The sequence below is a fragment of the Scleropages formosus genome, chromosome 13, assembly GCF_900964775.1.
Source record: "Scleropages formosus chromosome 13, fSclFor1.1, whole genome shotgun sequence".
Classification (NCBI taxonomy): Eukaryota; Metazoa; Chordata; class Actinopteri; order Osteoglossiformes; family Osteoglossidae; genus Scleropages; species Scleropages formosus.
The window spans coordinates 27385625-27631594 of record NC_041818.1 but is presented as its reverse complement, the minus strand read 5'-3'; the positions used below and the strand labels follow the sequence as shown (position 1 = coordinate 27631594).

At 50.2% G+C, this 245970-nt stretch overlaps 6 protein-coding genes and 1 long non-coding RNA gene across 19 annotated transcripts in view; 3 read left to right on the top strand and 4 right to left on the bottom strand.

Annotated features, from left to right (window-relative positions):
- Positions 1-2127: 2127 nt before the first annotated feature.
- hnrnpa0a (heterogeneous nuclear ribonucleoprotein A0a) lies at positions 2128-8708 on the top strand. Of its 2 annotated transcripts, XM_029257148.1 has the most exons (3): positions 2128-3121; positions 5930-6064; positions 8415-8708. In XM_029257148.1, the coding sequence occupies exons 1-2, from the start codon at positions 2305-2307 to the stop codon at positions 5980-5982; spliced, it is 870 nt and encodes a 289-aa protein (XP_029112981.1). In that variant the 5' UTR covers positions 2128-2304; the 3' UTR covers positions 5983-6064; positions 8415-8708. The 2 variants fall into 2 exon arrangements, with proteins under 2 accessions (XP_029112981.1, XP_029112980.1); XM_029257147.1 differs by having other exon boundaries at positions 2134-6064.
- Positions 8709-8859: 151 nt separating this feature from the next.
- On the top strand, positions 8860-22624 carry klhl3 (kelch-like family member 3). 5 transcript variants are annotated; one of them, XM_029257137.1, is made up of 16 exons: positions 9061-9305; positions 10730-10795; positions 10888-11010; positions 11237-11343; positions 11979-12100; positions 13590-13752; positions 14351-14460; positions 14556-14672; positions 14951-15100; positions 15218-15335; positions 15446-15643; positions 15858-15959; positions 16133-16261; positions 17328-17468; positions 17985-18128; positions 18620-22624. In XM_029257137.1, exons 1-16 carry the CDS (start codon positions 9292-9294, stop codon positions 18646-18648), a joined length of 1833 nt encoding a protein of 610 aa, XP_029112970.1. In that variant the 5' UTR covers positions 9061-9291; the 3' UTR covers positions 18649-22624. The 5 variants fall into 5 exon arrangements, with proteins under 5 accessions (XP_018589122.1, XP_029112970.1, XP_029112971.1 ...); XM_029257139.1 differs by lacking the exon at positions 9061-9305 and adding an exon at positions 9506-9656; XM_018733606.2 differs by lacking the exons at positions 9061-9305; positions 10730-10795 and adding an exon at positions 8860-8906.
- fam13b (family with sequence similarity 13 member B) lies at positions 22612-52989 on the bottom strand. Of its 4 annotated transcripts, none has more exons than XM_018733626.2 (24): positions 52728-52989; positions 45679-45839; positions 44768-44949; positions 42984-43196; positions 42413-42590; positions 42075-42219; positions 38615-38733; positions 33224-33265; positions 32153-32266; positions 31941-32067; positions 31008-31111; positions 30073-30127; positions 29857-29977; positions 29444-29509; positions 27870-28080; positions 27568-27706; positions 27357-27438; positions 26820-26978; positions 26027-26250; positions 25848-25931; positions 25651-25746; positions 24258-24550; positions 23270-23371; positions 22612-23008 (listed from the first exon to the last, which is right to left on the bottom strand). In XM_018733626.2, exons 3-24 carry the CDS (start codon positions 44916-44918, stop codon positions 22885-22887), a joined length of 2949 nt encoding a protein of 982 aa, XP_018589142.2. In that variant the 5' UTR covers positions 44919-44949; positions 45679-45839; positions 52728-52989; the 3' UTR covers positions 22612-22884. The 4 variants fall into 4 exon arrangements, with proteins under 4 accessions (XP_018589142.2, XP_018589144.2, XP_018589146.2 ...); XM_018733628.2 differs by having other exon boundaries at positions 32186-32266; XM_018733630.2 differs by lacking the exon at positions 26820-26978.
- Positions 52990-55467: 2478 nt separating this feature from the next.
- Positions 55468-60818, bottom strand: cxcl14 (chemokine (C-X-C motif) ligand 14). The gene is made up of 4 exons (XM_018733330.2): positions 60565-60818; positions 59011-59116; positions 57089-57202; positions 55468-56874 (listed from the first exon to the last, which is right to left on the bottom strand). Exons 1-4 carry the CDS (start codon positions 60632-60634, stop codon positions 56859-56861), a joined length of 306 nt encoding a protein of 101 aa, XP_018588846.2. The 5' UTR covers positions 60635-60818; the 3' UTR covers positions 55468-56858.
- Positions 60819-80329: 19511 nt separating this feature from the next.
- Positions 80330-88147, bottom strand: LOC108923055 (uncharacterized). The gene is made up of 4 exons (XR_001965183.1): positions 88036-88147; positions 81335-81403; positions 81111-81226; positions 80330-80651 (listed from the first exon to the last, which is right to left on the bottom strand). It is a non-coding gene; the product is annotated as an uncharacterized LOC108923055 (long non-coding RNA).
- A 3275-nt stretch (positions 88148-91422) lies between these two features.
- slit3 (slit homolog 3 (Drosophila)) lies at positions 91423-200463 on the bottom strand. The gene is made up of 36 exons (XM_029257464.1): positions 200259-200463; positions 192943-193014; positions 191327-191398; positions 189293-189364; positions 131211-131282; positions 127051-127122; positions 120716-120787; positions 118903-119066; positions 118315-118459; positions 117100-117171; positions 116761-116832; positions 116403-116474; positions 113297-113440; positions 112951-113114; positions 111273-111423; positions 110192-110266; positions 109255-109398; positions 107886-108029; positions 107075-107238; positions 105682-105814; positions 105022-105090; positions 104820-104891; positions 104648-104719; positions 103881-103952; positions 103588-103751; positions 103361-103485; positions 101596-101693; positions 100700-100839; positions 99259-99352; positions 99032-99169; positions 98077-98317; positions 96834-96964; positions 93701-93855; positions 92858-93137; positions 92545-92750; positions 91423-91853 (listed from the first exon to the last, which is right to left on the bottom strand). The coding sequence occupies exons 1-36, from the start codon at positions 200447-200449 to the stop codon at positions 91612-91614; spliced, it is 4566 nt and encodes a 1521-aa protein (XP_029113297.1). The 5' UTR covers positions 200450-200463; the 3' UTR covers positions 91423-91611.
- Positions 200464-232540: 32077 nt separating this feature from the next.
- Positions 232541-245970, top strand: part of arhgef37 (Rho guanine nucleotide exchange factor (GEF) 37) — a 15419-nt gene continuing 1989 nt past the window's right edge. The window contains exons 1-14 of one of the 5 annotated variants that reach the window (XM_029257531.1): positions 232541-232685; positions 232877-233012; positions 237082-237390; positions 237674-237797; positions 238230-238377; positions 239283-239482; positions 239666-239796; positions 240563-240667; positions 241700-241813; positions 242029-242346; positions 243588-243716; positions 244400-244595; positions 244841-245010; positions 245780-245970. The exon at positions 245780-245970 is cut by the window's right edge and continues 1989 nt beyond it. In XM_029257531.1, the coding sequence (XP_029113364.1) occupies positions 237094-237390; positions 237674-237797; positions 238230-238377; positions 239283-239482; positions 239666-239796; positions 240563-240667; positions 241700-241813; positions 242029-242346; positions 243588-243716; positions 244400-244595; positions 244841-245010; positions 245780-245970 (2123 nt within the window). In that variant the 5' untranslated portion in view covers positions 232541-232685; positions 232877-233012; positions 237082-237093. Of the gene's footprint in view, positions 232686-232787; positions 233013-234503; positions 234828-235216; positions 235307-235625; positions 236119-237081; positions 237391-237673; positions 237798-238229; positions 238378-239282; positions 239483-239665; positions 239797-240562; positions 240668-241699; positions 241814-242028; positions 242347-243587; positions 243717-244399; positions 244596-244840; positions 245011-245779 lie in introns of those variants that run through there. The other 4 variants (XM_029257530.1, XM_029257532.1, XM_029257529.1 and 1 more) reach the window with 4 other exon arrangements.

The window sequence follows — 245970 nt, the reverse complement described above, 5'->3', positions numbered from 1 at the left end:
AGATTAATTCTCCTAAAGTTGTCAAATTCACAGCTACGTGTCTCACTTCTATACTGCACACAAATTTATTTATTTATTTATTTTTTGGAAATCGCATACATCTCCAAATAAGGTGTCCTTATTCTAGTTGTTTCCCACTGGTTCTCTACATGTGCTCCCAGGTTCCCACCACTATTTGTGACTTCAAGCAGATGGTACTCAAATGTGCAATTTCCTTTTAAGTCTCAGGTTTTGACCCTGGCTTAAATTGTTAAACATGTTTTCCTACAGCTGTTAAATTTTTATTTTTTTTTTTTTTTAGCTGATTTTGTCCAAAATGTCTTTTGACATGAAGCTGGTTATTTACCCATTCATACAATGGAGAATTTTGTACTATGTCAATTCATGGTACATACCTTACTCAAGGTTACTACAGTAGCAGGAGAAAGGATTTGAAACTAGGTCCTTTGAATGGCAAGAGTAGTTCTGACCAGGACACCACCTGGTCCCCCTGTTTTGATCAGAACTTTAAACTCTATGTGTAAGTTTGGCATTCCTTTCCTGATGTCTGAAAATTGTCCCATAGATCCCCCCCTTAAGTCCTCTCACACACTAGACTCCTTTTTCACTGAAACTTTGTTTGAACAACTTCAGCATAAGCCTGGATGACCCACAGACCTGTTGCTATTGCATTGCTTCGCGAACCCGGACCTGTCCCTCAGTATTTTAGCCACTCGCTCATTGAATGACACTCCGTTCCGTGGAGACCCTTGTCTTGGGAAGAACTTAATACCCCATACCCTTCTGCTGGCTTTTCCTGCTTCAGCTCCTTAAGAATAGAGCTGTGTATCTAGTGCCTGACATGTCTCACTATTGTCACTACATCACTTTTCTCCTCCAATTTCTGCCCTGCTTCTGCACTACAGCTATACTACCATCGTAGCGACACCCAGCTCCCTACACAGATGTCCATAATGTCTCCATAGTGTCCGCAGCGAAGTATCTGCTCCACATGCCTTCTCACCTTCTACACACACACAAGAATCTCACTGTTGGTGCTTCTAACCCCAACATGACGTGTGTTCTTGTCCTCTGGCTTTCTGTCTGCTTTTATTGACTTCGTGGATCTATTTAAGCATCTCTTCTGTCTTGTGGTCTTTCAATGTGTCTTTAACCCTTTCTTCTCCCTACGAGCTTCATGTTGCCCTGAAGATGATCATGTTCTTGGCTTGTTATATTCTTTTGTTAAATGAATGCCTTATGCCTGGTTCACCTCCTGTTGCTGGAATACATCGTGTTTCTCTCTCGCTCACACACACACATTATATATATATATATATATATACACACACACACACACACATATGTGTATATAAATTATACAGCATGTCATTCTGGGTTGTAGCCATATTTTTTTTTAAACCTTTCTAGCACTTATACTAATGTAACACTGAGTCACTTTGGACAGAAGCATCAATTAAATAATCATGATTTCTTTGGAACACATTAATAAATCAACAGAAACGTACAGCACAATGTTCCATTTTTTCTGCATTTAAAGAACTCGTTTACGTTATAAAAATACTGCACGCATTGCCTTTCAAATGTGGACAAGGGAACAGAATAACCCAGATTTAACATGTACCACGATGGGTTTACGAGCTAGTAAAATGTTAGTAAAATCGATGAGTCTACTTGATCGTGACCAACTCCCCTCCTCTTGCTTTTATTATGTATATTTGTTTGTATTTTTTAATCATCGCTGTACACAGTATAATTCCCGTGGGCTGCAGTCCAATACTAATATTAGCTATTGAAAACGTGAGTGGTGCTAATGCGAATAAAACTTTATTAGTCATGTAGTTTAATTTTGTTCTGAGTGCATAGAGACCAAGTCTCAGTTGATTCGTTGAACAGTGAGATTATAATTCGGCGGTCACGGGTGTCGTTTCCAGGCCCATTTCCGCACTTACTCCTGATAGACTTTTACGAAATTGTTTGTACAATTATTCCTTTATTGTTACGTAAAAATACTACCGATCGAAATAGTAGTGGGACCAACATAAACACGTAGCTCAGCTTCCGTTCATATTTGATATTTTGAGGTGCCATCATTTCGCACAGCCCTGAGGCGGGAGGGAAAATAACATTTTAGCCAATGGGTGGCTGACACGTCATAACGGGGCGTGCGAACGCAAAGGACGCGCCTCTGCGCCGCCATTTCTTAGCCCTTCGTGCGTCTAATCCTCCGCCATTTCGAGCTGCGTAAACGTGCACGGTGTCTTTGTTGGTGCAGGCGAGCTCTTGACTACAGACGAGAGGAACATGGAAAACCAACTGTGCAAGCTTTTTGTCGGCGGCCTCAACGTCCAGACCACCGACGAAGGCCTTCGCAAGCACTTCGAGCAGTACGGGAAGCTGACGGACTGCGTGGTGGTGCAGAACCAGCAGCTCAAGCGCTCGCGCTGCTTCGGCTTCGTCACCTACTCGACCGTGGAGGAGGCTGACGCGGCGATGGCCGCCAGGCCGCACGTCCTGGATGGTAACAACGTGGAGCTGAAGCGAGCCGTGGCTCGGGAGGACGCGGGCAAACCCGAGGCGCTCGCCAAGGTGAAGAAGATCTTCGTCGGGGGGATCAAAGACGACGTGGAGGAAGAGAACCTGCGCGAGTATTTCTCGCAGTTCGGCGCCATCGAGAAAGCCGAGGTGATCAGCGACAAGCAGACAGGCAAGAAGCGCGGCTTCGGCTTTGTCTACTTCGAGGACAACGACTCGGCCGACAAGGCGGTGGTGCTCAAGTTCCACACCATCAACGGGCACAAGGTGGAGGTGAAGAAGGCCCTCACCAAGCAGGAGATGCAGGCTGCCGGAGCCCGAAGCCGGGGCAGAGGCGGACGGGCCATGGGAAGATCCCAAAATGGCTACGGCGGGGGAAGAGGAGGAGGAGGAGGCGGCGGCTACGGCAGCTATAGCGGAGGCTACGGGGGCCATGATGGCGGCTACGGCAGCGGCTATGGCGGCGGCTACGGCAGCGGATACGGCGGCTATGGTGATCAAATGGGCGGCTACGGCGGAGGGAACGGCTACAATGATTTTGGCAGCGGCTACGGCCAGCAGTCCTCTGGCTATGGGCCCATGAAAGGTAATTACTCGGGCAGAAGCAGCGCCCCGTACTCCCGAGGCGGGGGCGGGTACGGCAGAGGGGGTTACGGAGGTTCATATTAAGGAGCCCGGCGGGGGGGGGGGTCTCTCAGAGCAGCTCCATCCCCTAGAATCCAACCTCCACCCACATTTAAACTCCCCCTCCCATCCCCCCCGTCTGTATAATTTAAAGTAACCGGCTCGGGATTGACTGAACACTGTGAACCCCAGCACGTGGTTCACGCAGGAGACCCCACCACTTAACCACGTGGCTCACACAGGAGACACCCCGTACTCAGATCTAGCGCCGGTCCGAGCAGGTAGGGCTTCCTTATCAGAGAGCCTGACCATTGAATGACCAGCGCCGCATGGCAGTGCTCTCGCCCACCGTTAGGGGGCAGAAGTGGCCGCATTTTCCACGGGGTTTAGGACATTAGGACTCTGAATCCATCACTCTGTTTTAGCCCGGGAAGGCGGGGGGTCTAAATGTTGCCGTTTACTGTATTCTCCCCGCGCGCATTTAAAATTTGTCTTCTGCATAAGTTAGTTAAGATTAGATATCTTCCTTGTTAGTGTAGGTCAGATTTTTTTTTTTGTTTTGTTTTAGTTTGTGTTTTGTAACTTAAATGCCTTTTTTTCCTTTTAAATCTGTATTGAAGTTTATATCAAGTGTTTATTTTCCTGGGACCCCATGTTTAAGTAGTTGGTTGCAGTGAACTTAAGTCCTTAGTTCTCCATTTAATTAGGCAGTAACTAGATTTGTGAAGACAAAACGCAAGAAGTCGTATTAATTGCCCCAGAATAATGCCAAAGTGTTTGGAATAACTGATGTGTTCAGTTCCACCTGGTCCAATGGGGAACGGTGACGTGGTGTGAGTGAGGACTTCGTCACGCTTCCCCAGGAGTTTTGTAGGTTCACTGCTGCTGTACCTGAAGCAGAGACTCACCTGGTTCGTTTTAGTGTTCCTCACCTGTGCTGGACTCCCCTCTCGTGTCAATGTTCAGTAGTTCTTCAATGGTTATTAACGTGCTTATGAACTTTGTTAGTGTTCTCGTGACACCTGTGTTTCTTTTCAGTTACTAAAGCAGCAGAATACAGAAAACAGGCTTATCTGAGAACTTCAAGTTTTTTCATCTATTTTTCCAGTTTAAAAAAAAAAAAGATTATTAAAAGGACTTCAGAACCATTTCAGAAGTTGACCTCTATCTGTTTCATTGTATTCCTGGTACTCAGATTAACTGTTTATTTCAAATACCGCTAAACTGTATGTATTTCCATTTAAATAAAACTTTTTATTCTATAGACGTTATCATTATTATTTGAGGAAATGAGCCTTTTGGGGTACATTTGCGTTTTTAAAGTTTCAGTGTAATGAAGTGTTTATGAATAAGTACTATGTATCAGGAAAAAAATATCCAGAACAAAGAAAGCACAGCTGGTATCAAGGTTTGTGCTTTTTACACCTCTTTCTGATCTCTTGGCTCTGTTTTTACCATGTTTTAACTCATGCTATGTGAACTAATTTTAATGGGACGTAAGTGACCCGTTTGAAACAGGAATTTATCTTGTAAGTAGGTGACTTCAAATATTTTTTTACTGGATTTTAAACAGCTGTATTTTATCTCTGCACTTGAGCAACAAGCCACGGATATGTACTGTGTTTGCCTCCCTAAATAAACTTTAGAGTTGTGTTCCAAGACTTTTAGTGAACAAAAAAGGTGGATGTATACCTTAGCTGTCCACTGCATCATGGGACTCTCCAGGGCTACTCCAGAGCTGTAGGAAACCCAGCTGAAAGCCCATAGGATATGCGCCTCAGGTTTGTAGCAAATACTTTATACAACAAGACGTATCAAGTGTCTCTTAAGTACCAATCCTGTAAAACGGATTATGCTGCACATAAAAAGTATTTTACAGGTTAATGTAAAGTGCATGCACCTGACCTTAAAAGTTGACTGATGTCTTTAAATAGGTAAGTCCATTCTGTGTAGTGAAGTAGACATAAATTTTCTCTTTAAATAACCTTATTTAAGACTTCATAACAGTTGCTTTAACGTGATCGTTACAAGTTTAGATGTGGTTCTGATTTTCAGAAATGTCTTGACTCATATTCCAGACAGTTTTCAGTTTAAGGAGGTCATTCCGGAGTGCGGGGCTTAGTTCCTGTTTACTTGACGCTTTAGCTGCACTTTTTATTGCCACCCAATTCAAGGAGAACAGCGTTTATATGCAAGGTTTGTGACTTCAGTTATTTACCCTACACCTAATCACTTCCCCCTTCCCTCATCAAATTGGTGTATTTAACGTTTGCATTTGAATGAGTGTCAGTCTTAAATTTGAGTAGTCCTGCCCGTTTTTCTGCTTTTAGAAGTAGCATTCTCTTGTGTTTAATGTACTGTAGTTTGTGGCATACATATGTTAAGACTTTAATGTACTTTACAGAGTATGCATTTGGACTCAATTGGCTATTGGTTTGCTTCCGAAAAAAGTGCTGTAATAAGACGCGTTCATCTTGTATTTGGCGTTTCTCACCATCACAAATCAACTAGACCCCATTGCCTCGTCTTCACCTCTGGCAAGTGCTGAGACGACCCATTTGCTCACCTCCCTGCTGATAGTGGTTCTCAGATGGAGCAGGTCCATGTAGAATGTGGAGGGCAGCTATCTTCAGAGGAGCTCTGTCCCTGTCGAGCAGGACCATGTGGGAGAAGACGGGCAGTTCACTAGATGTGCATTTGTCATGTTGTCTGACTCAAGCCCACTGCCAGTTGCTGTTTCTAAAGCTCTTTCTCTCCTTTTCTTCCCCAGAATTCGCAAAGCAGATGGATTTTAATAAATTCTTGCTTTTAAGTGCTGTGTGATGACGATCATGCCAGATTGACATGACAAATTCACAAACCAGATTGGCCAGTGTGGGAGAAGGTAACTGCTGGTGACCAAGTGGTGAGTGTGTTCTTAATGTCTTGCATCAGTGCCCACCCCCTGACTCAATTGTGAATGACATTGAAAATGTCTTCAGTGTTTCAACCTTATACACCAGGCCCTCACACAGTAAGGTTAATTTGTTCCATAAAACTGCCCCTCAGGTGAGTGTCTGCCATGAAGCAATCTGGGACTAAAACTTTTTTACTGTATCTTTCTACATTCCTCCCCTTTTCACTATTTGAGACTTACCATTTGATGTTGATGAAAGTTCACACAATCACTGCCTATGTCTTTCGCTGTGAAGCACCTGAACACTGCTGCTCGAGATGCCGAGTAGCGTTAACAGATACGTTACCATTTGATCGATAGGTTGAAGCTGTATTTACAACGGTGGCCATTGCTTCCAGGGTAACATGGGCTGCACCACAGTAGCTTTAGCGTGATTGATACTTTTGGCTCGCCCTGAAATGCCTGAAACAAGACACCGTATAGAATAAAATGACCACTGAAGGAGGAAAAAAATGTGTAGTAGAATAAACTCTGTTGTATGGAAGAAAGGTATATATCTTCACAAGCTGTTGTAGCAGTTTTTTGCTGTATGTGATGCTGTTATGAGGGATGAGTGTTAATTGGAATTTGATAAAGTAGTCTTAAAGGAGTTTTTAGTTATGGCCTTTGTTTACAGGTTCCAGGATAGTCCTAACCTCCATAGCAGGCTGAAAGGCCTTTTACCGTTTCACGTGCCCTTCCCCCACCCTTCCTTCGTGGAAGACCTGGGCATCTGCCTTCTCCACATGAGGGCCTAGTGCTTCTGTGGAAAGGCTTTCTTTTGTGTAGATGTGAAAAAGAAGAGTGCTACCCAGCACTGTTGTCTATTAACAGCTAGAGTTCCTCAGTTATATCATGTTCGTGTCAACGTGGGTAATATTTTGAAGTGAAATATGGACTGAAGGTGTCATTCATACAAAGGTGGACTTATCTTCCTGGAAAATTCAAAAAGCCTCCCTCAAATTCACACGTAACTGGTACCTGGGCAAAATTCTTCAGGTTTTAGCTCTTACTTATTTGGCACCTCTGCCTTAAATAACTTAACCAAATTGGTGTTCTGTACTTACTAGTCGAGTAATGACTATCAGTACAAAGTTGATGAGGAACAGTGTGTGTCAAATGGAATCCCCCTGATGTCAGTCTAAGGAGAGATGTTTAATTTGTAGTAATTAGCTCCTGGAGGTCATGTTGCTCAAAGGTGAAACAGTTCTCAAATCACTCGTTTCATGCTTGTGATGCAACAAATACCCAGAGATGTGTCCGTATGTCTCACAGTGGCCATAATGGGCCTCAGAGCCAGTTTGACAGGAGACCCTGGCAGTCTGGACCATGGAGGACTGCATTGTGTGACTGTCTCTGTGGAGAAGCTTTGTTGAGAATAGTGTCAAAGCTAATAAGACCAGAGAGCTACCAGTTTTCCACCCACAGCTATTTTTCATGTTCAGCAGATCATATAAATGCATGTAGTTGGAGGCAAAAGCGAAATGTCATGTTTAGATACGAGTGGCATCAAGGTGTCCCAGGTAAGTGTATAAAAGTGTTGTGAATGGCACTAGTCTGCAGCCAGAAGCGTCCGTGGGCTTGAGTGATTACGTCAGTGAGGTGTTACGGGGAAGGGAAACGAGGGCCAAGCCACGCCCTCTTTAAACACCCGCTTTTGTACCCCCCCCCCCACTTGTGCAATGCTGGATCTCCTAGGATTATTTCAGTTGGCATATGCAATGTCAGTATTCGCTTACTGGCAGCACAGTGTATTAATGACGTTCACGGTACAAATTGTTTCCTTGTGTAATTTATATGCATTTAGTGTTCTCACTGATACTGAAAATATTGAGGTGGAAACGTGCGTACACGATGTTTGTATTCACCGCCACCACGAGGGGGCAGCAAAGTTACTCTTGAACAGCGCGCATCCAATAGGGTGTCATGAAAGTCCGGGTTCACATTTGAACAATGCTGACTTGTGCGCTCTGTATGGCTGAGCCAGCAAACATCTGAACAGGATCTGTGTGTGTGTGTGTGTGAGAGATGTTAAAAACGCAAATTGTGCTTTCAGTTTTTCATTACAAAATACTTACTGAAATTAAACCAACATGTTTACTTAATGCAGTGTTAATGAAATGACTGCACACGTCACTATAATATAAGTGACCACATGAGTTTTGGGCAGTTACTTTAAGTAGCTGTTCATACACTTGGCTCCCTTTACAAGCATTAATCTTCAGCCAGATGTTGAAGGATGTGGCTTTTTCATTCCAGTGAAGTGCTTGACTTTATTGCTGTATGTTTTATTAACTTATTTTAAAATTCCCTTACCTAGTGACTCCAGGACACACCTGATGGAGATCTCCCGGCCCTGGAGCAGACTGTCTCCGACAGGCCGTCGTCTGAAGGCCCGGAGCAGGAGGCCTGTTGCCCGTGTGCCGAAAAGGGACGGTGGGCCCATAAGCGACCTTACTGCACTGCTGTGACATTGATGGAGTTGATGGTCCAAACGTGTCTAAAAGTGAAGCCTTGTCCCACTTCAGGGCTTCTCATAAACTGTTTACCTGTGGTGTATGGATGGATGGATTCGATAAAGCTTGTGAAATAAAGATTCTTTTGTTGCTTGCAATCACGCATTCTCCCTGTTCATTGTTTCACGCCACTTTGAACAGCTCATCAAGTTACCGTTATATTCTCAGAAATTCAGTGACGTAGTAGAGCCTAAACTTCAGCTAAATTTTAGCGTTCAGAGGGCGGCGCTTCTTCACTGAAAACTTCAGGACAAGTTGCACACAAACCGCAGTTTGTCGCGGAGAGGAGCCGTTTGGTAAGTTTGGTACCTGCACAGTGGGCCCATGAGCCGAGACGGCGCATCGCTCACGTGAATGTGGAGCCTCTCATTACCGGGTTAAAACGGACAAAAGCAGCAGCGTTAGAGGGCTCTGTAGCCGTGCGTCTTGCGAGCGGCGGAGCGCGGGGGGGCGGCGGCGCGGGGGATGCTGGGAGCAGCTCGGCTTCCTCTCGCCGGACCAACCCGTGTGCGGGACGCGACGGCGCCGTAATAATCATGGTGTAACCATGGCGCGCCAGAGCCCGCCGTCGAGCTTCGCCGTTTGACGACGGGAATCCCGACGCGGCGCTGTTCATCGTCGATGGCAGCGTGAGGAGACGCCGGGAACGCGCGTCCGCGGCCTGCGTGCGCGGGAACCATCATGGAGCGCGCGGGGTGAGATGCCGCGAGGGCTCGCGGGGACACCCGCCCGGCGCCTCACACACACGACGGCGCTGTGCTCGCGAGCCGAGGCCCCGGCGAGCAGTGGAGTGGCGCGGAGCGCGGGTGTACCAGTCTCGCGCTTGACCGTTGACGAGCACCGTGCCGCGCTGTGGGTGTCGTGTCTATTTGTGCGGTGTGTTCGCGTTCGCGTTCGCGTGTGTTAAACGATGGTGTCGTCACAGCTTGTATAATAAGCTGAGCAAGAAAATTGTGTTCACTGAGGCGTTTTTGTCGTTCAGGGACTTCATCTCTGTTGTTTTCAAACTGGTGAATTCAATTGTGTGCGTCTCATTCTCAGACTCAGTGAGTGTATATATAATATATAATATAATAGTTTACCTGTCTACGTAGTGTGTCTGTGTGTTTGTGTAACTGTGGGTCGTGTTTTGTTGCTGCTATGATGAAGTGCAAATGAAAATCATGTTGCCTTAAATTTAAAGTCACCTTGTTGTCATGTCTCCGGTGGGAATGGGTAAGAAACGTCTAATTTTAATTTATTTTGAGCAACATTATTAAAACTAGGTGTTACTTAAAATGCCTGAAAATAAAAAGGCTTTGTTTGTCTCCACGCCCGACGACCCGAACACTAGTTGAACGCCATTTCATCCCATCGACGTGTGCAAAGTTAGCCATGATCGTTGTTATTGACCACCACCAGCTCCCAGGAACATCACACATGAACTGTAAACACTGTGGAAGGGAGTTGAATTAAGGCGTTGCCACAGTTCTTTACTGTGCTCTTTACTGCCATCTATGTGCTCGGCAGGTAAACGCAGCTCGCGTTCCCTCTGCGAGACGGAGCTGACGTAAAACAAAGCAGGAATGTCCTAATTTCAACCACGAGTTATATGAGCATTCAGTGGCGTCGTAGTTGTGGTTCTTCAGTCCTTCTGTAGCTTAAAATCAAGATTATCCGAAGGTGCTTAGTTCAAGTAATGTTTCCTTTGTTGTGTCTTCAGTATCTGGATCTTTTAAGCACCAAAATGATAAATTACACTTCAGGTTTTGTTATGCTCTCGTGGTATCGGTATGTTTTGAGGAAGACGACTTTCTCTCACTTTGCGTACCCCTCGGTGCAAAGCAAAGACCAAATTGTGCTTATTTTTCATTTGCACACGGTCTGTGACTTTGATCTAATTGTTTGTTTTGGCCGCCGGGGCTTTCCGCAGTCCGTTTGGATCTCGCGGATTCTGACCCGATGAGAAATGCGATGTGCCTCTGGGCAGCAGCGGCCAAGAGCGTTCAGGATGATGGAAGGTCATCCTGTGTGTACCGTGGTACACAAGCAACACATCATGCGGAGCAAAAATGTGACCGTTGCTGTAGGTCTGGGGCAGCAGGTAACAGTGGTTGTGATGCAAAATTGTAACCTGCAGGTTGCTGGTGGACATTCCTTGCTGTGCCTCCTGTGGTGCCTTGGGCAGGATACCCAATTTGATGTGGTAAAATCCTTACTACTCAGCAATACAATAGGCTGAGGAAGCACAACTTGGTAGTTAGTTTAACCCCCCTCTTGTCCAACATTTCTGACCAGGAGCCAGAAGTCAAGCCCCCAGCCTCTTCTGGATGTAGAAGAGGACGAAGGGGACTCTGTGGGGTCCGCTCATAACCACACCCACATGAAGAAAGCGTTCAGGCTGATGAACGACCTGCGGAGGTGGGTCTTGGTCCTGCAGGGCACTGACTGTTTGAGGTTTACATCCGCTGGGGGCCAGACAACCTTGAAACAAACTGGTTCTTGATAGAAATCCCAGAATTAACGCAAAGGGAAGCTGGGAATTAGTGCGGAACCTTCGGGTGTCACAACTTTGGTGTCGCGGCAAGCCCGAGGAGCCCAGTGCCGCCCGCTCTGTGTGCCCCGTGACCGTGCACTCTACTTGCAGCAGGAGGATGCTGTGTGACGTGCTGCTGCTGGCCGAGGATGTAGAGATCCCCGCACACCGAGTGGTGTTGGCCTCCTGCAGCCCGTACTTCTGCGCCATGTTTACAGGTGACCTCCGTCCCTCTAGTTGCATGCGAGTGGGTAGAGCTATGTGCGTGTGCAAAAAAACACCCGGGGCTTATACCTGTGGGATACCTGTGGGGGCAGGTGGAGGGCAGCTGCTAGAGAAGTGGTTAGAGCTGCTTCCTTTTGACCAAAATGTCACAGGTTTGAATCCTACCTCAAGCTGTCATACCCTTGAGTTAAGGTACTTACCCTAAATTGCTCTGGTAAAGTTACCCAGCTGTATAAATGGGTACATAACAGTAAGCAGCTTAACACTGTAAGTCACTTTGGATAAAAGTGTCAGCTTAGAGGGTGAAGCTTTACACCTTCCTGCTGGATTCATTCATGTGGTTTCAGCGCTACAGCTGTCTTTAAAGTTCTCTGACCACAGCACCTGCTGCTGAAATGTGGCCCAACTGAGGCCGGTTTCTTGTGTGCGGTGGCCCTGCACGCCACGTGGCGGGATTGTGCTGCTGGAGCCGAACACCTTACAGGGTTGTGTGTGAAAACACTGGGGAGATGCTCCATCTCTTCAGCACATTTCTGTTCTCTTTGCATTTAATTCAATTGCATGTATTGTCCATCCATCGCTGCAAACGGGATGGTGTGTGCTCTGACCCCTGTGGTGCTGCATGCAGGGGATATGAGCGAGAGTAAAGCCCACCAGGTGGAGATCCGTGACGTGGATGGGCAGACGCTCCGCAAGCTGGTGGATTACATTTACACGGCTGAGATTGAGGTGACTGAGGACAATGTTCAGGTAAGAGTTCTTACACACACACACACACACACACACACACACACACACACTTTCAGCTTTTAATTTATTCCACATTTCTTCTATGGCAAAATGGACACCTGGTAGCGTAGTGGTTGGAAGTGCTGCCTTTGAACCCAAAGGTTGTAGGTTTGAATCCCACCTCTGGCTATAGTACCTTTGAACAAGGTACTTACTCTGAATAGCCCTAGTAAAATTGCACAAGTGTATAATTCGGTTAATAATTTTGAGTATAGTAACGCTGTAAGTCTCTTTGGAGAAGAAGCGTCTGATAAATGAATAAATGTAAAATGAATTGTGTTTGTTTCAGACTTACTTCTCCTGTAGCACTAATGTGATTAATGGTGTGACAGCTCAGTATCAGCTCCATGCTGCACTCAGAACATCTTTTTAGGGGGTCAGCAGAGATGACCCCGCTTCCCCCTGTGCTTGAGGTTCACGGTACCTTCACGCCCCTCTCCTCTCGTCTCCCCCCCTCTCCTGGCTGCAGTGGCTTGCATTGTGCCGCCCTCCAAGGGGCTCCGTTTCCTGTCATTATTGGTGCCGGAAGTATGGCCTGAGCAAAGGGAAATCCTCCTCCTGTTTACTGCGAGCTTGTTTGTTCAAACTCTGTGTGTGTATCTCCTTGTGTGTGAGGCAGCCTGGCGCCTGTGTGTCAGTGTCACTCTAGGGCCTCTTCACTTTTACGGTGAAGATGGTGGGGGGGAAATGTGCTCTTTGTGTGGTCGAGAACCCCCTGTATGGCAAAAAGTGAGGAGGTCCACAGACTCTCCGTACTACTTGACCTGATTTCTCATACAGCCGGACTGAGGCGGTGGGTGAGCTCAGTTTGCGTTGTTGGTTCCACTTTGAATTCTCCTTCCAGTTTGGAGGAACAACAGGCTATTTGTTGAGGTTGAGGTTCTGTTATGGTGAGAAACAGTATGCAGGGGTCCGTCAGGGAGGTGTCCTGCTCAGCTGACCGCCTCGTACCCAGTGAGAGGACGAAAGCTGTGAAGTAGAAGAGCAGGAAGTTGGTTTTGGGAAACATGAGTCGGCCAGGACCGCAGTAGCCTGTTTGCTTCACGTTGCTTCTGCTCTGCCAACAGTTTTTAAGAAGCTTAATTCTTAATTCTCTACATTTTTGAATGTGAAACAGATTTTGCGACTGAAACTGAGAGGGTCATGTTGTGGAGTGCATGCTTTGTTGATGCCAGGGCTGATGCCGAAGCAGTCAGCGGAGGAAGTCTTGTTGTAGATGGTCCTCCTGACCTGGACCGTGACCATGTCTGTGGCAGCATTGTGGTTTAGAGCTGCTGCTTTGAATCCCACCTCCTGCTAATAACCTTGAGGAATCCGTTTATCCGAAACTGCTCCAGTTAAAAAATACCCAGCTATCTAAATGGATAAATGATGGAAAGTGCCTTAATGTTGTAAATCTCCTTGGAGAAAAGCATCCAAAAAAGAAATGTGTAAATGCGTGTATGTGTAGGTGCTGCTGCCAGCTGCCAGCCTCCTGCAGCTGATGGATGTCCGCCAGGCATGCTGTGATTTCCTGCGCACCCAGCTGCACCCCACCAACTGCCTCGGCATCCGTGCCTTTGCTGACCTACACGCCTGCACCCAGCTTTTGGGCCAAGCACACGCCTACGCGGGTGAGCCACCAGAGTGGGGAGCGTGCCGTGGGGTTCGGGCTCATGGTACAGGCTTCTCTCTTATGAGTTCAGTCCTTTCCTGAAAAATGATGTTGCCATTCAAGAGAATACATTGCAAGTTGTACATTGTAGGAGAATCGTGTTTTTCACTTGAAATTTTAAATTTACCGTTAAGACTTTCCCCTACCTTTTTGCATTTCCATTTGTACTTTAAAACTTTTGCTTTACTGCTCATTGTTATGGTAGATTATTCCTTTACAATCTGATAAAAAGTCATAAGAGACTCATCAGCGAACACATGGTGATGAGACAACTGAGATGGTTGGGAGAAGGCATTTCACACGTCATGAGGAGTCCGCGTGCCATGTGTGGTGTTCAGTGTCACCAGGCCCTGCATTTTGAACTGAAATTTCTGTTCTTATATGGTGTTAATTATAAGTTAAGTCATTATGTGAACTTTAAGGTGTTCTGCATGCTCATTTGAACAATTCTCATGAAAACAACTTTGTTACTTGAGGGAAGTCAGTAGCTGGGGGTCGGGTGGGTTGATGTTTCTGAGTGTGTTTGTGGTGTATGACCCACATTGCCTCTTGAACAGAACAGCACTTCTCAGAAGTGATGCTGAGTGAGGAGTTCCTAGGCCTCTCCCTGCAGCAGGTCTGCTCCCTCATCTCCAGCGACAAGCTCACTGTGTCCACCGAGGAGAAGGTAAGTTGACATCAGCGTGAGAGACACCTATCCGGACACATAGTCACCTGCCTGGTTCAGTCCAACCTGTGTAAACCTCGTGGTGTTCCCTGCAGGTTTTCGAGGCCATGATCTCGTGGATTAAATACGATAAGGAAGCCCGCTTGGAGCACATGCCAAAGCTGATGGAACACGTCCGGCTGCCCCTGCTCTCTCGTGACTACCTGGTGCAGGTACACCTGTCCAAACTCTGCTTTCTGGTCTAGTGATGGGGAGCTGATGGGTCAGAGTTTCAAATCCCTGTCAGTTCAGTGCTTGATTTGGACTTAGAAAAACGGGGTGAAGTTGACTGTTTGTCCAGGTAAATGATGTTGAGTTGATCGGTAACATTTGGACCCCCACCTGGAGTGATAGCTGGCTGCAACCCCCTGCGTGGTGAATTGGAGAACATTTTTTTTCTGAGACATGCTCTGCATTTCTGTGTGTTGCCAACGCGAATGCAATGGGTCAGATCGTGGAGGAGGAGGCGCTCATCAAGAACAACAGCACCTGCAAAGACTTCCTCATCGAAGCCATGAAGTACCACCTGCTGCCGGCAGACCAGCGACACCTCATCAAGACGGACCGCACCCGGCCGCGCACTCCTGTCAGTCTCCCCAAGGTACTGCAGTGTTTTTCCCTCTCTCTCTGTCTCTCTCTCTCTCTCTCACACACATGCACAACTTTCTGAATGTTAAATTTTAGAGCAGGAACTACAGTGCAATATATGTCCCCCCAGGTGATGATTGTGGTAGGTGGTCAGGCCCCTAAAGCCATCCGCAGCGTGGAGTGCTATGACTTCCAGGAAGACCGCTGGTACCAGGTGGCCGACCTGCCGTCCCGACGCTGTCGAGCAGGTGTGCGGCCCGGCTGCCTGCTGTCATCTCCTGGCTTTGTGCTGTAATTCCACATCTCTGTGTCCTGTCCCTGCTATATTGATCCCTGGCCTCTGTCCCCTCCCCCCAAGGCGTGACGTTCATGGGAGGCCGCGTCTATGCCGTGGGGGGCTTCAATGGCTCCCTGCGGGTGCGCACCGTGGATGTGTACGATGCCATGCGGGACCAGTGGAGCCCTGTGCCCAGCATGCAGGAGCGACGCAGCACCCTAGGAGCGGCTGTGCTGGGCGACCTGCTGTACGCCGTGGGTGGCTTTGACGGCAGCACAGGTAGGTTCGTCAGAGGATCAGAGAGCAAAGAGGAAGCTGAGAGAAGCAGGAAGAGGAGGTTCTTAGGTTCAGTCTGACGATGAGTGCTGATGTTGTTGCTGCTGGGCATGGGGTCATGTGACTTGGAACATCTGCATCTATCTGTCTGACTGATGGAGCAGAGAAGCTCTGCAGCTTGTCAGGTGAACCTCTCCTCCTCCCTTCTTCCTCCCAGGCCTGTCCTCGGTGGAGGCTTACAGCTACAAGACCAACGAGTGGACCTTTGTGGCTCCCATGAACACGCGACGCAGCAGTGTCGGTGTTGGTGTGGTTGATGGTGAGAACCAGTCTGATCCTCTCTGATGGAGCAGCCCTCTGTGAAGCATCCAGCATAGATGACTCACGGATCTGTTTGTGGATGTGCTGTGTACATCACAGCGGTGTTGTGTATTTCTCATGGTGTGTGTGTGTGTGTGTGTGTGTGTGTGTGTGTGTTGCGTGGCTGTGAAGGTAAGCTGTATGCTGTCGGGGGCTACGATGGGGCATCGCGGCAGTGTTTGAGCACGGTGGAGCAGTACGACCCTATTAGCAACCAGTGGTGCTACGTGGCTGACATGAGCACCCGGCGCAGTGGAGCAGGTAGGATGTGTGGTCTTGCTTTAGGTTGCATTGCACTCATGGACACAAGAACATACACAAGAATTTTGGTTTAAAAAAAAAAAGTGTGTGTATACTGTATAAATAGCTGTTTTTTAAATCAGCTGTGTTTATGTTTACCCTCTGAGCCAATAGAAGGCAGTAAAGAGCACACAGACAGGGTAGGAGTGTGGAATCGCCTTCCCTTTTCATCGAGTAACTTAATTTCTCTGGCTGGAAGTTAATAAGTCTGGCAGTGTACTTTTTAAGTTAATCTCTTTTAATGAAGGCTATGTCTCAGGATTTTACTGGTGCTACCTCACAAATAAATTGTTGGATATCTGATTTATTCAGCTTCATCCGATGGTGACTTAATGGCAAAAGCAGCTTTGGAGCTATGAACAAACTGAATTTCGAACCCAAGTGTGTTTCCAAATTGAAGAGACTTGGCACCTCAATCAGTGTTTGTGAATTAACCTGTAAAGCAGCACAACCTGCACCAGCCCGAGTGCTTCAGCTTATTGTTGTTTTGGTAGATGTTTGTGTTATGTACCTCAGCTGTTTCTTTTTTTTTTTTTTTTTGTTTTATTTTAGTGGCCAAAATTTTTGATGGTATGACTTTGGGAGGGATTTGGGATTGTTCTAGAACACCTTGGCTGTACACATAGCTTGCAGTGCCTTGTTAAAGCAGTGCGCTATTCCAGAATGGAAATGCATGTAAAGACACACACAGACACACACACCCACCCCCCGCACTCTGCGAGAGGTTTCATTCAGTTCTGGTCTGATTCTGGACACACAGTAAAGTACCACTGGTATGTCCATCTCCTCTTTGAATCTCTGTGTGGCTGACATACAGGTTCAAAAATGTGTGTTTTCTGTTCCTTGTTTAACTGGGTCTTTTCGTGGAGGAGTTTCTACTGGAACCAATTGTTCAAACTTCACTTTTGTTCACTTAATCAGTGTGACATATTACTTGTACTGTTAACATTTACTGCCAGCTGCTGCATTGATTTGGTACAGCTCTGTGTGTGTTTGTGTGTGCGCGCGCATGCATACATTACTCCAGGGGTTGGCGTGCTCAGTGGGCAGCTCTACGCAGCGGGGGGGCATGATGGCCCTCTGGTCAGGAAGAGCGTGGAGGTGTATGACCCCAGCAGCAACAGCTGGAGGCAGGTGTGCGACATGAACATGTGCCGGAGGAACGCTGGTGAGAGACACGATCACGTGACCGTGAACCGCAAACATTCACCGAGTTCGAACAGAGGGTTGAGCGTCAGCGTCATTTTGAAGGCTCTGAACGTGGAGTGTGTTCCTGTCAGGGGTGTTTTAAAACTCATTCTCTGCTTACCCGTAAGCTGCTGACTGAGAGTGTTTGTGTTTAGGTTCAGCAGCACATGTTTAATTACACATCTTATGTTGCAATTAGAAAGGGAAATATTTAGGACTATTCCAAGGATTTGAGGAAGGGTTGTATTGTGTCACTGAATACTTTGCTCCCCTCTTTCAGTATGTCACTGGGGTGTATTTCACATTCTCTTTACTGTTTATAGTGTACATAGTGTGTGAGTGACGGAGTGTGTGTGTTCCACTGATGTATGGATGAATGACCCATTGTAAGTAGTGTATCTAGCAGTGTAAGTTTTTTTAAAGCTGAACATGTGTGTTACTTTACCTGTGTTTGTCACTATGGAAACATGAGTGCTGTTTTCTGACCCCACCTCAGGAGTGTGTGCCATCAATGGGCTACTGTATGTGATCGGGGGGGACGACGGCTCCTGCAATCTGTCCTCAGTGGAGTTCTACAACCCTGCCACCGACAAGTGGAGCCTTCTCCCCACAAACATGAGCAATGGGCGGAGCTATGCAGGTGAGCACTATGGGTGGAGCTGTTCCAGACTCCACCTTCTGTGACTGATGTAGGGCTGTGACCACCTGTCCAGACGGACCTGGTCTGCTGCGTTCACGTTATGCATGGGATTGGAGCGTAATGGTTGGTTTCCTCAGATACAGGTGTGTGGCGTTCACACACGTAACTGGGGGACATGGTGGCACAGTGAGTAGTAGTGCTGCTGTCTCACAGTGCCTGGGTGGTGCGAGAGGATGTAGCTTCGATGCCCACTCAGTCTGTGTGGGTTTCCTCCCACACTCCAAAGACATGCTGTTCAGGTTCACCCCCAGTGTGTGAGTGACAGAGAGAGTGTGTGTGTTCCACTAATGTATGAATGAGTGACCCAGTGTAAGTCACCGTGGTGAATAAGGTGTGTGGGGCTCATAACACTATATGGTGTTCGTTGGAAGTTGCTTTGGAGAAAAGTGTCTGAAAAATAAATGTAACTGCCCCTCCTCCCCCCCCTCCAGGTGTGTCAGTCATTGACAAACCTTTATGACAAAGGGCTATGGGTGGCCACGCAGAAGAGCCACCCCAGGAGCGTGAAGACGTGGACATCTGATGGGACTTTTGGGTAGCTGCAAACACTGTGTGGACAGCCTGGACTGAGCACCCATTTGCACAGGGTTCTCACATGTGTTATGGGACATCTTTCTCACGCCAAACTTCAGTTTCTCTTCCGCTGGGACAGATACGTTGTTGGATGTAACCACACACACAGATGTGGGTTAGTGGAGCACAGAAGAGGTGTAAACTGAACATGTGACAGGAAAACAGTCCAGGGCTGAAGGACGACACTGGCCAAACAAACGCTAAATGAGCGGGAGACGAGGTGGACGACTGACTTGCGCGCCAACAGAAACTGCTCACTTTACTACTGATCTCAGATGCACTGAGTCTGTCACAATTTTTTACATCTAGTCTCATGTGTGGTGGGGTAGGTAGGTTGTCCCCACACGGAGGAGCAAAGAGGAACAGCATGCACAGCGGCCCTGTGGATGTTCACCACGCGGAAATACCTTACGAGTATAGCCAGGCAGGGGAGTGCAAGGTTCTGAAGGTGCAGAGGAGGTATGTTAGCAAGCAGCCGAAAGTGACCAGGCAGAATTATTTTAATAAAACCATAAGGTAGTTTATTTTTTGATCTGTAAGAGGCAATATGAAGGAAGAATGATGCATCACAACAGTGAGGAAAGAAGCAGGTGATTAGTGTATAAAATAACCAAATCTGAGGTAATCCACCAAATGGCACAAAATTAGATGACTCAAACTTTATTAATCACAAAGGAAATTGCACTCATCCCAACATATTTATATGTTATAAGGAGTTGTGGGGAGAGAGTTCACTGGAGTCCAGAGGGACTACAGTCATACATCATAACAAGGCACTGAAGATTATTAATTTAGAGGTGACTGTGTCTTCCTGCTACAAAAAGACTTTTATACTGGAGGCCCAAAACTGACCAAGGACTGGTGTTAATATATGGAATGACTATTAAAGATAGAATTTTGTTAATGCATGAAAATGCTGTTCTTTACCATTTCAAGGTTTCTCACTGGTGCTAACATTGTTTCAATTCGGGTGTAAGGTGAGCCGGTATTTAACATTTGCTGTGATAGGTCACTTGCTGCCTTTCCCATCTTGTGAAAAATCAAGTGAAACAGGAAGAGCTCATTGCTATGGAAACAAGACTAGCCCAGGAACAAGACCATGAGCCAATGACCTTGACCATGATTGGCTACTAAACATGCCAGGGTACTATGTGTGGTCCTTGTATTTTGTACATGTGAAGTTGTGCCTTAAAGCTAACATTTAAATCAGAGTGGAAACTTTCCAAGTCCTTATGAAGCAGGGTTTTTAAAAAAAAAAAAAAAAAAAAAAAAAAGAGACAGCTGGGGAAAACTGGGCAGTTGGTGTGATTCATGTAAATAGTGCAATGTAGTGGGTAAGAGCTGAGATGCACCACCGCTGGAGAACTTCAGTGAAGTTCAAGTGAATGTGGAGACGTGCAGTAAGAGACGAACCACACGGGGGCAGTAAAGATACACTGTTACACAGCAGTGGCATCTCAGCAGCCTGGGGAGAAGTGTGTTCAGAGATGGGCTGAGAGCCAGCGAGGGTGAAGTTCTCGTGAACGTGCGCACGGGACAGGACCCAACACACACCTCCATGGCCTCCAGTTTTGTGTGCTGGACGGTGGAAAGATGCTCAGCCCCCCCCAACTAGACACTGCCGAGTACAAAAAAGGTGTAGCCACAAATGTGAATTACACCGTTACTTTATTGGCTGCATTTCAATATTCTTCATCATTACCGACAAACTATCAACAAGGCTACGTGGAAAAACAAGCATTCACAAACATTTATAAATACAGTTAGATGTAAAAACAGCTACAGATGCACAAAGTGGGGGTGCAGCGGATATTACGAGTCGCCTGCTCATGCAGTCGGTCCTCGACACCTCCCCTGTCGGCCGAGGATACGGAAACATGCGTGGGAAGGTGTTTGGGACGTCAACAAGGTAAGTGTACGTCTTAAACGCCCGTCTGTTTGAGGCGGTTCTCAAGCACCTGCTCAGGCACAACGGTAACAAGAGCAGGAGATGCATCACATGGACTCATAACATACAAAGTTTAAAGTGTTTCGGACCTTCCTGAACACGGCTATAAACATGGCCCAACAGTGTTTTGGTTCCAAAGAAATTGTGTTCGTTTCCCCCCCAAGCAAACCCCCAAACACACACACACACAAAACACTACTTAGAAAAAGAGGAGAAGCCTCGCAGGACTTCACTATGGTAAAACGGCAGGTACAGATCAGCACAACAAGCCTTCGTAAAAAATGTTCACAAACTATACTGAAAAATGCACATTGATAGCAAAGGCCGTTTTCCACTGATATGATACAGGCCTCGGAGCTCATTTATTGCTTCGCGTTCATGGCACAGGAACAGAAACAGTTTTGCCATGCAAGCCCACAGCACTGGATCTAGCTCATGAAAATGGCAGACGGGACGGCGCGTCCACGCGGCGCTACAATGAAGGGGAGCGCTGGCTGGGAGCGAGCGGATACAAAAACGAGAATTAGAAAATGGCCATTAAAAAAGAAGAAACCCTTAAACCCGACACTCACAGGAAGTGTGGAAAATGAGCCCAAATAGCTTAACGACTGTCACCTCCATACCTCAGATATTAGTGCTAGAGCCAAAGGCCCGACAAAATGAGGGCCGCATTCCCAGAATGCTGTGCAAATAACCGATAATGGCGCCTTTGAAGAAACAAGACCCACTTTTCAGAGCCCCTCAGAACCCAGCTGTCAGTGTGTGACACACCTTCCCACGTAGCTGTCTGCGAGGAAGTCGCCCTCCAGTCTGCCCCTTGTTCAGATACAAGCCCCGCCCACTTCCCAAACCAACAGCCAGAGCAACTACTTCACACCAGACCCAGTCCACTGGACCGCTCACCAGGACCACAGATGGGACATTGCGGAAGCTGAACTTGTCTGATGGTGGTGAGGCCATGAGCCCCTTGGTCAACCGCACAAAGCATGGAGCACCGAGGACCTGGAGCCTATGATGCAGTCACACCCCTGCGGTGGCAATTATGTCTGAAATATTGTGCGCAGATTTCCTGTCTGGAAGGGAAAAGCTTTGAGGAACAGAGAAAACCAAAGAAGAAACTCACAAGGGACAACTGCAGCCCGGCAACAATGTGCAGAGAACCTCTCCAGCGCCGGTCCTGCCTGCCGGGCCACATGCAGACTCAACCCCAACAGGAAGGACCACGGAACACAGGACAGGAAGCGTGATGAGGCTCAGCCAACGGTAGCGCGACTGCGATTGAATGTACAGCTCAGCACAGCTGGACACCTTCGTTCATACAAACACGCTAACAAGATGAGTGCGAGAACAGTAAATCGGGGTGATTGCAATGGTGGCATGGAGGGGTCAAGTGTGAAAAAGACCTCACCGAGGACGGTGAGCACAGGGCACACTGACCAAACCGAGAAGTGCAATCCCAGAGGGCAGTGGGCAGTGGGTCAGGAACCCAACCTCTGCGCTCAAATCCAAGTGAAAAGAATGAATGAGAAACAACTGGTTCCAATGATTATGGTGCTCCAGAGCACCGCTCCTCCAGATGGACCACGACAGGCAGAAACACATCAACTGCAGTGCAGTCACTTCTTAGTGACCCAAAGTCTGATGTCAGTTTAAAACAGGTGATGAAAAGCAGTACACATTTTTGTGTCCAACACATACACTCACACAAATTCTTCTATAAACAAACAGAACAGAACCTCAGTTGAGAGTGAAAAAATGTGTCTGTAGGCAAAATGAAACCAACTCGGCGATATGTCGATTGCCTTTTCTCTTGAGTGTTTGCTCTCTGGATTAATATGTATGCAAAGGGCCATAAAACAGAAGGCCGTCCATCCTCGTTTCTCAGTTTAAAAAGGGGGAGAGAAAAAAAAAAAAAGAAGAAAAAAAAGAATGAGGAACAGAGTAACAGAGGAAAAACCCAGTATGAATTTTATGAACTCAGAAGGCGGTGGAGAAAAAAAAATTCCTTCTAACTTCTGCGAAAAAATAAAACCGTGCCTATCAAGTTGTGGTTCTTCCTCAACCTTCCATGGAAGAGCAAAGGTCCCCAACCTGACACCTGACGTGAAGAGATGAGCAGAAAAGGTGAGGGGGTGGGATGCAGGACCCCCCGCTGCACAGCCGGCAGCAGGGTCTCTAAATGGACTTGGAGGAGTCCTGCTTGCTGATGAGCACCTCCAGCAGACGGAGCTTGGCTTTGACCCGCTTGTACTCCTTGTACTCATCCATCATGGGGATGCGGTCCTCTTTCTGCACATTCCTGGGGACAGGAGGGACACACAGTATCTCTGGTTACAAAGGGGGGGGTTCCACGGTGCAATAAACGGTCATTCCAGAGTTAGCAAACACCTCGGCTCGACCGCGTCCACTTCAAAGAAGCGCGCAGAGCTGTTTTCAGTAAGCTGGATCAGGGAGCCACTAATCCCTCAAAGCTTTGAGACCACTGGAGGCGAGAGGGGAGGACGGGCGATGGGTGACACCACCACCGCCCCCATGCAGCAAGCCAATGCTGTGGACCAACCTGCCGTTCTGCTGGTAGAACTCATCCTCAAACTCCCGGATCGTCTTCCTCAGCTTCTTCTTCTCCGCTCGGGCTTTCCACAGCTGCTCCAGGAGCTCGGGCCTGTGGGACGCCGGACAGAACACACCTTGAAGTACGAGGAGGGACCATGTAAAATCTGCTACCCAATTCCTGCACACCGCCGCTTTTTGGAAGCTCTGGAAGTGAAAAGCCTGTGTTGGGTGGATGTTGCTGAAGCCACAGGAGGGCAAATCACTTGGGACTGGGAGTCATTACCACTGGAGGCAGTGGGGTAAAAACAGGGTGAATGGCAAGCACCTTCATGGTTGCTAGGGGAGTTCATGTAGTCAGTTACACAGACTAAATGGATTAGTCTCTTATCCAGACTGGGAACTGGAGGACAGTGACACTAAAACATCAAGCCTGTCCAAGGTGGCTCAGCCAGACAAGCCAAGGAGAACGTGAGCCGCTCTGATTCCCTGGCAAATACGCAGACAGAATGTGCGCACGTGTGCGAGAGCTGCACAGGAACATAGTTGTCATAACTGGCATAGTTGTGTGAGGCCAAAAGGAACAGCTGGGACATCATATAGAAACAGCAAAGTGAGTCACGGGAAGAGACTCGAATATTGTACAGAGTGTCGCTGTTCACGATGAACTCGGCGGTGACTCAGCACTACACAGTAACCATGTGGGAAGGGCCGCAAGGTGTACACAGGGTCACAGGTCACAAAGAATTCAGTGACTCAGCATTGTTTAGAGTAAATGAAATATTAAACATGTAGAATCAACACAGGAAGGGTATGTTTACTGCACACAGGGTCACAGTTCACAAACTCAGCAGTGACTCAGCACAATCTAGTGACCATGCTGAGTCAGTGTGGGAAAGGCCACCACTTTTGTGCAGTGTTTCACAGCTCATGCTCCTACGATACATTCAGCAGTGACTCAGCATGTGCACTACAGGCAGTGGGACTGGGCAACTCACATGGAAGATGCATTGGTGCTGGACAGGCGCAGGTCTAGAGCCAGTTTTCCAGAGGTCTGCTCTACTGGGGGGTGAAGCAGAACACCGGGTCGAAGCTGCTGGCTGCTGGGCACAGCAGCTGCATCAAGAGCGATGATGACCTCGAAGCCCTCACTGAGCACTCCGCCTTCCTCCAAGGTCATAGACGGCTCTTCTTCCTCTAGCTCCTCCTTGATCTCGTCGCAGAAATGAGCCGTCTCGCCCTCGATGATGGGCTGCAGCATTTGGCTCCTGCGCTTGCTGGAGGGCGAGGCCTGCAGGGCAGCAAAGAGAAAGTCTTCACCGAGAAATCCCAAAGATCACACTCAAAGTCATAACACAAGGAACAGAAAGAAAAGCTATGATACTGCTGCCATTCTCTCAAAATTATGAAGGCTTCCCTAACGCAACAAGTGTAATATGTTCTTTAAGTTATGTTTGCATAGCAATTTCTCTGAAAACTTAATTACCATTTATTTAAGTGGAAAAGTGTTTTCTGTGCCACAAAAGTTCACCCATTCCCCACCCCCAAACATGCAAAATTCCTGTTTTATCTTTTAAACACAGGGAAAATGAACTCCAAGTCCAGTATATGTGAACCCTACCTAACAATGCAATTCAGTGCAATTACAGTAATTATAATTATTGTAATCATTTGTAAAGCTTGTAACATTTGTTGAGCTATTTGTAATATATCACTTACAGTAAATGAACAGTAATTCAAATCATAGTCAGATGTAATGATGATGCCTTAAGAGAATTCTATGCATTCAAGTTTAAAACTATAGTGAGGCTTTTCTTTGCCTGTTCAGCATCTTTTAGTCATTTCTTAAAACTTTTTCAGGGATTATTTTATAGATGATGGTTTTACATTTATTCATTTAGCAGATGCTTTCCCCCAAAGCAATGCATATCTCATAGAAATATACAATGAATGTATTACATCAACAGGAGGACAGACCTGGATGCAGAATTTACACCATAACTACAAAGTCACAATATTTTTGAAAGATGCCTGCGAACCAGTAAAAGGCTAAGAGAGAGATGTGAGGGAGAAGCCATGTGTGGGGAGGAGGCTACTTGCATTGCATGGTGTCTGACGTCACTAAGGCTTAAAATTTCATTTGAAATTTCTCTTGTGCAAACTGATGCTTGTTATGTAGATTTTTGTGTACAAAACGTGTGTGCCTGTAATTGCGAGTTCTTGTAAAACAAGTGCTTATTCTGGAGGAGACCATACTACCCACTTTCCCTGCTATAGGATAATGACCTTTGGAATGACACCCCCCCAAAAAAATTAGGTTTAGACATTGTGACAGTAGGAATCCACTGCAGTTCTGACTGTGCTTATGATGCAGAAAGCGGGGAAACCTACGATTATGGGGGTTATGCTGGCACGGGTCAGCATCTGTTTGACCAGGCGGTAGCGATCATACAATGGTTTAACAATAAGCCTCTCCTCACGGGTTACCTGGTGGAAGAAAACAAGTTTGACCAAAGTTAAAAACCTGAGAACCATTATGCCCCCACATGGACTATGAACCATACACAGGGAAGGCCTTGGAGACTTACAGGTCGTCCATGGAGACTCTCATAGTGCAGCAGGTTCTTCTGCAGCACTCCTTTCTCACAAGAGAGCTGCTCCTTGGTCATTTTCTGGAGGGGAGAACAAAAGAAGAGTCAGAGGAAGTGTGAATGCATATAGACAGTGGTAGAGACTCTTCACTGTGAAGATATCCCCCCCTCCTCACCCTAACGTCCTCAGGCCAGCCATCCTCCTTTCGCCTGTCCCTCAAATGCTGTTGGATCATCTCCAGAGTCTCCTCACGAGTAGGCCAGTGGCCCCGGGCCTCGAAGCCCTCTGAACCAACCTCATGCTCTGCGTGCTCCAGTGTGGAGCCAAAGCTCTTGGGGAGAGTGTTGCTACGGGGCCGCGTGTGGGGAGTCAGCTCACCCTCAGCTTTCTGCTTGGCATCTATGTGGGGGTGAGAGGAAGGCTTGTCAGAGGAAGCACGAACTTCTGAGGATGCATTTTTGATGGGGAACAGGCCAAAATAAATACTTCCCCATTTAAATTTGAAGTCACATTTTTGCTAATGACAAAAAAAAAAAAACCCATAATTTATTCATTCAGTTTATGCACACTTTTGTCTGAAGTGCTTATGGGTTTAGAGTGTACAGACAATCACCACCACAAGAACCTTAAGTGAGACCATGTGCTCCCTGTTAAACAGTATAAGACTCATGTTAAAAGAAAGAAAGTACCAAACAATTGCTTGCGACAGAGTGCTGCCTTCACTTAACCAGTAGGACTTACAGCACAATCCAGCACATGTAAGGACAGCTGGCACAGAGACCCATGACAGTCACCACAGCAACAGACATGACAACCACCAGAACCATGACAGACAAGACGAGAAACGCATGACCCGTCCCAGTGGGATGTGCTTCTGTGTGACCAGTGCAGCTCATCAGACAGGTCAAACTCAACAAGGGAACGGGGCGGGGGGGGAATCTACTTACTGCTGCTGTTAGCGTACTTACAGAGAAGGGGCGCCTGCTTAGAGGAAGTAGGGGGATGCACAAGTGTTAAATGGGGTGCGTTCGGGGCTGAGGAGGAGGAAGAGGAGGAAGAGTGGCGTCTGTGTGACTGAAGCACAGCCTGATGCCTCAGGGAGCCTTTGTGAAAGAGAGGTGGTCTTCCTGTCGACGTGGATGGGGGTGCGTCCGGTTTTAAAGAGAGAGAAAAACTCATTGGGCAGTGTTCCTCCTTGCAGGGTCGGGGATGGAATGGTCAAGGCAGGTGGGGTCAGGTGGACAGAATGGAGCAGGAGGAGGCAGGGAGGAGTCATGAGGCCAGCAAAGAGAGGGATTTCCCATGTGAGGCTGTCCAGGGACCAAGCTCTTTCCACTGCTCTAGCCAGACCTTGTCCAAACTGCCTTTCATGAACAAGATGGCACACAGAAGTTCACCCCCACACCCCTCCCAACTCACTCCGGGTGACACAAATTGCACAGCATCCACTAAACAGCAACAGCTCATGTCCTCTGCACTAAGAAGGAAGCAGCTTTCATCTATACCTTTGATCTGTTTGCGGATTTTAGTCAGGTCTGTCATCCATTTCAACACCTTAGGGTTCGCTGCCTTGTCTCCATGAGAAGGCTACAAGAGATGAGGAGACAAGCATGTGTTAGGATGAGGGAACTGAAGGGCAGCTCATCTCTAGCAGTTTGTCTCCCTCATTACCTGCATTGCTTCCTGAACTACGGCTCTCTCACACTGTCCGCCTACCTTGTAGTTCCTCTCTTTCTCAAACTGCTCTTCAAACTGCTTTATCTTCTTCTTGAGGTTCTGGAGTTTCTTGGTGAGCTGCTGAGAGACTGTATCACCCTTCACACTCTCTTTGGAACTGAAGGAGGCACGGCGGGGCCTGAGAGAAACACATGCACACCATGACTCAACAACAACGATTCACCCAGGTCAACTCTCCCTTTGTTAAACTCAAAGAAATCTCCTTGAGGGCAACTGGTTTTGTGACAGATTTTTTCACTGGATGTCTTTCTGTACAGCTTTACATGAACATGTGTGGTTACCTCCCGCAGGGCAGCACTTTGGAGGGCGATGCTCCCTCTGGGTCTTGCTGCAGGAACCGCTGACTGTGACCGAAGTCCAGGAAGCGGCGAGCTAGTAGTGGGGGGGCGTCCTCCTCCAGAGGCAGGGGCACCATGCGGCCTGCCAGGGGAGACAGTTGCGCCTCGCCCACCTCGCCTTCCTCCTGCCACGACATGAAGGCGGGTACGGGATCTGGGGGTGGGGAGGGGCGTAGAAACATGCATAAAGACCACCCAGTCAAATGGTGCATGTCCACACAGACCAACTAGCACAAACAAGCAATCTCCATCCTGTGAAATGGAGATGCCACTAGGCTTCAACAAGGCCTGGTGGCGTTGGAGGACAGGGACAAAAAGGAACAGAGATCCACCTCTGATTAGTAAAGCAGGATAACGTGCGTTCTCTAAGGAAGGGAACAGATAGTGGTTCACCTGTAGCTAATAAAGCAGGAGCAATTACTGCTTCTAAGGAGAGGAAAAGAAATTGTGACCCACTTGACAAGTAAAAGAGGACAAAGTGCTTCCGCTAAAGAAAGGAACGGATCGTGATCCACACGTGACTAATAAACCAGGCCCAATTACTGCTCCTAAGAACTGGAAAAGATGTAGACTCATGCATGACTAGTAAAGGAGGATTAAGTGCTGCCTCTTAGCAATGGAGGAGAGATCTAGCTGCTTGACTTTGGGCTGTTAAGAGCATTAGAGGCAATGTGCACTAAACACAAAGAGGAATGCAGAAGTCAGAAGAAACAATGCAGGTAAAACTGGATGAGGAAGACATGGATGAAGTAGGAAGTGGGTTTCACAGAGCCACAAAACCAGGGTATAAAGTTCTGGTGACAGGTGCTTCTATCAAGGCAACCTTATATGAAAGAAACTGTGGAAAGCAGTGCAGAGCAGCATTGTTGGGATGGGTCAGTCACTACCAGACCACTTGATCAATTGCTCACATTTCAATAAACCAAAGAAGATGGTGTAAGCTGACCAACTTGTATGCTCTGACTGACATATATGGAATAGTCTTCATGTCACCATTTGCCAGAATCATGGCTCTCTTGTGATCTGAGTGACTATAGTACTAAGGTTGTGTTTTGCACATTGTTACAAAATTAAAATTTATTGCCTTGTGTTTTAATGCAAAGACAAGACAGACAGGTAACAGACATGAAGATGGCTGGGCAAATGGGAAGGAAAGGAGTTAAGAGCGATGAGACTGAGTTTTGGGGTAATGTCATCTCACTGCTGAGTCAATACAGTATGTCGACGATAAAGGGTAGGCAAGGAGTGATGAGTTGCTTTTGAAAGTTGACAAACTGCACCGTTCGGAATTCCTCCCCGACACCCTTGCTTAGAAATTGGAATATTTCCATTTTTGCTGACACTGCTGCATTAACAAAAACAGCCAATGCATTGCAAGAAATTACCTTGGGGTTTAGATACACTGGATTAGTTTCAAGGAGGAAGGGGCACTTAGAGCAGGCACCATCACAAAAGCCCTCCCTTTCTTAGGCAGGCCTGTGAACAGTTGGATGGGAGGGTTTGGAGCACGTACTTACCCTGCCCTTCTTTCTGCAGGTGCATACATGAGAAGTCAATGTGGGGTAAAGTGTAGGGACATGGCCCTGATGGAGGTGCAGGGAGGGGACAGGAAGGGGGCAGGAAGTGGGGGAGGGAGAGATAGCAGAGAAGACTGAGGTGAGCTGAGGGCACGATAAGAACTACGTTCAGTGCAGTCAGAGCACAGCTGTGTTCTGTCTGCACACACCAGTAACAATTTATAACCAGTCCCCCTCAAAACAAAAACCCTAGTAGCAAGTCACAGAGCACTTGGGATCCAAAATGAAAGTGTAGGGTTCCTCTTGTCATGCTGATGTGTCGCTTTCTGGTCATCTATGCAATAATGCAGACTGTCCACTTTGTTACGTGCAGGTACAGAAGATTACCAAGCACAAAGCAACATTGGAATTACCTTCCCTCTCCCCATCAGGGAAGACGTGTGGCAGCTCCAGGTGAGCCATGCTGGCATGCTGGGTAGGACACTGCCCAGGCTCCGAGTTGGCGTTCAGATCACATTCCCCTTCGCTGGGTATCTGGAGGTTGACAGGAGGAGAGGCATTAGGGATGCTGAAGTGTTTTGAAGGTTACCCCAAATTCCCAGAGACACAAGAAAACAGGACAGACTTACACAGGTGATGATATTGTCCCTGTCCATCTTTTCACATGGCTGGTGGTTCTCCTGTCTGCAAAGGTTTTTTTTAAATAAATTTATTTCAAAAAACAGATTAGTGTTTAAAACCAAACATCAGCTGACTTTTTACTGTCTACATTAATCCTATGGAAACAAGCAGCGGTCCCAGAACCATGCTGGCTTTACCAAGTCACAGAGCAAACAGCAGCACACACCAGAAAGGGGTTAGTTGAGCACCTGGGAAAATTATGTATATACCCCCCTGCAACTACAGCAACAAAACATGTCACAGCTGCATTTATAATTAACACTGTGGCTCTGCAGAGCCATTCTCAACCTATTCATATGTACCACTACCAACAGGACCCTTCTCTGGAGGATATTTTCATGTTAAGAGTCAACTCAGAAAGGTCAAGACTTGTCAGACCATCTATGGACAATGGAGTAATGGACATGGAGGAGGGGAGGAAAAAAAGAAAAAAAAAAAAAAAAAAAAACTCTGCAAGCTAAGAAAAGAGGACAGCAGATCAGATCATACTGTATGACAGTGATGACAACAGTTAAGGTCACACCCTTTTATATTTTTTAATTAAGAGGACAGGTGCATTGACACCTGTTCAAGTTTTCAGAAGTAACTTACAGAATTAGTCTTACAGTCTTAAAACATGGGAAACAGGCTAAGACAACCTCTGAAAACTTTAAAAATCAAGTAGTTTGACATTTAAGTCTTGTGTGAAGTACTTACAATATAAAACCTGAAGCTACTGCCAATAGTACAAAGCTTAACACTGCAGATTAGCTGACTTAACTGCTCGACTGACTGTAGTTATTAATACTGGGTAAATTAACAGACTGATGGCCTTGGAAGTTTTTATACAACACATGGACTGTAGGGTTCAGTTTCCATGAAAAACAATAATGAGTATGCTAACCTTGCTGAGTTGATGTTATTCTCAGCATCTACCAAAGCTTCAGTGTCAAGGTCCATTCCAGAACTTTCCAGCAGGGCTGTGTGACACAGAGAGCTCTGCACTTCCTAAGGAGAGATGTAGACAGGAAATAAAGGGGAAGCTGTCTTTTGTTCCCTCATTGTCACACAAATACAAGGCACAGTGTGAATACTTTCCAGACCAGCTGAGCTTCAGCAAGAATGAACCCCTCCTCTCCACGTGTCCATTATGGAAGTACTCTTTGGCAATGCAGTTTGCTGAGATACTGGGCATTTCTGGTCAGCTGGATGCCTATTTTAGCTCCACAGGTGCTGCTGTCACTCATGACCTATTTTTGTGCACTGTACTCTGGGCTGTGAAGGGTGGCTGTTGTTGTGTGGGATGCAAGACTGAGCAGTTAAACATTTATTCATTTAGTAGACACTTAGCAGCTATTCATTGAGACTGACAGCACAAACAAACCATCGTAACTTGGATGCTGTTGGGTTTTTTTTCTAGTTATCACCATTAATGTACTACAGCCCTAAAACAACTGGAATCTCAGTCTCCATTGACAGCCACCCACTGTGACGAATACCGCAAATGTTGCTTAGAGGAACAAACGGAAACTTGGATAAAACTACCACTGAAAACTGAAATGTTTCAATGCCTAAAGATAGCACTAGTTTTTCTTGCCTCCGTCTGCATATGTACTGTACCATCTAACCTGTGCATGGACACACTTCCTGGACTTCTACTTGATCAACTTCTTGTTTCCCCTCTTACTGACAATTTGAGTTTTCCTCTTCTTTACTCACTCTGGAAGATTTACTATAATGCACTTTGTAAACAATTTCTTATAAAACCTCAATTTATGCAATGAGTAATTTACTGATTTCTCCAGAGGCACATGTGAACTCCATGAGGAACACCCACCTGCTGGTTCTCTTCTTCATCCTCAGATCCCTGGTCCTCCTGCAGGACAGGCTGTGGAGAGAACACGTGGCTCTGCTGGTCATCATCATCTGCTATTTCTGTCACCAGCTCCTCAGCTGGGTCCTCCCTGGGGATGTACAGATGGGTGGAGTTAGACAATGTCCTGCCCAAAATGAGTGGCTGTACACCTGTGTGTGTGCTACTGCCCATACCCTGGGCATGTCTCGATGGACGTGCCATCATACTTGCTGACTTCCTGGCCTATTGAGCTGGTCAGGTCAAGGAAGTGCTGCTCCACAGCAGCACAGATGGTTCTTTTGATAATCCTACACAAACACACACATAAAAAAAAAAAAAAAAATTTCAGAGTTCTTGGTTTTTTGATTTTCACCTTCTTGTGTTCCCACATTCACAGGTGCTTCAGCTGCAGGTAGATGTCCCCTTCTGGAGGTTTGTTTAGGAGGGCAGCTGATAGCAGTTAAAGCTGCTGTCTTTGGATCCAAAAGTTGCAGGTTTGAATCTTGCTTACTTTCGTAGCACCCTTGAGAAAGGGACTTACCCTAAATAGCTCTAGTAAAATTGCACAGCTGGCTAAATGAGTAAATAATTGTACATAGCTCAATATACACCGCTTTGGAGAAATGTGTCAACTAAATGAATACATGTTAATGTTTCTCATTTTTCCAGTCAAAGTTTGAACTGGTTTATACTGAATATGGCAATTATCTCACTACTGTTATCATGAAGGCTGTTTTTCAAAAATCCATTCCCTTCAGCATAATAGGATAAATTGTCCTGGTCAGCCTTACATAAAAACACGTAAAATTTAATAGGGCCAAAATGAAACAAGGGGGATTGGAGAACCAACTGGCTACTGCCTAGTCTGCTCATAGGAGCCTAATTCTTCCCTTTCTGCTGAAAGGGAATGTGCCCAGGAAAGTTGAGCAAGCAATTAAATCTGGGCCACAAGAGGTTTTTTTCTCCTTTACTGAACTTTGTTTTAATTGTGCATTTTTGCTATCATAACTAATGGCATTTACAGAAAAATTCAGCATTTGGTGAAATATTAAACGTTTACAGAAACTTTGTTACTTTTTATACCATTCCCAGCAATCTACTTCAGCCTAAGAGAAACACCAACCCGTATAACTTTCTGTAATGATGGTTTTAAAAATCCTGACACAACAGGAAGCAAAAGATACTGATCACAGTGGTAATTGAATGCACCTGACCTTACAGAATTCACCTGCTGTAAAGCTACAGATGGGGTCAGGTTTACTTACTCTGCAGACTCTGGCAGGAGGCTGATAGGTGAGATGTGTGCACTGGGAGGGAGAGAGAGACCACATTAGACATGACATCTTACTGTCACCTCAGCATCTTAGCAGCCTGTGGGAATTCCATAGATCAGGGGTACATGAGAGAGCAACTGGGTACAGGGTCCCCCTGGACGATTTGGAAAGGTTGAGGAGGAGGTTCGGGAGTGTTGAGGGCACTTTGGGGTGTTGGGACAGTTCACCTTACAACAAGGTCCACCAGGTGGTTGCCATGTTGGGAAGCTTCCCTTGTGACCCAGGGGGAAAATACTGTAGGAAAGTCATTGCAAATATTCACTTCTGCAGAGCAAATCAGTAAGGTAAAAAAAAAAAAATGCAGGTGGTGAACCAGGAGAATCCCCAGGAACTGGTGGAAGAGGGTAAATTCAGCAGCTCTTTCTGGTTTATAAACAAGTGCTGCCATGCAAGGAATTTAGCATTATATAACATGATGGTAGGGGGTTGTTGTTTATGCAGTGTTGGGTGGCTGTATCTAAACATATAAACTGCACCCGAGGGCACTGGTGTGTATTCAGTGCCCCCACTATATCTGTCAGCTCTGACTCTGGAAGATGTCCTCCTCGGGTCAGAGGTGGACGTCAGCTGCCGGAAAACTAAACCTCTTAATCCCCCACAACCACTTCAGTCAGGCAACAAATGTAAGCGAACACAAAGCCCATCAGCGAACTTCGCTAAGGCTAAGAATTAATCAAGGGTGTCGGGGTGAGAAAGCCCCACCCTGTAGGATTAGGAAGGCTCTGATGAATGCTACATCTCATCACAGCTCAAAAACCCATGTTCTTGGTAGCACTGTAGAGGAAAAGGGGAATGAAGGATGAATGGACAAGAAAATGTGATGATAATGATGCATTAAAATGGACATTAGACAGTGGGCTTTTGACCTCAATCAAGAGAATGACTTGCTCCTAAAAATTTGTAGTTAATGTAATACTCTCCTGCTGAAGAACCATACCCTTGCTCTTTGTACTCCCTGACAAACTGGTGATCATCTGGTGACCAGACAAGGTAATTATTCAGATGACTATTCTTAAAACAGAATTGGCTACTTGAACACTAACTTTCATTTTAATTGTGAAGTATAAAATCTTTAGTTTGGAAGCCCCAGACTGAAAAGTTTTGCTTTGTTTCCTTCTGCCAGTTCCTGCACTTGTTTTGAGCTATCCATCATGATTTCAAATTGCATGCCATGTTTATGTATATACCTGCTGGGAAAAGCATGATTTAATATAAAAATAAAAAAACTCAAGGAAATACTGTGGACCCATACAGCTAAACTGGCCATTCAGAAACTGACATGGGGACTGGTCACCCTGGTCAGTCACACTAGACACATATGTGGTTTTCTAATTGTTGTTTGCTGAAGTCAGGCAGCTCATCAGAACAGACAAGATGGTAACTGGATCCAACTTTCCAGGTACATACAATGTCAGGAGTCTCATTTCTAACCACATTACCAGAGGGCTGAATGTGTGGCGATTAACACAGACCAAACCGACAGTAGCAAAGCTAAGAGTAGCAAGCAGTGTGGAAACGCAACTCAATCTCAATCATGACAATTAGCTCTCCAGGTATAATTTCTTGTGACTACAGGATGACGCAGAGCTACAGACAGTCCTGGATAATGGACTCAGACTCAGCAGCCTATCCAGACAAGGTTCTTGAGGGTTAGTGGTCAGCCCCAATGCTCTAATGTTGCTGGGCTTCAACTGGTAGTGTAGCACATATCACACAGAACATTCAGTGAAAAACACTTGTTCACAAGCTATGTAATAAAACTGCAATTGTGGATATGAGGACATCAATACAGGAACCCCCCTCCCGAACACCCTCCTCCTCATATACATGCACACAAAACAGAGGGAGAGACACGGACAGACACACAAAAACCACAGATTTACCTGCGTAGCAGAATTTCACAAGCCATTTTTATTTGCCTGACTGCTGTGTCACACCTCGGTTATCCGGACTGAGCTCTCTGGGGTGACAGCGTCTGAATGAGCAGGTCGAAGAGTAGACAGGGGCTGCTAGGGTTCATACTGCGGAGACCTGCAAGTGCTGGCTGGCTGTGTTCGGCTCTGCTCTCCCTGGTATAAACTGCTGCAGTAAACAATCTGGATCCTGACTCAAATAGAGGGCTGACGCAACCATGCAGTCATTGCACACCAACCAATAAGTGTTCTGTGGGACGGCCTCCTTGCCTGTGCTGCAGCCCACCTCAACACCCAAGAAACAAACACGAATGCAGCAAATTGCCTCCAATACAGTTCTGAGCAGGATGCACCATTCTGTCTTACCTGCTGATACTCTGGGCAGGTTCAGACGGAGACCAGTCAAGGTAATATCATAGAGCAATCCGAAATTCTAAGGCACATCACGGCCTTGGCACAAGTTTCAAGCTGCTGCAAATCACTCGTCATTGCAGTGGTTATACCGTTATGATAAAGTGTTTGTTTTCAAAGCAAAGACAAAACCACAACCACCTCACAGACCGTTCTCAGGATGGGCACCCTCTCTGCTGCAGACATTAGGAACAGTGGATAACTCTAGAGCCCACGCTTATCTTATCTGGGTCAAAACTAAATCTCTTGTCCCTAGTAAAGCCGCTCTCTAGCCAACTAACTGGCATCCTCAGCAGCCTGAACTCGGCTTGAGAAGCATGGGTCAACATGATTTACAGGCAGTGCTGTATATTAGACTGACCTCTATAAAGACTAGAAAGATGTGCAAAGCTCACATGACTAACAGCCAGGTCTTGCCAACTAGTATACAGGACTAGACAAACAGGTGTAAATAATGGCAGGTCAGCAAAAAGCCTTTAACATGAAAAGACAGACCCAAATAAAGAGGAACAGGACCCTTGAGCATGCTCCTCAGGGTCTGTTGCTGCCTGGATGCCTTACTATCAGATCGGGAGACCAGACTGGCCCAATTCCCTTCCAGTAATCGAGTCACAGGTCCCATCAGAGTGAAGATATTCCTAGCTGATGCTTGCACTGATTTGTTCACTCCCACCCAGACCCTTGCCAGGAACACGCCTCTGTTTCCTGCAGTAAGATATGAACTAGGGGCTTATATTTAGCTTCCCCCACCAGCCTGTATCCCAAGAATCCAGACACTGTTTTATACTGCTGCCAGGCCTACAGCATAAACAGGTCAGCAAACTTGCAATCCCCCGTTTTCTCAGCACTCTAACATCACAAAACTGCTGTTCACATCTCATAGCCTGCCATTCTGGTGCTCTGAAATCATCTGTATATTTACATGAGCTAGAGGTAACACTGGGGGTACAGAAGTTTGCCGTCTGCTACTCTGATTTGCTGAAAGGCATCGTGATGGTGAGCCAGATAACAGGGATTGGAAATTTGAGTCTGCAAATAGTTACTAAATTAACACACCGCTTCATAAATATATATCACAACATACATCTTCCTGATCTCTGTTCTGTACTAAAATTTCAGTTTCATATCCAGGCAAACAGAAGAACTGTGGGTGTTCATACAAACCCAGTGTGCTGCTTACATTTCACCAGAGGTGTCTGTACTTGAGAACACTATGTTGACATGGTTGTAGCTGAAGATTATTCTTTTTGTATTAATCTTTTATGTGCTTGATAAATGCACATTTGCAATTAAGCATAGTCTTTTTGAGGGGAAAAAATAATCAGAGGCTGTTGATATTGTCCATCAAATTCAGCTGGCTAGTAGGATCTCTGTAAAATAACCCCTTTTGGGAGACAGAAAAGGCCACCAATAGTGTGAGGCCATGAATAGCTTCCACCTACACCTAGCTGCTGCCTCCACACCCCTCATAAATCCATCAATTAAGGATGTTAAGCAGATTACAACTATCCGAACCATAATTCCATACCAGCTGCAGCTCAAAACCCTCAGCAGTCAATACCCCCACAAAAAAATCCCCTTGACCGTTTCACACTTCACTGTTGCCAAAGCACAGCATGAGATGGGCTGTCTTTTTGGTTATACACAGGCAGAGGAATTCCTTCAAGGAAAGAAGAGTGGTTCCAACAAGTGTTAAGATAAAAAAATTTAATTCACAGTATTATAAATACAAACTAGTATACTGAAATTATACACATAGTTTGCACAAGAATAAATCCTTAAGAGAATTCACCACACAAAGAATCTAAAAGAGTCCAGATCAAACTCATCTGGACATTCAAAGAAATTAAAGACACTGAAGTACATTAAACAATACTTTCTGTCTTTGCTCAGTATGTTTGTGTGAATTACAGATTACCACATTTAATCACCTTAATTTAATGGAGGAAGTGTTCCAGCAAGATGGGCCAAACCACTCATGACATCCTAACTTGAGGAGGACTGCAACTCAAACCCTAATTTTTCAACCAAAACCAAAAGGCAAACACAAGAAGTTCACATGTCACACATGCAGTGGTCAGCACACGAGGGGAGCACCTGTCAGTCACAGTATGCAGAAGCGGGTGTGTGGTAGGGTGAACACAGGACCAGCTGAAATTAAACAGTGTAAAGCACAACCTGATTTATGTGAACACACTGGGTGCTGTTTGCTTGCTTGACATCAGCACTGTAGAATTCAGGCAGGGATTCCATTAATCCCCCCTTAAACAACATGTTAAAAGGCACTAAGCTGGGATATGAAAATAAAAGCTAGGCAAGCCAGACAGCTCCCAATTTACATGCGCCTGAGATGCACAACCCGCATCCACCCCGACAGAGATTAACGTGACCGTCATTCCACAGCAGCCTTTCCTGGACCACCACCCCTCAATAGTAGTAGAGTGAGGGAAAGAAGAGGACATTTCCATTCGCTGAACACCTGTTTATGTCAAAGGTCATCTCAGTTTCCTCCTCTTGCACATGCTTGATACATGTTTACCTCCACCTTGACAAAATGCAACTCTATTTTTGAAAGCCAGAAAATTCAACTCAATTTTACTCTTTATAAAGTTTGAATTTAAATTATGTAGTGTGGTTCTTTCAGCAGTGTGATAATTAAGGATTCACTGACCTAGCTCCAATGTAGACCACTGACACCAGCAAAAGCAGACTGACATGTAGGCCAACTGTATCCTAATGCTGAAGGAACCGTAACTTAAGGCAAGCAGTATAAACAAGGGCCAGCTCCCAGTCAGAGCCCCAGCCATCAGGGGTGGGGTGTTTCTGTTGCCACTGCACCTGATGGCACAAACATGAGGTGTTGAGCCCAGTGGCCAGGTAAAAATGTGATACATAGAGTGAGTGCATTCCCCATTGCCAAATGACTGAATATAAACACTCCCATGCAATGCCAGACAGCCCAGTGCGAGGAGGATGGGTGCGGCTGACTCTGCCTTACCTGGAGGATGGGGAGACCTCGGGGCTGTCTGATGGAGGTCCATCTTCAGGGCCCCCCTCATTATCCCTGGGCAGCTCCTCACAGGACTCCAGTTTGTCATCATCCAATAGCTCTGTTATCTGGTAAGAGGAGGAAATTTTTATATAACAAAACATCCATCGCAGCATCAACCTCAAAGAGGCTAGACCAAAGTATGTTTCATGCTCTTGTAGTGCTGGTTCCTAAATTTCAAGTAACATCTAGTTGCTGCCTACATGAAACCTCTCTAGTAGCTTTGAAGTAGTTGAAGTTATGAGAAGAAGACAGATGGCAATCCATAAAACTACAGAATAAATTCAACATAAGAAGTGACATACCACTGAATGTTAGTGCAATTTATACATATATAAAGTACAACTTATCAAATACAAGGACATAAGACGGCACCTATGATGGTCTTTCCTGGCATCTGCGCCAACAAGTATTGTAGAAAACCATCTCCATGACGACAAATGGCATGGCACTTCATTAAATTAATGGTTCTTAGCATATAATGCGTCAGAACACTTACAGGACGCACATGATGCGAGACACAGACACTGAAGACTGCAGTGAGCACAAGGGCAAAGTTGTTCCCACTACTTCAGTGGATGACACCCCTTTCAGACTTGGCTCTTTCCAAAAGGGCTTATTCAAGTATTCTTTTCAGTTGGCCCAGAAGTGGACAACTAAGACAACATCTAAGTGAACCCTAGAACACCCATGCTTAACACTCAGTATCCATGTGCACTTGGTAACCAAAAGATAACCAGGTAGCAGAGCCAGGAGCTGACAACCTACTGGTACCACAACAGTACATACCAGTGATGAGATTCAGCTCACCTGGCAAACCACCTGCCAATGCAATTTGGAGAGAACAACTGTGCCTCTCTAAGGAAATAACATGCACTAAAGGAAAAAATACAGGCAGAAAGATGAGCTGGAATCATATTTTCATGCTGGTAATTATTTTATGCAAAGAGCATTCAGAATATATCCATCTTTCATCCCACCTTGTCCTCATATTTCCATCTACCCACCCCAGACATTCATAGGCAACATGTCTTCACTAAATCTGGTGAAGAAATTTCTGGTCTTGAGTTTAAAGACATCTGGTGGTGTTCTTTGAGTGACAGTTTTGGAAATGCTGGCTACACAGAGCACATCTGCTCAGGCTGGCTTGCTGTGGGCGACTCTGCCGAGGCGAGAATGGGAAGATTGAAAAGACACAGGTCACCGCTGTGGAGTGTAGAGTGTCCTGAAAAGACTGGTCAAGTCACAAGCTCTTCACAACAGTCAGTCACTGTCTTACAGCTAGACTTTACTGTGTGAAAGCAAAATGTTACAGTTCAGCCTCAGACTCAACTGAATGCACCATAATGAATGCACCTGGTTCTGGCACTTGATGCTAAACTTTTTTGACTTAGAGAAGCTACTAAAGAGGTGGGAAACAAGACAGGCGATCTGCCATCTAGCAACGAAAGGACTCACCAGTTATAACCTTCTTACTTTTATATATCTGTTCTTTTACAAATCCCCTTTTCATCCTTCTATATTCCTCTTTCAAAAACTAATTTTGTCACGAAATCTAATCTGACTTCTCTCATCAGAGGTCAAACTACTGCACAAAACCCCAATGGGACCAAACAAAGACACTATCTTCACATAGCATGGTGAAAGGAAGTCAGAGAATACAGTAACCTTTTGCATCTTAACTGGAACGAAGATTTTCTCCAAAATTCATCGGAAACAGCACCCCTTGACAGCATGATGAACTTATCAGGTCAGCTCTTTCTCCAAAATGAGAAGGGAAACACACAGGCTGACTGCTTTTAAAGTGCAATTTTCATTAGAGGTGACCCCCAGTCAAACTAATACTACAACTGTCCAACCTCTGCTGGATATCAGCACTGGGAAATGTCACTTGTGCCTGGTATTTCAAGCAAGGGGGATAACAGTTAAAAATTAGACAGTATAAGAGAAAGCATGGCATCCCAATACAGCCACATTCAAAATGGTTCCCAAAAGTGTTAAATGCAATTTATAGACTTAGATAGCTACCTGCACCACAGGATCTTGTATAATGCCAAGAATTCTAGTAACATTGCTGCAATATTGTATAAATGATTACGGGAAAAATAGCACACCAGGTTATGTAAAATAACAGCAACAGAAGTAGTTTCCAATACACTGAAACCTCCTACCTGTAGAGCCACCATTGGAAGTTTTACTTTGAAAGTCCAACTCAAAAGTGCACTGACCCATTGCCATAAGAAGGGATCTCTGGACACTACTGCAAGTGTCAGTTCCCAAGTTACATCACAATGTTATATAACTCTGTGGTTCTGTTTTTCCCCACAAAAAGGCAAATTCTTCAGACTGTCCCAAAGCTATTTTATCACAATGAGGAAAGAAAAAGTCACATGGAAAGAATTGCTTATCGTAGACCATACCCTGTACAAGAATCTGCTAGTCTCTGCTCCTGTGCTTCTGCAGAGTATCAGACTACAATTCATAAGTACTGCTTAGTCACAAAAGTAGGAAAATAAGCCAACAAGGGAGTGTGTGTAAACAGAGCACTCGTTTGTCAGTGCTCGCCACACACACACACACACACACACACACACACACACACACACACACACACACACACACACACACCCCTCGCTGACTGGAAATCCCATTGCACCAGAATTTAAAACTGATGGCCAGGTGTTGTCCCAGTGTTTATGGGAGCCTCTTTAGTCTCTTCATTGTAAGAAAAGGGGAAACCTATGACTACCAACAGACCACATTTTTTACTTTAGTAAAACAGGGAGAGCAAATTTCATAAACTTGTATTCACTCAGGTCAGACGAAGCAATCAAAATCTTTAACATCTACTGGTGCTCAAGCCACTTTTGACCACATGCATCCTTATCATTCACTTTTGAGACCTTGCAAGAAGCAGAGGGACTGAGAACAAAAACCTCTGATGCGTTCAGTTTGTTCAGTAACCAAGGCAAAGTACGTCCTTAATCTCTATTTTTCAAGGCTGAGTCCCTCACAGAATGATCCAGGACAAAGTAAAGTATTAAACACAAAAAACATGACTTTGTATATTAAAACAAATTAAAATATGAAATAATGATTTCTTTACATCATTCAAATAGTCAAAATGGGCTTCAATGACACTTCTCAGATTATATAATTACATGAAATAGTACATCTAGAAATCAGATTGACACTACATTACACATCCATCTTTGCCAGCTCTATCACATACTTTCAAAATGAGAACACATATCTGTTCCTTGCCTTTCCTGCACTGATGTCAGATCAGTGAAAAACCTTCAAGGAGAAACTAATGGGGGATAAACAAATGGAGCACAGATCACTTAGTGTGGACATGCAAGGGGACACTGCAGACAGTAGTACAGAATAAAAGAGAGGTAAGTCTTACTTGCTCATTGATGGAGCTGTAATCATTGGTAGTGGAGACATCATCTTCCTCTGAGTCAAAGTATTCCTCCTGATTCTCCAGCAGCTCGGTCAGGATCCTTCTCACCGACTCCTGCTCCTTGAGGTCCTCAACATCTGTGTCCAGACTGCAAAGAAAAACCAAGTCAGTCAGATCCTTTCCACCACAGTTTGTGCACAAAACTCTGGTTACAACACACAAGAATGAGAGAAATACATTATATCCAAACAATATAAATGGTTAGTTGTTTGATCTTCCCACACATCTTTAAAGTTGAATAATAACTGCATGCAGGAGAGATGAGGCGCTTGGACTCTTACTGGAAGACATCAGGGCCAAAGACAGCAGCCAGACCTCCGGTGCTCCAGCTGTCCTCCTGAAGAGACGCTACACCAGACAGGAAGCGGCAAAGGAAGCGCAGCAGGCTATAGTTAACCTGAGGCAGCTGCTGCAAGAAATATTTCATGTTCCTGGCCAACTCCTCTTCACTGCTGTAGTCTGAAGACCATAATAAAGAAAGCAAAAGAAATATAGGAACTGACTTTACATTTATTCATTTAGCTGATACTTCTCTCCAAAGCCACTTTCAATGTTAACAGGCACAAGGTTGTCATTTTTTACCCATTTATACAACTGGGTAATTTTACTGGACCAGCTTGGGGTAAGTACCTTGCTCAAGAGTGGCGGGGACTGAACCTGTGACTTTCCGATCCAAAGGCAGTAATTCTAACCACTATGCTACCAGCTGCCCCAGAAGTGACCATTCCAAAAGGTTGGGAAAGTTTTAAATATAATAAAAAAGAAAAAAAAAAAAAAGCACAGGGAAACATTGTGTAGCAGAGGAAAGACCGTAAGGGGATGGGGCAGGACAGGACAAGACAGAGCAGGCACCTTGGTACAGCTGCAGAATGTGCCCCTGGAGGCTGATGGGCACCACTGGCTCAGGGAGCTCCTGCAGAAAGAGGCGCAGCAGGCTGACGGCTGAAGCTAGATCAGCTTCTTTCTCCAGGTCCACCTCCTCGCCGCTGTCATAGCGCTGCCGCAGCCACTCCACACGCTCTGCGTTTCCATTCACCAGGAACAGGCCCTCCAGGTCCAGGCGCCCTGCAACATTGTTGGCAAAAAGCAAGTCAGAGGCCTGCCACCATGGATTAGAAATGTACCTTGCAAGGAGGTCCAATGGCCACTTGACAGACTTCAGCAATAATAGCATTTAAACCTAGTTCACATTCCTTCTTGTTTAATGTTTAACGCAACGATTTTATGAGTGGAGAATGCTGCTTTGTTTATGGGATTGCCTTGCAGTAAGAATTCTCTGTGAAAGGGAAATTCCAGGCTGTCGTTCAGTACACTGACCTTCGGTGTATATTACTCAAAAGCTTAGCATAGTGAAACGCCTATGCAATTTCACTCATTTTTAACAGGATGAAAGGAGGTACTGCCACGGAACTAAGCGTAACAGGAAAAACCAAGTTATACTTCAGAATGGCTTGATGTAAATGCATGCTCTATATCACTGTACAATACTTGGCAACAGTTTCTGCACCCTTTGTGGAAGCCAACACTTCAGCTCACTTAACAGGTCTCTTTTGGCACCCAGTTTAAAGAGAAACAGACAAAAAAACATTTTCATTGGCTGATTAGTTTTTGGGGAAGTTATGAAAGTGAGACTGCAATTATAATTAATACAGTTGAACATTCCCCATTGAAAGTCAAAGAGATTACAGGAAAGGGAGAACCAGGAGTCGCACTGAATCAGCCCAATTCCCCATAAAATTTACCGGAACTGAAAGAATACACCTAGGATCAAGTCTCCCTAAAAACAAATCAGACTTGGAAGGAAACTTCATCAATATACTAAATTACACTAAAGGACATGCAAAGACTGCACCAAAAGCAACCAATAACAACTCTGGAATAGACTAAAACTTTACACATCCAAAGTTATTTCCTTACTCAGTATGCACCGAGGCAAGCAAATGGCAGAGCAAGTGTTAATACGTGAACTTAAACTTTTCCCCTCTTATCACCATTTTCAGTATGTGAATACTACAATTAGTGAAGTTTGCATGTTTTGTAACTAAGAGGGCCTATAAAAACATTATTTTGAGGATCTATTATTATTAAACCATCTCTACTTTTGGGTTAAAAAACACTATACTCAAGAATCACATGTCAGCATGCAAATCTCCTCTCCTGTTGTAATGTACTTCGTGTATTGTTCTGAGATGCACGCCACTTTGCAGAAAAGCACCTGCTAAATGAATTTAATGTAGGAAAGTTTTCAGCAACGAACTACCAATTATAATCGATAACATCTATAATCAATAACTTTCAGGTAGCTTCAATCTGTGTCCACTACACACGAATAATCACAGTGCACATGATTCTCAGACTGTCCCTACCAGGAACAGTGGAATATGACCCATTGAAGAGTTTTAGAGAGTGTAGAGGATAAACCAACACTTTCTTGCAGCAACCCACATAGCACATATTGAAAAGCACACAAAGTCATCTAATGAAATCATTAAAACCAGAGCACTCCACTGTCATGTGTCTCTAATTTACAGCTTAACGAACATCCATTCAGAGAGCATCAACCTGAGAAATCATCTTAGGTGCATCTTCCTGACCCCCACAACCTGCACCTATCTTAAACTACTGGTGCCACTCACCATGTTCCTCTATGTACTCCACAATATGCTTAACCAGCAGGGGGACCTCCTGCCCGGGCTGTCCACTCTGCCGAACCTCTTCCAAAGGGATCCCAAAAACCCTGGCCGTGCTGAGGGAGTCGCTGAGGGCAGGAGAGAGGCTCTTCCTCATCGCTTCCACAGCTGGGCTGCTTCCTTTTGGTCTGAATGTGACATCAGAAAAGAGGAGTTGGGATGAGGGGGGAAGAGATGGTCAAAGAGAGGAAGGGGCACAGTCAACACTTGTGCACTTACACTGAGACTATCGCGATCATCACTAAAAAGAGGGTTGTACCATTCTGAATAGGAAAGTTCAAGTAGGAGATAACCCCGTCACAGATTGTGAACTCAGCCCTTATCAACTGTCTCAGAGACTTGCTTTTTATGTAAGCGCAGAAGTCACTGGGCCAGTGGTTAACCATGCCAGCATGTTGACACCCAAAAGGTAGCAGGTACTGAGCTGCAGTGCAGATACTCTGTGTGGTGCCCAGCTCCTCTGAAACAGTAACACATCCTCTTGAAGGCAAGAACCTGTGCCTCAATCCCATGAAGATGGAGAGCAATCTTCCACTTACTGGATATTTTCTTTACAAACTAGTAATATATTACAACCATTAAAGAACAAATTTTACAAACCTCAAAACACTTTGCCAGTATGCAAAACATACAGGAATTGGTTATGGTTTGGTGGCAAACATGAAAACACAGGACAATAATGATACACAATACAATCACGATGCGAAAGCAATAAATAACCAGATAAGTGCAAACTTCAGCGAATAATTTATAGAACACGACAGTACAATGAAAAGGAAACTAACATGTTTTCGTTATTGTTACAACCTGTGTGCATAATAATGACAAAATGGCTGTGGAAGAGGGAAGAAACTCACCTTTGAGCACGCAAACACCCAAAAGTTCACTTTAGCTCCTACTCCGCCCACTCTCGGAAAATCGAATGGTCATCTATGGCTGCTTCAGGTTGTGGCAGAATATGAGCCTGTAGTTCCTCATTGACGGACCGCAAAGCCTGATCAGGACTTCAGTAGGTAAGCTGGGAGGAGAGAGGAAATTAAAAAAAGCACCCAGATCCAAAAATTAAGTACTGCATATGAAATACTGATTAGTTTTCTACTCAAACATTTTAAAGAGAGGAAATGCCAGTTCAGCTTTAAGATGCTGCTATCACATCATATGCAAAACAAGCAGATAATACTTTTGAGGAACTGTAATCCCAAAGGAATTTATATGCAGAAGCTACAGGGCAGAACACCCCTAATTTCGTATATAAGACACTGCAGATTCTTTCATCTGTGATAAACATCAACAATTTAGAGACAGTGGCATGCAGGAATCCAAGGGTGTAACACTAACTCTTTTACTAAAGTTGCGATATGACAAAACAAAACATTCCTCCAGCATAGCCAAATAGCATTATGTTAGAATCATAAAAAGGATGAAGGAGTACTTTTCTCATCTTGGAAATGGCATTTCTACTCTTATTATAGCACCATGACAGGGACGAATCAACATATGTGCTGTAAAGGCAACAGGGGCTGTAGCGGTTAGAGCTGTTGCTGTGTACTTGAAGGACTCAGATGTTACTTCCATTGCTTACAATCACATCCTTGACCAACATGCTTACCATTAAGCTCTAATAAAAACACTCAGTGGGTAAATCATTGTAACTAGCTTAATGTATTTTGATTTGGAGATAGAGACAGCAGCCCTGCAGAGGTGAAATGCATTAACTATTCGGGTAAGTCCTTAATCATCCAAAGTTGCTGCATGCTTGCATCCATTCTTGCTTTAGTTACACAAGTATTACTTTATTTTGCCTACCCTGTTCAGGACATACCAAGGTGAGAAGCGCCATTCCTCTCCATCACAGCAGTCGTCCACTACCCTAAAGATGTAACGCCTTCCAAATAACCCGAAGCCGCTGCATGCTCAATATCAAAGTACTATCTGAAGACAGAAGCAGGGCACCAATACTGCCATGGTAAAACTTTGCTGCTTATGTGGGTCTCAGCTAGCCCCCGAGTGTAAACATCTTGCTGTTTGCAGGCAGTGGTGAATAAATTACAGGCCTGTTGCAGTATTAATCCTGTGCGCCCTTTTCTACCACAATGCTGGCCATTGTTTTGGGGAGATGGGGGGTGGCAGTGGCATGCCTTTTGCCGAGATGCGATGCCCGTTTCCCTGACACCCTAACCAGCTTGTACGGAGACAAGCATGTGGCATTTAGGTAGAGGCAAATTTTTCCATAACAACTCAAATCTTCAGTCCAGCACTGCTTTGGCTGCTAAAAAAACCCAACCATCACATGCATGCCCATAAAGAATACATTTGCCCCATGTTATGTGAATTTAAAATAAATAAATACACACCATCTTCGCCTGGTACTCCTTCCTTACCCTTATTCGATTGCCCATGCTACCAGAAACAAGGTCTTTGAACTGTGCAGACAGAGTTCTCTTCCAGGTCATTCAGGTACATTTTAAAGAAGAGCAAAATTAGAGAGGGAGAGAAAACACTGCATAATAAAATGAGCAGTCCAAACCCAAGTACCGAGCATGTTATGTATACCCAATCACTGGTATCAAAACACTGCCTTCAAGCACAATTAACATTTCACTTGGTCTCAAATCAATCTTGATGTATAACATCAGTGTACAATCTACAGTATACCAACAATTATCAAGGACATTGGGTTTTCTCTATCAGTTCTCGTGACTATTTATGAGCAGTCAAGCTATTTTTTTTTTCCTTTGACCAGGATCTGTGTGAACTTCTCTCTCAGCTCCCAGAGACTCCATTTAAAATATCTCACACAATCTCTCAAAAGATCTCTTTGTAAGCTTATTTAATACCAGCTGAGTCATTTTTCACTGCAGGTTAACCTGTACCAGGCCACTGCCTGAGGAAAACCTTAGTTTAGAAAAGAACCTACATGTCTGAGCTGAGCAGGCCACAAAACCCAGCACTGGTATATTACAAATTCACTGCACTTTCAATGTTAAAAAAACATCCACTTTAGTAGTGTCCTTCAGTACTGCTCACATTTCTACAAGTACACGCAGTGATGTTTGGTCCTTTGTACAAAGATTATCCATTCAGAATCTTCCTCTGCACCTCTCCAGCAGTTCCTTCTTATACAACAAAGCTCACACAGTACTTGCAAGGCTGTGCATATAAATACAAAACTTCAGAAAAAAATAATTTTGTTACATTAAAATGTGCTTACAGAACACATTAAACCCTAAATGTTCCAACAGCAGAATGACTAGAAAAAGATGGCAAAAAAACTCCCATTGTGCAGAACTCTAAAATTGGTAGGGAAACACATTTTAGTTAATCAACCTATAGTACCATAAAACTAGACTATATTAAAAGCTACACTACAGTGGAAAAAAATTAGAACCAAGATATGAGACACTGCACCTGAGCCACAACTGACAGGATGTGTAGCAAATAACCACACAAAACACACACGTGACAGCGAGAGACGAGGCAACGTTGTCAAGACGCAACTGTCCGATAACGTTTTTGGTGTTATACATTTTTCAACAAATTAAAAAAAAAAAAAAAGACAAAAACAGCAGCTGACACAAAAGCTCATATCTCCCTCTATGACACTGGGTTAGATGCAACCCTAGTACCTGATGTTGGTATCAGAAATTGCATAAGATAAAAGAAAGCACAGGAAGTTATGTCCCTGTCACCATACTCACCAATACAAACTGAAATGGCGTCATGCAAGCAGTGACGAAAGAATGTTTGACTCATCTCATTTGCACCATCATCAAAAATAAGCACAGGATAAGGTCTGTGGAATGACCACCTGGTTTTTCTTGTTCTAATCTATTTTCACACCAAGAAGCCAGCTGTACTGCCCAGGCAAAACCCATGACTAATTGTGACACAACAGGCTCATGAACCAGCATTAACATGCTCTTACTTACAGCACCAAGGAGGCTGTAATTTGCTTTAATCCTCATGTAAAAATCATAGCCATGCAAAAATGAGCCTTAAGAATCCCACATCACTACCTGAGTAAATCCAGATTTTTGAGTCTACTGCGACATACTGCATTGAAATGTCTGCAGCCCAACAAGTCTGACCGGTTTCTGTTTTTACATTGTGATAACATTTGTTGACAACAGCACAGTACACACCAGATACTGTAGAGATGGAGAAAAAGCCAAAAAAAAAAAACACTATATGCACAAAGCTATTACAAAAAACAAAACAAAAAAAAAAAAAAAAAAAAAAAAAAAAATCTAGAGACCCCTGAAGTACAACTCAAGTTGCTTGCTCAGGAATGTCTAACAGCCCACCAGCTTGCGCTCCAACCTCAGCAAAATGCTTTACAAACTTCAAACCAAGTAAAGAACTTGGCTTTGTCCCCAGCCAGGCACATGAACCGGGCGTAGAGCAGGCAAATGATCGAGTGTAAACAAAGCAGATACTGTCAGAAATGAAAACGCCTTGGTTTTTACATACACTGCATACAAGACAAAGAAGGCATTCAAAATGGAGTTCTGACTGCCAGTGCAAGCAGACTATCTGCTGTAAGTGCAGCCGCAAGAACGCGAACAACCTGGAATCTGCCACTAGGAGTACTGCGCTCAATCTGTGCAGAGTGCAACGGGAAAAATCCCCTGAAGGACAGCTGGCTGGAGCAGTAATCTCAACAGGACACAATCAGCATGTTTTGAAGGGCAGGGCACCTCCTCAAAGCTTCTACTGTAGCTGAGCAGAAACTGCATCCAAGCTCAAAGTGGGGCAGTGTGTACAGTGGAGGGTTTCTGAGAAGCAGAGGTATTGTAGCAGGTATTCTATCTACTGCCCTTGGAAGTGGCAAGCAGGCCTGATCTACATCGTACACTGCAGCCCATCATGTTTTTGTAACACTGTGCCGTTGTCCAAAAGGGATACATCCAGCCCATCAGGGAGTGCTGGATTTTTCAGAAGCCTTGCCTGCACTGCAGACCCAAGTGAGTTTGTGTGCCTTTATCTGTCAAACTCTCCAGAGGAGCAAACAAAGTTTCCTAAATTACACCAAGTTTGAAAATACCTTGACAACAATATCCAAAAACCAAATTGCAATACTTATTAGCAGCTTGTGACGAAACTCTCAAAAAACCAGACCTGACTTGTGTCTGCTGTTGACACTGATTGTCCCTGGACCTATTGCATACGTACAAGTAACAAATAAAATGAAACCAAACATACTCAAGATCAGTTCTTAACTTTGAACTAAACCATTAGAACAACTAACATTTTTCTAGGAAGGGAAAGGAGCAAGGGACCTTTACTTCCTGACCACCTGCATAGGCACAAACTTTGGCCATTTATTTATGGGGACATGTCTTTCAGTCATACTTTTCTGCTGACCTTGTTTTGAATTCAGCCTTGCATGTAAGGCATAGCTATTGTTCTTCACGAGGAGACATTTTTGTTCCTCTACGGAGTTCTTTCAATGGTGCCATAAATATAATAAACTCAAGGGATTCAGGATCATCCATTTATGGTAATACTGCTGAATCAATCAAGTAACAGTTATATTTTAACTGTATTTAAGAAATCAGGAGTTTGTGTGATCGCTGACCAAGACAGACCATTGAGTAAGACACTTAGTCAAACACTAAATACTTTTGAACAGAACTAATCTCTGTAAACTGCCACACTCAGGAAATGACAGGTAAATTATAATGGACAGCACATACCTTTGTTATACTTGGACAGAAAACCACGAGATTGCACTAAGAACTGTCTGACAAGCCTGACACCGACTGTTTAACAGGCACTTAGTTACAGGCTGACAGTCTAATCTCATGTCTTTTCCTCATTAAGAAACTGCCTGTCACTTCCTTTCAGTCCTCTGCAGCTTTTAAGTTCATTCCTGCTTAGAAACACTCCTGAAAACCATTCAAGGCTGACTGACAAAAGAACATAAAAAAGAGGCGTTGCTAAAAGCCAGTGCGGAAAACACGGGTTTGTTTCCTTTGAGTACAGGGGGCAATGAATAAATAGAAGTATAAACAGCATGTCATTAAAATAAGAGATAAATCAGGACTACAGCGGTGCTGCAAATTCCTGTAAGGAAATTGTTTTAAAAATATTACATTTTTAAACCGTTTGACTGACTGTCGAGACATTACAGAAAACAGCTGAGAAAACAGCCCTATCAAGTATCAAGGAATTTTATTACGTTTACAGACTTCAAAAACAGTTCATTTAGTTGCAATGTTCAATTAAATATGCAATAATGCATAGAGCTTAATTAAAAATTAGGAGAGGTAAGGAAAAAAGGGCTAGGAAATAACCCACTTCAACAGCTTCAGATATTTAGAACAATGACATTTGCACACAAAGTACACCTTAGCTAATATAAAATTCAAATCAATCTAACTTACGTAACACATACTCAATATGATAATAGAATTTATCATATTCAGTACGTATATGAACTGGACAGCCCTAAATCAGAAAAACTAACAACATGCCAGCTGCATGCACACGAGAAAGTGTTACACAAGCAAGACTTTTGTAAGGGAATGGCATATCACACAACTGTCATCTTTCTGAGTTACATGTGATCACGGTTCCTCTCCATCTACAAACAGGTGTGCCCTGAAACACAAAAAATGACTCGGCATTATGTGAATGTGTACACCCAATGCCTCGACTCCAACAAGATGTGAGCACTGTGTCTGAAATTGACTGCACTGAGGGTGAGCACTGTAAAGGGTCTAAATTCAAAACATACTACTGGATAATACTGTGCAAAAGTAGTTAGAGCAGCTGCCCTGTAGTCAAAGGAGTCAAGTTGCGATTCCACCTCCTACTGTAATTCTTGATCAAGTTACTTATTCTGAACTGAAACAGCAAAAAAATGACCCAACAGTTTTAAAAAAAAAGGACAAATTACTGCACGTACATTAACATTCTAAACAGCTGTGGATAAAAGCCTCTGATAAATAAAGTAAATGGAAAAAATGTATAAAAATGAGAAGCTAAAAACAGATCATGATGGTCAACACTACAGACACCACAGCCATTTTTCACAATACAATAGTTCAGTAAATCAATTTTTTTTTACACACACAGCCATCTCAATATTTCAGTATTTTTATAACCACTACAACCTGCATAATAAGGAGGGAGGCTGTCAATCCAGCAGTTCCATGTGTTCAGTCGTCCTCGGTTATAGATTCCCATCTGAAATTTTGTGCCCCCCCCCCCCCCAAAATCATGTGTCAGATCATGGAGGGCAGACTCGGGTCCCCTACATCCTCCGGTTTAGTGTGCAAACTCCACCCTACCTCTTGGTACAGCAGCCGTGTCACCGTGTGTCTCAGTAGCAAAGTCTTGTGAGGATGTATTTTCCCGCTGCATCCTTGGCTGTTTATGAACACACAGTGCACACAAACACAGGGCGCCCCAATGTTTTGTCATGACATCTCCGATCTCGGCGCACACTCACTGACTGACTGACTCTGACACACGACTGTGTCGACTTGCTAGCCTAATGCTACGACGTGTGCTCATCATCCCCGCCCGCGATAACCACCGCCGCTCCTCGCACACGGCAGAGCGGCCCCGGAACGAAGGGGAGGCCACACTCACGCGGCGTTCTTTCCCTTTCATTTACCGGCTCATGTCGTGACCAGCGCGCGCCAAATGGAAAGAGGAACCGCGGCGCTCGGCTGCTCGTTGAAGCGCTAGCTAGCTAGCTAACGTTACCTAAACGATGAACAATCATGTGTGCAATAAATATAATTAATAATGTCCCGCCCTAGACACAGCCAACGTTTCATTTCGAAACACGTTCCTTACAGCACATTTCCGAAATCCAAGAATAAAGATGAGGGAACAAGGCAGCTGAGACATCATGAACGTTCGTGAGGAACAAGCACCAGTGATGTGAACCTACCAGGTCAAATCCGACAGTGATGTCCACAAGACGAACAATTCAAACAAGCATCTATGGTTTATCAGCTACTGTGCCGGACGACTCGTTCGTAAACAGACGAAGAAAAATCTCATAACTCGCTAATTCAAAGACAACATTTCGTCTCCGTTCCTCGTCGGCCGAATTTTTCTAAATTTAAAAAAAACATCCGCCTCAGGTTAGCTGCTAGCCGTCGCTCTTCGCGAAAGCCGTCTCACGCCCACCGCGAGCCTCAACTGCCAAAGTCCTGGCGCCACCCCTTCTCCCTGCGCACGCGCATCACGCCCGCCAGCTGCACGATCCGGCCCGCATTGCTTTGCCCCCCCTTCCCGTGCGCATGCGCACCGGTGCTCGCGGGCGGGCTACTTCCCGGTCTGGAGTGCGGCAGTCGCGCGCTACTAACGTCTCGCAACATTTCTGGAACGTTCGCTGTACTAGGCGGTAGAGCGGAGAGGAGCGCTGAATGCGCGGTCCGAGTTGCAGAACTTAACTTTAAACCTAATTGTACCCGTGTTTTTAATTAAAATATATACACTAAATCGGTATATGGGTGAGCATAGTGCAAAATTATTAATTCTGTCCAAGGAAATAGCCCAAGAAAGACGTTTTAGTAATGAGGCATCCGATGGATGCAGCAGGCAGGGTTGCTTTTCTGGCCTCAATATGGAGGTTCTGCACACTGTCCACTGTCAGCCTGCACTTGTTGTATTTACTGCTGTGAAATCCTGCTCTGTTTGAGCTGTTTATGGGACCGGTTTCCTTCAACCGGCCACCAGCACATAATCACAGTTGGTGTTGCTGTAAAATGGCGGTAAAGAGCAGTAAATGAGTGGAGCCGCCGTTAGGCCGAGGGATGGAGGACATGAGGCGGTCGCTAATAAGAAGTCCTCTGTGCGTAACGCACGTACAGGTCGATACAGTGTCACTTGTGAGAGTTGACGCGCGTCTGGGACACCGATGTGGAGGGAGGGTGGCACAGCGAATAGCGCTGCTGTCTCAGTGTTTGGGTGGTGCAAGAGGACGTGGGTTCGATACCCGCTCAGCCTGTGGGGAGTTTGCATGTTCTCCCCGTGTGTGTGTGGGTTTCCTCCCACAGTCCAGACATGTTGTTGAGGTTCCCCCAAAGTGTGAGAGAGAGTGTGTTCCGCTGGCGTATGGATGAGTGACCCATTGGCTGATAACACTAGACAGAATCCATTAGAAGTTGCTTTGGTGAAAAGCATCTGATAAATTGAAATTGGAGGGTCAGTGTTTTTCCTTTTTAAGGCCAGATCTTGCCACCTGAAGGTTGTTGGTTCACAACCTATTCTTCACTACTGCTGTAGTACCTTGAACAAGGAAAGTGCAGTACTTACCTTGAATTACTACATTAAAATGCCCAGTTGTACACAGTGGTCAGACATCGTATTTGAAATGGGATATTAGCCTCAGCCAAGAAATGAACTAATAATATTCTACACGCTCACGGCCACATCCTCTGATTGATATTCCGTTTCTGAAATTTTAAAAGTACATAAAAGGACTAATCCCTATTTATAGCAATCCCACAGTATGTTAAACACTACGTTGGCGATACAGTGTGACTCGGTGTTGAAGTGGAATGCCCGGACCCTCCCAGACTCTCCATGATCGTTACTGCAGGTTACCGTAGTAAAATGACAAGCTCTCTTCAGCGAGAGGCTTTGGGCATCACCTACTGGCAAGACTTGGTTTTGACAGTTACCGTGTCCTTATGTGTCTATTTACTGTATTATTACTATAATAATCATAATTATCTTTATGTTATGCAGTGCAAAAGCCATCAGACAGTAGCATTATGCAGGTTAGCATAAAGGTATTTACACAGGAATATAAAAGTACATCATGTAATATAAATGTATGGGGCTGTTTGCTGCACATATCAGAACTACAATGGGCTTTACTTCACCGGCACAGAACAATGTGAAGCCATTGACCTGACACATTTCCCCAAAGCAACTTACAACATTAAGTTATTTACCCATTTATACAGGTGGGTCACTTTACTGCAGCAACTTAGTGTAAGTACCTTGCTTTTGGGTACTGGAGATAAAGATGGGATGTAAACCTGTGACCTTTGGGTCCAAAGGCAGCCGCTCAAACCACTATGCTACCAGCTGTCCTGCTTGTTATCCCTCTCAATCTACTGTAAAAGGTCTGTATCACAGCAGATTATAAACATAATGGTACTGCATGAGAGAACAGTGCATCAAATCCAAATGGCTGTTGCCTGATATTTTCATTTCAGGCTCACCTGGAGACTTTAAAGCAAAATGGCAATTTTGTTTTTTGTGTCTATTTTTTATCGTTTATTTCTGTTCATAATACATATTTACATTTATTCATTTAGCGGACACTTTGCTCAAAAGGAACTTAGTGATTTACCCATTCATGTAGTTGAACAAGTTTTGCTGTATCAATTCAGACCGAGTACCTTGATCAAGGGCACTGCAGCAGGAGGTGGGATTCAAACCCTGGTCTTTCAAATCCGGAAGGGATTTAACCACTACATGACATGCCGTAATTCGGTACACCCGCCCCCGGCTCTCTGAAACCTGGTCCCAGGACAAGGTGTGCAGTCTCAGAAATGTAGTAAAACTTACCCAGCTGTGTAAAGGGGTAAATCATTCTGTTATACAAGCCCAACAATGTAAGTCCCTCTGGAGACAGGAATGAGATAAATTAAACAAAGAATAGATGGGATTGTTTCAAATTGTTTTATTGCTTGGTCATTACACACTGTCCTTGGAATGCCTAGAAAAGTTTTGTTGGGTCATACGGCCCAACGAAAAAGATCTGATATATCTGTTATGGAACATTTAAATAGCAAAATGATAACTCAGTAATACATAACATTACACTAAGATATATTAAATGAATTTTACCATATATACTATTGGATAGTGGCATATTTACAATCCGCTTATTTATACATTTGTATATATATATATACGATATAAAACAAGGAAAACGCACAGGTTTAGCAAAGAAAAAAAAAATATACTTAAACATTCGGTTTGGTGAAAAATGCAAATGCTAGTGTACGAAAGGCATGTGGAATTGAATTGTACAAAATGCTTTTCCTCCTTAAGGAAGAGTCCGTGTGTATGTGCGCGCGCACTCTCTCAACAGCCAGAGGACCGTTCTGGAGAAGAGCATTTTCCCCATGGGCCCTGACAACACCCCTCCCTCCCACCAAAACAGGGAAACTGGCTGAGATCAGAAAATGGCAATAAATCACATCTCAGTGGAAACAGCTCTTTGTAAAGATCATTTCTGACCTTCTTGTGTTAAACCTTCTCAGCACTTTTAATTTCAAATTACAGCACTGACTTAAAACTGAATGCACAACCCTGAAAAACTGGATGATTAATAGTGTTTTTCTGCTCCTGCAAATGTTGAAATTGGTTTGAGATTCTGCTTCATGTCCCATCACTGAAATATCTGAACACATTACCCACCATTATGTAAACTTAGACAAAACCATGATTTGGCCAGACAATATGCCTCTTATAATAATTTGCTCAAGAACTTTTTTTTGCTTATTACTGGTATAGTAACATATTTCAGTATAAAAAGAAAAACCTAAAACCTGGGCTGTTATACGTGGGGGGGGAGGTTATAAAACATTACAGGGTTTTTACTGAAGACCCCCTTTGATTTTAGCTACTGATATATGTGACAGTCCTGGAAAGCACACAAACATCTCCGGGTAAATTCCCGGTGCTACAATAGTAAGCAGGTGCTTCCAGAACACAACAGTCCCACGGGAGATATATGGTCCCGGGACAAACGTATTCTACCCAAAAACAATATGGACCAGATCTTTGAAGGACTTTTCCCCCACACGGGTTAATTCTGACACAGGTACATAGTTGTAAATATACACATATAGGGCACCTACAAATCAAAATTTCAGGTCAGTTCCACTAAGATACTCGCTTCAAAAAAAAAAAAAAAAATGGCACCACCACGTTACAAAAGATCCTTCGTCCTTGATAAATCCCAGCCCTATATCTGAGAAAGCCATATTTGTTTATTTTGGGATATGTCTTGTGCTTCGTGCCTCTTTCCACTCGAGTGTCCTGGAAAAGCTCAGGCCTCGTAGACCCTGCACAGAAAAGCAGAGATGCGATGAGAGAACAGGAGAGTACGGCTCTAAGCCACAAAGATGACCTTGTTTACCGGTGTCCCAGTTCACATCATCATCATCATCATCATCATCATCATCATCATCATCAACCCCACCACCGCTGTTAAAGCATCAACATATTTCTATCATATTTAGGTCAGACACTTTGCGAGTCCCAAGTGAGTCGCCTCACCTGTGCTTATCCTTCCAGATCCTGAACCACTTCACCAGGTTCTTGGTGCTCTGCAGCTTGGGGTGCAGGCAGTACTCCTGACCTTTGAACCGTGACACGTTCTCCATGGTAACACTGCGCAGTGAGAAAGATTATTTTTATGAAAAGCAGCATCATGTCGGAACAAAAACCCTAAGCGACACGGTCACGGTCACATGCGTTAGAATCCTGCAACCCTGGCGACGGCTCACAGCACCGATGGCAAAGGGACTCGTACCCCAGCCTGGCAGGTGGTCGGGTCTCTCCCACGGACACGTCAGGTTTACGTGGCCAGATGAAGCTCCACTTGGACCCAGTCATGTCATTATGGCAAAAGAATGAAGGGGAGGAGCCACACCAAATGGAGGAGGGGGTCACTGCAGGGGGTGGCAGTCACCCTTGAATCTTAACCTTTGTGACAAGCTGGTATCGGCAAGCCGAGGAAGAGAAGGGCCACACTTTTCCGGAGCATGCCGGGAGCCGTTTTCATACGCCTGCCTTTTCATTTGCACACACCAGCCAAATATTTGGCGCACAGCTATGCCCAGAATCCAGTGCGGCCCTCAGTGGGCTGATCCCAAAGGGCACAACTGGGCCAAATGAAGGCTGTAGCGCAGGAAAAATAAAGGCTCAGCCCCAGTGTATACCGAGTTAAAGCAGAAATCGGTGTAGTTCATACACGATTCAAACAGCGAAAAGTGTACAGTTTAACATCTGAAGATATCATGTAACTTTTTCTGCCGGAAGTCATGGCAGTTAAAAGGACTCCTGCAATACTGCAGGTGAACACTAGGTGGACACAAAGAGCAAGCTGCCGCTGTCCACCACTGGCGGAGGAAAGAGCTGGAAATACTTCAACGGGTAGATCACCCCTCAATATAAAGGGCATCCACACCCTCCACGCCTGCAATTATTTAGGGCGATGAAAAGCAGGGGGCCCTCATGAGCGAAGGGCTGCTGCTCCAGCTTTCAGCAGGAGGTGAGCATGTGCTCTCATGTAGAGAGGAAGGCTCTCGTCGCCTGGGAAAGCCTCTCCATCCAACAACAATGGCTCTCTGTGTGACGGGTGGCCTGGACAAGGACGCGCTTTCACAACGACAGATCAAACAGGGTGAATAAATTTAAAAATGACGCAGAAGATGGACTGAGTAACCGGAACTCAGCGAGCTGGAGACGTAATTTTGTACAGGAAAGGATGAAAGTCGACCACGTTCTCACTGGGCCAGGCAGGTGACCCCCGGGAGGAAGAGGCTACAAGGGGAGACTGGCCCGTACAGAGTCTCAACCTGTGGGCTCTTTTGGCAAATTCAAGCCACAAGAAGGCTAGGAAATATACAGGTTCAAGAAAGTCAAGAAGCACGATGTGAAGTCATGATGGGAACTGGTCCAGCTGCAAAGACCTAAGTAACATCTGAAAGTCCAGGAGAGATTGACAACAATTTATATCCCTGAGCAAAATATGCACATAAAAAGTGTTTTAAAAAAAAAAAAGCTTGGCAGCAAACAGATGTTATCCTCTTCCCTGAAGGATGTTCTGGAGATGCAGCACGGTGCGTTTCCAGCAGCTGCGGCTCCTGGTTTGAGCCTTACTCAGCGCACGCACAGCTGCAACACCCTTCTGCGTATTAAATGGGCAGGTCGAGCGGTGGGCACCTCTCCAGCGCCTACTGGGGGCGCTCTGACAGCAAGCACCCAACAGCAGACCCCGCTATCGGGGGGAGACGTGAGGTTTCCCAGCCTGACAGCAGTGCTGGTAAATAAAGAAAAGGACATCCCACCTCTCCATGTGGAACATGAACGCGTAAACATTTCTTACAGTGCATAAAGCAGTGGACACAAAAGTAACACGGGGGGTGGTGTTTGGTGCTAAATTAAAAAAGATAATTAATTAAAAAAATGCTTACAAAATCATCTTCTCCTGACAGAAAGGGTGTTTAGGTTTGATCTCCAGCTTCTGCACGTCCTTGTAGCGGATCTTGGGCCCCTTCCGTGTGCACCTGCACTTGTACGCTGTAAAACAGAGGAGAGGTTTCACACTGCAGCGTGGTAAACCTGGTGGGGGGGAGCAACAGGTCAACAGCTCCATCCCTCAGCCCCGCGTACGCCCTCGCCGTCACCCCGCGCTGCTCCGCACTCTTACTCCTCCTGCAGTAAATCTCTGTTTGTCACACACAGACAGGTATGACCGGAGCACAGTGCGCCGAGACATTTATATGATCTGTTCCTTTATCTGACGCTTTTCTCCAACGCAACTTACCCGGCGGCACAAACTGGTAAACCAGTGTAACTTTTACCTTATCCACTGGCATCAAGATGCCTCATAAAGCACTACAGCAGGCGGAGCGATTTGGACACCGGTCCCCTGACTGAGCTCTAACCGCTACGCCCCCCTCCCCGAGCGCGAGCGAGACCCGGAGCAGAGGGCAGGAGCGTTCGTTCCGGACCGTTCCGCTGTCGAACCCGGTCGCTTTCGCAGGCAGCTGGTCCAACAGGGCCTGCGAAATGTCAGCCTTCGCTCTGGATAAACAGGGAAAAACTGCAGAGCGCAGTGTCTGACTTATTACTCTTATTTTTATTATTGTTTATGGAGCTGCTGCCTTTGTCCAGGGCGACTTACTGGGGTGAGCACCACCCGAAATCAGTGTAAACAGAGTATGAGTAATAAATTAAAATTAAAAAAAAAATGACAAAATAATATGCTGAGTTCTGAAACAAATCCATCCGTTCAGCAGGTGAACTGGACTTCTTCAGCTGAGGTGGTGTGTGTGTGTGTGTGTGTGTGTGTGTGTATATAAACACACAGAAATCGTTCGGATCGATTCTTACGGACTCACGTGACACTTATTTTATTACGACCGCGTTAAATTCATGTGTCATATTATATTCGTCACAAAACACACTACTGTACTGTACTACTCCAGCTGTTACCTGTGCGAAGCGCACCGAGCGCGCGACTGCGGACCAAAGGCAAAGGTCAGGTGTAAAAGAACGCGCCGGCGTGCAGCCTGTCTCTCTCTCTCGCTCGCTCTCTCACACACACACACACACACACACACACACACACACACACACACACACACACACACACACACACACACACTGCTGGAAACATAAGGAGCGCAGAACTCAGCGCGTCGAAAACAAAGGAGACGGGGACAGGGGGACGCGCGCGCGCGCGCGCGCAACGACGGGGTCCCTCCACCCCAGACTAGTACCAGCTGAAAAGTAACAAGAGAAAAGAAGAGTCTGAATATTACATATAAATATTGATGATTCTCCTGAAAAACCACACTGCGCGCGCCTGCACTTGTCTTGTTCGGACCAATAACGACGGCGCCAGTGAGTAGTAACGATCCTGTCAGTGTCACACTGACTGACTTGAGTATTTACGGCGCAATAACGAGGCGAACGGCGAGCTCGGCGGGACACGGGACGGTAAACAAGGTAAAGCACGTTACCGTCCGCGCTGGGCGAGCACGCGGCAACCAGCAGCAGCACGAGAAGGAGGAGCGCCGCGCCGCGCGTCATGTCGCCCGCAGCCGCCGCTCTTCTCCGCGCGCACAGGTCTCCTCAATCAACTTCACGCGCCGCACAAGGAGCTGCACGAGCTGCGCAAGCGAAGGCTGCTGCTGCTGCTGCTGCTGCTGCTGCTGCTGCTGCTGCTGCTGCTGCTGCTCCCGCCCGTCTGTCCGCGTGTCCGCGTAGCCACGCGCCGCCGCCGTCGCCGTCGCCGCCGCAGACTGAGTGCCTTCGCTCGCGCCTCGCTTTTTAACAAACCGCCGCTCCGCCGACTTATTAATATGCAGGGCGAGCGGACGCGCGGGTCACGTGGACGAGGCGAGCGGCGCGCACCGGGGGGAGGGGGCGGGGCCGGGCGCGCGCCGCTTCTCGGTGTCTCGCGGCGAATAACGGTTCGCCGAAGTATTGGAGCAGCTCGAAGGGACCGCGCACGTGCCGGCGACACCTGTGCAGGTGGACCGAGCGGCCGTGACGTGTCGGGTGCAGCATCGGTGCGGAAATATATGCGCCTTCAACACGTCGTGATTATTTCTCATTTCTCTGCTCAGTCTTTCAGGCACAGTAGTTAGTGACGCTTCATTCTTTCACCCCGCCCGTGCAGGAGATAAAATACAAAACCGCACAAAGTCACGTGTTCACAGCCCCGCCAATATCAATATTTAGTCATTGTTTCTCTCACTTCTTTCTTCAAGGAGCCCGTTATATTTTAAGGCTTCTGACTTTACGACACTTTGCCCGCCTGCAGGGCAGGGTAGTATTTACCGTGTAAATTCTCAGCCAGTACCTGGATCAGGTAAGGGCACAGCAGCGGGAGGTGGGATTCAAAGCCAGCACCTTCAAACTGCAGTGACCGTAAGGATACTACCTGCTTCTCTTTGATGTACCCTGCCTTTACCGTGGTGTGAAATCAACAGCATTCTCTGTCAATGTGCAAAATGAGAAGCAAGGGTTCAGGGATGCTTCTAGAAGTTCAGCAGCGCTCTCTGGACTTAGGGGACGAGCGCTCGCGCCCACATCTTGCCGCGATTACGAGAACGATGAGAACTGAGAGAAAAACACGGGCCTCGGAATCTGGCATTTTTTTGCGAAGAAACTTGAACTCTCGACCTTCTGTTCCTGCAAATTACGCCACGTCTGCTCGAGATGGTCCACGGCGTGCAAAGCGGAACGTGATCTCATCCGGCGTGCTCCTGCCCTCGCCGCGCGTCCCGCCGCGTCCGGCACGTCTCCGGGCTCCACGGAGAGATTGCTGCTCCCGTGTCTGACGGTGACCCGTGGGACTGGAACAGGGAGATGTTGATGGAGCTTCACGGGGCTTGGAGTGATTGATGACGGGGTTTCTTCACAATACCTTAAAAGGTCTTGTGTGTGAGTTGGGTTCACCGCTGAACCCCGGTGCAACAAAAGCTCGTTTTGCTTCTCCTCGTTCCGCCTGGAGGTTCGGCAGTCGGCTCGTCGAAGCCCGCCGACTCCAGCGCTCGGACGGCAGTACCCTCCTTCCCTGTGTCCGCTCGTTGAGTCTCTCTGTGTACTTCGATGTGCGCTACCTGTCCTTTCCAAACGATGTCCCCCTCACGGCACATCTGTTCAAAGCTGTTGTCGATACCGAATTACGGGACCATCGAGGGATGATAACAGTTTCCCCTTGTGTTGGCAGAGCTGCCTGTGTGGTTAAAGCCTTCCAGAAAACAAACAAACAAACAAACAAAACGAAACTACATTCCTCCTGCGCGTTACTTTTCACTGTCCTCCTTCGCGGAACGAGTGTCCCCTCATACCTGTCATATGTGGACAAGAAAGGAAAACTTTCCAAGATATTCATTTAGCTGACACTTTTTTTCCAAAGTGACTGACAATGTTAAGGTATTTACAATTATTTACTCATTTATATAGCTGGGTAATTTTTACTGGAGCAGTTTTAGGGTAAGTACCTTGCTCTAGGGTACTACAGAGGGAGGTGAGATTCAAACCTACAACCTTCTTTGTCCAAAGGCAGCAGCTCTAAACACTACGCTACCAGCTGTCCCAGTATCTTATAGTCTCCCTAATGTTTAGGCGCCAGTTTTTTTCTCCTCCCCATATTCCGTATGAAATTCACTTTTGTAAGAATTAGTGTTTGCTTACAGAGTTCATAATATATTCATTCTATGACATGCATTTTCCCGAGAGGACGTTCGTAATAGATAAGGTAAAACAAGCCAAGGGGGGGGGGGGGGACAAGGAAGGATGTTGACATGAATTGAAAAGGAATGTTGTAAGAATGGATTTCATACTTGGGAGGGTGAGAACAACTTGCGGAAGTGGGGCTCTCTAGTTAAAAACTGGGGCAAGTCTGTCAACTCGCAATCAGACACAAAAAGCGAGCCGCCGGTGCCCTGCTGTTGTGCTTCTGAGTAACACATTCTAATGGAAAACAGAGAGACGCACACATAACTGCACCATTATTTACCCAACAGTTCACTTGTGCAGCATGATCTTCCCTTCTCTGCTCTTTTGAAGGCTCAGACACTTTACATATGAATGAACACATTTACATTTATCTATATAAGAAAACGCATGGGCGTAAACACGTCTTTGTTTAGCCGAGCGAGTTACAGTCTTGTGTCTCTGCTGGCTCTGAAATGCGTGGCGATGAGAAGGGCATTTATCTCCGCTTTTCGAGCTCATTCACGGAGCGGAGAGGATGCCATGGGAATATTGGCGCTGCTGGGCCGGAGTCACCGGCCAAGCCTGTCATCCCAGCTGTCACCGTTCGTACGGCGGCCTGCGCGGTGTCTGTCGCGTGTCTGTCGCAACTTTATGTGGAGCGATGGGCGTGCAAATTCGGCCAACATCTACCCTCCCCTCCCCCCCGAAACGCGTCCTCGGACATCCTTGAGGAAATACGAACAGCTGCGTGTTTAGAGGGTAAAGATGAGGCACCGCAGCCGCGGTCACTGTGGATAGGATGTGAGCGCTGGGACGGTGCCATCCGGCTCTGCTGCGTTACATCTCTTGCCGCGTTTGGTTGTGTAACCAGACCGAAATCGTAGGTATCAGTCAGAAGAGCCGTGCGGATGCCTGCGGTGACAGATAAAACAAGCTCTGGCTTTGACAAATGGCAGTCCCTCTGCCCCCCTCCACCTAAAAGCTCACCTGCACTCCATCTCCATGAATACATACACAAGGACTTGTGCTGGCAGACATCCCCGCTCCCCAACCCTGGCTTGGGACAGAGTCTGCTTTCTTCAGTTAAGATCGAGATCGAGCCACGCTGCGATTCCGATACCGCGGACGGGGCTCAGACAGACAAAACACCTCCCCCTGCACTCCGGCCTGCTGTATTTATGCTAGGAAAGCTAAACAGATCAGCTGAGACGAACTTCCAGGCCTGCAATTAGCCGGGCAGCTAAATGTGGACGCCAACCCACACAGAGCGTCAACAGTCCCGCGAGTTCGTGGAGTTGTGGAGGCGGGGGGTGGGGGATCGTGTAAACAATAAGCAGGGCTCCCTTCCAGCGCGGGCGATAATTAATCAGCGTCTCCACTTGCCCCAGTTCTGGCTGCCCGCTGGCCCCCGAGGCCTCGCCGCCACATCTGCCGAGCGCGCTGCTTGCGGACGCACGGCCGAACAGCTGGCGGAATGCGATGCTGAGGACGGCATCCGCTGAAGACGGAGCGCCTCGTGGAGATGCCGTGGCCGCTCAGCAGGAAAGAGAAGGCTGTCGAAGTGCTGCGGAGGACAGACTCGCGCTCTGAGGGGCTGGAGCTGTTTTCCATGAGCGCGGCGTTCCTATCGGCCGAGCTCCGAAAGCACGGCCGCTCCACCTTGAGCGCACCTCACGTGTCTGCAAAACGACATCGACGCAGGGGCACTGTTTTGCCAAAGGGTGGGGGGGCTTGTCGCAGGCATCAAAGTGGGTCACGGACCGGACGGATGGAACAGCGGAGACTCGACGGTTTGGAAGTGTGCTGGAGCAGATATGTTGAAAAGTGTGCGGCGTGCTGGGCTCGTGTTGACATTGGCAGGCAAATAAAGACACCGCCGTCCCATTCCTAATTGGCCGGGGCCTGGGGAACCATAGATCATCCTGTCCGGTAATTAAGGCAGCCGGGACCTCCAGCCCACACGATAGCCTCGTTCCCCGGCCGCGATGAGGCGTCATCCTGCTGTCCAACAGGACGAACGTGACCCCAGAGGCCAGCGATGAGGCGGTCGAGTTCGGCCCAAAGAAGAGTGAAGGAGCCTTTCTCTGGCAGCCTTCACGGCGTCACCCAACGTCACGTAAAAAAGGGCAGAAACCGCTGCGCTGAGCAAAACAAAGTAGTCATTGGATTGCAAAAGCGATACTGGCCCTGTTGAAAGAACAAAACGTTCACATAAATCCAAAGAAAATGCCATAGGAAAAAAATCAAAGGAAGTTAGCCACTTGGCTAACTGTCAAGACACTGCACTGAAATCACCCAGTTCCTATCATCATTATCATCATCATCATCATCATCTTCATTTATTACTTAGAACTCATTACTAATCAACGAGTCGATGCCTTTCACATGGCCGGCGCATGTAGCCCTTGGCTGGTTTTCACAGCGCCGTTGTCCTTACGAGAAGATGGTTTTAACGGCCAAAGAAAACTTGAGCCGCACTGCGATTATGAGAGCGCCATCAACCCGCTCGCATGGATGGGGCTCACGGCGAGTTCTCAACCCAGCAGCTGTGCTCCCAGGAGTTATTCCTGGTGTCGTCTCAACACTCTTGTTTAATTAGAAAGGGCAGTTAAGCCGAGACACTCTGAGCGCACGCCAGTCATACAGAATTCCTCGCTTGACCTCCAGCAGTGACATACATTGCCTTCAAAGATTCTGACGTGTTGGAACAGGGTGTCAAAGTGTGCGGAAGGGAGTCGATTTCTTGAAATTACTTCAGCTCAGCTGGCCTCTGGGCTTCTGCTGATGTATGTCACATTGTCGGTTTTCACACGTACCTAAACACCTGCTCGTATCACACCTGGCACATGGCAGAGAGTCCCGCGTTTCGCCTCTCTCGGTCACCTTGCAGCGTCCTCCGAAGAGGGTAGAGTCCAAGGCGACCTTTGGGGCAAGGCACTTATTGGAAGAGACGACTACGAACCGTTTCCACCTTTGTTCCCCGCGGCGACCGCCGTTTTTGAGAGGCGGTGCGATGCTGGCGTCACGATACGAAGCCATGAAGATGTTTCGCAAGGCACAGCTGCGGAACGAAGGAGGGGCCGCTCTAAAACCATCAACGTTTCCCAACGTCTACGGGCTTGCCCTTCCCCTTGAGCCATTCGGATACGTGGCATTTCGAACGTCCTTCCCCCGTTTGAAAGCTGTTTGTTTGTTTTGTTTTGGCCATGTGGCCCAAGAGCTGCTGCTATGGAAACGGTAAAAATAAGGAAGCATCGTGGCCTGAAGGCGAACACGCTGTTTTTTGTTGCTGTTCATCAAAAGGCCAATTTTGTAATGAAAAGGTACATGATAACACCATGTGTACAAGCAGCCATTAGTCTCCACATACAGAAATCCGGAAAGACCCGAACTTCTCTCGTCTTAAACTCTGGATTCGCACACCAAACGGGTGCATCGCTGTTCAGTCCCGTCACTCTGTGTACGTGTGTGTGTGTGTGTGTGTGTGGTTGGGGGGGGGCAGAACTGTTTGTGTCTGGTGGCAATGGGTGAATTTTCAATAAATCCCAGGATGCAATCTTTAACCGTGATTAGAAAAGCGCTTTCGGGCCGCAGCGTTTGCAGGGGCCTCAACAAAAATCGCGTTGAGTTCTCGGTCCGACGCACAGGAAGGGTGGCGGTTACAGACGGCGTGCGCCATCATTCAGTCGTAATCAGGAATTTGTCTCGCCAGATGAGGAGCCGTGCGCATCCTGCCAAGATCCCTCATGCCTCAGCTAATCTACATAATTAATACTCATCATATTAATATCCTTGGCTTTTGGTGAGTGGGTTAATGTGTGATAAGGACACCTAACACAGATTATGTTACATAAGTCTGGCATTGGCTCACATTAGCAACACATTTCAGTTGTGGATTTCTGCTCTATTTTAAAGCATTTTCTCCCTGTTGCTGAAAATAGCTCATTTGTTATCGTTGTGTAAGATGCCTTAATAAAGTACTTATAAAAAAATCCAACTGTCAGAACATTGGCTTTGGATGCGCATCAGAAATTCGGTTTTTAATTGCCGGAGATGTTTGCAAGGAAACGAGTCAGTCGACAGAAACAAAGAACTTAAACGGTTGAATTTGGAAACGCGGAGGAAATGGTTTAAATGCAAATGCACGCGATGCATTTCAAAATATTCTCCAAGCTTCACTGTTCCACTGGAACTTGAAAAACGGACAAGCGGAAGGTACGTTCGGTAGGTTTGTTCTTTTTTTGATGATGCTGCCAGATGAGGCAAAAAGCGGGTTTATACGCCTCACTCGTTTAATGTTGCGTGACCGTTTCCGCTGGTCGACTCTGTTGGGAATTTTCCTCCGGGACTTTGCAAAACATGCAGGAATCCTATCAGATATTTCCCCGCTGATGTCCTCTCCGTCTTCCCGATACCAGTCCTGGTGCCAAGGCTGTCAGAGACTTCCAGAACAGAGGCATGATGATATAGCGCTGGCGTCAACAAAGACAGGCCCAACGAGTATTCCATGCGCTGGTATGCAATTAATAATTTGTCATCATCAAATACCACAGTTGTTACATGTCCTTTACCACACGCCAGCTAGTATAAGATGAAAACGTCACAACCGTTATATCAAAGGAACAAAAGTATTTAGATATTAACTTTCTTCAGCGATATTAATCCTTTCCTTTGTATTTTATCCAATTCAACAGTTCATTCCCCTCATACTCAACGAGAACCTCCGCAAATTCTTAATGAAGCTCTAAAGCCTCGATTCACACCATCCTGAGCAAACGTCTTCATCGAGCGATGCGGATGACGAATACGTAATTATTCAGCAATTAGCGAAAAAGAGGTTCATCTGAGCCGTGTGGGATGATGTAATGCACCGGTGCGACGAACCCAGGTGCGGCGGCGAACACGGGGGTAGTGGGGGGTTGCTGGCCGGGGACTTGTGCCGAGAGCAGCAGGATGGTTTTCTGGAACACAGCCTGCCGTAATCCTCATCTCATGTGTCGGGAGATTAGCGGAGCTCCTGGGAAAATAAACCAGCAGAGGCTGGAGCCACCGGAGCCTCTGTGAGATGTGCTGCCATTAGAGTGTAAATAAACAGCAGTTAAATAACATGATTAATTCCGCCTGGCCGCCCTCCTCCCTCAAGAACCCCAACGTGAAAATTCTCCACGCCTCACACGAGAACAAGTTTTTCCTTTGACCCGAAGCGGTCGTCCCCCCTCCCCCCGCCTCCCAAGTGCAGGACACGTGGACACGTGTCAATGCCACTGCGAAACCTGGACTGCCACGGGGACGCACGAGGTCAAAAATCTTCTTAATTTCCAAAAAGAATCCTTCGGGCAACGCGAAACAGACGGAGAATTTCCGGCGCGCGTTTCGATGGACTCCTTTTCTCATTCGTACCACCAGCTGTGTCAACACGTCGTGCGAATCGTGTTCTGAATCGTGTTCCGAATCGCCCCGTCTGTCCCGCTCTGGCAACCTCCAGAATGTCTTTGAAGTGAAGTGCGCTTCTGGGTAAACGGACGCTTTCGGCGGAGTGGGTGCGGCTGTCATTGTCAGGTCCTCCCCGCAAGTCTCGCTTGCTTTCTCTCGTGACTGAATGGCTGCGGGGAACGAACACACCGACAGCGGGCTCCTCACATTCGGAGGCAAACCATCGTACAGCTCCTTCCGGCACGACCAGCTGATGAGAACCTGTGTTCTTGTTAAAAAGGAGGGACGCCTGTCTGCTATAGCTCAGCGCCTCTCTTTCATTGCTCCCATTGGAGAACCGGGCCTTTCTTCTCACCCGGCTCCGGGTTCCACGGCACACGTGGCCCTAAAGTCATGGCTCTCGGGCCATGAGATGTCATACCGCTGCAGGATTGCGGACCGAAAAGCGCCAGTGACGTGTGGCAGAATGGAAACGCTACGCGAGCGGCTGTGCGAGGTGGCGAATTAGGCTTGCGTGGGGAAACATTAAAGCGTTTCGGAAACCTTAACCGCTGCCCAGCCAACATTCTCAAGTGAGAGACTGCAGGCTTCTCCTAATGAGCACGTTAACACGTAACGCGAGTCAGGAGCCGCGTTCTTTCAAAATAGTCTTCGGCCGAAACGTGTAATAACGGGACATCGGTAACGTGACTAAAGTCGTAAATAATTAATAAGGACGTGAAATAAAATCCCAGAGGAGCCCTGGTGCTGCAGGGGTGGAGAGCTGGCTCAACACGTGTCCCGACGGGAACGTTCTGGAATTCAGGCTTCGAGCGGTGGGCTGCCGTGGTGAACCGCTGAGCGCTTCGCCGAACTTTGCCGAATCCTTTGTCTCGTTCTTCAGCTCGTAAAGTAAAGGAGCTCCACCGCTGATCGGCTGCTCTTCGTGCCAGTTAGTTCCATTGTCCTACGGGCCACTTGGATGGAAGCAGTCAGCCCATGTGGAGGCGCTAGTTAGCAGCCTGAGCTCCGGACCGCCACGTGCTCTGCTATACAAACAGAGTGGAGACGAATGTGCCTCGGGGTGGGGGGGTGGGGCACTAGTATATTGTCTAATATATTCCTCTACACCCTCTCTTCTCCTTCAGCCTTTGCTCTGTCACTCTAAGCATGGTGGCACTTCATGCTATGACAGTCTGTGTTCATGAGAAAACTGCCAACATTTTCTTTTTTTTCCAGCATCACCTCTATTGTTTAACATAAACAACAGTTTATATTTTTGCCGTGTACTCAAAGGGCACAATGTCGATGATCGCTCGCATGGCATCCGCACCCACTCCCCCCACTCAATAACGTATGACAGGTGGTGGTCTCTACATCACTCCTTACTCAACGAAAAACACACTCAAACATTGTTACTCGTAATATACACTAAGATTTTCTGTTACTTTCATTGTAATTACTGAGGTGACATTATGAAGGTCTAGGGTTCGATATGAGACTGTTGAAGCAACATCTATTTCACAGCAAGCAGTTCAGAAGAGGTGACCAGTAGTCATTTCTGGGAGTGATAAACTGGCTGAAATGCTCCCACGGTAGCGTTCCTGTCTTTTCAGAAATGACAAAACCAAAAAGAGATAAATCATGCCAACTTACAGCCTTCTTTGTAAAATCTAACAGAATATTTGCATAATACAAAACATGAGTAGCAGCTGACTAAAGAGGCTGACTAATTTTCCTGGTAAATTTTCAAAGACGGTTAAGAAAGACAAGGAAAAAAAAAAAGCAAACGGATGCTAACTTTAGCTGATGGGGAAGAAAGACACACCGATATATTATGAGAAACAAGCACTGTACAAAAAGCAGGTTTCGTTGGGGTAAGAAAACCAGGCACCTTCCCTTTTGACTGAAGGAGGACCTTGGCTGCAAGAGCTGTTGGCAAAAGGCGACGGATCCATGCATCCAGGCAACTGCCATTGAGCCACCGCGGAAACTATTTGAGAACGGGTCCCAGGGCCTGAGACCAACCTGCACCCAGAGAGCAGGGTACTTTTTCAACGGGCCATAATGGCGGCTTTGTGAACGTTTTATCTGCCGGAGTGGGGGACCAGCTCGGGGAGCGGGGCTGGGGGTCGCCCGGTGGTGGCGGGAGGACGGTCCGGCGGGGGCGGGCCGCAGCCCCCGATAGAGACACCTTTAATGAACCAGCCACTGCCGAGCAAGTCGGGGCTGCGAGCGGACAGCGTTCCGTTTCTTAATGAATGAAGTCAGAAGAGGGAACATTAACGCTCTTGATGACTCATTCATGAGGTAAACTTAGAAAGTCCTGACGCGGACATTGTGTTGTTTGTTGAGCTCATCGTTTCATTGCGTCCCTCATGCGAGCAATTTGTTGTAGAAGAAAAGCGGCCAAAGAAAGCACAAATAATGGCTTTGTCTTCCGTTCTGCAGAGAAGAATAGAGCGAGACGCTGACATAGTCGGCGTGACTGAGCAGCTCATACACATACATTAGCCCCATTATACACATCCGCAAATAATGAACAACTCACAGCCGGTGTAAGAGAAGAGTGAAATTCAAAAACCCACATCACTGACCTGAGTGCACAGGGTATTTGAATGGCCGCTACGTGGATTTTCCTTTTTCCCGAAAACTAACAAAGGCAGACCTTACCCCAAGGACACGGCCTCGTAGCGTCCAACTGGGGGAAACAGGCTCGAAATTGGGTCGAATGAACCGAAAAGATTCCCAGGCGAGGATGCTCATGCCCTTGTAAGGGTTAAGTCAATAATTACCTTTGTGTAATCCTCTTAGCGGTGTGATCAGAGTGAATTTATGCAAGATTACAAGTAAAATGCAACGGTTTTGTAGCTCAAATCAGGGAACTATCAGGCCATGGAAGGCGGTGCTCTGGAACAGTTAGATAACTCAAATTTCCCTCTGCAAATGATGCAAAAGTACGATATAATGCTTTCTGTTGAAAGGAGCGATATTATTCACACAGATAAAGATGATTTACTTTGGGGCACAGAGATAAGGAAAGAATAAATATCCTGCTTTATACGCATTCCATATATTGACACATCTGCTCACTTTATAAAGAAGTTGTGATTCCGGGCCGTAAATAATCCTCGACCATTCGAGGAATCTTCTCCTCCGCTGCAAGTGCGTCAGAGTTTACACAGAAAGCCTGAAGCGCACAACTTCAAAGCACAATAAACACAAACACAGCTCATTTAAAAGTTAATTGAACTTTGGCTGAATTGGATCTCAGGTCCCCTGGGATTCCAGAGACTTCATTTTGCCCTTTGAAATGTAACGATCAAAACAAAGAGGAGCGCAGTGCCAAGATGCAGTTTATGGGCTGAGGAACGTGTCGGCCCGTGCGTGTTCTCCTACGTGTTCCTCCACCAGCTTCGATATCCCCACTCTTCTACCAGCTATGCAACATTTCAGTTTTACTAGCACAACAAGTTCATGCTCGGAGTTTACTGGAAAATTGTAATTGCTTCTTTCCCGTCCAGGCTGTAATCTGCCTAATGCGCTATTTTTCTGGGATAGGCTCCAGACCACCGCGGCCCTGCGCTGTACACTGAACAAACTGCTAGTCATACTGGATGGACGGATGGATGGATGGATGGATGGATGGATTGATGGAATCGCTATTCGTGATGTTCAAGTCCTGCGACACATTGTGATGTTCTGCTTCCATTCTGGATGAACTTTCTTTTCTCTGCAAAATACTCACAGTAGCCAATTTTACTTGCTGAGCAGGTTATCTTTCTATCTGCTTCTTCAAAGCAACAGGCAAAACCTAATGTTTACAATTCAGTCTGTTCAAATATGGATTAGCTGTATGTGTAATTAAGCTGATGTGAAGGTATTTTGTCTAAACACCTCGCTTGAGGCTACAGCAGTAATTCCCATGCTGAGATCTGAACCTGCTTCAACCTTCCAGCCCAGTTTACACTTACATTTATGCATTTCTGTTTACATTTTTTCATTTAGCAGATGCTTTTTTTTCTCCAAAGTGGCATACATCTCAGAGAACAGTACAAAGAGTGCATCGCATCGAGAGAAGGATACCATTCAGGTCTTATTATTACAATTCAACGCTGATAGAGCCCATAATACTGCATCGAAGAGTAAGTCTGTGTTTGCAGGTTGAACCCACTACCACCCATGCCCTTGTTTCATGCCCTACAATGACTTAGGCCTTAAACATGTTTGGTGAACAGGATCTCAACGGCCCTTCATCAGACATTGTCTGTTTCAATTTCAAGTGCTCTGTTTCGATCGTAAGGATGAGAGACACCAACTTCCACTGCGTTCAAAGTAACTTCTCGTCATTCGATCAATGTCATGACGTCCTCGTTTCTGCCGAATGGAAGAGGGAGCGGTGCTGTGTGGGCTGTTGCTCCGTAATTGTCACACAGAACACTGGGGGTCAGAGAGATTACAAAAAGATTTGCCGCACCCAAACCGGTAACAATGCGATTAACCTTTTCCACCGATGTCGATGGCAGTCATAACAATGGCAGCACAGATCAAACAGGTGCTGCAGCGATACCTTTCCTGGCCTTTGGCCCTGTCATCATTCGCCAAACAGGGACGGGAACCGTACGAGGATCTTGTTACAGCGACGCTTGGCGCCAGCATTGTTCCAAGCATCTCAGAGCAGAAAATTTTCCATCGTCTCGGACAAAGGGACAGGTGGAGACGCCGCCGTCACAAGCTCAAACCGCTGGTCACACAGAGCAAAGTGGCAGTGCGTGGCAGGAGAGGACCAGAGAGTGCTATCACTTTGCGGCTATGAGTCATGCCCTATTTTTCCCACTTTTCCAGTGGAAGTCTAAAAGCATCAAGTACCTCTGAACTGGCCAGACGAAATGGTGTTTACTATGTCATTGCACAACCAGATTATTTCCATACCTTGTTTGGAATCAAAGAAACATACACTATAAATCGAAGCCAGCAGAAGAAACCAGGAACGTGGGCGAAAAGTTTGTCTCCAATCTTAACAAATTACCACCTTTAGTGGAGATGAATACAGGCTTGCTTTTATTTGGCTACCTCAGTTACACTTTGTGTAAGTCTTCCTATTCCTGCCAAAGCCTTGCATTTTCTCACAGTAAACAGATACTTGAAGAAACATACACACTTAGATTTCTGTTCCATCTTTAACTCTGGCAGCTGCCACACGTTAGGACCTGAACTGAACGTGCTCCAAAACTGCTGGACACAAACTGACAAAATGTGCAGCAAAAGCTGCAGGATGCTAACGTTAAAAAAGATTCCAAAAATGGAAAAGTTTTGTGGGACGGGAGCATTGCGAGAGCTCGACAGTGGGCAAAGGAGCCGCTCCTTAGGAGTAACTGTGGAACTGAAGCTCTTGCCATCATTACATTACCTGGTGCATCATTATATTTAAATTTATTCACTTATCTGACTTACATTGTGAGGGTGCTTACAATTATATACCGATTTATACAGGTGGGTAATATTTACTGGAGCTATTTTTAAGGTAAGTACTGGTACAGCTGAAGGTAGGAATGGAATCTGCAACCTTTGGTTCCAAAGGCAGTAGCTATAAGCACTACGCCACCAGCTGTATTAAGGGCTATATTTTCAGAAGTGGGATCATGCCAGCTCTGTTCTCAAGCCCATGCTGTCATTACTTCATTCCTACACGTGTTGCTCTCTGCTGAGCCCCAGATCGTAATGTCCCTTAGGGCCTGGACCACCGTAGACCACTGATGACAAAACTCACCATCATGCCACTTCACGGCAGGCTAGATACTGGTCATGGCCAGTCCACAGAGTGACAATGAGAAGAGCAAAGCAATGAAATGGTTCAGTGCACTAGACGTTATTCCTATTCACTGTGTTTCAGTTCATGTACAGTACAATCCCATGTCTCGCATGGGGGGGCAGGGGCACAACCACATTTCTACACACTCCATCCATAAAAGTGAACAGGCTTAAACCTGATTTTTACAGTGCAAACTCAGCTGCAAGTGTACTTTGCACCACTATGTTATCACTGTAGTTGCTTACATACAACTTATGGTTCAACACTCCCATTTACGCCAAAAGTTGTTTACCGTAGTAACTCAGATTGAGCGAAGGGTACAACAGCTGGGCTACCCTGGAGACCAGAACATGCAGCCTTTTAATAACAAGCCTGTGGTTTAGACCTCTGTGCCACCTGACACTCCAGCCCCTCCCACTTCAGTGCTCAGCCAGGCTCGGTGGCCCACGAGGATAGAGTGCCGATGAGTTACACCCTCCAGCTTTCATAATTACTTCTTGGAAGGCAGACTGACAGACGCCCGACTTGTGGAGGTGCAGTCAAACCTGGGGTGTGTTTCTTTCACCCAAATTCAACTGACAAGCTAGAGCCTGAAATGATTACTCCCACTGAAGGGCAGCCTTCTGCACCACAATCCGCTCCACCGAAGTTCATGTAAAATACACTGAAAAAAGCAAAGGAAAAATTAACATTATTTAGCGGTTTGTTTTCTTTTTGGAATGCTGCACTAACTCATAAACTGAATCTGATAAAGTGGGAACGCGGAAAGAGAGACAAAGAGCAATACATCACAATCACTGCAAACTGGTGCGATACCTCGCTACTGTGTCGACGCATGTCAGTCGTGAATTCAACAAACCTCTGTGTTTCACGTTCTGTGGAATCAAAGGGACTGTACATTCACCGGTTCATGTACCTTCATGCCATTTCCAGACTACATTTGCATTGACATCTGAACTATAACAGTCATCAGCTGACACATTTCACAAGAACCAAACAGCTTTCCTTGGCTTATTCGGTGCAGTAGTGACTAGCCCAGATTTCTGCCATATTGGACATCAGGAGCCTCTCCCCAGACTATGTTTAAAAGGAAACAGCTATTTATTTCGGTCCGTCTGCTAGAGTGCGTGCATTTAGGCAACTCAGCCTCATGTGATACATTTAAATTGAATGTCGGATTTGCGGAGAATCAAGATTTAATGCATAAATACAGCCGACATTTATTCAGCGGTGTCTGCAGGGAGGGATTCAATTGTTTACATGTACAAAGGTACAGTAAAAGGTTTCAGCAGAGTGTGTGCCCACAAAGTATCAGATGGGGACTCATATAATTCACAGTTTCAATTTAAAAAAAAAGAATATTAAATTGGGAAAATGCTGTAATCCTCCGTTGGTTCTGTGTATTTTAAGTTGTGTGTGGAAGAGACTGTTATATTAACAGTGTCAAATCTGAGAGCGTTGATTTTAGCTGCACTCAGCATTACCGCCAGAACAAAAAAGTTCATCTCCAGTCACAGACTGGAGCAGCTGGTTTAAATGTTCAAATCCATTTCGCTTGTTTTGATTTTCAGATTGAGGCTAAATCAGATTAACCATCACACTTCACACCATAGGATAATAATGTGCTGAAATTTGTGATGGTCTGAGATACAAAATGGTTTGCGGTTGAAGAACTGGCAAGGCAGGAAAGAAGGCATGAGGTCACAGTGTCACAGTGCCCTTCCCCACTCCTTAACCTGGGACAAATCTGACCCGGTTTTACATTCAAACCGGGTCTCCTTCAGCTCTGGACGACATTTTCATAAAGAAGACTGCTTTCCCATGGCTCCCTGTATGCGTGCAAAATTATAAAGGGAAGTTTCTGGAAGTCCTTAGGGTGCTGGCTTGTGCCAAGCCAAATGAAAGCATTCCTACCTGGTGTGAGAAAGTACAATGCCAGCATGCCCAGTGCAAGTCAACGCCTAAACCATGCACGCTAATGGACGTTTGAAATTTGATACAAGGTCTGTGGTGATTAAATGGACAGAGGTTTTGGGACACTGGCAAAGGTAGAAAAGGTCGGGGGGTTGGGGGAGGGCCAAATCATCTAGTGGTGACACTTGATCCAGAAACAGACACAAAATGATCAGCCTTTGACATGACGACCCTTGATGAAAAAGAATCATTCAATTAAAAAGGGTACACAGTAATAAGTCACATATGCTATACTGGCTATACTATTTTAGCTGTAGTCCAGGCAAGGTGGCATGTCGTATCAGGTGATTCCATGACCCAGTTTATTCATTTTTTTATCTACATGAGAACTTGTAAGAGAATACGGTCAGTTTCACACACAGTTAATTGAGAAAGAGTTAATAAATATATCCCGACATATCCATGAACATATCCCTGAGGCTCAGCGAGAACTCATGTTTCTTCGTTCCGGAGACACGACAAAGGTTTGTTTGGAGTCTCACTCCTTTGTTCACTTCTCACAACACAGTGTGGCCATTTCCAACAACATATGGCTCTCTCAGTGAAGGCAACTGCAGTAGTGAAAAAAGTAAAACAATCTTAGAAAGGAGGTCAGACACACCCTGACATGCTGGAAGGAAAAACTACGTTCTAATCAAGTAAACAGCAGCTATACGCCCCTCCTGGTCACCTCCTCTAATTGAGAACCCCAGGGTAAAGAAGTCATCTCTTCTGCCAAGGAGGATGTGTAAACCTGCAAAGCCTAGAGAGCACAGAAAATGAACGATTCAAAGAAGGGTGGCAGAGGGATCCTGAATTGACACTTTCACAGTACGAGGGCCTTGTTCAGGTCCACGAGTGGATAGGACAAGAGGACATGGAGACGGAAAGGCTGCTAGCAGTCGCGAGGCATTGCGGGCCAAAGGAAAGCTCCGACTCGGACTGGGGAAGTTATGCAATCGCACTTGGGAACTGAGCACCGGGCCTGGGATTCGATCCAGCTGTCACTGTGCCGTATCATTCACCTTGGGGATGGAACGGGGACAAATGCCAGGAGGTCGCGATGACATACCCCCCTGCCCCCAAAAGCCCACAACATCAGCCATACAACTGTTGGAGAAATCCCGACCCTGGGACAGCTACAAGCGTCTCTTTTACAGCCTTCCTCCACTCGACTTGGGACTTCTCGTGGACAAACCCCAATAAACAATGCGTGCCCCTTACTTTTTCCACCAAACATTACTCAACAAAGCTACGGACATACCTGCCCAACACAGGGCCATACCAAAGGGCGATGCCATTAAAGAACATGACCTTTGAACATACTTCACATGATGATTCATGGGCCACATTATTGAGCTATTTTTTTTTAACACATTATTGAGCCTCATTTTTTAAACAGAAAATATGTTGCTTTTGACTTCCTACATTACAAAACCTGGGATTAGTTTTCTGAAGGGTGGACAATGTGAGAATCTCCCAGTGTAAGAACATTGTAAAGAGAAACCTAAAGGAGCCCTTCCAGGGTAGACTTATACTGTGAAAAAACTTCCTTGAATAACTCAGAGATGAAAGCACAAATCCAGTCAAGAACTGTTTGACCATTTTTGGTTAGCTGTGGCCTCTCCGCTTATAACCAGTGATGAGTCTGTAATGTGACTTGACAGATGGCAAAGACCACCCAGGAATAGATGCCAGCGATAAATCAGCAGTAATCACCTGAAAATTGTAAAAAATAAACTAGCTTTAAGTACATGTTTAATCTCTGATTCACATCATTACAGCGCCCACCTAAAGCGTGAAAATGTGCAATAGAAATAAAATACAAAAAAAACTCCAGATAAAAGTCAAATAAACAACCCAAAGATATAAAAGATGATTTTAAAAATACTCTCATAAATTGTCTTAGGAGTCCAGTCTTGCATTTGGATAGTGTCCTAATGTCCGGGGAGACCATGTTGTGTAAGTAGAACAAATGGTACTTCTCCGACATCAATCTGGTCTCGTTTGGACTTCCCGTCCTGCTAATTATCCCCTGGTATGGAGTTTATGAGATTCATTGTGCTCGGTGTTTCTCAGTGATGAATGTGCCAAGGCAGGGTTTCAGTGGGTCTAGCCAGATGGCTGCGCCCCCACTCTGAGGCCTGTCCCACATCGCTCTCCTTCCCTGGTTCTTTCTCTTTTCAGCAAATGCTCAAGAACCTACCGGCCCAGAGACAACACTATGTAACCGTGGACTAGCCAATTCTCTCAAAAGTTCTAAAAGCTTCTCAGTCTACTATTTACTACTACAACAGAATTATAAAGGTTAAGCTGTAAAATGCAGATCTCTCATTAGCTCCAAAAATGGAAATGACGGATTATAACAACACATAAAGTATGGGCAGTAAAGTTCTGACACCAAAGTTTCCGGCCAGATAATTTGTCAGCAAAGTTATGGGAGGTTTAAAGTGTGAAGAAAGAAAAAAATCTAGTGATCACCTCTGTCTGATACATTAAAGAACCTGGGAAGCAGGGTGGGGATCATGATGGAGATCAGGATCATAACTGGAACTGGATAACTCTGTATATAACAAGGGAAGTCAGGGAAAAAAAGAACATCTACCCTCCCCCCGTACAAGAAAATACCTCAAGACTCAATGGTCGGCTCTTGAAACCAAAAAAAAACGACCGACCCAAAGGGAACAGGCAACTGTCTAGGTCATGCCCACAACCCCAGAACTGACGGCAGAATGTAGTGATCATTATTGAGAAACAAACACCAGGTGTGGCTATTCATCCGCACTTAACACCCTTTTTAACACACAATGGGAGCAGCTGAAGAGTTTCCTTGGTCGTTGCTGTGTTTACAATGTGCATTCCAATTTTGTAATTAACGATACATTTTTCTTTCTCTGCTTTCCTTAGTACTTAGCATATAGGCTATTGTGTCTTTGTAATTAGTCAAAAATTTAGATTTTTTGTTTAATTTTGTTTGCTGTGATGACCAATGAAGGCTCTAAATCCTACACATTCATCCATTGTTGCCTCCAGTCGAGTCACTCCTTGAACCAGACATACCAACACATGTAACACTGACAAAGTTTTGGACTTTAAGTTAATCTGCTGTAATTTGCACATAACATTGAGAGACTGAACACAATTCCTTCATATAGAACTGAATTTGTGTTATAGGTGCATGAAGACCATATATGCTGGCTCCAGAAATGTGTTTAAGGTTGAATATGTTCAATATCATTCACAGGTATGTGCCTGGCCATCTAGTGTTGATGTGTTACCTGCAACTTTCTGTGTTGAGCAGAAAAAAACACGCTTTGGCTCTCTGAACATAATATGATGGCGAAAGACTAAAAAACACGTAACTTTTCCATGTCTGAATATGTGATTACTGCATCAAGACTGGATCCATCAGTTAATAGGATAAATAGGGTTTCGGTTTTACCTGAACCTTTAGTAGGCAAACCAAGAAAATGCGCTGGATTCTAAACTGGCCCTCTGGGATGTAAAGAAGTAGAGTGTTGCATACCTTAATTCTTCTTTAAAAATTCAACATACGAAACCTACATTTTGATTTCCCACTCTAGTGTACAGGAGGAGTTACTATACCAAAATTTTAGATGCCAACACAGATGGCCCAGTAGTCACCAGGGCCTGGAGTATATCTTGTTAACCTCAGTCACAGGTACTGATCCTGTAACAGCGACGACAGAGACAGTGACCCCACGATGTGTCAGAGGATGGTATTGACCAACAATACGTTCACCTTTTTTGCATTCCTTTGACATCAGAACACAGACTCACTTTTGAAAATCAAATTATATAATGTTGAAATTTTACTAAACTTTTTGCTTCTTCTATACCTGGTTTTGCTGCGTTGGTGTATAAATATATGTATAACAAAACTAATTTTACTTCAGCAACAACACTTTGAGGGGGGCACGGTGGAGCGGCAGGTTTGATCAGGTCAAGCTCTCTGGTGGGTCTGGGGTTCAAAGTCCTGCTTGGGGTGCCTTGCGGCGGACTGGTGTCCCGTGCTGGGTGTGTCCCATCCCCTTCTAGCCCTGCGCCCTGCGTTGCTGGGTTAGGTTCCGGTTTGCCGCAACCCTGCTCGGGACAAGTGGTTTCAGACAGTGTGTGTAACAGCATGTACTTATGTATGGAATGCTGGTTCTATTCTTCTGTTTTTTTCTGCAGGGGTCACATGGTAGTGCAGTTTCTGCACCAACCTCTACGTCTTTGATGACTCCCCTCTTCTTCCCACACAAACTATTTGGTGCTCATTAAAGCATCTCTACCCGTAGGTCTCCATTCGCAACATTGGGAGCTGCTGGTAATTGGTACCTGTGTGACATTTTGGGTGTAGCTATTTTCACTGCCGTCATGGAAGTGAGGCACCAATAAAAATGCACACAAATCCTGAGCGGCAAAATGACTATAATCTTCACGATGGGCAAAACTTTGAAGGCAACAATGTCAGCTGAAAGACTGTGGCAAAGCATCTGGCGCTGAGCTGGTACTGTTCCTGCAATGCTATAATAGGGGGTTATGCTTCGGTTCGGGGGACTTGGGGCTCCTTTACAAATGAGCAGAAATCCACCTGTTCTCCCAGGGGAGATGCGGGGGTTGAGGAGAAGGGGGTGGGTGCTGAGTCATAGCCCAACCGGACAGCAGATGATGGCACAGACGGTGGCAGGAGGGGCCCTGTGGTAGGACACAGCAGACCAGCTTGACACCAATCACACCCCTCTGGTGTGTGGTGCTGACAACGTACTTGCAGCTAAACACCTGATACAGGCATTCACACCTCTTAGCTCCAAAAGTAGCCAGTTACATTTTAACACCAAAGTTTCATCCAAAAGTGCAGCGAGAGAAAGTCATCACAATACTGAAAACACCTTAAAAGATCAGAGAGATGCTACTATTAGGATATGATTGTGGAGAGCAGAGACTTCACCTTCAAGAAGGGTTCACTCGAATGGTCTCCGGAGGAAGGGGAAGTTTACTTCACACTGGAAATCTGTCTGTCAATTTTTATCATCCAAGCTGAATCGACAGCTGGATTCACATGACAGCAGCTGATTTAACTTGACTGTAGCAGTCAAGACCTATTTTTATTTTCACTGTGGACACAAACTGAAGTGGAAACATTCAGTCACTCACACTCACTCATTTCCGTTAACCTGTTGTCCTTCTCGGTGTTGCAGTGGTCCATAGCCTATCCCAGAATCACCAAGCTCTAGGCTGGGGGTAGTATACCCTGGATGGGATGCAGTCCACTGCAGAGTTTAAGTACAATTAAAAAAAGAAAGACAAAAAAAGAATAATATGAAGTGTTATGAAAAGTGAAACAATGCATGAAGCAACAATAAAAAACTGACACATACCTGTATGCTTTGTCAAGGTGTCACAATGAAACAAGGGTTCACCCAGCAGAAATACTGTCTTTAGTGGAGCTGCAAAGATGTTACAGCAGTAAAACTACCATCCAAGGCAATTTAAAACAACATTAAGCACGATGCTAACAACCATACCTTCAGTATCGCATTTAATTTACCCTACATACCTAAAAAATCCAGGTCATGCAAGATTCTCTTTCTTGACAGAAAATATGCTTGGGTATGGGCAGTGTGCACCATTTGATGATGACTATAGTTTCCATCTTTATTGCTTTGGAATAAATGGAATGGTGGCTATCAAAGCAATAAGAGAGGACGTTAACTAATACTACTGATATCTATAATCCAGACACTAAATATGCCACAAGTCAACTAGTGAAGCAAAACAACACTGAGATGACCGAGAAAGTGACCCCTGCCAGTTATTTTGGCCCAAGCACTTTGAATCATAATTATGATAATCACTTCTTTCACGCATGCTCAAAGGTCACGCTACATTTTCTGTTTGCCGGAGCATATGAGCACGACCGAGGCTCACACAACGACTTCTTGTTGACCTGATTAGCCAACTTTATAGGATTTGTTTGAGCTTCAGACTTGAATCGACATGCCCTTTTCCTCCATGCAGGTCCTGCGAGAGACAAACCAGACAGCCCAGCCCCCAGGGTGAATGCTTGATTGAATGGCTTTTGCATTAATATGTTTATGATATTGTTTGTGGCTGCAGTTGGTGCCGTGAAATTGGGTTGGCACCACTGCAAAAATCTTGACAGCCATTAGCTTGAATGACACCTACACAACTGCTCCTTAATTGGGACACTGCTACTGTTCAAACAAGAGGCAACTGTGGGGGGAGTTAATGTTGCCCAGGCAACCACCTCTTTGCACGGCCTTCCTTCTGATGTACTTAGTAATTTATACTTTGCTTGCTCATTTTTTAAACAGCAAAATGAGGAAAGCAAGGATTACTGAGTCATTCAATAACTTGGGCAAGACGGTTTTTAACACCAGGAAGCTGATCAGATATTGTATAAGAAATAACATACCACCCTCTCAAATGCCCCCAGTGATCCAGGTAGTACTTCCATCGGTGTTTGTATGGCAGCAATTTTGATGGGCATTAAAATCCCCCCAGTGACACATGTCCTTGAAAACCAGCTGAAGGTACAGTAAAAGCAGAAATTGTTTTACAAGAAAAGAGGCCCAACTGGGGGCAAGTCACAGTCCAGCAGACATCAATAGGAATGCTGTGCTGAGTAGTCACTCCACCCACTCCAACAATTCTCATCCCCCTGCTCACGAGACTGGGCCTCTCTGGCTGCTCAGGCGGTAAATGATCTTCTCTAATGGAGCTTTAATTGCTTTCTTTATGCGGAGGCCCTTGCTGGAAGGCCACTATGCATCCTGCTGGTTGAGGAATAAATCATAGACGCAGTGACATGGAGCCAATGGCCCACACAGAGGGATGCGGTAGAAAAGAGGGGTTCAAGGTGAGCATCAGAAAGGTCGCCCTGTCCCTGTCTGACATTGCCCCAGTTGTCTTCCAGCTACATGGGAATGCAAGGTAACTCAAGAGGTTAACCTTGCTTTGTTTTCTGATGGAACATCATTGAGTTAGTATTTGGTTCACTGAGAAACAGGAAAGAACATGTGGGGATTTTGTTTTTCACTGCAGTTTAAGGAGCTACACACATATTACAGGCAGGTGTACTATACTCACCACTTGGGTCAGCCTTGGTCACAACACAAACCTCAGAGCACATCTGTGGCTATCTTGTGATCTTTGCTACAGACACCATATTTTACCAGCTTCACTGTGTTGATGTCCACAAAGGCTCTGGTTCCTCCTTTTGTGATAGTGGTGCTGATAACCCACACACATACACATGGCTGCCTCACACCGGTGGTTGGAGGCAGGATCCTCAGCCCTGTGCTGCTAAATCTGACAGGACTCTTATCGGGGGCCACGGTACCTGTTGCTCTGCCCAAAGGGGAGGATTTGGAGGGTAAACAAAAATACTGCTTCAGATTAGCAATAAGGGCCACCACCATCCCAGAAGATGTGGTTACATTCTTTAATCAAACCATTATATTCCTAAACATCTAGTAGGGTGTACTGTATGAAAACATGCTTGGAGTTTTGTGTTCACTATTCAGGTTCAAGGCTTTCCACACCACTGTTTGTGCATGACAGCACTGCCTTGCAAACACAGCTGGCACCATTCACTAAATAATCACATTGTTGAAAACACACATTCCTTTCTTCTCCTGAAGTAATCCATATAATCAGTTGTATTTTCAGTGTTTGTTTTTTGAGGGTTTTTTAGAAGGAGAATAATGGTATGTACTTGAGGAATGTAAGAACATGGTTAACTACTGAGTCCGCACCCCCCACGATCCCACCCCACCCAACCTACAGCACTTGACAGGTGCCAGCATGCTACCTTGGATCAAATCCACTCTCCAACGTGACTGGCCAGCAGATGTTCACATGAAGTTTGCAACAGAATCAAAACAAACATCTGAGGACCTAAGACAAAAAGGTATAATTATGACACACTAAAATCTAATACATTTTCCATGTAATACAGTTTAAAATACATGAAAATCCAGAGTGGTTCCAATTTTTTACAAGCACTACAGGAATTTGAAACATGTAAATATCACAAGTACTGAAATACTATTTCATTTATTTGATCTCATCTCACACCTACATGGGCATTATCAAAAAAGCACTGTACTTTGCCAACAATAACACAATTACTACTTGTGGTGACAGAAATAAGAGCAATGCTTCAATAGTTTACTGACACTGTTCCAGAAGCTGTAAGCTTGGAAGAGCACAACACACACCCCAACATAATCTGAACACACACTCGAACAAGAACACATATAACTCTGAACCACAGAGGACACACTGAGCAAATGGTCTTTGGCATGCTGGACTATACGGGAGAAAATGAACAAAGGGCACATAGCACAAGTAGCATGTTGGCTGGAGAGAGGACTAGCCACATGCTAGCTATATGTTACCAGGGTTAATAGCACACACTCCACAGGGTGTGAAACTGACTGGTTGCCTAGGCTTCTGTGGATGATTCTCAAAGTCAGGCAGCCATAGAATCCTTTGGCTTTACACTTAGGCCTGAAGGTGGTCTAACAGAAACCAAAAGACTGCTTATTTAAACACTGACATGGTAACTGCTGCAGTTTTGAAAACATGTCTGACTATTAAAAACAGGTGAACTCTATAATTATTACTGCATATAAGCTACTTCAGGTAAACAGGCAGTGTGAAACACAATACAACACAGGCTGGATATAACATTCACTGAACCATAACACTGTGTAACGGGAAATCCGGACTTGTCGGTGCCAGCTTGTTAATGGAGCCGAGGTGTTTATCAGGTGAGAGTCACGCTTATTGCGTGATTTGCCAGTGTGCTTCTGGAAACTTTCCTCTAATTAAGAAATGTCCCTTTCTCACTTCTGCTGCTTTTAAACAGCGTCATGCAATCTCCGGTGCTGATCTCTGGCAGCTGGCACCGTGAGGACACGGAACACCTACAATTCGCCAAGAAAACACTGTTAAAATGTCAAACTGCCTATTCCTGACCACTAATTGACTCGCATATAAAATCAGTGAGCTAATTCCATGTAGCTGGAAAATCAAAACATAGTAGCTATGGAGTTGACCATGCCATTAACTTTTTCTCTCAGCTGTAATATCCAAATCCTAAGGGGCCCACCAGTTGGTGAGCTTGTCCAGGACAAACAAAGAGCAGCTGGTGAGGGTTCAACTACCTGGCTTTCCGGTATCTGAAAGACAAACATGTAGGAAGGACTCCTACTGTGGACTGCAAAGTAGAAACCTTTGATAGCAAGAACATAACTGTTCAACAACTGAAATGCATCAAAAGGTATGTACAATGTGCTCTTAATCTGTGTTTAACCACTCTTCAACCTTTAAATTAACAACTGTCAAGTTTAGCAGTTGCATGTCCACTGAGCTCACATGAAGAAAAGATGAGTTGTGCATTCAGAGACTCCTTTCTGCAAACCATTATTGTACCAAGATGTTATTCTTACACTTGTGGTCTTCTTAGCTTTAACAAGTCTGGCCGTTCTCTGCTGATCTCTCTGATTAACATGGTGGTTTTATTCACAGAAATGCCACTATGTGGATGCTTTTTTGCACTGTAGTGTGCAAAAATCCCAGGAGAGTGGCTCTTTCTGAGATGCTGGAACAAGTAAGACTGACACAAATGATGACGCCATGTTTAAAATCACTACGATCACGCATCTTGTCCACTCTAATATTAAGTCAAACAGTAAGTGAACCTCTTGAACCTGTCTGAATGCTTCATATACAACCATGTGACCTACTAACCATGGGAGGTGGACTTTATGTGTAAACAGCCAGGAGTACCTAATAAAGTGCCAGGGAAGTACATCGAGGATACTAATTGAGAAAATCAAACTAGGCAAAAGGAATGGAACAATTTAGGCTTAATTCTGAGTAGATCTTTGTAAAGAATGCTTATTCCTCATCAGTTAGGGTAACGATTTTTAACAAACTATTTTCCTGAATGCCACCAGCCCCCAAAGAACAACAAAAATTCAGAATCTCACAGGTTGAGAAAGGAGAATAAGAGCTAAGAGCACAGGAAGGCTAACAAATGACAAATTCCCTTCTTAACACATCATGCATTATTGATCAGAAAATAACCTGTATGTTACTGTTACAAAGCACAGTCCACACACCTGTTACAAGAAACTACAGTATGTTGATTTGTTAATATTGGCAGCACGGTGCGCATGGCTGTAACCTGCTTCTCTAGTCACAGCGACTAACTACGATACCTCCTCAAAGGCGTGGTGGAAGACACTGGCCGAAGGTTCTGTTTCAGCTTCTTGAGGCATGTCCAGTCTACCTTTCAGTTAGCATTGACTGTCACAGGAACTCAACCTTAATGTACACACACACACACACACACACTGACCTTAATGTATTTTAAGTTAATTTAACTCTTTTTGTATACGTGGGTTATATCTGAGAAAAGACAACAAGTCAAGGCAGCACTGGAATTATAGAATTATCCATTTCTCCCCAGAAGGAGGCACTTTGCTAAAATGAGAAACCACAGAGCACTGTGGGCCTAGATGCACTGCATGTGACAAGGACATGTTCACACATTTTTCATTTATCAAGGGTCTGTGATGACCACAGCCCTCTAGGTATGAATCCCTATTCAAACAAAGTGTTTTTTAGCCCAAACCCTGGTGGCAACTAATCCAGCACCAGTTACTGTTTTGGAAGCACCCCATAAAAAATCAATGAAACCTATAAAACACATTTTTTGAAAATGTTTTCTCCTACATTCAGAGGACAATACGAATAAAAAGCTCTTGATTGAGAGAAACGCTGCTTCTTGCCAGTATTCCAAATTTTTCTCTAAAAACCCAGTGTTCCCAAACACCATGTCTTTCTGAGCTGCCATCTTCTCCGAACAGAGCAGAAGGGCTCTTTGCTAACAAAAGTTGAAGCAAAGCTCTGCTGTGTAAATTAACAAGCGGAAATCGCTGATACTTAGAGTGTCGGCCGCAGCTGGATATTACTCTTCTGTGATCCAGTGTTGTTTCCCAACCTCCTGTCAGTAATTCTTTAAATCCTTCTTTATCGCACATCTCGTCTCTGCTCTGGTGGAAAGGACCACTGTAGGGTGACCTTTCTATATATTCTGCTAAGATGCCAATAAATTAATATTACAATAAAAGAATCCCAAAATAACACTTTAAACTGCGATGCAGGGTTAACTCTCTGTGTGACTCTCTCTCTCTTAAACTCCTGTCTCTGCTTTCAGTCATTTCACATGTGACACGTGCTGACTATTACATTTTTTTAGAAGGGAAAAATAAGGGCATCCGCCGACAAACCGCGTGTATAATGTTATGCAACGGACACCCCTTGACAATAAGACTTAACTGCTCTGCCCTGGATCGTGAAGAACGCAATTACTCCATATCACCAGAGAGTGAGTTTGATATGGTTGCGTAAGCGCGAGATGCCCGATCGTCCCCTTTTCATCCCAGTCACGGCGGAGGCGCTGGCGCTACACGCAGCCTCGTGCCACAGCCTCGCGGATACAAAGAAAACTGCAGCGGAAACGGCGCCATCTAGTGGAGACCTTCAATATGAACAACCACCGCGAGCGCCTAAACTGCCTCAGAATGCGCGCGCACACGCACACGCACAATGACTGAAACCGCCTGTCCCGAGCGGAGTCGCGGCGAGCCGGAGCCTAACCCGACAACACAGGGCGCAAGGCTGGAGGGGAGGGGACACACCCAGGACGGGTGCCTCAGCATGATACCACGAAAGGTTTTTTTTTTAAACCATTAATTAGCATACACACTTTTCCGGTTCAAGCTAAACTAAATAATAATAACCATGATGAGCACGAAAAGCGGGCAAGTGAAATAGTTATGATGAACACAGAAACCGCGCGTGCTGAAAAAAACGGCAGGAACTAAGTCACCACCACCAGGTAGCCTAAAGTTCGCTTCAGATTGCGCTTATGTGGTGTTAAGAAGACATTTCTTTGGTTGTTTTCACTTCGCCGTGTTTTCTGCTCGTCCGCTCGCTCGTTTCACTCGTTTAGCCGTGACAGTTATGTTTTATTCCTCACCGGAGATTGTTGAGAAAGCTTGAGGGCCCGTTGGCGCCCAGGGATTTCCGCGTGCGCCGACACACGTGACCGGCTACGCTCTCGCGCTTCTCCCGGGCTTTTTGGCGGCGAAACCGAGGGCGCGAAATGGTGGCCGGAGCCCATGGAGAAGTGATGGGACGCAGACAGCTGTCTGAACGGAAACGCTGGTCCGACACTGTCGACCCACATGGCAGCGACTGGGTGGAGGACATTTACTGCAAAAATATCATGAGTGAAAAGAACAAGAGGGTTTCAGAGTAACAGGGGCCCCCTGGTACTCATACTAGTCAGGAATAACTGCTGTGGAAGACCTATGAAGACGTAGATGTCTATACAGAGGCACAGGAGAAGGGACGCGAACCTCCCACCTTCAGTGGCACTGTGTTTGTGGAGTCCACACCAAGTCCGCTTGGATTCCAGTCGCAGGTGCGGCCTTCTGGCTAAAATGCCTATTGAAAATATGATTGTGAATATTTACTCATTTGTCTCACTTTTCTCCAAAGTGACTTACATTGTGAACATGGGGAGAACAGGCAAACTCCACACAGACTGAGTGAAGATTGAACCCCAGATCCTAAACCACAGCCTGGTGCTACCTGAATATTTACTAAGGTACAGTACTTACAGGGACTTAGGCATTTACACACTTATGTCATTTTTACTGTATTGATTCAGGGTAAGTCCCTTGATCAGTAGTATTACAGCAGGAGAGGAGAGCCAAACCCGGGACATTTGATTGAGAACCCTAATGTTCTGGGTGCCCTTCTGCCAGGGAAACACTGCTGGTGGTCTACGTTTGGGCCTTAGGACTCAAGAATCTCTTGAAAGAATTAATTTTTTTCAATCTGGTTCAGCTCTGCGTCTCAGGTTGGCTCAATAACTATATTTTGTTTCAAAAGGATGCCAGCTCAAGTCTGAGAGGTTCCCTTTTTTGCATCTTTAGTTTGCATCAAAGTAAAAAAAAAAAAAAAAAAGAAAAAGGCTGCTGCAATGACTTTTTAAAATATGTCTCAGCAGGCTTTATATGCATAATGCCATTTTTGGTCAGTTACATGGTCATTTTACTGCCACAGCAGGTGTTTTATTCATTGCCTACTATGTTTTTCACTCGGTAAAGTGCACGGACACTGCTTCTTTCATAACAAAACCAAGTACATTATGAACTTCCTGCTTCCTGTCACACTGACAATCTCAATCAATCACAGCATTCATTAAAGTAACTATCACAGTGCAACTGAAATAGAAGGTTCAGTACTGTTTTAATTAATTCAGCTGACGCTATTCTCCAAAGCAACTTATGATATTAGGTTTCTTGAAAATAATTTACCCATTTACACAGTATGGTAATTTTACTGTGTCGGTCCAAAGTAAAACGTATTGATCCAGGGAACTACAACTGGATGTGGAGACCATTCGTTATTAACTTACACAGCTAGTCTAACAGCATGGTGTCCATGTGTTTTGCAGAGCGAAAGACATAAGCAGTGATCTTCTGAACTTTATTTCTTTACATCATAAACATCTCTAAGTCAGATAATCAAGATGTCTGTCCTAAGCGTACCGTGCCTCCACCCTGTGGTTGTGGAGGCTCCGTCACCCGGCGCTGGGCAAGTGGTTATTGGTAATGAATGAATTAATGAAAATATACACTGATAGAATAGGGGGTGTGGTGGCGTAGTGGGTTGGACCGCAGTCCTGCTCTCCGGTGGGTCTGGGGTTCGAGTCCCGCTTGGGGTGCCTTGCGACGGACTGGCGTCCCGTCCTGGGTGTGTCCCCTGCCCCTCCGGCCTTACGCCCTGTGTTACCGGGTAGGCTCCGGTTCCCCCGTGACCCCGTATGGGACAAGCGGTTCTGAAAATGTGTGTGTGTGTGTGTGTGTACACTGATAGACAAACTACTATAAAACATATTGGTGTTATTCTTGTCATGCATAAAAAATACCATATATTTTGGTATTTTAACGCATTTTATATTTAATATTTTTCATTATAGAACCATTTTTTTCCTATAAGAAATAAATTTGAATTTGACCCCTCACAATGGGAGTTTATCTAACAGTAAACAAATGAACCCCATTATGTGCGGAATGGATGTTTCTTTATATTCTTTTAACACATCAGCAGAAAATAATATCAGAAAAGAGACAAAAAAACAAAATATGGATCTGATAACATTTCTGTAAACATGTTTGGAGCGTTGACACAAAATGTAAGACAACATGTCTAAAGTTGATGACTCAACAAATGTACTCATTACCCACAAGCTCATATTTTGCCAGAAAATATCTATGTCTGGAAGGTGGAGCTTTTATTAGTGGCACCATAATAGTCATTATTACAAATTTTAATGTAAAGCATCTTCAGGCTGTTAGCAAGCTCATTAACAATGAATATCGATTCGAACCCAGAAGCATGTGGCCTCTAAACATACGGAGTGTGATTAGGAGGCTGTGCCAACACTGACCACGTTCACACTGCGTAGAGAACCAGTATATCCTTGGTTCACAACAATAACATGTTGACTTCACTTCCTGTTGAAAATATATAAGAAAATAACTATAAGGTAAACAATACAGTAGTAACAGGCTTCATAGATGTTGGTTTAATATTTAAAAGAGTGAGGGACGAACAGGGTGGAAACCAGCACAGGTTTCTGTATATCGATAAGTCCTAACCACGAGGAATGAGACCACGCAGTTTGGGCAACCCAAGGGGGGTGGGGGAGAGGTTTGGCGTACAGCATGTCACCAGTTCTCCTGAAAGTTCAAAGTTCACATTCTGCCCTTGACCGTCTCCACGGCTGGAGGGCACGGCTAGAGTCCGGAGGTGACACCGCAGAGGTGTGCGGGACGGGGGAGGGGGGTAAGTAGGGTGAGCGTTGGATACTGGACCCTTCGGCACCCCTACCCCCTCCGAAGTGCACAACACGATACACCAAAAATCACATTTCCCAGCTCCTGCAGAGTTCAGAACCAAGAACCAGTCGGGTGGTGGAGACGTAGTCCGTCATACATCTGGGTGGAACAGTGGTCCAGTTTATTATTAATTTTTTTGCTTATTTTGCTTCCAATACTGAGAAGGAGCCCGGTTTCCTTCATGTGGTGGCGTCCAGAGAGCCTACGTGTCCATCGGAGCTGGACAAGACCCGGCGTGTCCCGTCCAGCCAGGGGCGCCGGCGCTCCACTGTCACACACACGCAGTGTACCGGAACTCCATTCCTTAGGTTGGTTACACATTTAGAGACCTATTCACGCACACACACACGCGCGCTCGCACCTCCACATACAAACACGTGCGCACGCACACATGCGCGCACACACACAGCCACTCAGACATACATAAATTTATATAATTTTGGAAATGTTAATCTGTTTTGTTGGTTTATTCATTTACGGTACATATTAAAACCTCACATGACACAAATACCCACATATTAAAAAAAACAATTAAGTCTCTTAAAAAAATCCCATAATAAAAATAAGTTCTATTTGTTTTATTTTACAATATATTTCTTTTTGCTCCCCATCCCCAGTCCCATTCGTTCCCGCCGGAGGTTTTACAACGGGCACTTTGTGCAGCCGCACTCAACGGGGGCCTCCAGCTCCTCGGAGAATGTGGACCCGTCGGGGCATCTGAACACCACCTTCCGCCGGCGGCTCTTAATGGGGGCACAGCAGAGCCCCCCAGGACAGGCGCGGGAGCACTCCACCCGGGGCACCTTGCTGGTGGATGTACACGTCTTGTGTCCCTGGTGCCGCTTCAGAAGCTCCCGCACAACTTCACCCTGGCAGGTAAGCGCTGAATGGTGGCGCAGGGGACAGGGATCAGTCTGCTCTATTCACGGGAAACTTCTTAAATATTCATTCATTCATTCATTCACTCACAACAATGGAAGGTCATGATGGTTCAGAGTCTTTCCCAGAAGCATAGGGTGTGAGCCAGGCACACACACACACACACACTCCACAGTCACCAGTGCACTTGAAACATGTCTTTGGACTGTGGGAGGAAACCAGAGCACACTGATTCAAACCCACTTCCAAACAGCTACAAGGCCCCAGTGCTACCCGCTGCACCGCAGGGCGAGAACGGTGGCACAGCGAGTAGCGCTGCTGTCTCGCAGCGCCTGGCTGGTGTGAGAGAACGTGGGTTTGATCCCCTCAGTCTGTGTGGAGTTTGCATGTTCTCCCTGTGTATGTGTGGGTTTCCTCCAGGTGCTCTGGTTTCCTCCCACAGTCCAAAGACATGCTGTTCTGATTCCCCCACAGTGTGTGAATGACACACAGAGAGAGTGTGTCCCAGTGATGTATGGATGAGTGACCTATTGTAAGTAGTGTATCTAGCAGTGTAAGTCACCTTGGTGAATAAGGTGTGTGGGCTGATAATACTACAAAGAGTTCATTGGAAGTCGCTTTGGAGAAAAGTGTCTGCTAAGTAAATAAATGTAAATGTAAACTATGGGACAAAATGGGAGAAGTGGAAGACACACCTGTGTCGCAAGTCGTGCCAGTATATCCGGGCCGGCAGCGACACGTAGGCTCTCCGCTGTCGGTGAGCTGGCACTCGCCATGTCCGCAGGGGTGCCCCCTGCAGGCCGGAGGCTCCTCCCTGCGCTCACAGTTCTGGCCGGAGTAGCCCCCGGAGCACTGGCAACTGTAGGTGGAGCCCTTGGGCACACACACACCGTGCACACACCTGGGGTGAGAGAGAGGCATAATGTGTGAGCCAGTGTGTACTAGCGTAAAACAGTGTATCGCTTAATGTTACCTCTGTATGTAGCAGCGCGAGTGTTCCTCACATACCTGCTGCCCTGACATGGACTAGGTGGGATTTTCTGGTCACACAGGGGCCCGCTGCGGCCGGGGGGGCACTCGCAAGTCACCCCGGTGTCACCGCGCTGGCGGCACACCCCCTGTGCGCACACACTGCAGGAGTGACAGCCACGCAGCACCCCGTTGGCCCCGGGGCCGACTGCACCCAGGTCCTGCAGCTCGCCGTTGACCTTCACGTTGTAGAGACAACCGCTGAAGGCCTGGGAACTCCCCTGGCGAAGGCCTGAAAGCCCCAGCGCTGAGGGCACCCCTGTGGGAGACACACACACACACACACACACACACACACACACACACACACACATTGACAGGAGAAGTGAGCAATTTATTATGTATCCATTCGTGCAGCAAATAAAGATCTGTGTGTGTGTGTGTGTGTGTGTGTGCGTGTGCGTGTGCGTGTGCGCGGTGCAGCAATGACATGTTTGTATCAAAATTTTCTGTCTGTTGTCAATGCACTTTTGTTTACTGTGCTTTGTACGTTTCCACCAACCACGCGACACAGGTAAATGTAAATGTGTTGCTCATTAAAACCGTCATTGTGGTTTTTTGGATGCCACTATAACCCAGGCGCTACCGACAGTATGTGAAGGGCCTTGACTGTCTGCTATGCAGTACAGCCCCTTTTGCCCCTTTTTCAGAATTTTCTCAGTCACCTTGCGATGACAGAATAGCTCGCCGGCTATTTTCTACGTTCACCCCCCGTTTAAATTAAAGTCGATCGCTCCTTTGGCAAAGCGGAGCGGCTCATTTGTGGTTGTGACTCAGTGCCCTGCGATGGCGCCGGCAGCACCGCCGAGACGCCCCACTTACCCCCTATGTAGAGCTGTGCGTTGTGGTCCACAGAGGGCTGGCGTGACAACTTGCCCAGACTCTTGGGGGCACCCTTGTCCACCACCAGGACCAAGGTGTGATTCTGAATGAAGAGCTCCACCGTGTGGAAGAGGCCATCGTTCACAGACTCCACGCTACACACACACACAAACACACACACACACAAGTGAAGAGACAGACAAAGAAAAAGAGGGATTTCTTACTTGTACTCATCTGTCTCAGAAAATTTCATAACTCCGGAAGCACACGGAAGGGAGGAGGATGAGCCTTTGGGGTGCTCAGCTAGCTTGGCTCCTTAATATTAATGCAAGATGTGTGTGTGCTGCCATTCCAGCAGACCAGAACACAGACACACGGTGCATGTCTCAGTCCTTTCGGCAATGTGACCCCATTGACCCGGTGGCCCTGGGGGTTTGGGGGTCCGGGGACGGCTGTGGGTTCTGCTGTCTCCAACCACCACAGACAGGCAGAGACAGCGGTTTGGCAGGAGAGCGCACCGTCTCGGGGAGGTCCGACATGGTCCTCTTTGCCCACACCCCCCCAGGAAAGAAGACAAAGGCTTGCACCCTTTCTATCGCAGTGCCCCCACACTCCACCGCACAGTAAGTATGGTTAAGCATGGTAAACACTCTCTGCCATCCATCAGAATGAGTGTCAGTCATCCAGACCATGCCACACCACCTCCTCGAGGTGCAGGATTGGGAGGCTGATGAGAAAACCCCATCAGCTGAGCCACCAGCAGGTGGAGTTGCGACTAATACTCCTCCGCCACAACAGTAAACAAGCGGTTTCAGAAAACAAGGCGACACAGAATAAACGAATGGTAAAAGCAGGTAAAGCCTGCAAAAAGTGCTCGCATGCGGTATGAGGAGCAGAGAGCTCATGTTCGGGGTGGAGGGGAAGTTGCTCAGTCCGTGTTTGTACACAATCCTGTTTCTGTTTACAGGAGCCTCAGCAGAACAGAGACTCGACAGAGAGGAGTGTGTGTGTGTGTGTGTGTGTGGCTTTTTTACTGGGCCTGGAATTCAAGTCCGATTCGTACATGGGATTTTGTAACCAGCAAGAGTCGGCGTGCAGGAGCCCCTTTCCATGCCCCGCTCCTCCAACTGACGTGGAAATACCGCGGTGCAAGGCCGCCTTTTTTACGCTTTCATGGCATTTTCATTCGGTGCCTCTGGTTTTGACAGCTGTCTTTCATTAGGGCCCATCGGAGACGCCGCGTCCTTGCCAAGGAAAACAGGCTGCTGCTCCGGTGCGAAAGAACACCGAAGGGTGTGGAGGTAGACAGGGGCGAAGAGGCTCAGTTATGTGTCTCCAGGATTCAAAGTCACCAAGCAGTGAGTAAACTGAGGTAAAACTACTTGGACAACCATATGGTGTAATGAGCCTTGTCACCACAAGGGGGCGCACAGTGCACACACGCACACCGCTGGGCATTCCTGCCAATTCTTGGCTTTATATTTTTTTGCGGGGGGGATCTCTTTGATGTTCCTTCGGCTTGAATACAAACTTAAAACAGCTCATTATGTTCCTCAGTAAAAATAAACAGAAAGCCGTCGATTTCATCGGCTGTCGCGGTCCCTTGCAATTTCCTGTGGGGGGGGGAACGCTCACTTCCCCTCCACCAAAGTGCTCGGTAAATGACTCAAAACACCACGAACACCACTGCAGGACAGTCCTGGCGCCTGTATCCCGGGACTCATGTACACCAGCACCCCTGTAGGCTAGGTGGCACTATCGTCTGTCACCAGGCGAAACAGGGGCTTCACGGGGGGCCGGTGCAGGGACTGATGGGAGCTCATCTGATGTTTGAAAGCTTTTGGTGGGTCTATGGGTCACTGGGGGTCACCGGGGGTCATGCCCATCCAGGGTCTCAGCAGAACCGATTGAACCAATAAACTGTCGTAGACAATACAGGTTCCCAGTGTTTGGTTCTGTACTGTGGTACACTGGGGTTACCGCTCTGTACTGAGTGTGCACTGCTGGGGCACTGCTGACCTCTTATTTAATCTACAAACTTAACTCCTCACATCTGTCTTTAAAGCACTGAGCTTTTAGTCTGACACTTTTACCACTGATGTAAGTTCAGTGTAAGACCGCGGTTCAAACGCCTTGCTCACTGTTAAACCATGGAACAGGAGGTGCTCCTTCATGTCATGCAGCTTTTGAACTGTCAGCCTTCTGGGAAAGAGGACCAGGTCCTTGAGCACTAGAATTCCACCCGGTGTGTGGCACTGCAAACTGTGTAGTTCAACAACCTCCCCCCCACCACCCCCACCCACACCCGCTGGCATTTCGGAAAGGGCAGCGCATCCAACCGCCCTCCGCAGGCCAGCATTCGTCTCACTTTAATGAAGCAGCACTGATGGGAAGGAGGTGCACCCCCCCACCCACACACACACACACACACACACACACACACACACACACACACACACACACACACACACACCCCACCGAACGCCCGCAGACCCAAACCCCCTGATGCTGCTTGTTCCCAACCTTTTGGTGGAAGCTCAGCAGTTTCCCGGCAGAGGCTCGAACCCCTGGCGCTGGGGACGAGAACCTGTAAGCGAGCAGCCAGAGGTGGTCTGGACCCGGCCGCTCCGCCGGCACATCGTTAGCTCTCGCTCTGGGGTTCAGACCGCTGGACCGCAGGATCGCAATGAGCACTCCCACGCGCCTGGGGCCTGCGTCACCCTAATCCAACCCGACAGAAGTTCCCCGCGGCACTCGAACCGCTTCTGGCCCGTCATCTCCTCACCCTTGACCACACCGAGAGGAACAGACCAGAACCAAAGGAACCTCATCAGACGCCACAGGATGAAGTCTTCTCAATAAATATGTGTTAGCAGTATAGTTTACCCTGTGAAAGGAAGGTAAACCGGTGCCTTGCAGCTCCTATGATGTGGATTTGGACGCTGTGGGTGTGGACTCTGTGGGTTCGGGTCTGGCTCTGTCTGTATAGAGTTTCCTGTGGGTTTCCCTCTGATCGTGTGGGTTTCCTCCAGGTGCTCTGGTTTCCTCCCACAGTCCAAAGACCCTTTTTTCATCTGAACTAGTGACTAAAACTGCCCGTAGTGTGTGTGTCTGTGTGTGCGCGCGCACTGACCTGTACACCGTGGTGGGCGGGTAGCTGGCCATGTCGTACATGAGGCGGATGTGTCCCTGGTACAGCTCCAGCGCCAGCGGATCATTGTCCTCCTTGTATAACAGGACACCGTTGTCTTTGTCCGTGGCGACCTGTAGGGAGGCCGGGTTCGACCATCAGCGAATGCCCCCCGACCTCACACACACACGCTACACTGTGGGAGGGGTGCCAGGTCACCAATGAGCCCAGCGGCCACATCGCTGTCTGGCCATCAGCAGGAAACAGCACTGTGGGAATGGTCAGTACCTTCAGTGGGCAGCAGGTGGTGCAGTGGTTAGAGAACCAGGTTCGACTCTCTCCTCTATTTCCAGTGCCCTTGATCAAAGTACTTATCCGGAACTGATACAGTAAAAATTATCCTGCTGTGTAAATGGCTAAATCATTATAAGCAGCTTATTATATAACACCTAACATTAATTTTTCTGCAAGTAGCTGCATGAATGTGTGTGTGTGTGTGTGTGTGTGTGTGTGCGTGTGCGCGGTGCAGCAATGACATGTTTGTATCAAAATTTTCTGTCTGTTGTCAATGCACTTTTGTTTACTGTGCTTTGTACGTTTCCACCAACCACGCGACACAGGTAAATGTAAATGTGTTGCTCATTAAAACCGTCATTGTGGTTTTTTGGATGCCACTATAACCCAGGCGCTACCGACAGTATGTGAAGGGCCTTGACTGTCTGCTATGCAGTACAGCCCCTTTTGCCCCTTTTTCAGAATTTTCTCAGTCACCTTGCGATGACAGAATAGCTCGCCGGCTATTTTCTACGTTCACCCCCCGTTTAAATTAAAGTCGATCGCTCCTTTGGCAAAGCGGAGCGGCTCATTTGTGGTTGTGACTCAGTGCCCTGCGATGGCGCCGGCAGCACCGCCGAGACGCCCCACTGCCCCAGAGTGGAGTGTGTCCTGGGGGGGGACAAAGGATGACATTCTAATAAAGTCACAGTGCATGGGCAGCTCTCATGACACCCTGCCGCCATTGCGGTTCCGTAGGTGCATGGAACTTTCCGGACCGTCATGTGACGGTTTTGGGGGGCTGTTGCGCGCATGTTTCTTCTCGCGGCCTCGACTTCCTCCTGCTCTTTGAACGCTCGGGGAGACGAGGAGGAGCCAAACTGCGAGCCAACTGTGTGTCCGGGTCACACTGCCATGCGTTAACGGTTGCAGTCATGTGCGCGTCGACTCCAGGGGGCGGCGCTGGTGCTACCTGCAGGGAGACGTGTGCAGTGGGCCGGAGCCGGGCGCTGGGAAGCTCCACGTACGACTCCTTTCCCAGGAAGTGGACGGCCGCCGTTTTGTGGCACCTGTCGCCGAAGAAGCCGGGCGGGCAGCGACACATGGGCTCCCCGGCCACCACCAGGCACAGCGCCCCGTTGTGGCACTCGAACTGGTCACATGGGCTCGTCTGCAGGAGGATCATGGGAGGAGGGACCTCGCAGAAAAGGCCGCTGGAAAAACGGGGAGCAAAGCAGGACGTTTGTCAACACACACACTTTATTAACACACACTGATTGCCCTGCTCGCAGTGGAGGGGCAGGTGTGAGTGTGTGTGTGTGTGTGAGAGAGACTGGCGTGGTCTCAACTTTATTTTATTTTTAATGGAACATTTATTGAATGGATTTCTGTGGGTGAATAACACTGCTGAACTACACCTGCCCCATCCCTGGGAAATCAATACCTCCGATACTCTGATACCCCCAGAACCTCCAGCATCTCTCATGCATTTCGGTAAGATTCACCTCATATGTGTTGTTTTGTGTGTAACTCTTGCTATTGATGGGCCAGCAGGTGGCGCAGTAGTTAGAGCAGTCACCCTGAAAGACCTAGGTTCAAATCCCACGTCCTGCACCAGTTCCCTTGTTCAAAGCACTTACCCTGAACTGTATCATATTGGGTTCTTTTTAACCTTTTTTCACGTTATAGTTATTTCAATGTTATTGTAATTGTTTATTAATTCACTATATTATTATTATTATTATTATTATTATTATACATATTCACCCCCAGGTTGCAAATGAACTCTACAGCTGATCCATGTGTCAGAGCTTCCTTCCCCTTCACTGTAGCCTTGTGACTAGGGGGCGCCATTGTGCCAATCACGAGCCGGACGGCTGGTCCCCCCCGGTGGCCCCGCCCCTGAGGTCCCTGATGGCGGCGCTCACCTGAAGCCCTCCTTGCAGACGCAGGTGTAGCCGTTGATGGCGTCCACACACTGCGCTCCATGCTGGCACTTGTTCTCCAGGCAGTCGTTGTAGTCCTGCTCGCAGTTCTGCCCCACGTAGCCTGGTGGACACTCACATCTGGCCCACACACACACACAATTTTAAATGTCAGCAGAGGAACTGGTGAAGTCCTCCCGTGGGACGGGTGTTGCCAAGTCGGGACTCACCTGTACCCTCTGGGGAGGGGGACACACTTGCCGTCGTTCTGACAGGGGTCGAATCCCGGCGCACAGTGATCGATCACCTCGTCACACAGGTCCCCTGCAGAGACAGGCAGACAATGGGACATCAGAGACGTCCCCACCCATCCCTCCACTCAGGTCTTGCAGGTCCGACCCATTTAACCCCGCGGTAGAAAGTCCTCTGCAACACACCTTCCCACTGGGGGATATCGCTGACACTGTGTCAGTAATATTTTTATTATTAATAACTTATTTACGTGACATTTTTCTGTAGAGCCGCTTGCACTGTCCCTGAAGTGCCTTACACTGATTTACCCATTTATGCAGCTGGGTAATTTTTACTGCATTGATTCAGGGTAAGTACAGCAGGAGGTGGGATTCAAACTCAGGGCCCTTGGGTTCAAGGTGACGGCTCAAAGCCCTACACCACCTGCTGTCCCCTACAAACTATATTAATAGCTATAATTAATTATTAAATCTCACAGACTCACTGACACTGAATGATTAGATAAAAAGAGGAGAATTGTTTGTTTTTGGAAGACTTTAGTGTTTTATAATAAAATAATGAAATGTAACGCAGGTTATTGCGGTTCGGCCCATTTTCTTGACCCTGGGTTGCCAGCAGCAAAGGGGAGAAGGATGAGGGAGCGGACAGTGGAGGTCATACGGTCATTTGGGGACACGGTCCGTTCAGACACCACCACACCTTTCCGCTCAGTTATGGTCTGTAGGGGTGGGGGGGTCAATGGGGAAAGGGAATGAGGGTGGTGAATGGCAGCTTTGGCTGGAGGACGTCCCTGAGGACCAGGCTGTGGGCTCCCACGCAGAGGCCCCGCCCTCACAGGGCTCTCTGTGTGTGTGTGTGTGTGTGTGTGTGTGTGTGTGTGTGTGTGTGTGTGTGTGTGTGTGCGCGTGCGCGCACACTCTGCTCCACAGGGATGCCCAGTAGCAGCAGCACCTAAAATTAGGCCTGTGACGCTAATGACAGGGTCCCCGTGCGCCTGCTGCTGTTCGCCACCCCCACCCAGTGCGCCCCACCCCCAGGTCCCACGAGGTTCTGTTCAGCCCCCCGACGGCGAGGGTGTTTCAGGAAGGAGCGCTTTAAAAAAACAGACTATGCGTTTGTGTTAAACGCACTCTGCTTTGCTACGTCCCCGTCATGGTGACGCAGACGGTCCTGTAATTACTGCCCTCATGTGAACGCGCAGCCGCTGCGGTCGCTCTCAGCTGTGACAGCCTCGCACCCGCGCCTTGGCTTCCTCTGCGAGTCACTGGGCGGCTCTGCCCGGTTCCTTCATAGAACCCACAGGCCGATGGGATGATGCTTTGTGTGGGTGTGGCCTGAGTGCCCAGGTGTGTGGGCGTGGTCTTGGCACTCCAGCGTGTGGGCGTGGCTTCGGTGCTCAGGTGTGTGCCGTGGTCATACCCGTGTAGTTGGGCAGGCAGAGGCAGGTGTAGTTGTTGATGCCGTCTACGCAGGTGGAGTTGTTCTCGCAGTCGTTGTCCTCGCAGTCGTCAGGGTTCACCTCGCAGCGCTGACCCTCGAACCCGGCTGGGCATGTACAGCTGAGAGAGTGAGAGTGAGAGAGAGGTGAGGGCGGCACTGTCTGCCCATCACTCCATCCCGCTAATGAGCCAAACATGCTTGAGTCCCATGGGAACCAGAACACCTACAGCATCACTCTTTCCAAGGTCAACCGGTGGACGCATCCCAGACCCCCTCCACCAGTGCCCCTCGTTCCCGCATTACCCAGGCCGCTGGCGGTGGGAGGAGCCATGCGATAAAGGGCCGGCACATGGTCACCGGTGGACCAGAAACACTTACATGAGTCTCCCCAGCCGCACCAACAACCCCACCCCAAGCCTGCCAGCAGCCATGTCAAGTCCACCGAGCGCTGTCACTGGAGTCGTACGCTGCCAGGAGGCACTGAATTCCAGTGCAGTTTGAGGATTGACCGGAGGGGCACTAATGAAGGGGCAAAATGAACTTCACTGGACCCAGTGAACCTCCAGCACCGATTTAACAGCCGCACCAGGTGAACCACATCCTGGGCATCTTTGCTGATTTACCAGGGTTTAGTGACTCTAAACCGGAGGAAGTAAATTGGCTGTATTGACTGCTGTGGGGGGTTTTGTGAATCGAGCTCTGGCAGCTGAAGCCTGGCCATGCCCACGCCATGCACTGACCGCCCACCTGGAGGCGGAGCCTAAAGGAGAAACGAGTACTAGGTGCAGCCAGTGGAACTGGAGAGTTACCATAAAAAACAATAATTGGGACGAAATACTGCATTTACTGTTAAATACTGCACAATGCTCTTGTACCTGAACTGGTCCTCCTGGCCTGGGCTCACGTGACAGGTGCCGCCGTTGGCGCACGGGAAGCTGATGCAGGCGTTGATGGCGATCTCGCAGTTCCGGCCCTGAGGTGGGAAGGGGGAGGGTGTTAGGAGCACATCTCATCTTGGGCAGTTCTGTGCCGTGACCGCGGTTACACCCAGAAGGCTGCAGGCTCATATCCCTGAAAGGGCTCTGTCAGTCTCCCCTGGAGAAGAGCCATCTGGATCTCAATAAGGTAAGTACCACAGTAAACAGAGCTGTAGTAATGCTCTTGAGTGAAGCATTAAGGCAGCAGGAGGCGCAGTGGTTAGAGCTGCCACCTTGCTCTTGAAGGGACTAGGTTTGAATCCCCCCCCACTGTAAAACTGCAGATCATGGAACTGAAAGGAGTAAAAATTACCCTGCTCTCCAGAGGGGTAATTCAGTATAAGTAGCTTAGTGCATCAACATTATCACTGTGATTCAGAAGGAGTCAGATGAATAAATAATAAAGATAATTTCCCAGCATGCACCAGGATAAATTGATTAGAGTAGAGCACAGGATGCTCTGTAGTGTGTCGCCCTGGTCAGGAATAAGTTGTGTTGCGTTCACTGCTGTGTTTTATGACCGTGACCCTCTGCCCTCCTTTCCTTTCTGCTTTTACCCCTCTGCTCTGTTTGGAATGATCATTGAGAAGGAGCTGTAACACACACACACCCTTATGTTAACTTTGCCTGAACTCTCTCTGTAATGCTATAAATGTTCATTAGCCCTCTCAAAGATATGAAAGCTGAAAAAGTTTCTGCACTTCCAATTCTAAAAAGATTTTTAATTAATTTTCATCTTTTTTGTGGGGGTGTCGCCACAAGGTCTGTTTTTGGGGCTTCTGATCGCTGCAATGACATTATCTTCCGAACAGAACAGAACACGCAACAAACACAAAGAAAAGCATCCTCTCTCTACCTCTCTCGTTATCCACCCACACACACACACACACACACACACACACATGGGGAGGGGCATTGGGGTATGGATTTTAATTAAAAAGAGAGGGCAACGCTGCAGTGTCTCCAGGAGGCCGCAGGTTAAGCTGCTCTCCGTTTCTCCGGATCGTTCTGCTGACAGGAACTGCGCTCTCAAACAAAAGGGATGGTGGAGCGTGACAGGGGTGTGAGAGGCCGGGGTCGGGGGTCACGACGGGCCTCACTAACTCGCCTCACACACCCTCACAGTAAACAGCAGAGGAATCCTGGCTGGGCGACATGCAGTCTCGTCCCCCTGCCGAGGAGCAGCATTGTAGGGATAAGAGAGCCGTATTACACACCCACCCCAACGGATCCCAGGCTCCAAACCCCCATACTCCCCTGTGGCAGGAGCCCGACTGAGGGTTTCAATGGACACTAGTTCACAGTTAACACCTTAACCATAATGTAATATGGCAAGGGCCCCAAATGGGGGGGCTCTTAAAGCTGTTCCCTTGTAATCTGAAGGTCATGCGTTCAAATCTGCCACCTGCTGTTGTAGACTGTTGAGAAAAGTACATCCACTGAACTAATACAGTAAAAATTACCCTGCTGCATAAATGGTTGTAAACAGCTTTGGAGAAAAGTGTCAGAAAATTAACAAATACTAAATAAAATAGTGTGCGTTCACAGCAGCAGGTCGGGCTGAAGAACGTGCTTAGGGTTTGAGAGCAGAGCCCTTTCTGGGAGCAGCGGCTCTTATGGGTACGGACCGTTAGAATGGATAAAAATACAACCGCACTCTCACCTTGTAGCCAAAGGGGCAGGTGCAGTGGTAGGAGCCTGTGGCATCGCCTACACAGGTGCCGTTGTTCTGGCAGGGCGTGGAGAGACAGGGGGCGCACTTGGACATCAGATTCAAATCCACAGGGCCTGGGGGAAGGGGGTGGAACACACAGAGTGAGTCACACATAAAATCCCTGATCGGGGGTCGGAGGGTGTGGGACTAGAGGTGCGGTGGGGGGTGGCTCTCACCTTTGCATTGGAAACGGTTGAGGGGTGTGGTGAGCAGCAGGCGGTCGGCCATGTCGGGGGGGCCCGCGCAACGAGCGATGCCAGGCTCCTTGAAGCCCGCCTTCACCCACTGCGAGAGCCAGCGCAGGTCGCAGTTGCAGTACAGCGGGTTGGCGCCGAGGGCCCTACGGCAGGGATGGGGGGCGGTGCATTGGTCACACACACTCGGAAAGCGGTGTTTCGCACACGTCGTCACGTGAACCCGAAACAAAGAGGAATCGACTCGCCCACGTAGGAAATGCTTTCACACTCACAGGTGGGACAGAGATGTCAGGTGGCCGAAAGCCCCCTCGGGGATGGTTGAGAGGTCGTTGCCATGGAGAGTCCTGGGAAGGAGGAGATGGGATCAGAGGGGAGAACAGCGGCGGTGGCGAGGTGTGAAATGCTGTCATTGTGCTCCTGCTACGGAGGCAGAGAGGGGAAAACCCTGAGCACTCGGCCCCCCCAGCCATCAGTGCGGATGGTGTTCTTGGAGCGTGTTGCACGTGGGGGTGCTGAGGGTGGGCGGTGAACCCCCGGTAGGCGCTTTCATCAGTGTGAAGGCCTCCAAATTCCTGGCCTACTGCAGGTCAGTCCCGCGTCCTACAGAGCCCCCCGGGTGACCCCGGGTCCGAGGGGCCTGGGAGGCCTGAACTGAACAAGTGATAGTGACATCTCCTCTGTACCCCCTGTTTGTGTCGCCATAGCGACTGGGGGCTGTGAGGAGGGTCTTGGGTAGTGTCCCACCGGGCCTCGCCAGTTCCTCCCGCTGTGATAAACTATCTCTGTGTCTGCGGGGGCTATGGGGAGCGGGCTTCCTGAACCCCAGGTGACAGGTGCTCTGTCTCTCCACGTTCCCTCGAACCCGAGTAAATCAGAGGCCGGAACTGGACTCTGCCTTCCCTGAGAAATGGCTCTGTGGCGCCTCTCCTGTTTTATTTATCTGCGGCTATTTGGCAGCAGCCCGAAAGACGAATGGCTGGGTGGGGTGCGAGAGAGAGGGTCCATCTGTCACACGCCCCGTGGTGGGGTGGGGGCTCACAGCAGCCGCAGGGAGCGCAGTCCGTCGAAGGCGTGCACCGGGATGCAGCGGATCTTGTTGTAGCTCAAGATGCTGTGTGACGGAGGAGAGGACAGGGTGAGAAAGAGGCCATTTCCATCCAGCGTGCACGTCCGCCCCGCCCGGCCCGGCCCGGGTCGCCATGGCAACTTACAGTGTGGACAGCTGCGTCATGTTGCTGAAGGTGAGCGGGGCGAGCGAGCCAATGCTGTTGTTGCTCAGGTCTCTGTTGAGGCAGGAAACGGTCATCAGCGTGGAGCCCCTCAGACCACCGGCGCCGCTGAGGCTGCCACACGGCCCCACCCAGCAAACCCTCGAAGTACAGGTAATGAGGTAACGATCACCGCGGTACGTACACGAGGGTGAGGTGTCGGAGGGCCGAGAGCTCCTTCGGCACTGAGGTCAGCTGGTTCCCTTCCAGGTACCTGCAAGAGAGTGAACGCACAACACTGAGCACTTCCTGTTTCCCATCATGCCCTGCACTGCAGCCCACATAAGGGAGGAGCTCATCGAGGAGTAATGCAGCGTAATTACGAGAGGCCGGCGAGGTAACAATTAGCAACCGGGTCACCGAGGTTCACGGTTCTGAGCGCAAACCAGACCTCACAGAGCAGCCAGACGAATTGAAACAACGTTAAATAACTAAACATGAAATTTCAAACAAATTAAACACAAATACAAAAATAAATATTGGAAAAGGATACAAATAGGCTCCAAAATGAACATGTGTTTATATACATGTCACTGACAATGGATTCTAGGACAAATAAAACCATCTGTATTATTTATTTCCATTTTTTTTCGGGTTCATCTGCTACAAACAAGTTGAATGCGTCAACGCGAGTGTTTACATGTCGACGCAGAGACGAACGGACGCTACTAAACACACTGCGGCTCTAAAGGGCACCAGTGTACACCGTAACAGAGTGTAAAGTGCTCTCTCGAGGATTGACGGACAGCTGGGGGTGGACACGCGCATGCGTGTATGTGTGTGTGTGTGCGTGTGAGACACTCACAGCTCCGTGGTGTCCTTAGGGATGCCCTTGGGGAGTGAGCGCAGACCTCGGTTGCTGCAGCGAACCACGGTGTCGGAACACGTGCAGGATTCCGGGCAGCGCGGCGCCGGCAGGCAGCTGCTCTCCTCCGAGCCTGCAGGGGGCAGCGGAGACAGAGAATTCGAGACGGGTGAGGTGTCCACACTGCTGGGGTGACACTCCCACCGCTCATCTTCCAGGGAACAGTCCTTCGCTCTTTTGCAGGCATTCATGAGCTCGCACGCGACCTGGTCCGGTCCGGGGAGACCCGATGACCGTACCGTTGCCGGCTCCTCCTTCGGCTGCTCGCCCAATTTTTCCACAGTTGTTAAGGGAGAAAAAAAGGACAATCATAAGAAGAAACAGAGTAAACAGAGGTTGAAAACTGTCGGGAAATGTTGCCGTTGGCCCGAAAGTGGCTCCGCTGGCCCTCGGGCGGCACGCAGCACTTCCTGCTCGACCGCCTTTCATCTACAGCCGCAGAGATGCTATCTGCAAGGGCGGCGAGCGCCGTGCACATCGACACACAGCAAATTACCACGGTAATGCGAACTAATCAAGTCCGAGGCCTGGTCCAACAATAACAGGCCCCCGGGTCGGGACTGGCAGGAAAATGGGTGCGTGTGCGTGTGGGGGTGGGGGTGCTTATGAACAAGAGCTTCCTGTGAACAAAATTAGCTTCTTTTGACCGATCCCTGAATTTCCGAGGACTTAACTGTAATTTAAGACGTCTAAAAATAGGGCGACGTCTGGAACGCCTTCAGTGCTCCAGTGTGGAGATGCTGTAGACTCCAAGTGCCTACCTGCGCCCCTCCCCCACGACCCAGCCGAGCCCACTAGACCGGGATCAGCCCTGCAACGTAGACCAACTGATTGCTGTTCTTGGCGAGATCCAGAACCCCCCTCCACCACAGTCAGCATCTATTTCTGAACACAGTTTGCCTATTCAAGGCGCCCCAAACGCCCTGGAGAGCAGAGCGCAGCCCGGAACGTCTCCCGCGTTCGGGTTGAGGCCACGCCGAAAGAGCGATTGGCCAGACAGAAGCCAAACCACATTTCCTTTTTGTAGTTCAAATTTATGGCTCAGTCATGGGCCTGCACTTTTTCCCAGCACCGCGGGGGAATGCCCGCCTTTCCCATAAAAGCCAGACAGAAGTGAGATAATGCGGTCACTGGTGCACCGGACATTTGTTGCAGCGCTTCCCCGGACCCCTTCTGCTACTGCCAGGCGGAGCAGTTCCTCAGTGGCACCCGCAATGGTGGAAGAAGTGGGATGTGGGAATTCGGGGGGAGGTATGCAGGACAAGGAGAAGGTCTGCAAGGGTGATGGGACCCTGTCCCGATCCCTTCGAGTTTGGACGCGGCGGTGCTGTACCGTCACAGGTAAAGTCGGGCGTGGCCACATCCTGGATGGGGATCTCCTTCAGGAAGGCAGGCTTCTGGCAGCGCGGATTCCCGCTCACCACCCTCGTCTTCTTGAGCCAGACGCCCAGCCAGGCCAGGTGGCAGTCACACACGTACGGGTTCGACAGGAGGTTTCTGGCGGTGGAGACGGGGAAAAGACGATCATCGAAGGACTCGGCTCGAAAGAACACTTTCAGAAACCAGGTCAGCGGCCTTTCCGCTCCGCCCAGCGTAGACGAACCGTGCTGCGGCCCCACCGAGGAAGGCCCACTCTTACACTTTGGCTGTTTCTCGCAGGATCCCTTTGGCGTTCCTCCTCCCTCCATTTCCTGAAAGCACCCCATGAGGAAGGAGGAGAGGGGCCGAACCCGACACACCACCTCACACTGAAGACACACCGAGCGCCAAGTGGCCCACAGAGGTGCGGCTCCGTCTCGTTCTGGGGTCAAACATGTCGACCTTCTCTTTCTAATCGGAAACTGCGCGGCCACGGCGCTCGCACAGCACCGACTCCCGGAGCCCCGGTGGTATTTTTAGCCGCCGGTGCCGGAGCGGATCGGGCTGCGTCAGCCGCAGGCTAATTAAAGAGCTGGCGGAAGGGCGGAGCCACACCTTCTCCCAGAGAGAGAGCCACAGAGGGGAGAGGGAGGAAACAGACAGAAGGGAATGGGTTCTCGCTCCCAAGGGGGTGCGTAGACTGGAATGGTGTCAGCCGTCGCCTCGCACCCCAGCCCTGTGCGTCACACCGCCGACACACACCCCCAGGCTGCAGAGACACTCACATGGTGGAGAGCGAGTGCAGCGTGGCGAAGGCCCCTGGGGCCACCGTGGTGATGCGGTTGTCGTAGAGGGACAGCAGACGCACAGAGCTCAGCCCAGTGAAGGTGGTGTTGTCCACACAGCTGATCTGGTTGCTCCTCAGCATCCTGCAAGAGGCGCACGCGCGCACACACACACACACACACACACACACACACACACACACACACAAAGAGCTGTTAGAGGACCAGTCAAACACAGAATACTCCTCGTCCTTACTGGCTGAGTCTGTCGCTATTAGTGACACCGATGTCTCTCCGCCAGCGTGTACCATTGGACGAGGACACACAGGACGTACACAGCAATCACCTCTTACTGTGAGGTGTATGATCATGGAGTCGAAGGTTGGGTAGAGCTTAAGGAACTCGACTCATGACCACAGGGTTAGTGGTTCAAAAACAGCCCGGGTGATCTACCGCCTCTTAACCAGAACCGCAGGTTATTGTGTGTGTAAATCAGCGTGAGTGTGAAATCAATGGGAAAAAGAGCGTGAACTTGTAACCACCCAGTTTCTTGGAGAAAAGAGATTATAAAAGTGGGAGTGAGCGTGAGGGGGGCTGGAGGAGGTCTGTGCCGAAGAGCAAACGGTCCAGCAGCGCTCCCGTGGCGGACCTGAAGGGGCCCGTTCCGGGGCACGACCGGGGGTGCGGATGGGGGCACTAGAGGTCCGAGTGGCTCATTGAAGCCCGGCTGCTCTCCATGCCAAGCGTCTGTTTTGAACTGCGATGCCGGGAGCGCCGGCAGCGCCGGGGGGTGGCGCGGCAGGGAAGACAGATTCGAGGCGGCCGAGCCAAAACAATCAGAGCCCATAACCCGCCGCACAAACTGGAAAATGTAAAACAGAGCCCTCCATGATGAAAAAGTGCAAGCAGCAAATTCGGCATTAAGCTCCGACAGGCCCGGATCTGAAACAGGCAAACTCAATTTAGCGGCGCGCTCCCGGGATCGAAAAGCCACTAAATTCAATACCGAGGAGGAGGGGTGGCGGCGTGGGGTGGAGGGGGGGCTTGATTCTATTCATTTGCCTCAATGTGCATCTCTCTTTCTCTCTCTCTCTCTCTCTCTCTCTCTCTCTCTCTCTCCCTCTCCAGGTTGGTTAATTACAGGACTTGCTGGCTCTCCAAAGCCATCGGAGCCCATAAACATCTTGTTTTCTTGTTTTTCCAACAAACGAGCAGCGATCATTAGCTCGCGTTCGTTCTCTGCGGCTGACGTTGCCCTTGGAAACGATAAACAAAGCAACGCCGAGTGTAAACCCCCTGCTGGGGGCCGGCTCTGCGAGTCGAGCGTTTGCATGCCCCGCCCAATCCCCGTCAAGCCCCGCCCACTCACAGTGTCTTCAGCCCCGTCAGACCCTTGAACATCCGTCCGTGAAGGTTCTGCAGCTTGTTTCCGGTGAGCAGCAGCTCCAGGACGCCGGCCGCCCCATCGAAGGCCCCCTCCCTGATGTCCCGCAGCTTGTTGTTGCTCAGGTTGCTGGGAAGCCGAGGGGACAGAGACAGACAGACCTTCAGATACACCCTTTGACCCGACTGGCTGGTATGACCGTGTGGCCACAGCTGACTGTACTCTGCAACCGCCCCCGCCACGCTGGACCTCTGGGAAATACGAAAAGGTGGCGTCTGAACTGAGAAAGTATTAAAAATTTGTTATCAATAAATGTTATATGAAACAGACAGGAAGGCAGTGGGGAGCTTAGGTGTCAGATCTGCCATCCTGGGCCCGAAGGACTCGGGTTCGAATCCCACCTCCTGCTGTAGTACCCTTCATCGGCATACTTACTCCGAATTGCCACATTAAAATTTACCCTGTTGTGTAAATGGTGAAATGACAGTACGTTTCGGAGAAATTCATCAGCTAACAGAATAAATGGTAATACTAAAAACGGCCGCATTGAGAAAAAACAGAGCTGTTTGCTGGAAACTGCATTTCAGACACGGTAAACACTGTAAACTGCGGCTGGCAGCTGAGTCTGCGTGACGTGCTGATTATCAGACAGTTTGGGAAACCGGCGGCGGCGACGGGCTGCTGTTCCTCACTAACTCCTTTCTGTCCGATAAATCACGGCTCTTACCGTGTTTTTCCAGCTCCGCATTGGACCACAAACACTGGCCGACCGTAAATCACTCTGCGCTCCCTCAGCCACACGTGATCAGTGCTGTTTACGGCGGATAAGGCTAAGGAAATACCCCCCCCAGCCAGACGACCTTCTTCCATGGGATGACTGGCTCCTTTTAAATGGTTATGGGGTGCGAGGACGCGGACGTACATTTTCCGCAGGTTCGGGAGCTTCTTAAAGGTCCCCGTGGCATCCAGGACGGCGATTTCATTGTCGTTGAGGCGCCTGGCGGGAAGGGAGAGACAGAGAGAGGAAGGACAGAGGATTGAGATGAAGGTTAATGGTCCTGCGGGGACGGAGGGACAGACAGAGAGCTGTGCGGTCGGCCAAGTCCATCAGAATTTCATTCCCGTTCAGGTCCCTGGGGGGTGAACATGGGACTGACGGAGGGACTAAACTGTGTCACTGTTCTGTGCTGTACGCAGTTTCACATCCGCAACAACCAGTAATGATGTCTCTCTAGGGGGCGACTGCGCGGTCCTGAATTATTTAAAAGTCTCCACCGAGTGACGCGCCGCTAACAGACCCTCGTTCTCTCCGGCCGCCTGCCTCTCCGGCCCTCGGCGCCACACGCCGCCCTGTGGATGGAGACGCACCTGTGCGCAGCCGGTCCGAGAGGGAGGGAGTGGCGCCTGCCCACCTTCGCCGTTCACCCTGGGGGCGGTGAATTGGGCTGAGGGCTGGGGGGAGATCGGCGGTGCGAGGCCTACGAGGACGGCGGATGCGTGAGCGCGCGGTCTGCGGAGCCCAGAGTGACGGCACTCGGTTTCCCCGGCGACCGTTGCCCTGGGAGAACGCAGCGGCGTAAACAGTCGGCGAGGAGTCGGCAGTCGCTGCTGTCTCACTGCGGGATGATCAGGCAGCCTGTCACCGGCCTACAGCCAGGGGGCGCTCCGGTGAACACAGCTCCAGGTGCAACCCTGCGCCGCTTATCGGCATCCCTTAGCGTCCGGTAGCTGCTGGACGAAATGTGGACGGGAAATGATGGTGCGCCGTTTCGTCTCTGCCTGGGTGCCGCTTCCTGTCTTCCTGACGCTTTGGGGTCAGCGAGCCAAGATAAACACATCAGTGGGGAGTTAAAGAGGGGGCCGATTGACAAGGAGACCTCTGTGCGGAGCTACTCACGACTGCGCAGGTGTGTGTTAGCGTGAGGCGCATGAACCCAGCGGTACACGGTGCATGAATGAGCGTGTGTGCGCGCGCGCGTGTGTTTTAAGTGTGGGCCGCTCACAGGTCGGTCGTGTGCTCCGGCAGGTGGGGTGGGACTTGTGTGAGCTTCAGGTTGGAACAGTCCACCACGGTCCCCTCGCAGCGGCATCGCTCAGGACACACCAGGTCCTGGAAGCAGTCGCCGCTCAGCCGGCTCCGGTAGTCCTCCGTACCTGTGAGGGCAGCAAGGGGCGGCGGTGAGCAGGAGACGGATGGACACGCACTCACGCACTCAAAGCGCACTCCAGCGTTTGTCACTCGGCCCCACGACTCTTCGTTACAACACTGAGCGCAGGGAGGCGGGCAAGACCGTGGCTGGAGCCCCTCTTTCGTCTCTTCTTCTGCAAAGACAGTCGGTGGAAACCAGTCGTCACATTTGGACGGTCTGTGGGGTCCACGACTCGTACCGTGTCCACGGAAACACAGTCTCGGTCTCCGAGGAGGGCGGAACCGGCATGCTTCGCTCTTTGTGTTTCCCGTAACCAAACGCCCGACTTTCGGCGCGGCTATTTATAACATCCGCTCCACCGCCATCCATGGGCGGAAGAAAGGGGGCGTGGCCACGAGGGAGCACCCAGCCATCTTCAGCTCTGAGAGTGCCTTCTTCACCTAGCGCGTGTCCTCCCGCAGTCATGTTTCTTTCTTTCTTTCCTCTTACCCCAGTGCTATCCCAGAATGCCATGCTGCGTGCGAGTGCCCAGCGGTCCCTGGTGCTTGACGGAACCATGTGGAGGTGAGCGTAGGCGGCGGCACATGGTTAGATCAAGCACAAGAGACAGCTGCACCAGAGGCGGAGGGAGGCAGAGTGAGGGCGACAGGAGCAGCCAGAACAGAGCAGCCAGGAAGCCGGGGCGCAGCCTGGGCGCGGTTTGGGCCGAGTGGGCGGGGAGGGCGGGGATGGGGGGAGGGGGAAAGGATGTGGGCGGGGCTGTGGGTGCGGGGGGGGGGGGGGGGGGGCAGGCCCAGGAGAAACCCCGCCGCACCCATGCACACCAGCGACCCTGTACGCAGACACACCCCAACCTCCCCAACACAGAAAGACCCCCAAGCCCAAAAAAAAAAAAAAAAAACCCAAAAAAACGAACGTCCACAGACAGCCGAACCAAAGCAGGATTCGCAGGCCTTCGAACAACAAGGTGAGAGAGAGAAGGAGCCGGAAGGGGCCCTGGATCCCGAGGAGGCGCGGGGCAAAGCGAGGCCGCTCCACGCCGACACCCTGCGACCGCGTTTTACCGTGAGCCCCGCTGCACTTGTTACTGTGCTTCTATGTGGAACGAGTCAAGGCTGTAATTAGGAAACCAGAGGTTAATATGAAAGCAAGCGTTGGCTGGAGACCAGAGGTCCTGCCAGCGGGGGGTGGTGGGGGTGTTTCCCGCCGATTCACTTTACCGCGGTGCAAGGGGCCTGGCGACGAGGGCCCCTCCGTGCTGCTAATGCTAACGCTCCTCACGCCGCCCTGTCCCTCCACGACCCCTCTCTGAGCTCGGGGGCTCATGTACACGACACGCACACACTTACGCTAATACACACAATGCAGGAAACTAAAGTACCGACGCAGACAGCAGGGACGGAACGTCTCCGTCCTCCGTGAGCGTGCGTGTGTGAGGGCGAAGGCGCCGGACGGCCGTACGTGAGCGCGAGTGTGTGGGCGCGGGGTGTGAGATGTGTGCGATGGGGGGATGGGGGTGGGGGTGGGGTACCTGTGCAGCGGAACTTCTTGCTCTTCACCTGGCTGATGCGCTTGTTGGCGAGCCGGCGCGGGTGCGAGCAGCGAGCCCCGCTGGTCTCAATGGGGTTGTCGAACAGGTAGTCGGCCAGCCACTTGAGGTGGCAGTCGCACACGAACGGGTTCTGGGCCAAGTGTCTGGTCCGAGAGAGGGGGAGAGAGAGATAGAGAGAGAGAGAGAGAGAGAGAGAGAGAGAGAGAGTGTTACCCCGGCGTTACCGGGACCCCGATGCCTGATGGGATAAGTGTTACGCCGGACTCCGATGGATTCCGAGGCGCTGGTCTCTCGCCCGGGTGCCGAGCGCCGCCTCCGCACTCACAGCGTCTTGATGGAGCGCAGCGGGGCGAAGAGGCCCTTGCTGATGGTCTGCAGCTTGTTGTCATACAGTGAGAGCAGGTTGAGGTTCTGCAGGTCCTGGAAGGTGTTCACGCGCAGGCAGTTGATCTTGTTGGCGTTCAGCAGCCTGCGGGGGGGGTTGGGGGTTGGGGGTTGGGGGGGCACCAGTGAGACCGTTGCACCATCCAGGGCACAAAGGATGCTCAGACACAGCGCTCACAGACAGCGGGCAAACGCAAGCGCTACCACACACTGCGCAGAACAAGAAAGACACGCAGTGAGGAACAGACACATGCTCCACTGAAAACCATAGACACACATTGCAAGGAACAGCACAGACACTGCACACAGCAGCACAGACACACAGCGAGGAACAGACACAACTACACAGAACAGCACAGACACACAGCAAGGAACAGCACAGACATGCATAGAAAGGAATAGCACAGACACACAGTGAGGAACAGACACACACTGCACACAACAGCACAGACACACACACTGCAGAGAACGGCACAGACGCAAAGTGAGGAACAGACACCCACAGAAAGAAACAGCACAGGCACACAGCGAGGACCAGACACACACAGCAAGGAACAGCACAGACACGCATAGAAAGGGAACAGCACAGACACACAGCGAGGAACAGACACACACTGCAGAGAACGGCACAGCGGCACCACTTTTACCACACAAAGCAAAGGTGCCGTTTTCACAAAGCAACGAACGGAGCGCAAACGCAAACCACACATGGACCGCACGTAGACGTACGAGACGAAGGGCAGGACTCGCAAGCACGGCTGGACAAGACGCAACAAAACGCACATTTTCTCAGAAAATAAAATTCATAAACCCACAAAAAAAAATCACCGGAACACCAAAACAACCACTTTCCAAGCAATGAAATTATCGCAGCGGGGCATTTATTCCCTGCTTGTGACAGTAAATACTGTACAGTTACACTAAAGTGCTTTTCAAACTACACAGTGGATGTGGAAGAAAAACAGACAAAAACCCCCTCGGAGCCAAAGGTCCCTGTTTTCATATCGTACAAAACGGTAAATATGATACTGCACTGTACATTATAACTGTACATAATTGTCATTATGAAGGAGGAGCCTTTTCTCTGGGGGGGGCGTGTGGACTCACCGCACCACGGAACAACGCTCAGGACAGAGCAGCCAAACACAAGAATGAACAGCACGGCTCAGCACGCACACACACCGCACGCACGCATACACAGATTACGCACACAATGCAAACGACACAGACCAGGGCACGGTAACACAGTGAGCACAGTACACGAGGCACGGTCGCAGGTACGAACGCGGCTCTCATAGCACCTAGCCGGGGGGGTGGGGGCGACCGGTGCAGAACGGTGCCGTGACCCGACGCCGTTCACACACACACGCGCTAATCCTGTCCGGCTGCCTCTGCAAAGGAAAGAATTGCCTCCTTAGCGCACCGGGGACCCTTCCCGGGCCACGTGGGCACGACCGCTTGGGGTGTCTCGCCCCGGCCCCCCCCTCCCCCGCCACGCAAAGCCAGGTTCAATCCACCACCAGCGCCGCTCCAAAGATCTCGAACCGCAAGGGGATTTAAGTCTGTAGATGTGGGTTTTCCCGCGGAGTCCCGGAGGACCTTTGATTCCGGCATCATTTCGTGGCCTTGGGGCTCCGTCCGCAGAAGGGGCGACGCCGTCATTTTCGCTGTCAGCGAAGGAATCCGGGCTTCAGTGCAGGACCGCACCGCTACTTCCCTGCCTGTCGCACCGAACCAACCTTGTTTTTCCTCTCTTTGTTCAGGCCGATGGCAAAGAAAGCTTCCTCGTTATCCGAAGGACCGTGTTTTACAGCGACAAAACACCCTCTGTGCGCATTTTTCGTTTCTCCCCTTTTGCACTGCTCTTCTGGATGCCTTCGGTTCCGTCTTTCGATGTCGGAAACTTACACCGATTCATTTATCGAAAGCGACTTCGGAGCGTCACAGTGTTACGTTACTTACTTTTACTATTTACCCATTTATACAGCTGGGTAATTTCACCAGAGCAATTTTAGGGTAAGTACCTTGCTCAAGGGTACTAGAGCTGGAGGTGGGATTCGAACCTGCGACCTTTGGGTCCAAAAGCAGTGGCTCTGATGCTACCAGCTGAGAAATGCAGAGGTTTCTCATGGGACAGGGACTACAGTAAAGGTAGAGTATTTGTGTTTAAACGCATCCAACCACCTCCTTTCTGCAGCCCGCTGTTAGAATCGAACGACGGGAGCTGTGGTGCGGTGCGCTTCACGCAGAGCCCGGCCTGTGAGGGGGACGGGCACCTTGCCCACCGGAACAAACACGCGGTATTTCACACGCAAACATGCTCCGCTCCGCCAGCGACACCCTCCTAGCAGACGAGTCTGCCACAATCCCCCGATGCGCCTGTCCCTAGGGGGCCTCCGCGGGTCGGGATGTCGGCGTCTTGCAGAATCGTTGCCGGACCGCGGCGCAAACGGCGCCGGTGAATCGCGACCGTTAAAGCGCCGCTGCGTGTGAGCGATGCTCCGGCATCCACATCGATATAACGAGTTGTGAAGGATGTGCTCTGTAATCAGGCCCAATTTAAATCATAATGACGTTGCGTGTGGTGCGTGGCGCCTGCGGGAGGGACCCCGGCGGGTGTGACCGGCGGCTCCGTCCCAGACGCTCTCCGAGGGCCCTTGGAACGGGGCCCCCTCCTGTCTCACCTGTCCCACCTGGAGACGCTTCACTGCGAAACCCCAGAGTATAAAGACGTGCAGAGGACAGACAGAAGGGTATACACACACACACACACACACACACACACACACAGACAGACACATACGCAGATCTTCACGCGCTCAAATGCTCCCACGCACCCACGGACACACACTCTCAGACACACAAACACGCCGGAGGGGGCGGAACAAGTGAAACCACGTGCAGGAGCCCGAGCTTCCGGGTGTTTCCATTCACTGCGTCTAAGGACTGGGCTCGAGCGATTCGGCACAAGTAAACATCTCAGCGGTGGGGGTCCCCACACCTAACCCCCCAGGGTCTCGATCCCCCGAACCCCCCGGGAGACTTACAGCAGCTGGAGGGACACCAGTCCATCGAACAGGCCCTTGGGGATCTCGGCGATCTTGTTGCCGTAGAGCACCCTGCGGAGACACGAGTGTGTGAGTGGAGCCGGCGTCCAGCGTCCTGCACCCACACACCCCCTGTGCGGTCACGCACCACATCGGCCGCACTGTGCCTGCGTACACACTCCGGGATATTTGTATTCTGTGTGTGTGGTGTGTTCTGTCTTGCCTGTCCGTAAAATATCTGTCGTTCCCTTAGTCAGCTTTGTGATGCCACTGCTCTTTCACTGCCAGCATATTTGTGCGTGCGTGTGTGCGTGTGTGTGTGTGTGTGTGTGTGTGAGAGCCAGGGAGTGGCACTTACAGCGAGGTGAGCGAGCGGAGGCCACTGAAGGCATCGGCCGCCATTTCCGAGATCTGGTTCTTGCTCAGGTCTCTGGAATAGGGTTAGGGAGGCGGGGTTAGGGGCGGAGTCGGGGCATCAGGGTAACGGAACCGAGCGGCTCGTTTGTCTCCGCCTTCCGCGTGGTGCCCAGGGCCGGGGGTCGTGCCATTGGGCACGAGGCCGAATGCTCCCACTCCCACGCGCGGCCCGCTGGGAAGAGCCACAGGATTCGGAAAATGCGTGTCTTCGTCTGGTTGTTGACGCGAGGCACGCAAGGCCCTCCCCCTCAGCCCCAGCCCCACCCCCACCCTGACTCACATTCTCTTCAGCTTCTTGTACGGGGAGAACGCGCCAGCGGGGATGCTCTTGATCAGATTCTGTTCCAGCCGACTGCAGGGGGAGAGGAGAGGATGCTGCTTATTCCAGGAAAGCCCCGCCCACAGCCTGCACCCCCATCTCTGTTCTCCACTCTGAGCTGCGGACTGTGTGATGGACGGGCGCCCTGGGGTCCCCCCGCTGCACTGCTGCCTCACCAAGCAAATCCTCTTCCATGGTCCAGCCAGAGATCAGGGCGAAAACAATCGTGTGTGTGTGTGTGTGTGTGTGTGTGTGAGACAGAGAGAGAGAGCGAGTGAGGGAGTGTCCCTCACCGACACCCATCTGAGAGAACCAGGTGTGGTCCAGAAGACTCAGAGGCCCTCCAGTGGACCTCCGCTGCGGACCATCTGCTCACAGAGTATCTGACTGCACAGCGAGACCCCGGGTTCGAGAGGCCCACCTCTGTGTACAGAATAACTCTAATAACATATGTCCTCCAACAAAGTCCACGGGATGCATAATTCATCCAACCCAATTTGTCTTTGGTTGTAGGAGAGGGTGTGAGAGCCGTGCGTTTGGACCAGTGTCTCACTTTCACCGCGTAAAGGTCATCCGCTAAAGAGCAGAGCCAACAAGACTCATAACAGCAGCTGATTCTGGAATCAATGCGAATATCAATGAGCTCGATTCAAGAAGCGTGGACCTGTCCCAGAAGAGGACAGGAAATCCTGCCTCGAGAGTGGCGGGGAAATCAAAATCAGACCTCATCACCTTGTAGTAGTTAGGGGTTGAGGGGAACGTCTGCAGTGCTGCAGAGCCGCTCTTCAACCCCCAGGTCCCAGAAGAGGAGCTCCAGGTGAGAGGCCAACCTTTCTGGATGCGTCACCCGTGTGGCTTTGTCAATATCAGGGTGCGGAATAGGTGTGGCTTGGCCATTGTGTGGGCTTGGATTCACCATGGTCTGAATGAGTTGTGGGTGTGGCCTGACCACGGAGTGGGTGTGGCTTGATCACGGACTGGGTGTGGCTTGACCACGGACTGGGTGTGGCTTGATCACGGACTGGGTGTGGCTTGAACACAGACTGGGTGTGGCCTGACCATGGACTGGGTGTGGCTTGGGACTGGGTGTGGCTTGACCATGGGTTGGGTGTGGCTTGATCGCGGACTGGGTGTGGTTTGATCATGCATTGGGTGTGGCCTCGGCAGGGTGCTCACATTTCCACGATGCCCTCCGGAAGGTTGGCCGGGATCTCGGTGAGGCCTTTTCTGCGGCAGTCGATGATGTTGTTGTTGCAGGTGCAGGCGGCCGGGCACACCGAGGCCTGCGGGACACAGGTACGAGGCTCCGTCTGCACTGGACCTGGGGGGAGAGACGGGAGAGAGACAAGACGAGAGGGAGAAGACAAGGTCATCTGAGCAGGACAAATGAAAGGCAAACCTGTGTGGACACTGCAGACCACCTGTGTGCAGCAGAAGCACCTTGTCTAATAAACAGGGTAAATTCTGTGCATAGTAGGGGACATTTGTGGGCACTGAGCCCCACAACAGCCGTGTCACTGGCCCCACCCTGCTTCATGAATTCTAGGTCCTCAAGGAGCCCCCAGGGTACATCTGAACAGCTACGCTGTCTTTACCACATGTTCACGGTAAATGACAGTAATTTACACCAGCTGTACCACACTAATCTTGTAATTCAAACACATTCAATTGTTTCTGCGTCTAAAAAGCAGAGAGCCGTGCGCTTGCTGGAACGCCAACAGGGCTGGTAGCAGCTGCTACCGCCGTCCAGTTCCGGTACGGTACCTGTGCAGACAAAGTCCTTCTTCTGGACGTCCGGCACGTTGAGGCCCCTCATGTTGGCGGGGGTCATGCACTGTGTGAAGGGTGCGAGGCCGCGTCTCTGCCGCAGCCAGTCTGAGAGCCAGGCCAGGTTGCAGTCGCAGTGCAGGTTGTTGGAGTGCAGGCGCCTGTGTGGGAGGGGCGGACACGAGGGGATGGCGTGTGGGTGGGGGGCAAACGGTTATGCGTAGACACGTGTCGCGACCGCACAGCTGAGCGCAGGTGACCAAATGGAGCGTGTGAGCGGATGATCGTGGCCACCGGAGGGGGGGAGTGGGGCAGGAGCGGGGTGCTCCACATGACGCTGTGGACACGATGAACGTGAAACCCGACATGGCCGCTGCTCTTCCTGCGCCCGAATCCCCGCTGTGGATGACCGCAGAGCCGCGGCACCGCACGGTCGTTTCGGGACACGCGTCCGGAACAGGGAGAAAAAGACAACGGGCAAGAAGAAGCGGCATCAGCAAATCAAAAAGGTGCCGTGACCCTTTTCAAAGCTTCTAAATGACATTTCTGGCAAATCCGGTTAGGGACACAACTGGACCATTGAAGGCAGCAGCGGGACGCCGGCGTTTTAGCCGGGCCTTTTCTGTTGGAAATCCAGTTTACGGCTTCCCGCCGTTCGGGATTAATTACGGTAAAGTGGGATTAAACCAGCGGGCGTAGCGGATTGAAAGGGACGATGGACACAAGCGTGTCCACGTGGCGGACCGGCGGCGGTCCGGCACAGGGGGGCGCCGCGAGGGAACCGAGACGCGGACGGACCTCTCCTCCACTTCATTCGCCGCTTTGCTGAATGACTGCTGCTGACCAGTGGGGCTTGTGGGTAATTGAATGGCGGCTGAAGCAGAGCAGCGCGCGAGGGGCGCGGGGGTGGTGGTACGAGGGTGGGGGGGGGGTGAGATGAACTCCTCCATCAAACCTGGAGCCCTCCTCCGCCCCGCTAAACGGATTACAGACATCTCTAAACATTTGATTTAATAAGTTGTTTTTACAAGCAGCAAATTCAATATCGAGATCTCATGGATATTAGGGCCAGAAAATTCAATACAAAGGCTGAGGGGGGGGCTGCTGGGGGGGCGTAGATAATTCAATAGCGCCCAGGGAGCTGGAAGCCTGGGCGGCACTGCGTCAGCAAATTCAATCCCGCGACTGGGGCCAGGGGCCCGGCAGGGTCTGTCTCCGGCCTGACGGATGGGAGGCCGCAAAGCCCCTCCCCCCTGAACAGAGGGGTCCCCGTGAGGGTCGGCGCGGGGCACACGCCGCGCATGGCGTCTCTGAGTGCGGCGCGGTCACCTCGGCCCCCCTGACCGTGGCGGGACGATCGGCCGCAGCTGACAGATCCCCTTTATTCGGACCCCCCCCTTACCCATAAAAGCCAGAAACGGCGACCACACGTTAATAACGGGAGAAGTGAAGGGCGACCGCGAGTGGGCCGGTCTCCAGCTGGGCTCGCACCCGCCGCGGTCGCACCCTGCCTGAGTAAACACACTCCTGGGATGTGGGCAGACACACACACACAGCATTTGCTGGACCGGGGTCCATGACCAGACAGTCTTTCCTCCAGGGGATGCTGGCAGATTCATTCCTGGGAATGAAACCAACACCGTTCTGGTCGTGTGTTCTCAACTCCTTTCTTCCGCTGACTCGCGCTCGGGACGGAACCGCGGTACGAGAAGGCGCGCTCGCGGCGCGCTTGTCTCGGCCTCTGGAATGTGCAAAGAAGGTAAATAACGCACGAGGACAGCGGCGTCGACCGCAAAGCGGCAGTACTCACAGCGTGCGCAGCTTGGGCATGTGGTTGAAGCTCGACAGCGGGATGAGCGTGATGTTGTTGTTGTTGAGGGTGCTGCGGAAACAGAGACGGTCGGTCAGAGTAGCTCTGGCCCCACCCACCCCGTACGCCCACCTCGAACCCCCGTGCCTCCTGAGAGCTGCACGCGTACAGAGGACGACGGGCAAAACTCTCTACAACCCCCCCCAGGAGCAGAGCCAACATCTGAGCTGTAAGCAGCATGTAAATCACTGTAAAACCACGGTGTCACCTTCATCAGCAACCGCCCAGTAAATAAATCAGCCAGTACATAAATAAATAAAAACTGAATGCCATCAATTACCAGTACTGCCTGCCCAAGCTGTACTCCCAGTACTCCCAATACTCCCAATACTCCAGTACTCCCAGTACTATCAGTCCACCAGGGAAGGGGGGGGACACTGATGGGAGGAGCAGCCCTCGCTGATCATCCCCAACTCGGACAATGCTGGACACACGCTCTCTCTCTCTTTCTCTCTCTCTCTCTCTCTCTCTCTCTCTCTCTCTCTCTCTCTCTCTTTCTCTCTCTCTCTCTCTCTCTCTCGCCCATGTGCACCGACCTGTTTAAAAAGCACATATAATGACGGCTGTGGAACCCCAACATACTTGTGGTGTTATGGAGAGGTGTTTATTTATAACAAATCAGTGGGGGGAGGAACTCTATTAAGAACAGGATAAAATATAACATCATCTGGGCACAGAAAATTATTGTTTTCCTACACGAAATGAGCCCGTAGAGGCAACACCCGTGGCAGCCGCTGCAAACCCACGCCAGGGGTGCCGCGGGACCGGGTTCCGCTTGCTTTCGAAATTGGACTCATCGCCCAGGGGGCACGCGAGGACACGTGCACCCGACCGAACTTCTGGAGGTGAATAGTAAGGCAACAGCGGACAGAGACACATCTGGACAGGCTGTTTGCTCATCTGGGAACCTCTGTCTGAGACTCTACAGCTCGGGGACGATGAGCAGGAAACCTCTGCAAGAACGAGATCATCTTCAGTTTTCCTGAAACAGGAGGTCAGCAGGGCAAAGTCCCCTAAAACTGTCATACTTGTTGTGCTGGAATGAGATCCCCGTGTCCCTCAGAGCTGCTGAAACCCTCCCGCCACATTGAAGAAGGGTCTCAAATCCATCTCTTCGAAAGCCACTTTTCTCCTGATCTCCCGACAGTTTCAGAAATGAGTCCAGCACCGTCTGCACTTATCTGTGTATTTGCTCTTTGGATCTAAGTTTCATAGGTAGAGTGGAATGACTTCCCTGCGCCACTCAGAGCTGCTGAATCCTCCCATCAACACAATCTGCTATGATAATCTATGTATTTGCTATTTGAATGTCACTTCTATTGGCGCTACTGGAGGGATGTGACCCAGAAACATGGTGGTGTCACACACAGAAGCTGTGGGTCCATCATCCTGTATCTATGTCCAAAGCACTTTGTCTGTTGCTGATGCACCTTTGTTTACTCTGTTGTACATCGCTTTGGAGAAAAACTGCTAAAAGCATGAATGTAAATGTGAAGTGAAACTGTATTAAACTACAAAAGTTGACGCCGCCCTGAAACGCGCCTCTCGTTTATACCTCCTTTGTGAACGTTTGTTACGGACAGATGGCAATTTAACCAAAAGTGAGCGAAAGTGACTTTTCTAACAGACAAGACTTTTCCAAAACGGACTATTTTTCGCAAAGTTTGGTTTCGTGCTATTTTCGGCGGACTTGAGAAACCAGAGCTGTGGAAAATATGCACGCAGGAATCGGGCAACAAAATAAAAAGCAACAAGGGCGATAAATGGCTGCGAACGTCCCGGTGGACCGCACGGTTCCTCAGTTACAGGGAACGGGGTCGGCGCTGCGGCACGGGAGACGTCACGTCCTCGAGAGACACCGGTCTGCACCGCGGTACAGTCAGACCTCACCGATTGGCTGTGTGGCCAAAACTTTCGCACCGCTATCAACTGTTCCCGACAAGGGTACGAGGGGAGGGCCTCGGACCGCTGCGGACTGGGCCGGTCGAGACCATTTTCCCACGATCGCAACAGTCCTGCTTTCTGGCTCAAAGTCCTGAAGTGTCCTCAGTGGCCCTCCACACACTCATTACTGCGTGTGGAGTGGACTGGGGTACGAGCCAGGGGCCTGAGCTCTGAAAGGGGAGCCCTCCTTAAACGAGGGGCTTCGGAGCGGGAACTGGACCGGGACCCGGCTTTCGAAGGGCCAGCGGGCACCGTGGGACCCGAGAGGGGATGGAGGCCTGACAGCGTGCGGAGGCCTTGTGGGACTCGGGACCGAGTGCGAACCGCAAACACGCTCAAGACGGAGCCAACAAAGAGAGCGGCGTCTCGTCCATCCTTACAGTGGGAGCTCCACAGCCCTGCTTTCACACACTTCTGCCCATCTATCCGTCGACGGGCAGTGACTTGAATAGAATTTAAAAGTGTGTGTGTGTGTGTGTGTGTGTGTGGGTGTGTGTGTGTGTGTGTGCGCGTGCGTGCGTGTACACTTGCGAGAGGCTCGTTTCTCTAAAGCTCAAAGGACCTCTCAAAATTTTTAACAAGGTCACCGCGGTAACTCAGACTCTGCGAAACCTGTAGCGCCGAGCGCCCTGGGAGCGTGCTTGGCCAGTGACGTCACGGCGAGCATCGGCGTGGCCCGGAGCGTGTAGAGCGCCTCCGCCGCAGCCCTCCGGCTCAAAGCAAAGGGACACGGTGCCTCCGGTGAGGACGGTGGGACGTTTGCTGCGGCACGACGGAATGTGTCCCGCCGGCCCGGGAATGCCGAGCGCCAGGACCTCGGTCAACGCGCACAAATGCCTGAGGGTAAAGAGAGGCCCCGCGCTTGGCCGAACAAAGGAGGAGCGCGAGGCGCCGGCAAAGTCGACCCGCCGCTTTTGACCGGGGAGGGGAGACAAATGGCGGCGCGACCCGGTTCATCGGGACAGCGATCTGTCCGGTAGGCGGATGCGGTCACACTCCGTGCGGCAGAGCGGAAGCGAGAGAGATAAGGCCATCGCCGCATCGGCGATGCCGTAGAGGTCCAAATGAGGACAGATTGGTTCGGGGCTCGCTCTGGGACAACATGATTAATCGTCCCACGCTGAGCGAGTCACCGGACCGCTCTGCGACTCTGCCCACCGGGGGCTCGGCACGGTGCCGATAAACATCGGGCCAATTTCCTGTGTTTAAAAGCAGGCCGTATGAGCCGGGGACAGCCCTCACCCCACCCCCGACATCGCTTGGCCCGCATCCGAACCTTGGGCGGCTCGCGGCCCTGGCCGGAGGCAGCAGTTCGGTCAGGCCACGAGGGCGCGAGATCGATTCCTCCTGCAGAAGGCCAGTCGCTGTCGGAAGTCAAAAATGCCCGGAATACCTAATTAGCATCTCTTCCAGCGGCTCCGCCCACATCGTGGTTTATGGCCTCAGTTCACATATACGCCCGGGCAGTTTTTACTGCATCGGTTCGGGTTAAGAACCTCGATCAAGGGGACTACAGCAGGAGACGGGGTTCCAACCTGGGTCCTTCCAACTGCAAGGTGACAGTCCTAACCGCTGCGCCACCCGCCGGCCTTGAGAGAAGCGGACCGTTTTCCACCTCCGCTCGGCTTAATGTCTCCGCATGCCGTCTGCGCGTATCGTACCTGCGCGGACGGCGAAGGCTGACAGAATGTACCTGCGCTCGCTCCCGTGTCTTGCGCAGGACGCGTCTCCTCGATTTCCTCCAATTGCCTCATCCGACAGGCCTTTTGTTTTAAATTAAAGAGCCACGAGCGCACGCGGCGCGGTTATTAAAGACAGCTCCTGGAAAACGTCCTCTACGGATGATGCGCCCACCAAGGTTACACGTTAACGTTCCCCGGAAAGGCTTTCCCGGAGACTTCTGAAGAGAAACCGAACTTAACCAAATACCGTCACTTAACACCGCCGGCGTGTTTCTGTACGTCGGGATATTTGCGCAGCTGTGTTCATATTTCGAATGTTATGGAAAAAAGTCCGTTTCGCTCCAGAATTCCTGCCGTTCCCTTGATCGTTCATTTCGAGGCTCGGGGATCAAAGCTTCCAGAAGGAGCTCTTTCTCACATCCCTCCGGCGCTGCTTACGGCCGTTTTCCTTTTTTTGGTCCCGTTGAAATGCGATGCGTACGGAACGTGGTAAAATGACCGGACTTTGAAGGCCTCGCTTCATTCATTAGACCACTTACTCTCCAATATAACCGGCGATTCATCACGTCCGAGGGCCAATCATTTATTGTTGTGCTTGGCGGCGGCCGCACGGCACCGCGCCGCACCGGGCCCTGTGGAAGCACCCCTCGCGGGTCATTACTGGAGCAAATCTAACATTCGCTTTCCCAGCCAATCACGCCTCATTTATTATTAACTCCGCGGATGTTTAATATTTCTCGGCTGACGCGATTGTTTAAAGAATCAGAAGGAAGGGCCACATTTGTTGTTGCCGGTGAAGGCGTGCCGTGGAACGTGCTCTAACGATCACGTGTTCAAGCGGTGGCGCGGCGCTCGTTTTCGCCGTGCTCCTCACAGTTGCCCTCTTCGGGACCCCCGTCCTCAAGGTCTTCGCTACGTTCGTCATAATTTCACGCTTTAGCTTCTCCGCACCGTGCGCCGGGTCCGACCGCGCGATCTCCTGACCGTCGAGGCTGTTGGAGCCGGTCGACCTGTCGCTGCTCTACTGACCGAAACGGTCAGGGGTTAAACATCGATCCTCGACCAACATTCTCACCTGTCTTCTCTGGCGTGACCTTCTTTACGCTGTTACTATCATCAGTCCAAGGGGTCTCTCACCACGGCTCAGCGGAGCCCCCCTTGCGGCCCTTTTTCAAAGCCGACACCGGAAAACCCAAAGGGCTCAGAATACGTACCCACCTGCACCTCTTCGCCAACTGCAAAAGACACTCTGTGGTGTGTGTATGCAGGCGTGTGTGTCCAGCGCCGCCTTCCCCCAGCATGCCCCACGAGTCCCTCCACATTCCTCGCGACCTCTGGATACCACCGTGATCGCACTTAACTCTTATTTATCCGACCATTTTCTCCAAGATGACTTAGAGGTGCAGGTTTGCACACCAAACTACACTGATTGACCCTTGTATACAGCACTGATACATTTTTTTACTGTGTCAGCTGAGGATAAGTGTCTTGGTCAACTGCGGCACTCTGCTGTTACAGCGCCACCGTCCGCCTCGACCGATCGGAACGGTGGAGACGACCGCGTTCTGCGGGGAGGGGAGGTCCGAGTGCGGGACGGGAGAGTTTGCGGTGTGACGCACGTCCGACCCTTAGGGAGACTCTTCTGGAACAAGCAGAACCGGACATGCTGTATCTCAGGTCATTTGGGTTCTCCAAAGTCAAACGGTTTGATTGCGTAATGCAGAACATGTCTTATCCAGGGTGTCGACGCCGAAGGTCTGATATCAGCTGCTCTACAGCCTTCGGGAAGAGACCGACTCGAGGCTTGTGGCTCCGTTGGTGCTCACGCTCCAGCGTTCTCTCTACTGCAAAGCACCGCTCACATCTGAGAAGGTAACCGTGGTGGGAAACATGTGGAAACTGCTGGAAACCTCTCTGAACCCGAGGTGACGCCACCGACGAGACCCAAGCGCTCTCTGAAACCAACGCCAGCCGGCAACCGGGAGCGGCATCGGCCACACCTCCAACTGGCGAGACCGGCGCCGAGCACCAAAGAGCAGCTGGCAAACCCAAGTGGAGCGACGACACCAACCTTCCAACACACAACTCAGACACACTAGCAACACTCACCACGGCCAAAATTCACCAACACTCACCACAGCCAGCACTCACCACCACCACACCACTCACTGCAGCCAACACACCACCGACACCAACCGCCAACACTGACCGGCACTTACCGATGCACACCGTGAGCGCTCATCACCGACACGCCACCAGCTTCCAAGGAGCAACCGCCAGTATAACCAGCAGACACACCAGTGGCGGTGAAAATCATCACCGATCAGCAGCCGAAACCCCATCCATCCCACTTGTCAACGGTCAGATCCAGAGTCCAACAACAACATCACCCACAAACACTCACAGCCAACATTCACCGCCAAAATAACCGGGAACCACTGGAACCAGCAACATCTGTCAAACACCGACGGCCGGCACCGCGAGCCACGGAAATCCTGCTCGCATCGCTCTGGAGGACATTCGGGGGGAAGGGACGCATGGCAGACAGCAGACAGGCGGTGAAGGTGAGACAGAGAGAGAGAGAGAGAGAGAGAGAGAGAGAGAGAGAAGCGGACGGCACCTCCGACGAGCGGGAGGAGGGGAACTCACAGGATCTCGAGATCGCGGAGCGCACGGAAGGCGCCATCCTCGATGCAGCTGATGTGGTTGCTGTCCAGTTGCCTGTGGATAAGAGACAGAAGTCAGCGGTGGGGATATGGGTGTCGGGGTGGGGGGTGAGTGGGGTGGCGAAGAGAGAGTGGCGGAGCGTGGGGCGGGTGGGGGGGGCTGCATGTCCGCTCTGCAGCCCGGGAACGGAGCAGCTGGCTGGAGTGTCCGGGCCGGCTGCAGCCCATCGCCTCGATCGCCCTACTGCCGCGAGAGAGAGAGAGTGAGAGAGAGCGAGCGAGTGAGAGAGAGAGACCAGCAGAGCTCAGCCCACCCTGACCGTCAGCTCTCTGTACGTTAATTGCATTTTCTCTCCCTTTCTCCGACCCCCCCGCCACCCCCCCCCATCGTCTTTCCTCTTTTAAGAGGAGAACGGGAGTAATTTCATTACATTAGGGCACCCAATCCATTAGGGGCTTTTACCGGCGCTGTCACCGAAACAATTTCATTAGAAGGGAGCGCCGGTGAAGCGACGTGGGTCACTCGGCCGCCCCGGCACCCTGCTCCCGCGCTTCTCCTCCTTTTACTTCATAGGGAGACCGTGGTTTGTGTCCCACGGAGGGACCCTGAACAAGGCGCTCAGGAGAGACGGGTCCTGACCGCGTCAGACCGGCCTCACCGCCGCCTCCGCCGCAGCACAGGGGCCTGGACGCTGCCGCTCATCCCCGCCTCCGTCCCCCATCCCGTTGTCATCTTGTCTCGCTCCCGTCCCCGCGGCTCGGGGGAAAGCAGCAGGCAGGAAACGGCGGGAGCCACTTGTTGTCACAGCACAGTATTTCACCATAGTAACAGCTCCTCCGGCCTGATGCCATGGTGATGTTTCCGCTGATGCTTTGTCACAACAAACATGTCCTGCGCTCACGCAGAGCCCGCGGTGCGAGTTGCGGTTCGGCCCGGCAGACCAGCGCTGGGGTGGGGGTGGGGTCACCAGCCGGTCACATAGACTCAAGACACCCCGTGTGTGTGTGTGTGTGTGTGTGTGGGATGTAGCACGAACCCCTCATACAGTAAATGAATTATTATTCATTTGCATATCTGACAGTTTTTGCCAAAGTGAGATTTGTACACTGGAAAACACTGATTTACCCATCTACACACACACACACACACACATTTTCTGAACCGCTTGTCCCATACGGGGTCGCGGGGAGCCGGAGCCTCACTCTGCAACACAGGGCATAAGGCGTGAGGGGGAGGGGACACACCCGGGACGGGACGCCAGTCCGGTGCAAGGGACCCCAAGCGAGACTCGAACCCCAGACCCACAGGAGAGCAGGACCCGGTCCAACCCACATCGCCACTGCGCCTCCCCCCCCCCATCTATACAGCGGAGTGATTTTTACTGTCGGTTCAAGGTGAGCACTTTGGGACTCAAACTTGGGACACGGAGCGCTCAACAAGGGGTGAGACTAGTAAACAAATCAGGCAGCTGACTATATACTAGAGTAAAACACGCAGTTATTAAAGCTCAGTAATTTACAACTAATAATAATACTGTAGCTGAGTGTTAACTTGATGTCCCAGTTCGCAAAGGTTCGTCTCGTCCATCATGGCAGGTGGTCATCAGCTTCAGGCAGCACGGGGTGCCGGTATGACGGCTGGCCGGCCTCCTCCGGTCTTATCGTAGGGAACTAAGGACACGGGGTGGAGCCCCACCCCCGCCTCCTCTGAGCCGTTCGCACGTCCACCATGGAGCTCAGGTGACACCGTTGCCAGTGGTACAGATACTCTTTACTGACACAACAAATCCGATAAGGTTGCGATGTCCTAAGAAGGGGCAGCAGGTGGCGCAGTGGTTTGAGCTCCTTTACACTTGAGGGACTGGGGTTCAAATCCCACCTCCCGGTGCACTACCCTTGGTCAAGGTTCTTACCCCAAAATGCAGTAAAATTTACATCGCTGTACCAATGGGTAAATCTGCGTAAGCAGCTTAATACTATAAGTCACTTAGGAGAAAAATGTCAGTTAGTTGAACAGACAAATAAAATACGATTATTTTAAGTTCTACAGAGAAACTCCCCCCAAAGCCCCCAACACAGCCCACTGGCCAGTCTGGGCATTGTGCAGCATGTGGGGTCCTCTGCCCCTGAAGACAAAGTAGGAGGGAGGGGATGAGAGATGGGGGGACGGGGGGATGGGGGGACGGGGGGGACAGAGGGGTGGAGGCCGGGGTGAAACTCGCTGTTCAATTTCCCTCAATCTAATGACAGTGGACTTTAATCAGGGCGCCTGGTGCCGCTTTGCCAGCCTCCCATCTGGAAGGATATTAAAGGACTAACCAGACCGGCACCGCTCATCAGCCACAGAGAGCGCCATGTTCGACAGCGCTGCCCCTACGCAACACGGGTGCGGAGGTGGGGGCCCGCGGGGCTGTGCGCGTGGCCTCTTTGGCCGGGCGCCTTCTAGAAAGGTGCCGTGGAGGAGAGGGAGGCTTTGAGGACGGAGGAGGAAAGAGGTCGGTCGGGCCAATGTTGGACAAGGGGAAGTGTCCGCAGCCAAGCTCTCCGGCCGCGCGGGGACCGGGATCGAGCCTCCGACAGGCTGCCCGCCCACCCGCCCTAGCCAGCTCGTAAAGCCGGCTGCTCCCGCCGCCCGCGCGCCCATAACTCACACAAAGTGCAGCTGGCACAGCATTCTGGGAAGGGGAGTGTGACGCAGGCAGCGTTTTATGAGTCCCCGCTGTGGCGCAGTGCGGGGCGAGGGGGGGGGGGGGGTGACTCGTCACCGTGGCATCGGAGGAGGAGCGGTGTGGGGGTGGGGGACAGGGGAGGGGGGGTGCGGAGTCTCGGCGAGTCCCGCCGTCATCCTTCGGCCCGCGGTTCGCGCTCCTGCTCCAGGTGAGCGGCTGCGGTGCGTGACTCGGGTTCATCAAGCTGCAGTTTCATCCCAGAGGCAGCACTGGGGGGTCTGGGAGGAGGGGGCAGGGAGCGTTAATCACATGGTCTCCGTGGACCCTGTCACTATCCTATAGGCTGCGGGACACCAACATCTCGCTGAATGGCCAGTCCAGCTGCGGTCAGGTGTGGCCTGGAGGTGGGCAGCAGCAGCCCGGGGACTGGGTTCGATGAATGGAGATTAAGTGTATCGGTCCAGGGGATGATGACAACACCGTGATTTATACCCACAGCCACCCCCCCCCAGGGGCGAGCGTTCAAGACTTGTGGCCACTTTGGTCTTTGCGAACATCGATACTGCGCTTCCTGGTGACCCTCTCATTCATGTGGGATGACCGGAGATCTGGAGATCAGCCTCCTGATTGGCTCGCCTGCACTTCGAAGTGGGTGAGGGGCGGGGCACAGCAACCCAGGGCGTTGTCATATTTGAGCGGTTGTGTGCAAGGGGGTGGAGCTATCGCTGCGTATTCAGCAGGGGGGCATCTCACTGGTGCCGACTGATGCCCGTCAGCGAAGCGACTTTCAATATCGACCTGTCCTTTGATGTGATGTTTGGGGAGATCGGAGTTCACGGTGTGTATCTCAACACGCATCCGATAGCGCATCTCGCTGCGACTCACGTCTCCCAGCCTTCAGCCGCCTGCGATAAGGCCGGGCGCGTTGCCCTGGAGAGGCAGCAGCTGTGTTTACATACTGATAAGTGGTGTCATTATGACCCCCCCCCCCCATGGCCCAGTTCGGGTAGCGGATCTACAGTTGAGAGAGATGCAAACAGTGGCCAGAACCTGTCTTCTTGGCAGTGCTGGGGTGAGGTTAGATAGGAAACCACCTATAACCCCCCCAACACACACACTTGCGATTCCAGTTTGATTTGAAGCTCCGCAATGTAGTGTTTGCTGTACCGGCCAAAGGGTGCGGGACTGGAACCCGACCCAAGCCGATCGCTGGGTCCAGCAGTACCTCGCCGCTGTAATTGTGACCTTTGACCCTCATATCATCTGGCTTGACCATGTTAAGCTACTTACGCTGTATACAGCAGGGTAACTTTTACTGTGTCAGCTTAAGGTAAGTACCTTGATCAAGGGCAGCACAGCAGGAGGTGGGATTTGATCAATTTTGCTTTAAGTACCGTTTGGCAGCTGTAAGCACTACTCCACCTGCTGCCCCTGCTGAAACATGTGGGGTGGGGGGTGGGGCGCCGGTACTCACAAGTTCTTCACGTTGGTGATTCCTCGGAAGGCCTTGCGTGGAATCGCTTCGATCTGGTTCTCGCTCAGGTCCCTGCAGATCGCACAACAGAGGCAGCGGAAAGTCAGAGCTCAGTGCGAGGTCTGGGTCTAGAACACAGCACCACCTGACACCACATAACACCCAGTGTGTGCGCGTGCGTGTGCGCGAGAAAGGTTCTTCCAGCAGCCGGACCACAAAGATGCATCATTGTTTAGAGAGGAAAGCAGAAGCGATCCGTTTCGGCGCGGCGCTGCGTTCCGCATCCTCTCGTGAGCAGAATGAGTGGTGACGGGTTCGAGAGGCTCTGCTTCGCTTTATTAGGCTGCTTTGTTTGCAGATGTTGGATGACAAACATCGTTCGAAAACCAGAACGCAATTAGCGGCGACGGAGCCGATGACCGCGATACGGCCCGCGCGCTCGGCCAATCGGAGGGGCCCATCCCCTCCCCCGCTACGCCAGGCCTGGAGAAGGACCCCGGATTGCGTTAACCCTTTCGCCCTGGTGGGTTCAAAGCCTCAGCAGCAGCGGTGCCTTGATCAAGGGTACCGCAGCAGGCGGTGGGATTCGACACCGGATCCTTCACCTGCAAGGTGAGCGCTCTAAGCACAGTGCCACCTGCGGACCCCTATGCGCTTCCCATGATGCATTGCGCGTGCAAGGAGAAGTTGCGAGCCTTTAAAACACATGGGCGGCGACACCGGGCTATGAATTTATTTCTCCCACGTTGAGGGTCCCGCCGTCTCGGAGGACATAAATGCGACGCAGATAAAACAGAAAGACCGCTCTTAGCGCGCTTCTCATTTTTTACGACGGAGACGCGGGGGACGGGCGGCCGGAGAGGCGGCGCCGCCACACGGGACCTCCTGGCTAATAAATATTTTGCAGTTCCGTTTGCTTTTCGGGACCGTTTCTCGTCGCTCTGACAAAAGGCAAATGACCGACAGCGACGATGAAGACAAACAAAACAAGAAGGCCATCTCAGCAGCAAGTCCAGCCAGGGGACAAACGGAGGCGCTCGCGGGGGAGGGACGGGCGCAGGGACTGCGGGGACGGAACCACCCGGCGAAGTCACAAAGGCGAACGTATTTCATTTCATTTCGTGTGGGCCTCGGCGGGACGGACGCCGATGAGCCGCACTCGAGGAGACGCTTCCAGCCGGAGTCCCGCGTCCAGAGGACGACGAGACGATAAACACCTTCCAGCTGGAACCGGTTTGGACCGAACGCGTCCGCGCTCGACACACCCAGTCGATATTTATGAGTCAGGTGACTCAGCGAAGGTGGTTTTTGGCAACAGCACGCGGGGGGCGTGATGTGCGCAGTTTATCCACTCGCTCTTTGATTCGCTCACAGCCAATGAAACGGCCCAAACCTCTTCTCATTTACATATTTGACACTTTCCCCCCTTACAATGATTTACCCCTGCGTGCAGCTGGGTAATTTTTGCTGTATCAATTCAAGGTGAGTACCATGATCAAGGGTACTGCAGCTGAGGTGGGGTTCGAACCCAGGTCCTTTGAGTGTAAGGAAGCGGCTCTAACCACTACGCCCCCTGCTGCCCAGAGCGAAACAGCAAGGGGCCGCATCTCCCGGCACGCGGGGGTTTTTGGCAGGACGGACAGGTGGGACGGAAACCGAACGCCCGCGATGGGTGGGGGGCGGGAAGGACTGCATTTGTCTCCCAGCTTCGACAATCTGCTTGCAAATTTCATTAATTTTATTTTCCCTTTCGCCCTCCTCTCCCCGACGCGCAGGATGGCGGCCATAAATCTCTGTGACTTCTCCTATTGATTCCATTAGAGCCTCCGCTGCGCAGACAACCTGGCAGCACCGGCAAACATCACCGATGAAAGGGCCGGAACACACACGGGGAGCCTGGGCCGCATGCGCGCGCACACACACACAGAGCTGCGGTCTCAGACCAGCTGGTCCTCAGCCTTCGTGGAGACCCATGTTTGGTGCTCTTCCACCTGTGTGCTCCTCTTGCACAGGTGTGTCACAGCTCACATGTTTGTGCGTGCGTGTGTGTGTGTGTGTGAGCGTGAACGTCGGCTCCCATCCCCACCCCGTAGTGGCGCAGCCTGTAGCCCCTCATCGCTGCAGGGTCTCACCCCCCTGCATCCGAAAGTGGTGGAAGCTCCCGCTCTGGTGCCCTTGATCAAGGTACTTACCCTGAACGGATACAGTAAAAATTACCCAGCTGTATAAATGGCTAGATCAGTGTAGCCGAGCACTGTAATTCATGCTGGAGAAAAGTGACACAGCATTGAAGTTATGTAAATGTAAAGCAGGACAGCGGTTAAGGACTTTGACACAGATGGTTGCTGGTTCGAGTCCTACGGGCTCCTTCAGCTGTACCCTTGAGCTGCTCCAGGGAAATGTGCAGCTGTGCAGCTAGACAAACATGTTGTCGTCGCAGATAAAGCCGTACGCCCAACATCCTGAACGGCGACGGCGGCGGAGGCGGAGGCGGAGTCCGAGTCCGTCCCCCCCCCCCGACTTGTTCCTTCCCAGAATCCCGAGCTGAGACACACTTCCACGACGCGGGTTCGACCGCGGTTGCGTTACATTAACGCTTCATAACTCGGTGCTGCCCGCTCAGTACTGCCCGGTGCTCTGCGTGGCGTTGCGGCGCTCCACCGGGACGTCCCGCTCGTGACGAGGACGACAGGTGCGTGAGACGTCGTATCGCCCTACAAACCCTCCTAAGAACGGAGCGAAACTAAAATGCTACAGGTTTCTCCTGGCGAGATGCTGCGCCGCTAACTGGCTCTTCATTAGTCCTCCGCATGGAGATCCATGGGTTCCTCTAGGAGAGTCGGTCCTGGGTACGAGGACATCCTGTAGCCGGACGCCCCGACCCGACAGGCGGTCGTCAAAGCGGGCTGGGGGTCCAAACCGGGTGGGAATCCAACCAGGCCGGCTGCGTTCGCTCAGGAGAGGCTGTTTAGCTCCCACCTGTGGAACCTTGTCCCTCCGTCCATCACGCCGGCACCGTACCGCCACACAGGTAACGTTTCCCTCGAGTAGCTCCATCACACTGAGCCCCCCCACGAAGAGCATAGAGAGAAAAGCCCCCGCATCTGCTTACTGCTGCATTTGTCCCATTTCATGTCTCATCAAGGCGTTTTTACTCACATGCATGCGCGCACGCACACACGCACACACACGCTGTCTGACACCGCTTGTCCCGTGCGGGGTCGCTGCGAACCGGATCCTAACCCGGCAACACAGGGCGCGGGCTTGGAGGGGGAGGGAGAGGGGGAGGGGTCACACCCAGGACGGAACGCCAGTCTATCGCAAGACACCCCAAGCGGCACTCGAACCCCAGACCTGCCACACGGTGGGACCCGGCCAAACCCGCTGCGCCACCGCACCCCCCCAAGGGCCCTATTACTTTGCGAGATATTAATTATTCTTTATTAAGTGGCGGAGCTGCCTGACAGGAGGGAGACTGACATCCGGTGTCTCCAGCTGACCTCCTCATGTGCAGGTTTGTGAACGATGCAGCAGGGGGTGGGGCGGGGCTCGACCGTGCGCCGCGTCCTTCCTCGCTGTCCGACATCCACCGCAAAGAGAAGACTCCTTGATTTAATTAACTCTCCACTTTACGAATAGAAATATTCCAGTATTGATCACGGCGAACGCTGACGCAGGACGAACCGGGAGCGCCGCTCGCTTCGCTACATGGCCCCACGCACCGAGGGAGGGGACAGGGGGCGGGCGGGCGGGCAGGCAGGCAGGCGAGCAGGTGCCCCCCCGGGGGGGCAGCTTCTAAATCATTGTAAAGAGACCTGAAACGGTCCTCCGGGAGGCCGGCGCCCCCCCCACCCCACCGAGCATTCCTCCGGCGGCCCACGGCAGCACCGGCGCGCGCAAATTATAAATGGAAATAGTTTTTCCCCCTTGTAAGTATCTATTATGTTTTGTCGATACTTTAATTAAATCGGACAACTTAATGTGATTTATCCCGATCCATACCCTTTATGGATATAAAAGCCTTTTTGGCTCCCGTCCCGAAAAACGTCCAGCAAATTTAGATGAGTAACCGGGGGAAAAAAGACAAATAGTGGGAGAGGTTGGGCACGGTGGGCGATTTGTTACTGGTTAATTCACTTTTATTCCTCTTCTGCCATTCCATTTAATTCTCCTTTTTCTTGCTCTCCTGTGCTGTGGGGTGGGCGGGGGGAGGGGGGGGGGGGTTGGGACACGGGCTTTTAGTGGCATTTACAGCGGCAATAAACTGTCGGCCGTGCAGGTCGAGGAGATGGAACGTCGGGCTGTCGGTGGGGTCCGGGCCTAGCGGGGACCGAGGAGACGGGCGACCGCAGCTGTGTGTGGGGGGGGGGGGGGGACTGGGGTTTGGACACCAGGACAGGTAAAGGTTTCAGGTGGAATGAGTACCGACTCCATCCCTGTTCCCCCGTCAGCCCCCTGTGGAGAGCACATGGACCGACCAATCGGTCCACATCTCGGGGGGGGGAGGGTCCACTCAAGGCCCCTGGGGGATGAGAACGCTGCACTATCGGTAGACCCAAGTTGACCTACAGGGTGAGATATTCAACTTTACACTGATTTACCTGAATTTTCTATAGAGCAATTATCTATCTACAGAGTAATTTTTAGTGTATCAATTCAATTCAATTTACTTTTATAGAGTGTCTGTGACACAGAGCGCTGAACAAAGGCAAGACAAAAATAACTGCTCGTCACACACTGGTGTTACGCATTACTGATGCATTTATTAAATCTGTAAGTATCCCTAGTGGCCATGGAGGAAAGGAACCAAAAAACTCACAAGCAAAAGTCAAAATTCAGGGTAAGTACCTTGATCAAGGGCAGCACAGCAGGTGGTGGGATTTGAACCCGGGACCTTCGAGTAGCAAAGCGACAGCTGCACCTCCGGTAAAGGGTGGAGGTGCATTGTGGGTAGAGCGATACCCACTCTGGAGGCGATGCGGCCTGGGACTGGATCACCAAATCGTCGTCCCCCCCGAGACCCCAAAGCCTCACGCTGCAACGTGAACGGAAGAGACGCCTCTTCACGGCTCCGAATCCCGCCACCTGCCGTAGGACCTTCGATCGAGGTATCCACCCCGAACCGATGGGGGACAAACTACCCCGCCGCAGACATGGGTAAATCAGCGTAAGGAGCTGAACCCTGCAGGTTGCTTTGGAGAGAAGTGCGAGACAAAAAGAAGAACGTACACGGTTGCTTATTCGCAGTCACATCCGCTCGGGGCTCGAGCTGCACACCTTCCGCGCTGTGCTCAGGTTCTCGTCGTCCCACCGAGCGGGTGAGAGAGGTCCGCGCTCTCCTTCCCTAATCCCCTTATAATGAGCGTAATCCGGTTAGTCCCGCTGAATGGCCCCCGTCTGGCTAATTGAATAGCGGCACAAAACTGATTTGGCCCAGAGATTGGCGAACCACACCCCCCCGCTGCACCCCCACCCGCTCCCCGGGGGGCCGGTACTCGAAACAGGCGCCCTGCGGGGTCGATGGGACGGCGGGTCTGTCCCCACAGGCTCCCCACGGAGGAGAGGCACAGCTGATGGAACAAGAAGTACAGCAGGGTACAGACTCCCTGAGACCAGGTAAAGAACACAGTTTTAAGGCATAACTGGGTGTCTGGTGGCATTAATGATAAACAATGCAGGGGGCTCAGTGGTCGGAATCACTGCCCGGGGCCTCGGGGACCAAGGATCAAACCTCCCCTCCTGCAGCACTTCCCTTGATCAAGGGACTTACCCTGTACTGCTGCAGTAAAAATGACTTTATAACCAGGTAAATCAGTGTAAGTAGCTAAACCCTATGAGACGCTTTGGAGAAAAACTTTAAATATAAAGTTTGAATTACACACACACACACACATTTTCAGAACCGCTTGTCCCATACGGGGTCACGGAGAACCGGAGCCTACCCGGCAACTCGGGGCATAAGGCTGGAGGGGGAGGGGACACACCCAGGACGGGACGCCAGTCCGCCGCAAGGCACCCCAAGCGGGACTCGAACCCCAGACCCACCGGAGAGCAGGACCCGGTCCAACCCACTGCGCCACCGCACCCCCTTAAGTTTGAATTAATTCTTAGCATTTTGTTGTTTATCTAAAACCCAAAAACTTACACTATTTCAACCATTTATTCAGCATTTATGTAGTTTGCTAGAAAAGTTTAAGGTAAGGATTGAAGGATCAGCAGAACGTTCACATTTCTTTATTTATCCGACACTTTTCTCCAAAGCGACATCCAATGAACTCTATGTAGTGTTACCAGCCCACACACCTTATTCACCGTGGTGACTTACACTGCTGGATACACTAGGTCACTCAGCCATACATCACACACACCACTCTCTCTGTCACTCACACACTGTACGTAGAACATAGTGATCCTTGAACCAACAACCTTCAGGTAGTAGGATTATGGCGGCCGGGGTCGAACGAGGTATGAAACGGACAGACCTCACACACGCCCGTCGGAGCGGCTCGGAAACACCGATCAGGGATCAGGGATCGCGACCGACGGTTCGGTGCGACACGTTATATCGCCGCTGAGCCATCGAATGCGATTGGGAGGATGAGGCTGCTGTCATTTCCACAAAGGATGACGGATAACGCTGGTGCCCGAGTGATTGAAGAGGCTGAGACAAAAGATGTGCCGGATGGATCCGCTTCTTGTCTGTGGCGGGACACCGACCCCTTAAAGGGCGACTCGACAGCCATCGACACGCCCACCGATGGGCGGAGCTTCTTGACACCGGAAACCACACCGCACCGCAGACGTGTCCCATGGGAGCATCAGAGGACGAACACAACGCATTTTGGCCCTGATCCCTGTCAGTTCAGTCAGGAATGTCCCGGGGGGGTCTGTTTCCATGGCTGGGGGGGCACGCTGGAGGTGCCGAACGTGGGCAGCAGGGAGTCGGACCCAATCCACGGGCCCCTGTTGTCAGAAGCGTTTTCCGCGCCTTGTGATTGGTCGGCATACGACTCGCTGAGGGTGCGCGCTGCTCCCCGAGACGGCAATTAATATGTAGCGCGAGCCGAGAGTACCTTAACCGCATCCAGAAACGGGAAAAGGCCCCCCCAAAATAAGGGTGGAATTAAAAACAGGATGACGCTCCGGGGCTCCAATCGGCCTCCCCGTTCTCTGTTTCAGGATCGGCTCCCAGAACGTAAAGGCGGAGCTCGTGGCCCCTCGGCCTCCCTGTCTCAGGACCTCCGACATGTCCCAGGATGCCGCGAGGCACTAGCTGCGTGTACTTATGTGTCCACAAGATGGTGCTCAACAGCTTCTCAGCACCAGTACTGCACAATGTGTTGGGGGTGGGGTGGGGTGGGGTGGGGTGGGGGTGGGGGAGTCGATGGAGGTGCAGGTTTGTCCAACAGGCCCTGCGAGCTGTAATGACCCTCCCACTTTTAGACGGAACCGCATGGCGGTGCAGGCAGGAGGCGGGAGGTCTCTCAGCGGACCTCCCAAGACCCCCAACAGAACTTCTTTCTTATGTCCATTTTCTTTATTATATTACAAAGAGTTTCTATCTTCTGACGTTTTCATCAAAGAGAACTGAAAATGCTACTCATTTGTAGCGCTTAATATTTCATTACTTCGCGGTGCTCGAAAAACACGCAGTCCTGGGGTTTGATCCAGCAACCTTGCGGCGGCAAATCTTTGTTCCACCGGCTGACACGTGAGGACCCCTCTTTCCTCCCGCTCCGTCTCTCCTGCCAGGGTTCCGCCCTCCGTCCCACAGCTCGTCCAAGCATCACCGTGTCTCGGGTTGTGGGATCAGGGCCCAAATGCCCAGAAGTGCAGGACCGACGGGCCTGGCTTGGTGGAGCCTCCGCGGGGAGCTCAGAACACAATGTTCTGCTGAGAGCCCGGCACTCTTCAAAATAGCAACTCTTATACAATATGGATGTGTGCTCACATGGCCGCGCGGGACGCACAGCGGCGGGCAGCGCCCCCATTCCGCCTGGCACAGCATGACCCTACAGGCAGCCCGAAGTGGGGCGTAACATCCCGACCCAGCAGTGAGGGACGGCCCCCCCATTTCCCGCTCCCAGCTCGAGCCAGCGTCCGCACCGCAGGCCTCCACAGCACGGCTCCCATTAGGCTATGTCTCGCCTGCAGTACCGCGGTAATGTACCGTCGACACTCCGTCAAGGGCGCCTCCTCCTGCACTCCCACACATCCCAGTCACAGCACACAAACTCATCTCCTGCTGTGCAGAGGGTCTTCCTTCCATCATACCGGCGCCAGAGGTACAGCGGACCGTCCCCACCTGCCCCATCTGCCCCGCCCACTGAACCAGGCTCCACCCACCAGGCCCTGTGCTGTTTCCACAGCATCCTTCTGGTCCCGGAACAGATCCCGCTGAGCTCGACGCTCTCCCGCAGCAACGTCCCACATGAGGCAAAAGGAGGGCGGAGGGACACGCACATCCTCGAGAGCTCTGGCTTCAACTCACACACAGCGGTCACCTTTATGCTCTCGCTGACCCTGGATCGGTAGAGGATCATCTGCTGGACGAGCAGAACCGCGGAGCCGGTTGGTCGCACTGCAGTGGGTCTGAAACCCTTCGGTGTTTGTTCATATGTCACGACGGGCCAGAACTACAGAGACGCGACAGGATGGAGAGCGATGAGACAGAGAGGGAACAAGGAGGAGCTGTGGGTAAAAAAAAATAAGAATCCAGGGAGGGAAGGAGGAACCAGGGGCACAAACACTGGGACAGCTGGGGTTGTTGGGTCAGAACGGCTCAAACGGGGGCTGCATTTCAGAGCTTCACACTAACGGTTCAGCCGCGGTGTGTGAGCGTGCGGGTGTGTTACTGTGAAAATGGAGGCTGGAGCACCAGTTTACGTTTCTGCACGTCCACCCCCCGACCCCTACCGAGCGCGTGTGGAATGTGCCGGAGACGTGTGCGCGGCGGACCTGTGCACCGGGAGATGACCTCACTGATTACGACATCATCGGGGCAGGTTGATTTATACGGGTCCGCGGACGAAGCCGTGTTTAAATAAACACGCGGCGCTCTTCCCTGGGCTGCGGCTGCGGCGGCCTCTTGGGGGGGCCGTGCACCCGGGAGGAGGAGCGCACTGGGGGGGGGGGGGGGGAGCATTCTTATGGAGTCGGAGGCTGGGAGCCCATAAAGCCTCAGGCTGCGCCCCCCATAGGCCCAGTTCCCCATCTGGTCCATTTAGATAAGGCTGGAGAAGGAGCGCCCTCAGGGGGCGGGGCCGGACGCTCTCGACTCATCCCCCCCACCCCCCGTTTGCCACCCCTCTCCGGCCCACAATTGAATTCAGGTGCAGCCTGCGATCACTGAGTGTTTTACGTGTCAGATCATAAATCAGCGGCTTCACGAGCCGTGGCCCTCGGGACAAACCGCCACCTCCCCGAGACCCTATTAGCCACAACATATTCGGGTTTTCCGGGTGAGGCCGGAGGGGGCGGGGCTATGGCCGGGAGCAAATGTCGACACACTGTGCCACATTAATGAGGGGGAGGGCAAACAGTGCCCAATATTCATGTTTTACAGTTATTATTTTTTACTATGGTACATGTGGTGGGGCTCAGGGCGCGTTTTAGTGTGGGGGGGTGCTGATTTGGCTGCACCAGCGGGAGTGTAAAGTTTTATATACGCTTTCTCACGACGAGTAAATACGGCAGTGAAGTTAACGGCCCCTCAAGGGCCCAGTTTTTACAACAAGGTGCCGAGGGCCGTGTTTCCGCTGCTCAGGGAGCTGCTGTCCTGCGGTATTCCAGCGCTGGTGGCGTGAGGACGAGGTGTCTTGTTGGATGGCATGGAGGCGGGGACATGTAGAACGCGTGTCCCTGAGTTGGAGTGATGAGGGTTCGAGGTCATTTGCGATTAGGGTAGCGAACGGCAACCTGCTTCGAAATTAAGAGTGATCTCACCACGCCCCATGAGGTCAGGCTCTGCATGCTGCGGGCCGGAGGGCCGCACTTGTACTAAGACCACGCCACCATGAACCCGTTCCACGTGAACCGCACAGATCCGTCCTTTCCTCATGCAAATGAGGCTGCCATTGGCCACGCCCCCAAGGAGCTCCACTTCCAACGAGGGCAGCTGACACACTCGGGAGAGCATGGCGGGGCAGTTCTCCAACGAGGAAAAGGACTGGGAGGAAAAAACTTCCATCCCACGCCCCCCCCCGCACTGTTTCCTCAACCGCAAAACTGCAAGCTCATGTCACTTCCCGCCAAGAGCATTTCACTAACGCGTTTGCACCCTCAGAACGCCTCTCCCAGTGGGCTACCAGAGTTCATTCTCAAAAAGCTCTCGCCCGGCACTTGGCAAAGCGCAGCCGCAGCTCGGAATTAACCCTTCGATGTGAACGCCACGGTCTCACGCACCACCCCCCCCGCTGCGCGTCTCCCTTGTGGTTCCACCTATCAACAAGGATGATGCACAGACACCCAGCATTTCAAACAAACACCTCTGAGTCTGTGTTTTGTTTTACGTCACGTTTGTTCGTCGCGACAGTTTCTTGGGCTGAGACTCCCGTTTCAACACAGCCGGTTCTGATGAAGTATCTGCCACTGCATATTATTTAATAACAGAGCAGTGTAATATCTTGCAGTGTAAGTCACTACGGTGAATAAGGTGTGTGGGCTGATAACACTACATAGAGTTCACTGGAAGTCGCTTTAGAGTAAAGTGTCTGATAAACAAATAAATGTAAATGTAAACGTAATGTTACGGGGGGGCTGGATCTCCAGAAGGTCCTGCACGGTTGTGAGAGAACATGAGCAAACCCTTTGGATTTACCTGGATTTCTGCATGAATGGCTTCTGATCTTCCTTTACATTTACAGTACTGTGCAAAAGTGTTAGGCACTTAGGTGTTTCACAAAAGTATTTGTTTTAGATGCTTATTTAATGTCTTCTGCATTAGTGTCAATGGGAAAGAGCATATTGTAGATTTCCAAGCACTTCTTTTTGCAAAAAGTTACAGTATTACAGTAAGGGTTTTGTATGTCGTTAAAGAAAATACACACACACACGCTGTCTGAAACCGCTTTTCCCAACCGGGGTCACGGCAAACCGGAGCCTAACCTGGCAACACAGGCTGGAGGGAGAGGGGACACACCCGGGACGGGATGCCAGTCCATCACAAGGCACCCCAAGCAGGACTCGGACCCCAGACCCACTGGAGAGCGAGACCCGGCCAAACCCGCCGCGACCCCCTTCGGGACAAGCGGTTGTTGGCGATGGATGGTTACTAAGCTTTGTAGGAAGTTTATTAATTAAGAGCATTATTTTTGGAAGCATTCTCACTTTACAGCTTTTTCCCCCCAACCAAATGCCTAAAACTTTTGCACAGTGCTTTACATTTACGTTTATTCACTTAGCAGACATTTTTCTCCAAAGCGACATAAATCTCAGAGTACATCTCTTCATTTAAGTCATAACAATAAATAAAGACAGTGTTCTGTGACTAATGGAGGGCCAAGTCATTACACATCTTTAGGGCAGCAGGGTGGCACAGGGAGTAGCGCTGCTGTCTCACAGCACTTGGGTGGTGTGAGAGAAGGTGGGTTCGATCCCTGCTCAGTCTGTGTGGAATTTGCAATGAACTCCTGTGTCTGTATGGGTGTCCTCTGTGTGCTCTGGTTTCCTCTCACAGTCTAAAGACATGCTGCTCAGGTTCCCCATAGTGTGTGAGTGACAGATAGAGTGTGTGTGTGTTCCACTGATGTATGGATGAGTGACCCAGTGTAAGTAGTGTATCTAGCAGTGTAAATCACCTTGGTGAATAAGGTGTGTGGGCTGGTAACACTACACAGAGTTCATTGGAAGCTGCTTTGGACAAAAGTGTCTGCTAAATAAATAAATGTAAATATAAGTCCTTGTGGGGGCGCAGTGGGGGGGCACGGTGGTGCAGTGGGTTGGACTGGGTCCTGCTCTCCGGTGGGTCTGGGATTCGAGTCCTGCTTGGGGTGCCTTGCGGCAGACTGGCGTCCTGTCTTGGGTGTGTCCCCTCCCCCTCTGGCCTTATGCCCTGTGTTACCGGGTAGGCTCCGGTTCCCCGCAACCCTGTATGGGACGTGTGTGTGTGTGTGTGTGTGTGTGTGTGTGTGTGTGTGTGTGTGTGTGTGTGTGTGTGTGTGAGAGTGATAAGTCCTTGTGTAACTCCTCCCAGCTCTTCTTCTGAAGTCCAGCGGAGACCTCCTTGGATCAGCCCATCCTGCACTACAACAGAACCCCGTTGCAGGGAACCAAAGTGGTGTGTTCTGTTGTGCACGAGGGCAGGACAAACCCACGCTGGAACTGAGTGGAACACCTGACGCCAATTACCCCCTTTTCGGGATGCCGTTACCCGAGCGGTTCACGCACTCTTTCCACATAATGACCTCGATTGTTTAAACCAGTATAAAACGCGGTGTGTGTTGTTTATTAAATAACACTGCCATTGGTTATTATTCTCACTTAGATGACGATCAGGTCACATCGTAGAAGCCGTTTGTGCAGAATTCCAGATTGTTCCATGGGGACGTCACATTATTCCGTCGTCACATTGTTCCATCGTCACAGCACCTTCCTGACGCACACTGTGCAGGACCGGTGTTTCGAGGAGCGCCTCGAGCTTCGGCTAATTGGACAACCGTAACCGATCGAAAATGACACGAGGAACATCTGAACCAGGTCCTTTGTGCGGTGTGAAATATGCTCTGTTCAATATGGTATCAATATGCTGCCGATTTTGCGCCGCACGCCCATATTGTTCTGCCTCGAAGACAAACGCTCGGCGTTCAGCTCGGAGCTCAGCTCTTTTTTTTCTGCTGCACAGCGAGATCAATAGAGTTTGACCACAACAAATGACCGCAAAATGAAACCGAGCCGCGGCACCAAGCGCAGCGCCGCTGCCGCCGCCGCCATCGCTCACATTTACTCGATGTCGCCCCCAGCAAAGACTCGACCTCTCCAGCAACACGGGGCCGAGCGTCCGGCTGGGTGCCAACCAACCCTTTCAGCCGATACAAACGTGGTTGAACCTGCGGCAGGATATCATTAACCTCTCAGGGTTTATTACCGCTTCACACTCGCAGGGTAACTGGAGCGCACAGGCCCTGCTAACTGATCCGCTGGGAGGAAGCGATCAAGTCGGGGGTAAAGACAACCGCGGGACCACGAATGACCTCTAAACTGTAGGATTGCACACCTGTGTCAAGCGAGCATCTCGAACTCGATAAATGCAGAGTGCTACCGAAGATACTGCGCTCACACCGTGGCTTTAAGAACCATCTTTCCACGAGACCCACGAGGCCCTCAGAGAACCTGGAGACGTTTGGTCCAACATTCCCTGCTCCGTTGGGGACTTTACCGTGTTCGAATCCCTCCTCTTGGTGTCGGTACCATACAGTTGTCACTCTTAACGTACCACAAATGCACCACATGAACGAATCTCTAAAAAAGCTGGGCAGCAGGGGGCGTAGTGATTTACCGGGGTAAACAGCTTAGTATACAAGCCTGACACTGTAAGACATTTTGAAAAAAGGTGCCTGTTGAAGGATGATAATAAAAAGGAAGATTTTAAACTCATCTTCTGACTTTGAGTGGGGTCAATGAGTCAATTTTTCCCTTTTCCTTTATTATTATGATTTATTCCATTATCTGGCACTTTCCTACAGTATGAGGTCTGTACACTTAGCTACTTACACCGATTTACCCATTTATACAGCTGGGAAATTTTTACTGCATCACATTAGGGTAAGTACCTTGATTCAAACCTGTGTCCATTAACTGCGGAGCGATTTGCAGAGTGAACCACTTTTTTTTTGTTTTAAAAAGACCGTGATTACAGATTGCAGTACTACTTGAAGGCTGTCCTCCCATTTTCACATCTATTTCCCAGCACCACCAACTACAGCCAGGAAAGAGTTAAACCAGAGGGACCCTTTACTGCCGCAAGAGGAAAAAGTGCTGTTTTCGTTCACTTAGCACAGTATTACAACGATCAGGGGCTGGGAGCTGGGAGCTGGGAGCGGCAGACCGGCTGGCAGTCGGGGAAAACGTTGGAAAACACAGGTTAGGGATGTGTTTGCTGTAGGGCTCCCTCCTTTCTTCTCACGCTGCACCACAACATTAGTTAAGAGCCCTTTCCAACAACTGAACTGGAGCAGATCTGAAACAGATGCCCGAACCTTAAGCTCTGCCCCAGAAGGCTTTATCTTTTTATTTATTTATTTATCTATCCCTCCATCCATCCATCCATCCCTCCATCCATCCATATTTTTTTAAACGTACCCAACACTCCTCCCCATAGAGAATCTGTTCTGAATTTTAAACACTCGTGTGTTTGGCCATACAGTTGAGGAAATCTGAACCAGCTGATGGTTATAAATTTGGACCCCCTCCCCCCCTTCATCCCCAAAGCCTCCACTTGTAAATAAATTTTTATGGTGTCTTTTTTTTTTCTTCCCCTGTGTCTTATCTATTCCCTTCGTTTTACATATGAGCACAAACACGCTTCATTTCTAAGGATGGGGCTACAAGCGGAATTGGGGGTAGGGCTCAGGGGACGGCATCAGTGTGCCCAGGAAAACAAACAAACTGGCAGTAAACATGAAACCAACAACCCATTTACTCCCCCGATCCCCAGTGCCCCCCGGCCCGCCTGCCGGCTCCGCCAAACGTGTGTGGGATTTGGAAAAGCCACCAAAGATGTGAAACGGCAACCGCCGTAAAAATCACGGTCATCGAATTTCTCCAAGTGGTTTAACGCACCCCTCTTTCCAGAGCCCACCAGGACCCCTCTGCTGGAGGCACCAGGACCAGGTACCCAGAAGACCACAAACTCTATAGGAGCATAAGACTGTTGGCAGCATTACTCCGTGGAGCGGTTCTCACGATGCAGCTGGAAAGAACCGGCTCTTCCGCCAGGAGCCTCAGGACGGCTGTAACACCCCGACTAGAGCGCTTCACAGGCCCGCGCCTGGAAATTAACATATTCCGAGCAGCAAGAACATCGTCGACATGACTCCTGTCTTCTGCTTCCAGACTGGACACGTTTACGAGCGACTTGGGCCGAGATACCGCGCTTTAACACGAGAGGTGAGCGGCGGGCGCGACCCAGATGGGCCGTGACGGCACTCTCTCAGCAGGCCCGCTCTCCGGCGGCTCGACCCGCGGACCGTCCATGTGTTGTTAATCTGCCTGGAAGCAGAACCCTCTGGAGAAGAACAATAGGTGCTGGTGAAGAGGCCCCGCTGTCAGGGATAGGACGGCCGAACTGGGCCTGTGCCAGACCTTTCATGTGTAGGAGGCCGGAGCAGTTCGCTCGAGCCGACTGCCACGCTAAAGTGCCGCTGCAGCCGCCGCAAGGCTAACTGCTGCTGAATCCCGAGGACCGAGGGGAGGTGGAGATTGCTGGGGCACAAATTCTTCTGACACTCCTAATCTGCTCAGGATCGCTCTTTGAAGGAGTCGCTGCGATAATGGCTCGCGAGCCGCGTTTGGCGAGCTGCGCTTACCGCCCGGCTTTATCTCAATCGAGGGACTCCTCTGATCCCCCCCCAGCGTGAAATCGCACCGAGTGCTTTTTAATCGTTTTCGCCAGATGTGTTTCCGTGCGTAGGGCCCGCAGACCTGATCCAAGAGCGAGAATCCCATAAGTGGTCAGCAGAGGCTCCCACCCCCGTTGGAGAGAGAATCTCCGTTGTGCCGAGAATCCCCCTCCTCGCTCCTCGCGCTCCGGCTCTCCGACACGACAGCACTGAAAGCAGCCCTAGATGTTGTGCGCCGGGCTTCTCCGAGCGCTGCTCGAACATTCCTGCTGAGTCCTCTATTGCTGCCCAAACCTTCCACCCCCTCCCATGACCACCAGGCCCCCCTCGTAGCCGCACAGCCGCTAAACCCCAGACTGTCTCCATCCGAGGCCTCCTCCCCTAATTCCAGCCATAACTGCGCAAACCGCCTCGAGCTCCGGTCCTCTCCTCGGTCCCTCGCGCCCACATCCAGCCGCCACGGGAGTCCAGCCGCAGAAAGCACAAAGCATATCCCGACTGTGCTTGGAAGTGATGTTTGGGCTGTATTTTTCCCTCACTGGCTGCGTGCCTCCCTTCCCGGCCCCCACACCCCCCAGGCGGCACGCAGACCGCCGCTGCTCAAACCAGGCCAGTATCGCCGCGCTTTCACCAAATCCTGGCTCGCTCCCCTCAGCCAAGCGTGGGCTCCGGTGGGCGAAAGTCAAAAGTGAACACTTTGCATCTGTGCGAAGAACTAAGGTGTAAACCAATGCAGTCCTGGCGCCTTCAGTAGAACTGACCATCGCTTAACGGAGCTGAGCACTGATAAGGGCAGAGCCAGCTGTTCGGGACCCAAAGCTTCTTCTTGATTGCGTCGTTTAGACCGAGAGGCCCATCGGCTGGGCGGAAAGGCACGGACGGGTGCTGAAGGCAAGAGGGCCGATGCTCGGAGACATTTCCCTTTGAACCAAATCCCAGAGCAGGTTTGGAGCTGAATAAACTCGCGAGGAACAAAAGAAATCAGAGCCGCTGGAGTCAAAGGGGATTGGCAGGGAGGCAGCGTGGCCTGTCTGCTCGCTAAAGGCTATTTTCACCGCGAGCACGGCGAGGCCGGCGTCGACGACCTTATTGCACACAGGGCAATTAGGGGAGACGATGCTATGAAAAACCCCCGGACCTCTCCCCGGGACCTGCAACTCATAAGATATGGTTGACTGATCCCAACGCCCAATTGGACCGACCCCCAGTTCATGTGACTGACACCATCTCCTTCTGGGACTGACCTCAGTCTCTCCTTGGGTTGATCCTATCACCTCTTTGTACTGATACTACCTTCTGCTGGCATAGGCCCAATAATCTGAGTGGCTTTCAGTTCTCACTAGAAGGATATTCTCCTGTGGTCCCAAAAACATTGCCAAAAGTGGTGAACAAGAACAAGAACGGCTACGAACCGGCGGTGTGTTTGCTCAGCCATCTCAGGGTGCGAACAGCGGGTAACGGAGCCGATTAAAGGGCCAAACGCACACACGTTTGCTGCTTTGACGGATCCACAGCCGCCCGGCGGCGCCCACCGTGCCTGCGCTTGGAGTCGAGCGCGAGCGCCGCGAGGGTCGCCCGTGTTTCTCATTAGGCCTGAGGGATGAAAAGAAGCTGTCGTTTGTATATTTGACAGCACGCGGCAGCCAGTACTTTCAAACTCATTCTGTTTCATACATTTTCAAATGCCTTTCAGAGATCACAATGAAAAAAACGTGTCTCCCTAAAGCTCACGCTGCACAATGGAAGGAGTTGGAACTAATAAGGGATGGCCTGTTCTTCCCTACAATGGACAATGTTCGGATTATGGTGACCCGGCACTTATAAACCCTCCAATTACCCCAGCGCCTCTGGCTTCTGCCAGCCTGCAGCAGCGGGAAAGAAATGAGCCGTGGCAGGTGTGATTAAAATGCCAGCGTGCTAACAGCGGCGTGGGCCTCCGCAGGAAACGCCCGTCGGCCTTTCATCGCACTGTCCTCACCCGCGGCTGTAATGGGACCCAGTGAAAGGGAGAGCGTGCTCAGCCTGTTCCGTCGGATTCCAGCGTGCTCTGCTTCGTCTCATTATGGAAATGATTAGAGTCAATGGACCTCTGTGGGCCGGAGCTGGTATGTGTGCGTGCGCGCGTGCGTGTGTGTGTGTGTGCGCGTGTGTATGCAATCCTTTCATGCCTTGTCTTATGCCTCAGGCTCTGGCTCCACATTGAAGCATGCAGTTCTCGTGTGTCCCCCCCGTGCCCGGCGCACAAGGCCGATCCCTTAATTGGCTGCTGTCTGACCTTTGACCAGAGCGACACTGCTGAGCTCCTGAGCCCCTGGCAACATGCTGACGGTTTTATAGGACGGGGGCTGCTGGTTTGTGCAACGGGAGCAGAGTGCATACCCTTCAGATGCTTTAGAGGCCTCCTGTTGGTGGTCCCTTTCCATCCTCTCACGATTCTCTTTCATGGTCATACCATCGAGGAAAGCTCAGTGGATCTCCACCGACCCGCAGCCCATCCATCAGGCCTGTCACACCGTTGCCATGGTGCTGTCAGGTTTGTGCAATTTCAAGTACCACGTCCATCGAGGAAACATTCCCATTGGCTGGAGGTGGGAAGATGATGACACTGTGCAACCCCGATTTGCTGGGACATGTAAAGGGGTAAAGCTGTGTAAAGTCTGGCCCTCAAAGGCTCTGTGTGCGATTCCTTGGGTTGACCCTTTAGGTCATCACACAACACAGTGCTGTTGGCAGCTGAAATGACCATGACCTTTCCCCTTCCCTGACCTCCTGGGGACCAGGTCAGCCGCTTTTTGATCCTGCTCCAATAAAATGGGCAGGAGAACCCCCCTCCATCATTCTGGCGCCAGCCCCCGTGTCCTATGGATTACCCCCTGGTGGGCATCCAGGAGAAAAAAAATTACCAGAAGGTTGAAACAGGGGGTGGAGTTGCCTCATTTGGGGCAATTTCCTGCCTGCTCCCAGCCCTGCTGCTGTGTCAGGAGGTAATTGTGAGTGGAGGAGTACGAAAGCCAGGCCCAAACTGCGAGTCCATCTCCGGGTTTCTCTTCTGGGAATATGAGAGCACCAAATGAGGGTGAAAACCATCTTTCCGACCTGATGAAGACTAAAGCACTATACACTGGAGAGGTCATCCGGGACACAAAGCCACCCAATGTCCCCTCTGCAGGTACAAGGATGAACCGATGTGTCGGGATACTTTGCTTGGAGGTGCAAGAGACCAACAAGAGAAGGAACCTCAGCCACCTGGCCTGGCAGAGCTGGAATCCCTTTTTAAGCCCCAAACATCAAGGAAAATATATGGAATCCCCGAAAGAACATACAGGACCACTGAGGCTTTCATCGTCGGTCTTTTCCCCCAACTCCTCGGATCAAAGAGCGAAAGTGTTTACATTCCCTGCAGCCCAGCAGCCAATCAGAGGCTCCCTTCCTTGTGAACATTCGAGATCCTGTGCAGATAACAATTTCTGGGTCTTCGCCTGCATGGACATACCGCGATTCATGGTAGGGAGAGGGTCACCAAGGTTTGGAATTATTTTGTGTAGCGAAGGAAAACGGACATGTCAGGGTGGGGACGGCTCCAAAAAGTCCCCCCCATCCGGACCATTACGCCACAAGGCTTAGGGCTGACTCAAACAGTGGAAATGGACATCCAACCCAGACTGTCATTTTACTCATCCTTCACTTCATTTGGGCACGAGTGAGAAGGTCCACTCCTTCAGACCACAGAGAACCCAAAATGGAGAGGTGTTAACGTCCCTCGGCCTTCACGTGTACCGTGTACCTTCTCCCTGCCTGCCGTAATGCAGTGCGGACACTTTTTAGAGGTTAATGAGACATGTGAAGGTCCTGGAAGGTACTACCTGTGGTTCCACAGAGTGGTTAGACTGATCTTGCTGTGAGACTATCATGGATTACTTAGTGAGAACCCTTACTCAGACTCACACACACACACACACACATTTTCAGAACCGCCTGTCCCTTACGGGGTCACGGGGAACCGGAGCCTACCCGGTAACACAGGGCGTAAGGCCGGAGGGGGAAGGGGACACACCCAGGACGGGACGCCAGTCCGCCGCAAGGCACCCCAAGCGGGACTAGAACCCCAGACCCACCGGAGAGCAGGACTGCGGTCCAACCCACTGCGCTTACTCAGACTCATCCCCTTTAAAATTGGTACTCTTCATGCTCTCATCTGGCAAGGTGTGCATGAAAGCCAGTCACATTAAGGACCCCTCCAAGGGTATAACAGCAGTTCCCTTCGTGGAATTTGAACCCTGCAGAAATAATGTCCAGCTCCTCAACCATTACGGCACAGCAAGTTTCTGGGAAGCCTGAGATACTCCGACCAGAACTACAGAACTGGGAGGATAAAGGGATTCGGGTTTTTGACAAATCTCGCGTGAGTCGATGAATGTCAGTGTGATTTGTACGACAAAACAGGTGGACTCACACACCCATGTTCCCTTGGCACCTCAACTCTGCCCACTGTCTTCCGCTGGGAGTAGCTAAGCTCGACTGGCGCCGTTCATCGAAGCCTGTCGTCAAGGCAACCGGAGTACACCGTGCCGCTGTCTGGAAACTCCGATATGAACGGTTGCACAAAAACTGCTCCATCTGTTCTTTTGAAGGACCGCAGAAACACCCAGCTGGTTTGAAATTCGCTGATGTCTCACAGTGTGCCGATGCAGAATGAGGCAACCTTGAGGTGAGCATCAAAGAAAGAAAGACACTCACAAACACACACACTCAGATGAAGGAGGAAGCAGGTACCAGAGACAGTTCTAAAGTGTGTGAGACAAAGGCCTCCCTTCAGCAAAACACAGTACCCTGTTCCTACCACTGTACCAGATCACTGAGGGCTATTAAGTCTAATTTCTGCAAATTAAGTCATGCCTCTTGGGTTCCTTCAAGTCGGACACATGATACCTGATAACAATCGAGGCACCTGCCAATCGGCGGCCCCGAAACAGCATTCGGAGAGCGGCTCCTTCGCCCTGGCTGAGGCCGGGAGGGGACGGGAAGGGACGGGCTGACTGCTGTTGACTGCCGCCCAGCGTTGACACGCTGTGTCATGGATGGACCGGGAAGTACAACGGACTGCCGATCGGGCTGAGAGTTGCCTGCTTTTCACATGGTTCATACTGCCATGCGAAAGGCCGAGTCCAAGTTTCACCCTGTAAAGTTTGCTCCTTTGGCGGGTGGTGTTTTAAAACTGCTTGGCTGCACACTCACAGAATTTTTATTGTGTGCACTTTCCAAAGCCTTTTGTCATGCGTTTGAGGAACTCTTAGTGTGTGAAACGAGCTGCTTTATGACAAAGGATATTAAAAGGCGGGGGGCTGTTGACTTTTCAGCTCTTGGGGAGCGTTTGAGTGGCACTCGACTCGCCCCGTTCTAATGGAGGACAATTAAGAGGCCTGCACTGATTTCCTGCGTTCTCCGCTGCTTTTGTGAGAGTCGGAATCCTCTTGTGGTCAGCGGCACAAGGGCAAACAGAAACTGGCACCGGTCTCCTGGCCATGCTGACCGGAGGAAATGGCCGTTTCTGTGGGAGAAAAGCTGCAGGCGCCGCTGGCAAGCTGTGACCAAGCTGGGCAGGTTGCTATGTTGACACCAGCCCACGATTCCCATGAGGCCTCTGATTGCTAACAGCAGGGATCCCGGGATCAATCTATTTACGCTCGGAGCCCTTATTGACAAAGGCCTGCTAACTTGAGCTGACGTACACCTGCAGCGGCTGATTCGACAAACTGCTCCCAATGTGATTCGAACCACTTGTTGGAAGGCCGGTCTGCTGCCAAAAAAATACTTCTCTAATGAGGGCCAAGAAAAATTCAGCCTGATTCATTTGTACCAGGAAAATGGTTTTCACAGCTTCGGAAGAGGAAAAGACGGCAACAAGCAGACTGGATTATGGAAGGATCAGGCCAGTTTAATGTGAACCTCCTCATCTCTCACTGGACAGGCTCACGATGATTCGAGCTGCCTGCTTTATTTTAAAGCAGTCATAAAAGCCCAGAAGAATGTTCTCTGGGTGCTCCAGCGAGCTTTCTGTGGTCCCACAGCTCCTAAGGTACCCTATTCTAAGAGACCTTTCCCAGCATGCCGATGGCTACACACACAAAGGGGGAAAATGTGTCAGCACACCACAGCAACCGCCGCATTCGGCCCGAGGGAAAGCGAGGAGAATCGCTCAAAGAGCAAATCAATTTACTGTGGAGACCTTAACCAGAAAAGATGCTTTGAGTGTTTACGAATAAACTGTGCTAACGAACATCTCAGGAGGGAGGGTGCCGGCCTTGATTATTGCACATCATTTTATTTAGGCCACAGAAATGTTGCAAAGCAGCATTCAATTATTAACTAACCAAATAAGCCCCCCTTTCTTAGCAAGCAGACCCCAGCCTGCCTGACTTTAGAAGCGTAGCCTCAATGGATGTCGCGGCTCCGCCGTAAAAACACATTTCTTTAATTAAACTTCACAGTATCGGTCTCTGGCACAATTCTCCATCTGCGCGCACTGAGCTCAGGGATGTGTGTCAGCAGGGCTGCGGAAACAGGCTTTGTCCGGAAGAAGAAGTGGACAGAGGTCGGACACGGCAGCCAAGACCCAATGCACAGTCGCTAGCGCTCAGAGAGGTCACTCCTAATGACACCCGTTGGAACAGGTGATTTCCTTCTCTCGGTGCCATCCATAAGTGGGACAAACACGTTGGCCGGGGTTCTACTTCCTGTCTGCTGGAGGGTCCCAGTGGAGCACTTCCAAAGGACCCGCAACTGCCCCCCCACAGTACAGAGAAGAGATAATGTCTTCATTGGGCCACCAGCTGGGGCCAAACCAAGAGCAATACCCCCAGAGACATCGCTACCAACCGCTCTGCCTTCTCCAGCTCAGTGCTTCCTTCAGCTCCCAGCACTAAACAATCCATGCTACTAGTGGAGGTCGTTTCTGCTGTTTGAGCTCTGCTACATCTGAACATTATGGAACTCTCTATGCCAGCTGGAACCAAATTAGAACCAAAGCTGTATTTTAAGTGATTAAAATAAGTCAGAGGACTTACAGTCAAACACACAACACATTCAGAACAGGGTGACCCCAAAACATGATACAGTTGAACATAAGTCCCCAGGGGAGCGGCATGGGTTCGGTTGTGGTCACTTTTACCAGGAAACAACATCAGCCGCTATACGGCCGCAATTTGCCATTAATTTTCATTCCTTATGTCCCCACCCCAACCCCTGCCACATGTAGGATAAATTGCAAGTGAAATTGCAGTGACATTTTGTGTTGAGCTAAAATATTGCATTACGGGATGCTGAGTCTGTTGCGGCTGCTAAGTCAGGTGGTGCTGCTGGGTTTGGTTTACAACTGGAACTGGCCGCACTTTGGGCCTATTGTGTCACTCCTTTCTACTGCAGGTGACCTTGATACCTGAAGCATAGCTTGTGATGCGAGTTTGGCACACGTGGGGCCAATCCGTTACTTCCATCGATTCCAACGTTTGTTTGCAAGAGCCACGGCCATTTGCTCAGATAACTTCCTGTCTCTGCTGCCACTGTGAAAAATGCCTAATCGGTTGTTACTTTCCTACTGCACTGCTGGTTACCGCTGCTGTATGATTTTTTTTTTTTCTACCAAAGTATATTACGTCACACATCCCAAGAATATAAATATACTTGCGGACACGGTTGAAGGCATCGTCACACACTCACATGAGCTCACAGACATACATATTTGAAGCGACCAAGGACAACCAACTGCTGTTTGGGTCATGCTGTCTGAAGAAGCTTCTGTAAATCAACGCTTTCAAGAATCAAAGCTCAAAGGATACGATACATGAAAAAATGGAAAAGGCAACCGCCAAAAAGCTTCCCGTCCCACTGGTGTGATAAAAACGGCAGAGCAGCTGCAGAACACAAGAAATAAATCCTTATAAAACTGGTCTGAAAGCTGTCAGATGGCCAGCCTCCCACAGATACACTTGGGTTGGCCTGCAGAGAAGAGCTACTGAACTTTAGAGTGGGGAAGTTTGGACCTCAGGCCTTCATCAGGCCTACTGGATGTTAGAGTTGTTGAAACACAGACACAAGTGGGAGCTTTTGAAGCACAGGGTTCCCACTCTGCTGGCAGCACTGTCTAGCTGAACCTCTCCCACTTCTACGAGAGTGAAGCACCTGCTTGCAAAACACTCATGGCGTAAGGGTAATGGGAAAGCAATCTGCTGTTGGAAAAACCCCCATGTTGAAAATCCAAACGTTTTGCAATATGGCACTCAAAGGGATTAAAAAAAAAACCCTTATTGATCTAAGCATGGCAATCTGGGCCCCTCCTCAAGCTAATCCCATCAATTCATCCTATTTAAATCATCAGACAAAACACGCTAAAAGGGTTATTTTTTCCATGGTTTGACATGCAAAGCCAGTCGACGTTTAGCTTGTCTTTAAGGTCATAGCCAGCATGCCTGAATCAAACCTATAGTCACACCTCTTCTAATGGATCTCAGCACATTCTCCGCAGGAAAGTTGTCCGATATTGTTACCGAGCTCTCCCACAACACAAGCTCTCCATACAAATACTCATGTCTAGAACTGCAGCATTGTCTCTTATTTTGCCGAAAGCACAGCGCGCTGTCAGTTACAAACACATGGTGACAATCAGTGACTTTGCATAATGAACTGCCTTCCTCTCCTGACACCTCTATCCATTTCATGTTGCCATATTGAAAGTGAAAGAAGTCTTTGGAGGACAAACAGCTGCCAGCCATATAGACCTGAATCATCCAGCAGGCAGGTTAATTAAGAGGCAGCAGGTAATTAAGTTGATGGAGAACAACTGAGACTGGCACTGACTTAACTCCACACGCCAAGCTGATTCTCCTAGCCACGTAGCAAGGGGAGGGGGAAGACCCGAATCCACTTGTGAAGTCCCAAGGGACATGCAACAAGGTGAAGCGGTTTCACCTTCCCCCTTCGCACTGCTTCATTATCATCATCATTATCATCTTCACCATCACCAAAGATTTTAGCTCTCCCCGTTCTCAGCATTCTTTTCCTGGGACGCATAACCCAGCAAGACAGTCTCCATGGAGTCATGCAGGACAGATTGGAATTTTGTCATTCTTTCTATGCTTATGATATGAGAAGCAGCAAGAAGAGACCTTACAACAGTTAACAGTAAACAGCGTAAATGAAAAAGGCAGTAGACATCTGCAAATCGTCCCCTGAGGCCACTTGGCTCTTTCACACACAGAGGGCTTTTAGGAGGAAATCCGTGGCATCTGCACCCGCACTTGCAAAATATTTACCCAGCCAACACATCTGCATACGGTGTGACCTGAGGGGTATATGTGCAGCACCGGGGTGGGGCGTGTCAAATGAGAAGAGACCTGGGGTAAGCCTCTGAAGTGGGGAGATTTTGCTGATGTCAGTCCCTTTAGAACTCAATGCCACCCGTGTCGGGATGGGTTGGGCAACAACAAGCTTAAAAACAACGACAAAATGAAGTACCTCTTTCCCCCGCCTGTCCTAAGTCATGAGCTTGATCACTTCCAGCCGAGCTCATTTGGGATGACTTTTTACTGTCCCCCAAATGCCACTAGGCAGACATGGTGGCAATGTTGGGCGGCAAGATACAAAGCACAAAAAAATGACCTCAGACGAAGCAGGAAATCCAGAACGCACCGTGTGGGGTCCAATATTACCAGTTTTCATCTGACATTTAGGCAAACATGAGTTACACAAGAGTGAGCTCTATTCATACCAGCTCTGTTCTTTAGAGGCTAATTACATGTTCTAAGTTCTCCTAATCCTGTGCAACATACAAATCTGGATATTTTAAAGGATCTAACATCCCTTTGCCCACCCCCGGAGGAACTGGTATCCTTTTTAAGAAGAAAAGGATTTAAAAAAACTCTACTAATGAGGCAACATCCTGAGGAGGTGCTCATTATCCTGCTATAGAGCCTCAGACTACTGTCACACTGGAGCATGCCTGTCTGTTCAGACCTTGTTATGAATGAAAATAGAACCTGTGCTGCCACAGAGAATGGCTTCACTCACAAGTGCAGTGCCAAGAGCCATAAGGTGGGGTGTGAGTAAAGCCAGACGTTGAGTGTCCTGAGAAGCATACAGCTACCAGGAAAAACCTGGGCATTCCACAAGGAGGTGCCTTGAAACCCCTCCCGCTAAACTCTGTTGACCCAGGTCGGCTGGCTTGCATTAGAGCCATAGAAACCAAAAATGATGCTCTAAGCAAAACAGTCCAACAGAGACAACCGTCTTTGGTGCAGCATAAAAGCCAAATGGAAACACATCGAATTGGTGCGATCCTCTGCACTACTGCTCACACGTGAGAGATCAAAACTGCATATCATTCCGTATCATATGATTACGTTCTGCAGGTCTGGCACAACTTTGCTAGGTCCCCCCAGTCATCTCTCCAACACTGGTTACATACTTATGTTCCCATGTTCACAGCTTTCCCGGGTTTGTCCAAAACTAGTAGAATAAAAAAAAACGTGATCACATCTGACTGCATAAAAACTGATTAAATGCTCTTTGATCAGTCACAGCAACAAGGTCACATTAATCACTGCATTATTTTTGTTCTACCACTTAACACCGAGGCACAGAGGCATGAGTACAATACAAATTTCCTTGTTTTCCTTTGGAGGATGGTTCATACAGTCCAAACTCTTCAGGTGTGCCACAGTTGCCACACTCATTCCTGAAGCTTCAGACTACACAAGGAGTCCCGAAACATCACATCCTAGTCCTGGGCCATCGTCCTTAGAAATTTTGAGATCATAAAACTGTACAGAAGGTTTCTGACTGCAGATTTCACAAGAGGTGCTAACCCTCTTCGGGCCAATTAAGCTGGCCCCCATATTGCTTTGATTTTTTTTCCCCCCCACAACGAGAGTGCAAGTAATCACTTCTGAGGTGACGGGAGCCGTCTATAAAACATGTCAAGAAATTAACAACAATTTCCCCTTCTTCCAAGTGGCAAGGTTTATCAAGTCATCCACATCAAAGCTCTCTTTCCACCACACATTTTTCCACACATAACACAGAATTAATGACCTGTAAATTATGCAAACATAGTAGCAAACAAACTGAGGGCCTCATTTGCTGAGCTCATTTGTCTAAAATGGAAATTTTCCATAGTTTTATTCCTAACAGACGATATCTATCTTGGGAAAACTGTGCAGGAAGTGCTTGATTTTAGTCAAAACCGTTTGGTAATCCATTCCTTCCTTTCTCTGCCACTATCCAAAAAATATGGAAATAAGCACAGACTAACAAAAGCTCATATCCTTGTGTGTCAAGGACTGAGGTGTCCAGTGGAACTGATCCCAGTCTGCCACCCACAGCAATGCAGTGTTTTTAGTTGCTGCATGCAAATTCCCCTCACCACACTGTTTCAATTATAACATACGTCGTCAGACCCTCGGGCCATTGGTTTTCTGGCTGTAAAGGTAGATATCTTCATTTCTTCTGAGAAAACCTTCTGTGATTTTAAATGATGGCTTTTGCACTTAATCAAGGAAACCAAAAAGGAGATTTCAGAAGCATTTACAGGCTTGCGGCGCTATTTCTTTTTACCGCCAGTGTGCGTACCACTGATAGATGGTTCCATCCTGTTTTTGGAAACTGCCTGTCCTCTTTGACCTATAGCTGCAGTAATACTGACATTTGAGAGCAGTGCTACAGTAAATTAAACAAACTAAATGCCTCTGTAATAAGTATGTCTCATTAGTGATTATTAGCTTTCTGCCTCTTGATGCTGCTTGGAGATAAAGGTACCGAGAGGGTCTGTGAGCAGGCATGGCCCCTTCCTTTGTTGGCAGCTAAGGAAACGTGTTGGGTTTCACGTCTTGACGCGTCCCTGTGGAGGACGTGTTTGATGAGGCGCGGGTGGAGCCGGAGGAGCAGGAGGACGGAGATGACAGGCAAGCAGGAAAGGCATTGGGAAACCCAGGGGAAAGCAAACAAACTGATGAGATGATACACCAGTTTGGCTATGGGCCCACAGTGAGCCTCTCATGAATGGCACGGAGGATGGAAGCCCCACGATGCTGCTGGGACAGGCGGCAGAGGGTTTGGCGAAGAACGTCTGGGAGCAGCGGCTGACGCTGGCATTATATTATTGTTTAAGTGGGTTTTGGTGAAGAGGCGTCCCAGTGTTCACACTTCTGCACTGGGGTAAATTAATGCTCGCTGGTTAAAGAGGCACGTAAAGAGCTTTTAAGAAAGCCCGGGTCCCATGCAGCGTGGCAGTAAAAGCAACGGGGTGCGAGCCCTTTCCCTGGGACGGTAAATCAGCCTGGCTGCTGCTCTCCATGCGGCCATCTAGCGTTTCAGCCCAGAGGAAAGAACAAAACCCATGAAGGGCAAATGGCTTCTAATTGCGGGCACTGATTCAGCGGAGTGCGTTATTGATTTAAAGATGTTTACACAGAGCTGGCCTTTGTTTGGACGGGCTGTGTGCGGCAATTAATCTGAAATTCTGATACTTGGATGGATGGAAAGGGGGGTGGTGGTGGGTCTCCCGAGGAGCTGGAAGGGGAAGCCTATTCTGAGACGTGGAGCAACAGCTCACTGTAATCAAGGGCAGAGGAAACCTTAACGGAAGAACTCTGGGTAATTGCTTCATGGCATGGAAGGGTTGAAATGGCCCCTGCAGACCTTTAACCCTTATGGATTCGTGGACATTCCCGTCGCACCAGCCGCACCAGTCTCAACAGGTGTTATGATGCAAGAAGACATAGGGAGAAAATTAGTGGAACTAACACAATGTTTAGTACACTTCTTTTGCACGACCTCTTGAAGGTGTCTCCTTTGTCACCTGCGCTAAGACAGCCTGCTGCAATCAAGATGTTCTTAGTAAAGTTCGGTCATCCTTGTCGAATGCAGAGGACTCCGAGAGAACGGGAAAGAAAGAGTGAGAGTGCACATCGGGCCAGGTCTGCAGCGCCGTGATCTGTGCAACGTGAATGCATGCCCTGAAAACCGAGCAGCTCCGCAGAGATAAACTGATTCCAAAGGCTCAATGTTTGCACGAGAGCACCCCAGGAGAGCTTGTTCTCCATCAAAGCAACAAGAGCGGCAGGACAGCTTGGGCAAAAAGTCTCTCACTGCCGCCTCTGGAAGAACTGGCTCCCACCCTCTGCCTGCGGGGTCGGAAAGAATGAAAGTTTAAAAAAGAAAGACTCATCAACTAGGGTTGCTCTTAATGCTGCAAGGGTGGAGGAGACCCACATTTCTGCCATCTAGAACCATCCATACACTCTTTCCAATGCCACCGCCACAAACCAGCCTGCATCAGACCATGTAAGCTGACCCCATCCTGCCACTCAGGAGGTGTGGTGAGTGCTGAGCTGAAGCCACGAGGAGAAAAAGAGAAAAATCACACCAGGCCCATCAAAAGGAGCTCGAAGACTCAGGTAAATTAGGACAGTCGAGCAAAATGCAAATCCTGCATTCTGCTCATCTCACCCGATCACAGGCCTTTGAAGTCAACGCATGAAAGATAAAAATCTCATTTCTCATAACAGTTCCCTTGGGTGATCTTGAAATCAGGGGAGGTGGGGAGGGGGGCATTATTCCAGAACGCCTCCCCACTCCATACCTTTCTTGGTAGTGGCTCTAATAAATGATATGGAATTGTTTTCTGTTTCTTGACAACACTCCACGATCCAACCAGCGTTAGTGGATGTTAGTGAGGAATCTGCTCTTGGTGCTGATAAAATCGGCAAGGCCAAACACAACGTGGTGAGAAGGAACAGACCGGTTCGCCTCACGTCCCACACCAAACTTGCTTCCAAATGCCTCTTCTGCACGGAGGTAACGGCCAACTGCGTCATGTAGTCCCTCAGCGCTTTTCAGAGTTTCGACATATGTTTGCCATTGCCAAAACCTGTTATCTTTGTTAATTCCATCTGTCAGACACCATTGCTTAATCATAATAGCACTAACGAAAAACAGAAAATGAGAGGCAGGGGATGTGGGGGTGGGGACTTTCGACTGGGTGCCGCGCGGCTGCAGCTGCTTTGCCTGGGAAGCACAGTGAGACCCCCAGACTGGCTGCCCAGCCCCCGTCCACTTCGCTAAACTATGCGAGTTATTATTTTGTGCTTGAAGTGGAGTGACACAGAAACTGAACTTGGCCCCATCCCACCATCCGGCACCCGTGAGCTGGTCCATGTTAGTTCCGATCATTCCGGAAAGACGGGCGTGCATTATCAGGACCAGACGGCTTTCAGTGACCAATCAGGGATGGGCGGCCCCCCCCTTCTCACATCTGTGAGTCCAGAGCGAGGGGGTCGATTGGGATGGCATCGCATTTAACACATCTCTCGGGGGTGTGTTCTTGGCCACTCTTGAGTGCGTCATAGGATTTGACGGAAGGGGTTTATTAATAGTGGTGAAAACAACCATGGAGGCTGGTGGGGAACTGGTGTCAGACAGCATGTGACCCCCTCCCCTAAACAAAACAAAACAAAACCAAACAAAACTGATAGTGCCCGTCTGACTCTTCTGTAGGGGAACATCTGGATCCCAGCTGTGCGATCCTGCGCGATCCAGCAACCCCACCCTGGAGAAAAGTTGCGGGGGGCGAGCTGAACGGACGGGGGAAGATTGGCATGGCGGAGCAATCAGAAGTGACGGGCCGGTAAACCCCAAACCCTTCTTAATTAACCGTGAGACAGGGATCACTAGCCTTCCGCTTTTGACCAGCGGCCCACGGTAGCTAGAGGAGACCCAGCGGGCCCACCGGATCGCCGAAGCCTATTCGGAAACGGGCGCACGGGGGCCACGGTTTGGGACCCGGTTGCTGCTTGGCATCACGGCCCACCTTTCGCAACCCCCAGCCTTCCAGGATCCCGGTACGACACAATTCACAGACCTTGTTGCTCTTGGCGGCTCGCCAGAGCACATGCTACTCGTGACGCGTTCGATGTAGCCGTACGTTTCCATTTGACCGGAGCACAGCGCACACGATCAAGTTATCTCCATCCCAGGGGCTGGTCGCAGAAGAGGAGTTAAATCACCCGGCTCGGGCCTGGGGCGACCCGCGGTAATCGACACGTTAAACGAGACTCGTTGTGTGTGTAATTGCACACCATGTGTCAGGGAGAGAGGGGCCCCCGGCGGCAAAAATCTGGCAAAAAATTTGGAATTAATGGATACTCATTGGAGCATTTCCCCCTTATACTGATTCTATAATGATGTCTAATTCTGTGGGAAATAATGACTCCTGCTGTTATTAGTGGTTTTTTCCTCATATACAAACATTACCTCAACACACACACTCTGGCCGGCTGATGGACAGGCCTGGGTGAACGCAGACGTGCGATGTTTTGTTTCTGGGGAAGCCGACTGTGTATCCCCCATTCCGCGTCCCTCCTTCAGGGAGTCTGACACTGAACACAAAGGAAATCTCTCCGTCAGACCCAGAGGAGCATTTATTGAAACCGAGTCAGGCACGGAACCTCTGTTAAAGCAATTCCAAAATCATAAAGTCAGCCAATGCCCCTGCCTTTTGATGTCGGTTTTTTATAGACTTGCCAGTAAACATTGCCATGTGTGTGACATTCCAAATATTGCGGCAAACACGAGTCAGAATTTCATATTTTTGACTCGATGTCTGATAAGGCCCGGAGCCCGATCCAGACTGGGAGGCAGCGCCAGGGCAGGCGCTCGTAAATCAGGGGCCGAGGGTGCCAGCATACCGCCCTCCTGGTCTCCCAAGCCGCGGAGCCAGGAATGGGCCTTCGCTCCCTGCTCTCCAGGGTCTCCCTGAGTCAGTTTAGCTGTCTGACTCAAATGACCCGGGTTGGAATCCCATCTCCAGCTGCACCACAAAGTACCCTGAATGGATACAGTACAAGTTTTCCAGCTGTATAAATTGGTAAATCAGTGTAAGCGGCTTAACAATTTAGGTCACTTTTGGAGAAAAATAACAGATCAATAAAGAAATGTAAACAAATAAATGTAACGTAAACGCCTGTCACGGCCCTTCCGCCGTAGCTCGGACCTCCGACACCCAGTCCCCGACGTCCCTTGCGCAGATCAAAGCCTCGAGCGGAGCCAGCTGTGAGTTTCTCTGACCCCACGTGCCGAAGCTTGACCACACCGTCTCTTTGGATCGTGAGCGTGAGGCTGTGATGGGGAGGATCTGAAACCTTTAACCCCTTCTTTTAGGGTCACGGGTCAACATCACTCTGTGACATGAGATGTCAAAAGCAGTTTCCATCTGCACGAACATGTCCCGTTGGATAGTCCACCTCCTCAGAAGACCGCAACAAGTGGAGGCGGCTACAAGAGAAGGTCTCCAGATCCTCTCTGAAGGACATCGGTGCGATGTCGTGGGCCAGGTCCGCGCAGGTGGGTCACAAGCCCTGGGTGGTCCTCTCGCTCACCTTTGTAAATTCCTTCCCTGTTGCCTCAGGTGCTCCAGCGAGTTGTTTTAGTAAAACATGCCAGATATTAGCACCCAGCTCCCATTATTTTGTAAATTATTACCCCATAAAAGTAGGTACCCTGTGACAGCTTAAAGTGAACATTTGTTTTCAGGCAGGTTTTAGGAGCCATATGTTTCTCATTCCTTCATTCACAGTCATAACTTTGCCGCATTAGAAAAATAATAAATATGTGTTCAATTTTTACAAAAGACGCTGAGAGAAGTATTTAATCGCCGGCACGGCACATTGCGCAGCGGACCGAGCCGAGCAAGCATCGCCGGTGTTCTATAGAAGGCTTCCCGGATGCCGGAAAACTGAGAGGAATGAAAACTGTGAATGTGTGTCGGGTTTTTTGTCCACAACCCCGTCCTGACGCAAAATAAGGATGGAGTTGAAGAGCTGTCCGCCCCACCAGCCCATCGCAACAGACTGTCTGTTCTCTGCGTGGCTGCACCTAAGAAATGAGCCCCCGACCCCTGCCGGACACTTTCCGGCCACGCTTCAGCTGCAGCGGGTCAAAGCCCGGCCCGAGGCTCCGAGGCTCGGCCTGAGGCTCGGCCCGGACCGCAAACACGCTGCAGCTGCTCCAACACGACGGGGCCCGGTAGCCCGGTAGCCCAGTAGCTGACAGACAGCTGGTTTTGGGCCCCGAGGAGCCAACGGCCGATAAAAACGTCCACGCCTGCTGCCGGCACAGCCTAGCTGTCCGAACGAAACGCACGCAGCCGAAAAAGGACACGGCACGTTTTGGAAACCTACCGCATCTTCTTGGAGACAAAAGGCAGCAAGAAAAGCCTTGCGGGAAACACCAAAGCCACGGGTCCCGAAACAGCACAAATGATTATGTGTTTACAGGGGAGGAAATAAACACCACATGATTGGGCAACCGTGGTCTGTGCATCAAAATAGGTCACGGCGTGGGTCCGTTTAAGCCCGGTCCGCTTCTTGGCGTCTTCGGTATTTCGAAATCCTGGCAAGAAAAATACTTGAAATTCTCTCCTTGTATAAATTGAGGCCCTTCTCTTTAGTTCAATAAGTCTAATTAAAGAAAATATTTCAGCACAGCTTTCCAACAATACGACTGGTGAGGCAGCTCTGTGAATTTCTCATTTAATTACTCACGGGATGCATCTAGTTAGGAGCAGCAAGACGGTTTTTCACCTATTAAAACTCGCCCAGTACAGAAGGCACAGAAAGAGAAGAAAGGAGAAAAGCAAAGTAATTATAACAACAATAATAATCTGCCAGATACTTCAACAACAGAAAGGAGATAAATCAATTTCCATGCCTTATCCCCTTATTAAGAGATAAGAGAGGCAGGGAGAATTAGCGTCTAGAGGCTGGCCGGGGGTGATTACTGCGGATTTAACGGCCACAATTCAGAGGAAGCGACCGCCACGCTTCCAAGTGCCACTGATTAAGCTCGTTAAAATTCTAATTAAGACAGGACCACACAGGAAGCTTCTGGCTCCTTCCGCTGTGGAGAGGGAGAAGTGGCGGCCCCTCTTTTGGTCAGCTGGATACCCCCCGAGACCCCAAGCACATACTGGGGATCCATTCCCTGATTAATCACGAAAGTCTCTTGCAGAGGCTCCGCCCTTTTTATATAGCGCGGGAGTTATGCAAATACAAAGAGTGAATGCATGATGGGTGGAGGACACAACTTTAAATTTCCCAAATCACTCTGTACAGGTGAGGGTTTTGTCACTTTTCTGCCACATTTAATCTTTCTTTTCAGATTACCCCCCTTGTCAACACGTGTTCGGCAGTCGTTCCAATAGCTGGTTCCTGAAATTGCCCAACCGTGACCTTCATCGCATCGTCGGGCACTTCCGCTCACTCTCATCCATCATGATGCATTCTGGGCAAGCAACTCATCCGTCACACTCCTAACAGCAAACCTCTCAATCAGTGTGCCTGCCAAGGTCGACCCATCCTTACCAGAACAGGGGACTCGGGGAAAAAAAACAAAGAAAATATTTTGTAATGCACAGGCAGGAAACCGTTCCCCCGAAATTGGAAAAGGAAGGTGGAGCGGAGAGCTGGCTGTCACTGGGAAACTTTCTGGTGGTGGTCTGCATCACTCATCCTGTCAGAATGCTCAGCTACCACAACACCAGGTCCGTTACATTTTCCCCATTGAATATTAGGTGATTAATGCCCTTCTGCCCTCACTTCCTGCTCAGGGAACAGACACCTCTGGGTCTGGTGTGTCTCCTGAGGTCAGTAAAATCAGATTACAGACAGGAGAAAAGGTTTTAAAAAAAAGTACCCAAATGGATTTTCAGCTACAGCCTACAAGATGATCCCCAAACCACATGGCCAAGGCCGAATTTACTAAAGGTCACAAAGGTCACCGTCATGTGACTTCATCGCTTCATTTGAATCACTGAGCTTCTTGATTTTCACTTGAGTTAGTAAATATCTGTCAATGGCCTGAGTAGCAACATGTATAAAATAAAGAAACCCGCAACCACAAACAATAATTATGCCAATCAAACTGAATTCTGGGCATTTTGTATTGCTAGCACATACTTGTAATTTCTTACAGCAAGGACAGTGTAACTGGAAAAAGGTAACCAGCGAGGAAGAAACCAGTGGCCAGCTGGACACAAATTCAGCCTGAGGGAGGCTCTTCGGCCTAGGAGTAAGTGAAAAATAATGAAATCGTTAACCCAATACGACACATCCCTTGGCAATGGCCCGCCTCATCCCCTCTTCCCCATTCAACGCACTGGTGGAATGCCTGAAGGTTGCCGTAACGATTGGTATCCTAGTGATCGTCAGAAACGTGTGAACGGACAAGAGAGGTCAAGGGTCACCCAGGTGTCTCTCAAGGCCCTAAATCACCCATTCCACACTGATGTCATGCGGATGACTCCTTAAAAGTGCCACCATCCCTGACTCCTCCCACCCACCAAGAGTGTCAGTCTAGTGTCACTTTCAGGCATGACTGCTGATTTATACTTTCAACATCTGAGGAATTCCAGAGCTTCTGCACCCCATCCCTCCGAACCTTGCTTCCAGTACCCAGAGGGCCATGTCCACCACCAGGCCGGCCACATAAGGCTAGTTCCAGGAAAACAGGATGATTTTCGTAGTGCCATGGTTATAAAAATGCTCTAAGAGCGTTGAACAGTGGGGGAAGAGTATCACCTGGCACCTAGGGAGGAGGGGGATTTTGGTTGCTGATTTTGTTTTTAAAATGTTATTAATGGTTTTTGATATTTATTTTTTTATTAATCTGTGTGTTTATGGTTTTCTATGAATGTTCGTGTCTTTTAATATAATTGAAATAAAATTACACACACACACACATTTTCAGAACCGCTTGTCCCATACGGGGTCACGGGGAACCGGAGCCTACCCGGTAACACAGGGCGTAAGGCCAGAGGGGGAGGGGACACACCCAGGACGGGACGCCAGTCCGTCGCAAGGCACCCCAAGCGGGACTCGAACCCCAGACCCACCAGAGAGCAGGACTGCAGCCCAACCCACTGCGCCACCGCGCCCCTGAAATAAAATTATTAATATAATTTTCACCGTCACATTTTTACTGTTTTTAAACTTACAGGATTTAAAAGTGCCAAGTTTTTAGTCTTGATGTGGTTATTTATAGTTGTTGTTTTTAACCTCTGATGTTTTTCACTGTATTTGGAAAATGAGTTTGTGTGTATAGAGTGCAGATGAGTGAATGATCTGTATTATGCTACAATTTAATTATTAAGAAAGATTTTAACGGAAGTATGATGTGGATGTGTTGAAGTGTTTTGTTTTTTTGGACTCTCTTTCAATTGTGTGGAATTTAATAAAGCTTGGTGGGGGGGGGATGTTGAAGCTGGTCCTCCTTTTTCTTGATTTCAGCTGCAGTCACCAAAAAGAGCATGGACACGACATGCCAACATCAGAAATGTCACCGATGACACCAATGTCATTTCCCTTAGAAACAGAACTGCTACTACATTCGCTATTCAGCTATTCACTTACCTCCTTTATTCCCAGTGAAGACACTAAATCAAGGCACGGCTTGGAGAACGCTACAAGGAGCCTTGTAGTATCTGTAGTGTCACAGCGAGCGGCAGCTAAAGGACTGGACTAGTATGGCAGTTGATGCCTGCACTCAGTGAAATGCTGCACAAAATGACAGCGCACAAAGACCACCAACTCGGACTCCATGTATGTGGCCACGTTGCGTTTTCCTGGAGCCCACAGTTGGGGCCCACGGTCAGGATCCGGAATGGGCCCCTCTGGAAGGGTGGTGATGGATGAGGACCAGCCGTGGGCACAAGAAAAGCCCAAAAAGCCCCTACCCAATGCCTTCATTGGTCGCTCTCAGAGGAAACGCCGCGGCTTCTGGAGAGCACAGGTCGAAACGAGCCCGGGTTCAAATGTGACGCAACCCGACCCAGCCTCCAGCACCACCAGAGACGGCTGATCTGAAACGTAAAGATGCATCTGTTTCCAGGAAGATTATAGGTAGGTTATTTCTGCCTTGCACAACCGCAGAGGACTTCAGTAAAGGGGAAGCGGTTTGGAAAGGAGCGCAGTATCTCTGCCAGCTGCTTCACCCATTAATCCGCCGGCGCTCCTCGCTGAGCCCTCAGTTCCCCGAGAACAATAGCGAGTGCCTTATCCTGTCCATAAATTGTGACGTGGAGAATAAAAGAAAACTACTGTCAGGTCACCAGATTCCACAGCGAGAAGCTAACAGTAAACCACATTTGAGAGACTTATGTGTTATAGAGCACAGAGGGTGCCAAAGCCGGTCTGCTTCCTCTTTAAATATTCCACAGATAGCAGGAGACGATGGGAATTTATGGCTAATCTTGAACGAATTAGTGTTTAATCGTATTGATTTTGAAATCTGCCGCGGATTGTACTGCCATTAATCACATGGGCCACTGTCAGGATCCGACTGTAATTAACAATCTAAATGCAGGAGCCCGCGCTCAGACGGGGCGCCATGGAAACCGGCGAGCCCAAGCAACACCCAGGAGGCCCGAGCAGAAATACTACCCACATGTGAAGGGGAGGGAGGAAGGGAGAGAGAGTGAGAGAGAGAGAGAGAGAGAGAGAGAGAGAGAGAGAGAGAGAGAGAGAGAGAGAGAGAGAGTGAGAGTGAGAGTGAGTGAGTGCGTGCATATGAGTTATTATAGGATGTTGCAGGCCTGCATGTGAAAATGCAGTGGAAATGTGAGATCCGTGTAGTGCATGCTGTAAGCTTTAGTGACGGCTTACAGAGGAATGGAACTGCTGAGTTTTGGAGGAAATGGGGTGAGAAATGGGGGATGGGGGGCAGAGTTGGTGTGGGACAAGGGTCTGGCACTACGGGGCAGAGTGACGCAGGGCCAGCTTCTAGCAGCTAACTTCACATTTCCTGCTTTTCTGTTCTATGGCACTTATCTGTGAAAGATCAAGACAAAGTCTCTCTCTCTCACATACACAATTCAGTTCAATTAATTTTTATAGAGTGCTCCTCTATCTAGAGTCATAGCAGCAACTGAAACAGATAAAACACACTTGCACATCACTTCATGAGGGGAGAGCTACAGTAGGATCTCATTAAGACCCTTTGTGCAGATGCATTGACAGTAGACACACTAACCTCCACAAGAGTGGGGCTCCAGAACTCACGACTCACAAAAAATCCTTTCCCTCTCTTGGGTTTCATATGTTTGTTTAATACTATATGTGGAAGCGACATATGAAAAGGAAAACAGGGAGATAAAAAGTAGAAGGCGGTAAAGGGTTAACTTACAAAGACCCTTCTTGAAGTGCTGGAAGGGATTCAGCACCTCCAAGGGTCAGAGGGAGCTCAATCTACAACCCTAGTGCCAAAATTGAGAAACGATGGGTTTTCAGTTTTTAACTCTTGGTGAGTGGAACCACCAAGCTCCTGAAGGCAGGGATGCTGGGAGTGATCAGGTCCCGTACGTACCACAATACTTATCTTGAATCAGTTCAATCAGATCACTCCAACGGATGTTCTAACAGACACAACTCAGACAGAACATATACACATGTGGAGAACGACAGTCGAAAAAACGCATGAACTTTTGGCCCGCAAAGCAGCAGATGACCGCACGGCTTTTTATTCTCTCTGAGGGCCTTTCCAGAAAACACCTCGGCTTTTTCCTCTCTGTGAAGTTTAGGCCCAGAAGTGACGTCAGAGCGGGAAGACACCAGCGGCTAAATCACGTCCTGGATCAGCAGGGTTTAAATTTGGTTCGGGCTCTGCATATTCACCAGGGCCCCATAATGTTCTCCTGACAGCGCCAAGATTTAACGTGTAAGAAATGAAACCCAACAGATTTGCGTATCACCGGCACCTGCTGTTGCCTCTGGTGGAACTGATGAAGGAACTGGAGGTGATATTCTGTCCAGTTCCCAAGACAACCATTCCATCCCATCCACCAGGAAGCCAAGAAGTAGTTACTGTCCTTTTGTCTGCAAGATCCCAACAGCTGACAGCCTATGTGTTTTATGAGCCCAACTGCAACATAGCAACACCGCCGGGTGTTTATTTTCTCGCAGAAAAATGAATCGTTGCCTCAAATATTTGTTTCTTTGCGAAGTGACCCATTGTGGCGGCCGTGGCTCCACTCTGCGTGTTTCCACGCAAAGCTAATATTTAAACATTTTCTCTAGAGCAACAACAACGCCTCACACATTCACCCACCGCTCTGTGTAAATGTTTACTTTCTGTCCAGCAACGGCACGCAGTAGTATGTTATTATTGGCATTTTGTCTTTTCTTCTGATCGGTGTGGCATCGGGCGGGAAAGTTCTGTACTTAATGCTTTTATACATTATTCTCCGGAGAATGGAAGAAGTGTTTGTGCGCTTGTTTCTGCAAACATTTCCACCTTGGAAGAGGCCACCGTTCTGAGGAGCCCTTCTCACAACGAGTGTGGCGTCCCTCAGAAGTATGGCATCTGCAAGTGCACTCACTCGCACGATCACACATGCGTTTGATAAACATTAAGGGCTTTACTCGTTAAATTAATGAACGCAGGCCCCGCTTTCCTTGCTTTTTTTAAAACCATTTTTTTCAGTTTCAAAGCAACAGGGATTTGACAAGAACCAGTTTTAAGTCCTGGCATAACTGATAGCCCTTGTATTCCCAGCAGTTTTCTTGTTGTGGCAAGTAATCTGTCTGCTTAGAGGCACATTTAACCCGGTGAAAACTAACCCTGCTAATACTAAGAGCTACGGCTGCTAACAGAGCTAGTGCCAATAACACAGCAAACAGAGCTAACACTGCTAACAGCTAACAGAGCTAACACCTGTAACACAGGTAACACTAACAGAGCTAACACTGCTAACAACACTAACAGTGCTAACAGCTAACAGAGCTAACACTGCTAACACCGCTAACAGTGCTAACAGCTAACAGCGCTAACACCAGTAACACAAGTAACATAGTCAACACCACTAACACTGGTAACACTAACAGAGCTAACACTGCTAACTACTATTGCCACTAACACTGGTAATAGAGGTAAAGGCACTAACGGCTCTAGCGCAGTGTTCGTGGTAAAAGCTCTTTCTCTAAAAAATATTCCATTCCACAAGAACGAGACTATAAATAAAACAACAGCCTTTTTTCTTCGCTACGATCGCACACAATGTTATTAATGTATATTAGTAACACTTAGTCTGCAGGGCAACAAACACAGCAAATAGAGGATAATAAATAACATCTCTGTTTATTGCGAAGCAATGTGCTCGTAGTGCGGGCGGCTCAATGTATTTACAGTGTGTCATTTTAAAGAGGGACTCTTCAACTGTAAACTTGATGCGGTCAGTGAAAAATGTACATTTTGCAGGAAACTTGGAGGAGTTTGGACGCGTTGGAAGGAGAAACCCAGCTGACCCGTGACGGAGGAGTCAAGTCTCTCCACGGATGGTCGTTTTTAAGGCGCTCTCCGCCGTGCCCTCAGCCCACACGACACGGCAGGAAGCCAAAACAAGTGATGCATATCGCTAGAGAGAAACTTTTGACAAGGAGACTCCATCCCCTGGTTTTGACCCATGGTAGGGATGAGGTAGGGCTGCAAAAACGTAGTTATACAAAAAACTACGGTTAAAACGATGCTTGTCTTTTCACTTGCTCTGCTGCTGTTCTCCCGGGCCCCTTCTGCCAGCCGGCCGACCCACAGCAATCCTTCACACCCATAATGTACCAAAGAGAAAAGATGATAAAATTTCCCGTCGTCCCACGTGTCTAGTTGCAGAAACTGTAAATAACCGCACGGAGATGCTCAGACGAGTACTGATACGCGGCTGTGGCTGACATAGCCAGCGGTCCGCTGACCCCAACCCCTCTAGCATACTGAAACACTGTTGTTTAATGAATATAGGTATGGTGTGACCACAAGAACATGGGCTTTTGCCTTGGAGGGGGTATCTTTTGGTGGGGGGCGTCATCTACGCTGCCTTTGTTCTGGTCACTGTCTCTGCACTTGGACGATGGTGACAGCGTCTCTTCATCCCTCAGGTGGGGGAAGTTCGTGCTACACACTGGGGCAGCAGGGAGCGTATTTATTAGAATTTTCTCCTTTGGATCCCTCCTCCCTCTGTAGCAAGGTACTTACCCTGAACCGATGACTCATGACATTGTAAGTTGCTTTGGAGAAAGACACCACATACATAAATATGTAAATTACAGGTGACCCCCACCCACTTGGCTTGTAGCAAAAAGAGGGTATGAGAGTCACTGCCCACTGCACCTGCCCCAATGCACCTTCGCTGACTGCAGTAAGCTGAAGGTGGGGACACTGGACGCGGCTGGGTCTCACAGATACTCCCTTTGTCTCCCTGTCGCGGTGGAATGTGGTCAACGGCAGATCTCCTGCCTGGGGGTGGGGACACATTCCTGTGCCGCACACACCTGTGGACCACCTGAGGTCAGAGGCCGGGGGGTGAAGCCTGAGGGCACTGGCTTGGATCCTTAGGACACCTGCTCCTCCTTATGCACCTCTGCGACTTCTCTTAAATGTCATTACCCACAATCTTTGCAGTCCACCAGTTCTGTGCAGTCATGGCTGCCGCAGTAGTTTCTTCCGTTCCCTCTGGACTGAATGCTCCGCAGTGTGTGTCGGAACTGCAGCGTCAGGGCTTCTGTCCCCTACCGGCATCTCTTCTAAATGGTTCTAAGGGCTCGCTCCCTCCTCGCTCCTCCTTGAACCCCATATTAGGCCAGCGGCTCCGGGGCGATGCGAGTTCACAAAGCCTCCTCGGTTCGATGGGATTTGTAACAGGAAACGAGTGTAACGACTTAATAAGAAACAAACAGAAGACAGCGGTTATGACAGCCAAAGGATCGACCCATTGTCAGACGATAATGGACCTCTCCTAGGGGTGGGGCCCGGCGTGTGGTTCCCTGGCTCACAATGTGCCCCCCCAACACTCCCAAACCCTCGGTCTCTCTGCCCCCGCGTCCGCCCGTGACAGCAGCTTAGCGGGACAATGAACACACCTGGGGCCTCCAGGAGAGCACAATCAGCTTTCACAAGAGGCAGACAGCCGTTGCTGCGACATGCCTGCTTTAATGAACTGAACTTCAGGAGTTCAGTAGGCCAGCAGGGAGGAAAAGCTAAACTAAATATATATATAAGTCTGCCAGGGACTTTCTTTTTCCACTTACGGCCCCTGGAAAGCGGTTTGGCAGGGAGATTTGGTGTCTGTCAAAAGGACAAGTTTGTCCTTGGTTTGGAAAAGGGGCACTGAGGGCTGGGAGCTCTGAGGGCCATGTGAAGGCTTAGCAGCAAGGTGAACCGCCCTGCCAGTCCCGCAGGGGCCCAGCCGCTCTCAGATTCTGCTGCCAGGGGGCGGTTTCACGCTGAGACACAAGAACACAAACATCGGCAACCAGGCCAAAAACGGGAGACCCGCAACCCCCACCTCTCAAGGGCCGGGCTACTTCTAATGCTTCACCATCAAACCCAGTGAGAAGGTTTTCATTCCTCTCTCGCCCTACCATGGCCAAGGCCACACCTCCTCTGCCCTCACACTTCCCAACCCCTCCTGGATAGCCAGGGGCTTGTGGGCCAGAGCACCGCCCGCAGACTCCTGAACGGAGCGTAGCATGCATCCCGCAGGCCTCCATCACCATGGCGAGCAGCTTGCTTTCATTACTGCCGGCCCCGGGCCGGCCGCGCTGCCATCATCTCCTCTATAGGGCAGGACGGAGGGGGAAAGAAGCCAACCCCAGCGCAGGAAACGTTTAGCATCCCGGCAGTTCAGGGCATAGCCACACTCAGGGCTGGGCTTGGGATTCGCACCCAAAGGGCAGGGCTCCTTTTTTTACAATTTCCTCCCTGCCTCAGCAATTCGCCCTTATCGGTCAGGGGTTACTATGGTTACTACCAAGTTTTGGTTCCTTTGAAAACCAATGTGTTTACACTAAGAGCTATTACTTTTATTTGGTTGGTACTTGCTTTAATTGTTTAATTCCTTTAACTTGTCTCGAATGTGAATGAAAGGCACTGATTTTTTTTTTGGTGTGCAGCACAGACCTGTTTTGGGTCCCTTGCGTAGCACTGACCGCGGTCATGTGTGTCTGCGGTGTAGACTGCACTGTCAGTTCAGGCTAGATGTGTGACCGTGAACACTGTCCCAGCACGCAGAAGTGTGCGCGTGTCTGTGCATACGATGAGCCGGGGCTCGGCCCGGACCAAGGGCTGCACTCGTGTGCTGAGCGAGCATTAAAAGCTGCACGGTTGCTGGACCGCAGCCTTGCGTGCGCCGTCCAAAACACGCTATTTTGTGTTATGAAGAGCTGTGATTAGAGTGGGAGGGAGGAAGAGCCAACATGGAGCAAGGGGGAGATTCTGGCAGCCATCATACAGCCCTCAAAGACCCTCAAGGGTGTGAGTTCATAACAGTTACCCATACAGCACAGCAACACACACAAAAACACGCAGAAGCATCATGAGCAAACACATATAAAACACAGGCAACATACAATGTAAACACATGTTCATCACAGACATTAACAAATTCAAACAGTTCAACAGCTCGCTCACACACACACGCACGCACGCACGCACGCACGCACGCACACACACACACACACACACACACACACACACACACAAAGTCAGGATGGCCCTTCTGTTGAGTAAACACAATTGAAACTGGAGCTCCCAGACAGAGGTTCAAGTCTCTCCCAGAATTGTTGGGCTCTGGACCCAGACTGCGGAGATGTCACACACTTTTTGAGCGGGTGTATGGATTGCAAAACCCTCAAGCCCCCACCGCAATGGAGCCCCACAACATGGGAGAGCCCCTCCACACACCACCAACCATCCACAAAGCCCAATACTCTGACAACAGGAAGGGCAGAGGGCAGAAGTGAGCAGAGCACACGTCGGTTTCTTCTCGAAAAACACGCAAAGCGCACACGCTTTCAAGGTCAGCAGAGTGCTCAATCCGGCAGGAGCCCAGATATAAATAACAGCATGACTCAAAAAGCAGCAGGCCAGCAAGGCTCTTTAATGTACCGGTCGCCCGCAAAGAAAATACCGTGTTTTGTACATGGGAGTACTCAGTGGAGCATCAGATTAATCCTCTCTGACATTTTTATTCCGAGAGGAAATTAGCAGAGGGAGTTGCGCTTTGTCTTGTCGAATTTGCACTCATACAAGCGCTTGCCTCTGACCCGGACCACTGGAGCCACACTCCTCCCTTGACTGAGTGCAACATAATTAAGTTTGCTGTTCATTCTGAGATACCTGAAGAGCAGTAACTATCAAACAGGTGCTCAGGTGGTCTGATAAACTCAAACTGTAGCTTGACATCAATGGAAGCAGCTGAATGGTCAGATTCCAGCCTCACCAGAAACGGCGGGAGAGATGACCGTCCTTGGACCACAGCAATACAGTAGAATACAGTTTATTCCTATTTAGAACACTGAAAAAATTACAGGTAAAACACACATCAAACTATCATGTCCAACACATATTTGCAAGAGATGATATATATTCAAGTAAGGAGTAGGATACTGTCACGCGGAACACAGGGAGCCGAGACGGCTGAACTCAAGTGCAACGTTGTTCGTTAGATGTTGAGGGAAGAGGCAAGGTCTCAAAACCAGGGACAGGCGAAGGGTCGGTCGATCGGCGAACAGGACAGGAACGAGGAGGATCCATGGACGTGGTCAGAGAACGAAGCAAGGAGTCAAAAAATCCGGAGATCGTGGACAGAGCGAGAGTGTAGTTACACGAGGAAGGGCGGTTGTCCCAAACGAGATTCCGCAACGGTACGGGAGCTGAAGAGGGTCTTCATAGGGTGAGTGATTACTCATGAGCTAGTGCGGAGTCAGGTGTTGTTGCTTGTGTTGTGGGCGTGGACGTGACAGATACTGAGACAATAAGGACAAAAGTAAAAAGTTAAATAAGTGAATAAATACTTGAATAAATGTAGAAAGTAGTCATCGGCAATGTTCTTTGTGGTGATGAATTAATGGCCAGTCTGCATCAGAGGCGAGGAAAACAAAAGCTCCCAACTGATATCGAATTGGAGAAAAGACACCTCTGGGGAGTCATGGACAACTGGCACATGAGATTGGTCAAGGTTAGCTGGCTGCCCACTCCCTGGGCAAATATGTACAGTAGAGCTGAGTTACACATGGCCCAGCAAAGGTGTTTCCATGTTCCCTCCAGCACCACCTTTAGGTCATGATGGTATGGTGTGAAACCGAGGAGGACTAGCATGCATCGAAGTGGAAGAAGTAGAATCTTGCTCTATAGGGGGTCAATAACTGTAAAGTACAGTTGGATAAACACAAGGGTCTTCAAAATACAACCCAAAGAGCTAGATTAAACCTGGATGTGCTCCCCTGAACATCGCTCTGGTTCGGTAAAAATGCTTCTCTGTGCCCCAGGCTTACAGACGGGGCGTCACCTACAGAATGCGCAGTGGCAGCATCATCAAACCGAAGCAGTGATGCATCTGTGCACACACAGTCCATGGTGCGAGACACCAGTTAAACCGTAAGGGCGCCAGCGGTTACGTAACCGCAAGCGGAACTGTTGTCGTACCTTTGAGAGTGGTACCCTGAAAAATTCAGAACTTCCTCCAGGAAATATGCAGCTGTATACATGGATAAGTAGTTACACGGACACTTCTGGAAACACATGTCTGTAAAGATAATGAAATAAATAAATAATCCCAGGCAGGAGGGATGACTCTTTGCCCTGAGGTTTTACACAACATTTTCCTCCTCTCGTTGCATCATGTTCAAGTGAACAAAATGACAAACCTAACTATGTGCCACTTAGCCGAACAGCAGCTGTGACTACAACAGCCTGCAAGTTGTGATTTGGATGATTAGGTTTAAAGGATAATTACACGTTCCCAATGCCGCCGGGTCTATTTTTATCTACATGGAATAAGTGCCTTCTCAACATGATGCTGGAAGAACAGGATTGCAGTCCATGTGCTTGAATCTGAAAATGTTTTTTTTCTTTTTTTTTTTGCAGGATGTTGATTTAGTGGACTTGGTGTATGTACAGTGTATGCTATTGCTTATGTTGTACTGTGTGAGGGTGTGTATTTGTATGTTTTTAGAGAACTCTATAAATATACACATTTGTAACTCATAATTATGTAATTCATATAATCTTCTGAATGCGTGTATGCATATGTGTCCGCCTTCACGTTTGTGTGTGGGATCACGCGTTGTGATTGTGGGTGTGTGAGTGTGTGATTGAACATGTATATATGCTACTATCTGTTCCTCTGGACCCTCTCGAGAGTTTGTGCGTGTGCTGATGTGTGCATATGTATGTGTTCAGCGAGTTTACAGGATCGATGTGCGGATTTGTGTCAGTATGAGCTGGATACCATCACAAGGAGAGTGCACTGAAATAATTAACCTGTTGGGTCCTTCATGGTTGTGATTTTTTAAAAAAAATTTCTGTTACAACTTACAAGTTTTTGACATTTGTTGAGTGGAGTTAGAAGTGATAATGTCAGAATGAGGGTGAAACACCTACGATGTTGGGGAAACTAATGTGTATTTCTATGCGTGTGTAAAATGCCACAACCTCCGCCCAGGAGGCAGAGTGTACCCAGGTGAGGGTCGAGCAGGTCATCCGAGGGGCTCACGTTTCACCCAAGCAGCCTTTCATCTTGGCCCCACAGCGCCCTTTCGGAAGCGACTGGCCTTTTTATTGAACAGTCGGTGTGTGTGTGAGACTGAGCTGGTGATTATCGAAACCCACTGCATTTTCCTGCTGATTAATATGAGTGCAAGCATGTGTGTGTGTGTGTGTGTGTGTGTGTGTGTGTGTAAGAGAGAGAGAGAGAGAGAGAGAGAACGAGTGGGAACGGTATGCATTCCTGATGTGTGTATATTTACACTTACAATTACATTTATTCATTTAGCAGATGCTTTCCTCCAAAGCAACATACATCTTAGAGGAAATATAATGTGTTCATTACATTAGGAGAAAGAGACATAGTTGCAGATGTGTGATTCTTAAGTAAGGTTACTTTGTTTCTTTCCACTATATGTACCAATGTTCATCACACGAGTAGCTGCATAAAACTCAATAGACGATTCCTGATCACCTTCCAACAATTTTTTTTTGAAATACACAAACGTTTACCTACAATACAGGAGTCGCGGCTGTGTGAAGGTTTATCTGGGCATGATCATAAAGTCACGGTGCATGAACATTTACACCTTACATGAGCTTAAGAGATCATGGGTAAAGTGAGTCTGGAAGAGATGAGTTTTCAGGCCCTTTTTAAATGTGCACAGTCTCAGCAGTTCTGAGTGAGAGGGGAAGGTCGTTCCACCACAACGGAGCCAGAACCGAGAATCTCCGTGCTTTACCTTTCGTGCACGGGACCACCAAGCAGGCAGAAGTAGATGAGCGAAATGGTTTGGCCGGGGTGTATTTGTTTGACTTTATATAAAACATGAATGTGAGTACAGTCGACAGGCTGTGTGTGCATACATGTATGCGGTGTGTGTATGTGTCTGTGTGTTTGTCTTTACCCTGTTGTGTATTTGTGCCCACATGCATGTCTACACAATGTATGATTATTCTTGTGAGTGTACAGATGGTCCCTGATTTACGATGGTTCGACTTACAATTTTTTCGACTTTACGATGGTGAGCTGGTGATAGACATTCAGTAGAAACCGCACTTTGAATTTTGAATTTTGATTTTTTTCCCAGGCATTTCCCAGTCTGTCACGCAGAGGTGTGTATTACGTGTGCCAAATGCATTTCTGACTTACGATATTTTCGACTTCGGATGGATTTCATGGAACGTAACCTCATGGTAAGTTGGGGACCACCTCTACAGTGTCCAGGATTTGATGCCGTGTGTTTGTGTGTGTTTGCAAAAATGTGTCATTCTACCTGTCCATTGATCCACCTATTTATTTTCACCCATAGAGAGGTGTTTATATAGTGGAGCTTGAACTATGCAGCCTAAACAGGAACAGCAGCAGGCTGGACAGCAAAAAAATCTGGATAATATGGAGCCATATTTAATTTGAACTGAAACAGATTGTTGGATTGGTACAATCATGAAATAAAAAGCTTTAAAAAACTTCATTTTCAGCCCTAGGAGGGTGAACAGCTCCCAGTGTGCGAGGACACCAAGCACCACCAAACCCATTCCCCGTGCTAAAAACGGTAACAGGATCATGGGAAGAGCAAACGGAGAACGGCAGGTTGGCCTATCCTCCTCTGACGTGTTCGGCAGCCTGCAAATGGGCCTATCAATAATGGAGGAGTCCCGATTTAGAGTAAACAAACTCTCCAAGCGGCTCCTGTCACTTCCCATCTTCACTGGCCATGCCCTGCCAAGCGTGTACCATCTTTTACTCTATTTTATTCCTTTCCCAGGGGAAGAGCATGTTGGGGGGGGGGGTTACTCGTCTGTGGTGGATGAAGAGCCCCTTCAGGAAAGGCCAAAAAGCCCAAGGAGGCTCTGCCTGCGAAAAGTGGAGCACGCCATAAGAGCAGGAGAAGAGAAAATGAAAGTTACATTTACAAGCAGTTCTCCTGCAATTTAAGAACCCAAGAAGGTGTCGTAAAGCAGGCTGTGGGTGGTGGTATCTCCTGGGGCCCCTTCGCTCCTGCAGCAGCCTTCTGGAGTCAGGCTCACCTGGAGACACGTCACGCTCGACTGAGCTGTCAGACTAAGCGGCCACTCGAACCGGTCCTTTTCGCGAGACGCCACTGAGCGAAAACCCAGAGACTCCTCAGAGAATGAGACACAGCAACATTTAAGAAGGTCGCATTTTACTCCTCGCAAAAATGACAATATCTGTCTGACGATTCCATTCAGACAAGGAGAGGCACAAAACGTACGTTCTTCTGAGGTGACACGCGAGAAACATTCCTTCGACGTTGCAGCGTTCGGACTGTGAGTTTGAAATTGCCCAAGATGTCTCAAAATCACGACGAACCGCAGAAACATTTTTAAAAAATACCGCTGACAGCTTCTCTTTGACCTTGCGAGGATGAGAGCGCCGAGTCGGCTCACAACCGCAGGGGAAAAACTCGAGCCGGAGCGGCGCTTCCCTATTCCCTCCCATGTGGTTCCGGCTCTTTCGGCGGCAGCCTGCGTGAACGGAGACGCGCTCCTTCCCCTGCGCTTCGCTTCAGAGCGGACATCACGCGCTGCGTCTGAAAGGAGGCGCCGTGCCTCTGACGCGGCCCCCAGAGGGCCTTCCTGGGATGATGGAGTAGGACAAGGTGAGGCCGCGTCCGCATCTCGCCGGGGGCCCCTGCGCAGCCGAGCACGACCACCGCATCGGTGACGTCACCCTCCACCACCCCCTCTCCGGGGGCGCAGTCAGGAGTCGGAGCGGCTGAACAGGTTGCGGTGGCTGAGAGGGCCGGTTCGACCCCAGACCAGCGTCAGCGTTCAAAAGGACGTCGCGCGTCAGCTCTCTCGGTCAGGGAGCCGCGGAGGAGCAGTCATCGCTCGGAACACCCGCAGGAAGCAAGCTTCCGCCACGAACCCGACGCCGTTAGGGCCTTTGGAAACCCTGCGGCGAGTCACAGTTCCAGGAATCTCCGAGTTCAGCGGTGATTTGAGTCAGAAAGCATGTGGCGCAGCTACGCCGGGCATTCCAGCGCGTGGTCTCGCTTGTTCAGCTGCGCTAAGCTGCGGATTTGAACGTTGAATCAGACGCGTTCAGGGTCCCCCTTCCCATCTCTCCCCCTCGAGTGACCCCCAGGCCAGCGTACTCCCCTTAACGCGCGACTGACTGGCTCCGCTGACACATACGCACACGGCGACATCTCCAGACGTGGTGCCAGGATTCTCAGTCCTGCAGTTCGTTCCCTGTTCCCTCCTCCCTCACACCACCGCACAAGAAGCTGGCTAAGATAATAACCGGTTGTCTACGGCCTAGAAGACAGTCAAAGGATCTGTACCTTGATACGTACAGAACCTGCTCACTATCCACACACCCTAGCAAAAGCGCTGTCCTCCAACACCTCTGGCTGATTGGTGAACCCACTCACAAGAGGGCTGTGGCACATTGGGTGGGTCGGGGTCAGGGTGTGACCAGAGAGCACAGGGTGGACTTAGGGAGTTTTTATTCAGCAGAAAACAAAGAAACACGAAACAGAAACTTTTGCCAGCAGCAGCATTCACACCCTTCTAGGCACAGCTTAATGACGCATCGAACTCCTGTCCTCCTAAATTTCTTTTAAATACTATGGCAGCACCTGACCCTCATCCGTTGGTGCCGCCAGTGACCCTGTTCGAAGATGTGTTGTGCTTCTGCGTGCCATAGTGTCCAAAAGTGAAATTCCATCTGTCCCCATGTAATGGTATGAGCTCCCGCTGTGCCTCAGAACTGCTGAATCCATTCCGACGCTCTAGAAGGGTGAGATGGGTCTGTTGTGGACTCATCACACCATGATGCTGTCATGATTACTTCTGCATTTCCTATAGGCAGCTACTTGTGTAATATGCACTGGCAGAAGGGGTGGCTGTATTTGTATCAAACAATTGTCTGTCTGCATCTTTAACTCTTCATCTGTTTCTGATGCACTTTTTTTTCACAGATATATGTCTCTCCAAGCCGCCATTTTCCACAGCGCAATCAACACGTATAAAATCCACATTTCCCGCGATCCTTCTCACTGTTCTGGCAGCGCCGCCATTCCTACCAGGGAAGGGTAATCAATCACCGCACAGGCGCCTCCTCGCAGTTAGTCAGATGCACATGGGCAAGAGAGGCTCCAGTGATTATAATTAAGCACTGCCTGTTCAGTCCCTCGCCGGAGGCAGGCGGGGCGGTCAATTAGAGGCCCTCCACAGAACACACAGGGTTAATAGCCTCAGCAACAGGAAGTGACCGCCGATAAGCGCGAGGCCCGAGTGAGCGCAGACCCCAGTAGAGACCAAAATCGCTTACGGATGGCTAGAATCACGTACAATTATTGATACTCGGGAAAAAGATCTGAACAGAAATATTCTACTGTGTTTAATTATACGGCAGTGTTTGTTTTTCCAAAGTCAGGTGGTCCTAATGGAGAGGGACTGTCTTGCATGATGAACAGCTCTGCAGCTCAGCACGGTCTCTACCTCCAGCCTTAGAGTCCATGGGTGGGTATGAGCGCTGCCCTCCTTTTGGCAGCTCTCAGACCCCCCGTGATGAAAAGCTTCCCAAGTGCCCCATAGAAGAGCCTATGACGAAAGGTGCCGCAAAATGCGAGAAGCGCTTTAAGCCGGTAAACTCATGGACGTGATGAATCCCATATGCCTGCTGCCTCCATGTGACTCACAGCCAATGAACGCATCTAAAGAAAAACAAAACAGCGTTCCTGAACATGCTCCAGACCCATTGAGAAATCAGCTTCCTGAACCAGGCACCACCCCCCCCCCCCGCCACCGCAGTGTTCACGCTTTGAACGCGACCATCAAATGAAGCCTTTCTCAACACCCCAGGGGTTAGCGCAATGGACAAACAGATAGACAGATTCACCCCTCGACTGGTTTCACTTTATAAATATTTACAGCATCGTGTGGAGCGACCTGCTCGTCTGGGTCGTGGGATGACGTGACAGCAAGGGGTGGCGATGGATCAAAGACCGGAGGAGAAAATCTCCCACCGGCTCCTCGGTGCAGCCCTGTACCAAATAAAGATCGTGCCTTTCAGAGGCAGAGCACAGAATATGGAGGGTGCATGAAATACAGAAACCGACTGTCACCTGTCACCCCCTCCCCTAAGCCAGATCCAATGGCAGCGTGGACAAGCAGCCCTGGAGGAGGTCTCTCACATCAAGGTGCTACCACATGACATAAGGGAAACAAGCAGTGCCTGAACAACACACTTTTCCTGCTTGATGAAGTCATTCTCAATTATACTCTCACCAGAGAGCACCATCAGCTGGCAGACATAGACTTTCCTCGTTTCCACCTCTCACTGCTGCTCTTCGCCGAAGTTCATCCCATTAGGAGATCCCAGAGAACGTTCTGCGTTCTCGTCGATGCCCAAAGGGGAGGCAGTAGAGCAAAGCAGCGGCCCCCACAGGAAGGTGTTGGGGGTTCTGCTGCCCCACGCAGTGTGGCGTTCCTGCCGCCTCCTCGCACGCCATCCTCTGGGGCTTTTTCTCATTAGCATCTTGGCAGGCTGCAGCCCGGGCCTTCCTAAATAAGATGCATACCAAATCTGACGTAGGTCTGGCTTTAAACAGGATGCGATGTTCTTTCGATTCATGTTTCACCCTTCAAGCCTCCTAATCAGTAATATGCATGTTTTTTTTCCTCAAGTGGCATTCTAAACAAACCCCGTCGCCTGCAAGGAGGTCTTTTATTTTTCCAGGCTAGCGAGCAGAACAATTGGTTCGATAGTGGAGTTGGAGAATGACCTCACCCTCGCTATCAAAAATTCAGTTGTCAGGACCCATCCATCCATTGTCAGCAAATACTCGTCCCGAGCGGGGCCGCGACGAGCCGGAGCCTACCCGGCAGGGCGCAGGGCCGAGGGGAGCTACCCAGGACGGGACGCCAGTCCGTTGCAGGGCACCCCAAGCAGGGCTCGAACCCCAGAGACAGCGGGGACCGGCTGAACCTGCCGCGCCACCACGGCCCCCCGTTGTTTGGACCAAAAATCTGAAATTCTTTTTTCTGCGTTTCATCTGACGCAGTTTGATGACACCAACAATAAATTACAATTGAATTATTTTACCCATTTTTATGGCTACGCTTTGTTTAAATCAAGGACATTTCTCTAAAGTTTTTCGGTACGTCTCAGTGATTGTGTAAACCTTTTGGTTTAAAACATGCACCTTGACCAGCACAGCTTCCCCCTTCACGCTGCTGAGTCCGAACAGGGAAACGGCCGACTGCTTTTATGGGCGATGATTAACCGGTGAGCAGAAGCTCCTGACCACATTGTGGTTGTGGGTCCGAGGTGAGGTAGGAAAACGATGCCGCAGCCACGTTGACGCCCGATCTGAGGAGCAATCGTTCATCTCGTCCCTAACATCTGCTGTGGCACTACTTAGACCTACCCAAACACATCTTGGAGATACTGGGACCAATGAAGCAGAACGGTAGCCAATACTCCACCCCACCCCCACTGGCCACGACTGCTTTTTTCCAGTTGAAGTGTGGGCAACTGAGCACATTCAACCTTAAGATATTTCCAAACGCATCTATTCTCTCTACAGTTGCCCCCATGTGCTGACGGGACAGAACCTCTCATGCGGAAAGAAAATCGTAGCCCGAAAGCGGTAAATCTCATTTGGATGCTGCTTTGTCATGCCTACACATCTGGGACATGGCCATGAGTCCAAGAACAAATATCTGTGATTTTGAGTCTGGCTCACCGAAGGCCCTCTTCCCGAATCAAGGAAGTTGATTCTCCACTGCATCCACTATATGGAGAAATCCATCTCAAGGTCACTGAGATGTCCACAACCGCCCACATGGATGCAGAGAGGCCTCCCTGTGGTCACCGCTTCAGCTCTCGTAAAAGAAACTGTAATTAGCTAACTGACGGCTGATCCGGCCGTAAAAACGCGTCGAAGGCCAGGCACCCGAGCGTTGAGGCCGCAGCGGCTCGTGGCCAGAAGCCATTTACACTCACGTTCTACTCTACTCTTCCCCCAACCACAGTGCCATAAACACACACGGCCAAGGTGGCAGTCTAGGAAGGGCACCGCGATGTTGCCTGACCTTGAGTGAAGCACTCCTGGCACATGGCAGCAACCTGACACATCTCTGGGAAGGAAAACTCGCGCGTGGTATGCAGCGAATGCGCGGCTTGATGAGAATTCTTCAGCAGCCATGTGTGAAGGGCGTAGCCTGGTTTTGTAGATACAGCACCCAAAGGCGAGTAAGTGCTTCTCATTTAGTGTTTCACGCCTTGTTTTCTTTCTCCTCGCCTCATCATTCACGGACGTGCACGTCACACACCGAGCGCATTCCACGGCTCCCCTTCAGCTCCGCTCGCATTCGCGTAAACAAGCAGCAGACGGCGTTCTGCAAACAGATCCGGTGCGACCCCGTCGTGCACGGGAAGGTTCTAGAAGCCACAGAATGATTCCAAGGGAGGAATTTTAAATCAAAACATAACAGGAGCCCGACTGGGTGCCTCCGAATGCAAGCGTCCACAATGGCTGCAACACAACGCATCGGTTCGGTTGCTCTGCGCACGACTTTGCCGTTGGTTTCGCGGTTCTTCGTGGCACTGCCTTCCTTTTCCTCCCCCGATTGGATGGCTTGAGTAAATATACATATAAATATACATGTTTTCAAGTGGCTTAAATGCATTCTGTATTTATGGAAGGCATGTTTGAGCTGGGCCAACCAGGCATGTTCTGGGACTATAAATGTCGAAGTTTCTTTTGGCTTCTTCTTTGCATGTACACAGCAAATCATGGCAACTTTCAAGCAAACCCAAGGACGGTTCCGTTAGGCTCGAGTCCAAATGATTCCACCTTGACAGCGGAAGCGACTTGGAGAAAAAGAATTGCTCTGCTCTTAGCTGCCGTCCGCGACTAGTAGGCTCGGGCGGGGAGCAGGAGACGGCCGGCGAGTGAACCGGACCCGCTGTTCGCCCTGCCTTCACGCAACATGTGCAAGCAGTTCAGGCCATTTGAGTCCAATTACTATCTCTGCTGGTCGTCATGGGAACCACCTGTGATAAAAAACACCCAAGCACATAATAGCCCCCCAACTATTTCCCAAATTACAGGCGCCCTCAATCAACACAGAGTATTAGCTCCCCGAAGACGGGGGGCGTGGCCACGGAACGCACAGTTCGGTCAACAGTTTCTGACATCCTGAAGCACCGTAAGCCACCGATGCTACTATGAGGTGTTGTCTCTCTTTTAAACCGGATACAAAACTTCTAATGCATTTTTCACCCCATTAACTGAAATAGCAGTCAGTCTGCAAGGACCGCAGGTGGACCAGACCTCATCCAGCTGCAGAAGGTCCGTAACAAACCATATACAATATACATAGGAGTGCTGCCAAAACACAGGGAGAAGTTCATCTGGTGTCTGTCAAGGAAAAGAAAGGGACGGGAGGTCACAAGAGAAGCCCTTTTTGGAGATACCCAGTGACCTGTCCTGTGGAACCATGCCACTCACAGCCAGAGAGCTGTTCAGCACATTGGGCCCCTCCTCCTCACAGCTCCACCCCCAAACTTACAAAGAGGCGGAGTCGTGGCAGACTGATCATCTAAGGTTCCCCCCAAACCCAGGAATCTACAGAATATTGGACAAACTTTGCTGTAATTTTTACAGATACAGTAGCTGTGTGTGTGTGTGTGTGTGTGTGTGTGTGTGTGCATGCGCACACTACAAAAACTGGTTGTGATTTACTGTTTCAACACATGGTTAGGATTGCTGGGGTTCACTGCTGAGGCACACGGACACTTTTGGAAGCGAATCACCAACACACACACAGACCGTAGGACGGTTAGGGTGCTGAGCGATGCCGGTGAGTGACAGGCTAACGCCAGCACTCGCCACACAGGGCCTGGCTCTGGAAGCAGCTACCGGAGCAAGCGAGTGTATCGAACCACCGCCTCACGACCTTTACTCTCCAGGCACCTGAAGGCCAGAATATGGAGAATACACTGATGACTTTGCAATCCTCTGACTGCAATCCTGCGAAGGCTACCTCCGTGGCTATTACCCGGACATTAAATTGCTACCACGTGCACCCTGCTATTTCGGGACACGCCGCACGTGTGTAAATCTCGGCTCAATAAAACATGGAGCCAACCGCTGCCATCATTCACTAGCTAAACCCCGAGTGGTGGCTGACCACAGACGGAGGTGGGACTGCGTCAGAGGAGCAGGAAAGATCTGCCGGTGGATGGCTTCTCGCAATCAGGACGGCAAACACTGCCTGTCACCGTTTCGGTAAAAATCCTGCCTTAGGAGGATTTCCTACTCATCCGTGTTCGCAGCGGGGGCTCGCTCTGATGCATGAGCGGTGAACCCTAAAGAGCGGTCCACTCTGTCTGGTCCAACCTGCCGGCGCCGCTGGTGACACCTCCGTGTCCACTCAGACCAAGCGGGAGAGGATGGATTAAGCAGTTGCCAGATGTATACTTTGACATCTGATGTTGAGCAGGAAAGCTCACCTTAATGTTTCACCTCCAAACTAGGCACCAGTTCAGCTCATCTGCTGAACGAGAACGTCAAGCTATGATGGACACACCCCGGCCCTAAAGGAGGACATGAAAAGGTTCAGCTGCGCCTGTTTAAAATGGGTTTTCCATTTCGCACGCATGCTTTGGCTGGTTTTCCAGCTCCGGAGACTTTGTAGCTTGTATTTATCTAAATATGTCCTGGGAGTAAATCACAAAGCTGTCGAGGCCCTGCGACTGGCTGAGAGCCGGGCTCTTCTGGAAGCAGTCCGGCCGACTCTAGAGAGCCCATCTCCCCCTGCCTTTCCCGAAGCTGTCCCGCTGCTGGCTGCATTGAAGATGCATTGAGCACAGGCCTCATACCGGCACAGGTGAGCTGGGCTCTACGCGGGGCAGAACCCGAGGCTCAGGGGTCCTGATTCCCAAAGCGAGACAGAGCACCGGGGAGAAGGAAGACCTCCATGCTGCTCATAAAAAAGAGGTGCCGAAGTAACGGCGAGAAACGCGTCGCAGAGCTCCGAAAGAAGATGTGGTGCGAAGAAACCACAGCAGCAGCACACAGGGAGCCCTGGAGCTGCTACAATACATCACGGGCCCCGCGCAGGCATCCTCCAGGCCCTGGGCTCAATCCGTCACGAGCAGCCGGTCGCTGCCGGTTCAGGTCTGGCCATTAAATTTTGACCAGCTAACCGCTCTGGAAAAAGACAATTATGGTGAGATTAAAGCGAAACGCGGCTGTGGAATGGTGGAGCGAGACAACATGGAGCATTATGCCCAAAGCCCATCTCCCCATGAGCACCAATCACATGCAATCTGAGCTCACTGTAATGGCCCGGGGGGCACGGTCCCATGGGTACTGCTGACTGAAAAAACACCCCCTCTTCAAACACGCTGAGGAGACCTAGACCCTATGGGGGGGACAGGAAGCTAATTGAAGGCTTCGCTCTGCTTTCACGACGACTTCTCCGTGGTTCTTCATTTGTTTTGCGTTATGCATTGCTGGGGGAGAGGGCGGGGATTATGGGGTCCCCAGAAAGAAGAAGCGGGGGCCTCGAGCGTTGAGTTCTTTTGCCTGAGGGGGAACTTGAGCCCAGGGTTGGTAACTGTAACCGGGCTCCTTCCCAGTGGAGTCGAAATTGGCGATTGCTAAATTCTGAGGTTAAGGGCAAATCGGCCAGCCCCGGCTCCACCTCCACCCGCTCGGAAGCAGCACCTGACAGTTGGTCAGAGCAACCGACGCCACACCGGTCACGCTGACTCCAGCCCTTCCTCCCTCCCTTGTCTCCTCGTGATCATTCACCTGCGCTCACAGGAGCCGCTCTTACCTCCGTCTGACCTCCGCAAAATGTCTCGAGGGCAAGTGACCGGTCGATGGCAGCCTCACGCTGAGGCTCCTGGCTACTCTCCCACATGGAGCACACATTCCCTCCCCCGGCTGGGCAGGGCATAGGGACGCCGCTGAAAGACAGTCGCAAGGCCGTGCGACGCAGCACACGTCACAGGATGCCAATTTTAAAGGTAAAGAAAAGAAACCTGGGCAAAATTTGTCACTGGACATTTGGATTTTCTCACTCTTTGGAAGCTGGGATGAAGAATGCATTTGCACTTGTGCTGGAAAGAGAGAAGCTACTGCCAATAATGCTTTTATGCTGTGCTCGGGAGCGGGAGGAAATGAAAGTGTCATGTTCGGGAAGCGCCGGGCAGACACACCGAGAGCGAGAGGGATGAAGACGGATAGCGGCAGCACAGTCCACCCCCTTGGCCGGGGCGAAGCAAATTTCCTTAATGTAAACGGACGGCCGATCGCCGTCACCGGACACAGATCAGCCGTCAGTTCAAGTTAGGAGTTGTAGCAGCGACAGAGATGAAACCGTTCCTTCATTCGGAAAATGCTAAGGGTTTAGAAAGAAGTCATGAAAACATTACTTTCCAGCCAGGTTGCCGAGTCCCCCCTGCTCTCTGTGAAGAGCCCAACGCTGAATGGTTTACGACTCTAAGCTGCTTCCCTACACCTTCCACGCGTTTCTCCGCTTGACAAGAGACTCCCGAAAAAACAGCAAGCTCTATCCTCAAGCTAATCGGACGTCTCACTCCCATTCCACCTGGAGGGCTGTAAATCCAGAGGCATCTCCTCTCCCACGGAAAGCCACGAAAACACATGGTATCCTGGACAAGGCAACACGGGAAAGCAATCTAAAGGAGTCGAAAGTTCTCCCCTGTTCCGGGCAAGGATACCCCCAAGCACACCTCTAGGTCTACCACACACACCGCAGCACAACTTCCCATAAGCTCCTTAGCCCACTCCCACACACACGCACACACACCACGACAAACAAAATTCCTTATCCTTGCAAGGGAAAGGACACACGGCCCCCCCAGCTGACGCTACCGCCCCTCTCCAAAGGTTTGCAGGCACACCGCGGGATGCAAACTGGCCACTGGTTACTCACAGGCGTCCCAGCTTGGGTGTGGTCTGGAAGAGCAGCTCCGGCAGGACTTGCAGCTTATTCCGGTTCAGGCGGCTGAAAAGAGAGGAAAGAAAGAGTGACCGGGGAACAAACTCTTCCACGCAAACCTCCATCACAGCCACGCAAACCGAAATCCTCACGTTGCCAGTTAAGATCTCCAGGACCGGTCACTTTTGGCAGCTTTGACCTGAACAGAAACAGGGTCTGTTGTACCAGATGGGTCAAACTGGGCCAAGCTGAGAGAAGCCTAACGAAGCCTGAGAAGAACCGGGAGTTCTTGCAGTTCACTTTCTTGCTTTGGCTTATCTGGCACACATGACTTAGTTCAGCTCCGTGGGACATTAAAGACAATTAGAGTCTAGGGAGTCTCACTGGGCCCCCCAGGAGGTCACCCCAAATCTGCTCTTATCACCAAGGGCACTACTTCATCCGAGCGGGACGGGAGTACAGGGCCAAGGGTCATCGGAGTGGATGGGAGCAAAGCTTGGCCTTGCGAGGGAGACAGGACTGTCACGTCCCTCGTCTCAGTCACTCAGATCCTCCCACACATAAAACATCCGTTCACCTTATACTGTTTACTGTCTGGTTTCGAAAGCAGAGCAGATTCACCCGGTTACACAGCTGGTTACACACCAAAGCAGCTCAAACCATGTACCTTGACCAGGTGCTGCTCCCTGGCCAAGAACCCTGAACCTGTGGATGCAACTTGCAGTCTATTTCTCATGATAGCACACACTTTCATGCTGATACCGAGGTTGACAGCGCTATCCTCATCTTCATCTCACAGTGATGCTGAGATCATCTAGAATCCAGAAGTGGGTCATCGCAGAATCCCCTCCACTGTCCAGCCCCACCCTCATGTCAAGCGGGGCTTTGATCCTGGAGGTGATGATCTGGGAAAACAGTCGCTTTGGGGTCGATACTCAGCAGTTGACCTTGGCTAAGCCGAGACTCCAGCCTGAGAGGCCTTCTTTCCTCTAGCCATATCTCAGCCACATGCCGAGATAAGATACGCCCCCCGCCTCCGGAGGGGAGGTGAGACACAGGGCGCGGGAGGACACTGTAGAGTGAAGATGTGTCGTGAGAAATTTGCTTTTTCAAGACCATCACTCTCCTTTATCAGCTCATCCATCGTCAGTGTGAAAGTGTGGCTCCCCCTGCCCTGTCCTTTAGGGTCAGAGGTCAGCATGAGGGGTACCATGTCCTTCCGCTCCCCTCATCGTAGTTCAGTTCTGCGCCAATAGATGAGCCTCTCGTGCCCATGCCGAGCAGGCTGAAAAATCAAGGACCACGTCTGTCGTGATCACCTCGGCCTCAGCAGCGGAGGGGGGCTGTGAAATTCCAGGCACCGGTGAAAGGCAGTGACACGGTTTGGTAAACACCAGCACTTGATGGGAAGTGGGGCCTTCTCTTTCCTGTCTGACAGCCAGCGGTCTTGCACTTCCCAGACGAGCATATAAGGGGCTGCCGTCAGGTTTGCGGATGGCCGGCGTGTCGCAAACACACACTTGGGTGTGAAGTGACCGGTGTGACCGCACCATTTGCAGCGGTCAGTCATCCCAGCTATCTGTGACTTTGGCAACATCAGGACTGCTGGTTGATCACATGGCTTGTTTTGCATTTGGGTGCCAAGATTAACACTCGAGAGGACCACCTCACTTCAAACACACTCGCACACGCACACAGACACACACCATGTGAATGTCCGAAACCACGTCATTCAACATGCCACGGTCGGACGGGACAGGAACAGGAAGCTCCGCCCATGTCTGAGACTCTTTTCTACCTAGGCCTCATCTCTCTGCCTGTTATAATAATAATAATAATAATAATAATAATAATGATAATAATTCATTTTGCCAAAATGGCTCAGTGTGAAACTACTTGAAGTGATTTATGCATGCATTTATTCCGCAGGGCAATTTTTACTGTTTCAATTCAGGCACTAAGGCGCTGGGTAGGAAAAGGACAGTGGGGGTGGTGTCTTTACGGAGAAGGTCATCCGAGGATACTCACAGCCTCTCCAGCTGCTTCAGATCCTGAAACGCTCCTCTCTCGATCACGCTGATCTGGTTGTCCTCCAGATGCCTGCGGGGAGGAGACAGTGACCGGAGCGATGACCAAAGAGCACTTGCATTGTCCGCCACGAACATCCCCGACACGCAAAGCTCAACCTATTGGCATGTAGCACCGCTACACATGGAGGAGTCTCCCTTCCCAGAATCCCCCAAGAAAAGTGTGCATTTTAGCAGAACCACAATTGTTAAGTCAGGTAAGTGAGGGACAGCTGTTAGACGGATGGACGGACGGACGGACGGACGGACGCATTGCGACGCAGCGGCAGTTGTGGCCCCCGCTTGCTATCTCCCTTCCTCACGCCATGTCATGTTTCGAGCTCCTTAAGGTTTTCCAGATGAGTTGTGCCAGGAACACTTAGCAGATACTTCTCGTTTAGGTTTTTGTCTCTCCGGATGAAGGCCAACGTGGAGCACAGGATATGAGAAGCACATGGGTAGCAGCGGGGCCAGAACGGCGTCGCTTGATGGCAGGAGCCGAGCGCACGGCCGCGCCACACTTCCAAAGCGGAGCTCCAGCCTAGCGGGAGCGGGAGGGGGGTGCCGCCCGCGGTTTGAGATTGCAATTTAAAACAAATGTTTAGAGATACGTGACCGTTTTGCAGCCGTTAATCCGTGTTCCGTCGTGTTGCTTTGTCACGGGCAGATGCTTGGCTCCGCTGTGGGGTTTCCCATCTGAAGGCGGGAAAACCGCCACCTCCGTGTGACCCTCCTAAACCGTGCGTCTGGCAGGTGAAACCAGAGCGCGACGCCCCTTTTGTCTACATCGGTACTTCCATCACTGCCGACGCCTTCGAACGGAGACAGACCGCAGTGGCCTGTGCTGGCACTCACTGTGAGGGAATGACCACATACAGTCCACATGGTAAAGCGGGCTTTATTATTATTATTATTATTATTATTATTATTATTATTGCTGTTAAGTTTTCTGGCACATCCTTCCTCCCCCATGCTGCCTGCACATTTTGAGGGCCATAACTGAGGGCGTGCGCGGTGGCGCAGTGGCGCTGTGGGTTGGACTGGGTCCTGCTCTCTGGTGGGTCTGGGGTTCAAGTCCCGCTTGGGGTGCCTTGTGGTGGACTGGCGTCCCGTCCTGGGTGTGTCCCCTCCCAGGTGTACCCCCTCCCCCTCCGGCCTTACGCCCTGAGTTGCCAGGTAGGCTCCGGCTCCCCGCGACCCCGTCTGGGACAAGCGGTTCAGAAAATGTGTGTGTGTGAGACTGTGGATGCAGCCCATGGTTGTATGCTCTCACACCTTGTCTCCTGCAGAGCGCCTGTGACAAAGAGGAAAAATAAACAGGGCTGTTTGGACGAGGTGAGCTGATCCTATGGAGTGTGTTGGCGGGACAAGGAAGCACAGTGTGTGTGTGTGTGTGTATGTGTGTGTGTGCTGCAAAAATGACTCTTTATGCCGTTCACTGGGTACCAGTCCTGCCCCTCCTCTGACATCCCTGGATCAAATGTCAGACCTCGAACCTGGGGCAGAACGAGTGGCCTTTGCCGTCCCGCTCGGGTCTAACGCTGCCACCGAGTGAGAGAGCGGGGGGGACGTGCTTACAGGACGCGCAGGTTTTTGATTCCGGAGAAGTCCACTTTAGTGATGCGGGTGATGTTGTTCCTGTCCAGGTCCCTAGAGGAGAGAAGAGGGACACATGAGTGGCTGCATTTACTCCACCGAGCAGCTCTCTCTCTAACATCCATGCGCACGTACACACACACACACAGCTGACCACAGAATCCTGTGGTACCTGAAATTTTATTTTTGCTGCATTAGCATTTAAAAATATTTTAGAATACTGTGTTCCAATATGGATTTTGTTCTGCTGTTCCTTTGTGAGTTTTGCGTCAACGTTTTTCTCTGCAATTTTTTTAAATTTTTTTTTTTACGCCGACGTGGTTGAGGGTGTATCTGCAGCACATTCCCGTCCCACGACTCTCCCTTATGGGGCTATAAACAGCAGGGCTCGTGGGAGCTGAGGCGATGGCCAAAAGCTGGTGAGCAGCGCAGTGGCAATCTGCCGGGGGTCAACCACGGCGGGGTTGGGGGGGCATACCCCCACAGACACCCCCTGGAAACGCGGAACACGGACGACACCGTCACAGACGTGGCTCTGCTGTTTGCCGCCATCCGATCAGACCCCTAGTAGGAATTTACCCGTATTTTAACATTCCAGCGCTTAAAATTCCAAAATCCAAACACTCCTCTGTACACGTACCCTTCACGGAAAGAATGAAGAAATTACACACACACACACAGGCAGGCTTCCTCTGGCAGTGTGTGTTTCTCATAATGTACATAAACATTTATAAATATGATTTAAAGGCATATTATATTTCAAAAGACCGCTCAGGCTCACAGGGGGGAGTTGGGGGGGGGGGGGGGGGTGACGGCAGTTCTAATGGAAGCCACACTGGGCCAAACTGGGCGTATTCCTCGTCCTCCTTCCAGCGCTTGTTCTGATTGGGCCCTGACGGGACAAGGGTCCAGCGCCCAGGTGACCACAGTGACATCCCCTGCGTCCCGGAGGGCCCTGCTTTGCCTACGCTGTGTCCGCTCCTAGGATCCCAATGCTGAGTCAGCAATCCAGAGCCAGAGATCTCCCACAATCCTCCTGAGGTTAGCTAATACCACCCCTCCCCGCCCCCCGTGGCCTTCGCGGACGCCGCCCCACCTCCAGCGGTAGCTACTCTTTTCTTTTGCTCGCAAACGAGATAAAGCCTTAGTCCAAACAGCAGGTGCTAAGAGCGGCAGGGCTCCGACCAGTGCTGCCTCCCCAACGATGCCCCTGGACCCCTGAAGGCAGTCGCCACTTCGCACCACCGGGACAACAGGCCACTTTGTTCAATTTGAGCTGTGGGACACGGGGATGACGGGGGGGGGGGTTCCGTCTCAGAGCTGATAACTTGAGGCCTTCGGGATTCAGTTTCCACTCCTTCGTTCGTTCGTTCATTCATTCATTCGCTATTACTGTTTTGTCTCCACCCTCTTATCACCTCTTTTGTTTCTCATTTCTTGTTTTTTCTGAAACTTGTCAGGAATTTGGACGCTCAGGAAACACACTCTGGTAGCCTTTCGACACCCGCGGCGGGGTGAGTGCGACCTTCTCAGAGGGCTTCGCCTCCCCGCTCACGCCAAGCAGTGATTTAATCTCAGAGCAACACCTTGACCGAGCTCACCCCCCCCCCACTCCCAAGCCCACCCCCAGCCCCCGGCAGCACGGCCCGCCGGGAGAGGGGTTTGAGACACACCTCTATCGTGACCGAACGCCCAAAAAGGCCACCTGGGGTTCACCTATTGAGTTATTGATAAATCCTGAATCCAGATCAGTGCTGTCAGAAAAGGAAACCTGAGACCTGTAAACTTCATACAAAGAGACAGTTTTGTGTCCAAAGTGACTCCTAAGTCCACCGAGGGTTTCATCTGCAGTTTATGAATATTGGCCTGTCGATTTCAATATTTCATGCGACTCCTCGTTGTCTGGCTGTTCCATTAGTTGAGGCGTCGGCCGATGAAACGGATGGGAGGCAGAGAGCCTGTGCTTCCTGTGGCCCCTCCCCCTTCGCACCATCCCAGTTCTCCGAGTTACTTCCCGTTTGAAAACCTGCTTCAGGTGCGACCCCTCCCCCCCGCGCACCCCTGGACCGGATGGCGGCAGCTGCGGCCGAGTCTCGCGGCGCAGAAATAAAGTATCGAAGTATCGCTCCCCCTTCATCTCCCATCCTCGACAAGAGAGGCCCTTGGAGGTGTCTCCGCTGGGAGGGGGAGGGGCTGTTGGGGGTGTGGTTTTAAGAAGGTTTGCCCCTCCCCCCAGCATCATTCGCAGCGCCGTACCAACTAGAGAAATGCTGGCTTGCATTTAATCATACAGACATGCTGGCTTTTACCGTGTTTACATTTTACAACCTAGGGTTCCTGGAAACAATTACGACGGAGCAATTCAGGTAAAGCACCTTGCTTCAGGGTACCGCTGCACTGACACACCTGGGACTTGAACCTACGACCTCCTGGCCAACAGTCTGAAGCTCTAACTACCTCACACCGTTGTTTTATGTAAAGTCTGCTATTGTTTACCAGTCAAAGCAGCGTGAGCTGCGTTCACAGGCTTCTCCGCTTTGCCCTGAGCGCCGTGCTGTTTATTTTACCACCCTCGCTTACATTTCTCTTTTTCCACATGTATTCTGGGAAAATAATTTCGCCAGTTAATGTTTTTCTGAACTTTTTCGCATATTAATACCGGTACTAAGTTCCCAGCTGTTTCAGTTCCTTAACTGCTGCGCCCCCTCCTGTCCTTTCCAGCGAAACGCAAACCACGCACTTCTGGTTCCGATGCAGCGAATCTGATATGGGACTCGAACCGATCCCGCGGTGTGGTGACTACCTGCTCTGAATACCAGCTGGGTGGACGCTCTGTTTTCCAAATATTTTCTTTTGCCCCCGGCCTGGTTGAGCTCGGCGACGAAGGACGTCCACCTCCCACGGAGCCAAGCAGGAGTATCAACATATTTCATGTGCTTTGCGTCAACAAGCGTCGAAGATTAACCGTCCGGCTCTCCGCGGACCCGTCACGTGACGCCGCGATCCACTCGAGCGGCATCGCCGGCAGGACGCGGCAACAAGAGCATCATATCTCCAGCGATGATTTAAAGGCACTTATGATTTACAAGCTGTCCAAGTAGCAATAAAACTCATGTTTTCGTGAGAATGAAAAAGCGCTTTGCTGGCGTTCCCCAAGCAGGGCGGCTTTTCCAGACGAGACGACGGCACCGTTGCGTCCCTTCAGCGTCTGCTAAATGAATAAATGTCGACGTAAATGTAAAAACTTCCTGGCGGGCACGTGGGGGGAGGTCGCTCCCTCGGCCACGCCCCCAGCGGGAGGCCCTTTCCCTCGGCCCTGTTATCGCCTCCCACGGATTCTCCTACTGCTGCTATGCCGACGACACTCAGCTCTTCCTCTCTTTCCGCCTGGAGCTCCAGAGAGCATCGCTCCTCGAGCATCTCCACCTGCCCCTCGGCACATTTCTCCCTGGAGGTCCGACCAACCTACGGCTCCGGTTGGCCAAAACCGAGATCCTCCACCTCCCAGCCGGTCCCACATCACGTCAAGACTCTGTCAAACTGGACGACTCACTCATCTCACCTACCTCAGCAGCTAAGAGTCTGCGAGTATTGATTGACTCCTATCCGTCTTTGCCTCAGCACATCGAACCCACAACCCGGTCCTGCAGATACATCCCGTATAACATCCGTAGGATCCGCCCCTATCTCGCAACTGGCTCTACACAACTCCAGGTCCAGACCATGGTGATATCCCACGTGGACTCCTGCAGCTCCCTGCAGTCTTGTCTTCCAGCCCCGGCCTTCAAGCCTCTCCAGCTGATGCAGAAAGCCGCGGTACGACTCATGTTTGACCTGCCGAAACGTTCCCACGTCCCGCCACCCCCTTCTCGTTTCTCCGCATTGGCTTCCTATAGCTGCCTGGATCAAATTCAAGACTCTGGTTATGGCCTACAGAACCATCAATGGAACTGCACCCAGATATCTACAAGACCTGATCGTCCGCTCCACTACACCCCAACCAGACTGCTGTGCTCCCCCAGCTCTACCACACACAAAAGGTCCGAAACCAGAAGCACAAAGGTTTTTGGTTCTGGCTGCGATGTGGTGCAATGAGCTCCCCCTCTTGCTCAGAACTGCTGAATCCCTCCCAGCATTTAAGGAGGGTCTCAAAACTCACCTCTTTCGGACTCCCTTCTCCCCCGAAAATCCTTCACGAGGTTACTCGTGTGATGTACACTGGTTTATACCGCGGTACGAGGCAAATGGACTGTACTCTAGAATCACGTCGGAATCCAAACCGTTCCTCCTGCTGGTGTCATGAAATCTTTGAGTTTTTCTCGGAGATGATCATCGCTTTGGAGAAAAGCGTCTGCTAAATGAATAAATGTAAACGTTTGTGGAGGAGAACCTCCCTCTGACGTCCCCATACGGTCCCTGCGGTCGGCAGCTGGCGCGGAGACGCTGTTTACCGGGTTGCTAGTTACCGCGCAGTGCTTGGGCGGCCAGCGTCGGGGGAGATCAGAGCGAGGGGGCTGCCGAGTCCCCTCTGAGCGTACGAGCCCTGCCACAGCTCCTTAACCACGGGGGAAGTTCAAACGTGTGTCGCCGTGGCAACCAGGCCGCAGCTGAGGGAGAGTGCTAGGGTTCGACCCAAAAGGACCCGGCTCTGCCACCCATCAAAGGCGGCTGCGTGCCAAAGCCGCACACACACTTGGCAGAGCAGCCAGAGCTCCTGGAACAGCCACCTCACGCCTTGGACTCTCCCCACGCTCTGGATAACATCCCCCCCCCCCACCTCGCGGTCACGGCACAGGTCCTGCCTCGGCAATGTATGTTCCGTGAAGCGTTTTTAAGCGCTGGCAGGCGTCGCCAACGTGAGGGACCCCCCTCGGCCTCGAGCCATCCAGACCGCGAAGTCACCTGGTCGCCGGCCCAAGTCAGCCTGAAGGACAGCAGACCGAAACGACCCCCCGGCCCCCCAGCGCATGCGTCATATCACACGCAGGAGAGCAGAACGCTCCCCCACACGCCGGTGTAGAGTGCAATGCAGCGCCGTGACACCCCCTGTGGGGGGGGGGCTGTTCTGCCTGCACGCCCCCAGTGAGAGAGAGAGAGATGGAGGGTCCTGGCTTGTCCACACTGGACACAAGTCCAAGGGTTCCTTTAAGGGAACATGTCATATGAGCCATAACTATTCATAAATTCTTCATAGCGACTAAATATACATTCATGTGGAGAGCTGAGCCGCAGCACAACGTTCGCAGAGGCCACCTAGCGTGCTGCAAGAGGGGGCGGGGCCAAGCAAGACACCGCCCCACATGCAGCAACATCCACACCGGGGCTCGTCGGGGGCCCACGGGCTCAGTGCGAACTCCAGCCTCCGGGTGGACCTGAACGACCACCGGGGGCGTTTCATCCCCCACGGTGATGCGACAGCGCTCGGCAGGGCATGCTGGGAATTGGCGAGCAGCGATCTTTGAAGTCGCCGAACTGGGATTAGACACAGAGAGTCAGCAAAACACAAACACACTCCGCACAGACCCCCCCCCCCCCCCCCCCCCCACACACACGGCGCTCCTCCCTGTTTATTTTCCTTTGGTGAAAAAGGCCCTAGTGGAAGGGTCCTGGCGGTTTGACCCCCCCGGTCAACCCGGTCGCTGTGACCACGTGCGCTCAAAGAAAACGCTTCCGCTTGTTGTTGCAGAGGCCACATCCCACTGGCTGCTCCATAAGCCGGGAGCGAGGCCACAGGCTCGGGTGGCCGAGTCTCAGAGGGATGCTGGGATAGTGGAGCCAACACACACACGGATGCACGCACGCACACACACACACACACACACACACACACACACACACACACACACACACACACACACACCACGCGATGATCAGTAAGGAGTCCATGCTGCAACTGTCAGACGAGCCGTTCCTCACAGCCCACACACAGAAGAGTGTGTCACGGGGTTCCCGTGTCAGATGGCACACGCTCAGTACCGGGGCTCTGACCTACAGCAACGCTACAGGCCACCGGGAGACGCTCTGTGAACGTCATAGCACGTCTCAGCCCCACCCCCACCCCTGACCCTCTGGGCTTCTCAGTTTATTTATCTGAAAAACTTTTTAATCCAAAGTGTTTTGCTCATTCTGTGTCTGCAATCCGCCTTCCTACAGGGGGGTCGAACCCCTCTGTGCTTCACAGCTCGAACCCCAGACTGCTGCCGGAAAGCCGAACCCCGGTCCCAGAGCTTCGTCGCTCTCCTGGAGCCCCCGGTTCGCAGTGTGGTCATGTTTGCATAATGATAAACTTTTATTTCCCTCTAATTTATTCGCCTATAGCTCAGCTCATGAATAAAAATGATTGTTATGGACATTTCATGGCTCTTAAAGGACTGGTAATAAACATGGGAGAACAGTAACATCCCTCAACTGTGAAAACTTTTTATATGGTGGGTTATACTTTACCAGCACCCGCTGTACTGCGTATTTACCGCAGTCGTAACAACTGCAGTTGCGCAGAAATCCATAAATGCACATTTAAATTTAGAACGTATCTCCTACGGATACATTAGGAGATCATACCGGGGTGACACCGTCCACTGATATTATCACAGATGCTGTATTTCTCACCCAGATGTCTGCAAAGACATTTTATTCATTAGTTTACTGCCCTTTTACTCACAAACAGAAAGCGGACAGGTGGCAAGGGCAGGTGTCTCTTTACTGCAGATTTACTCTACAGACTGAAATAAAAACACCCTTGAGGACTGTGTGCAGTGCAGCATCCTGAACATGATCTGGACAAAGTCTGGACACATTGTGGACATATTCCGAACACATACCGGACTCATTCTAGATGCATTCTGGACATACTTTTAACACATGCTGGATACATTCTGAACACATACTGGACTCATTGTTAACATGCTGGACACATTCTAGACACATGTTGGACTCATCCTGGAATCATACCAGACACATTATTGACTCCTTCTGGACACATATCGTACATACTGGTCTCAGAGTGGACATATTATGAACTCAGTCTGGACTCATACTGGACACATTCTAGACACGAGCTCAACTCACACTGGACTCATCCTGGACACATTACAAACTGATATCGGACACGACACGGACACACTGGAGACATTACGTGCTCATACTGGACAAGCCGAACTCACATTGGACACACTGCTGCAAAATGATACTGGACACAGCACAGACACACTCTGGACACATTATGGACTCATACTGGACACATTACAAACGGATACTGGACACAACAAGGACACACTCCGGACACATGGTGGACTCACAGGCGCTCTGCGTTCCTCGGGATGCCCTTGGGGACACTCCTGAAGCCCTGACCCTGGCAGTCCACGTGCGACCCCGAGCAGCTGCACTTGTGCGGACATCCGTCCACGGCGACGGCCACGAGCAATCCGCACGCGAGAGCCCACATCCAGGGGCGGCCCGGCGCGCGCTCCCTGCGCGCGCTCTGCGGCATCGTGCCCACCCGCGAGACACCGGGTCACCGACCGCAAAAGCGGCAGAAGGAAAAAAAAAAAAAAAAAAAAAAAGAATAAAAAGGACCTGCCGGAGTGTCACCACGCGGGACGGACGGGGCTGTGGGGGGTCGGGGGGGGGGGGTGGGGGTTAGCGGGGCTGCGATCGAAAGCGTCGGCGGGTCGCGTTCGTCAGCGCGTGGAAACGCGCGTTCATCCCCACGGAGACGCGCAGCTTCAGCACCACGGAGGGCACGGAGTGCGGGGGCAGCGAGTGGGCAAAGTTGAGAAAAGTTCACAAGTCGGAAAAAGGATCTCGCGCGCGGGAGAAGACAGAGGGTTTGATCACTGAAGTGATGGGCGAGAGGCAGGCAGCACTTTCCCTCATGATGCTTCCTTCCTTCTTCTCCTAATTCCCCAACTTGTGCCTCAAGTTCATGCTGGAACGAAGTTCTCCTGCTTGCTTCTCCTCGTCCCGATCGAAGCTGCGGCGGCGGCGGCGGCGGCGCTTCTCCTCTCCTCTCCTCTTTTACTCTCCTCTCCTCTTTTCCTCTCCTCTCCTCTCCTCTGCGGATCTCCACCGGGTCCTACTGGATGCGCTCCCAACACTGACGGCTGGTCGCGGACGCGCGTGACGAGGTGCGCGCAGCGCGGGCGTGTGCTGGACCGAAGCTCAGGGACTCCCCACTCCCACTGGCTGCCCCTCCTGCGCTCGCCGACCGACCAACCACACACACACACACACACAACACACACACACACACACACACACACACACACACACACACACACTTCAGATCGTTAGTTAAAGGACTGGACGCTTTAGACTGAGACACAACTGCGTCTTTATGTTCCGTTTTAAACTCATGCAAAACCAGTGCAGGAATTCAACGTGACTCGTTGATACTGCTGCTCGATTGTTGTTACTTGTATCAATTCTCTTTTGTGATGCACTTCGGAAATCCCCCCATTCCCTTCGGTATGCATACACAGAAATATTATATTTCTCGCGTACATTTAATTGTAAAGGATTTATGATGCTCAATTACAAGGAAAGACACTTTTTTTTTTTCTTTTTTACTTTTAGGGCACACACTCTACAGTGTCACACAAGGGTTCTCCTGCGAAGTGTAACACAACGCACGGTCCACGTGGTCCAGCGGGAACTCTGGCAGTTTTTAACCACTCCTGCACATAATTGTAATTTTTTCAGGGGAAAAAAAAAAAAAACACCTCCTTAATTGTGTCATTGTGAGAAAAGCTTCTGAATGGAAACACGCTGGTGGGCGGCGGGCGGGGGGGCGCTGTTTGTAGACATAAGTCCAACACAGCACACATCACCAGGATGGCGACCACCTCTGACCACCAGCGCCGCTCGCGAAGCCGATTCTACGTTTTCAATCAAGAGTGGAGCGCGTCCGGCACTGGAGCGTCTCTTTAGTGCAGCTGCAGCGCCCTCTAGCGGCGACCGGACGCCTTTCAGCCAGGCCGTCCGCGCAACGAGCGCGTCTCCACGCCGGGAATCATGATCCGTGTGAATGAACCTGCAGCTGAAAACAACGAAGCTTTTGACCCCGTGATCAAGACCGTGCGGTATTTCCAGCCCACGGCGTTGTTTGCGTGTGGTCTCAAATAACCGCAATAGGAACACAAGCGTCTGTCGAGCAGTTTGACATTCCCGTGCTTTGTTTGCTCAGCCTGCCCAACAAAAACAGAAAGGCCAGCAGTATTGCTGGCTAGAATGAGGAAAGTCTCACAGCGACATGTGGAATTTCCCATAAGCCCTCGTAATTTCCCACAATGCTTCCGTGCTGTGGCGGAGCAGGTGAATTTTACCAGGTGCGCAGGGAATGCATTCAGGATACATCCTCTGCTCTGAGGAGTCAGCAAAGTTTGATTTTGAAAACTGTACCATTAACACAATATATGAAACTGTTTCTCATTTTATTTATTGATTTTAAAATTTAAATTTGTGTAAGGTTTTTAAGCCTAAAGTTTAGACCAAGACAAAGTGTAAAAGTACAAACATGAGCAGCAGGGTGCTTAAAGTGAATGTAAAAAATGCAAGACATCTGGAACTTAATAAAAGTTCTTTGATCACCATTTTCGGTCAGCTAATTGTGACTTCGCAGCGGCAGCGCCGCACCAGAGCGGCCTTTCCAAGGATGTTACACTCGGCAGCGTCAGAAAAAATGTGAATGAACATCAAAAACGGCCTTAAGTCCAACTCAGGAAGCAGAACCCAAAAAAGGGCGCTATTGTGGAGTAAAAGGAGGGTGTTGAGTTTCCTCACCAGCAGTGAAGATTGAAACTGAGAGGAAATGGAGCAGCGTTCAGAATCGTCCTCCTCTCCTCTGAATAGCTCAGAGTCATCATGTTCAGAATCATGTTCGACCAGATAGACAAACACGAACGTCGTTAATCCTGAAGGAAACCGAAGCTAAGCTAAGTGACGCAGACGATCAAATGATATTGTTTTCAGCTCTGTGTTAACAGAGACATAAGACCTAATCGAATCATCTCCTCCCACCCAACCCATCAAGGTGTTCAGGGAGGGCTCAGAGGTCAGCAGCCACCCCCTCCAGTGCACGTTGACTCAACAGACAGTGAGTCCACATTGCGTGACGGGCAGCAGCGGAAGGTCTGCACCCTTGCCGTCGACGTGAGGGAGTAACGTGCAAAGTGTGTGCTGTGTGCTTTTCCACACTGCATGAAGGGGGGGCACAGGTCATTCTCCTTTTGTGAAGAGGAGTCAGGGAGGGAGGGACGGCAGCCCTACCGGGTTCCACCTGCAGGGAGCGTGGAGAATCAGCATGAGGCAGAGGCTTTCCGTTGTGTGCGCCTCAGAGAAGCAAGAACCCCAGTGCGATCAGGTTCATTCCAGCTGGGTCATTCGGTCAACAGCCGTACCACGGTAACGGGCATGAACAGGAAGCATGCGAGTGAGTGGGCAGGGCAGGTTTGCGCGTGAGAAAGAGAGCGTGTGTCTGTGTGTCTCTACTGAGCGCATCCCTGGGGCTCACATGATTGGCGGGGTCGGATTTGAAGCGACCGTGTTGACTGCTGCTCTTACACTTGCATCTGTAGCCCATGTAACCCACACGCAGCCCATGGTGTTCTGGGAACCAGGCGGATGGCATCTGGGGAAACTTGGCGCCGCGAGCAGTCCCGAGGAACGGCGAAGTGCAGCCGCGCGCAAGCCGGGCCAAAGACCTGTCTGAGGAAAAGGCCCATTAGCGTGCCATTAGACACGAGAGCTCCGCTTTAATGGAGCGCTTCAGCAGGGAGCGAAATCCAAACTTTCCACCACTTACGTCAATCCATCTGCCCGACTCGCGGGCTCCCCGACCCAAGTGGGAAAATCCAGCACGGGACAGAGTTCCCTGTAAGCCATACATTTCCTTCCTTTGTCATTTTGTGTGCGCCGTATGCCTGGGTCCAGCTCCGTGGTTTTGTCCAAAGGGGATAAAATGCTGAGGGCAGTGGGTCCACAACACCCGCCTCGCCTCCTCAGCTTTAACCCAGTGTGGAAAAGTCAAGCTACAAACAGGGAAACTCTGTTGTGCCACCCCAAGCAACTTGTAAGCGATGTCTTCTTCAAGGTCCAGGGAGAACAAATGATTTTTCCACTTAGAAACACAAACGCTTGAGCCGCCAGGCCCCTGCTGTGTATTCCGGAGTGTTCCTGAGGGCTTAGAGTGCGCTCTGAACAAGCCAAACAAGGATGGGAAAGATCTGCTTTCGCTCTCTGGCTGTGAATTTGCATTGTTACTAAGCAGTGTTGTTTACCTCTTTGGTGGTGTATGAGGAGTAGGTGGGTGGGTGAATGGGAGGTGGCGGTGTGGCTCAACTCGCTGGGGTTAGCGGCACAAAGGCCGCCTGTGCCCAGGGTTCTCTGACCTCACACCATCCGCACCAGGGAGGGACGATAACCATGAGCACATTGTTTCAACTCATAAAGCCCGAGATCAGAGGCCCTGATGGTGGTGGGATGCTGCAGGGGCGCGGCCGCTCCGTCGTGGGACACCCCCCGAATCTGCTGCCTGGGAGTGTTGAAGAAAAAGAACAAAAACACTCAATGACTTGTGTTGTGCGGAGCAAACATGCAAAAGGGAAAAGGGGAGAAAAACGGGGTACCAGATGTTGCTGCAATGCTTTTTCCAGTGAGTCCGACTGCCGGGGAGCTGGAATTCCCAAGATGCTGGCATCCCGGGGCTCCGGCAGAGGCCTCAAGGGAGGTTACAACAGTGCCACCTCCAGCTGTTCCACATTACACTTACAGAACTGCCCCCCGACACCCCACCGCTCCGCTGCCCTCCATAAGTGCGGACCGGCTTTCTTGCAGGCCGCCGCCCAGTACCGCGGTGCAGTGAAGCTGTGGGGGTCTTCTCCTCCTCGCGTCTGGCACTGCAGCCCGTTTGTTTTGGCAGCAAACCGAACAATAGGGCCGAAGGCAGATGGAGGTAATCGCAGGAATAACAGTGAATACCAGGAAGTGGGACCCTCCTGATGCAGGAAGCGTGCGATTAGTGGCCCCTTCACGTGTACGCTCAGCGGCAGTTGCACATAAGCAAGGTGCGGGATCACTGGATGCCTTGGATATTTAGCGTCTTGTGTATGTGCATGTTTGTGTGTATGTGAGAGGCGGGGGGAGGGGCAGGCTATCTAATGCCCTTCCGCCCCCCACGCCTTGATCGGGATCAGTCTTTAAATAGTTCCACATGTGGTTTCAACTCCGACTGCGAGGCAGCACTTTTTTTGCCTCTATTGCTGAATGATTGATGATCCAATTTACTGCGGAGCCATCATGGACACTAACAGGCCAGTCTGCCCGGCGGCACGCTTGCTCTCCGCACCCCTCTCCCCAAGCGGGATCTCCTGCACTGCATTGTGGGTCAGTGTTCCACACAGCCCTTGCCTGAGGTCCTACAGTGGTGTCCCTCTGCTCCATCTCCCTATGACCGATTGCTGGATTTCTCCGTCGTTCTGCTGATGAAACGAAAGGGGTTGTTTAACGTGGACTTTAACGCAAGAGGCTCAGCTTGGCAAGGAAAGACGTCTCCTGCAGCCTCTCCGGGGTCCGCCTTCAAAGAGCTCAAAACAGAACTCTGAGCAGAGTGAAATCCTGGAGCAGCCGTCCCACTCCAGCGTGGCCTCGGGACAAGTGCAAATCCTGAGCAGAGACTTAGCTAATTGTGGACTCCGGCCTTCATTTACAGTTCATCTGTAATCTGCATTTAAAACTAACCTTCGAGATCAGGTCCTGGATGTAGAGCAGCACCTGACCGCCTTCTGCTTGACCCTCTCCACTTGTGGGCGAAGACTGCACCGTGAACCACCGGCGACTACGGCTCCGACACGTTTACTGGCAGTAGCTCCACAAGCGCTGACCTTAGAAGGAAGAGAACAACAACGCAACTGGCAGAGCATTTAATTTGACCTGGCCGTCAAAGTGAGCAGAGCCCTTTCTTTCCTGCCGGCTCCGTCGCTTCTCAGATAGGGGCCTCAGGCTCTCTCCCTATCGGGGCCGCCTTGGACAAGGTCCATTACCTTTGGCTGTCAAACATCTCAACAGCGCACCCATGCTGAGCCCACAGTGCCACTTGGCTCTCGCCTCGTACCTCCGAAAGCACTTCCACGGAGATTTGGTATTAATTATGAGCACTCAAACCTGTCACTCCATCTTTTGCTTCCTCGTGGTCGAGCTTCACCCCCACTTTGGTTTTCACAGGGACTCAAAGAGAGGCCCGTTGAAACCCGAGGGCTCCTTCGCAGCCTCTTGACGGTTTTCACAGACTTAATTCAAAGAGTCTTCAGTCTCAAGGACTGCTGAACAAACGAAGAGTTCAAAACTTGGCCGGGCAGTTTAATTAAGGAGACCTGGCTAAGCGATATTTGTTTCTCCGTGAATGGTGACGAGGAAGGCTGCTGTGCGGGTGGGGTGTGGGGCAGGACTGGGGGCAGCTAGGCGAAAGTCACACGAGTACTCAACAAACCCCAACAATGACCTCCCTGTGGCTCCCAGACCTTTTGTCAACCGAAGAATATTGGGAAACACAATGCATTATGGGACTGCAGAGGTTAAGGTCGGGCGCCGAGAACTTTTTCAATGAAGGGAGACTTTAGCAGCTGTGCCGCTGTTGACTCAGAGAGGCTAGAAGGAAAATGCTAGAGGTGGCGGCCACCCAAGTAAAACAATATTCCTGTGCTGACTGGCATGGGGTCCTGGCCTCTTGATCGAGTAGGACTGTGCAACACCAGCTCCAGGGCCTCACAGTAAATCAGGGGCCAATATTGTGTTCCTGTAGGCCAACCGCACACACTCGGGGAGGGGGGCAGCGAGCGCCACATGGTAAACGGGACACTCGGTAGAGGGAGGAGCTGGAGGTGCCCTCTCTTAGGAACGGCCTGAGAACGGCTGAAGAGGCTCTTTGTGCGGGTCTCGCCGCTCGGCTTTTTTCCTTATTTACATTACATTTACATTTATTCATTTATTTGGGGAGGACGCAAGGATTTGAAGGAAAATTCCGACACAAGTTCCATGGCTGAGCAAGTACTGAAGGGAAGGTGTGCAAACAGGCAACTGAGTGAACTCGACAAGATGCGACTCCTCCGTCGAGTTCTCCAATTCACGTGTGGCGGGCGGGGATTGCTGCACTGGGGCCGAAGTCGGAAAAGCGGTAAGGTCAGCTACGCGGGTCCAGCACCCCGTATTTGTTGCACCTGGAACAGTCCAGCGGTTTCTGCACACCTGCAGCTTGGCGCCATGCTGAGAGGGACGTGCACGCCATTGGACCGGCTTCGTGGGAAGCGTGAAGTAAAAGACCAATAAGCCCTTCTCAGCAACACTTTCAGCTTGTCGGAAAACATTACCGGGTGGATTGGAGCTCCTCGGCTAGTACCCTCTGAACGCAGAGGGGGATGTCTTAGGGGGGTTGACTGACTGCCAGACGCTCCCCTTGCCCTCCCTCAAACCCCCCAGGGCTTGCAGCGATACCAACGCCAGTTTGAATGATTTATTACACATGAAAATTCTCCTCACGCCTATTGGAATCAGGCAAGCTTAGGCTGGCCTTCGGCAAGGGCCAGAGAGCTGTCCCCAGGCTCCAGCAGCCATTGGAATGGCGGGAGGTCACCTCCGTGAGGTTGAGCTGGAGGGCGGATGGGGTTCACCTCCAGGCCACGGTAACCAGCAGTACCCGGGATCTGCCGAGACCAGAACGGACCCTTGCAGGGCAGTTGGTTTGCGGGCTCGATCCTGAGCCAGAGACTGACTTGTCCATCCAGAGCTCAAGTGCGCCACAGTCACAGGAAGCTCATGGAGCGATGGAGGCTTGGTGCCGCACACTGGCACACGTTCACCCACACAGCAGCTCGAATGGAAATCGTCCACACCTCTCCAAGACTTGCATTTCCGTGGGTCTGTGTGCACGTGTATGTGTGTGTTTGCGGGTCTGTTTACTGTGTATATGAGTGTTGTGGTCTGTGTGTGACTTTCTCCAGACTACCGCACTCATCAGTCATCTGGTCGAGTAAAATGGCGCAATTAGCACCCGCACCCCCACTGCCACGCTTATCTGGAGCGCAAACATAGCTCAGGAAGAAAGCCAGATGAAGTGATGGTGATCGCACTTCTGCTGAAAGGCAGACCTTCCTCCTGCCGTCGCTGGCATTTCCCTCCGTCGCTGTCTGGCTGGATAAAGCTGAGCCGCCGAGGGGAGCTTCTCGTGACGTCACACCACGTTCGGCTTCCGGACGCTTCCTCTGCCTCCTATCTCACCGCTCGGCGCTCGGACCTCTCAGGATCTGCCATTGTTCTCCGGAGAGGTTCCCCGCGGCTGTCACACTCGGGCGCCTGGGAACGCCGATTCAGCCTCCGGAGCATTGCACCAGTGGAAATGCCTTTCCAGGAACACTGGTCCCCTCCCCCACCGTTGCAGCGGCGGCATCATGTCAAGGTGGTGTTTTGGTTGTCGCTAACCGTGGGAAACGCCACCTCGGCAAAACACGCTTGCGGCTGACAAAACATTGCGAAAGCGCTATTTCGGCATCGGGGTTTGGTTCTGCAAGAGGCCTCATCGCAGAGCGATTTCAATAACGTGACATCCATTCACAGAACATTCAGTTAGTTTGAGTGTTTACGGTCATGGTCGATATTTAATTAAAGCGCTCTTAAAATTGCCCCATGCACATTCCCGCCCCCCATCGACGCCCTGGTTCATCTGGAAATACCCCTCTTGTATTTGGATCAAATCAGGGCCTGCTTAGCAGCTGTGAGCGATACCCAACGGCTATTAAGTTCTTAATACATTTTTAAACAGCTTAATGTATTTTTATTCTTGTATGAGCTCCAGGCACCGTGGAGTGTGAAATATAATAAACTCTCCATTTCAGTCCACTTACCTAAACTTGGCTTCCGAAGACCGCTGGGATGCAGGAAGTTATACTGGCTCTGTTTCAGCATGGGAAGGATACGTGGGTCGAAAAGCACCTATTCAGGGGTTTCAGATTTAAAATTGCAGAAAAAACATTGGATTCCAGCCTATGTAACTATGACAACCACATACCATACTGTTAATTCATTAAGCAATATTAAACGACCACTTTGATGTAAATCGCTAATTCCTGGACTTCTGACTGATGCTGAAAACCAAGACTGACTTGTTTACATGTGTAAAAAAAACCACACTTTATTCTCCGGTGTTGCCACAACAGTAAAGGATCTGTCCTAACGTTACTTCACCCCGCCGTAAAAATTCCTGTCCTCGCACCGTCACGGGGGAGCGCCGCCAGAAAGCAGGGCTGCGGCCTTTTGTCAGAATCACACCGTAAATATTTGCGTGCCGTGCTGTGGCAACGCTCCCCCAGAAGCTTCCTTCTCACACCACTTGAGTACAGGTGGTGTGAACTAAACACACCATAATGCATTTGTAACGCTACTATAAAAGCGATGCAGTTTTCGCCTCCAGCTCAGCACTTTACAAACAATCCCACCTCTCACCCGAGGCTAAACCAGGTGTTAACTTTACATAAACATTACCTGAGTATTAACCAAATCTCCACCCCTCCCAAACCCAGAAAAGTATCCAACTTTGACTTGTTAAAACATTTTGTTCTGCTAGTTCCTTCATTCCAGTTGTTCGCTCCTGGTTTACAGCTGTACCAATAACTGGAAACATGTAAAATATTCCCATCTGACAAATAAAAAATCCAGAAAACCTCACATTAAACTGCACAAGGTTATCGCTCGAAGTATTAATATTAAAACCGCGCCCGTGTCAGTAAAGCACATTAAAACAATGTTTTGAATGTGTGACAGCTTATTATACTGGCGCTCTAATGTTCTGATGAATGATGACATCGGATGGTGCCTGGATGTGAAGGCTGATGAGACTCATCATCCGGCAGCACCCATGGATGAAGCAGCTTGACGCTCCGCTCTAAGAGGTCATCCCGTGTTGCTCTTTCCATCTGGACCCTGGGACCCGGGAGTGGACCCTGATGTACGCCTGAGCCTGGTGGCGATGGCTGTTTCAACAGAGCCTCGCAAGAAAGGCCGTCGGTTGTGTCTTCGTCTCACTTAGAGCCCTAGAGTAGAGCGGTCAGCAGAAGGGAGAAGGCCCAGCCCCCACCCTCCCATCCACCAGATCACAAGACCCCCGTTTCAGCAAGTGGTTTTGGGTTTCTGGTGTGAAGAATCTGCAATGGCCAGCACACAAGATTGAGGGATTCCTCCACGATCTGGGATGAGTTAGGGTGCATGTGGACTCACAGGCCTCTATTACGGGGAAGCGGGCGGACCGGAGGAGTCAGATGTACTGTGTGCTCTACTGTTTTGCCTCGTTGCAATGGTCCAAACTGGTCTGGCGTGAGTTTTAATGATACGGTTAAAGAAACTGGAGGAAGGTGAAGGCAGAACGATGGTTTCCACAGACGCTAATATATTTAGTTCCCTCCTCTTTGTCAGACTTGTGGCAGCAGTTGATCATGTTATGGTTTTGCCCCTGTATGTGTAGGAGAGTGTTTTGAAGGGTTTTTATCGAACGGAAAGGATGCTCGATGCCCCCCTTCCCGTGATCCCAAGCGCACTGCTAAACACACAGCATGGCGATGCAGCAAGCAGAGCTGCTGGCTCACAGTGCCCGTGTGGTGCGAGAGGATGTGGGTTCGATCCCCACTCGGTCTGTGTGGAGTTTACATGTTCTCCCTGTGTCTGTGTGGGTTTCTTCCCACAGTCCAAAGACATGCTGTTCAGGTTCCCCCATAGTGTGTGAGTGACACAGAGAGTGTGTTTCACTGATGTATGGAGGAGTGACCCGTTGCAAGTAGAGTATCTAGCAGTGTAAGTCACCGCGGTGAGGTGTGTGGACTAGTAACACTACATAATCTCCATTGTATGTCGCTTTGGAGGAAAGTGTCTGCTAAGTGAATAAAAATAAATGCAAACAAAGGGCTTCTGCTGAAGTATGGATATGTAGCAAACAGCACCAGTACAGATGGTGGTTGGTTTCTTATTCTGACGCTCAATGCTGGAGAACAAAACAAAAACTGGCCGACAGTCCAGGGTGATTTGCATGAGTGAGTCTTTGGTGGTCCCCATGACCTCTGCTCTGTAACAGTCCAGTGGAAATGCCCAGTGACCCCTGCCCTTTCTGAGATGACCCTACTGAAATGAACTCATGGACTGGCTGTCAGATACAGAGGCTGCTCACACCAGATCTGCTGAATCTGTACACCAAGGTACTTGGTGTCTATCCCCACTGCAGTATGGACAGCCAGTATGAGAACCCTAGCACGCCCTGCAGGAGTTGGGTGTAGCGCTAGAGCCTGTCTAATGCCCTCTGTTCTCATCCTCCGCCCCCCGCTACCCCCTTCCCGCACCGGAGCGGGTGCTTTCCATTACTCGACCCGGGATCCGTGCACGTTTGAAGTGGCGGACCCAGAGATGGGAGATGGCGGCTCGGCGATAAGCTGGAGCTCACCCGCCGGGAAGTCTTCGCAGTGATCCGTGGTGCCGGCGTGCACGGTGGGGGAAACATTAGCCCGTCGCCTGCTGCTGTGCATTACTTACCAAGTGCACTGAGTCAGAAGAGAGCTAGGGGCAGGAGGTGGGGGGGATGGAAAGGCCTCAACAGCCTGATGCAGAAGATCAGCAAGAAACGAGAGGCTTGCAATTAGTCCTGGAGGATGCTGGAAGACCCGGGCGGAGTTAGGAGGACAAGGAACGCGGGCACGGCTGGCCTGGGCGAACGTCATAAAGACGGACGCTTACATCTCCCGTAGCCTGATAAAAACCAGGCAGAGGGGTGAAAAACAGAGGCTCGTAACAAAGCGCCCGCTGGAGCTGAATGAGAGCGGCAGCCGAGGGTATTATGGGTATTTAGAGCAGCCAGGGAAAGTATTTGTTTGAACCCTCCGCGGTTTGGTTAGCCGCGCTTTATATCCGGCGCGATTTATCGCTGTTTTGCTTGCCCTTTCTCTTATCGGGCCCGCTGTGTTTTCACTGGCCGCGAGGAATGTGAGCTGGAATGTGTTGATGTTACTGTAGAGCCCAACAAGCATCACCCAGTCAGCGCCTCCATCTGGCCCAGATAAGGGCTGCTATCAGATGAGAAAGAATGCGGCCGCCGGGGGCCCGCCAGACGGCTTGCAGCAGGCCTGTCCTCCGGGACGAGCCGGCGGAGCGGGGGGACGAGCGAGGAAGCCCCGCCCCGGCGGCCGCTCTCAGGAGCTCCGACTCGTTGACGGAGCTCTGCCGTCCCTCCGTCGCTCCGAAGCCCAGCCTAACGAGACTCCTGCTGTTTCCTCCGATGCGTTGCACGCCTTTTCTGACACCTTCCAATCACAGACGTGCCACACGGAGGCGAACCCCTTTGCTCCCAAGCTGGAAACCCACCAGTTACCTTTATTCGTTTATCTGATGCTATTCTGCAAAGAGGCTTACAGTGTCAATATACTGTACTTTCAGTTATTTACCCATTTATACAGAGGGGCAGTTGTACCGGAGCAATCTAGGGTAAGAAGTACCTTGCTCAAGGGCACTACAGCCACAAGTGGGAAGTGAATCTGCAGCCTTCGGGTCAAAAGACAGCACCTCTAACTACTGCACTACCAAGTGCCCCGCCACAGTCAACACCTCCAGGTGGTGCTGTCCTCCTGTCTGGGGGGAGGAGGGGTGGCCGGAGTGTCCTCTATTCTTCGTGGACAGGACTGGACAGGACCTCCACGTCCAAGGCGGTCTATTCCGAGGAGCCTTGCAGAGCGACGTTCCTCGCGGGCTTCGCGCCTCATCCCCACCTCCGACAGCGGGTGCCGTAAATCGCAGGAATCACGAATCGGGTGCTATTAGTCTCCCCTTTTCATCCCGTGAAGCCTTCCTGGCCCTCGACAGCCAGGGGGTCCCGGCACCTGCTTCGGCTTACGCCGCGCCGTGCGGCCTCCGGGAGAGGGGAGCAGGGCGCGTTCTTCGATTCTTTAACGCTCCGAGCGAGTCCCACGATCCGAGTCGCGCTGCGCCGGGGGCCTTCGGATCCCGACGCGCCGCGGCCCGCCGTTGCTGCTCGTTCCGAGGCTGCGGCGCGGTCTCCACGTTAGCCTGTACAACACATGATGCTCTGCACTCAGGGCCAGCGCCCGGGCCTCTCTTCTCATGCCAGGAGCGGAGGAGCGATTCCATAAAACATCAGCGGGGCTCTCTGAATCACGGCACAGAAATGTTATTGAGGGAACGCGCACATGTGAGACAGAGACGGCGGCGCGTAACGCCGAGGGAATCACACGTAACGCGGCGCGTTTATTAATGACGGAAAACGAATCCGCGCTCTTTTTTCCCGCACCGAACCGAGCAGCAATCAGAAGCAGACACGAGAAAGGAAAGATGCTATCTGCCCTTTTCAAAGCAGAAACTGCTCATTTCGGGGCAAAAAACTCGCTCTTTCATGGCGCTGAGACATTGCGCTATCTTAATTGCAGCTCGATGTATTATGCGTGACATAGGCTCATAACGTGCGTGTTTTACGGAAAGGGGTTTCATGCATTTTTCACAGTGTAAATGGTAAATAATAATGTGTTTGTTGGTGTGTTTTCTGTAACGGCTGGCAAGAAAGGGGAAGACATTGCTGCTTAAATGAGGCTCGGCCTTTTCCAGAGCGCCGCCCAGGCGGAGCGTGTCGCGTCCCGAAGCCTTTTCCGTTCCCAGGGTTGTCTGCTGAGGAAACGGCACAAGTGTGTAAGGAGGAGAACGCACACTCTGCGAGGGATACGGTCCCACGGCGAGGGGCTCGACATTAATCCCGCTGTGGCTCGTTCCTCTGGGGATCCCATCAAAGGCCCCAGGATTTCTCATTGCCTTCACCATCCTTCCCAGAAGTGCCCCCACCCCACCCCACCCCACCCCCTGCCTCCCTGGTGAAGAGGCCTCGCTGGAATTCAGTGCCCCCACCCCACCCCACCCGCCTGAAACACACAGGACTACGATTACTTTCACATGTTGGTGGGGAGTGGTGATGGTGGGGGGTCGTGAGATATGCCATCAGGGCACCTACGCTGCCACAGCACAACCGGGGGGGTCTTTACGTTACTGGTGCTGCAGTTCCAAGACAGAAAAAATATCTGTAAATAAAAAAAAATAAAAACAACCATTGCACTATTCTATAGCCAGTTTTACCATGAAAAAGTGACCTCCCCCCATGGATTAAATTAAGACCAGCCCCCCCCCCAAGGCAAGTCCCAGCTGACTGGCATCTGGTGCGAGTTAGCTATAAGGAAATGTGCGAGGCCACTGCAGGTCACTGCATTATATGGGAAATGCCTCTAAATCCTCACGTTGGATCTACAGAGCGTGGAGACTATGGGCAAAAGGTCCGATTCCCGCCGACAGGGTTCTGCTCGCGATGGGCTCGCTCAGCGAGAAACCTGACGGCACCTCCCCCCCGGGGACTTTACCCCACAGTTGCACCGGGCTGGGGACCCTTGGATGGGGCAGAGTGTCGGAACAGAAGACAAATAATATGAGTTCATCGGGAGTCCTCTCCCAGAAAGGGAGCGGTCGTCGACTTTTACTGCGGTAAACTCCCTTCAGTCATTCACACATCTGCAGAGAGATTAATAAAGAGACGGGAGGCGTGATCACAGTCCGCACATCAACAGAACGGGAGCAAAATTCAGGTTCGACATCGGGTTCAGGGAGAGCTTTCGGATCACGCTCAGGAAGGGCAGGGGGCCACAGTGTTGTGGAGTCCAGAACACACCTGTGGCACATGGTTTTCCATCGCTGTTTTATCGACGTGAAAACCATGAAATGTTCACGCCCTCAGAAGAGCAGGAGGCGAATGGCTCCGTGCAGCTGGTGAAGACCGGGGCCTTCCGTGGGTTGGGTCGGTGTGACGGCTCCCTCCAACGGGGGAGACCACCGGCTTTCAGAAAGGAGTTCAGAGGGAGGCAGGCGTAGACCCCCACGCAGAGATTTAGGAGGAGAGGAAGACAGGAGCGCCCCCCCGCATGGCTTCGTGCCCAAGCCCCATATGAGAAATGTGCAAAGGGAAAGATAAACAGGGAGTCAGGTGGAGGCGCAGGAAACCGCTCCGAAAGGTAAACAGTGAGGTTGGGCTGCGCTGCCAGCAAAAGGTGAGCTTAGGTGAGCACCGTATGGCGTCTCCATCGCCCCGGGTACCACCCTCATCGGCACGCACGGGGGAGGGTTGGCTTGTAACCGTGGCAACACCTGTCAAGCGCTCCCAGAAGTGTCGGACCGAGCTGGACCTCTCAAAGCGTTGGCACGGTCCCTGGTCCAGGAACGCGTTCCTGCCTTTGCACATTTGGCTCCGCTGCGAAAGCACACTTCCCCCCCAAAAAAGCTGCTCTTTCTTCTAAAGTAAAAAAAAAAGAAAGGTTGTCTTTGGAAGGACACGCGAAAAAGGCCACGGTAAAATAAATCCCGGAAAAGGGGCGGCTCGCGCCCAGTAGAGTTCAGTCCGAGTTTCGCTCTTCGGAAAGCGGGGTTCTGGGGGCTCGGTGGCATCGCGGCCCGTTTGAGCCCGGGCCAGCCGCCCCACCTTGGTTCGCCGCAGCGGGAATCTGGGCCGCTGCAACAATGGCCAACTGTTCCCCGCATGTTTACTGCCTGCAGCGGGCCACGGGCACCAGTCCTGCCAAAGCACATTGCGCTGAAAAGCACACCCTTAAAATGACAATAAAAACGGGCCATAAAAGACCCGAGAGAGCCGTGTAAAGGCTCCCTTCCTGTAGCCCCCGTGCTCCCCAGCGCTCCGCGTCCAATTACCGCCACGGCAAGTGCTTTTGGCCGCGGAGGTGGAAACGGTTTTAATTAGAGGAGAAGCGCCGCAACAAACAAACAAACGCGGCCGTGGCCGAGCGGAGCATTCTGGGCGACGGTCTCCCGTCGCCCGGCAGCGTCCCACCCTCACGTGCGCTTGGCCCTTCGGAGCAAAGTATTTCCGCGAGGGTGCCGTCGCCCACAAGCGATACATTTGTCTTTGCTCTGCGGAGCGAAACGTGCGCTCCGATCCATCAGGGCCCTTCGGTGGCCCAGGCGCCCCAGCAGGGATACGAGCGTTTTATTCTCCCAGACCCTGCTGTTGGAAGTTAATCTTCTGTAAGAGGTCGCCCTTGTTTGCCAATTGATTTTCTCATCTGAACGCTGCCTGTTTACGGTGGCCGACACCTCGCTATTCATCGGCGCTGCGAAGAAAGTCCAGACCTCGGTTCTATCTCCTGCTGGATCGGAGACATTCGTTACGTTGATGGAAAGCGCGTTCGGTTAATAATGCGGGTGACGTTTGACGGCTCTGTTGCCGGGTTGGGCATCTGGAGAGGACGGAGAAGCGAGACGCCTGGGGTCTGCGTGGGGTGGGGTGGGGACGGGAGGCCTCCGGCAGCTGGTTGCTTTCAATCTTCTCTTTGCGTTTCCTGTTGAAGGGGGATTTACACGCGACGGTCAGGGCCGATCCGGACGTCACCTTGTCAGTTTACCCCGCGGAGCCGAAGGGCTGCGATCCGACGGCCCCCCGGGCTTCTCACAGCTGCCTCCACGGAGATGAGCAATGGACTTGAAGCCCCCCCGCACTCGCCCACCCCACCCATACAAGTGACATTCCTGCAGAAACATCTGTGCACTTGCTTGGCCTCCTTTGATGGCTTCATACTGCTCTTCACGCTCCGTCAGCCTCGTCACGGCTTTTCAAGGGGGCGACGAATACGGGAGCGCTCTAATGCGTAACAGGCATCGCCCGGCGACCTCCATGTGCCACGACGACCTCGTTTGCCTCTTCCAAAGCGCTCGCAGATTTCTGACGTTTGGGAACGAGGCCCTGGCCAAAGGGGGGTCGGCCACCCGACGCGGCTGGGGAACACGGGACGCTGTAAGGTTTCATTTGTTCTGCTCATATAGTTGACATTTCCGTCCAAACCAACTCATAAAGGTTAGGACATCTGTACAGCGGGGTAGTTTTTGCTGTATCAGTTTGGAGTAAAGATCCCGATCCAGTGTCCAGGAGGGAGGGTTTGAATCGGGGTCCTTCGATCGCAAGGCTCTAACCACTACGCCCCCTGCTGTCTCACCAGATCCATGCGTGTCCGCGAAGGGGAACAGCACGGAGAACGAGGGGAAACCGAGAAGCGTCCGGACCGGAGAGGAGCGCTCGACAGAAGCTCGAGTGAGGAATCGCAGCTGTTTTAAAATACATGTTAAAGGATACATTTCCTTTCCGCGGTTCCTACGAAATGTATGCGTTTCCCTGCCTCTGATATCCCTTACGAAGCAGCTTTACGAACCCGCCGTTATTCCGACGGTGGCTCACAGCGCTGCCCAGAACTCTATTTCCTTGGTGCTCCGGTCGGATAGGGAGCGGTGGCTTTTTGAGATGACCCTCCGCCCCGCTCCACGGCGGACACTGTGACAAAGCGAGTCTGCCGCCGGAGCCCCCGCTGCCATTTCTGAGAAAAAGGAGCTTTGTTTAAACAGAGTAAGCCTGGCGTACCATCCGGAGGGTATAAACGGAGCCGCTGACCACATAATGACACAGAGCGATGCGCAGGCAGAGCCAGCGCTATAAATTCGCTTAAAGAGTAGCTGACATGATCCTGTCATTTTTGGATCCCTCCAAATGCGTTTGGCCCCAAATGCTGTTTTGTAAATGCTATTTATTTGCCTTTGTGTGCGATTTGAAGTGATTTACTCCGTTCCATCGCATCCTGCTTCTAACGTTTCTCGCTGGGTGTCCAACATAAACCGTTTCGCATCCCCGAATTCCTCGTCTCGAGGACTCCTACTCAGCAGATGAAGTCGGGATAAATAGACACGATAAGGCAGAGCGCCGCGGTGGAGGAGCCGGGGGGCCGGCGCGGCGTAAACCTGTAAACTGACGCGTGTCAGATGGGGCCTGAGCCCGGACGTGCTCCCGCAATCGAACGTATCGTTCTCCCCCGCTGCGGGCGCAGGGGGACCTGTGCCGAAGGTGTCCTGTGTGCGGACGTGCCCCGGGGACACCGCCGCAGCGGGACATTTGTACGTAGTACAACACGGTACAACGCGGCGACCGGGGCTCGTTCCGCTCCCTCGCGTGCGCGAAACGGCAACGGAAGCTCTTCCTCGGTCAATAAACGGACCTTCTGCTGTTTTCCCAACTAACGACACGTCACACCTCTGGTTCTGAGTGTCGGTGGGAACCGGACCCACGCCGCGTTCTGTTCCCCAGCTGGAAGCGGCCGTAGACCTCGTTCGCTGTCCCTCGCAGCGCCCTGCGAGTGTTGTGCTGCCACCTGCTGGCGGACACTGCGCCGTCTTTCGGTCGGTGTACCGTGTGGGTGGCGACACGGACAGGGAGCTCCTTGAGCGCGACTCCACGATTCCTCTTTTACACGGGATTCCGGTACAGAAGCGGAGCTGCCAAAGGATGTTGGCACCACGGATTCCGGTCCGGCCCGGCCGAGCCGGGGATCCTGCGGGTTCCGCAAATCGCCCGTCATGTGCGCACAGCCTGGCCTCTGTTCATCTCCGCCTTTGGACCCCAACTCTCCGCTAACCAACAGTTTCTTCGAGCATTTTATTTATTACCCCCCCTGCTCCGTTGCGCCTCGGCTTGGACGATGATGGAGCGGTCAGTCCCCGCTCAGCGTCAGCATACCGGGACACGTCGTCCCCTCGGGCCCACGCCGCAGCGACATTTTCGTATCGAAATTACACGTTCCCGTGCCGAAATCGCGTCTCGGCCCTAATGATAATCCGAAGATGATTACCAGCTGGAATTAAAGGAGTATGCAAATTAACTGGAACAATGTGCAGAAACGAGTAATTACAGGCCTTTTATTGGCACAAGGCGCAGCGCGGGAGAGTTTCTTCGCGTCTTTGTGTTGTTTTTTCGGTCAGCGCAAAATCATGCAATTTCCTTATTAAGGACTCTAAGTGTTTATAGGGTCACGATCGCCGGCGTCGCGGCAATCATGGAAGCAATTAAAAAAATATTGCTGTTTCTTAGGGCAACTCGCAGGCCTGGGGAGTTTAAAACTTTTCTTTTTTTTGTTACTTTTGCCGTGCAGGCCTGCGCGCTCCGAGCAGCGCTACCGTAAACCTCCAGTTTACTCCGGTAACGACCGAACACGGTACATCCGAGAACTTCATATTACACCGAGCGTTTCCACTGCCCCGCGGTTTCATTTATGTGGGAACGTGCGCCGGAGGGTAGAAATGAGTAATGACCGAAATGTCTGCGGAAAAATAAAATAATTGCCGCGTTTTCCTCGAGGAAACCGGAGCAGGAGGCGTCCGAATTTGGCACGCAGTCAAATATGCAGCTTTAAACAAACCGGCGTATCTTCCCGGAGGAAAAACATTTAATACATTTTAGGCACTAAAACGTGAAAAATTACGCACTTGTCATAATATTTGCTAAATGTTTGAAAATACACGACGCACGTTTCACTCCTTTTCAATTTACTGCAGGCGAGATCAGAATGACGGATGGCCGCTCGCGCGGATTATTGATCTCAAAGCGCACTTCTTTGGCTTGTCTTCAACATCTCCCCATCACCCTGTTTCTCATCGCAAAGCTCCCATCCCGTTCCGAGTTCGAACATATTGATCACGGGAGCTCCAGGAGTGCTTTTACGCAGCATTTCCCCGAAGTGGGAGGGAGACATTCACGACAACATTTCACACTTCCAGCAGCGGTACCGCAACTCGGTTTTATTGATCTCCGGGGCTATATCGTTCAATAAAACTTTGCCTCCCAAGAAAATAATTCCTTTCTGAACTTATTTCGTTCGTCCTTTCTGAACATAATTTTACGGCCGATTTCTCACGCAGGACGGTTGCGAAAAATGAGCGTTTCTTTTCTCCGTGGCTCCAATAACGTGTGAAAAAAAAGATCAAGCAAAGACTGGACCCCCCTCCCCCGGCGTCTTTGGTCGAGGGAAAAGGCCTCTTTCTTGGCGCCCCGATCCTTCCTTTCCTCCTGGTTGGAGACGTGCGGCAGCGGAAGACGGGGAAAGGAAGGAAAACGCTCTTTAGGCCCAAGAGTGAGGAACACGCGGTTTTGCTTTAACACGAGTTCAGTGCGTAAACGGTCGGCGAACAAACAACGGAACCGTGATCATCTCGATAATCTCTCACGCTGTCTGTCCTTGAGCTTGTAGACAGAGTTCCTCAGGGAGGGTCAGATCATTTCGATAATGTCAAACTACAAGAGCAGAAAGTGTCCGTGTGCTGAACATCATATGAGGATATTACACACATTTCAGAACCGCTCATCCCATACGTGGTCGCGGGGAACCGGAGCCTACTTGGCAACACAGGGCGTAAGGCCGGAGGGAGAGGGACACACCCAGGACGGGACGCCAGCCCGTCGCAAGGCACCCCAAGCAGGACTCGAACCCCAGACCCACCGGAAAGCAGGACTGTGGTCCAACCCACTGCGCCACCGCACCCCTGCATGAGGATATTATCCTTTTTTTATTTTTCTTTGGAATTTCTGAATTTGAAAAAGCAACATTTCTGGAGTGAACAAACAGCCGAACCCCCCCCCGGTCGCACCCAACCGTCAGTCACGTATCACGTATATCGCCACCCGCTGACCTTCAAAGTCCTGTTTTCCGCAAACCCGCCACCACCTCACCTCATCCTCTCTTTTGTCCAGTGGTGTCCCATTGGGGGGGGGGGGGGGGGGGGTCAATAATCTCATTTCATGGCAGGTGTGAGCCCCCCAGCAGACTCTAAGGCAAGATGGAGAGCACACAAAGCACTCAGCCAAACATGCCACCAGTCTGATACGTCCAACTAGAGAAAGTTTTACTTTGTCAGTTGAGGTGATTTGTGTTGAGCAGCGTGAAACACAATGCATGCCACTCGGTTTTTTGCAGATATGATGAGGGACCTTCAATAATACAGTTTTATGTTAGAAACGTAAAAGTGGACATGTCTGGATGGTTATTCTGCTCTCTGTTCCAAAAAATTTCGGAAACAGCCTTAAAGTTCACCTAACCCTAACCCTAAACCCTAACCCTCAACCCAACCCTGATCCTAAACCCTAACATCAGCAGAAGCATTCCTCCCAGAGACTTCATAAATAAATACAGTTTTAACCAACATACATCTGCTGCTGACTGATATGAATCAACTGAAGTGTTTGATAGAATGTAAGTTGACACCAGTTGAAGATAAGGATGCTTAAGCAGCTTGTTCTCCCTCAGTCCTATATACATACAGCCGCCCGACTGCTTCCAAATCGTTGGAACTGATTCGGTGGTGAAGGAATCCTCCCGGTGCATTCTGGGGCGGCGGTGGAGTGGGAGGCAGGGAGAAGGTGACTGGATGTCTGGAGAACCTCGATGGGCTGTAGACTTCATGCCCTAAGAGAGAGAAGATGTGTTTATCTAGGCAATAGGCACATAATGCAGCAGACAAAATAAATATGGCACGGTCTTATCGGAGCTTTAAGTCGTCCAACTTCCAAATACATTAGCGACGACGCTGACATATCGCCCCTGTCTGACAGAGATGGATGTTTTTTCCACATGGAACAGGTGTGGCAGAACATACTTCCAGAGCCTCCTCGCTGCTTTTTAAACAGTTCCTCTTTTTATTTCAGACTTCCCCCATTTCTGATTACGGTCTCGCAAACATCTGGTGCATCCGAGCGCTTTGCAACGGCGAGCCAGGACTGCCAAGCAGGAATCCCATAAAACGCACCCTTCTCATTATGCGTCTCTCTCAAAACGCGGCGCTATCAACAACAGCAGCAGCAACAAACAGCAACGAGGTAAACAGCGGCAGCCTGGTGACAGGGCAGATGAATGGGCAGCGGGTGCGGGCAATCAATCAAAGTCACCCCCCCGAAGATCAGAGGGCGCCCGCGGCACCGGCGGCAAACAGAGAACGGGCCCTTATCGTGGGGCAGGGGGCGCCCCCGTCCTTATCTCCCCGCAGCCGTGAATGGGCCTCCTCAGCAGGTGGACACGCTGCCTCAGATCCTCGTCTCAGGGCGGAGGATGTTTTCCCGGCCCGTCGCCTAGCAACAATCGTCGGCCTAGCGGGGGGCCTTTGTCAGAGGTGCGGTGTTTTCAGAGAGCGGGGACGCTATCGGCCAGCAGGATCTGACCGCAGAGCTGCCGTCGCGCTTCCTCTTCTGCCTCCCGATGGGAGCGAGGGACCGCGGCACAGTCCGGTGGACGTTCTCAGTCGGGGGTCCCACGCGCTGAACCGTCGTCATGGCAGCGGTCCTCATTTTCCCCCGACTTCTTCTCACGGAGGCCGTGTTGCCTCACCTCATGGCGCTGGTCTGGTCTTCCTGCGTCCCCCCAAACTAGGCTTGTGCTCGGTGTGTGTGGAACTCACACGGGGGGGGTTGCACCTCAAAAACCACGTTCTTCAGCATCACAGCAGAGCGAAAGAGAGCACAGCGACGGTTCTACCGAAATGCAAACGCAGTAAATCATCCCATTAAGCAAATATAACTCAGAGGGAATTAAAACGTGGGGGCGGCCACAGCCTGAGCGCTATTTAAAGAATTTCTCTAATGGGGGGAGCGACTGATTGTTGCCAACACATCACTCACTCCGGCATCTGAGGTATTACAGTTGGCGCTTGGGATTTATTTGCTTGCAGAATCGCCCTAAGAATATTTTTAGCACCACAGCGAGAGTGTGGTAGCGATGGCGGGGAGGACAGAATTCTGGAACGATATTTTAGAAGAGCTCACCACCAGCAGACCGGTCCAGAACTGTCATAACACTATTTAGTGTAAATGTGTCAATTTTGCTGGATGCAAAGGGAGAAAATCCTCTGGCCTGTTTTCTGGGAGACGGTCAAGTCAATTCATTTTTATAGAGCGCTCCTCTCACACACTGACAAGGAGCTCTTGAACACAGGCAAAAGGCAAAGAAACAAATACATTTATGTATTTAGCAGACGCTTTTCTCCAAAGCAACTTCCAATGAACCCTATGTAGTGTTATGAGCCCACACGCCTTATTCACCGTGGTGACTTACACCGGTAGATACATTACTTACATTGGGTCACTCAGCCATACACCAGTGGAACACACACTCCCTCTGTTACTCACACACTGTGAGGGAACCTGAACAGCATGTCTTTGGAGTGTGGGAGGAAACCAGAGCACCCAGAGGAAACATGCAAACTCCACACAGACCGAGTGGGGATCGAACCCATATCCTCTCGCACCACCCAGGCACTGTGACAGCAGCGCTACACGCATCAGGCAAAGAAACAAATACATCAATACAGTCCTCCTCCTTCCTCCTTCATCATCATCATCACGATCAGAAGCCCCACCACCAGCTCGCCAAATGCAGGGCCAAACGAAACCTAACGAGCCAAGGAGAAACGAACGAGACCAAACGAGGCCAAACAGATCAAACGAGACCAAATGAGTCCGAAGGAGACCGAACGAGGCAAACAAGCCGAATAAGTGAGCCAAATAAGAAAAGCAAGCCCAAATGAGACCAAATGAGATCAAATGAGATCGAGCGAAGCAAATGAGTCGAAATGAGAGCGAGTCAAACGAGACGAGACGAACCAAGCGAGGCCGAACGAATCAAACCGAGTGAGCCAAACGAGACGAAATAAGAGGAAACGACCCGAAAGAGCCAAAACGGGACAAACGAGGAAAACGATCACATCGCCGGCGAAACGGGGGCTGCGGTCGATCGCGTCTCGTTGCCGACGGCAGCACATAAAACATGACAACTGCGCATCGCTTCGCTCTGTACGGATGTTCTTATGTACAGACACGTATTTACTTGTATGCTATTTATACACACGCCCTTCTTTCCGCGCCGCATTTGTGACGCGTGATTGATACGGCCCCCCGGCGTCTGCTGCGTTGTGTTTTATGTGGGCAGAGAAAGGCTTTTTTCCGGGGGATTCCGGCAGGCCGGATCAGGATGGCGCCATGTGATGACATCATCACAATGGGGCAGACTGCGCTCACAAGCGAACAATGCGGGTAAAACCCAAAGTTAATGTGCGACCGGTTCAGATGTGCCACTTTTAATGGGATGGGCGCGATTTTGCAGTTTAACGGTGCGCGGGGTACAGTGCGGCGGCGCTGTAACCACAGACGTGACGCAGCTCTTAGATCTAAGCGAGCCTCACTTTACAGGCTGTTTGCAGGAGAGGTTAATGGGCCTGCGAGCGAACCCGCCGCAACGGTGACGTCACCCCGGTGTCACGGCACGGCACGGCAGCGGAGCGGTTCGCTCCCTTAGCGGGAGGCCTGGGCGGTCGGCTTAGCGGGATTAGCGTGCCCCCTGCCGGGACGCTGGATAGGCTGCGGTTTGCGGAGGGTGCGGGTTTCGCCGCTCGGTCCGACCGCAGCCTTGGAGACGCTTCCCTCTGGCGAAGAGGAGGGGAAAAGGGACGCGTTAGAAGTTCGGCTGCTTCGGGTCCCAGGCTGGAAAGAAGAGGGTTAAAGCAGGAATGAGGAGTAATGGAAGCCGGGCCTTTTGGGAGGGAAGCGCAACTCCACCCGTCTTTGATTAAGGTGTCCGCCTCGTCCGGCGGCGCACTCTGCGGGTCTGCCTTTCCTCAGCTCGCATCCAGCCAGGGCCTCCTGTGGCTAAAACATGTACGCTTGGATATTTTTACAGCCCCGTTACATTTTGATACAGGTTTAATTCCCCGGCCAGCGCTAAATGTCTCTCGTTACCGTAGCGCTCCGCTCCGCTCGCTCGCTGGGCCGAAGCCCAGATGTCGATGGGCGTACGCCGGACCCTGCGGTGACACGGTCGACCGTAAAGAGGGACGGGATGCCACGTCCTAGAGGCGGTCATCCGCGACGGCGGGGGTCGCTCGCCGTCCTTTCGGCGGGCGGCGCGGTCAGTCCGGCGGGGGCCTGCGGAACGCCGATTCCCCGCAGCCGCGCTTTATAATCCTGTTAACGGGGAGAGGAAAGAATTTAAGAGGCGAACTACACGTGAAATTACGCAGCTCTTCTACGAGGCCCTCCCTCGACTCCCTGCCCCGTGTGGCTGGACGCCACCGCCTGAGCCCAATTTTGCGTTTTCGCGCCACGGTGCCGCCCCGCGTCCGCTTCCGCGGCTGAAGAAATGGGACTCGTAACGGCCCGAGACGCTTCTTAATCCGAGCTGCTCGTGCAGCTAACAAAAACGCACGCACGCACGCGTTTTCAGAACCGCTTGTCCCATACGGGGTCGCGGGGAACCGGAGCAAAACCCGGCAACGCAGGGCGTAAGGCCGGAGGGGGAGGGGACACACCCGGGACGGGACGCCAGTCCGTCGCAAGGCATCCCAAGCGGGGCTCGAACCCCAGACTCACTGAAGAGCAGGACCCGGTCCAACCCACTGCGCCACCGCGCGCCCCTTCTAACAAAAACAATGTGGCAAAATTTTGCGCGCCCGCTCCGCGTCCGTGTTTTATTGCTGTTTACTCGCGGCTGCTTCTTGTTTAGCTGTTGTTCAGGCCAGAAATGGCCCCTCGGTGCACTCTGGCCTTTCCGCCAGCGACTCGCCGTCGCTGGATGTACACAACGTCGACGTGCATGTAGACAACGCCGCGTTTACATTTCCGTACAATTAAAAGCAGAAGAGCAGACATAAATAATTTTGCAGCCCTCCGTGACCCGTTGCGGAGCACGAAGGAGAGTTGCTCAACGGCGCGCTGGAGCGTTTCCAGGGAGCTGCGCCGCGGCGGTCAGGGTCCGCAGGCGGTCGATGCGATCGCCCGCCTACCGCGGTCTGCCGGCTCTTTTCAGCGCGGGCCGTTCGGGCTCGTCTCTCCATCGCGCCGCCGTCTCTCGGCTCCGGAGCCTCCTCCGCTCTCCCAGATCGCGCAGGCCGTCCGGCGCCCCCCCGGTTCGCTCGTTATCTACGACTTGAAGCACAACGGGCGGCAAGGCGTTCCTGGGGGTCGTGCTCCGCTCCGGCGGTCGCGGAACACAAACACCACGCGAAAGCACCTCCCTCGAGCGTCTCGTTCAACCTGCGTGACGCCGAATCTGTTTACGACATCAGGAACCTTCTCGTGTTTTTGGAGGCTGTCAGGTAGAAACACACCCACGGTGTACATGGACTAGGACATATCTTTGTGTTTTCAGCTCATGTGCACAGCTAATTAGTTATCCTTCGCAGTAAGAAAACAGGGTCATATTGACTTATGTAGCAGAGGCTTTTCTCCAAAGCGACTTCCAATGAACTCTGTGTACTGTTATCTGCCTACACACCTTATTTACCATGGTGACTTACACTGCTAGATAGACTACTTACACTGGGTCACTCATCCATACATCAGCGGAACACTCTCTCTCTCTCTCTCTCTCTCTCTCTCTCTCTCTCTCTCTCTCTCTCTCTCTCTCTCTCTCACACTATGGGGGAACCAGAACAGCATGTCTCTGGAGTGTGGAAGGAAACCAGAGCACCCAGAGGAAACCCACACAGACACAAGGAGAACATGCAAACTCTACCCAGGCTGAGCGGGAATCAAACCCATGTTCTCTTCCACCGCACAGGTGCTGTGAGGCAGAAGTGCTACCCCCTCTGCCACCATGCCAACTCCTGTCATGCTCTCCCGTTTTTCCAGAACTGAAAGTCATGCCTCCAGTGACTAACTTCTCAACACTTGCCAACGTTGCCCCCTCCTGGAAATTTGGGGAGCCCTTCGAATTCACTCCATGTCCCCTTTAATGGATTTCAGTTTGAGCTTTTATTGAGTTTGGGTCCTAACTAAGTAGGGGACCGTGGCTGAAGTTCCTCACTGTCTTCTGAGACTAGAATAATTGGAAATGGTTTGTCTCCAGGGTGTGACGAGGTCGTTTAGGTGAATCTGATTGCGTTGGGATGATTGGTTTTTACATTTGCATATAGTAATGAACGCAGTGGCGACCGATTTTAATGCATCCCATAAAATTTCTCCATCGTCAGCTTGTTTTTATTGTTCGCACTTCACATTCAAGTAGGACGGCGCACGTGCATATTTATCTGCAGCCTGTTTTTACCGTCTTAATATTCAAGCGCATATCCACATAACTAATAAAACACCTTAATGGCTCTTTCTCCCGTGGGCGAGTGAAAGAAGCGAGAGCCGCAAAGCAGAGCAAATACGCACAACCGCGGAGCGAGCGGCACAAGGCCGGCGAGGTTCTAGAAGATACCAGACGCACCAGACCTTTCATGAGGAGAGTATTTGTGGTCATCGTAACATGAGCCTGGGAGGCCAAACGTTGCGCCGTGCAGGAAGAGAAGCTGCTCTCTTACGACATTAAAGAAATTATCGCATTAATTGTGAGAAGAAAACGACTCATAATGGATAAAAAGCACAGCCATGTGTTTGTTTCAAAGGTTCCTGCTCCAGACCCACAGTGCGGTCTGGAACGTATCATTATGATTATAACCCATCATCCTTTTGATTATTATTTTCCTCTTGCAGCTTGAAAAGCTTTGACATCAGTTGTTAGGCAACCGGGCTTGGTTCACGGCAAACTGCGCTCGCGGTTTCCGCGGACGGGACAAAAGCACAAACGAAACAATGAGCGCATGCTGTCATTTGTTTTCCACGTTGAGCCCACGTTACGTTCGGAGTCTCCGCGGTCTCGCCGGGCCGGGACCTTTCCCAAGGGGGACGGCCGCGTTCCCGTCGCCCGTCATCCCGCGTCTCCTCGTAGTCGGTGACGACAACGCTCGTGTGCGAAGCCGTGGGAACGAGGCGTTTCGTTCCAGGGTTCCGCAGCCGGCGGTGGACGCCATATACCTTCATCGTTACGTCAGCGGCGGCTCTCGGAGAATCGCAAGCGACGGCGGCTCTGGCTCGGACCTCGGCGGGTCCGGAGACGGTCACTTAGCAACTCGGCGCCGCGGCTAAAATAACCGGTGGAGGTCGGGCCGCGACCCTGGCGGAGTGGCGTCATGTTCCCGGTGGAGTCATGTGACCGACTTTACAAAGGCGTTTTGGTCTAGCTGTTCCATACAAACTGCGGGGCTAATAGTTCCTCTTGGAATGCGCTGCCCTTGGGCCTGTGTGAGCCAGACTTGGGTCGTAAATACATTAGATTACAAAAAACATCACATTTAGATTGAGATTTATACCTTTACCCTGCCTCTCACCCCATGGTTCTGGATTGGTCTCTGGACCACCGTGACGCTGCGTTGCACAAGCAGTTGAAAAACGATACGTGAATGGATTTATACATTCAGCATTTGCGTTTGAGGGCTAATCTGCAAAAATCTTATATGGTAAGTCTTTAGTAGTTTTCACATGCATGATATGTAATATTTACATATATTCATTTAGCTGATGCTTCTCTCCAAAGCAACTTGCACTGTTATTCTACTTATAATTATTTACCCATTTGCACAGCTAGGTAATTTTACTGGAGCAATTTCATGGTAAGTACGTTGCTCTAGGGTACTACAGTTGGGGGTTCATTCAAACCCACAACCTTTGGGTCCAAAGGCAGCAGCTCTAACTACTAGGGTACCAGCCGTCTCCATATAGTATGTGTACATACTCCATATATGTATATATACTTCACATATATATATATATGTATTTCAATTAGCATTACATTCCATGGCACTTTCTCACTATAGCACTTTTCTTTAGCCCTTTGAGCAATTTGTCATAACAATTTAATGTATGTGAAGATTTTTCAAAATATATTTTCAAATAAATGAACGACGGGCCTCTAATCATGCTGTTTTATTCAGCACTCCATTTCTCAAGCACACATCTAGAGCGCTAAGTGAGGTTTTACTGTACATGTTTATACACACACATATGTTTTCGGTCAAACTGTTTTGCGCTAATGTATGAAAACAGTGTCAGGAAAGCAGTCCGTCCTGTTGGGGTACTGCAGCACTGCCAAATCCTTTCGATAGAGCCTTGGTGCTGCTATTGGGGTCACATCTGGCAAAAATATAAATAAAATCAGGAGGAGTGACAAGCCTGAAAAACTTTGTTTGACAGAACATTCGGTTAACAAAATACTTTGGACGCCGTAGAAAAGAGACATGATATAGAATCATCCGAGGAACGGAACGACCTTCTCCTTTGGAAGGAAACGCAAGTCCCACAGGAAACACAAACTGGTTGTGTTATGTTTCATGTCAGTTCCCTTCTCCAAGTGTGACGATGCCTCGTGCGTCGTTCTCATTCCACGTCACGCCACAAGGGGGAGTAGTAGCGAAAGAGTTGTCAGCCGCTTCAACGGTAAAATGTGTAACGACGGCAGAGCTCCGACGGGACTGATTTCTGGGGGACACACAATATACAGAAATTTACAGGGGACGAGCTGCTCTTGATTTTCGTGGAATTTATAATTTACTGGACATTTTTAATGGAAAAAGGCAGATATAGTAGGGGGACTGTTATTTTCATCCATTTCAACAGCACAGTATTTACCTGACCAATTTAGTGTGTGTTCCTAGAGGAAGGGCACTGCAGCCATGGGGGCATTTGAATCAGCAGCCTACAGGTTACAAGTCAATGTTTTTATTTGATTATATTATGAAATAATGGTAGGGTGATGGTAAAATATGGTTACCATTAAATTGAATTAAATTACAAAGAAAACGGTAAGGGTGAAATATGGTAAAAACTGTAAAATGCTGGTAGTATAGTTCTTAGAGTTACTGCCTTCGGATACAAAGGTTGCAGGTTCAAGCTCAACCTCTAGCTGTAGTACCCTTGAGCAAGATATGTACCCTGAATTACACACACACACACACACACTTTCTGAACTGCTCGTCCCATACGGGGTCGCGGGGAACCGGAGCCTAACCCGACAACACAGGGCGTAAGGCCGGAGGGGGAGGGGACACAACGAGGACGGGACGCCAGTCCGTCGCAAGGCACCCCAAGCGGGACTCGAACCCCAGACCCACTGGAGAGCAGGAACCTGGTCCAACCCACCGTACCCCCTTACCCCGAATTACTCCAGTAAAATTATCCAGCTGTATAAATGTGTAAATAACTGTAACAATTGTAAGCGGCTTTGGAGAAAAGCGTCAGATAAATGTAAATTTTATTTTATCACTACATGCCACCCCCAAGACTAAAACACCGCGAAGTGGGTCACGGAGTGTCGAACTGTGCCCCGTGGGGAACGTACTCCTTGCGTTGAGCCTGGTTTCCTCTCAAAGCGCACGGTGACCACGCGACCTGCGACCTGCGACCTACGGCTTCGCTGGCGGATTGCAGGGAGCTTCCGTCTCCATCCGCTGAGTCACCGTGACCCGAACCCATTAAGCACCAAAAAGAGTCGCCGTTCGCCCTGAGGTGAACGTTTCCAGAGTGTTTATGGATGATTCCGCTGAGAATATGAGAGCTTTTGAAGTGTCTCTATGTAAAGGACCGGCGCGGATCTGGAAAATCCTCCGCTGAGTCCAGGGTAAACAGAGCGCTTACCGCTACGGGCCGAGCTGACGGACGGGCGGCCTCAGGAACAGAGAAGGGATCAGTTCCAAAGCGCAGCCCAGCGAGGAGGCATGACTTGTGCAGGACTGAAAACAGGTCACAGGCTCCCCGAGCAGAAATCTGTTAGCGGTTAGGAACTATTATAAGACATGAAGGTTTCAAGGAGGAATGTGTGTAATCAAACGACTGCCCACAGGTAGAGCCCCAAGGTCAACAAGCTGTCTAACACTGTGGGAACTTTATTCTGCATCAGACTGAATGCCAGCAAAGAAAAAACACAATCGCTCTTTCCCGAGAAATTTGATGCGGGGGCTCATTTGAACCTCGTACTTTTTATTTCTTCTTCCACTGCGGGGTTGGCGGAAAGTCAAAAGGTGTGACACGGTGAGGTGGCTGGAGGCCACTGGACGAGAGCAGCTCCCGCTGCAGTTTTTAGTGGGATCACCGACGAAAGAGGAGCTGCCGCTGTAACCTCATCCCAACGAACACAGCAGCTCAGTACTGGAGATATAATTGTTCCTCCGTGTCTAATCCTAAAGCTTCGAAAGAGGAACCTGTAACCCGATCGCAGAAACACTGCGCGAGCCGTATCTGTGCAAATCCCGTACGTGACTTAAGGAATAATATTTGTGAACTTGACAAAAAAACGGAGAAATCGTGACACTTACCTGCCTTCTTCAGTAAAAGACTACATTCATTCATTTAGCTGACACTGTCCTCCAGGGCAACTTGCAATGCTATGTTACTTACAATTATTTATCCATTATACAACTGTATAATTTTACTGGAGCAATTTAGGGTAATTAGTATCTTGCTCAAGGGTACTACAGCTGGAGGTGGGATTTAAACCTGCAACCTTTGAGTCCAAAGGCAACTCTAATCACTAAGGGAGTTCACATTCAGATAGTTGATCATCACTTTCCATGGTGAAAAACAGTATTGTTTTCCTGAATATGTAGTTTTTTTTTTTTTTTTTTTTAAAAAAAAGAGAGATTTAAAATAAAAAAAAAAAAAGGTTTAACCGATTTGTGAGTTACAATGAAGGACAGTAATGAATGAAAAAGTGGCCACAAGATGTCGCTGTTTCGCCACAAGATATCGCTGTTTCGCCACAAGATGTCGCTGTTGTTGTATTTCGAAGGAACGCAAGTCAAGTGAGTCACCTAAACTACCCTAAATGTCAAGTTGGCTTAACTTGGAAATCATTAATGAGAAAATATGGTCATTTTTAGTAGAACTCGGTAAAGTATAAGTTTGTTACAATCAAATTCAAAAAGTCCTGAGTCACAGAAAGTCTATGTTGATTTAAGGCAGTTGATAATAGCCAGTCCCTCTTGAGCATTAAATAATTTCTATTTCAGTTGCTAAACATTCAAGCATGTACAGTATTGCTAAGTGGACAAAACCACGAATTTAGATTATATATAGAACGGCAAAGTAGTTTTGTTCAAAGTTTCATTCTGCTCCTCCAGTCATGACCTTTTGAGGTTTATGAAAAGTAGCGAGTTCGCACTACTGGTCTGACAGTGTTCAAAACACGAACTGAAATTTATTTACTTATTAGTTGCCTGGACTGGATATGAGTGAGTTTGAAGTTTTGCTGAGATCTTGCAGAATCGTTTGCAGGTGGACGTCCAGAGTTAAAATGTCGAGTTATAATTGTGCTCATGGCCTCCATAGTGACAGGGGTTTAACAGCATGGTAGACTGCAATATTTCCACTGCCATACGCTCCAAACCAAACCCAGTGGATTTGCATACCAAATGCCTTGTGCAAGTTTAAATTGCTTTCAAAACTGTCCGGAAGGAACTTCGTCAACGGAGGGGATAAAGCGCCTAAAGGAAAATCGTGCGGTGCTCCAATCCCAGTCGGGTTCCCTCAGAATCTCCGTTGAACAGAATAAAAAAAACTGCCTCCTGTTCCTTGAAGAATTTGCAAGACACATAGAACCCCCCCCCCCCCCCACAAAAAAAAAAAAAAAAAAATTGTGTGCACGAGAACATTTTTTTGCAGACATTAGCATGGCTGCATAAAACACTCACGGGTCAGACAGGAAACACCGATTTTGCCCAAGTAGGGCGAGAACATAAAATGAGTTGTAAAGTAAACAAGAAAGAATATATGACATTTCCTGTTTCCGCAGTCTTTAACTTGCACTCGAATCGCTCTTCTTTACACTCGGTCTGCGTCACATATTGCGACAGCTTCGCTTCGCTTTCTGGTTTTCACAGATGAAAAACACACCTAGCAGGCAGGTGACACCTCGCCAATGACACGCTTGCGGTGATATTAAAGGATCACGAAAGGTTTGCACTCCTGCTATTAATACTCCTCACAGGTAAGGAAACTCTTTTTTTAACTTCAGTTCAATAAAAAGTATCGCAGACTCATTGGTCTCATCGGTACCAAGGATGACTCAAACTGCTCTCTGATGCCAAAGGGTTTCCTCAAACCCAGACATCGCACTCATAACCTCGCGGCTCCAAAACGAAAGGTGTGAGCGATAAAGGCGTCTTGTCTGCGTTTGAGGAACTTTGCATGCGGAAAAGCAGGTGAATTCCGGCGCCGTGGAACAGCCGTCGCTGGTCCGGCGCAGCCCTCCCACGTTGGCCCCCAGCGCAGTCCTGCGGACCCCAGCAGACCGGAGCGCCAAGGATGTCCCACGGTGAGCGAAGTAGACTTTTGTGATCGGTGCCCCCACAAGTATAAAACTGCTATTTAATTACATTTACATTTACAGTTATTCATTTAGGTGACACTTTTCTCCAAAGTGATGTACATCTCATAGAAAATACAACGTGTTCATCACATTAGCAGAAAGAGACACCTGACGTGTCTCTTAAGTGCAGTTACTTTGTTTCTTTCCACCATATGAACCAACGTTCATCACACGAGCAGCTGCGTAAAACTTTTTCCGAAAATTGATGATTCCTGATCACCTTCCTTGTATTCTTTTTTGAGATACATATAAACTACATTAATTCACTGAATGTAGAACAAAAGCAGTCTGTACCTTAATTTACACGGACATAACTTGATTGTGATGATCATTTACAGTAGATATTCTGGCTCACTGGTACATCATGTTACACGTGTCCACCCCAGAGGAAGGACGGCGGCGTCCGCAAGGGACCCTGACGCCAGAGCGATATTGAATGGTTGAGGTTTCCAATTTCGCTGTTGAAGTAAATCGATCATATTTCGGTTAGTAAACCAGTTGTTAGTAAACCACTTTCGGGGTGTACTTGTGATTTAAGAAAAATTTGGACCTGGGAAACACAACGGCACATTAGAGTAAAATCGCTTTTTGGTCACTGTTTAGATGGAGCTGCCCACTCACTGAAGGCCCACTATGTGTTTTTTGCCTGGTGCTCATGGCCACTCTGGCCACACTTTGCCACTTTGGACCCAGTGGACGCTACATGGTGAACTGTCTGTTCTAACAACCAGTGTTCACAAAAGTATTTTTTTCCGCAATGTAGAATTCTAGAACGAAAAGCATTTTGGAAAAAAAAACAACTGGCAAAGTTCAAGTGTCCCAAAGAGAGAGATGTGGTCCTAGATGGACATCGATGTCTCTCTATGGGGACCACGTGTTTAAACGGAACTGGTATGAAAACGTGGGATCGCGGTAGAACTTGGCATCGTTTCGTACCTGTTGCACCGCAGGCCAACCGAGTGCGTATTGTTTCATTTATGAATTTCCGGGCCAGTTCCATATTTAGCCACGTCAATATTTCCCAGGACAACATACAGTAGGAGACGCCAGAGATTTTATTGCTGCATATTGAGGGAACTCAACTGGTGTCTCGAGGCACTTCTCCTGCAATATTGTTGGTATGATTCGTCTGTAGCATAATTACGCAGAAACAATTATTAATTATTCTTATGGTAGAGAGAAGCACCAGAGCAGAGCTATTAGGCTCACAGTCAGTGAGTCATTCAGGAAGTGATTCCATTCTTCTGGATCGCATTCAAAAGCAAAACATCAATGTTTAGTATCGATCCTATATATAGACTCGCCCCCCCGCCCCTTTACGAACCTCCGCGTCAGTTTCTATACTAGCAATGGCACGAGGCCACGTTCCCTCGGGTTGCGCGCGAACCGGTCCGCCGGGTACCGGCTCGCGGGGAATGAGAGCGATGCGCCAGAACCTGCTCGACCACAGGTGAGTAGTAGGACAGGTGTGAGAGGGACAGGTGAGCGGGAGCGAGTTCCGCGACCTCGATTTGGTGATGCAGCAGGACGGCAGGGCGGGATGATGGGATGTGTCACCAAATGCACTACGTCACTCACACACACACACACACACACACACACACACACTCTCTGCCCCTCCCATCCTGTTCCACACAAACACACGCTGTGTCTACGCAGAGAGCGGCGTCCCACGATCCACGTGAGGTTGGATCTGTCAAAGAGCTGCTGTGTAAACAAACACACACACACACACACATCCCGGCATGTTCCTCTCCTTCGGTAACGTACCCGTCTTACTCCGCCGCGGTGTGACCCTCTCTCTCTCTCTCTCTCTCTCTCTCTCTCGCTGCGGTAATTTACTGTGTTTCTATGCGCGGGTACATTGCTGTGTTACACTGTTATACTGTTTAGCGTTACACTGTTACAGCTACACTGTATATCCGGCAGCGCGCGCGTCATTTGCGACGTCGCTCTCCGACCGAAGCCGCGTCGCCCTTTGAGCGCGCCGTGTGTCCGCGCGCTCCGCGCTCGTGGGGTCCGCGGTCCGGCGCGCGTGTCGCAGCTCCGCTGTCCGCGTGACTCGACAGTTCTGCGTCCTTACGGAGCGCAGCCGTGAGCTCGTGATGATGTGTGTGTGTGTGTGTGTGTGTGTGTGTGTTTTACTGTAGGTGAGAAGTAGACTCTTTTGCAGTCAGTCACACACAGTGTGACCTGGAATTGAGACTTAAAATTCATAGTTCCTGGACACCTTGACACAGGTAATACCATGGTAAAAGATCTATCTATCTATCTATCTATCTATCTATCTATCTATCTATCTATCTATCTATCTCTGTCTGTCTGTCTGTCTGTCTGTCTGTCTACCATCTGTTTTCTTTGATGTTTGTATAAATCTTACCATTTATTTACAGTGTTTTGCCAGTTAAACTACTGACATATGCAGGTTTTGTTTTGGCCATCGAGGTTTCGACCGTCGTCGTTTTCACTGACGGTTTCATTCGATTTTCACGACGAGTTATACTGGGGACCCTCCAGAGTCGCTCATCCCGAAGAGAGCAGGCGGTGTGTGTTTGGGGCACCTGTCTCATATTGGTCTAAAAGTGACATTAAAAGAGGAGGGAAGCTCATCTCTTTGGCTTCTTTGTGGCCACCTGGGTTCTTTCTGCTGCAGCTGAACGTTCTTTTTCACTCGAAACACAGTGGCGTCGCACTACGAGAGAAGAACGGGATATAAGAGGTATTTTTACTGACTCGGCCGTACTGAGCTGTTCGCGTCCTCGCCGCTCGTTTGTCCCCCCCCCCGCCGGCTCGGCAAATGGGCGTCACTTCCTTCATTTAGCTGCCGTGGTCAGTCAGCTCTCTGCAGGCGGCCAGGCAGAGGGGCGGAGGGGGTGGGGGGTTGTCGGCTCTGCCCTCCTCCCAGCAAACACGCGAGCCGACCCACCCATCCCCCCTCACGGCCTCACGCTCCCGTGCTGCCGGGCAGTAGGAAGAGTTACGGCGTCAGACCTGCGTGTCACACTCCTCTGCGCCCGTGGCCTCCCTGCTCGCACCGGCGCCGGCTGTGAAGGTAATGGGGTCACGTCCCTCATATCTGTGCCGCCGTGCTCTCTTCCAGGCAGGAACGCGTGCGTCTCGCACGTTTGTGGATACGGAGTCCAAAGCCGCGTGCAGTTCCATTTATTCCTTTTCTCCAAAAGGAATACTTACAATTATTTACCCACTTATGGACCGGGTCCTGCTCTCTGGTGGGTCTGGGGTTCGAGTCCCGCTTGGGGTGCCTTGCGATGGACTGGCGTCCCGTCCTGGGTGCGTCCCCTCCTCCTCAGAAAATGTGTGTATGTGTGTGTATTTACCCACTTATACAGCTGGGTAATTTTACTGGAGCAATTTATGGTAAGTAGTACCTTGCTCAAGGGTACGACAGCTGGAGGGGGGATTCAAATCTGCAGCAGATGTAACCCCTACATGACCAGCTGTTCCTGGTCACGTTCCCTCTGTTACGTGTTTGTCACCTCCCTGTTTTTCCTTCCATGTCCACGTGTTGCGGATAACGGTGACTGTGTGTCTTCGCCGACCGATTCGCTGTGTATCGCGTTTTTATTCACAGCGGCACGGACGGGTTCCGAAGGTCCCGCTTTGCACCCAAACCGACGTGTCCAGCGAGACACGCGTGACACAAAGTTTCCTAGTGACCTTCGTGTCTGACGGAAATTTTTGGAGAAGCTGCTCTTTGAGTCGCTGTAGCTTTAAGGGATGCAGACGGTCCAGAAAGCGCGCACGCACGCACACACACACTCGCGGAGCGTTCCACCCCAGAGTTCTCTCAACAATGCGGGGCTGTTCTCACTTCCCCCATCAGTTTGAAACTACCAAGTGTGACACTGGTCGGTGTGACAGTGGCTGTGGGTGATGGCCCCCTCCCCCGCCCTGCTCATCTCCACCCGACCCCGCTTGACCCCGCTTGACCCCGCTTCACAGGCCGCCGCCGCCGCCGTGACTCAGAAGTGCCCCTCTTGTGCTTCCCTCGCAGGCATCTGTCACCATGGAGACCCCGTCCAGGACAGACTCCTCTCCCTCGGAGTGTGAGCAAGGAGAGGTAGCAGCAACGGAGGTGACGGGACGGGACATGGAGGACGTGGACGTCCTGGAAGAGGACACTGAGAAGGAGGCCGGGGAGGAAGTTGTAAAGGATGAGGAGGCGGGGAAACGGGCTGCCGGGGAGCTGGCGACTCAGCGGAAGCTCCTGGCCATCGAGGAGCTGGTGCTCACCGAGAGGAACTACCTGAGGCACCTCCGGCTCTGCTCCGTCACCATCCGGAGCAACCTGCAGAAGGTCCAGGTAGTTGTCCATCTCCTGGTCTCCCTTCTCCCTCCTGGGGTGAGAGAGAGCAGCTCCAGAGACGCTTTGGAAATTGTGCAAAGTCTTCTGGAGGTCTGCGGGAGTCATAGGTGTCAGGGCAGCAGGAGGGAGATGGTTGAGGAGCTGAAATCTTAGTGCCAGAAGTTGTTCAGGACCCTCCTGCTCCATCTGAGTCCTACAGCTTGAGATGAATGTGTGACCCCAGCTGAGAAGGTTGCTCTAGATGACGTGACCCCTGCGTTCCCCTGACCTCCCGCTGCAGCCGCCGCTGGCGAACCTGGACACCATGTTCCTGCACATCCAGGAGGTGATGGACGTCTCGGAGCGACTGCTCACTCTGCTGGACCGGGGCCAGCCCTCGAACCCGGGCTTCCTCAGCCTCCTGTGTGAGTCTGTTCGGTGGGAGAAGCCGCTTTCCCCATCTTGGTCACGAGTGCGGATTTTTATTTTCCGGTGTCAGGTCAGCGAAACGGGGAGGGAGAAGATGGTGAAAAGAGGGACACGGAACATCTGCGTGAAGGAAACGCAGTTCTGGAGACTTGAGCTCCTCCGCAGCCAGAACAGCTTGGGTCTTTCCAACAGGCTAGTGTGGAAACTTTAGCGCAGATCTGCAGAGAAAGAGAAGACACACAAAGCTCAGCTGTAACGGACCGAGGTCCTGTGTTACGCGGGCCGGAGCGGGCGAGAGCCGTGCCGCGTCCCAGCTAAGCCCATAACTACCAGCTGCGCCTTCCTGCTCGCACCGCCGTGGTGACGCCGTGAGCCTCGCAGCCTTCTCACTGCTCCTTTTCTCCTCGTCGCTCCTTGTGGTCTTTCAGGCGACGCCTTCCTGAGCCTGAGGACGGACATGGAGGCCGCCTACAGGGAATATCTGGCCGGCTACGGCAACGTCACGGCGCTGGAGAACAGCTACAAGCAGAAGGAGGCCGTGTGGCAGGAGGTCGTGAAGGTGGTGAAGGCCTCGGCGTAGGTGTTCTTCTCCATTATGGGTCCCGGTCAAGACTGCCCCGCATTGTCGCTTGTGCTCGACGTCATGTCTGCTCTCCTGTCTGTTTCGAGGGAGGAAACCGGCGACGTCCGGATCTCTTAATTGTGTGGGGGGGAATTTAGGCTCTACAGCTGGACCACAGTTACACCCGGATGACCCAAGAGATACACAAATTGAAGTGAAATTAGCAGCAGGAGCAGCAGCAGCACCACTGGATCACAGCGACGTAGAGACACAAACTGCGAATATGTCCACATGCGTAAAACAAGGGTGGAACACAACAATATTTCAATATTGTTAATAAGTACCGTTACAGAACCAGTGTAGTACCATTAATGCAGCACCATTACAGCACCATCATAGAAGTACCAGCATTATACTATTACAGTACCATTATAGTACCATTATAGTAACATCATAGTACCATTATAGTAACGTTATAGTAACATCATAGTACCGTTACAGTAACATCATAGTACCATTACAGCACCATTATAGTAACATCATAGTAACATTATAGTAACATTACAGTAACATAGTAGCATCGTAGTATCATTATAGTACCATCATAGTAACATTATAGTAACGGTAAGACGCTATTGAACATTGATAAATATTAATATTAATAATATTAATGATATTACAATAGCGGTGCTGGTACTGAGGCATTAAGGGATGGGACAGCTCATGGTCTAATGGTTAGAACTGTTGCATTCAGATTGAAAGGTTGCAGGTTTGAATCCACCTCAAGCTGTGGCCACTACCAGCTGTCCATGAATTTGAAACGGAAAGAAATAATTTTATCACGAGCAAATAATTTTATCGTGAACAAAGCGAAGCGGTCCTTTTCGAAACCGTATTTTAATCCGCGTGACCTTCACAGGCCGGAGGTGAACGCCTCGTCTCCGACCTTCTTCCTGGTGATGCCGGTGCAGAGGATCGCCCGTTACCCGCTGCTCCTGCAGACCATCCAGAAGCACACGGACCCCCGGGACCCGGCCTACCTGGCCCTGGAGGACGTCGCCCGCATCGCCGTGGACATGAACTGCAAGATCAATGAGTATAAGCGCTTCCGCGAAGTCGGTGAGGGCGGGACGAGGGCACTGGTGCTCGCTGGTGTTTGTGAATCGAAGGCCTTCGGGCGGAACCTCGTAGAGTGTTGATAACCCGCTAAGCGATAACGCGAATGGCTCCTGGGGCAAAGAGCCACTTTAATGCACCGGTAACAGCGCACAGGGCTAAAGTCCTCCTGCGTGTCCTTCACAGCGGACAAGTACAAGAAAACGGAGACCTTGAGCATAAGGGACAAGATCAACCGGCTGAACGGACACAGCATCGCCAAGAAGACGGCGCGACTTGGCCAGTTCCTCAAGCACGAGACGGGCATTGTGCCCAAGGTGATCGTCCGCAGGCCCTTTTCCCGGTGTTCCGAAGGTTGGGGTTTAAGGTTAGGGTTTAGGGTTAAGGGTTAGGGTTTAGGGTTTAGAGTTTAGGGTTAGGGTTTATTGTTAGGTTTAGGGTTAAAGTTTAGGGTTAAGCTTTAGAATTAAGTTTTAGGGTTAAAGTTTAGGGTTAAGCTTTAGAATTAAGGTTTAGAGTTTGGGTTTAGGGTTAGGGTTTATTGTTAAGTTTAGGGTTTAGGGTTAGTGGTTGAACATAGAAACAGGACTAGAGCATCCACTTTTACTTTTATTTTACCTTTAAGTGCTCCGAGTCTCACTGATTTCGCCCTTCCTGGCAAACGGTCGAGGTGGTGCTGGCTGGTCACGTTCTGTTTGCGTCGACCTCAGGATCCTTCTGCAAGTCCTCTTCCTCATGTGTCAAACGGACGTGGGTTTGATGGATTGGCGCCGGTTGCGCAGCTGACACCTTCATCTTCAGCTGGCGTGGTCTGAAAGTGAATGTCAGGCCTTCTTATCTTGTCCAAACACAACTGGCGGTGGGAAAACAAACCACAAAACCTGAGCTGAGCCTTTGAACGCTGTCTTCCAGTACCACATGTCGGCGCTCACATGTTTCCTCTTTGAGAAACACGGTCAAACCCATCCGCCTGTGTCTATGAGCTCGGGCCGTGAGTCTAAAGCCAAGCAGCAGGAGGTCAAAAGTCCTAATTTACGGGGGTCATAAAACCATATTTACACCCAAATGTTCTTCCTCCCTCAGGTAATAGACGAAGAGTTTGATGCCCTGGCAGGTTTCTTCTGTGTCCTGGAGAGAGGGATCACAGACCTGCATGAAAACGTGGAGAACTTCCTCGGTCACCTGCAGGTGAGAGGCAAGGGCGTTTTTGATGGCCGTAGCATCGCTTCTTCTCAACCTCATGGAACTCATGACTAACCTCTCTGAGTTCGTACTTCTTATTTGAGAGGCTGGTCCACATCCTTCTGAACATATTAACCAGCAAATCCGTCCAGTCCAGAAGGTTTTCCTTAAAGTGGTGTTCAACTCGGAGTAAACAAAAGTGCGTCCGGAAGAGACAAAGCTTTATACACAGACACGGGATTATGGACACAGTTTGTGTGTCTCACACCACCATGTTGCTGGTTCACATCCCATCAGTAGCTCCTGACATTCAAATAGCAAATACAGAGATAATCATAGCAGATGGTGTTAGACTCATTTATGGAGCTTTCAGGAGACCAGGAGTGAAGTGGCTGTCAAAAAGATGGGTTTGAGGCCCTCCTTCAATGTGGGAGGGATTCAGCAGCTCTGAGGGACACAGGGAGTTAGTTCCACCACATTTTGGACAAAACTGAGACCTGAAAGACTTTTGATCTTGGATGACCATTTTACTTTGATATTTGTCTGGTTTTGGTGCAGCAGTCTCTGGATGTTCAAGCATGAGGCCATTTCCTGCAGTGTTTTCCTCCGCCGGTGAAGGGAGGTGTCCTTTGGGAAATATTGGGGTCTGGACACATGTCAATGTGCAAAACTGATGCTTTGGTGTCTGTGCTCTCTTAGACCAACGTGAGCTGAGTTTTTTTCTTTCTTTCTTTCTTTTTCTTTCTTTCTTTCTTTCTTTCTTTCTTTCTTTCTTTCTTTCAGTTTGCTGGGTCTCCATCATGAGACTCAGTTGAGTTCCACTTCTATATCTTCTCTCATTATTTTTTCCAAACACACTCTGTCTGCGTGTGCCATGTTACACTCAGCTTGAAATACTGACAAATGTTACGGCTTCATCTTGTCCAGATTCTGTTCTGTCTAAAATCCATCATCCGGATATGGTTACGGGTGTAAAATTAGCGTTTCCGAAGGAGGAGAAGCCTAACGTCCCACCTCGACCCCGGGTTCCTCCCGCAGGCGTTCCTCGCGTGCCGGCCGGAGGAGCGAGACCTGGACCTGGGGAGCGACAGGGGTGTTGTGAGCTACAGGGAGATCACAGCGGCTCTCAAGCAATGGATCTACCCCACCTTCGTGAGTGTCTGCCATGGGTTCGAGATCCTCCAGGACAGGGGGAGAGGGGAGGGGTTGGTGCGTGTCTTCCCGAACGCACCCATCCATCGAACACATCCATCTTCAAAAACTCAGAGATGAGCCGACAGACACAGCAGACGTGTCAGCGGTGAAGGACTAACACGGTCTGACCGCGTGAGTGACGGGATAATGTTCTGCCCTCACCTCGACCCCAGGAGCGCAGGGTCCGAACGCTGGTCCACAGGCCCCTGTGCTCCCTCCGCGAGATGCTGGCCGGACCGCGCAACCTCATCCGGAAGCGGCTGGACAAGCTGCTGGACTACGAGGCGCTGGGCGAGAAGAGCGGCCTGAGCTACGAGGAGCAGGCCGTGGCGGGGGCCTACCGCACCATCAACGCCCTCCTGGTGGCCGAGCTGCCCCAGTTCAACGGCACCGCCCTGCAGCTGCTCTGGGGCATCCTGGGAGCCTTCAGCTGTCTCCAGCGGGATCTGGCGGCCGACACGGAGCAGCTGTTCGCCAGCTACACGCACGAGGTACCGGGACCGGGGGTCCCCAGCTGCACACGCGGTGGGGGCGGGGCTGCAGTCCAAGGGCAGGCAGGGGGCAAAGTGGGATGGATAGACTGGAGCGGTGTCCTGCAGGACGCGCATGAAAGCGGCTCCCTAAGTCGAACGCTTGACAGTCGCGGTTGGATCCGAAGTGGCTCGGCTGCTTCGTCCTTCTTTTCCGCTCTGCAGTGGAGTTTCACGTGGGGCAAGAGCGGCATGTGCTGATTGGCTGTGGCCTCATCCGTCGCACTCCGTTCTGTCCCCTCGCTGAGAGACCAGCTTCAGTGAACTGCTACAATCATGTGCCGCTTAATGACTGATCGCATGTACATCGGTGCTCCGATAAGTTTATAATGGAGCTGGAAAATTCTTATCGACTAGCGACATCGTAGCTGTCGTAACGTCGTAGTGCAACGTGTTACTCGCATGTTCGTGGTGGTGCTGCTGTAAACAAACCTACTGCGCTGCCAGTTGTATAAAAGTACAGCACATACAGTTATGTAGAGTACATGATACTCACACACACATTTTCTGAACCGCTTGTCCCATTTGGGGTCGCGAGGAACCAGAGCCTAACTCAGCAACACAGGGCGTAAGGCCAGAGAGGGAGCGGACACACCCAGGACGGGACGCCAGTCCGTTGCAAGGCACCCCAAGCGGAACTCGAACCCCAGACCCACCGGAGAGCAGGACCCGGTCCAACCCACTGTGCCACCACGCCTCCGGGTGCATAATACTTGATAATGATAATAAAGATCCAAGTTACTGGTTTATGAATTTACTGTACTGTACTTTTTATCGTTACTTTACAGCGTACTTTTTCTACTTATAAGAAAGTTTACTGTAAAAAAGTATCCTGTGTTATGCTGGCAGCAGCATCATAAATCTCAATATTACTGTGTCTCTTGACTGCATCGAGGCTATACCATCTAGGTTTGTGTAAGTACACTGTATGATCGAGGCTATACCATCTAGGTGTGTATAAGTGCACTGTATGATCGAGGCTATACCATCTAGGTGTGTATAAGTACACTCTATGATGTTTACACAACGACGAAATCGCCTAACAACGCATTTCTTAGAATGTATCCCTGTCCTTACGCGACGCATGTCTGTATTAATTAAAAAAATTAACCTAATTTTTAAACTTGTCAGTTTGCAGAAATGTGAATGAAAAGCCGAATTATTGCGGTTTTTCTAAATCTCAAACGTCTGTCTCTTCTCAGCTTCCTCACAGCCTGCTGGAGCCCAGTGCATTCTGGGAGTGGGCGTCGGCCGCGGTGTGCGAAGAGGCAAAGAGGCTGGACGCCATCTTCCAGAATGTGCAAGAGGAGCTCAATGCCCCCATTGTGCAGGTTCGAGAAGCCTCTCATTGTGAGCCCACGTGTTGGCGGGAGACACAGTGCCATAGAAACGCCTCCATTTCTGTTTATTTTTGCTGATTAATGTGAATTCCATGATACCCATTTACATACTGTATATATATCATTTAGAAGTTGGTTCATGTGTTCTCAGATATTTTATACAAATATTCCTAAATTATTGACCGTCAGACTTTGCGCCAGCATTGTTAGCGATGAGAACTAACTCGTACGACCGTGATGTGAGATTCGGCTCTGCCGCTGCAGTGGTGACCAGACTTCCAGCGGGATGGTGAAACACTGCTGAACTTGCACCTACAAGTTATTTTTATGAAAACCGGTGTCATTCTAATCACATTACTCAGCTGCACTGATTCTTGGAATTCCAGGTCCCTTATTCATGGATCGCCTCTCTGCATTGTGTCATTATTGCTTCACGACTCGTGATTCTTACCACCGAGAATATATTCAGTGCCGTTGATTCTCTGCTGGTGAATCACCGACTGGACACAAAGCAGGGCTTTTCACCCCTTGTTCCTGCTCACCTCTCCTGAGCTCAAGGGTCAGGGCAAACTGAGCACCTTTGACCCGCACATCAAGTTCTCTCACCTTTGTACAGCTCAGCTCTAATTGGCAACTCCCTTCTCTCTCGCTCCTCCTCATCTCCATGGCAACAGCCCCTCAGCCCCTCCTCTCAGAGGCGCCTCCAGGTGCTGATGGAAAGGCACAGCCCCGAGAAGATCTACCAGCTCACACGCCATGTGGTGGGCAGCCGTGAGCTGGACCTCACACTGCAGAGGGGCGAGCTGGTGGCCCTCGTGAGCGAGATGGACACGCGTGGCGATCGGCGCCGCTGGCTTGTGGATGCTGGAGGTTCGGTTCTCTGCCTAAGGGGCTTCCGGTTCAGAACGTCTTATCACTGCTGAAAAAACATGCCCTCGTCATCAATTCTGCCAGCTAAAGACTGTAGGAATCAGCAGAATCAATTACTTTGAGTGGTTTGGAATTACAGGGAAAACACTTCTTTTGAGAGGGGCGACACCTAGTGGCGCTTCATGTTACTACAACATGTTGTCAATGCAGTCTGTTCAGCTTTTCCTCTGCCTTGTGGTGCCCAGGGCCCAGGGGGTACGTGCCATCCTCCAAGCTGGTGCGCTATCGCCAGGTAACCAAAGAGGTGCCACCTTCTCCGCATTTCACCACCGCAGTCGGCAGGGAAGCGATCCGGAGGCACTCGTACTCCCCCGAGTCGCATCCCTTCGTCACCATGGCGATGCCCTGCTTCCAGGTGAGTGGTGTTGGGGACGAGTGGCAAGGAGTGACAACACAGATCCTTTTACTTGAGGAGTGTGTCATTCTCATAATCTGAAATCATACGTATGCTGTTAAAAATGGAATAACAGACTTTTTACTACTGTTGCTCCCTAATGGTTGACATGTTATTAAAATTGCTGATGATTAGAAGTGGCTTGGAGGGCCTCACTCATTTTCTGGTTGACATTTTCAAAGCAGTGCACCACATTAATGTGCTGGAACTTTATGCACTGCAATTAAATTATGCCCAGTAATCATAAACGGGGGACATTCTGAGCCTTGGCTGTTTTTGGCCACAGAGGCAGGGCTGATCTCCAGGAAGGAGAAGAATGTTGGTCATTACTGCTGCTTGAAAGAAGCCCAGAGGAAAGTGGTTTTGGATGATAGATAATGGTGCACCATGACATACAACTACATTCAGATCTTCTTTTAGATTATGGTGTTTATGTGCTGAGTCTTTGTCAACGGGATTTTTCGCCTTGTGCAGTTTTGCACCTTCACCCATTTGTCTTTATGAGGCCGTACTCTTCGTAGAAACGACTCGAGTTCTTATTCGCTGCAAAAGGTTGTAGGAGCTGCTTAATTCAGCGATTCTGAAGAAACCACGCTGCCTCTGCTGGGATTTCGACCCAGTTTCTCACACTTCTGATTCAGGCCAGTGCAATGCGTACTGTGGGCTTTACATCCCTAGATGCCGTGCGCTGTTCTCCTCTATCTGAGATGTGGCCCCTCTGTGCCCCCAGGTGTTCGCGGGCTATGACTTCACGGCACGCAGCCACCACGAGGTCACCCTGCGATCCGGCGAGCCGGTGAAGGTCCTCGAACCCCACGACAAGCGGGGCAACCGGGACTGGAGCCTGGTGGAGGTCCGTGGCCGGCGGGGGTACGTGCCATCCAACTACCTGGCCGTGTTACCCTCCGTGGTAGCCCCTCC

Coding starts and splice junctions, on each gene's coding strand:
- slit3 (XM_029257464.1), bottom strand. CDS start 200,449: ATGCCGCAGAGCGCGCGCAGGGAGCGCGCGCCGGGCCGCCCCTGGATG. Junction 127,123..131,210: donor ATCACCAACGTGAAGAACTT/GTGAGTACCGGC, acceptor TCTTATCCACAG/GCAACTGGACAGCAACCACA. Junction 98,318..99,031: donor GTCTGCAAGGAGGGCTTCAG/GTGAGCGCCGCC, acceptor CCGTTTTTCCAG/CGGCCTTTTCTGCGAGGTCC.
- fam13b (XM_018733626.2), bottom strand. CDS start 44,918: ATGAGGAAGAGCCTCTCTCCTGCCCTCAGCGACTCCCTCAGCACGGCC. Junction 31,112..31,940: donor ATGAAGAAGAGAACCAGCAG/GTGGGTGTTCCT, acceptor ATCTCTCCTTAG/GAAGTGCAGAGCTCTCTGTG. Junction 27,439..27,567: donor AGAAAGAGAGGAACTACAAG/GTAGGCGGACAG, acceptor CATCTCTTGTAG/CCTTCTCATGGAGACAAGGC.
- cxcl14 (XM_018733330.2), bottom strand. CDS start 60,634: ATGACGCGCGGCGCGGCGCTCCTCCTTCTCGTGCTGCTGCTGGTTGCC. Junction 59,117..60,564: donor GTGCTCGCCCAGCGCGGACG/GTAACGTGCTTT, acceptor TCTGTTTTACAG/CGTACAAGTGCAGGTGCACA. Junction 57,203..59,010: donor TGTCAGGAGAAGATGATTTT/GTAAGCATTTTT, acceptor CTCACTGCGCAG/TGTTACCATGGAGAACGTGT.
- klhl3 (XM_029257137.1), top strand. Junction 14,461..14,555: donor CTGTGTCCACCGAGGAGAAG/GTAAGTTGACAT, acceptor TGTTCCCTGCAG/GTTTTCGAGGCCATGATCTC. Junction 15,960..16,132: donor CGGTGTTGGTGTGGTTGATG/GTGAGAACCAGT, acceptor GTGGCTGTGAAG/GTAAGCTGTATGCTGTCGGG.
- hnrnpa0a (XM_029257147.1), top strand. CDS start 2,305: ATGGAAAACCAACTGTGCAAGCTTTTTGTCGGCGGCCTCAACGTCCAG.